This window comes from Salvelinus alpinus, chromosome 5 (genome assembly GCF_045679555.1).
Source record: "Salvelinus alpinus chromosome 5, SLU_Salpinus.1, whole genome shotgun sequence".
NCBI lineage: Eukaryota > Metazoa > Chordata > Actinopteri > Salmoniformes > Salmonidae > Salvelinus > Salvelinus alpinus.
The window spans coordinates 12,200,434-12,488,791 of NC_092090.1; the positions used below are offsets into that span (position 1 = coordinate 12,200,434).

The 288,358-nt window shown below is 43.5% G+C and overlaps 8 protein-coding genes and 1 long non-coding RNA gene across 23 annotated transcripts; 4 read left to right on the forward strand and 5 right to left on the reverse strand.

Annotated features, from left to right (window-relative positions):
- Positions 1-713: 713 nt before the first annotated feature.
- kcnq1.1 (potassium voltage-gated channel, KQT-like subfamily, member 1.1) lies at positions 714-42,517 on the forward strand. Of its 3 annotated transcripts, XM_071400635.1 has the most exons (18): positions 724-1,471; positions 14,339-14,429; positions 22,284-22,410; positions 23,462-23,540; positions 23,815-23,911; positions 24,256-24,396; positions 24,854-24,964; positions 25,229-25,324; positions 25,800-25,916; positions 26,186-26,324; positions 26,594-26,611; positions 27,392-27,448; positions 27,630-27,753; positions 35,491-35,566; positions 38,166-38,260; positions 38,898-38,944; positions 39,771-39,832; positions 40,480-42,517. In XM_071400635.1, exons 1-18 carry the CDS (start codon positions 1,107-1,109, stop codon positions 40,738-40,740), a joined length of 2,103 nt encoding a protein of 700 aa, XP_071256736.1. In that variant the 5' UTR covers positions 724-1,106; the 3' UTR covers positions 40,741-42,517. The 3 variants fall into 3 exon arrangements, with proteins under 3 accessions (XP_071256738.1, XP_071256736.1, XP_071256737.1); XM_071400636.1 differs by lacking the exon at positions 26,594-26,611 and having other exon boundaries at positions 726-1,471; XM_071400637.1 differs by lacking the exons at positions 38,898-38,944; positions 39,771-39,832; positions 40,480-42,517 and adding an exon at positions 30,406-30,551 and having other exon boundaries at positions 714-1,471.
- A 3,017-nt stretch (positions 42,518-45,534) lies between these two features.
- cdkn1ca (cyclin dependent kinase inhibitor 1Ca) lies at positions 45,535-46,736 on the reverse strand. The gene is made up of 2 exons (XM_071400639.1): positions 46,091-46,736; positions 45,535-45,946 (listed from the first exon to the last, which is right to left on the reverse strand). Exons 1-2 carry the CDS (start codon positions 46,632-46,634, stop codon positions 45,831-45,833), a joined length of 660 nt encoding a protein of 219 aa, XP_071256740.1. The 5' UTR covers positions 46,635-46,736; the 3' UTR covers positions 45,535-45,830.
- Positions 46,737-59,164: 12,428 nt separating this feature from the next.
- On the reverse strand, positions 59,165-65,753 carry LOC139575567 (uncharacterized). The gene is made up of 2 exons (XR_011674975.1): positions 65,298-65,753; positions 59,165-59,757 (listed from the first exon to the last, which is right to left on the reverse strand). It is a non-coding gene; the product is annotated as an uncharacterized lncRNA (long non-coding RNA).
- A 3,353-nt stretch (positions 65,754-69,106) lies between these two features.
- On the forward strand, positions 69,107-133,570 carry trpm5 (transient receptor potential cation channel, subfamily M, member 5). The gene is made up of 26 exons (XM_071400640.1): positions 69,107-69,313; positions 75,623-75,690; positions 75,866-76,031; positions 77,725-77,905; positions 78,193-78,359; positions 78,554-78,731; positions 79,115-79,179; positions 79,511-79,696; positions 79,775-79,874; positions 80,196-80,314; positions 80,594-80,944; positions 82,270-82,419; positions 94,005-94,128; positions 94,454-94,599; positions 98,291-98,403; positions 98,885-98,986; positions 99,681-99,945; positions 100,902-101,020; positions 103,808-103,940; positions 104,319-104,493; positions 106,215-106,383; positions 107,036-107,214; positions 130,768-130,900; positions 131,073-131,145; positions 131,306-131,396; positions 133,270-133,570. The coding sequence occupies exons 1-26, from the start codon at positions 69,287-69,289 to the stop codon at positions 133,425-133,427; spliced, it is 3,738 nt and encodes a 1,245-aa protein (XP_071256741.1). The 5' UTR covers positions 69,107-69,286; the 3' UTR covers positions 133,428-133,570.
- Positions 133,571-136,391: 2,821 nt separating this feature from the next.
- On the reverse strand, positions 136,392-155,499 carry traf6 (TNF receptor-associated factor 6). Its single transcript, XM_071400644.1, has 8 exons — positions 155,365-155,499; positions 154,226-154,539; positions 152,882-153,032; positions 152,612-152,770; positions 152,258-152,329; positions 145,736-145,813; positions 145,171-145,455; positions 136,392-145,059 (listed from the first exon to the last, which is right to left on the reverse strand). Exons 2-8 carry the CDS (start codon positions 154,537-154,539, stop codon positions 144,463-144,465), a joined length of 1,656 nt encoding a protein of 551 aa, XP_071256745.1. The 5' UTR covers positions 155,365-155,499; the 3' UTR covers positions 136,392-144,462.
- A 41-nt stretch (positions 155,500-155,540) lies between these two features.
- On the reverse strand, positions 155,541-167,331 carry LOC139575571 (uncharacterized). 3 transcript variants are annotated; one of them, XM_071400647.1, is made up of 11 exons: positions 166,831-167,331; positions 163,119-163,323; positions 162,915-162,947; positions 162,724-162,779; positions 162,515-162,611; positions 162,229-162,264; positions 161,953-162,012; positions 160,086-160,319; positions 159,795-159,898; positions 156,230-156,398; positions 155,541-156,050 (listed from the first exon to the last, which is right to left on the reverse strand). In XM_071400647.1, the coding sequence occupies exons 1-11, from the start codon at positions 166,851-166,853 to the stop codon at positions 155,823-155,825; spliced, it is 1,245 nt and encodes a 414-aa protein (XP_071256748.1). In that variant the 5' UTR covers positions 166,854-167,331; the 3' UTR covers positions 155,541-155,822. The 3 variants fall into 3 exon arrangements, with proteins under 3 accessions (XP_071256748.1, XP_071256749.1, XP_071256747.1); XM_071400648.1 differs by lacking the exon at positions 166,831-167,331 and adding an exon at positions 166,581-166,814 and having other exon boundaries at positions 162,915-162,949; positions 163,120-163,323; XM_071400646.1 differs by lacking the exon at positions 166,831-167,331 and adding an exon at positions 166,043-166,433.
- A 150-nt stretch (positions 167,332-167,481) lies between these two features.
- Positions 167,482-172,422, reverse strand: LOC139575572 (uncharacterized). Of its 6 annotated transcripts, none has more exons than XM_071400650.1 (10): positions 172,263-172,422; positions 171,398-171,617; positions 171,223-171,261; positions 170,131-170,247; positions 169,998-170,033; positions 169,569-169,628; positions 169,166-169,399; positions 168,519-168,622; positions 168,133-168,301; positions 167,482-167,955 (listed from the first exon to the last, which is right to left on the reverse strand). In XM_071400650.1, the coding sequence occupies exons 1-10, from the start codon at positions 172,343-172,345 to the stop codon at positions 167,728-167,730; spliced, it is 1,290 nt and encodes a 429-aa protein (XP_071256751.1). In that variant the 5' UTR covers positions 172,346-172,422; the 3' UTR covers positions 167,482-167,727. The 6 variants fall into 6 exon arrangements, with proteins under 6 accessions (XP_071256751.1, XP_071256752.1, XP_071256750.1 ...); XM_071400651.1 differs by having other exon boundaries at positions 169,998-170,051; positions 171,419-171,617; positions 172,263-172,417; XM_071400649.1 differs by having other exon boundaries at positions 169,998-170,051; positions 172,263-172,417.
- Positions 172,423-172,445: 23 nt separating this feature from the next.
- On the forward strand, positions 172,446-200,864 carry ttc17 (tetratricopeptide repeat domain 17). 3 transcript variants are annotated; one of them, XM_071400641.1, is made up of 24 exons: positions 172,447-172,659; positions 173,628-173,717; positions 174,042-174,211; positions 175,072-175,183; positions 175,270-175,401; positions 175,589-175,698; positions 175,966-176,113; positions 182,434-182,573; positions 183,254-183,414; positions 184,439-184,698; positions 184,823-184,938; positions 185,460-185,613; positions 185,860-185,931; positions 186,098-186,322; positions 189,185-189,371; positions 190,531-190,680; positions 190,913-191,160; positions 191,344-191,500; positions 191,867-191,987; positions 194,033-194,192; positions 194,734-194,817; positions 194,948-195,067; positions 195,230-195,373; positions 198,242-200,864. In XM_071400641.1, the coding sequence occupies exons 1-24, from the start codon at positions 172,492-172,494 to the stop codon at positions 198,371-198,373; spliced, it is 3,561 nt and encodes a 1,186-aa protein (XP_071256742.1). In that variant the 5' UTR covers positions 172,447-172,491; the 3' UTR covers positions 198,374-200,864. The 3 variants fall into 3 exon arrangements, with proteins under 3 accessions (XP_071256744.1, XP_071256742.1, XP_071256743.1); XM_071400642.1 differs by having other exon boundaries at positions 174,048-174,211; XM_071400643.1 differs by lacking the exon at positions 190,531-190,680 and having other exon boundaries at positions 172,446-172,659.
- Positions 200,865-229,439: 28,575 nt separating this feature from the next.
- On the forward strand, positions 229,440-240,123 carry hsd17b12b (hydroxysteroid (17-beta) dehydrogenase 12b). Of its 4 annotated transcripts, none has more exons than XM_071400657.1 (11): positions 229,526-229,894; positions 234,860-234,906; positions 235,323-235,398; positions 235,649-235,743; positions 235,933-235,945; positions 236,343-236,407; positions 236,561-236,605; positions 236,822-236,856; positions 237,849-237,996; positions 238,357-238,506; positions 238,918-240,123. In XM_071400657.1, the coding sequence occupies exons 1-11, from the start codon at positions 229,717-229,719 to the stop codon at positions 239,023-239,025; spliced, it is 960 nt and encodes a 319-aa protein (XP_071256758.1). In that variant the 5' UTR covers positions 229,526-229,716; the 3' UTR covers positions 239,026-240,123. The 4 variants fall into 4 exon arrangements, 3 of the variants coding, with proteins under 3 accessions (XP_071256757.1, XP_071256758.1, XP_071256759.1); XM_071400658.1 differs by lacking the exon at positions 235,933-235,945 and adding an exon at positions 236,125-236,137; XR_011674976.1 differs by lacking the exon at positions 235,933-235,945 and having other exon boundaries at positions 229,440-229,894; positions 235,649-235,756; positions 238,357-238,588.
- Positions 240,124-288,358: the final 48,235 nt, after the last annotated feature.

Consider the following 288,358-nt stretch of genomic DNA (forward strand, 5'->3'; position numbering starts at 1 on the left):
TGATAAACAGTAATGGACAGTCACTACCATCATGGAACTTGTATTCATAGTTTTATTCTGTGTTACAGCATTCAACCAACATAATGCGTAGTGCATGTAATGTATTTTTTTTTAAATGATCGAAACCGAACCATAATTATTTAAAAAAATAATCGAACCGAAACTGAACCGACATTAAAAAGCACTAATCGGTCAGCACTAGCAGTAGGCTAGTGCTCTCTCACATTCAGGTCATCAGGTAAGGTAGGTTAATGTGTACCTGACAACAGAACCTGTCATCACTAGAACGCTACATTACTTTTCCCAATTAAAACCCTTGTATGAGGCAAGCAAACCAGTGTCCCTCGTTCACTATCAAGGATGGTCAAGGTCATTTAAATGAATTCCGCATTGTAACTTTACACAGAGACAGTCAAGCATGGTATTGTTACTTGTGTTAACAGCTGCCATATCATTACAGGACACAAACTGCCAGTAGGGTATGGTATGCTTTCGTGGAGTTAATTGGTAAAGAGATGGGAAGAGCGTGTGGGAGAGAGAGATAACGAAAGAGAGGGAGAGAGAGAGATAACGAAAGAGAGGGGAGAGAGGGGGAGAGAGCGACAGAGAGAGAGAGAGAGAGAGAGAGAGAGAGAGAGAGAGTGTGTGTGTGTGTACTGTTGGTCTATGCTGTTTTGAGGGGTCAACACTCACCAACTCAACACTCACAGCTGCAAATTATTGTTGTTCAATGCTGCCCAGAGGGCACTGCCTCCCCTTTTGTGCGATCAAGCGCGAAACAAGCACGCACAAGTAAGTCAACTGATGATAAGTAGTAGTCTAACCGTCCAGCAACAGGTAGGGGACATTTCTTCCGTAATTTAACATGGGTCGGATACTTGCTCTACCAATGTAAGCTATTATAATAGGATTTCGGGAAAGCGGCGGTCAGCGAGACATATCCGACAAGGCAGCGGCTTTAGTACGTTTTTTGTTGTTGTTTTTTTCGCTCACCGCATGCAGGCTCTGTTTTGTCCCACTTCATTTATCCACCAAGTCGGCATTAGACGGAGACTAAAGCGTGTGTCCGTCCCATTGATGAGAAAACAAACCAGGCTACAAACAGCATGTCATCTCCAGACAAGACAACCCAAAGGAATGAAGTCCTGAATAACATACGGAGGTCCTCGATGGTGGCGGGACATGGGAGAAAACAGACGGAGTTTGAGATGTCACAAGCCGCGTCAGCCTCACAACCTGGGGCGCTTATTTCTAACAACAGGTTTCTGTGTGACGCCGAGGGCATCACCATTCACACAACTGTCACTCGACCGTCGATGTCTCACCTACCCGGGCTCAATCTGAACCCCCGGATGTCCGTATACAGCACAACTCGTCGAGTTACCGTCAGCCGTGCTTACATTCAAGGACGCGCTTATAACTTTCTGGAAAGACCATCTGGGTGGAAATGCTTCGTGTATCACTTCTCGGTGTGAGTGTTTATGATGAATAACGTTGATATAACAATAACACATTACTTGCATTTGTCAACCATGCCAAGTGCTTTGTGGGCGTTTTGCCAAGTGCCAAATGGTTCAAAGCAGTTCAAGGGCATGACACTAGGCTATCCTTTGGAGTATTTCTAGTAGTCCTAATACAATACTATACACGTGATTAACGGTACAATTATGTTACTGGATTACACTGTAGGCTATAAAATGGAGGCTATATGTAGATTTATACAGCTGAACAAACTCACTTCAGTATTTAATGAACATCATGTGGGCACTGACGTCAGACTGCTATTATGTAGCATTGACCGTTTTATCTGAACGTGGAATTTTTGCCAAACTCCATGGGCTGTTTCCTGGACACATATTAAGCCTATGACTGGTCTAAAAATACTGAGCTTCTCAGTTGAGCAGACTTTTTAGTCTAGGATTAGGCTGTGTCTGTGTCTGAGAAACCAGCCCTATATCATCATGTTGTCCAGGGGAAACCAGCCCCATATCATCATGTTGCCCAGGGGAAACCAGCCCTATATCATCATGTTGTCCAGGGGAAACCAGCCCTATATCATCATGTTGTCCAGGGGAAACCAGCCCTATATCATCATGTTGCCCAGGGGAAACCAGCCCTATATCATCATGTTGCCCAGGGACGTGGGCATACTGTAAGTGTTTCAGGGGCCTGATCTCTGGCTGAGGAATGTTCAGTCTGAAGAACCAACCCCCAGTGCTCAGTATCTCCTCTCACTGGAGTTGATAGCAGGCAGCTAAACTTGGCAGGCTGGCTGCTTTGAGAGCAGTAGCCTGATACTGCCACTCTATGACCTGCTGGTGTGGGATGGGGGATGCCTGATGCAGGCTGGCTGCTTTGGGTGAGCCTGATGCATCAGGGCCGAGATAGTCCTGGTGCATCAGGGCCGAGATAGTCCTGGTGCATCAGGGCCGAGATAGTCCTGATGCATCAGGGCAGAGATAGTCCTGATGCATCAGGGCAGAGATAGTCCTGGTGCATCAGGGCAGAGATAGTCCTGGTGCATCAGGGCAGAGATAGTCCTGATGCACCAGGGCAGAGATAGTCCTGGTGCATCAGGGCAGAGATAGTCCTGGTGCATCAGGGCAGAGATAGTCCTGGTGCATCAGGGCAGAGATAGTCCTGGTGCATCAGGGCAGAGATAGTCCTGGTGCATCAGGGCAGAGATAGTCCTGATGCACCAGGGCAGAGATAGTCCTGGTGCATCAGGGCAGAGATAGTCCTGGTGCATCAGGGCAGAGATAGTCCTGGTGCATCAGGGCAGAGATAGTCCTGGTGCATCAGGGCAGAGATAGTCCTGGTGCATCAGGGCAGAGATAGTCCTGATGCATCAGGGCAGAGATAGTCCTGATGCATCAGGGCAGAGATAGTCCTGATGCATCAGGGCAGAGATAGTCCTGGTGCATCAGGGCAGAGATAGTCCTGGTGCATCAGGGCAGAGATAGTCCTGGTGCATCAGGGCAGAGATAGTCCTGATGCATCAGGGCAGAGATAGTCCTGGTGCATCAGGGCAGAGATAGTCCTGATGCATCAGGGCAGAGCTAGTCCTGATGCATCAGGGCAGAGATAGTCCTGGTGCATCAGGGCAGAGATAGTCCTGGTGCATCAGGGCAGAGATAGTCCTGATGCACCAGGGCAGAGATAGTCCTGGTGCATCAGGGCAGAGATAGTCCTGGTGCATCAGGGCAGAGATAGTCCTGATGCATCAGGGCAGAGATAGTCCTGGTGCATCAGGGCAGAGATAGTCCTGGTGCATCAGGGCAGAGATAGTCCTGATGCACCAGGGCAGAGATAGTCCTGGTGCATCAGGGCAGAGATAGTCCTGGTGCATCAGGGCAGAGATAGTCCTGGTGCATCAGGGCAGAGATAGTCCTGGTGCATCAGGGCAGAGATAGTCCTGATGCACCAGGGCAGAGATAGTCCTGGTGCATCAGGGCAGAGATAGTCCTGGTGCATCAGGGCAGAGATAGTCCTGGTGCATCAGGGCAGAGATAGTCCTGGTGCATCAGGGCAGAGATAGTCCTGATGCACCAGGGCAGAGATAGTCCTGGTGCATCAGGGCAGAGATAGTCCTGGTGCATCAGGGCAGAGATAGTCCTGGTGCATCAGGGCAGAGATAGTCCTGGTGCATCAGGGCAGAGATAGTCCTGGTGCATCAGGGCAGAGATAGTCCTGATGCATCAGGGCAGAGATAGTCCTGGTGCATCAGGGCAGAGATAGTCCTGGTGCATCAGGGCAGAGATAGTCCTGGTGCATCAGGGCAGAGATAGTCCTGATGCATCAGGGCAGAGATAGTCCTGGTGCATCAGGGCAGAGATAGTCCTGATGCATCAGGGCAGAGATAGTCCTGATGCATCAGGGCAGAGATAGTCCTGGTGCATCAGGGCAGAGATAGTCCTGGTGCACCAGGGCAGAGATAGTCCTGGTGCACCAGGGCAGAGATAGTCCTGGTGCATCAGGGCAGAGATAGTCCTGGTGCATCAGGGCAGAGATAGTCCTGATGCACCAGGGCAGAGATAGTCCTGGTGCATCAGGGCAGAGATAGTCCTGGTGCATCAGGGCAGAGATAGTCCTGGTGCATCAGGGCAGAGATAGTCCTGATGCATCAGGGCAGAGATAGTCCTGATGCATCAGGGCAGAGATAGTCCTGGTGCATCAGGGCAGAGATAGTCCTGGTGCATCAGGGCAGAGATAGTCCTGGTGCATCAGGGCAGAGATAGTCCTGGTGCATCAGGGCAGAGATAGTCCTGGTGCATCAGGGCAGAGATAGTCCTGATGCATCAGGGCAGAGATAGTCCTGGTGCATCAGGGCAGAGATAGTCCTGATGCATCAGGGCAGAGATAGTCCTGGTGCATCAGGGCAGAGATAGTCCTGGTGCATCAGGGCAGAGATAGTCCTGGTGCATCAGGGCAGAGATAGTCCTGGTGCATCAGGGCAGAGATAGTCCTGGTGCATCAGGGCAGAGATAGTCCTGGTGCATCAGGGCAGAGATAGTCCTGATGCATCAGGGCAGAGATAGTCCTGATGCATCAGGGCAGAGATAGTCCTGGTGCATCAGGGCAGAGATAGTCCTGGTGCATCAGGGCAGAGATAGTCCTGATAGCACTGGATGCCAATGGACCACCACTACAGATGCCCCCTTGTTTCCGCAAATGTTGCCTACTAAACAACTACTTAATAGATGAATTTGTATTTAGGCAGTATTTTCCTCACCTGTTAAAAGGCCTATCACAGCACTGTCTTAATTGTGACATATCAGATGTTAAGAGTCTGGACAGTTGGGTTCTAACTTTCTAAGTAACTTTACAAAGCCAAAACCATCTTAACAAGGTAACGTCTAGCGTTACAATGGAGATGTAAGGTATAACCTTTCCTTTTTTTACACTAAACTCACACTTGTCTTTTCTTACTACCACTGACTTTGCTGATAGCTGCTTTAACGAGGGAAGTATTTACTATAGCTAGGTGTCCCTCCAATTGGCGACAGTTTTTCATGCGAATATTCTAAAATCCTAATGTTCCCACCAGATTTGTGTTTCCATCAAATTTACTCGTGGCAAATAAAAAGGCTGTGCGTGATGACGTAGTGCACATAAAAATACATTTTCGCGGTTAAATTCCATGTACGGAATAAAAAAATACAAATTACATTGATTTCCATCGCATTTTCAACTGTGATAGTTTTCTCACAAAAAAATTGTTGCGTTATGTAGAGAGTGTGCCCACTCTAGTATTGGCACGGTGTGTTCTAGCCAACAGCGCGCAGATACGCATAGCCGACATTACATGATGAGATTATTATGGACAAAAGAGAAAGATTATTTTTATTTGTCAAATGGCAGCTAAACATCGATGATCATGTCATCAGAATAAGACCTTTGATTTTTTGGGGGGGAGGAGGAGCTTCAAACTCATCACTTTGCACTTTCACCAACCTGTGAATTTGATCAGAATGTATTTAATCTGTAGCCTAATACACTGCATGCTTTCAAGACGAGTCGTAGTGGGAGGACCACACAACATGTCATCGTGTGACTCAAAGTTGACTTTGATATATGATGGTTATTATATCAATATTTGCACATAAAAGCGTTTCCAATTAAATTTCTCGCGTAATAATTCATTTTACTGACACAAGAAGATCCCACCTTGTCTATTTTTTGTTGTTGTCGACTTTTGGAAAGTATACATAATTGTTTTCTGTTTCCATGTCAAGCCTGTCATGACATTATTATTTTTTTATCCGAAATGTACTTTACTTACATGAAAAGGTTGGATGGAAACCTGGTTTATAACTGTGATATGTGGTTATCTCACCTAGCTACCTTGAGATGAATGCACCAACTTTAAGTCACTCTGGATACTAGCGTCTGCTAAATAACTCAAATGTAATGTTAATGTTATTTCATTGTTGTGTAACTATAAGAGTGGGAGGCAGGAATGAACATTGGCTTATCACTGACCCAGAGTGAGCGCTCCAGACAGAGTGCTATCAGGACTGCAGGACCTCCCCCACAAGAGAGAGAGAGAGAGAGAGAGAGAGAGAGAGAGAGAGAGAGAGAGAGAGTGTGTGTGTGTGTGTGTGTGTGTGTGTGTGTGTGTGTGTGTGTGTGTGTGTGTGTGTGTGTGTGTGTGTGTGTGTGTGTGTGTGTGTGTGTGTGTGTGTGTGTGTGTGTGTGTGTGTGTGTGTGTGTTTGCATGGTTGAATAGTTCCGTTACACCATGACCTCTGTAGTGTTGGCATGTTGCCTCAAGCTATGTGCTTGTGCTACTTACTGTATCCTGTTTACAATGCTTCCATTGATAATGACATGGCAACATGTTGTTGGATACATACATTTACTTTCAGATCCTTAGACTGTACTAAACATTGTTGAGTCATGACGTTCACAATGATTGAGCTGTATAACAGGGAGACTGAGACCCGACACAGTGACACTGCCACATGAAACTATCACATTGTCCCTTCGCTCCACAAGACAGCCGTCTATGACGTCACAAGTCCACCTGCTTTTAGACGTGTTCTATCATAGAGAGTGCCTGATAGTAAAACCTTATGATGTGATTACCTGTCCACAGTGCTGCTGTCTACCCCTCTCTGCTCTGTCCTGCTACCCCCTGCAGACGCAGTAGACTGGAAGAGATCCTGCCCATCAATAATACATGGAGCTTGGAGATGTGATGATTACAGTATTGTGTAGAGCTCAATAGTGCCCACACAGCCCACCATATAGGGGCCAGTAAAGCCCATGTTATTTGTATTTATTATGGATCCCCGTTAGTTCCTGCCAAGGCAGCATTTACTTTTCCTGGGGTTTATTATGGATCCCCATTAGTTCCTGCCAAGGCAGCAGCTACTCTTCCTGGGGTTTATTATGGATCCCCATTAGTTCCTGCCAAGGCAGCAGCTACTCTTCCTGGTGTTTATTATGGATCCTCATTAGTTCCTGCCAAGGCAGCAGCTACTCTACCTGGTGTTTATTATGGATCCCCATTAGTTCCTGCCAAGGCAGCAGCTACTCTTCCTGGTGTTTATTATGGATCCACATTAGTTCCTGCCAAGGCAGCAGCTACTCTTCCTGGTGTTTATTATGGATCCCCATTAGTTCCTGCCAAGGCAGCAGCTACTCTTCCTGGTGTTTATTATGGATCCCCATTAGTTCCTGCCAAGGCAGCAGCTACTCTTCCTGGGGTTTATTATGGATCCCCATTAGTTCCTGCCAAGGCAGCAGCTACTCTTCCTGGGGTCCAGCAACATTAAGGCAGTTATATACAATTACAAATATTACATGACATTACATTTCATAACACTTTTCACAATGCATTCAGTGTGTGCCCTCAGGCCACTACTCTACTACCACATATCTACAATACATGTGTTTGTATGTGTAGAGTGTGTAGAGTGCTTGTGTTAGCATGTGCGTGTGTGCGTGTGTATCCGTGTGTGCGTGTGTCTTCACAGTCCCAGCTGTTTCATAAGGTTCTATCTGTTTTTTAAATGATTCTACTTGCATCAATTACTTGATGTGGAATAGAGTTCCATGTAGCCATGACTATGTAGTACTGTGTGCCTCCCATAGTCTGTTCTACTGGCTGCTTCACAGTGGATCCCTCTTCTTCTCTGTTCTACTGGCTGCTGCACAGTGGATCCCTCTTCTTCTCTGTTCTACTGGCTGCTGCACAGTTGATCCCTCTTCTTCTCTGTTCTACTAGCTGCTTCACAGTGGACCCCTCTTCTTCTCTGTTCTACTGGCTGCTGCACAGTGGATCCCTCTACTTCTCTGTTCTACTGGCTGCTGCACAGTGGATCCCTCTTCTTCTCTGTTCTACTGGCTGCTGCACAGTGGATCCCTCTTCTTCTCTGTTCTACTGGCTGCTGCACAGTTGATCCCTCTTCTTCTCTGTTCTACTAGCTGCTTCACAGTGGACCCCTCTTCTTCTCTGTTCTACTAGCTGCTGCACAGTGGATCCCTCTTCTTCTCTGTTCTACTGGCTGCTGCACAGTGGATCCCTCTTCTTCTCTGTTCTACTAGCTGCTTCACAGTGGATCCCTCTTCTTCTCTGTTCTACTGGCTGCTGCACAGTGGATCCCTCTTCTTCTCTGTTCTACTGGCTGCTGCACAGTGGATCCCTCTTCTTCTCTGTTCTACTGGCTGCTGCACAGTGGATCCCTCTTCTTCTCTGTTCTACTAGCTGCTTCACAGTGGATCCCTCTTCTTCTCTGTTCTACTGGCTGCTGCACAGTGGATCCCTCTTCTTCTCTGTTTTACTGGCTGCTGCATAGTTGATCCCTCTTCTTCTCTGTTTTACTGGCTGCTGCACAGTGGATCCCTCTTCTTCTCTGTTTTACTGGCTGCTGCACAGTGGATCCCTCCTCTTCTCTGTTCTACTGGCTGCTGCACAGTGGATCCCTCTTCTTCTCTGTTTTACTGGCTGCTGCACAGTGGATCCCGCTTCTTCTCTGTTTTACTGGCTGCTGCACAGTGGATCCCTCCTCTTCTCTGTTCTACTGGCTGCTGCACAGTGGATCCCTCTTCTTCTCTGTTTTACTGGCTGCTGCACAGTGGATCCCTCTTCTTCTCTGTTCTACTGGCTGCTTCACAGTGGATCCCTCTTCTTCTCTGTTCTACTGGCTGCTGCACAGTGGATCCCCCTTCTTCTCTGTTTTACTGGCCGCTGCACAGTGGATCCCTCTTCTTGTCTGTTCTACTGGCTGCTTCACAGTGGATCCCTCTTCTCTTTTCTACTGGCTGCTGCACAGTGGATCCCCCTTCTTTGTTGTACTGGCTGCTGCACAGTGGATCCCTCTTCTTCTCTGTTCTACTGGCTGCTGCACAGTGGATCCCTCTTCTTCTCTGTTTTACTGGCTGCTGCACAGTGGATCCCTCCTCTTCTCTGTTCTACTGGCTGCTGCACAGTGGATCCCTCTTCTTCTCTGTTCTACTGGCTGCTGCACAGTGGATCCCGCTTCTTCTCTGTTTTACTGGCTGCTGCACAGTGGATCCCTCCTCTTCTCTGTTCTACTGGCTGCTGCACAGTGGATCCCTCTTCTTCTCTGTTTTACTGGCTGCTGCACAGTGGATCCCTCTTCTTCTCTGTTCTACTGGCTGCTTCACAGTGGATCCCTCTTCTTCTCTGTTCTACTGGCTGCTGCACAGTGGATCCCTCTTCTTCTCTGTTTTACTGGCCGCTGCACAGTGGATCCCTCTTCTTGTCTGTTTTACTGGCCGCTGCACAGTGGATCCCTCTTCTTGTCTGTTCTACTGGCTGCTGCACAGTGGATCCCTCCTCTTCTCTGTTCTACTGGCTGCTGCACAGTGGATCCCTCTTCTTCTCTGTTCTACTGGCTGCTGCACAGTGGATCCCGCTTCTTCTCTGTTTTACTGGCTGCTGCACAGTGGATCCCTCCTCTTCTCTGTTCTACTGGCTGCTGCACAGTGGATCCCTCTTCTTCTCTGTTTTACTGGCTGCTGCACAGTGGATCCCTCTTCTTCTCTGTTCTACTGGCTGCTTCACAGTGGATCCCTCTTCTTCTCTGTTCTACTGGCTGCTGCACAGTGGATCCCCCTTCTTCTCTGTTCTACTGGCTGCTTCACAGTGGATCCCTCTTCTCTTTTCTACTGGCTGCTGCACAGTGGATCCCTCTTCTCTGTTTTACTGGCTGCTGCACAGTGGATCCCTCCTCTTCTCTGTTCTACTGGCTGCTGCACAGTGGATCCCTCTTCTTCTCTGTTTTACTGGCTGCTGCACAGTGGATCCCTCTTCTTCTCTGTTCTACTGGCTGCTTCACAGTGGATCCCTCTTCTTCTCTGTTCTACTGGCTGCTGCACAGTGGATCCCCCTTCTTCTCTGTTCTACTGGCTGCTTCACAGTGGATCCCTCTTCTCTTTTCTACTGGCTGCTGCACAGTGGATCCCTCTTCTTTGTTGTACTGGCTGCTACACAGTGGATCCCTCTTCTTCTCTGTTCTACTGGCTGCTGCACAGTGGATCCCTCTTCTTCTCTGTTTTACTGGCTGCTGCACAGTGGATCCCTCTTCTTCTCTGTTTTACTGGCCGCTGCACAGTGGATCCCTCTTCTTGTCTGTTTTACTGGCCGCTGCACAGTGGATCCCTCTTCTTGTCTGTTCTACTGGCTGCTGCACAGTGGATCCCTCCTCTTCTCTGTTCTACTGGCTGCTGCACAGTGGATCCCTCTTCTTCTCTGTTCTACTGGCTGCTGCACAGTGGATCCCGCTTCTTCTCTGTTTTACTGGCTGCTGCACAGTGGATCCCTCCTCTTCTCTGTTCTACTGGCTGCTGCACAGTGGATCCCTCTTCTTCTCTGTTTTACTGGCTGCTGCACAGTGGATCCCTCTTCTTCTCTGTTCTACTGGCTGCTTCACAGTGGATCCCTCTTCTTCTCTGTTCTACTGGCTGCTGCACAGTGGATCCCCCTTCTTCTCTGTTCTACTGGCTGCTTCACAGTGGATCCCTCTTCTTGTCTGTTCTACTGGCTGCTTCACAGTGGATCCCTCTTCTCTTTTCTACTGGCTGCTGCACAGTGGATCCCCCTTCTTTGTTGTACTGGCTGCTGCACAGTGGATCCCTCTTCTTCTCTGTTCTACTGGCTGCTGCACAGTGGATCCCTCTTCTTCTCTGTTTTACTGGCTGCTGCACAGTGGATCCCTCCTCTTCTCTGTTCTACTGGCTGCTGCACAGTGGATCCCTCTTCTTCTCTGTTCTACTGGCTGCTGCACAGTGGATCCCGCTTCTTCTCTGTTTTACTGGCTGCTGCACAGTGGATCCCTCCTCTTCTCTGTTCTACTGGCTGCTGCACAGTGGATCCCTCTTCTTCTCTGTTTTACTGGCTGCTGCACAGTGGATCCCTCTTCTTCTCTGTTCTACTGGCTGCTTCACAGTGGATCCCTCTTCTTCTCTGTTCTACTGGCTGCTGCACAGTGGATCCCTCTTCTTCTCTGTTTTACTGGCCGCTGCACAGTGGATCCCTCTTCTTGTCTGTTTTACTGGCCGCTGCACAGTGGATCCCTCTTCTTGTCTGTTCTACTGGCTGCTGCACAGTGGATCCCTCCTCTTCTCTGTTCTACTGGCTGCTGCACAGTGGATCCCTCTTCTTCTCTGTTCTACTGGCTGCTGCACAGTGGATCCCGCTTCTTCTCTGTTTTACTGGCTGCTGCACAGTGGATCCCTCCTCTTCTCTGTTCTACTGGCTGCTGCACAGTGGATCCCTCTTCTTCTCTGTTTTACTGGCTGCTGCACAGTGGATCCCTCTTCTTCTCTGTTCTACTGGCTGCTTCACAGTGGATCCCTCTTCTTCTCTGTTCTACTGGCTGCTGCACAGTGGATCCCCCTTCTTCTCTGTTCTACTGGCTGCTTCACAGTGGATCCCTCTTCTCTTTTCTACTGGCTGCTGCACAGTGGATCCCTCTTCTCTGTTTTACTGGCTGCTGCACAGTGGATCCCTCCTCTTCTCTGTTCTACTGGCTGCTGCACAGTGGATCCCTCTTCTTCTCTGTTTTACTGGCTGCTGCACAGTGGATCCCTCTTCTTCTCTGTTCTACTGGCTGCTTCACAGTGGATCCCTCTTCTTCTCTGTTCTACTGGCTGCTGCACAGTGGATCCCCCTTCTTCTCTGTTCTACTGGCTGCTTCACAGTGGATCCCTCTTCTCTTTTCTACTGGCTGCTGCACAGTGGATCCCTCTTCTTTGTTGTACTGGCTGCTACACAGTGGATCCCTCTTCTTCTCTGTTCTACTGGCTGCTGCACAGTGGATCCCTCTTCTTCTCTGTTTTACTGGCTGCTGCACAGTGGATCCCTCTTCTTCTCTGTTTTACTGGCCGCTGCACAGTGGATCCCTCTTCTTGTCTGTTTTACTGGCCGCTGCACAGTGGATCCCTCTTCTTGTCTGTTCTACTGGCTGCTGCACAGTGGATCCCTCCTCTTCTCTGTTCTACTGGCTGCTGCACAGTGGATCCCTCTTCTTCTCTGTTCTACTGGCTGCTGCACAGTGGATCCCGCTTCTTCTCTGTTTTACTGGCTGCTGCACAGTGGATCCCTCCTCTTCTCTGTTCTACTGGCTGCTGCACAGTGGATCCCTCTTCTTCTCTGTTTTACTGGCTGCTGCACAGTGGATCCCTCTTCTTCTCTGTTCTACTGGCTGCTTCACAGTGGATCCCTCTTCTTCTCTGTTCTACTGGCTGCTGCACAGTGGATCCCCCTTCTTCTCTGTTCTACTGGCTGCTTCACAGTGGATCCCTCTTCTCTTTTCTACTGGCTGCTGCACAGTGGATCCCTCTTCTCTGTTTTACTGGCTGCTGCACAGTGGATCCCTCCTCTTCTCTGTTCTACTGGCTGCTGCACAGTGGATCCCTCTTCTTCTCTGTTTTAATGGCTGCTGCACAGTGGATCCCTCTTCTTCTCTGTTCTACTGGCTGCTTCACAGTGGATCCCTCTTCTTCTCTGTTCTACTGGCTGCTGCACAGTGGATCCCCCTTCTTCTCTGTTCTACTGGCTGCTTCACAGTGGATCCCTCTTCTCTTTTCTACTGGCTGCTGCACAGTGGATCCCTCTTCTTTGTTGTACTGGCTGCTACACAGTGGATCCCTCTTCTTCTCTGTTCTACTGGCTGCTGCACAGTGGATCCCTCTTCTTCTCTGTTTTACTGGCTGCTGCACAGTGGATCCCTCCTCTTCTCTGTTCTACTGGCTGCTGCACAGTGGATCCCTCTTCTTCTCTGTTCTACTGGCTGCTTCACAGTGGATCCCTCTTCTTCTCTGTTCTACTGGCTGCTGCACAGTGGATCCCTCTTCTTGTCTGTTCTACTGGCTGCTGCACAGTGGATCCCTCTTCTTCTCTGTTTTACTGGCTGCTTCACAGTGGATCCCTCTTCTCTTTTCTATGTGTGTTGAAGTGTGGTGGTGAGGTGATAAGGGCCTCAATGGAACAAACACTAACCGCAAACAAAACAGCAACCCCTCTCCCTACAGATGTGAGATCTTAATTTGATCACTCTTTTGTTGTAGATAATTTTCCTGCACTGCAGGAAATGCAAACCAGTAGTGTATTTGAGTTTTAAAAAAGCTTCTAAAGTTTGTATTTTCCACTTTGAAATTTCAGACTTGATTTGCCCTAACGAAAGATTTATCAACCCCGCCAAAAATGTCCGTAAATTGTAATCAACATAGTAATTAACATTTCCTGTTGCTGCAGGATTATTTTCCTGCTGTAGCAAACTGGCTCAAATTAAGATCCTACATCTGTAGTTTCCATCAATGCAAGTAACTTGTGTATTACCAACAGTTGGAAAGTGTTTTGACAGGCGCAAGGAGGCTAGTTGAGGGGGCCAGGGCTTCTATCTTAGTATTGCTATAGGTTCATACGGTAGGTCTTACTATCTGCCCACTGGTGTAGACCTACACAAAGTGCTGGATATCATCTCAATAGGATTCCCATTGACTGAGGGAAAGTCAGCCAACTTGTCAAGGGGTGGAAATGGACATTTACAACGTCATCTGCATTGTGTCTGGCTCAGAAGTGTTGTAGCAGCTTATCTTGTACAAAGAAAAGCACTTTATCTCAGTCCTCTTGAGGACTCACAGTGGTCTGATTGTTGGTTCAGTTGGAAAAAGAACCTATGACCTTGAGATCAAATAGAATGACAGGATGTTGTTGTCCTTTCAGAATGTCAGGGGCTGGCACGGTAGTGGCATTAGAATGTGTGTGTGTGTGTGTGTGTGTGTGTGTGTGTGTGTGTGTGTGTGTGTGTGTGTGTGTGTGTGTGTGTGTGTGTGTGTGTGTGTGTGTGTGTGTGTGTGTGTGTGTGTGTGTGTGTGTGTGTGTGTGTGTGTGTGTGTGTGTGTGTGTGTGTGCAGAATGTCTTTATGTTTGGTGTGATATAGGTGTGTTTGATCTGGTGACGCAAATAGTCCACGCCAGTTGAGGCCTGAGTTCAGCTGAGGTAGTTACTCTACTGGCTACAGGCCCACTGCTGCACTGCTCTACCCTGTTAGCACACTGCACGGCACGCACAGAGAAACTGACTCCACAGTCAAACACACCTAGTGGCTCATGAAGGATAGATACTGTACCTCATGTCGGTTTATGAATGAGAAAAAAACACTCAAAGTGGGTTAACACCACGAGTGTTTTAAATCATAGTTCTCAGCTTAAAGTGGGTTAACACCACGAGTGTTTTATGTCATAGTTATCAGCTTTAAAGCTCCAATATGTAACTTTTGGGGGGCGTCTGTGTATTCTCTTGACTGCTTTCAATCAATTCCCACATACATAAAGTGATTTGAATATTGTTCTGTCCTGCAGGTTCCTCATCGTGCTCACCTGTCTTGTCCTCAGTGTGCTCTCTACTATAGGACAGTATCAGGCTCTGGCACATGGCACGCTCTTCTGGGTGGTGAGTTATTATATTATTATATACTCTACTATAGGGTAGTACCAGGCTCTGACACTCTCTTCTGGGTGGTGAGTTATTATATACTCTACTATAGGGCAGTACCAGGCTCTGACACTCTCTTCTGGGTGGTGAGTTATTATATTATTATATACTCTACTATAGGGTAGTACCAGGCTCTGACACTCTCTTCTGGGTGGTGAGTTATTATATACTCTACTATAGGGTAGTACCAGGCTCTGACACTCTCTTCTGGGTGGTGAGTTATTATATACTCTACTATAGGGCAGTACCAGGCTCTGACACTCTCTTCTGGGTGGTGAATTATTATATACTCTACTATAGGGCAGTACCAGGCTCTGACACTCTCTTCTGGGTGGTGAGTTATTATATTATTATATACTCTACTATAGGGCAGTACCAGGCTCTGACACTCTCTTCTGGGTGGTGAGTTATTATATACTCTACTATAGGGTAGTACCAGGCTCTGACACTCTCTTCTGGGTGGTGAGTTATTATATACTCTACTATAGGGCAGTACCAGGCTCTGACACTCTCTTCTGGGTGGTGAGTTATTATATACTCTACTATAGGGCAGTACCAGGCTCTGACACTCTCTTCTGGGTGGTGAGTTATTATATACTCTACTATAGGGCAGTACCAGGCTCTGACACTCTCTTCTGGGTGGTGAGTTATTATATACTCTACTATAGGGCAGTACCAGGCTCTGACACTCTCTTCTGGGTGGTGAGTTATTATATTATTATATACTCTACTATAGGGCAGTACCAAGCTCTGACACTCTCTTCTGGGTGGTGAGTTATTATATACTCTACTATAGGGTAGTACCAGGCTCTGACACTCTCTTCTGGGTGGTGAGTTATTATATTATTATATACTCTACTATAGGGCAGTACCAGGCTCTGGCACTCTCTTCTGGGTGGTGAGTTATTATATTATTATATACTCTACTATAGGGCAGTACCAGGCTCTGACACTCTCTTCTGGGTGGTGAGTTATTATATACTCTACTATAGGGTAGTACCAGGCTCTGACACTCTCTTCTGGGTGGTGAGTTATTATATACTCTACTATAGGGTAGTACCAGGCTCTGACACTCTCTTCTGGGTGGTGAGTTATTATATACTCTACTATAGGGTAGTACCAGGCTCTGACACTCTCTTCTGGGTGGTGAGTTATTATATACTCTACTATAGGGCAGTACCAGGCTCTGACACTCTCTTCTGGGTGGTGAGTTATTATATACTCTACTATAGGGTAGTACCAGGCTCTGACACTCTCTTCTGGGTGGTGAGTTATTATTTTATTATATACTCTACTATAGGGCAGTACCAGGCTCTGACACCCTCTTCTGGGTGGTGAGTTATTATTTTATTATATACTCTACTATAGGGCAGTACCAGGCTCTGACACTCTCTTCTGGGTGGTGAGTTATTATATTATTATATACTCTACTATAGGGTAGTACCAGGCTCTGACACTCTCTTCTGGGTGGTGAGTTATTATATACTCTACTATAGGGCAGTACCAGGCTCTGACACTCTCTTCTGGGTGGTGAGTTATTATATACTCTACTATAGGGTAGTACCAGGCTCTGACACTCTCTTCTGGGTGGTGAGTTATTATATTATTATATACTCTACTATAGGGTAGTACCAGGCTCTGACACTCTCTTCTGGGTGGTGAATTATAATATACTCTACTATAGGGTAGTACCAGGCTCTGACACTCTCTTCTGGGTGGTGAGTTATTATATTATTATATACTCTACTATAGGGCAGTACCAGGCTCTGACACTCTCTTCTGGGTGGTGAGTTATTATATACTCTACTATAGGGCAGTACCAGGCTCTGACACTCTCTTCTGGGTGGTGAGTTATTATATACTCTACTATAGGGCAGTACCAGGCTCTGACACTCTCTTCTGGGTGGTGAGTTATTATATACTCTACTATAGGGTAGTACCAGGCTCTGACACTCTCTTCTGGGTGGTGAGTTATTATATTATTATATACTCTACTATAGGGTAGTACCAGGCTCTGACACTCTCTTCTGGGTGGTGAGTTATTATATTATTATATACTATACTATAGGGCAGTACCAGGCTCTGACACTCTCTTCTGGGAGGTGAGTTATTATATTATTATATACTCTACTATAGGGCAGTACCAGGCTCTGACACTCTCTTCTGGGTGGTGAGTTGGAACAGCAACATGCTCTTAGTTTAATGTATTTTATGAAGCTCATTTTACATCAGCAGTTGTCACAAAGTGCTTTACAGAAACCCAGCCTGAATCTTCAAAGAGCAAGCAATGCCCAGTGGCTAGGAAGAACTCCCTAGAAGGCAGAAACCTGGGATGAAACCTAGAGAGGAACCAGGCTCTGAGAGGTGGCCAGTCCTCCTCATGTTTACAGTCAGGTTTGGGTAATTCAGTAGGATATTTATGTTATTTACTGCCAAAGTGTAACACCCACCTGGGTGATGCCATGGGAGACAGAATGCTTACACTGAGGAGGGGACGGTTGATGAATCAGTCAGCCAATTAGGAATCAGTGGATACATTTATGCTTTTTGGTTACTTGCCAGTAGGCCAAACCCAAAATGCTACTGCATTTCTCCACAATATTCAGATCCTTATTGTGTAACAGAGTTGCTTGGTCAGCAGAGGGCAGATCCTTATTGTGTAACAGAGTTGATAGGCCAGCAGAGGACAGATCCTTATTGTGTAACAGAGTTGATAGGACAGATCCTTATTGTGTAACAGAGTTGCTTGGTCAGCAGAGGACAGATCCTTATTGTGTAACAGAGTTGCTTGGCCAGCAGAGGACAGATCCTTATTGTGTAACAGAGTTGATAGGCCAGCAGAGAGCAGATCCTTATTGTGTAACAGAGTTGCTTGGCCAGCAGAGGACAGATCCTTATTGTGTAACATAGTTGCTTGGCCAGCAGAGGACAGATCCTTATTGTGTAACAGAGTTTTTAGGCCAGATCCTTATTGTGTAACAGAGTTGATAGGCCAGCAGAGAGCAGATCCTTATTGTGTAACAGAGTTGATAGGCCAGCAGAGAGCAGTAGTGGTCTATTTTCTCTCTACACTATAGAAAGGTCATTCTTCCTATGACAGTCTTCTCTCTCCCCATCCGCCCAAACCTTCAGCACAACATGCATGGTCAGATAGCTATCCCAAACATCAAACACCTAACCTGACCCTAAACTCCAGCCATACCAGACCCCTAACACCTAACCTGACCCTAAACTCCAGCCATACCAGGCCCCTAACACCTAACCTGACCCTAAACTCCAGCCATACCAGGCCCCTAACACCTAAACTGACCCTAAACTCCAGCCATACCAGACCCCTAACACCTAACCTGACCCTAAACTCCAGCCATACCAGGCCCCTAACACCAAACCTGACCCTAAACTCCAGCCATACCAGGCCCCTAACACCAAACCTGACCCTAAACTCCAGCCATACCAGACCCCTAACACCAAACCTGCCCCTAAACTCCAGCCATACCAGGCCCCTAACACCTAACCTGACCCTAAACTCCAGCCATACCAGGCCCCTAACACCAAACCTGACCCTAAACTCCAGCCATACCAGACCCCTAACACCAAACCTGCCCCTAAACTCCAGCCATGCCAGGCCCCTAACACCAAACCTGACCCTAAACTCCAGCCATACCAGGCCCCTAACACCTAACCTGACCCTAAACTCCAGCCATACCAGACCCCTAACACCAAACCTTACCCTAAACTCCAGCCATACCAGGCCCCTAACACCAAACCTGACCCTAAACTCCAGCCATACCAGACCCCTAACACCAAACCTGACCCTAAACTCCAGCCATACCAGGCCCCTAACACCAAACCTGACCCTAAACTCCAGCCATACCAGGCCCCTAACACCAAACCTGACCCTAAACTCCAGCCATACCAGGCCCCTAACACCAAACCTGACCCTAAACTCCAGCCATACCAGGCCCCTAACACCAAACCTGACCCTAAACTCCAGCCATACCAGGCCCCTAACACCAAACCTGACCCTAAACTCCAGCCATACCAGACCCCTAACACCTAACCTGACCCTAAACTCCAGCCATACCAGACCCCTAACACCTAACCTGCATTTGACATTGTATTTCATCCTCACCCTTGTCTGATTCCTCGCCCTATTCCTCGTGCGATTCCTCGCCCTGTCTAAAGACCATTTCATTCTTTAAGTCTCATTTTAGGGAATAATACTGTAATGACAATAGTTGATTGGATGGAAGCGCTCTTCGTTGTATGAGGGAAACTCATTCACATTCATCACCAATATGTAGCATCCACCTGGATGGGTCTGCATAGCCATAGTCAAAATGATATTATTTGTGAACCAAAAGAACTGTCAAATTTGTCCATGCTCACAGATCTGTGTTGACATATATACACATCTCTAAATGTGACGTCAGCCAAAGCAACTCTGAATTTTTAAACCCATCCAGACCCTGACCCTAAATCCTTCCCTCAAACCTAGACACCACTGACCAGCTGCTGAGTTAAACAGCTCTTGTGTTTGTATGCTTAGTCTGTCTGACAGATCCCTGCTGCAGTCAGAGGAACGGAGACAAAGGAGAGGAAAGAGGGGGACTACGCTTGAGAGTTGTCCTAGAGGAGAAAGAAAGAGGGGAAAGAGAGAGAGAACGAGGGATTAGGGTTAGACGGGAGCGGGGTCGGAGTGTGGGGGCCACAAGGGCACGCACACGCAGGTTGAAAGTTCACCTCAGCCAGTGTCTAACAGGATTAAATGATGCTGTCCACTCATCAGGACGACGCCCAGAATTACAGATTAATCTGCGCCCGCAGAGGTGGGATTAGCAGGGTCCCTAACTAGAGAGGCCCTTCTGTTTGCCAGTGGCCCTAACTAGAGAGGCCCTTCTGTTTGCCAGGGGCCCTAACTAGAGAGGCCCTTCTGTTTGCCAGGGGTTCTAACTAAAAAGGCCCTTCTGTTTGCCAGGGGCCCTAACTAGAGAGGCCCTTCTGTTTGCCAGTGGCACTAACTAGAGAGGCCCTTCTGTTTGCCAGGGTTCCTAACTAGAGAGGCCCTTCTGTTTGCCAGGGGTTCTAACTAAAGAGGCCCTTCTGTTTGCCAGGGGCCCTAACTAGAGAGGCCCTTCTGTTTGCCAGGGGCTCTAACTAGAGAGGCCCTTCTGTTTGCCAGGGGCCCTAACTAGAGAGGCCCTTCTGTTTGCCAGGGGCTCTAACTAGAGAGGCCCTTCTGTTTGCCAGGGGCCCTAACTAGAGAGGCCCTTCTGTTTGCCAGGGGCCCTAACTAGAGAGGCCCTTCTGTTTGCCAGGGGCTCTAACTAGAGAGGCCCTTCTGTTTGCCAGGGGCCCTAACTAGAGAGGCCCTTCTGTTTGCCAGGGGCCCTAACTAGAGAGGCCCTTCTGTTTGCCAGGGGCCCTAACTAGAGAGGCCCTTCTGTTTGCCAGGGGCTCTAACTAGAGAGGCCCTTCTGTTTGCCAGGGGCCCTAACTAGAGAGGCCCTTCTGTTTGCCAGGGGCTCTAACTAGAGAGGCCTTTCTGTTTGCCAGGGGCCCTAACTAGAGAGGCCCTTCTGTTTGCCAGGGGCCCTAACTAGAGAGGCCCTTCTGTTTGCCAGGGGCTCTAACTAGAGAGGCCCTTCGGTTTGCCAGGGGCCCTAACTAGAGAGGCCCTTCTGTTTGCCAGGGGCCCTAACTAGAGAGGCCCTTCTGTTTGCCAGGGGCCCTAACTAGAGAGGCCCTTCTGTTTGCCAGGGGCCCTAACTAGAGAGGCCCTTCGGTTTGCCAGGGGCCCTAACTAGAGAGGCCCTTCTGTTTGCCAGGGGCCCTAACTAGAGAGGCCCTTCTGTTTGCCAGGGGCCCTAACTAGAGAGGCCCTTCTGTTTGCCAGGGGCCCTAACTAGAGAGGCCCTTCTGTTTGCCAGGGGCCCTAACTAGAGAGGCCCTTCTGTTTGCCAGGGGCCCTAACTAGAGAGGCCCTTCTGTTTGCCAGGGGCCCTAACTAGAGAGGCCCTTCTGTTTGCCAGGGGCCCTAACTAGAGAGGCCCTTCTGTTTGCCAGGGGCCCTAACTAGAGAGGCCCTTCTGTTTGCCAGGGGCCCTAACTAGCTCTGCTCGGACAGTTGTCCCTCTTTTGTTTCTCAACTATAGGAAAAATGAAGAAAGAGATGTGTGAGTCGTCAGAACGTGAAAGACTGTTTTGAGCAAATTCATGACGCGACCCACTTAATGTTCAACTGATCAGGGACAGTGCTTTTTTCTGTGGCCAGATGTGTCCATATACATATCCCTGGATTTGATTCTTCATTTTTTGCGTCCATATTTTAGTGCCACATAGTGTCTGACCTCAGTATAACTACGTTAGTAAGTCGGATCAGAAAGGGGCCTATAGGTGGAATGACTGGACCTCAATGCTGATGACCCTGCCCTCCGTCCTCCTCTCCCCTCCCCTCCACTCCCATCTCCACCACAACAACAACAGCTCTTCCTTTGTCTGGTTTGCACCCCAGTGCACGTGAGGTCACCACTTTACTCACTGTTAACAAGGTCCAGTGTAGATTCTCTCTTCCTGGAAGGAGTAACCTAGTGCATCTGTGGCACTTGCGTAATTTTAATTTAACCTTTTATTTAACTAGGCAAGTCAGTTATGGACAAATTCTTATTTACAATGACGGCCTACCCCGCGGCCAAACCCTCCCCAAACCCGGACAACGCTGGGCCAATTGTGCGCCGCCCTATGGGACTCCCGATCACGGCCGGTTGTGATACAGCCCGGGATCGAACCAGGATCTGTAGTGACGCCCCTAGCACCGTGATGCAATGCTGTAGACCGCTGCGCCACTCGGGAGCCCTGATACTAACATGTGTTTTCCCAGCGCCAAGACGGAACATATATTGGGCATCTGTCACTCTTAAAAGTCCATTAAAGGTTATTGATTTTGTATTTGTCTTCTAAATTGCAAAATGCTAAACTTGCCAATTTGAATGGAATTGCATTGGCGTTAATTTCATTTCATTGTTTGATTCATGTCATGCACTGGGAGCCTTTTGGCGTTCATTCAGTTCATTGTTTGATTCATGTCATGCACTGGGAGCCATTTGCCGTTCATTTCAGTTCATTGTTTGATTCTTGTCATGCACTAGGAGCCTTTTGGCGTTCATTTCAGTTCATTGTTTGATTCATGTCATGCACTGGGAGCCTTTTGGCGTTCATTTCAGTTCATTGTTCAAAATGTCCCCTTTTCTTTTTATGTCAGATAGTCCAGCACCAATCCTCCAGCACCATCCTTAGACGTTTGCTTTCATTTTTGGTCTAATTCTCATTCCTGGAAAAGGAAAGTTACAATCCAGGTGATGTGACATGAATAACCACAACACAGGGCCCGGTCATATATTAGTCCTGTTGTGGTTCCCTGAAGGCTGGCACACATCACACATCCTGGATGAAGGCTGGGCTGAAGATAGATCAGCACGCTGTGTTTTAGGGACCACCAGCTGGAGATGTCTGACTGACGACATATTTCACAACATTCTACATGTAAAATCAGTGCACACTTGGTTCTCAAATTATGTTCAGAGGTGCTAAGTACTCTGGGCCAGCTGTTGGTGTGTCTGAGCCTTTAGTCTTATCACCTGCTCAATCATCTCTCTCTCAATTTAAGGGGCTTTATTGGCATGGGAAACATATGTTTACATTGCCAAAGAAAGTGAAATAGATAATAAACAATAACAATTAACAGTGAACATTACACTCACAAAAGTTGTCTCCCCCCCCCCCCCCCCCCCACACACTCTCTGTCTTTAACAGGAGATAGCGCTGGTGGTGCTATTCAGTGTGGAGTATGGTGTGCGGCTGTGGTCGGCAGGGTGCCGTAGTAAATATGTTGGCGTCTGGGGCCGGCTGCGCTTTGCCAGGAAGCCTATCTCCATCATCGGCAAGTGCCTGGAACAAACTCCACACTCCACACGGGCATCCTTAGTCTTCAGATAAAATAAGATAAAAACATGTACAATAATGGCAATTATTTGCATTCAGTATGCAAATAGATATCCTAATTAAGTAACAGTGACAATTCAACAACCCTGGGAACCCTCCTGTAACATGTCTCCCTCCTGTAACATGTCTCCCTCCTGTAACATGGCTCCATCCTGTAACATGGCTCCCTCCTGTAACATGGCCCCCTCCTGTAACATGGCTCCCTCCTCCTGTAACATGGCTCCCTCCTGTAACATGGCTCCCTCCTGTAACATGGCTCCCTCCTGTAACATGGCTCCCTCCTGTAACATGGCTCCCTCCTGTAACATGGCTCCCTCCTGTAACATGGCTCCCTCCTGTAACATGGCTCCCTCCTGTAACATGGCTCCCTCCTGTAACATGGCTCCATCCTGTAACATGTCTCCATCCTGTAACATGGCTCCCTCCTGTAACATGGCTCCATCCTGTAACATGGCTCCCTCCTGTATCATGGCTCCCTCCTGTAACATGGCTCCCTCCTGTAACATGGCTCCCTCCTCCTGTAACATGGCTCCCTCCTGTAACATGGCTCCCTCCTGTAACATGGCTCCCTCCTGTAACATGTCCCCCTCCTGTAACATGGCTCCCTCCTGTAACATGGCTCCCTCCTGTAACATGTCTCCATCCTGTAACATGGCTCCCTCCTGTAACATGGCTCCATCCTGTAACATGGCTCCCTCCTGTAACATGGCTCCCTCCTGTAACATGTCCCCCTCCTGTAACATGGCTCCCTCCTGTAACATGGCTCCCTCCTGTAACATGTCTCCCTCCTGTAACATGGCTCCCTCCTGTAACATGTCTCCCTCCTGTAACATGTGTCCCTCCTGTAACATGGCTCCCTCCTGTAACATGGCTCCCTCCTGTAACATGGCTCCCTCCTGTAACATGGCTCCATCCTGTAACATGTCTCCATCATGTAACATGGCTCCCTCCTGTAACATGGTTCCCCTCCACTGTGTTCTTCTCTGCAGATTTGATTGTAGTGGTGGCCTCCATCATCGTACTGGTAGTAGGCTCCAATGGACAGGTGTTTGCCACATCTGCTGTCAGGTAAGACACTGGCCCTCGACTCTCATGTCCAAAGTCTCCTACGTTTCCAGAACTATCATGCAGGGCTCCAGACTGCGACCATTTAGTTGCATTTGGCTACACTTATGACTTGGCTATGGCGAGTTACATTTTTTAATTGGTTGCACTTTATCAGATGATTACTAATTGTTTTCTATTGGGTGATGCTGTAGAAAAACTCATTGGTGCCACCAGTTCCACCAGGGGAAAATGTTTGTCTGGAGCCCAGATCACAGAGAATGTGTTTTTGTTCCAGAGGGATTCGCTTCCTGCAGATCCTGCGTATGCTCCATGTGGACCGGCAGGGAGGGACATGGCGTCTGCTGGGCTCTGTGGTCTTCATCCACAGGCAGGTTAGTTTGGGTCCTTGAAAAGCGCTATATAAATACCATGTATTCTTAATATTATGAGTTGTTCACTGCACAGATAAACAGAGTTGACAAACACTAACACACACTCCTGATTTAATGCTGAGCGACAAACCTTTCTTCGTTATTAATAACTTTATTCCTCTCTACATAACTATGTTAAATAACTTGTCTCGTGTGTGTGTGTGTGTGTGTGTGTGTGTGTGTGTGTGTGTGTGTGTGTGTGTGTGTGTGTGTGTGTGTGTGTGTGTGTGTGTGTGTGTGTGTGTGTGTGTGTGTGTGTGTGTGTGTGTGTGTGTGTGTGTGCTTGCCTGTATGTGTGTTTCCAGGAGCTCATCACTACGCTGTACATTGGTTTTCTGGGGCTCATCTTCTCCTCCTACTTTGTGTACCTGGCAGAGAAGGATGCTGTGGACAGCAATGGAGCCAATGAGTTCGAGAGCTACGCTGACGCCTTGTGGTGGGGGGTGGTAAGGCTGCTGTGTGTGTGTGTGTGTGTGTGTGTGTGTGTGTGTGTGTGTGTGTGTGTGTGTGTGTGTGTGTGTGTGTGTGTGTGTGTGTGTGTGTGTGTGTGTGTGTGTGTTTCACAGGAGGTTGGTGGTACCTTAATTGGGGAGGACGGGCTTGTGGTAATGACTGGAGCTGAATCAGTGGAATGGTATCAAATACATCAAACACATGGTTTCCATGGTTTCCTTGAGTTTGAAGCCATTCCATTCTCTCTGTTCCAGACATTATTATGAGCCGTCCTCCCCTCAGCAGCCTCCACTGGTGTGTGAGTGAGTGGGTGAGTGAAGAAGTGAGTGAGTGAGTGAGTGAGTGAGTGAGTGAGTGAGTGAGTGAGTGAGTGAGTGAGTGAGTGTCTGGCTTCACTTAACAGGGCAGGTGTTTGGGATGACTCTTCTAGCAGTCTTTTGTCTTTTGCAGGTGACCGTCACAACTATAGGCTACGGAGACAAGGTGCCTCAGACGTGGATCGGTAAAACCATTGCATCGTGTTTCTCAGTCTTTGCCATCTCCTTCTTCGCCCTACCAGCTGTAAGTGCAGGAGTAATCAGGTGGAAAGATACTGTTTGTTCATCAGTAACACCGGGAAGTACACTCTTAGAAAAAAAGGGTTATTCGTTTGTCCCCATAGGACAACCTTTTTTCCTTTGAGGTAGAACCCTTTGGTGGTGAATGGTTATGTGAAAATAGTTATTTTCAGAGGGTTCTCCTTAGGGGAACAATTGAAGAACACTTTATGGTACTAGGTAACAGTCCTACTTTTGTAGTGTAGTAATCCTCTGCGTTTGTTTGCAGGGGATCCTGGGTTCAGGCTTTGCCCTGAAGGTTCAACAGAAACAGAGGCAGAAGCACTTCAACAGACAGATCCCTGCAGCTGCCATTCTCATCCAGGTGAGTCTGACAGAGACAGTCCCAGTCAAACCCACATCAGTGTGCTAGATAAGCAATATTAGCTTCCTCCTCTCCGATTACAACTCAGAGTAAACTGTCTGTTCCACAGCTCAAACCCGGGGCCCTCTGCCTCGCTAACATGCTTGACCGCCCCCCCCTTGACAACGTACGAACCAGTTGAGCTATAGAAAAGGATCCAATTCGATGGCACAATTGGCGACATTTCAAGCTAGCCGTGAAGTGAGCTTTTCGGCCCATTCTTATCTCTGTTATACCAGCATGCTGTTTTACTCCACAACAACTGTTGCATTTCAGAAAACCTATTATTCTGGAGATGCTGTGGAGCTTGGTTAGGTAGATGCGTTCCTCACTATTCCTTAAAAGTACCTTCATCTCGAGTCAACTGTGGTGTAGATTCTAGTAGTCACCTGCAATGTTAATGTCTGTTTACTTCCTGATCACATTCTCTGTCCAGACTTCGTGGAGGGTCTTTGCTGTGGAGAACCCTGACTCGGCCACCTTCAAGACGTTTGTGAGGAGGAGACCTGCTCTGCCCAGCTCCTCTGTATCCAGTCCCAAGCCCAAGAAAACGGTCAGCTGTCCATATAGAATCACTGGTTATCAGATCGATGCTATTTTATTCATCCATCCATTCATCAATCCGTCCATCCATCCACCCACCCACCCACCCATCCACCCACCCACCCATCCATCCACCCATCCATCCATCCATCCATCCATCCGTCCACCCATCCATCCATCCATCCATCCATCCGTCCATCCATCCATCCATCCATCCATCCGTGCATCCATCCATCCATCCGTGCATCCATCCATTCACGTCTGTCCCTCTGTAAACAGGTGAAGCTGAGGAGGAAGTTGAAGAGCAGTGAGAAGGACGACGGGCCTGGTTCTCCCACTGTTCCCAGTATCTCCTACGACTCTGTGTTCAATAGTGGGAGGGAGCTCAGCTCTGACGTCTACAGCACTGTGTGTACAGGTAGGAGAGGGGTACTCGCCTATATATATTTACACTGCATCTTAGTGGCTTGGAGTAACCTAAAGGGGCAGTTCACCCCCATTTTAATTGCACTCTGCCAGGGGTTATCAGAGCCAATTCCATTTCTGTGAATTGAATTATGATTAATTGTATTAATGTATTAGACATTTCCCACGGTTTTCAACACACTCTCTATTCTCTTTACCTCTCTGTTTCTCTTTCTCCTCCTCTCTCTTTTTCCCTATCTGCTGTTTCTGGCTTCTGTTTAGCTGAAGCACTAGGATGTGGTGAGCTTCTGTTAGTGTCCACTCCTCCTGTCCAGTCACTGTTACTGTCCTCTTGACCAATCACTGTCACTGTTACTGTCCTCTTGACCAATCACTGCATCTGTTACTGTATTCTTGACCAATCATTGTCACTGTCCTCTTGACCAATCACTGCATCTGTCACTGTCCTCTTGACCAATCACTGCAGCTGTCTTCTTGGCCAATCACTGTCTCGGTTACTGTTATATCTGTCTCTCACTGCCTGCTCCTTCTGTACATTTGTCTATAGGTATATAACCCTTTAGTCAGTCAACTGCAGGTAAATCAGTCTTCAGTTGAATGTGTGGGTTCCAGCACATTGGCAGCAGCATATTGAGGTTATAGTGGTTCGGGAACCCCCTTCAAAATGTCTGTTGTGCCACCATTCTATCTTGTTATCATGATTATCTTAGTAGCTTGTTGGTGTTTCAGGCTGGGTTTCTGTAAAGCACTTTGTGACAACTGCTGATGTAAAGAGGGCTTTATAAAAAATATATTTGAATGCCCACAAAGATAACCCCAACCCATTGCCCCCTTAGTCCCCATCCACCTGCTGCAATCCTCCGTCCCCACCCAGAAACCATGCCTCCCATCCCGCCCACCCCCCTCCACCCCCCTCCACCTCCATGACCCGTAGAAAGCACGCCTCCCAGCCTTTCCCATCCCACCCAGAGGATCATGTATCTACTAGATTGCTAGCTACATGATTCTCTTGTGTGTTTGTCTCCATCCCTCCCTCCCCTCCTCTTCTTGGTCTCACAGATACCCAGCAGTCCTGGACCTCTCTTTCCTCCCTTACGTTCAGCTCGCCACTCCCAGGTAACAAAGCACTGCGCTGTTTTGTTTTCGCTACAGAAATATATAAATGTGAAAGGGTTGCATGGATTTTTTTGAAATGACATTATAAGATCATAGGGAAATCTTCTGTCACTTGGCTATGCATATTCTGAGTGTGTGTGTGCCTGCGTGCATGCGTGGGACTGTGTGTGTGTGTTGGCAGTGAAAAAGACCCCTGGTTTGTTGGAGGTGCAGCCCCCTCGTCCCCTCCAGAGGAACAGCAGCTTTGGGGACGATCTGGACCAGGAGGACCAGTGTGTTCTGACCCCAGTCACCCACGTGTCACAGTCAGTTTGTTTCCCTTTCAGTCTGTCGTCTATCACCCACGTGTCACAGTCAGTTTGTTTCCCTTTCAGTCTGTCGTCTATCACCCACGTGTCACAGTCAGTTTCCCCTTCAGTTTGTCGTCTATCACCCATGTGTCACAGTCAGTTTGTTTCCCTTTCAGTCTGTCGTCTATCACCCACGTATCACAGTCAGTTTGTTTCCCTTTCAGTATGTCGTCTATCACCCACGTGTCAGTCAGTTTGTTTCCCTTTCAGTAGGTCTTCTATCACCCACGTGTCACAGTCAGTTTGTTTCCCTTTCAGTCTGTCGTCTATCACCCACGTGTCAGTCAGTTTGTTTCCCTTTCAGTCTGTCTTCTATCACCCACGTGTCACAGTCAGTTTGTTTCCCTTTCAGTCTGTCGTCTAACACCCACGTGTCAGTCAGTTTGTTTCCCTTTCAGTCTGTCGTCTATCACCCACGTGTCACAGTCATTTTGTTTCCCTTTCAGTCTGTCGTCTATCACCCACGTGTCACAGTCAGTTTGTTTCCCTTTCAGTCTGTCGTCTAACACCCACGTGTCAGTCAGTTTGTTTCCCTTTCAGTCTGTCGTCTATCACCCACGTGTCACAGTCATTTTGTTTCCCTTTCAGTCTGTCGTCTATCACCCACGTGTCACAGTCAGTTTGTTTCCCTTTCAGTCTATCTTCTATCACCCACGTGTCACAGTCAGTTTGTTTCCCTTTCAATCTGTCGTCTATCACCCACGTGTCACAGTCAGTTTGTTTCCCTTTCAGTCTGTCGTCTATCACCCACGTGTCAGTCAGTTTGTTTCCCTTTCAGTAGGTCTTCTATCACCCACGTGTCACAGTCAGTTTGTTTCCCTTTCAGTCTGTCGTCTATCACCCACGTGTCACAGTCAGTTTGTTTCCCTTTCAGTCTGTCGTCTATCACCCACGTGTCAGTCAGTTTGTTTCCCTTTCAGTCTGTCGTCTATCACCCACGTGTCACAGTCAGTTTGTTTCCCTTTCAGTCTGTCGTCTATCACCCACGTGTCACAGTCAGTTTGTTTCCCTTTCAGTATGTCGTCTATCACCCACGTGTCACAGTCAGTTTGTTTCCCTTTCAGTCTGTCGTCTATCACCCACGTGTCACAGTCAGTTTGTTTCCCTTTCAGTCTGTCGTCTATCACCCACGTGTCACAGTCAGTTTGTTTCCCTTTCAGTCTGTCATCTATCACCCACGTGTCACAGTCAGTTTTTTCCCTTTCAGTCTGTCGTCTATCACCCACGTGTCACAGTCAGTTTGTTTCCCTTTCAGTCTGTCGTCTATCACCCACGTGTCACAGTCAGTTTGTTTCCCTTTCAGTCTGTCGTCTATCACCCACGTGTCACAGTCAGTTTGTTTCCCTTTCAGTCTGTCGTCTATCACCCACGTGTCACAGTCAGTTTGTTTCCCTTTCAGTCTGTCGTCTATCACCCACGTGTCACAGTCAGTTTGTTTCCCTTTCAGTCTGTGGTCCATCACTCACGTGTCACAGTGAATCAATGGCACAATGACATCATCATAAGCCGGCTCTCTGATTGGTTCCTTCATAATGACATTGTTATAACCCTGCTCTCTAAGTGGTCTATTCATAATGACATCATCATAACCCTGGTCTCGGATTGGTCCCTTCATAATGACATTGTCATAACCCTGCTCTGTGATTGAGCCTTTCATAATGACATAATTATAACCCTGCTTTCTGATTGGTCCCATCATAATGACATCATCACAGTGAGTCTGTTTCCCTTTCAGTCTGTGCTCTATTTCCAGCCTGATCCTCAGTTACCGTAACAGCGGTTACGCCTCAGTTACCGTAACAGCGGTTACGCCTCAGTTACCGTAACAGCGGTTGCGCCTCAGTTACCGTAACAGCGGTTGCGCCTCAGTTACCGTAACAACGGTTGCGCCTCAGTTACCGTAACAGCGGTTACGCCTCAGTTACCGTAACAGCGGTTGCGCCTCAGTTACCGTAACAGCGGTTGCGCCTCAGTTACCGTAACAGCGGTTGCGCCTCAGTTACCGTAACAGCGGTTGCGCCTCAGTTACCGTAACAGCGGTTACGCCTCAGTTACCATAACAGCGGTTACGCCTCAGTTACCGTAACAGCGGTTGCGCCTCAGTTACCGTAACAGCGGTTGCGCCTCAGTTACCGTAACAGCGGTTGCGCCTCAGTTACCGTAACAGCGGTTGCGCCTCAGTTACCGTAACAGCGGTTGCGCCTCAGTTACCGTAACAGCGGTTGCGCCTCAGTTACCGTAACAACGGTTGCAGCTCTCTTGATGATGACTAATCTTGTCTGATACCTGAAGACTTCAGCTCCCTGAGGACACACACAGATAGACACAAAGACGCATGCGCACACACACACACACAAACACACTTGCATAGTATGCGTATCATGGGCGTAGTGAAAGCCACTGTGATATAGACCTCTGTGAGAAAAGTGGTGTAAATGAGGCTGAATTCCTGTCCCTGAAGGCTCCATACTAAACAGTGGGGTAATGGGTCAGGCTGGCTATTGCATGCAGGGACATCATTAACTGGGACACTCTCTCTGCCCCATTGCCTGCTAAACCCCTTGAAACCAGCATGGCCCCATTAAACAATGCTCCTTAATTAAGCAGGGTCTACTGTGTCTACTGTGTTCCCGAGTGGCGCAGCGATCTTAACCAGTCCCTGGTTCGGATCCAGGCTGTATCACATCTGGCCGTGATTGGGAGTCCTATATGGCGGCGCACAATTGGCCCAGCGTCGTCCAGGTTTGGCCGGGGTAGGCCGTCATTGTAAATAATAATTTGTTTTTAACTGACTTGCCTCGTTAAATAAAGGTTAAATGTACAAAATTGTAAAAAAATTAAGAATAATAATCACTTTCTAGGCATATTAGACTGATTTATCCTTCACTAAAATGGCTGCCATTATCAGCACACTGTGTAACTATGAGGATCTATGACATCAGGTCCTCTAGTGATCTCTGTGTGTTATAGGCTAATGGTTTTACCCTGATAGGCTACTGTCAGGTACAGTAAGGTATAGCATTGGTTGATTGGGGCCTGTGACTCCAACAATGGGTGTCTACTAGCTATTGGCTATAGATAGATAGATGCAGGCTTATTATGGGCAGATTTTGCTCAGATGACACAGCAGTTATTTGAGATTTGTAAAACGTTCCTGGATCTTCCTACTGGCCTTTAATGTTTCTTGCAAATGTTTTGATGAGTTAACATGTGGTGTATTTTGACCAACAAGATAAGGATCCAATTTGTTCCTGTTTATCTTATCCTGATTGCAGTGTTGGGCAGTCGAGGAGGTAGCTCTTTTCTTTCCCATCAGGGGAGGGCACTGGAGAGGTCATGAATGGCAGGCAGCTACTGTTCAGCTCCCTGGTAGATAACAGCCAAGATGACTCCACAATCTTTAGCACAATGATAGCAGGGGAGGGGCGGCCATTTTGTGATAGTGCTGCTGTTTGTAGTTTGGTTTTAGACTCCCACTCGGTCATTGACAGCTACTAGTATGAAGATAGAGTAGCACCTATAGACATTCATAACGTGTCAAAGACGTTAACTCATCTTGGTTGTTTTTGGCCTAAAGAAAGTAGGAGGAGTCAACGGTGCTTGCCAGAGGTCCTCATCTAGCATTGTGATGGTCACAGTGTCAGCTGCTCTGAGATCAGAGAGAGAGGGAGTGGCTGTTTAGACCAGGGTGTTGACACCAGTAATGACATGACCTTTTCCTGTCACTTTCAGCTCCTTTGATATGCCTGCCTTGTTGTTGTCCCCAACAAACAAACAAACAAACAGACAGACAGACACAGTCCAGACCCACACTACCAATGTCATTTCTCCTCTTATCACCCAAGTGTCACTTTGGTGAAAGAGGGGTAGAGATGGAGAGAGAGTTAGAGAGAGAGGGCGGGATTACATCCATGGGTGTTTGTCTGGGCCAGGGGATAAAGTTAGTGCATGGTCTTCTAGGTTTAGGCTTGGTGTGTTTGGTTGTGTAGGGGTGGTAAGATTACTGCAAGAGTGCAGGGACGACAGAATGAAATAGACTTTTAGTTGCCTACCCAGTAACAGAATGAAATAGACTATTAGTTGCCTACCCAGTAACATAATGAAATAGACTATTAGTTGCCTACCCAGTAACATAATGAAATAGACTATTAGTTGCCTACCCAGTCAACCCCCCCCCCCCCCCCCCTCCTTTCAATTCCTCGTCCTCTATGGTGGATGTCCCCAGTTCCCCTTCTCACTCTTCCCCAGATCAGAGTGGTGTACTGCTGGCTCCCTCACTGTTCTATCAGGGTGATGAGGCCTGACAGACTACAGGTTCTATCAGGGTGATGAGGCCTGACAGACTACAGGTTCTATCAGGGTGATGAGACCAGACATACTACAGGTTCTATCAGGGTGATGAGATCTGACAGACTACAGGTTCTATCAGGGTGATGAGATCTGACAGACTACAGGTTCTATCAGGGTGATGAGACCTGACCGACTACAGGTTATATCGGGGTGATGACACCTGACAGACTACAGGTTCTATCTGGGTGATGAGGCCAGACAGACTACAGGTTCTATCTGGGTGATGAGGCCAGACAGACTACAGGTTCTATCTGGGTGATGAGGCCAGACAGACTACAGGTTCTATCTGGGTGATGAGGCCAGACAGACTACAGGTTCTATCAGGGTGATGCGGCCAGACAGACTACAGGTTCTATCGGGTGATGTGGCCAGACAGACTACAGGTTCTATCGGGGTGATGACACCTGCCAGACAGACTACAGGTTCTATCAGGGTGATGAGGTCTGACAGACTACAGGTTCTATCAGGGTGATGAGGCCAGACAGACTACAGGTTCTATCAGGGTGATGAGACCAGACAGACTACATGTTCCCTGTAATGGATGCTAAGCACCAGGACCATCCACCACGTAGTTAAAGCACTACTCTGGACTTAGTGTTTACAACGACACTCAAAGACAGATCCACTACTCTGGGCTTAGTGTTTACAACGACACTCAAAGACAGATCCACTACTCTGGGCTTAGTGTTTACAACGACACTCAAAGACAGATCCACTACTCTGGACTTAGTGTTTACAATGACACTCAAAGACAGATCCACTACTCTGGGCTTAGTGTTTACAACGACACTCAAAGACAGATCCACTACTCTGGGCTTAGTGTTTACAACGACACTCAAAGACAGATCCACTACTCTGGACTTAGTGTTTACAACGACACTCAAAGACAGATCCACTACTCTGGGCTTAGTGTTTACAACGACACTCAAAGACAGATCCACTAAAGGTTTGGAACCACCCGTGTTTTTTGAGCCACTTTATCAGAGGCAAATGACAGAGAAATTCAGTATGAAACATAAATGTTTCTGAGCCACATACATATTCATCAATATATTTATTTACTGTATGTTGCAAAACCACTTAGTTGACACCCACTGGGCAAAAAGTGGTTGAATCAATGTTGTTTCCACATCATTTCAACCGGAAAATGTTTACGTGATGACGTTCAATCAATGTGGAAAACTGATTGGTTTTGCAAAAAGTCAACATAAGGGAATTTAGCCTTTTTCACCAAAATGTTTACCTAAATCCAATGACATGGTTAATTTTTTTTGTTAATTTTACATTTATTTCACGTTAGTTTACAACTCAACCAAATGTAAATCAAAACTAAACGTTAAACTTGTCTGTGTCCAGTGGGCAGTTAGAACCCTGTTAGAACTGTGAATGAAGCCTCATAGGATAATCAGCCCTAAACTCTCTGCTGGAAGTGTAGTCTGTAGGGAAAGGCCCCATCTCAATCTGGCTCAATCTGTTTATTCAGGAGAAATGAGGCCGGGGTCAATTTAGGCAGCATTTATGCAGACACACCCTGACACTCTTCAGCTACAGAATTACCCTCATGCTCTAGGACAGCAATTCTCAACTGGTGGGTCGCAACCAAAATTTGGGTCGAGGGAGGTTTTGAGTGGGTCATGGGAGGTAAAAATATAACAATAATGTATGAAGAAATACTCCGGTCTGAACTCAAATAACTTAAAACAAGGAGAAAGTATGTTGACACGATAACACATATTTTTATGAGTAATTTAATTTCTGAAAATGTTTTCTTCAATCACAGTATTTCCAATATAGAGCTATTATCAGTACTAATGTTTGTTGATTTTGTGGTCTCAAGCCAGTGAGTTTATTAACATTCTTCATATGGGCAAAATGGTATTATTGACAATGAAAGAGGTGGGAATGTTGTTCCCTTGTCATATAATTGCTACATTTACGATCAATATAGTATTTGAAAATACAAATATAGTTTTCCAGATTGTATTTTGATGATTATTTTTCGCGATGCGAATATTGGGGCGCGACTGAGACGACCTGGTTCAATTTGGGTCCCGAGGCAAAACCAGTTAAGAACCACCGTTGTAGGGTACTGTACAAATGAATTTCCTTGTGACTGTATGGTTTACTTGACTAGTTTTGACTTGAGAATATTCCTGGATAGTTAGTAAGCAACTCCAGTGTATACTTGGCCTTGTGTTTTAGGTTATTGTCCTGCTGAAAGGTTAATTAATTTCCCAGTGTCTGGTGGAAAGCAGACTGAACCTGGTTTTCCTCTAGGATTTCGCCTGTGTTTAGCTCCATTCAGTTAATTTTTTATCCTGAAAAACTCCCCAGTTCTTAACAATTACAAGCATACCCATAACATGATGCAGCCACCACTATGCTGGAAAATATGGAGAGGGGTACTCAGTAATGTGTTCTATTGTATTTTCCCCAAACATAACACTTTGTATTTAGGACGAAAAGTGAATTGCTTTGCCACATTGTTTTGAAGTATTACTTTAGTGCATTGTTGCATACAGATGAATGTTTTGTAATAGATCTATTCTGTACAGGCTTTTTTTTTTTTCACGCTGTCATTTAGATCAGTATTGTTGAGTAACTACACATGGTGTTGATCCATCCTCAGTTCTCTCCTAGCACAACCATTCAACTCTGTAGCGGTTTTAACGTCACCATGGGCCTCATGGTGAAATCCCTGAGCGGTTTCCTTCCTTTCTTTCAACTGAGTTAGGAAGGACGCCTGTATCTTTGTAGTGACTGGGTGTATTGATACACCATCCAAAGTGTAATTAATAACTCCACCATGCTCAAAGGGATATTCAATGTCTGCTTTTTATTTTTACCCATCTACCAATAGGTGCCCTTCTTTGTGAGGCATTGGATAACCTCCCTGGTCCTTGTGGTTGAATCTGTATTTGAAAATCACTGCTCGACTGAGGGACCTTACAGATAATTGTTTGTGTGGTGTATAGGGATGAGGTAGTCATTCAACAATATATTATTATTGCACACAGAGTGTATCCATGCAACTTATTATGTGACTTGTTAAGAAACTGTTTTACTCCTGAACTAATCTAGGCTTGCCATAACAAAGGGGCTGAATACTTATTGACTTTAGACATTTCAGCTTGTCATTTTTAATGAATTTGTAAACAAAAATAGAAAAACACAATTCCACTTTGACATTATGGGGTATTGTGTGTAGGCCAGTGACACCATTTTTTTGTACATTTAATACATTTTAACTTCAGGCTATAACATGTGAAAAAAGTAAAGGGGTGTGAATACTTTGTGAATACTTTGCTATAAAAATCCCTCACAGCCATCTCCCTCACGCAGGCTGCAGGGGACTCACAGAGCAGCTATCCACGTGATCCTACGGATGCGCTACTTTGTCGCCAAGAAGAGATTCCAGGTGGGTACGTTGTTTGTACGAGTGTTTTTGACCAGCAGAACGATCCACTGTATTGACAGATACCACTACCTACATTCTGGTATAGGCTACCACACCTGGGTTCAAATACTATTTCAGCTTTTTTAATTACTTTTCAATACATTTCCAAACAAGTATTCAGATATTTGAAGAAAAAAAAACAAGTAGTTGAATATTGAAATGTATTTGTAACTACAATTGGAAAGTACAAAACAAATACACTGACTCGAAAGCATTTAACCCATGCATTTGAAAAATGTAAAAGTACTTTCACATACATTTTGGTCGACAATTCGTTTTTTTACAAATAACCATTCAAATCCTCAAATTAAAGTACTTATTTTGGGCTGTTTATTTGAAAATACTCAAAAACACAGAAAAAAGTATTTAAATAAATACTCAAATGCACATGTTTTTGCACCCAGGTTTGAAGGCTACTGCTATTTCAGCTCTTTCCTCCTTCCCTCTCTACCCTAACAACATTACAATCCACTCCATACATTCACCCGTCCCCCCTCCCCCCCCCATCCTGGTTCTTTCTGGTTGCCCTCGGCAGTCAACACACAGCATATCCTGTTTTATCAGCAGGCTGTTAGCCGCAGACTAGCGCTAGGTAGTGTTTGGGACAATGATGTCACGCTGATGACTGTTTACCCGCCTCTTAACGGGACTGCCTGTCCTCACGTCCTCTTAACGGGTCTGCCTGTCCTCACTTCGGTGTGACTGTTTGCCTTCCGCACAGGCTGCCTTGATCAAGTCACACCGGGACTCCAGGACAAACAGGCAACTTCACACTGCTGTCTGAGCGGGTGTTGTGGAGCTCAGCCTAAAACTAACAAAGTCAATCAATGAAGAGACTCTTCCCTCAGGCTGAAAAGCAGGACAGCGGACATCACTCAAGTTGTGTGTTTGCCTTTGAGTCTGTGTGTGTCTGGGTTCTAAGTAGTGTGTGTGGGGGGTGGGAGGGTGGTGGTGGGGGGGATTTGGACTTGGTTTTGGATTGCAGTGTTATTATGGTTGTGTGTATGGGCTTAGCCTGATCACTCAAACACTGTCTTTAGGGTTCTAGAATACTCTGTAGTGTGTTTTCCAGGGTTTTAGTTGAATAGACTGGTGATGTTCCAATGTGTGTGTGTAGAATGTCTTTATGTTTGGTGTGAAGTAGGTGCGTTTGATCTGGTGACACGTATATATCTTTGGAACACCATCTACTGTGAGGCTGTGTTGAAGTACCGTAACGTCTGAGTCCACGTCAGTTGAGGCCTGAGTTCAGCTGAGGTAGCTACTCTACTGGCTACAGGCCCACTGCTGCACTGCTCTACCCTGTTAGCACACTGCACGGCACGCACAGAGAAACTGACTCTACAGTCAAACACACCTAATGGCTCATGAAGGATAGATACTGTACATCAGTGGTGGAAAAAGTACCTGTTATACTTGAGTAAAAGTAAAGATGCCTTAATAGAAAATGAGTGAAGTAAAAGTCACCCAGTAAAATTCTACTTGTGTAAAAGTCTAAACGTATTTGGTTTAAAATATACTTAAGTATCAAAAGTAAATATAATTGCTAAAACATACTAAAGTATCAAAAGTAAAAGTATAAATCAATCAAAATTCCTTATATTAAGCAAACCAGATGACACCATTTTCTTGTTTTTTTAATTTATGGAAAGGCAGGGGTACACGCCAACATTCAGACATAATTTACAAACGAAGCATTTGTGTTTAGTGAGTCCGCCAGATCAGAGGCAGTAGGGATGCCCAGGGATGTTCTCTTGATAAGTGCGTGAATTGGACTTTTCCTGTCCTGCTGAGCATTCAAAATGTATGGAGTAAAAAGTACTATATTTTCTTTAGGAATGTAGTGAAGTAAAAGTTGTCAAAAATATAAATAGTAAAATACAGATACCCCAAAAAATGACTTAAGTAATACCTTAAAGTATTTTTACTTAAGAACTTTACACAACTGCTGTATATCATGTCGGTTTATGACAGGAAAAAAAACACTCAGTAGGTTAACACCATGAGTGTTTTAAGTCATAGTTCTCAACTTAGTGGGTTAACACCATGAGTGTTTTAAATCATAACTCTCAGATTAAAGTGGGTTAACACCATGAGTGTTTTAAGTCACAGGTCTCAACTTAGTGGGTTAACACCATGAGTGTTTTAAGTCATAGTTCTCAACTTAGTGGGTTAACACTATGAGTGTTTTAAGTCATAGTTCTCAACTTAGTGGGTTAACACCATCAGTGTTTTAAGTCAAAGTTCTCAGATTAAAGTGGGTTAAAACTATGAGTGTTTTAAGTCATAGTTCTCAGCTTTAAAGCTGCAATATGTCATTTTTGGGGGGTGTACCTGTGTATTGTCTTGACTGCTTTCAATAATTGTGTGTGCGTGTGGTATGACTGTCTGTGCTTACATCAGAGAGAGATCTTTTCATATATTCTCTAGTCTGTAACTCAAACTTCTTTTCACAAACTGTGTTAGAAAGACTTATTTTACAAGATGGCAGCTTTTTGATCTGTTGAGTTCTTTCGAGTTTTTACTGCTGAGGGTGATTAACACTGTGTGTGTTCTGCAGCAAGCACGTAAGCCCTATGACGTGCGAGACGTGATCGAGCAGTATTCCCAAGGACACCTGAATCTCATGGTGCGCATCAAGGAGCTGCAGAGGAGGTGGGATGCATCTCACACTGTCTCCTAAATCCCGTTCATTTGAAATTGATATCAAGGTCTTTATGCGGGTTAGCTCATCCATTGCAATTAAGTCACTGATAAAAGTGCATATGACTTGCACACTACAGACCCACTGGGCGTAGACGTCAGTTCAACATCTAGTTTTGATGTACATTTAGTTGAGTTGTCAACTAACGTGAATACAACGTCAAATCAACATAAACAATCTCCATGTCATTAGATTTAGGTTAGAAGTTGGGTTGAAAAAAAGATGAATGCCCTCACGTTGGTGACGTTTGGCAAAACCAATTCGTTTTCTACGTTGATACAACGTCATCGCATAGGTTTTTGAGGGTTTTAAATGATGTGGGAACAACGTTGTTTCAACCAGTTTTTGCCCAGTGGGGATGCAGTCTTTTTTTTTTGTCACACTCGTCTGGGTCAAAATCCACCAAGATTTTTTTTTTTACTGCATTAAATTGAAATAATAAATATCCTCCTTATCACCACGGAAATGACATTTTGTGTCTGACTTTCTCTCTCAGATTTTGACCCAGGTGAGTGCGGCATGCTGTGCCATGACTGCACCTGTATATAACCCAATGCACTGCATTCAATGTGTTTAATTCTCCTCTAGACTGGACCAGTCTCTAGGGAAGCTGACCCTGTTCCAGACTAGCTCAGGTAAACAGTTCTCTACTGTAATTTACAGCATCTTAGAGGGGCTGGACACTGTGTACTATATATCTACTGTAATTTACAGCATCTTAGAGGGGCTGGACACAGTGTACTATATCTCTATTGTAATTTACAGCCTCTTAGAGGGGCTGGACACTGTGTACTATATATCTACTGTAATTTACAGCATCTTAGAAGGGCTGGACACAGTGTACTATATATCTACTGTAATTTACAGCCTCTTAGAGGGACTGGACACATTGTACTATATCTCTACTGTAATTTACAGCATCTTAGAGGGGCTGGACACAGTGTACTATATCTCTACTGTAATTTACAGCATCTTAGAGGGGCTGGACACAGTGTACTATATCTCTACTGTAATTTACAGCATCTTAGAGGGGCTGGACACAGTGTACTATATCTCTACTGTAATTTACAGCATCTTAGAGGGGCTGGACACAGTGTACTATATCTCTACTGTAATTTACAGCATCTTAGAGGGGCTGGACACAGTGTACTATATCTCTACTGTAATTTACAGCATCTTAGAGGGGCTGGATACAGTGTACTATATCTCTACTGTAATTTACAGCATCTCAGAGGGGCTGGACACAGTGTACTATATCTCTACTGTAATTTACAGCATCTTAGAGGGGCTGGACACAGTGTACTATATCTCTACTGTAATTTACAGAATCTTAGAGGGGCTGGACACAGTGTACTATATCTCTACTGTAATTTACAGAATCTTACGTCTCTTCTTGTTTCTTGTTACGTCGTCTTGTTTCGCTGTTCTATGACTTGGACCATGATGCTCCTGGGGCCAAAGACAAAGCCAAAGACAAAGGCACCAACACCATCGGCTCCAGACTCAACAGGATGGAGGACAAGGTAGGACGTTACGCCATGTTACACCCTCTGCTCTCTGAACAGAGTACGGCTACTCATCTACAGGTGTCATTTCTATTGTGCATTTAACCAGATTTCAAAGCCCTCCATTTTGTGCCACCTTACCCACAGCCAATGTTAAGCACCCAACTCAGTGACACACAGCAGCCATTTTTTCCCAAATTGGTTTGACCAAAATCGGTTTGTGCCAAGTCAGTTTGACTATAGAAAAGCCATCAATTTGGTTCAACTGTGTTCAGACTGATGCTTTGCAGAGGACAGTTTTTCCTCCAGCACAGAGGTCTGATAGGAGGGAATTCACCGACATAATCAGTCCTCTAATGATATCCCTAAATAGGAGTTGACAACCAGGGTGGATTTTAATTTACAAAACCTTTCAAGTTTTCTATTTGTTTTGGCTTTCATTAAAACTCTTTTGATCATTTAATGAGGGATGATAATGTCTTGGTTTGTTTTCCCAAGATGAAAAGGATTTGGTGATTTGCCTGAAAAAAAGCAGATAACGAGAACATTAGAATACACATTTCCATTTTCTGCAAAAACAGACAATAAAATAGAAAGAGTATCTATTAATTATATTATATTGATCTGTACAGCATTGACTTTTCTGTTTGTCCATCTACTTACAGATACAACGCATGGACCAGACGCTCAACCAAATCGCAGAGTCCCTTACCCAGCTGTTGTCTGGGACAAGCCAGTGGCAGGGGGACATGGGGGGAGCACAGGGGCAGGGGGACATGGGGGGAGCACAGGGGCAAGGTAGGAGGAGGTCACAGGGTGGGGCAGGTGTCCCCAGCCAGGATAGCCTACCCAGCTACGAGCAGCTCTCCACCGCGACCCTCCATCCACCCCTCAACCCCAGCCTCAGCCAGGACAAGAGCTCCTGAATCGACCATCCATCCACCCTCAACCCCAGCCTCGGCCAGGACAAGAGCTCCTGAATCGACCCTCCATCCACTCCTCAACCCCAGCCTCGGCCAGGACAAGACCTCCTGAATCGGCCATCCATCCACCCTCAACCCCAGCCTCGGCCAGGACAAGAGCTCCTGAATCAACCCTCCATCCACCCCTCAACCCCAGCCTCGGCCAGGACAAGAGCTCCTGAATCGACCCTCCCTCCATCCACCCCTCAACCCCAGCCTCAGCCAGGACAAGAGCTCCTGAATCGACCATCCATCCACCCTCAACCCCAGCCTCAGCCAGGACAAGACCTCCGGAATCGGCCATCCATCCACCCTCAACCCCAGCCTCAGCCAGGACAAGACCTCCGGAATCGACCATCCATCCACCCTCAACCCCAGCCTCGGCCAGGACAAGAGCTCCTGAATCGACCCTCCATCCACCCCTCAACCCCAGCCTCAGCCAGGACAAGAGCTCCTGAATCGGCCATCCATCCACCCTCAACCCCAGCCTCGGCCAGGACAAGAGCTCCTGAATCGACCCTCCATCCACCCCTCAACCCCAGCCTCAGCCAGGACAAGAGCTCCTGAATCGACCATCCATCCACCCTCAACCCCAGCCTCAGCCAGGACAAGAGCTCCTGAAGCCAAGAAACACCAAAACCACTTTGGCGCTTTCTCTCTTTGTCTTATTCTGAGATCAGTGTTCTTCATGATAATGAACCAGCTGTGTAGTGCTAGGGCAAAAAACTAAATGTGCACTCAGTGGGGGCCCCAGGACCGAGTTTGGGAAACCCTGACCTAGAAAAGAACCGTATAGACAGGAGATTTAGCAACTCTTGGAGGACAATCTAATTAAATAAAAATATTGTTTTTATTGTTAAAAGTGGAACCAACACGTTTCAGCTTTTGGCCTTCTACTTTAAACAAAGATTATTTTTTATTTAATTCCAATGTCCTCCCAAGAATTGCTATATCTCCTCTCTAATTCAGTTTGCTCCTCAATTCATGCACCTTGGTTGTAGAGCGAGGGAGCGTCAGTACTCCCTTCCCTAGAACAGAACAGTGCCTTAGCCTACAGGACAAGCCAGCTAGATACACAGACAGGACATCTTTTTCATAGATCCTGGATATGATTATGTTTCTGAATTCTCATTTACTGCAATTGTCAATGTTCCAGAGGGAACTTTTCTTGGAAATGTGAGCAAGCGCCATATTCAAACTCTTTCCCCTCAATCAAAAGGAAACAAGATGAACGTGCATATATAACATTATTCCAGCTGTGTAAGAGCATTGTTACAATGTCAAAAAGTAACGGTACTATTCTATTTGATTGAAATATGTTCATATGCAAAGCAAACACTTCAGTATAAAGGTAGCTATGTTTTGATGGTGAATATGGAATGATGTCCATACTAAAAGTAATCAGTTATAATAACACAATATGTTTTCAAAAGTTCTCCATGTATGTACCGTCAAAACATAAACTGGAGTGTTGGGGCCGGGGTGAAGGCTTTTATGTAGATTTTCAATGCAATCATATTGTGTAGCTATCCTGTTTTATAAAGATTTTGCATTGCCAATAAATGAATGTGGCAAATATCCATAACTTTTCTGGGGGGTGATTATCAAACAATTCTGTTCAACCATGGATCTTGCATCAATAATTAGTTATAGATTATTACATCTAAGTTAGGTCATATCAATGTCCCATTGGAAGCTGTATGTGTGGAATGTGCCTTAAAGGTCTATAACATCTAAGAAACATTGTCCTGTCTCTTTAAAAACCACAACATTAACCTTGTACCCCCCCCCTGGAGTAGACTCCATTCCATGAAGACCAAAGGGGGGGGGAAGAGTTAATTGCACCTAGATCCCCCTTCCCCTCTCATGTCTTGGGCCTTGGGGGATGGTGGATGGAAGGACCAGTGGCGTGGCTAATACCAGAGCTTTGGACAGATGACCTCAGCTGCAGCAGATGGTGACCTCATCCCGCTTGCCTTCCGGGGATCCTTCCATTCCTTCAGTAGTAGTAGGCACACAGATAAAAGACCAGATGACCATCTGGGCCCTGCCTGCCTTCTGCCTGGGTGCTCATGACAATAGCACCCCCTCTCTAAGTGTGGTGTGTAAGTGTGGGGGTCTTTGTGGCAGTCATTGTGGTGCTTTTGGAGGTGGGTGAGGGGAGAGAGGTGTTGCTATAGGGACACTGCTGGGTTCTAGTGCTTTGTAGAGGTCCGGTTGACTGGTCTTCCTGGTCGTTGTGTGAGTGAGTCAGCGTGATAAGACGGGCTTGGTATTCTGGCCAACAAAGAGGGAAATAACGGCTCATGTGCTGCTTCACAAACACGTCCTTTATCACGCTGGTGATCGTCACTATGTTTTCAATGTTGCTCTATGTAACATTCAGAATGGTCCTCATGTTCTGGCTAGAGAGACAAATAAACCCCTATGCTACTGAACTAACTGGCATTGAATCAACTACATGTCAAGAAACATCAAGTATCTTGTCTAGATAGTAAGTCAGTCATGTAGAGGGAATGTGATGTTTCTGCTATTAACATGCCCTATAGTGAACCTAGACAGAAAATGGTCCTGAATGAAGTTCTGCTGAGGTCGTGATAGAATTCCATCCATGTTTGACTTCTTAGTAGGTCTATTGATTAAATCTCACAACCATTCCATCCTAGCTTAATAAAATGGGCCGAGGCAGTATTAATACATAGATGGTCTTTCATCCTTTTGATTCCATTATAATGACAACCGTTACAGTGCAGACCAAACTATTGCCAATAAAAGCCTGCTGGTCCACATGTGGTGTGTTATATACTTAGTCTCCCCTACAGGCAGACCAACTGTCACTATCATGCACTGGACAAAGGAGAGGAAAAAAGTTAAATCATATGAAGGGAATTCTATCAGTGGGTGGGCAATGACAAGCCCTTGGGACAGATTTAATGAATCATTTTGATGGTAAAATTGGATGCCTTGGGGCGACAATACAGACCATCGTTTTCTGGAGGAAAGTGCACTACTCAGGTCAGAATTCATTCAACACTACTGCAGGTACAGACTATAATATTGACAACTCCATGAAATATGGAACCAAAATGAACTATGAAAATGCTGTGAAAAAGTGATTATAGTCAACAACCATATAATATACCACTACAGTGTACTAGACTAGTTTATTTGTTTCTTCATTAATGTCTAAAGACTTATCTGAAGTAAAGATAGTGTATAAATATTAAATATTAAATATTGTATAAAGATAAATATATAATTTATAAAGATAGTGCCATGTTTGACTAATGACTGTTTTTTCTGTGTAGCCTATAGGTCTTAATTGGTTCGGCCTACAGATAGAACGAAGGGATAATAGAGTTTGGAACTAAAAATAACCATTCGAATGGGTTTCGGCACGAGAAGTAAGGATAATACAACGCATTTAACTGGAAAAGAAGAATGCAACTTTGTCAGTAAGAACGTGGGGGGTCTGGGAGCGTTCATTTTGCCACCGATCCGCATTTGCAGGTGAAAGAAATGGCACGCTCTTTCTCCACATGTCCCTTCTTCCATGTCGCAAGCCCCGATGCCAGATGGCCACTTCAATTCTTTAGGGTATTGTTCTTTCCCTGCTGTATGGTCAATCCTTGAGACGTGCGAACCTTAAATTGTACTGCAAATCTCCCATCCTCCCACTGTGTAATTTATATGCGCGCATCGCTCATGGATCTATTACACCCTGTTGTTGCACGATTGCTATCGCCTTCACATTACCATATAGTCACGCTTACTCCTTATTCTCACTATAAAACAACTATTTGTTTATAATTTATTCTCCCGCTAGAACCAGACCAAATCTGATACATTTCATTGTGGTTTATGTATTCATGTCTATTTTATAGGGACCGTTAGGTCAACAATTTCAAAGTTGACACATTAAATAATCTCTATCGTCAGACGTAGGTTAAGATTTGTTTTTTTTAAAGCGTATTGCACCTCTAAACTTTTTAAAATATTTTTTTCTTATTTTTTATGTACACCAGACGTATTTGCTTTATAAAAGATAAGTCAAATAGTGTGCACCTGCCATTAACGGTTGGCCATCTTCATAGCCTGATATTATTGAAAAGCGAAAGCACTTGGAGTTAATACAGAATTTGAAAAGAAACGGCAATCATTTGTGTAAGTCTTGATTACGTGTTACATTGTTTGGTTTATTACTAAACAGATGTCTTAGGTGTTAAGGCACAAATCAGATAGATCTTCCCCAATACCCTGTTAAGGCAGTCAGTCGGAAAACCCCCACATTGGTCTCATTTCGGAAATGCGTCCATGCTGTAGAATGGATTAGTTGATTTGCATATCGACAGTGAGGGTAATAGCATCTGCGATGGTAATTCGGCTATAGTGTGTCAGCGTGTTCTATGTGCGCACGTCATGCGTCCATGCGGCATTACGCACAGCAAGTGAAAGTTCGTGATTGGTATATCTACCAAAAAGGCACAATGCAGAGTGATTTTTTTCTTCTTGAACAATGCCCATGGACATAACATATTCATTCAGTGTAGGGCTAGTCTATAGGCCTACTGCTGCTACAATTTGCTGAGGCACTCTTCAAGTGCTGTCAGATGGAACGAGTGGTGTTCTTATTGTTTCTGTAGTGTGTGAGGGGTGTGCGTGGGCAGGTGGTGTCCCTGTTCACCTCGTTAGCACACTGATAGTCGTGTTGAGGTCTCACTAATTCAATATTAAAATGAGCAGAACGTCAGCAAAATGTAAACTAAATCGTTTTAATAGTATTTTTCACGGATACAATTCAACAGACAAATAATATCTCAGAAACCTTAGTTGAATTAAACACATTAAATACAGTTGAAACTTAAATTAAATAAATTAAACAATATTTTAAATATAGACAAAACAAGACATTGTTACTTTGGCATAAACATAGGCCAACATATTTTGGATGGTTACTCCATCTTTTTTTTGTCCAAGACAGACAATAATAATAACAAAAAAAGGCAGATCGCCTAATTTTCCACATAGGCAATGGTATGATTTGTCCACGTTGTTTATCGAATTATTTGAGTTTTGCGTGGCGTTTGTTCAAGGGGAATTGAGAGGGAAGAACTGGGCTGGGTGCTCTTCATCTCTGACGTTGATCTCCTCCTCCTCTTTGGGAAAAAATCTGCGGGGAAGAAATGTAGAACAGTTAGTCTTTCATTCATATTAGAGTCAATCATACGAGAACATCAACGTTATGTAGTCGGCAAGCCATTAAAACGAGTTGCTTATTAAGGAGTTATATAGCGTTACCAAGAAAAAGACCTACCTGTAATTTGAGTAACGTTGACTGCACGTTCATAAGATGTTGTCCTCGACCTCTTACGCCGAATACATCGTGTTGGGGTAGAGTTACATTTCCTCGTATTGGGGGAATTGGACCAATTCTCTTGGTTAACTTCGTTGGAACAAAGTGCAGTCTGTTCACAGTCTGATAGAGGGGTTTGGTTGAGACAACAACCACGCACATTATCAGTGACAACGTCTGCGGTGTAGTCTGTGTTTGATGTCACAACCTGAACCCTCATGCCTCCGACTTTCGTCGACTCCTGGTAGAAGGCAGGTGTTGAGTCCGCTGACATCTCTTCCCATTCGTAACTCCCGGGAATTGGTGTGTCTGTCTCGAAGTGGAAATTCCATCGACGCTGGTCTCGTTCAGATATTTCCTTCAGCTTCGCCTTCAACTCGCGGCTCAGCGCGTCATGGTCGATGGGTCCAAATAAATTCCGACAAACGCTTGTATGGCGATGGGGAAGAGTCGCTCTCTCTGCCACCGCGCTCTCCAAACCAGTTGGTGTCTGAAAGTTTGTCATGACGTCCAGCAATATGTCCAGTCTTGAAGAAATACAAAATGGATTCACACTGGGCTGTTTCACCTAACTACAATGTAACTGCGACTACTGATATTATGTGGATTTAGGTAGGCTATTTAAAGACCGGAGGATGCCGCCTATATAATGGCCGGTCTTGCTTATTGGTTGACCCTTGGTTTATTCACGCCCCTTTCTTCCTACTCTGCTTGCTGGGGGGTATTTGGAATGGCGCCAATTGAGGTTGACTTTTTGCCCCCTTGCGAGGGGTTTGATGATTTAACCTTCTGCACTGCAGGAGGGATTGTAGCCTCCACGTCGAAATCGTGGAAGTTCCGCGTAATAGCTGGATTTTAATTTAAAGCCAATCAGCAGAGACTTAAGTCACGATAAACCCTGCATTTTTTTATTTGAGTTATTTTTATTTAACCAGGCAAGTCAGTTAAGAACAAATTCTTATTTACAATGAAGGCCTACCCCGACCAAACCCATACGACGCTGGGCCAATTGTGCGCAGCCCTATGGGCCGGCCGGATGTGATGCAGCCTGGATTCGAACCAGGGACTGAGATGCAGTGCCTTAGACCGCTGCGCCACTCGGGAACCGCTTATGGCGGCTGACCTGCTTTGTCTGAGTAGTCTCATAGCTGGATTGAAATGTGAAAGGAATGAGCGGAGACGGCATTAACTGTAAACGCTGTCTATATCGGCTCAATCGGAAATTGCCTTTACATTTCCATGCAGATCTTCTGTGATATTTCCGCGATACGGATTGATTCCAAACTTTAATAAATGCGGCTATTTTAAAATGTTTTAACCCGTGATGGCCTTTACCTTTTAACAAAAGACAACTTTGCTTCGAAAATGTGTCATATCCTCAGTGGAACAGGTAGACAACCAATAGGTTTCAGAACATTATAGGAGGTTATTTGAATCATGTTCAAATGATATAGACGAGGATATGCTTATCAATATACTGGTTATTACCAGTATTTATTACACTCTGTTTATTACTTTAGGCGTTTCAGTCTATCCAAGCTGAAGGACAATTTGGAGAAAGAAATATGAATTGAAAACTTGGATGGGTTCAAGCTGAAAATTGTATGGTGTCGTGGCCTATCAAAAGGGGACCTTCAAGCTCTCCCAGAAGTTTGGTTTGTGCGTAAAATAAGATAAGCAAAAATGTGTGATGGGTCCGAACTCAAAAAGATGTCGCATAAATGAATGTGTTATTATTTTCACTTCGTCATGGATAGCGTAGACCAGGCCTGGGTAATTCTAGTCCTCAGCGGCCTGATTGGTGTCACTTTCCGCCCATCCCTAGAAACACACCTGATTTAAACATTTTTAACTGAAGATCAAGATTAGTTGATTATTGGAGTCTGGTGTGTTAGCAGGGACTGGGGAAAAAGTGTGACACCAATCAGGCCCCAAGGACTGGAGTTGTCCAGGCCTGGTAAAGACAGACGTTTTTTGCTTTGCAGCCTTCTTCAGTGTGTAGGTAGAAACCTTTTCCATTCAAAACAGCATTTATAGGGAACACAGGTGAGCAACTGATGAGCAGCAGGTGCTTCTAATCAGGGTTGCCACTCATCTGCCAATCAAAAAGGATTTGGCTTCTCTGGTCTACCTGTATACAATTTACAAGCAAGTTGAGTGGTGGCCTGGCCTGCCTTTTGTGTGGTTTATTAATTTTCATTATAAATAAAATGTTCATCATATACTTATGGGTTTAGCCTCAGCTAAAGATAGAAGACCCATCGACCATGTTTCATTAAAACCAACCTAAGATCACATTAGACCACCCTTGAGCTGTTTATTTGTAACTTTATGGTTATATACTGACCCCCAGTGGCAAGTATTATAGCATCCACAACCTAACCTAATGTCGGTCCTATTTGGGAGGCAAAGGGGCTTATTCAGGTGCAGGCAATTTTACAATAACATAGAAGAACAGAAGACATTGTGAAGAACAGATAGGATTCCCATGTGGACCAGGGAATCTCCTCAGCTTTAAGTGACATCAGTTGTTGTATCAGTTATATATCAGTTATCAGTTGTATCATATCCGTTATCAGGTATTGTATCATATCAGTTATATATCAGTTATCAGTTATTGTATCATATCCGTTATTGTATTGTATCGTATTATTGTATTATGTTGTTGTATTGTTGTCTCTACCTTCTTGCCCTTTGTGCTGTTGTCTGTGCCCAATAATGTTTGTACCATGTTGTGCTGCTACCATGCTGTGTTGTTGTCTAAGTTGTCTTCCGTCCCCGCAGGAGGTCTTTTGCCTTTTGGTAGGCCGTCATTGTAATTAAGAATTTGTTCTTAACTGACTTGCCTAGTTAAATTAAATAAAAAATTAAATATCAGTTATGTTATTGTATTATATCTGTTGTATCATTTCCATTATCCTTTATTCTATTTCATCAGTTATCCGCTGGTTGTATCATATCAGTTCAGTTGTTGTATCATATCAGTTCAGTTGCTGTATCATATCAGTTCAGTTGCTGTATCATATCAGTTCAGTTGCTGTATCATATCAGTTCAGTTGCTGTATCATATCAGTTCAGTTGTTGTATCATATCAATTGTATCATATCAATTGTATCATATCAGTTCAGTTGTATCATATCAATTCAGTTGTATCATATCAGTTCAGTTGTTGTATCAGATCAGTTCAGTTGTTGTATCAGATCAGTTCAGTTGTTGTATCATATCAGTTCAGTTGTTGTATCATATCAGTTCAGTTGTTGTATCATATCAGTTCAGTTGTTGTATCATATCAGTTCAGTTGCTGTATCATATCAGTTCAGTTGCTGTATCATATCAGTTCAGTTGCTGTATCATATCAGTTCAGTTGCTGTATCATATCAGTTCAGTTGTTGTATCATATCAGTTCAGTTGTTGTATCATATCAGTTCAGTTGTTGTATCATATCAATTGTATCATATCAATTGTATCATATCAGTTCAGTTGTATCATATCAATTCAGTTGTATCATATCAGTTCAGTTGTTGTATCAGATCTGTTCAGTTGTTGTATCAGATCAGTTCAGTTGTTGTATCATATCAGTTCAGTTGTCACATTCTCTCAGTTGTCAGTTATTGTATCATATCAGTTGTCATATCAGTTATTGTATCATATCAGTTCAGTTGTATTATATTTTTAAAATTTGTATTAGTCACATGCACTGAATACAACAGGTGTAGTAGACCTTAGTGAAATGCTTACTTACTAAAAAAAAATGAATAAGAAATTAAAGTAAAAAAGTAAAAGAGCAGCAGTAAAATAACAATAGCTAGACCGGTACCCCCCTGTATACAGTCTCCACATTGACTCTGTACTGGTACCCCCCTGTATATAGTCTCCACATTGACTCTGTACTGTACCCCCCTGTATATAGTCTTTGTTAGGTTAGTCATTGATAGGTTAGATTACTCGTTGGTTATTACTGCATTGTCGGAACTAGAAGCACAAGCATTTCGCTACACTCGTATTAACATCTGCTAACCATGTGGATGTGACAAATAAAATTTGATTTGATGTGGAGACTGTACCGGTACCCCCCTGTATATATAGTCAATGTGGAGACTATTTACAGGGGGGTACCGGTACAGAGTCAATGTGGAGACTATATACAGGGGGGTACTGGTACAGAGTCAATGTAGAGACTATATACAGGGGGGTACCGGTACAGAGTGAATGTGGAGACTATATACAGGGGGGTACCGGTACATAGTCAATGTGGAGACTATTTACAGGGGGGTACCGGTACAGAGTCAATGTGCGGGGGCACCGTTTAGTCGAGGTAATTGACGTAATATGTACATGTAGGTAGAGTTATTAAAGTGACTATGCATAGATAATAACAGAGTGGAGCAGCAGTGTGAAAGAGGGGAAGGGGGGGGCAATGCAGATAGTCTAGGTAGCCATTTGATTAGACGTTCAGGAGTCTTATGGCTTGGGGGTAGAAGCTATTTAGAAGCCTCTTGGACCTAAACTTGGCTCTCCGGTACCGCTTGCCGTGCAGTGGCAGAGAGAACAGTCTATGACTAGGGTGGCTGGAGTCTTTGACCATTTTTAGGGCCTTCCTCTGACACCGCCTGATAGAGGTCCTGGACGGCAGGAAGCTTTGCCCCAGTGATGTACTCGGCCGCACGCACTACCCTCCGTAGTGCCTTGCGGTCGGAGACCGAGTAGTTGCCATACCAGGCAGTGATGCAACCAGTCAGGATGCTCTCAATGGTGCAGCTGTAGAACCTTTTGAGGATCTGAGGACCCATGCCAAATCTTTTCAGTCTCCTGAGGGGGAATAGGTTTTTTTGTGCCCTCTTCACGACTGTCTTGGTGTGCTTGGACCATGTTAGATTTTTGTTTATGTGGACACCAAAGAACCAGAAGCTCTCAAACAGACGTGAGTGCTAAGGGTCGGTAGTCATTTAGGCATGTTGCCTTAGTGTTCTTGGGCACAGGGACTGTGGTGGTGTAATTAAAACATGTTGGTATTACAGACTCGGACAAGGAGACGTTGAAAATGTCAGTGAAGACACTTTCCAGTTGGTCAGCGGATGCTCGCAGTACATGTCCTGGTAATCCGTCTGGCCCTGCAGCCTTGTGAATGTTGACCTGTTTAAAGTTCTTACTTACATCGACTGCGGAGAGCGTGATCACAGTCTTCCGGAACAGCTGGTGCTCTCATGCATGCTTCAGTGTTATTTTCCTAGAAGCGAGCATAGAAGTAGTTTAGCTCGTCTGGTGGACTCGTGTCACTGGGCAGCTCTCGGATGTGCTTTCTTTGTAGTCTGTAATGGTCTGTAAGCCCTGCCACATCCGACAAGCGTCAGAGCCGGTGTAGTATGATTCGATCTTAGTTCCTATATTGATGCTTTGACTGTTTGATGGTTAGGAGGGCATAGCGTGATTTCTTAGACTCCCGCTCCTTGGAAGTGGCAGCTCTAGACTTTAGCTCAGTGCGAATGTTGCCTGTAATCCATGGCTTCTGGTTGGGGTATGTATGTACAGTCACTGTGGGAACGACGTCATTGATGCACTTATTGATGAAGCCAATGGCTGATTCTGCTCTAGCAAAACACTCCCGTAGCTTAGCATCTGCATCGTCTGACCACTTTTTTATGTTATTTATCAAGTCACTGGTGCTTCCTGCTTTAATTTTTGCTTGTAAGCAGGAATCAGAAGGATATAATTATGGTCAGATTTGCCAAATGGAGGGAGAGCTTTGTATGCGTCTCTATGTGTGGACTAAAAGTGGTCCAGAGTTTTTTACCCTCTGGTTGCACATTTAACATGCTGACAGAAATTTGATAAGACAGATTTAAGTTTCCTTGCATTAAAGTCCCCGGCCACTAGGAGCGCCGCCTCTGGGTGAGCAGTTTCCTGTTTGCTTATGGTGGAATACAGCTCATTGAGTGCGGTCTTAGTGCCAGTCTCGGTCTGTTGTGGTATGTAGACAGCTACGACAAATATAGATGAAAACTCTAGGTAGATAGTGTGGTCTACACCTTATGAGGTACTCTACCTCAGGCAAGCATAACCTCGAGACTTCCTTAGATATCGTGCACCAGCTGTTATTTACAAAAATACATAGTCCACCACCCCTTGTCTTACCAGAGGCCGCTGTTCTATCCTGCTGATACAGCTGGCTGGTTATACGCTGTATGTTGATAATGTCATCATTCATCCACGACTCCGTGAAGCATAAGATATTACAGTTTTAATGTCCCATTGGTAGTTTAATCTTCCTCATAGGTCATCGATTTTATTTTTCAAAGATTGCACGTTTGCTAGCAGAACGGAAGGCAGTGGGGGTTTATTCGATCGCCTACAAATTCTCAGAAGGTAGCCTGCCCTCCGTCCCCTTCTTCTCCGCCTTCTCTTCAAGCAAATGATGGGGATCTGGGCCATATCAATTGCTGCATTATATCAGTTGTATCATATCAGTTATCAGTTGTTGTATCATATCAGTTGTTGTATCATATCAGTTGTTGTATCATATCAGTTGTATCATATCAGTTGCTGCATTATATCAGTTATCAGTAGTTGTATTCTAGCCCATTGAATAATCCCCTCTAGTGTAGCCATGTGTACCACATTGTTCTGATGCGACTCCTGTACAGGTGCACTGGTGGTGCAGATAATGATGCAAAGATAATGGAGCTCATTGGAGACTGTGATTGGTCAGAGGAAGGCCAGATCGACAAGACACGCCTCTGGTAAGTAACTATGTTAGTGACTAAGTGGATCACATCTTACGAGGCACTGTTGAACAGGTTGACCAAACTCTCCAGCATGTCTGTTGATTTGTGGTCATTTATTTATTTTTCATTTGAGTGTGCAGGCACTATTCTATATGTATGTCTGTGATAAAGTGCTCAGCTTTTAAGAATCACTTCCTGACATTTATTTTGTTCTTGGAAATATTATTTCACAACCTGTTACAGAGATGGCAAATTGTACAGTCGTGGCCATAGGTTTTGAGAATGACACAAATATTAATTCCACAAAGTTTGCTGCTTCAGTGTCTTTAGATATTTTTGTCAGATGTTACTATGGAATACTGAAGTATAATTACAAGCATTTCATAAGTGTCAAAGGCTTTTATTGACAATTACATGAAGTTGATGCAAAGAGTCAATATTTGCAGTGTTGACCCTTCTTTTTCAAGATCTCTGCAATCCGCCCTGGCATGCTGTCTATTAACTTCTGGGCCACATCCTGACTGATGGCACCCCATTCTTGCATAATCAATGCTTGGAGTTTGTTAGAATTTGTGTGGTTTTGCTTGTCCACCCACCTCTTGAGGATTGACCACAAGTTCAATGGGATTAAGGTCTGGGGAGTTTCCTGGCCATGGACACAAAATATCGATGTTTTGTTCCCCGAGCCACTTAGTTATCACTTTTGCATTATGGCAAGGTGCTCCATCATGCTGGAAAATGCATTCTTCGTCACCAAACTGTTCCTGGATGGTTGGGAGAAGTTGGTACCATTCTTTATTCATGGCTGTGTTCTTAGTCAAAATTGTGAGTGAGCCCCATCCCTTGGCTGAGAAGCAACCACACACATGGTCTCAGGATGCTTTACTGTTGGCATGACACAGGACTGATTGTAGCGCTTACCTTGTCTTCTCCGGACAAGCTTTTTTCCAGATGCCCCAAATAATCGGAAAGGGGATTCATCAGAGAAATTGACTTTACCCCAGTCCTCAGCAGTCCAATCCCTGTACCCTTGGCAGAATATCAGTCTGTCCCTGATGTTTTTCCTGGAGAAAAGTGGCTTCTTTGCTGCCCTTCTTGACACCAGGCCATCCTCAAAGTCTTTGCCTCACTGTGCGTGCAGATGCACTCACACCTGCCTGCTGCCATTCCTGAGCAAGCTCTGTACTGGTGGTGCCCCGATCCCGCAGCTGAATCAACTTTAGGAGACGGTCCTGGTGCTTGCTGGACTTTCTTGGGCACCCTGAAGCCTTCTTCACAACAATTGAACCGCTATCCTTGAAGTTCTTGATGATCCGATAAGTGGTTGATTTAGGTGCAATCTTACTGGCAGCAATATCATTGCCTGTGAAGCCCTTTTTGTGCAAAGCAATGATGATGGCACGTGTTTCCTTGCAGGTAACCATGATTGACAGAGGAAGAACAATGATTCCAAGCACCACCCTCCTTTTGAAGCTTCCAGTCTGTTATTCAAACTCAATCAGCATGACAGAGTGATCTCTAGCCTTGTCCTCATCTGACATGTCAGCTGGTCCTTTTGTGGCAGGGCTGAAATGCAGTGGAAATGTTTTTTGGAGATTCCGTTCATTTGCATGGCAAAGAGGGACTTTGCAATTAATTGCAATACATCTGATCACTCTTCATAACATTCTGGAGTATATGCAAATTGCCATCATACAAACTGAGGCAGCAGACTTTGAAAATTAATATTTGTGTCATTCTCAACTTTTGGCCACGACTGTATATTTTTAGTTTGGATGCATTACAGCATTCTTCTTTGTTATTTGTAGACATGTTGTAATCATATGATTCATGGTGTAATGTGGCTCTAGTCTAGTGTCACTACGGATATTATCTGTAGTTTATAATCATAGAATATAATCAAGTGCCATATTTACTTTTGAAAAGGTCTTGAAATGCCACTTGGAATATTGTTCCTGTGTTCAGGTCAGTGGACCCACTCTGATGGTAAACACATCCTACAGTGTGTGGCTTTCATTCCTGTTGGGGGGTTTAAATACAGTGATACTCAAATAGCTGTTGGACAAATTCAGGTTTAATTCAACATTTCCTGTGGGCCTTAATAACATAAATGACTAGTTTTAACAAAAGAAAAGTCAATACTCTACCTTACATTCCAAATAGGTTTCACTATAAAAGTGGTAGAACACTAGTGAGCTCATAGAAAATCAACATTAATTTGTAAACAAGTTATGACGTAGTGTGCATCATACTTCCTGAGACTGTAGAGTTGGTGGAAGTTACCTCGTCACACTATTGCCCCGTGACCTCATCATTTGAGTGACAACGGCCCACTAATCTAGTGGAGCAGAAATCACAATACAGGAAGCAGGCACACTGACTCAAGCCTGCATGCCCCTATACTGAGGAGCATACCGTACACGTATACAAACAGGCACCCACGTATTCCCTCTCCATTCTCCCCTCCCCCCCAACTGATAGCATTGGTCAATATTTTTGCCAACATATCCACTGGGCGGAGCTTCATAGAGCAGTTAGGATCATACATACCCTCTGAGGACAGCGACGCTGAAGGACAGCGACGCTGAAGGACAGTGACAGAGGAAGACTGGACCCCAGAATCAGGTTTGATAAGCAGTGAAATAGTAGTTTATGACCAACTTGTATTTTCTTATGAAAAGAGCACATTTGTTCTACTATCCCCCTTAATAAATGTAAATGTATATTAATTATTAATGAATTATATTATATTATAAATTCACCCTTATGGCGTTGCGTTGCCCTGAGGCAACAAAAAACATTCTGGGGGCCTAAAATCTTCAACCAAAAAAAAAAGGATGAAATATTTTTTGGGGGGGTGAAAAACCTAAATGTGCAGTAGAGGATTAAATTAGTTGGGGGGGTTGGATCTTTTCCCATAACCTGCCTAAACGACTGGTCATGATCCAAATACATTTTACTGAGTGGCCAGTGAGGCCAAATACGGTAATAAGCTGAAGCTTCTTGTTTTTGCTGTGCAGGCATGGGCCTCGAATCTCTTCCCATTTCTGATGATCATCTTTTATCAGGCATCCCAGGCAAATGAGCATTGTCAAGCAATGTTGACTCAGATGCAAATTCTTAATCGCTGCCAGTAGGAGACAAATCTTTTATGATTCTTTTCCAGCAGTCTAATCTCATCTGACAGCCAACCCTCAGCTCAGTCTAGGGAAGAATATAGGTTAAATGCAGCAGTCTAATCTCATTTTACAGCCAACCCTCAGCCCTGAGGTGAGTGGCATCCATCGATTGAGAAGAAAAATAAAAGCCAACGTCTCCTTTCAGTTACATGGAGCAACTTTCCTGGTATCCAACATCGCATCCAATGAGGTTAACCTCTCCTCCTCTCCCTGTCCACCTAACTCCCTCTGATAACATCCCGTCTCCTTTCAGTTACATGGAGCAACTTTCCTGGTATTTAGCATCGCATCCAATGAGGTTAACCTCTCCTCCTCTCCCTGTCCACCTAACTCCCTCTGATAACATCCCGTCTCCTTCACATCCTTATAAGAGCTGTCCTATTAAGGTACATAGTGCAGCAGATACATTTGCCTTTGATTATAGTTGGTAGTAATGTGTATTGATAAAGGGGTGATGACAGTGTGATATAGTTGGTATTAATGTGTATTGATAAAGGGGTGAAGACAGTGTGATATAGTTGGTAGTAATGTGTATTGATAAAGGGGTGATGACAGTGTGATATAGTTGGTATTAATGTGTATTGATAAAGGGGTGAAGACAGTGTGATATAGTTGGTAGTAATGTGTATTGATAAAGGGGTGATGACAGTGTGATATAGTTGGTATTAATGTGTATTGATAAAGGGGTGAAGACAGTGTGATATAGTTGGTAGTAATGTGTATTGATAAAGGGGTGATGACAGTGTGATATAGTTGGTAGTAATGTGTATTGATAAAGGGGTGATGACAGTGATATAGTTGGTAGTAATGTGTATTGATAAAGGGGTGATGACAGTGTGATATAGTTGGTAGTAATGTGTATTGATAAAGGGGTGATGACAGTGTGATATAGTTGGTATTAATGTGTATTGATAAAGGGGTGATGACAGTGTGATATAGTTGGTATTAATGTGTATTGATAAAGGGGTGATATAGTTGGTATTAATGTGTATTGATAAAGGGGTGATGACAGTGTGATATAGTTGGTATTAATGTGTATTGATAAAGGGGTGATGACAGTGTGATATAGTTGGTAGTAATGTGTATTGATAAAGGGGTGATGACAGTGTGATATAGTTGGTAGTAATGTGTATTGATAAAGGGGTGATGACAGTGTGATATAGTTGGTATTAATGTGTATTGATAAAGGGGTGATGACAGTGGGTTTATTCAGGTCTCTTGAATACATAAGCAGGGAAGATCATATGAAAATATCTCCAAGGAAACATGTTTGACATTGCTTCTTGGGGAACTTATACATGTTTTTAGATGAGTTAAACATTCATGTTTAGCTTTCTAGCTAGCACTCACTAATTTGTTTTTTAAACACATGAACAAGCTAGCTAGTATGTGATCCGACTACTCTTTGTCCATTTTTGGTGATTTGTCACCCAATGTTTGTATATTTATTTTTAATTGTTAAACAAATGTAGGGTGAGGCAACTAGAGCTCAGACTCCCCTACAGGCAGACCAACTGTCACTATCATGCACTGGACAAAGGAGAGGAAAAAAAGTTAAATCATGAAGGGAATTCTATCAGTGGGTGGGCAATGACAAGCCCTTGGGACAGATTTAATGAATCATTTTGATGGTAAAATGGATGCCTTGGTGCGACAATACAGACCATCGTTTTCTGGAGGAAAGTGCACTACTCAGGGCAGAATTCATTCAACACTACTGCAGGTACAGACTATAATTGACAACTCCATGACATATGGAACCAAAATGAACTATGAAATGCTGTGAAAAAGTGACTATAGACAACCATATAATATACCACTACTGTGTACTAGACTAGTTTATTTACATTTACATTTACATTTAAGTCATTTAGCAGACGCTCTTATCCAGAGCGACTTACAAATTGGTGCATTCACCTTATGATATCCAGTGGAACAACCACTTTACAATAGTGCATCTAACTCTTTTAAGGGGGGGGGGTTAGAAGGATTACTTTATCCTATCCTAGGTATTCCTTAAAGAGGTGGGGTTTTTTTTTTTCTTATTTGTTTCTTCATTAAACATCTAGACTTAGTGTATAAAGAGATTTCTTTACTTCATATCTATATTTATAAGGAGTGCCACCATTTTTACTAATAGTATGTCAAGGTAGCCAATCGGTGCTGTATGGCCAATCCTTGAGGCTTGCGAACCTTAAATGATCTTGCAAATCTCCCATCCTCCCACTGCGTAATTTATATGCGCGCATCGCTCATGGATCTATTCGGCCATACTCACGGTTTTTGCACGATCGCATTACTATTCTCTTAAGGAAATGCATTTCCATAGTCACGCTTAGTCGTTACTCTCAAAACAATGTTATACTTCTTCTAGAACCAGACCAAACCTGATACATTTCATTGCGGTTTATGTATTCATTAGTCTTATTTGATAGGTCAACTTTTAAATTGCCCTGTTAATCTATACCGGCAGACATAGGTTAGATACAATGTGTTGCACTTCAAACGTGTTTATTATTAATACTTTTTATAAAGCAAATACGTCAGGTGTAAGTCAAATAGTGTGCACCTGCCATTAACGGTTGGCCATCTTCATAGCCTGATATTATTGAAAAGCGAAAGCACTTGGAGTTAATACAGAATTTGAAAAGAAACGGCAATCATTTGTGTAAGTCTTGATTACGTGTTACATTGTTTGGTTTATTACTAAACAGATGTCTTAGGTGTTAAGGCACAAATCAGATAGATCTTCCCCAATACCCTGTTAAGGCAGTCAGTCGGAAAACCCCCACATTGGTCTCATTTCGGAAATATGCGTCCATGCTGTAGAATGGATTAGTTGATTTGCATATCGACAGTGAGGGTAATAGCATCTCTGTGCGGGACTATGAGCAGTAAATTAAAGCTCGTGGGATTAGTATATCTACCAATGAGGCAGATCTCATAGGTCATTCATAGTAGGGCTCGTCTAGAGGTCTACTGCTGCTACAATTTGCTGAGGCACTCTTCAAGTGCTGTCAAATGGAACCAGTGTTGCTCTAATTGTTTCTCTAGTGTGTGAGGCGTGTGCAGGTGGTGTCCCCGTTACCCATTTGAGGGCTCACTAATTCAATAAAATTAGCAGAAAGTCAAAATGTAAACTACATTGTTTTAATAGTTTCCCCAGATACCATTTAAACAATCGCAGAAAACTGAATTAAAAAATAAGTTAGTTGAAATCAAATAAAATAATTTAAATACAGTAAGACATTGTTAGTTTGGCAAAAAAAACCTAAGCCAACATTTGTGGGTTACATCTTTTGTCCAATGGAAAATAATTGCAAAAAATGGCCCTATGTAGCAAATTAGGCTAAAGTATCATTTGAGGGCTCACTAATGCAATAAAGTGAGCAGAAAGTAAACAATTTACACTAAATTGTTTGTCTTTCACAGATACCATTTAAAACAATCTCAGACACGTAATAAATTAACACAATTAAGTTGAATTATTCTTTTTAAATACATTGTTACTTTGGCAAAAACATATGTTGGCTTAATTGGGAGGGTTACTCCATCTTTTTTTTTCTGTCCGAGATGGAAAATATTAACTGCAAAAGCGGCAGATGGTAGCATTTGTCGGCGTGGTTAATCGAACGGTTCCCTCTTTGCGTGGCGTTCAAAGGGAATTGAGAAGAACTGTGCTGGAGGCTAGTCATCTCAGACGTTGATCTTCTCCTCGGGAACAAATCTGCAGGGAAGAAGTGCAGAACGGTTAGCCTTCAATTCGTATTAGTCAATAATACAAGATCAACGTTATGTAGTCGGCAAGTCATTAAAACAAGTTGCTCATTAAGGAGGTTGTGTTAGTGGCTACAACTCATTCAGGGCAGGTGGGACAGCGGAGCCTCACCTGTTTTTTTTGTTTTTTTTAAACTACAGGGAGAGCTAGAAAGTTCATGCCCCCTCGGGTGTTGCCATAGTTACATTAAAATTCCAATCCAATAAGCCTCAAGGTCATCGGCCATAAACATTACACAAGTTGGAAATTTCAACAATGAGTGGTTTGGAAGGAGTCAGAGTTGCAAAGCAATCCCTAAAGATGTTTACTTCCCCTGCCAGCTAGTTGGTGGCGGGTGTGGGGTCCAAGTTTAAGGCTCTTTTCCAGGCTTAAAAAGGATAAACATTCACAGCAACACCATGGGCCAGAAAAGGTTCAATATATTCTGCCACGTTCAAGACAATTGGGAACTGAGGGGGGAAAAAAGTGCAGACTGGGAAAAATGGATGAGCGTTCAAAATGTAACTGAGTTAAGTCTAGAGCGCTGACGATTCAACCTGGTTTCAAACCCCCAAGTTCAGTTATCTAGAAAGCGCCATAAATCTGGAGAATGCCAGACTGACAAAGTCACTTGACAATTTGCCCACAAATAGTCCAAAAATGTATTGTATGCTGCATAAATTATGTAATATGCCAGGGAGGTATGTATACTGTAGCTAAGAAAGTATGTTGTGTAGTAAGCCGTTAGTAGCCCGTGTGACTCGCCCTAACAATTTGGTCCCTCCCCTCTTCCCATATTAGCCTATTTTAGATAACTGTCAAATATTTTAAGAGCTTTCATTGTCTATTTATATGCCCCCTTTATCCTATGGTTCTGACTCGGTGTACAGGAAAACTATTTAAAGGCCCACGTTCTGAATGTCACTGTACATTTCAAAAGTGCTGAACAAAGTTAGTGCTCATTGCCTTAATCAAAATTAGATTGCCTCTTAACCGCGCATCGTTGCCTTGCCATAGTTTGTACATGTAGGAATAGTGGGTAAACTGCCTTGTTCAGGGGCAGAACGACAGGTTTACCTTGTCAGCTCGGGATTCAATCTTGCAACCTTTCGGTTACTAGTCCAACGCTCTAACCACTAGCCTACTGCCCCTAAAGCAGAATTTCTTTTTAAACTGGAAAATTAGGCTGAATTAACTGTTTCGCTGCCAGACAAGACTCCGCTGATAGAAAGGTGTAGCAGTGGTAAGCTGTTGGGATAGGGCCTACATAAAGCTAACAGTTTGTCACAGTTAGTGAAATGTGTTGCATCTAAAAAAATATATATGTTTGCCCCACCAAAATGTGGACGCTTAAATCGCCACTATAGACCTACCTATAATTTCAGTGGCGTTGACTGCACGGTCATAAGATGTTGTATTCTGCGTAAGAGATCGAGGACATGGCGTTGTTAGTTCCTCGTATTGGACCAACTCTCTTGGTTAACTTCGTTGGAACAAAGTGCAGTCTGAGGGGTTTGGTTGAGGCAACAACCACGCACATTATCAGTGACAACCTCTGCGCTATAGTCGGGTTGTCACAACCTGAACCCTCATACCTACAGATTTCGTCGACTCCTGGTTGAAGGAGCTTGTATGGCGATGGGAAAACAGTTGCTCTGTGCCACCGGGCTCTCCAAACCAGTTGGTGGCAGGAAAGTTTGTCAAGACATCCAGTTATATGTCCCGTCTTGAAGAAATAGATGCACACTGGGCTGTTTCTCCTAACGTCAACTGCGACTGACATTCTGTGGATGAAGGTAGGCTTTTAAAGGACGGAGGATACCGCCTAATATTTATATAAATAATGGTCGGTCTTGTTTTACTGGTTGTCTCATATTCACGCCCCTTCATTACTCTGCTTGGGGGGGGGGAATATCGGCGTTAACTGGAATTAAATTGTATGTGTCAAAGTCGCCAACCCATCACTTAGTGAATTATTGTAATGTTTGTCAATTAATCCCATATGTAATTAAATGAATTCGTCCGGCGTTCTCTGCATTGCGCGTCAGTGAAAAATAAGAAATTATAGTAAATAAGGTTATCCAAACAATAATTACAACCCCGGAGCAGTAAAACACATACAGAAGAAATATAAAAGTCACTAAGATCCAGTCTGGCACAACACAGAAGCTACATATTTTTTTACTATTTAATAAGGTACCCCTTTTATTCCAGGCTTTATCTAAATATTCCGCAAACGGAAATACACAAAGGACAAAAAAAAAAAAAAACTTTCAATTCCTCATCACTCAGCCACAGTGCATATCTGGTGTGGTTTCTGGAATAAACAAGCGTATAACGTGGTAAAAAAGGGCAATGGAGAATTAAACTAATTTTATCCTCTATTTATTCAAGGCCACAATAGTTACATCGTCTTTCCTCTTCACCACAACCCCGAAGTGTTTCAGTACGCAGAGGCAATATGCCTGATCGGTGCACATAGCGATCTTGCTGCTAGAAAGGTCAGACATAATATCTTACACGAATTCAGTTTGCCATCAAAATAATACCAGCAAATAAAAAGATACTTAGCATTTCATCATCATATCTTACTCCAATATTTAACTGTTTAATTTATTTTGCCAAATTATTTATAAACAGAAAAGAGTCAGTGATAAGGCGTCTCCTTGTTTTACACCGAGGGTGTGGAAACCAATCTGTACATATTCATTAACACGCACAGAAGCAACTGGTACTTTGTAGAGAGACTGGATTGATTGATAAAATGTCCCATCAACCCCGTCTTCAAACTACAGGCTAAAATATCCCCATTTACAGAATCTAAAGCTTTCTGGATAAAACGAAACATGCAAAAGTAGGTTTCTGAATGTTCAGACCAAGATTGACTTTCGTAAATCCAGAGCCTTTGTTCTGCCACCAGAATCTTTCCAAAAAAAATGAAGTAATTAGCCTCTTGTGGAGGATGGATGAATATAATTTATAACCCGATCTTAATTAATAAACCTGCGCCTGTGGCACACTCGTCATTTTTTGAAGATTAGGGAACGGGATTCACTATATAGACTTCTACCAAGTGGATTGCAGTATACTTCACTCAAAACAAGTTGAGCAAGTCATATAGGATTTGCAATTAAAGAACCTTGAATTAAAACCTCATTAGGCAGTTCATCAGTGTGGATGACGGATCACCACCTCAAGCTGAACCTCGGCAAGACGGAGCTGCTCTTCCTCCCGGGGAAGGACTGCCCGTTCCATGATCTCGCCATCACGGTTGACAACTCCATTGTGTCCTCCTCCCAGAGTGCTAAGAACCTTGGCGTGATCCTGGACAACACCCTGTCGTTCTCAACTAACATCAAGGCGGTGACCCGTTCCTGTAGGTTCATGCTCTACAACATTCGCAGAGTACGACCCTGCCTCACGCAGGAAGCGGCGCAGGTCCTAATCCAGGCACTTGTCATCTCCCGTCTGGATTACTGCAACTCGCTGTTGGCTGGGCTCCCTGCCTGTGCCATTAAACCCCTACAACTCATCCAGAACGCCGCAGCCCGTCTGGTGTTCAACTTTCCCAAGTTCTCTCACGTCACCCCGCTCCTCCGCTCTCTCCACTGGCTTCCAGTTGAAGCTCGCATCCGCTACAAGACCATGGTGCTTGCCTACGGAGCTGTGAGGGGAACGGCACCTCCGTACCTTCAGGCTCTGATCAGGCCCTACACCCAAACAAGGGCACTGCGTTCATCCACCTCTGGCCTGCTCGCCTCCCTACCTCTGAGGAAGTACAGTTCCCGCTCAGCCCAGTCAAAACTGTTCGCTGCTCTGGCACCCCAATGGTGGAACAAACTCCCTCACGACGCCAGGTCAGCGGAGTCAATCACCACCTTCCGGAGACACCTGAAACCCCACCTCTTTAAGGAATACCTAGGATAGGATAAAGTAATCCTTCTAACCCCCCCCCCCCCCCTTAAAAGAGTTAGATGCACTATTGTAAAGTGGTTGTTCCACTGGATATCATAAGGTGAATGCACCAATTTGTAAGTCGCTCTGGATAAGAGCGTCTGCTAAATGACTTAAATGTAAATGTAAATGTAATCAATGCCAAACGCTCTCCCCATTTGTTGCAGCGTCAATCACCTCAACGTCTGCCACAGTGCGGGTTAAATGTAGAAGAGGCTTCTAACGTTGTATTTTCCAGTTTAGCTCTCAGGGGACATATGTCCTCATTAAATTATTGCCCAAAATGCCACATTTGTTACTTTAGAACAAACCCCTTCTTTAGTACCCGTGTAAAAATCAGAGTTCAGCCCCACCTCCATTGTAATTCTTGTCGCTTGTACTAACTTGTTTATTTGGCTCAAACTGGTGAGGATTTCTTGTCTGTACCTCAAGGTGTAATAACTGCACCCTCTGATATCTCCGTTAAAAATAGGCAGTCTTAACACATGCTGTTTTTTTTCTTAAATTCCTTCCTACACCGTTCTCTTGTATACCTATTTTTAAACTAACAATAGGTACTCAGCCTTGCGCATTACTGACCATAGATCCATTAACTCATCATTCCAATGAGGCTTGTTCGGCTTGATAATTTCACCCCCCTATTTCAGAATATCACAACATTTTTCATACCACACATCCAAATCAAATGTTTCTAGGCATCTTCAGATTTGCGATGAGTTCGAGCTTTAATGGATTTAAATTGAAAAGGCAATGAGCAGAGACTGCGTTCACGGTAAACCCTACATATTTCCGCTCAATCGGAAATTACCTTTACATTTGAAGGCCGATCTTCCGCAATATTTTCGCGAAACAAATTGAATCTAGCCTTAAACAGGTGGATATTTTAAAAGGCTTTATAACGTGTAGATCTACACCTTTCTAAATAAAAACTTTGCTTCGAAAATGTGCATTATCCGCGGTGGAACAGTACATATGCCGTTATTTGAAGCCTGTTCCAATGATATACTGGTTATTAATTACTTTAGGCGTTTCTGCCTATCCAAACTGTAGAACAATTGGGAATCTATTAAAAACTTATTCAAGGGGGGGGGGGGGGGGGGGTCGTTTCCTGTCAAAAGAGGAACATCGGGCTCTCCTAGAAGTTAAGTTGGTGCGTAAAACCCGTCATTTTAGAAAAGCAAAAATGTAATGGACCACATTCAAAAAGTAGTTGCTTACCGTTAACTTAATTTCGTATTGTCGCTGCATCAGTGCTGCGTACACAGACGTTTCTGCTTTACAGCCTTCAGTGTAGGTACACATTTTTTTCATTCAAACCAGCATTTATAGGGAACACAGGTGAGCAGCAGGTGCTTCTAATCAGGGTTGCCCCTCTGCCAATTAAAAAGGATGTGGCTTCTGGTCTACCTGTAGACAAGCAGGTTGTGTGGTGGCCTCGTGGCTTATTCATTTTAATATAAATAATTTCTTTAAAACGTGGGTTTAGCGTAAGTTAAGAGAAGATACTGAGTTCAGTTAAGACTGATTGGTAAGAGGAGAGTTAGGGCGTGGCTTACCAGCGTGCTCACACTTTCGACTCCTGGTAGAAGGCAGGCATCGACTCCGCTGACATCCCTTCCCATTCATAAATCCCGGGACTTGGTGTGTCTGTCTCGAAGCGGAAATTCCATCGACGCCGGTCTTGCGCAGAGATTTCCCTCAGCCTCGCCTTCAACTCGCGGTTCAGCGCGTCATGGTCGACGGGTCCAAATAAGTTTCGACAAACGCTTGTATGGCGATTGGGAAGAGTTGCTCTCTCTGCCACCGGGCTCGCCAAACCAATTGGCGTCGGAACGTTTGTCATGACGTCCAGCAATATGTCCAGTCCTGAAGAAAATGGATGTTACCTCTAACTTCCGACGAGATCACTGACATTTTGTGAGCGGAGGTAGGCTATTTAAAGGCCAGAGGATGCCGACTAAATATTGCTCGGTCTTGATTATTGGTTGTCCATTGGCGTGAAAACACGCCCCTTTCACGTCCCCTTTCACCTTTTAAATGCGTGATTGTAGTCTAATTGGGAGATTTTGCCGTTTGATCAGTTAATTGGTCAATTTCAGGTTAATATTACTCAGAGAGAATATATGAAGGTTTGCAAAGCAATTCCACTTCCTTTACTTGGACTTATTAAGAACACTTTGTTATATGAGGTTGTTCTCTGTTTTCCATGTTTACAAATAAGACTGGAATCTTTTCGATAAAACATTCAACAATAAGTGGATACGATTGGCAGTTAATGAAGTAATTTTTGGTGATTATAATTCAATATATTGCTATGGAAGTGACCAACCCCCATGCTATGGTCAAAAGCTACTATGTTTTACCCTAATTGTCCGGTTATCCCAAAAGTTAAAGAAACTCATTTTAAAATATGTTCTTCCATTTATCCCATTATTGATTTCTTTCACAAAAGATTCCATTTTGACAAAATGCCTTGTGTTTTATGTTCCTCTGATTCAGAGTCTATAGAGCATTTCTTTGTTTCATGCCGCCATTCTAGTGAACTATGGATTGAAATTCATGAATGGTCGTGTATAAAATCTCCAGAATTACCGATGTTTGCCTTTGATGATGTTAAATGGCATTATGCCTATCCTTGTAATTCCGATCATAACTATTTTATTAACATAATTTTTCTCTTGGCCTAATATTATATTCACAAATGTAAATGGGGTGGAAAAATTCCTTATTTTGTATTTATTTTCATTGAACTGTTACAATTTTATAAATCCCTCAGACTTGTGAAACTTAAAAAGTAGGAACAATTATTAGAAGTCATGTCTCTGAATGTCTGTTAATGTTTCATTGCCTTGTCGCATATAAATGATGTCATGGTGTTCTATTTTTTTATTGTTTCATTGTATTCACAGGAATGTCCCTGTATTGATGTGTAATATTGTTATTATTGTTTCATTGTATTCACAGGAATGTCCCTGTATTGATGTGTAATATTGTTATTGTTGTTTCATTGTATTCACAGGAATGTCCCAGTATTGATGTGTAATATTGTTATTATTGTTTCAATAAATAAATAAAAAATATATTAAAAAAGTATTCTAATTGGGTGGCCATTTGGAATGGCACCAAATGAGGTTCACTTTTGCATACTTGCAGGAAGTTTAATGACGTAGCCTTTCTGCACTGCAGGAGTGATTGTAGCCTAGGTATTTCTGCACTACAGGAGGGATTGTAGCCTAGGTATTTCTGCACTGCAGGAGTGATTGTAGCCTAGGTATTTCTGCACTGCAGGAGTGATTGTAGCCTAGGTATTAAAAAGTAGGAAGTCTGAGGGATTTCACAAGTCTGAGGGATTTATAAAATTGTAACAGTTCAATGAAAATAAATACAAAATAAGGAATTTTTCCACCCCAGGTAGCCTAGGTATTTCTGCTGTTTAGGACTGGATTCAATCTGTATCGTCGAAATCGCGGAAGATCCGCGTTAGAGCTGGATTGAAATGTGAAAGGAATGAGCGGAGACGGCATTAACTGTAAACGCTGTCTATATCGGCTCAATCGGAAATTGCCTTTACATTTCAATGCAGATCTCATGCGATATTTCCGCGATACGGATTGATTCCAACCTTTAATAAATGCGGCTGTTTTAAATGGTTTTAAACCGTGTTGGCCTTTTCCTTTTAACAAAAGACAACTTTGCTTCGAAAATGTACCTTATCCTCAGTGGAACAGATAAACAGCTAATAGGTTTCAGATCATTATACTTTATTATTTGAAGCATGTTCAAGTGATATAGATGAGGATATGCTTATTGATATACTGGTTATTACACTCTGTTTTTTAATTACTTTAGGCGTTTCAGTCTATCCAAGCTGAAGGAGAATTTGGAGAAAGAAATATCTATTGAAAACTTGGATCGATTCAAGCTGAAAATTGTATGGTGTCGTGGCCTATCAAAAGGGGACCTTCAGGCTCTCCCGGAAGTTTGGTTTGTGCGTGAAAACCCGTAAATTCATTTAAGCAAAAATGGGTAATGGGTCCTCATTCAAAAATATGTCGGTTAAAGCTTACTTAATTTTTTACATTTTTATTATTGTTGTTATTATTATTATTTTCACTGCATCAGTGTTCACATACACAGACGTTTCTGCTTTGCAGCTTTCTTCAGTGTGTAGGTACAAATCTTTTCCATTCAAAACAGCATTTATAGGGAACACAGGTGAGCAACTGATGAGCAGCAGGTGCTTCTAATCATGGTTGCCACTCATCTGCCAATCAAAAAGGATTTGGCTTCTCTGGTCTACCTGTATACAAGTTAAAATGTTCATCATATACTTATGGGTTTAGCCTCAGCTAAAGATAGAAGACCCATCGACCATGTTTCATTAAAACCAACCTAAGATCACATTAGACCACCCTTGAGCTGTTTATTTGTGACCTAATGGGGATATACTGACCCCCAGTGGCAAGTATTATAGCATCCACAACCTCACCCAGTGTTCAAATCAAAATGTATTTGTCACATGCGCCGAATACAACAGGTGTAGTAGACCTTACAGTGAAATGCTTACTTACAAGCCCTTAACCAACAATGTAGTTAAGAAAATAAGAAGATAAGAATAACAAATAATGAAAGAGCAGCAGTAAATAACAATAGCAGGGCTATATACAGGGGGTACCGGTACAGAGTCAATGTGCGGGGCCACAGGTGTCGAGGTAATTGAGGTAATATGTACATGTAGGGTAGGTAGAGTTATTTAAGTGACTATGCAGAGAGTAGCAGCAGCGTTCCGGGGGGGGGGTTCCTTGCGGTCGGACGCTGAGAAGTTGCCATACCAGGCAGTGATGCAACCAGTCAGGATGCTCCCGATTGTGCAGCTGTAAAACCTTTTTGAGGATCTGAGGACCCATGCCAAATCTTTTCAGTCTCCTAAGGGGGAATAGGTTTTGTCATGACCTCTTCACAACTGTCTTGGTGCGCTTGGACCACATTAGTTTGTTGGTGATGTGGAACTTGAAGCTCTCAACCTGCTCCATTACAGCCCCGTTGATGAGAATGGGGGCGTGCTCGGTCCTCCTTTTCCTGTAGTCCACAATCAACTCCTTTGTCTTGATCAGTTATCAGTTATTGTAATATATCAATTATTGTATTATATCAGTTATCAGTTGTTGTATTATATCAGTTATTGTATTATATCAGTTATTGTATTATATCAGTTGTTGTTTTATATCAGTTATCAGTTGTTGTATTATATCAGTTATCAGTTGTTGTATTATATCAGTAGTTGTATTCTAGCCCACTGAATAATCCCCTCTAGTGTAGCCATGTGTATCACATTGTTCTGATGCGACTCCTGTACAGGTGCACTGGTGGTGCAGATAATGATGCAAAATGGAGCTCATTGGAGACTGTGATTGGTCAGAGGAAGGCCAGGGCGTGGCTTACCTACCTGCTGCTCCCTGGAGTCTCCAAGGGCTCACCTGGTGTCACTTGCCCACGGACAGAGATCGGTGACTGAGTGAAGTTGACTGCACATTAGACCACAGCCATGCCAGAGCGACAAGACACGCCTCTGGTAAGTAACTATGTTAGCGACTGTAAGTGGATCACATCTTACGAGGCACTGTTGAACAGGTTGACCAAACTCTCCAATGTGTCTGTTGATTTGTGGTCATTTATTTATTTTTCATTTGAGTGTGCAGGCACTATTCTAAATGTATGTCTGTGATAAAATGTTCAGCTTTTAAGAATCACTTCCTCTGACATGTATTTGGTTCTTGGAAATATTATTTCACAACCTGTTACAGAGATGGCAAATTGTATATTTTTACAGTTTGGATGCATTACAGCATTCTTCTTTGTGATTTGTAGACATGTTGTAATCATATGATTCATGGTGTAATGTGGCTCTAGTCTAGTGTCACTACGGATATTATCTGTAGTTTATAATCATAGAATATAATCAAGTGCTATATTTACTTTTTGAAAAGGTCTTGAAATGCCACTTGGAATATTATTCCTGTGTTCACGTCAGTGGACGCACTCTGATGGTAAACACATCCTACAGTGTGTGGCTTTCATTCCTGTTGGGGGGTTTAAATACAGTGATACTCAAATAGCTGTTGGACAAATTCAGGTTTAATTCAACATTTCCTGTGGGCCTTAACATAAATGACTAGTTTTAACAAAATAAAAGTCAATACTCTACCTCACATTCCAAATAGGTTTCATTATTAAAGTGGTAGAACACTTGTGAGCTCATAGAAAATCAACATTAATTTGTAAACAAGTTATGACGTAGTGTGCATCATACTTCCTGAGACTGTAGAGTTGGTGGAAGTTACCTCGTCCAACTATTGGCCCGTGACCTCATTATTTGAGTGATAACGTCCCACTAATCTAGTGGAGCAGAAATCACAATACAGGACACAGGAAGCAGGCACACTGACTCAAGCCTGCATGCCTCTATACTGAGGAGCATACCGTACACGTATACAAAACAGGCACCCACGTATACCCTCTCCATTCTCCCCTCCCCCTCACACACACACACATACACCCTCTTCACTTGATGTCACTTGACCTCTTCCTGACCTTGCATGCAAATGTTATGTTTGCATGGACAATGGTCCTTTCCCCTCACACAGTCCCTCCTGCCACACATTCAAATAAGACCCGCCGAGACCAGACTCACTTTTACATAAAAAAGCGATTGTGACAAACTGCACGCCATCAGTATGTCTTAACCCTCTACTGCACATCAGTGCCCTCAGACAACACAACACCGTTTGGTAGCTTACTTTGTGTTGCCTAGGGCAACGTTGTGCCATACCTCTACTTTGTTGTGTTGCCTAGGGCAACGTTGTGCCATACCCCTACTTTGTTGTGTTGCCTAGGGCAACGTTGTGCCATACCTCTACTTTGTTGTGTTGCCTAGGGCAATGTTGTGCCATACCTCTACTTTGTTGTGTTGCCCAGGGCAACGTTGTGCCATACCTCTACTTTGTTGTGTTGCCTAGGGCAACGTTGTGCCATACCTCTACTTTGTTGTGTTGCCTAGGGCAACGTTGTGCCATACCTCTACTTTGTTGTGTTGCCTAGGGCAACGTTGTGCCATACCTCTACTTTGTTGTGTTGCCTAGGGAAACGTTGTGCCATACCTCTACTTTGTTGTGTTGCCTAGGGCAACGTTGTGCCATACCTCTACTTTGTTGTGTTGCCTAGGGCAACGTTGTGCCATACCTCTACTTTGTTGTGTTGCCTAGGGCAACGTTGTCAGTTTGGCTACTTTTCAGGGCAATATCATGCTCAATGAAAGATTTGATGTAAAATGATGGGCTTGGTCAATATCATACATAACCTCTGATAGTGAGGACAGTGACCGAGAGGAAGACTGGACCCCAGAATCAGGTTTGAGAAGCAGTGAAATACTAGTTCGAAATATTTTTGGGGTGAAAAACCTAAATGTTTACAGTATAGGATTAAATGAGTTGGGGAGGGGGGGGGGGGGGAATCTTTGCCCATAACCTGTCCAAACTATTGGCCATGATCCAATACATTTTACTGAGTGGCCAGTGAGGCCAAATACGGTAACAAGCTGAAGCTTGAAGTTTTTGCTGTGCAGGCATGGGCCTCGAATCTCTTCCCATTTCTGATGATCATCTTTTACCAGGCATCCCAGGCAAATGAGCACTGTCAAGCAATGTTGACTCAGATGCAAATTTTTAATCGCTGCCAGTAGGAAACAAATCTTTTATGGTTCTTCTTTTCCAGCAGTCTAATCTCATCTGACAGCCAACCCTCAGCTCAGTCTAGGGAAGAATATAGGTTAAATGCAGCAGTCTAATCTCATTTTACAGCCAACCCTCAGCCCTGAGGTGAGTGGCATCCATCGATTGAGAAGAAAAATAAAAGCCAACGTCTCCTTTCAGTTACATGGAGCAACTTTCCTGGTATCCAACATCGCAGCCAATGAGGTTAACCTCTCCTCCTCTCCCTGTCCACCTAACTCCCTCTGATATCATCCCGTCTCATTCACATCCTTATAAGAGCTGTCCTATTGAGGTACATAGTGCAGCAGATACATTTGCCTTTGATTATAGTTGGTAGTAATGTGTATTGATAAAGGGGTAATAACAGTGTGATATAGTTGGTAGTAATGTGTATTGATAAAGGGGTGATGACAGTGTGATATAGTTGGTAGTAATGTGTATTGATAAAGGGGTAATAACAGTGTGATATAGTTGGTAGTAATGTGTATTGATAAAGGGGTGATGACAGTGATATAGTTGGTAGTAATGTGTATTGATAAAGGGGTGATGACAGTGTGATATAGTTGGTAGTAATGTGTATTGATAAAGGGGTGATGACAGTGTGATATAGTTGGTAGTAATGTGTATTGATAAAGGGGTGATGACAGTGTGATATAGTTGGTAGTAATGTGTATTGATAAAGGGGTGAAGACAGTGTGATATAGTTGGTAGTAATGTGTATTGATAAAGGGGTGATGACAGTGTGATATAGTTGGTAGTAATGTGTATTGATAAAGGGGTGATAACAGTGTGATAACAGTGTGATATAGTTGGTAGTAATGTGTATTGATAAAGGGGTGATGACAGTGTGATATAGTTGGTAGTAATGTGTATTGATAAAGGGGTGATGACAGTGTGATATAGTTGGTAGTAATGTGTATTGATAAAGGGGTGATGACAGTGTGATATAGTTGGTAGTAATGTGTATTGATAAAGGGGTGATGACAGTGTGATATAGTTGGTAGTAATGTGTATTGATAAAGGGGTGATGACAGTGTGATATAGTTGGTAGTAATGTGTATTGATAAAGGGGTGATGACAGTGTGATATAGTTGGTATTAATGTGTATTGATAAAGGGGTGATGACAGTGTGATATAGTTGGTAGTAATGTGTATTGATAAAGGGGTGATGACAGTGTGATATAGTTGGTAGTAATGTGTTTTAATAAAGGGGTGATGACAGTGTGATATAGTTGGTAATAATGTGTATTGATAAAGGGGTGATGACAGTGTGATATAGTTGGTATTAATGTGTATTGATAAAGGGGTGATGACAGTGTGATATAGTTGGTAGTAATGTGTATTGATAAAGGGGTGATGACAGTGTGATATAGTTGGTAGTAATGTGTATTGATAAAGGGGTGATGACAGTGTGATCTAGTTGGTAGTAATGTGTATGGATAAAGGGGTGATGACAGTGTGATATAGTTGGTAGTAATGTGTATTGATAAAGGGGTGATGACAGTGTGATATAGTTGGTAGTAATGTGTATTGATAAAGGGGTGATGACAGTGTGATATAGTTGGTAGTAATGTGTATTGATAAAGGGGTGATGACAGTGTGATATAGTTGGTAGTAATGTGTATTGATAAAGGGGTGATGACAGTGTGATATAGTTGGTAGTAATGTGTATTGATAAAGGGGTGATGACAGTGGGTTTATTCAGGTCTCTTGAATACATAAGCAGGGAAGATCATATGAAAATATCTCCAAGGAAACATGTTTGACATTGCTTCTTGGGGAACGTAGTTTCCATATTTCCACTGACTGACTAATGCATTGGCCTACATAGTTCAATATCTTGCTCAATATGTTTTTATATGAGTTGTAAAACAGTCATGTTTAGCTTGCTAATTAGCACACTCACTAATTTGTTTTTTAAACAAATGAACAAGCTAGCTAGCACATTATCTGACTCTGCTCTTTGTTCATTTGCTGTGATTTGTCACCCAATGTTTGTATATTTATTTTTTAATTGTTGAACAAATGTAGGGTGTGAGGCAACATGAGCTTCGAAGCCCTCCCTGCTTCGCGGGGCGTCGTACACCGCTGTGTCTAGCTTTCATTCTACAGAGAGCTTGTGGTTCACTATGACGACAGATCTCAGGAAGGAAGCTTTTTGCATGCAGAGCAAAAATGAAAATGCTAACTGCTTTGCATGTAACACAGATGGACTCATGTAGTAACCAAAAAAGTGTTAAACAAATAAACATATATTTTATATTTTCAATTCTTCAAAGTAGCAACCCTTTGCCTTGATGACATTTTTGCACCCTCTTGGCATTCTCTCAACCAGCTTCACCTGGAATGCTTTTCCAACAGTCTTGAAGGAGTTCCCACATATGCTGAGCACTTATTGGCTGCTTTTCCTTCACTCTGCGGTCCAACTCATCCCAAACCATCTCAATTGGGTTGAGGTCGGGTGATTGTGGAGGCCAGGTCATCTGATGCAGCTCTCCATCACTCTACTTGGTCAAATAGCCCTTACACAGCCTGGAGGTGTGTTTTGGGTAATTGTCCTGTTGAAAAACAAATAATAGTCCCACTAAGCCCAAACCAGATGGGATGGCATATCGCTGCAGAATGCTGTGGTAGAAATGCTGGTTAAGTGTGCGTTGAATTCTAAATAAATCACTGACAGTGTCACCAGCAAAGCACCATCACACCTCCTCCTCCATGCTTCACGGTGGGAACCACACATGCGGAGATCATCCGTTCACCTACTCTGCGTCTCACAAAGACACGGCACTTGGAACCAAACATCTAAAATTTGGACTCATCAGACCAAAGGACAGATTTCCAGCAGTCTAATGTCCATTGCTCGTGTTTCTTGGCCCAAGCAAGTCTCTTCTTATTATTGGTGTCCTTTAGTAGTGGTTTCTTTGCAGCAATTCGACCACCAATTCGACCATGTCTCCCGGGTGGCGCAGTGGTCTAGGGCACTGCATCGCAGTGCTAGCTGCGCCACCAGAGTCTCTGGGTTCGCGCCCAGGCTGGGCTGGGTTCGCGCCCAGGCTCTGTCGCAGCCGGCCGCAACCGGGAGATCCGTGGGGCGACGCACAATTGGCATAGCGTCGTCCGGGTTAGGGAGGGTTTGGCCGGTAGGGAGGGTTTGGCCGGTAGGGATATCCTTGTCTCAGTATGTAAAAAAATAAAAAATAAAATAAATGTAATAAAAATGTATGCACTCTACTGTAAGTCGCTCTGGATAAGAGTGTCTGCTAAATGACTGAAATGTAATGTAAATGTAATGAAGGCCTGATTCATGCAGTCTCCTCTGAACAGTTGATGTTGAGATGTGTCTGTTACTTAAATTCTGCGAAGCATTTATTTGGGCTGCAATCTGAGGTGCTGTTAACTCTAATGAACATATCCTCTGCAGCAGAGTTAACTCTGGGTTTTCCTTTCCTGTGGCAGTCCTCACGACAGCCAGTTTCATCATAGCACTTGATGTTTTTTGCGACTGCACTTGCAGAAACTTTCAAAGTTCTTGACATTTTCTGGATTGACTGACCTTCATGCCTTAAAGTAATGACGGACTGTCCTTTCTCTTTGCTTATTTGAGCTGTTCTTGCCATAATATGGACTTGGTCTTTTACCAAATAGGGCTATCTTCTGTATACCACCTCTACCTTGTCACAACACAACTGATTGACTCAAACACATTAAGAAGGAAAGAAAATTCAACAAATGAACTTTTAACAAGGCACACCTGTTAATTTAAATGCATTCCAGGTGACTACCTCATGAAGCTGGTTGAGAGAATTCCAAGCATGTTCAAAGCTGTCATCAAGGCAAAGGGTGGCTACTTTGAAGAATCTCAAATACATTTAGATTTGGTTACTACATGATTCCATGTGTGTTATTTCATAGTGTTGAAAATAGCAATAATAAAGAAAAACCCTTGAATGAGTAGATGTGTCCAAACCTTTGACTGATACTGTAGGTCTAAGCTCTTGGAGATGCCTCACACCTGTCATCAGCAGCAGAGTGACTGGTGAATGATTCTGGGTTAGATTTACCTGGCTGTGGGGTAAAGGTCATGTTGTGCACTATGGGTGCTGTGTCTATAGGGGGCGATACCGCTGCAGAGACGATGCCCACGATGCGGGGATGTACTGGAGTGGTCACGGGAGCAAAGGTAGGAGTGGTTTGTGTTTGTTTGTTTGTCATAGTGGATTGTGAATGACCGGACTGTAAATACTACTGTATATGATGTACAATGTTTCTATGTGTATAATGTATATTCTGTATGTATAATGTGTCTGTGTGTATAATGTATATTCTGTATGTATAATGTGTCTGTTCTGTGGCAGTACGCTGTTGGCCTGCCGTTGCTACTCTCAGCTGGACGAGGCCGTGGAGAGTGTGGCTGAAGGCAGAGGCCGGGGTGCTAGCAGAGGGGACAAGGAGAGGGGCCACTGGGCAGCAGGACGAGTGGGGGACATTGACTTCACTGGCACCAGTAGGACAAGGGGAAAGGTAACACTGTTACAACCACAAGGCAACACTGTTACAACCACAAGGTGCTATAACCACAAGGTAACACTGTCACAACCACAAGGTGCTATAACCACAAGGTAACACTGTCACAACCACAAGGTGCTATAACCACAAGGTAACACTGTTACAACCACAAGGTAACACTGTTACAACCACAAGGTGCTATAACCACAAGGCAACACTGTTACAACCACAAGGTGCTATAACCACAAGGCAACACTGTTACAACCACAAGGCAACACTGTTACAACCACAAGGTGCTATAACCACAAGGCAACACTGTTACAACCACAAGGTAACACTGTTACAACCACAAGGTGCTATAACCACAAGGCAACACTGTTACAACCACAAGGCAACACTGTTACAACCACAAGGTGCTATAACCACAAGGCAACACTGTTACAACCACAAGGCAACACTGTTACAACCACAAGGTGCTATAACCACAAGGCAACACTGTTACAACCACAAGGTGCTATAACCACAAGGCAACACTGTTACAACCACAAGGCAACACTGTTACAACCACAAGGTGCTATAACCACAAGGCAACACTGTTACAACCACAAGGCAACACTGTTACAACAACAAGGTGCTATAACCACAAGGCAACACTGTTACAACCACAAGGTGCTATAACCACAAGGCAACACTGTTACAACCACAGTTGGAAATTGTTCCGTACCACCATCCATATTGGTCCTATCTAAGAGACAGTTCAGTGATCACAAACTGTGGTCCTGGAGAGATACATTTCAGTATGTGCAGGACTGTGTTCCATTTCAGTATGTGCAGGACTGTGTTCCATTTCAGTATGTGCAGGACTGTGTTCCATTCCAGTATGTGCAGAACTGTGTTCCATTCCAGTATGTGCAGGACTGTGTTCCATTTCAGTATGTGCAGGACTGTGTTCCATTTCAGTATGTGCAGGACTGTGTTCCATTCCAGTATGTGCAGAACTGTGTTCCATTCCAGTATGTGCAGAACTGTGTTCCATTCCAGTATGTGCAGAACTGTGTTCCATTTCAGTATGTACAGAACTGTGTTCCATTCCAGTATGTGCAGGACTGTGTTCCATTTCAGTATGTGCAGGACTGTGTTCCATTTCAGTATGTGCAGGACTGTGTTCCATTCCAGTATGTGCAGAACTGTGTTCCATTCCAGTATGTGCAGGACTGTGTTCCATTTCAGTATGTGCAGGACTGTGTTCCATTCCAGTATGTGCAGGACTGTGTTCCATTTCAGTATGTGCAGGACTGTGTTCCATTCCAGTATGTGCAGGACTGTGTTCCATTCCAGTATGTGCAGGACTGTGTTCCATTCCAGTATGTGCAGGACTGTGTTCCATTCCAGTATGTGCAGGACTGTGTTCCATTCCAGTATGTGCAGGACTGTGTTCCATTCCAGTATGTGCAGGACTGTGTTCCATTTCAGTATGTGCAGAACTGTGTTCCATTCCAGCACTAACATGGCCTGAATTATCAAAACAATGCAGATTGATAATTACTGCATATTCTCACTCAGTCATTTCAGCTAAAGTTATCCATGTTCACCGTCATTTTACAAAACGATTTCAGGTCAAGAAAGAGATGAAAGAAATATGAAAGAGGACCTATTCCTTGACCATGTACATCTCTCAGTAAATACCACACGGTGCTTCTCTGTCCAGTTTGTGAGGGTTCACAGCTCCACAGATCCAGTGTTAATCTACCAGATGCTGACAGAGCAGTGGGGACTAGCCCCTCCACACCTGGTGGTGGCTCTGGTGGGGGGAGACGAGCTGGCTCAGATGAAACCCTGGCTCAGGGACACCGTGAGGAAAGGACTGGTCAAGGCTGCTCAGAGCACAGGTGGGACACGTGCACATGCACACACACTAACACACACACACACACACTAACACACACACACACACACACACACACACACACACACACACACACACACACACACACACACACACACACACACACACACACACACACACACACACACACACACACACACACACACACATTCACTTTTGTTTTTACTAAGATAACCGTGGGCAGCATTAAATCAGCCAATGGGCCACATTGAGTTCCCTGCTCTAAAGTGAGCATATTGAACAAAGTGAGATGACGTTTCTACCTCACAGGTGCCTGGATCCTGACCAACGGGCTTCGCTTCGGCATCACCAAGCACCTGGGCCAGGCTGTCCGGGACCACTCTCTGGCCAGCACCTCCTCTAAGGTCAAGGTGGTGGCCATCGGCATCGCTCCCTGGAACATGATCCACCACAGAGACGCGCTGCTTGCTGCTAAGGTCTCCATACACATCCATGCAGAAGATCATATACTATGAGTTCAGAGTAGATGTGGATTACATTTAACATGTGGGTAGACTAGACGACGAGGTCCTAGTAAAACGTGTGTCTGTGTGTCTGTGTGTGAGACGCTGAGTTGTTGTTATGCGCTCTGCTGAAATCTGTTCTCTGACCGACGTGTGTCCTCCTGCAGCCAGACCAGCCTGCCGTGGTGGAGCCCCAGGACCTGCCCCATGGGGCGGTGTACTCCCTGGACTGCAACCACTCCCACTTTGTCCTGGTTGAGGAGGACCCTCAGCGCCCCGGTGCCACCAGCGACATGAGAGTCAAGCTGCTGAAGCACATCTCCCTGCAGCGCACCGGTTATGGAGGTGAACCTACTTCAACTTAAACCTACTTACTTTTTTTTTTAACCTTTATTTAACTAGGCAGGTCAGTTAAGAACAAATTCTTATTAACAATGACTGCCTACCATGGAGCAGTGGGTTAACTGCCTTGTTCAGGGGCAGAACGGGGCAGACATTTTTACCTTGTCAGCTCGGGGATTAGATCCAGCAACCTTTCGGTTACTGGCCCAACGCTCCAACCACTAGGCTACCTGCCCCCCCCAACTTATTTGAAGGTTGTTAATGTTTACTGTGCGTCATATTCGACACAGCACACTTGATTTCTTTAGGAAGAACGCTGCTTTTGACTTTAATGAGTGGTTTTAAGGAACAACCAGGGCCCTTGTTGATATTGTGCATCGCTACAGGTGCAGGTAGTTTTGAGATCCCAGTGCTGTGTCTCCTGGTGCATGGAGAACCCCGGATCCTACAGGTTTGTCACATTTTTGGAAAATATTCGTTTTCCATTAATTCAACTTTTCAGTATAAAATGTGTTACTATATTACTTGTCATAAGCATGTATGCACGTATATAATTTCATATGACAAGGCCTATTATATATTATGTTGCCATAGCAACTTTTGAATTGATTCAAAGTGTCTATTTAGTCAGAATCATTTGGAGGTAGTAATCAAAACATGACAAATCTCACAGTGAATTAGCAGCACATCATAATGCCTTATACTGTACCTGAGTTACCATAGTTTCTATACTCCTGTGTGTGCTGATTGGGTAAGCAGTCTTCCTCTGTCTCTGTGTACAGAGGATGTATAGGGGTATAGGGAAGGCCATGCCCTGGCTGATACTGGCGGGGTCGGGGGGTGTGGCCGACATCCTGGTCACGCTGATGAACCGGGGCTGCTGGGACATGGACAGCGTGCAGGAGCTCCTGCTAGACACCTTTCCCAGCGTGCACCACAGCACTGACATCACCAACTGGACCAAGCTGGTAAGGAGCAGAGAGAGAGAGAGAGCAGAGCGAGAGAGCAGAGAGAGGTTGACTGACTGACTTCCTCCTGATCTTTAGATCCAGAAGATACTGGACAACGGCCACCTCCTGACAGTTCATGACCCCGAGCAGGAGAGCTCTGAGCTGGACACAGTCATCCTCAAAGCCTTGGTCAAAGGTACTGGATGGAATGCTTCTACTGCGGTTGACAGCACTTACATCAATCCTAAAAAGGGCTTGTACAGAAGCAGATGAAAGATTTCCGTCAAAAGATCAATACATGTCAAATTATGGTCCATATAAAAAGGTTTGAGGAGTTACTGAAAGCCACCCGTCAACATAGAAAAGAAATACGCTCATTCTGTTTTTGATGGATATGAACTTTCTTTCTGAACGGGGGTTAATCCATAACCTTTGACCCCTAACATCTAACCTTTGCCCCCTAACATCTAACCTTTGACCCCTAACATCTAACCTTTGCCCTGTGTGTGGCATGCAGCCTGTAAGAGCCAGAGTCAGGAAGCTCAGGACTTCCTGGATGAGCTGAAGTTGGCGGTGGCCTGGAACCGGGTGGACATCGCTAAGAGCCACATCTTCAACGGGGACGTGGAGTGGACGGTGAGAATGAAAGACAGCATGAGATGTCCCTCCTTCATTCATTCTCTCTCTCTCCTATTGGTCCTGAACTTTGTGCTGCTATTGCTGATTATTGTTTATGTAATATATTTGCTGCCACATTGAGGATCATTAAAAAACGTATCTTACCTTAGTATAATAACAGAATGGAAAAAGCCTATATGCCGCATAAATATTGCTTAGTAAAACAGAATATTAGAATTGTATTGGTAGTTTACTACAAAGTTAGTAATATATAGCACTATCTACTGACCCTCACAGGCAGGTGACCTGGAGGAGGTGATGATGGACGCCCTGGTCAATGACAAGCCCGACTTTGTGCGTCTATTTGTGGACAACGGCGTGTGTCTGGGCGAGTTCCTGACCTACGGCCGCCTGCAGGAGCTCTACTGCTCCGTGTCAGAGAAGAGCCTCCTTCATCTCCTCCTCATGAAGAAGCACCAGGAGAAACAGCTCCTACTGAAGGCAACACGGACCCCTGGACCCCCTCACGACCACCACAAGGCCGAGCCCGGGGACCGGAAGGCCCGCTTCACCCTGCACGAGGTGTCCAAAGTGCTGAAAGACTTCCTGCACGACTCGTGTAAAGGCTTCTATCAGAAGCTGCCCACGGTGGGTACTGGGTAGGCTGTTCCTGAGGTAACACGGAGGGAGTTTATCACATCATGAATCACAGATAGTTCCTCATGAATCACAGATAGTTCCTCATGGATCACAGATAGTTCCTCATGGATCACAGATAGTTCCTCATGGATCACAGATAGTTCCTCATGGATCACAGATAGTTCCTCATGGATCACAGATAGTTCCTCATGGATCACAGATAGTTCCTCATGGATCACAGGTAGTTCCTCATGGATCACAGATAGTTCCTCATGGATCACAGATAGTTCCTTATGAATCACAGATAGTTCCTCATGAATCACAGATAGTTCCTCATGGATCACAGATAGTTCCTCATGGATCACAGATAGTTCCTCATGGATCACAGATAGTTCCTCATGGATCACAGATAGTTCCTCATGAATCACAGATAGTTCCTCATGGATCACAGATAGTTCCTCATGGATCACATAGTTCCTCATGGATCACAGATAGTTCCTCATGGATCACAGATAGTTCCTCATGGATCACAGATAGTTCCTCATGGATCACAGATAGTTCCTCATGGATCACATAGTTCCTCATGGATCACAGATAGTTCCTCATGAATCACAGATAGTTCCTCATGGATCACAGATAGTTCCTCATGGATCACATAGTTCCTCATGGATCACAGATAGTTCCTCATGAATCACAGATAGTTCCTCATGAATCACAGATAGTTCCTCATGGATCACAGATAGTTCCTCATGGATCACAGATAGTTCCTCATGGATCACATAGTTCCTCATGGATCACAGATAGTTCCTCATGAATCACAGATAGTTCCTCATGGATCACAGATAGTTCCTCATGGATCACATAGTTCCTCATGGATCACAGATAGTTCCTCATGAATCACAGATAGTTCCTCATGAATCACAGATAGTTCCTCATGGATCACAGATAGTTCCTCATGAATCACAGATAGTTCCTCATGGATCACAGATAGTTCCTCATGAATCACAGATAGTTCCTCATGGATCACAGCTGAACACAGAGTCGTGGCTGGAGAAAAGAAAACCTCACAGATTCCAAGGCTTTTCTGAAGAACAGATTGAAGCCATGTCAAGATGTCCAGTAGAGACACGTTTTTCTCTGCATTTCTATGTGTCTGTCAGAGTTCACTCTTCTTCATCCTTACGTGTGTGTGTGTGTGTGTGTGTGTGTGTGTGTGTGTGTGTGTGTGTGTGTGTGTGTGTGTGTGTGTGTGTGTGTGTGTGTGTGTGTGTGTGTGTGTGTGTGTGTGTGTGTGTGTGTGTGTGTGTGTGTGTGTGTGTGTGTGTTGTCTCCAGGAGAAGACAGGCAAGAAGGCAGGCCGTCTGTTTAACAACCAGAAGAGCCTGGCTGAGCTGGAGGAGCGCTGTGAGCACCCCTGGAGGGACCTGTTCCTCTGGGCTGTTCTCCAGAACCGCCAGCAGATGGCTAACTACTTCTGGGCCATGGTGAGTCCCCTCCCTCCCAGAGAGTTCTGAAACCTCTCTGATCTCCAGCAGGATTATTCAAATGAAGGTCAAGCCCAGTAGTTAGTGTAGGTTTTATTGCTGGCCAGTGTCAATACAGGCAGTTTAAAAGATCATGTAGATATCATCAGTATGGGGTTGAGCAGGGTGGTGGTGAGAGTGAGTTTAGTACCAAACATACACACTTACTGCACATTAAGACATTTACAGCCAGACACACACACAGGTTCTCTCTCTCTCTCTCTCTCTCTCTCTCTCTATTCTCCCTCTGTATCCCCCGTCTGTCTGTCTGTCTGTCTGTCTGTCTGTCTGTCTGTCTGTCTGTCTGTCTGTCTGTCTGTCTGTCTGTCTGTCTGTCTGTCTGTCTATTCTCTCTCTGTATCCCCCCCTCTCTCTGTCTCTCTCAATTCAATTCAAAGGGCTTTATTGGCATGGGAAACATGTTTACTTTGCCAAAGCAAATGGAATAGACAATAAACAATAGGGAAATAAACAAGGGAAACATTAGTGAACATTACACTCACAAAAGGATGGTAAGTCACACACTCTCTCTCTCTCTCTCTCTCTCTCTCTCTCTCTCTCTCTCTATTCTCTCTATTCTCTCTCTCTCTCTATTCTCTCTCTCTGTCTCTCTCAATTCAATTCAAAGGGCTTTATTGGCATGGGAAACATGTTTACATTGCCAAAGCAAATGGAATAGACAATAAACAAAAGGGAAATGAACAATGGAAACATTAGTGAACATTACACTCACAAAAGGATGGTCAATCTCTCTCTCTCTCAATTTCAATTCAAATCAAAGGGCTTTATTGGGATGAGAAACATACAGTTGAAATCGGAAGTTTACATACACTTAGGTTAGAGTCATTAAAACTCGTTTAACAACCACTCCAGAACTTTCTTGTTTACAAACTATTGTTTTGGTAAGTCGGTTAGGACATCTACTGTTTTATGGCTTTAGAAGCGTCTGATAGGCTAATTGACATAATTTGAGTCAATTGGAGGTGTACCTGTGGATGTATTTCAAGGCCTACCTTCAAACTCAGTGCCTCTTTGCTTGACATCATGGGAACATCAAAACAAATCAGCCAAGACCTCAGGAAAAAAACTGTAGACCTCCACAAGTCTGATTCATCCTTGGGAGCAATTTCCAAATGCCTGAAGGTACCATGTTCATCTGTACAAACAATAGTACTCAAGTATAAACACCATGGGTGTCACGATCGTCGTAATAACATTCAGACCAAAGCGCAGCGTGAAATCGGTTCGACATTTTATTAGAAGTGAACCGCACAAAAAAAACTATAAAGAGCAAACGACACGTGAAGCTATGGAGTGCTCACAGGCAACTACACATAAACAAGATCCCACAAAAAACAGTGGTAAAATGGCTGCCTAAATATGATCCCCAATCAGAGACAACGCTAAACAGCTGCCTCTGATTGGAAACCATACCAGGCCAACATAGAAATAAAACAACCTAGATTACCCACCCTAGTCACACCCCGACCTAACCAAAATAGAGAATAAAAAGGCTCTCTATGGTCAGGGCGTGACAGTAACCCCCCCCCAAAGGTGCGGACTCCGGCCGCAAAACCTGACTCTATAGTGGAGGGTCCGGGTGGGCATCTAGCATCGGTGGCGGCTCCGGTGCGTGGCGAAGTACCCACTCCGCTCGCGGATCCGCGGCTCTGGTGCGGGACTTTGCCCCCGCCCAGACCACGGGTCCGGCCATGGAGCCGGGTTGAACGCCGCACCCGGTCTGGGCACCGGTGCCGAGGAAGGCTCCGGCCTTGGAGCGGGACTGGACGCCGTGCCTGGACTGCGCACCGGTGCAGAGGAAGGCTCCGGCCTTGGAGCGGGACTGGACGCCGTGCCTGGACTGGGCACCGGCGCAGAGGAAGGCTCCTGCCATGGAGCAGGACTGGACGCCGTGCCTGGACTGCGCACCGGTGCAGAGGAAGGCTCCTGCCCTGGAGCGGGACTGGACGCCTTGCCTGGAAGCTCCGGACCGTTGACCCTCGCTGGAGGTTCCGGAACGTTGACCGTCGCTGGAGGTTCCGGACCGTGGACCGTTGCAGGAGGTTCCGGACTGTGGACCGTTGCAGGAGCTTGGTCGCAAATGTGTTAAAGCTTGGTCGCAAATGGGTCTTCCAAATGGACAATGACCCCAGCATACTTCCAAAGTTGTGACAAAATGTCTCTCTCTCTCTCTCTCTCTCTCTCTCTCTCTCTCTCTCTCACACTCTCTCTCTCTCTCACACTCTCTCTCTCTCACACTCTCTCTCTCTGTGTATCTCTCTCTCTCTTTCTCTCTCTCTCTGTATCTCTCTCTCTCTCTCTCTGTGTCTCTCTCTCTCTCTCTCTCTGTCTCTCTCTCTCTCTCTCTCTCTCTCTGTGTCTCTCTCTCTCTCTCTCTGTGTCTCTCTCTCTCTCTCTCTCTCTCTCTGTGTCTCTCTGTGTCTCTCTCTCTCTCTCTCTCTCTCTCTCTCTCTGTGTCTCTCTGTGTCTCTCTCTCTCTCTCTCTCTCTCTCTCTCTCTCTCTCTCTCTCTCTCACACTCTCTCTCTCTCACACTCTCTCTCTCTCTCACACTCTCTCTCTCTCACACTCTCTCTCTGTGTATCTCTCTCTCTCTTTCTCTCTCTCTGTGTATCTCTCTCTCAATTTCAATTCAATTCAATTCAATTGACTTTATTGACATGGCAAGTTATTATTACTTACATTGTCAAAGTATACATATCGAAAAATTTAAATAAAATATATATGTATATATATACACAAAATATATATATATTTATATATAAATAAATGGTGGTACTAACAGCAATAATAATAGTAGTAGTGGACATGGGATTACCATTAATAACAGCTACAACAACAATATTAATCAGAACAACAATACATTAAAGCAACAGTAGTAGACCAGTGTCAACATGACTGAGAAGACACATGACCTGGTACGAAAGACAAAACAAAACTAAGCTAAATGGGAAATATTATCAACATTACTTTGCATTTTTCACTGGCTGTCCCTCAGGCTGTGGCAGGAGGACACATATTTGGCTGCCAAAACTGCACATTTTGGCTTTTCACCCAATAAATATTAGAATTTTTCTTCATCTTTTATAGTTTCAAATTCTTTGTATTGAATTATAATTTTGGGAAAGAAATATGCTCTTAGGTCTGAGTATTTGTCACAGTGTAGTAGGAAATGCACTTCTGTCTCTACCTCTCCCCTGGAGCAGAGTGAGCACAGCCTGTCCTCTCTGGGCAGCCAGGTTTGTCTGTGACGACCGGTCTCTATAGCCAGACTGTGCTCACTGAGTCTGTACCTAGTCAATGTTTTCCTCAGTTTTCTATCAGTCACAGTGGTCAGATAGTCTGCCACCATGTACTGTCTGTTTAGAGCCAAATAGCATTGAAGTTTACTTTGATTTTTTGTGGTGTCTTTCCAATAGGTTATATATTTTTCTTTTTGTTTTGTGATGATTTGGTTGGGCCAGATTTTCTGAGGGCTGTCCCGAGGCTCTGTGGGGTTGGTTTGGGTTGGTGAACTGAGCCTCAGAACCAGCTGGCTGAGGGGACTCTTCTCTGGTTTCATCTCTTGACATTGTAGAGCTGTGTGATGGAATGTTTTAGGGTCACTTGTTTTTAGATGGTTGTAAAATTTGATGGCTCTTTTTTCTATTCGAATGAGGAGGGGATATTGGCCCAATTCTGCCCTACATGCGTTATTTGGAGTTTTTCTTTGTACTTGCAATACAGTCTTGCAAAACTCTGCATGCAATACTTCAATTGGATGTTTGTCCCATTTAGTAAATTCATTATTAGAGAGTGGACCCCATACCTCACTGCCATATAGAGCAATTGGTTCTATAACTGATTGAAAAATTTTGAGCCAGATTCTAATTGGAATTTCAATTTTGATGTTCCTTTTAATGGCATAGAATGCTCTTCTTGCTTTGTCTCTCAGCTCATTCACAGCCATGTGAAAGCTACCTGTGTTGCTGATATTTAGTCCTAGATATGTGTAGTTTTTGGTGTGTTCTAATAGAACTGTGTCCAAATAGAATTTATATTTGTCATCCTTATTTCCGGACCTTTTTTGGAATATCATTATATTTGTTTTTTTTAGGTTAACGGTCAGAGCCCAAGTCTGACAGAACCTGTGAAGATGATCTAGGTGTTGCTGTAACCCCTCTTTAGTGGGAGACAGCAGCACCAGGTCATCTGCGTACAGCAGACACTTGATTTCAGTGTTGTGTAGGGTGATACCAGGTGCTGCCGATTCTTCTAATGTTTTTGCCAATTCATTAATGTAGATGTTAAATAATGTTGGACTTATTGGGCAGCCCTGTTTCACTCCCCGCCCCTGAGAGAAGAAGTCTGTTTGCTTGTTGCCAATTTTAACCGCACATTTGTTTTTAGTGTACATTGATTTAATAAAATCATATGTTTTCCCTCCAATACCACTTTCTATTAGTTTATAAAAAAGACCTTCGTGCCAAATTGAATCAAATGCTTTCTTGAAATCTACAAAACACGAGTAGATTTTGCCTTTGTTTTGGTTAACTTGTTTATCAATTAGAGTGTGGAGGGTGTAAATGTGGTCAGTTGTACGATAATTTTTTAGAAATCCAATCTGGCTTCTGCTCAGGACGTTGTGTTCATCAAGGAAATGATGTAGTCTGCTATTTATAATACTGCAGAGAATTTTCCCCAAGTTGCTGTTAACGCATATTCCTCTGTAATTATTTGGGTCAAATTTGTCTCCATTTTTATAGATTGGTGTGATCAGTCCCTGGTTCCAAATATCGGGGAAAATACCTGCAGTGAGGATAATGTTGAAGAGTTTGAGTATAGCCAATTTGAATTTGTGGTCTGTATATTTGATCATTTCATTTAAGATCCCATCAGCACCACAGGCCTTTTTGGGTTGGAGATTGCATATTTTTTCCAATAATTCTTCTTCTGTAATTGGGGTATCCACAGGATTCTGATAGTCTTTGACTGCTAATTCAAGGATTTGTAATTTTTCTTGTATATCTTTTTGTTCTGGGCTCTTTGTTATATTGATGTAGAGGTTTGCAAAGTGATTTCTCCACATATCCCCATTTTGGATAGCCAACTCCTCATGATGAGGTTTGTTTAATTTATTCCAATTCTCCCAGAAGTGGTTTGATTCTATGGATTCCTCAATTCCATCCAGCTGATTTCTAATGTGCTGTTCCTTTTTTGTTCTTAGGGTGCGTTTGTATTGCTTCAGTGTTTCCCCATATTGAAGGCGTATATTTTTGTTGTCTGGTTCTCTGTGTTTTTGATTAGATATATTTCTCAATGACTTTCTTAGATTTTTGCAATCATTATCAAACCATTTTTCATTATCTGTTATTTTTGGTTTGCTCTTATGCTTCTTTAGATTAGCCAAGGAGGCTAATTTGTCAAATATAAAGTTTATGTTCCTAACGGCCAAATTTACACCTTCATTGCTGAAGGAGAATGTTAAGGCTAAAAAGTTGTCCAGGAGAGATTGTATTTTTTGGCTACTAATTGCTTTTTGGTAGATGTCTGTACTGTTTGCACTCCATCTATAGGCTTGTTTAGTACCATGTAGTTTATTGGGCCATGATGCTTCTTGGTTGGGTTCTGCTCTTCTCAGATACACTGTGATTTTACTGTGGTCTGAGAGAGGTGTTAGTGGGCTGACTGTGAAGGCTCTGAGAGATTCTGGGTTTAGGTCGGTGAGGAAGTAGTCTACAGTGCTGCTGCCAAGGGATGAGCTGTATGTGTACCTACCAAAAGAGTCTCCTCTCAGCCTGCCATTGACTATGTACAGACCCAGTGTTCGACAGAGCCTCAGGAGCTGTAATCCATTTTTGTTTTTCACTTTGTCATAGTTGTTTCTGTGGGGGTATGTGGGGAGGGAAAGGTTATTGCTTCCTGGTAGGTGTTTATCCCCATGACTGTTAATAGTGTCTTGTTCTTCTGCTATTCTAGCATTCAGGTCTCCACAGACCAGTACGTTGCCTTGGGCCTGAAAGTGACTAATCTCTCCCTCTAGAATGGAGAAGCTCTCTTCGTTGAAGTAGGGTGACTCTGAGGGGGGAATGTATGTGGCACAGAGGAAGACGTTTTTATCTGTCAAGATAGCCTCCTTGTTGATTTTTAACCAGATAAAGAATTCTCCTGTTTTGATCAATTCGATTGAATTAATTAGTTCAGATTTATACCATATTAGCATTCCCCCTGAGTCTCTGCCCTGTTTGATTCCTTTTAATTTAGTGGATGGTATGATTATCTCCCTATAACCTAGTGGACAGCCAGTGGAAACATCACCTCTGCACCATGTTTCCTGTAGTACTACAATATCAACATCATCAATTTCTTTCAGGAAGTCTGGGTTTCTGCTCTTTAGCCCAAAAGCAGAGGACTTCAATCCTTGTATATTCCAACATGCAACGTAAAAAGACTTCATAACTTTTTTTTTCTCTTTTCCTTACCTTTCAAAATGAGACAAACACTCACAATCCAAGAAGAACCATTAAAATAGGATTTTTCAATTAAAGTAAACTCTTATTTTGCAAATGTGATTTGTTTATCATTTAAGATAGAATTTGTGTCATGCCACTTGGGTGGATGTAGTGTGAGAATGGTGGAGTTCTTGTGCTCATCTTACCATGACCCTCGGCCCATCACATGTGAGCATAGTAGACTCAGCATTTGTTTAATGTCACTCATTTGGTTGGTGGGGGCTGGGCCAGTTGCTCCTCTCACAGCCTGTGCGTAGCTCTGCCTGCTGGGCTGTGGCTCCTCCAGGTGTGGGTCTGCGGTGGGGAGGAGGGGGGTGGTAGGCCTCATCTGGGTGGCTCTGAAGCTGGGCTGGGGTGGTCTGTGCTGCGCTGGCTGTGGTGGGCATTGAGGTTGGTGGTGCTGTGGTCGTGGCTGGGGGGTCCAGGGTGCTGGTCCGGGATGTTGTCTCGGTGATCTCGGCGGGGTGGAGATTGCTCCGCTGTTCCTGGGTGGAGAGGTCGGGCTGCGGTTTAGAGCGACGTCCTTGAGAGTCTTGGCAAGGATGGGGACTGTCTCCCTGTACAGGTGAACATGGTCATAGAGACAGTCCAGATCGAGGGTGGGATGGTGGGCCAGGTGTACATTGGGTCGCAGGGCACAGTCCCGGGAGAGGCTGGCGTTTATTCTTTGGATTGTGGCAGGGTGGAAGTCCCTCCTCTGTAGAAGGGTTGACACTATGATTCTTGAGTTGGGGAAGATTGCGGAGGCCTTCTCAATCACTCCCCGTAGTGAAGTCGCCACCCTCTCCTGCTGAGCACGCAGGTCGTTGCTTCCGGTATGTATGATTATGTGGCTTGGCGACCCGAGATGGTTCTTATCAAGCAGCTCCATGGCACTTTGCGTTGTTGGGCACCACACCTTTCTCGTTTTGTGTCTAGGGAAAAGTTTCTTCTCCTGAACATACTTCCCATTTGAGTCCATTAACAGGACGATGTCAGCCAGTGTTTCTTCTGGACTGGGGGGGGGCAGAGGGGGGGCTGGTGGGTGTTGGAGCTGGGGTGTGGCTGGTCTGTGTGGGTGCCACTGTCAGTGGGAGGCTGTTCTGTGGGTTGGGGAGGAGGGGTGCAGCAGCCAGGGCTGGGGAAGTCTGGCTGGTTGAGCTGGGCTCCTCTGCTGTGTGAGGGCAGGTCATAGGGTGGTGATCTATCTGCTCCTGCAGCCTGTCCTCTGCTCTCTTTCTCTCCTGCAGCTCCTCTCTTAGTGCGGTCAGCTCCTTATTGCTGCTCTGCCTGTCTTTTTGGAGCTCTCTCACCTCCTTTGTTAGATCAGCCAGCTCTCTCTTGAGTCCGTCTCTCTCTTGCTGAACCTCTTTCAGCTGTGTTGCAAGGCTGCTGTCCTGCTCTGTCCTCACCTTGGTTAGGAGCTCCTCTAAGGTGTGGTTGTCTGGTTGCTGTTTGCTCACGCTCTCCCTGAGCAGGACCACCTCCCCCTCCAGTTTGGTGAACTCATCCCTCATGGCAGCCATGGTGGTGAGGAGGGCCTGAGCCTGCTCTGCACTGAGGGGGTCGCTCTCCTCCTGGGGCGTGTCCTCCACTATGGTGGGAAGAGAGGTGCTGGATGTGCCTTTTTGGGTGGGGAGGGTAGGGGTGAGGGTGGTGCTGGTGGAGTTTGTCTTGTGGGAGGGCATGTCACTGGTGGTGTCCTTCTCTCTCTCCGCTCTCTCCTTAATGGTCTGAAAGTCTGTTTCAAACAGCCTGATGTTACCTTGCACCATGACAGTCCCAGTCTTGTAGAGGTTGATTGTTATCATGGTGCTGTCAGGGTCGTCTGTCTCTTTGATTTTCAGCTTCCACCCATTACAGATTCCCTCTTTCTTTATGCATGGGTAGTGAGAGCAGACTGCTGAGCGCCATGCATTTGGCTGGTCAGTGAGGAAGATGAGATTACTCACGTCACCGTTTTTGTAGAGGTCTGCAAAAAGGGTTTCTGGCCTCTTCTCTAGTAGTTTCTGTTTGAAAGCTTTCCTCATTGTGTCATTTTTGACCTTTTTTGGGTAGAGAATGGATTCTGCGCTGAGGGGGAGTGTGGACATGGTGTCTGTGCGCTCTGCTACTACCGCTACTGCTGCGCTGTTCTGCTGCCCCGTTGCCATGGCAACCGATTTGTTCGTCTGCTGTTCGCGCTACTTTCAAAAAACAGCAAAAATAGTGAAAAATCCTCACACAAAAGACTGAAGATATGTTTACAGTTAGTCCGTGCTCCTTTTTGGTTTACTCACTCAGTTTGGTCGTTTGATGTAGTTGTATTAACTGACCTTGCTAGGTTTGTTCTAGCTCGTTTCTTATGGCTAGCTTGTTAGTCTGCTGGCTGGGTCTTTGTTGTGTAGCTAGCTAGCTAGACTCAAAACTTCTTAACTTGAGGCGCAAAGTTACTTTTTTTTCTATTCTGAATGTATAGAGTTGTTGTTCATCACTTCTTGTCTGGAATTCTTCTTCGATTAGAGTGTTTATCTCATTCTAAAAACCAAAAAAATCAAATATATCAGGAGCTCATGTTGAGCATATCTCTCTCTCTCTCTCTCTCTCTCTCTCTCTCTGTCTCTCTGTCTCTCTCTCTCTCTCTCTGTGTGTCTCTCTCTCTCTCTCTGTGTCTCTCTCTCTCTCTGTGTCTCTCTCTCTCTGTGTCTCTCTCTCTCTCTCTCTCTCTCTCTCTCTCTCTCTCTCTCTCTCTCTCTCTCTCTCTCTCTCTCTCTCTCTCTCTCTCTCTCTCTCTCTGTGTATCTCTCTCTCTCTTTCTTTCTCTCTCTCTCAATTTTCAATTCAATTCAATTCAAGGGGCTTTATTGGCATGGGAAACATGTGTTAACATTGCCAAAGCAAGTGAGGTAGATATTATACAAAAGTGAAATAAACAATACAAATTAACAGTAAACATTACACATACAGAAGTTTCAAAACAATAAAGACATTACAAATGTTATATTATATATATACAGTGTTGTAACAATGTACAAATGGATAAAGCACACAAGTTAAAATAAATAAGCATAAATATGGGTTGTATTTACAATGGTGTTTGTTCTTCACTGGTTGCCCTTTTCTTGTGGCAACAGGTCACAAATCTTGCTGCTGTGATGGCACACTGTGGAATTTCTCCCAGTAGATATGGGAGTTTATCAAAATTGGATTTGTTTTCAAATTCTTTGTGGATCTGTGTAATCTGAGGGAAATATGTCTCTCTAATATGGTCATACATTGGGCAGGAGGTTAGGAAGTGCAGCTCAGTTTCCACCTCATTTTGTGGGCAGTGTGCACATAGCCTGTCTTCTCTTGAGAGCCATGTCTGCCTACGGCGGCCTTTCTCAATAGCAAGGCTATGCTCACTGAGTCTGTACATAGTCAAAGCTTTCCTTAAGTTTGGGTCAGTCACAGTGGTCAGGTATTCTGCCACTGTGTACTCTCTGTTTAGGGCCAAATAGCATTCTAGTTTGCTCTGTTTTTTTGTTAATTCTTTCCAATGTGTCAAGTAATTATCTTTTTGTTTTCTCATGATTTGGTTGGGTCTAATTGTGCTGTTGTCCTGGGGCTCTGTGGGGTGTGTTTGTGTTTGTGAACAGAGCCCTAGGACCAGCTTGCTTAGGGGACTCTTCTCCAAGTTCATCTCTCTGTAGGTGATGGCTTTGTTATGGAAGGTTTGGGAATCGCTTCCTTTTAGGTGGTTGTAGAATTTAACGGCTCTTTTCTGGATTTTGATAATTAGTGGGTATCGGCCTAATTCTGCTCTGCATGCATTATTTGGTGTTCTACGTTGTACACGGAGGATATTTTTGCAGAATTCTGCATGCAGAGTCTCAATTTGGTGTTTGTCCCATTTTGTGAAATCTTGGTTGGTGAGCGGACCCCAGACCTCACAACCATAAAGGGCAATGGGCTCTATGACTGATTCAAGTATTTTTAGCCAGATCCTAATTGGTATGTTGAAATTTATGTTCCTTTTGATGGCATAGAAGGCCCTTCTTGCCTTGTCTCTCAGATCGTTTACAGCTTTGTGGAAGTTACCTGTGGTGCTGATGTTTAGGCCGAGGTATGTATAGTTTTTTGTGTGCTCTAGGGCAACGGTGTCTAGATGGAATTTGTGGTCCTGGTGACTGGACCTTTTTTGGAACACCATTATTTTGGTCTTACTGAGATTTACTGTCAGGGCCCAGGTCTGACAGAATCTGTGCAGAAGATCTAGGTGCTGCTGTAGGCCCTCCTTGGTTGGTGACAGAAGCACCAGATCATCAGCAAACAGTAGACATTTGACTTCGGATTCTAGTAGGGTGAGACCGGGTGCTGCAGACTGTTCTAGTGCCCGCGCCAATTCGTTGATATATATGTTGAAGAGGGTGGGGCTTAAGCTGCATCCCTGTCTCACCCCACGACCCTGTGTGAAGAAATGTGTGTGTTTTTTGCCAATTTTAACCGCACACTTGTTGTTTGTGTACATGGATTTTATAATGTCGTATGTTTTACCCCCAACACCACTTTCCATCAATTTGTATAGCAGACCCTCATGCCAAATTGAGTCGAAGGCTTTTTTGAAATCAACAAAGCATGAGAAGACTTTGCCTTTGTTTTGGTTTGTTTGGTTGTCAATTAGGGTGTGTAGGGTGAATACATGGTCTGTTGTACGGTAATTTGGTAAAAAGCCAATTTGACATTTGCTCAGTACATTGTTTTCATTGAGGAAATGTACGAGTCTGCTGTTAATGATAATGCAGAGGATTTTCCCAAGGTTACTGTTGACGCATATTCCACGGTAGTTATTGGGGTCAAATTTGTCTCCACTTTTGTGGATTGGGGTGATCAGTCCTTGGTTCCAAATATTGGGGAAGATGCCAGAGCTAAGGACGATGTTAAAGAGTTTTAGTATAGCCAATTGGAATTTGTTGTCTGTATATTTGATCATTTCATTAAGGATACCATCATCATCTCTCTCTCTCTCTCTCTGTGTCTCTCTCTCTCTCTGTGTCTCTCTCTCTGATGTCTCTCTCTCTCTCTCTCTGTGGTCCAGGGTCCTGAGGCTGTAGCTGCAGCTCTAGCTGGTTGTAAGATCCTGAAAGAGATGTCTGGCCTGGAGTCAGAGGCAGAGTCAGCACGCAGCATGAAGGAGGCCAAGTATGAGCAGTTTGCCCTAGGTGAGACACACACACACCACACACCACACACACACACACACACACACACTGGATAAAACATGCAGTATCACACTCTGTGATGACTTAATGCTCTGGGATCACAAACCATCACTTAGTTGAAAAATACCACGAAGACAAAGATGTTCCCTGAAAGTATCTATATCCCTAGGAAATTCTCCTGGGGTTAGAATTCACAGTGAGATCATCACAAGATAAGGATCTAGATACAACCAATGCCTCTATAACAAACATACAAAAGCCTGATTTGAATGGTGTGAAGTCTTGGTAAGTGTGTTGAGTCTGGTGTGTGTGTGTATGTTGCCAGATCTGTTTGGGGAGTGCTACTCTAACAGTGAGGACAGGGCCTATGCTCTTCTGGTGAGAAGGACCCGCTGCTGGAATCAATCCACCGTCCTCAACCTGGCAACCGAGGCTGACGCCAAGTGCTTCTTCGCCCACGATGGAGTTCAGGTAGGCTACGGTAACACGTGCAGGCACACAGAGACACACTGAAACAGACATGTGGCCTCCTTACTTTTAATCTCCATGTTCCATAAACAAATGATACATTAGATAGATTTGACTGTGTACACAGACAATATTCACAGAGTCCTCTTGGTGTGTGACTGTGTGTTGATAGGTGTGATGTGCTCTCTGCTGGTGTCTGTGTTGATAGGTGTGATGTGCCCTCTGCTGGTTTCTGTGTTGATAGGTGTGTTTTATGGGGTGATGTTCCCTCTGCTGGTTTCTGTGTTGATAGGTGTGTTTAATGGTGTGATGTGCCCTCTGCTGGTTTCTGTGTTGATAGGTGTGATGTGCCCTCTGCTGGTTTCTGTGTTGATAGGTGTGTTTAATGGGGTGATGTGACCTCTGCTGGTTTCTGTGTTGATAGGTGTGTTTTATGGGGTGATGTTCCCTCTGCTGGTTTCTGTGTTGATAGGTGTGTTTAATGGGGTGATGTGACCTCTGCTGGTTTCTGTGTTGATAGGTGTGTTTTATAGGATGATATGCCCTTTGCTGGTTTCTGTGTTGATAGGTGTGTTTAATGGGGTGATGTGCCCTCTGCTGGTTTCTGTGTTGATAGGTGTGTTTAATGGGGTGATGTGCCCTCTGCTGGTTTCTGTGTTGATAGGTGTGTTTAATGGAGTGATGTGACCTCTGCTGGTTTCTGTGTTGATAGGTGTGTTTAATGGGGTGATGTTCCCTCTGCTGGTTTCTGTGTTGATAGGTGTGTTTAATGGGGTGATGTGACCTCTGCTGGTTTCTGTGTTGATAGGTGTGTTTTATAGGATGATATGCCCTCTGCTGGTTTCTGTGTTGATAGGTGTGTTTAATGGGGTGATGTGCCCTCTGCTGGTTTCTGTGTTGATAGGTGTGTTTAATGGGGTGATGTGCCCTCTGCTGGTTTCTGTGTTGATAGGTGTGTTTAATGGGGTGATGAGACCTCTGCTGGTTTCTGTGTTGATAGGTGTGTTTTATGGGGTGATGTGCCCTCTGCTGGTTTCTGTGTTGATAGGTGTGTTTTATGGGGTGATGTTCCCTCTGCTGGTTTCTGTGTTGATAGGTGTGTTTAATGGGGTGATATGCCCTCTGCTGGTGTCTGTGTTGATAGGTGTGTTAAATGGGGTGATGTGCCCTCTGCTGGTTGCTGTGTTGATAGGTGTGTTTTATAGGGTGATGTTCCCTCTGCTGGTTTCTGTGTTGATAGGTGTGTTTAATGGGGTGATGTGCCCTCTGCTGGTTTCTGTGTTGATAGGTGTGTTTAATGGGGTGATGTGCCCTCTGCTGGTTTCTGTGTTGATAGGTGTGTTTTATGGGGTGATATGCCCCCTGCTGGTTTCTGTGTTGATAGGTGTGTTTAATGGGGTGATATGCCCTCTGCTGGTTTATGTGTTGATAGGTGTGATCTGACCTCTCCTGGTTTCTGTGTTGATAGGTGTGTTTTATGGGGTGATGTTCCCTCTGCTGGTTGCTGTGTTGATAGGTGTGTTTTATGGGGTGATATGCCCTCTGCTGGTTTCTGTGTTGATAGGTGTGTTTAATGGGGTGATATGCCCTCTGCTGGTTTCTGTGTTGATAGGTGTGATCTGACCTCTCCTGGTTTCTGTGTTGATAGGTGTGTTTAATGGGGTGATGTGACCTCTGCTGGTTGCTGTGTTGATAGGTGTGTTTAATGGGGTGATGTGCCCTCTGCTGGTTTCTGTGTTGATAGGTGTGTTTAATGGGGTGATGTGCCCTCTGCTGGTTTCAGTGTTGATAGGTGTGTTTTATGGGGTGATGTGCCCTCTGCTGGTTTCTGTGTTGATAGGTGTGTTTAATGGGAAGATGTGACCTCTACTGGTTTCTGTGTTGATAGGTGTGTTTTATGGGGTGATATGCCCTCTGCTGGTTTCTGTGTTGATAGGTGTGTTTTATAGGGTGATGTGACCTCTGCTGGTTTCTGTGTTGATAGGTGTGTTTTATGGGGTGATATGCCCTCTGCTGGTTTCTGTGTTGATAGGTGTGTTTTATGGGGTGATGTGACCTCTGCTGGTTTCTGTGTTGATAGGTGTGTTTTATGGGGGGATGTGACCTCTGCTGGTTTCTGTGTTGATAGGTGTGTTTAATGGGGTGATGTGACCTCTGCTGGTTTCTGTGTTTATAGGTGTGTTTTATGGGGTGATATGCCCTCTGCTGGTTTCTGTGTTGATAGGTGTGTTTTATAGGGTGATGTGACCTCTGCTGGTTTCTGTGTTGATAGGTGTGTTTTATGGGGTGATATTTCCTCTGCTGGTTTCTGTGTTGATAGGTGTGTTTTATGGGGTGATGTGACCTCTGCTGGTTTCTGTGTTGATAGGTGTGTTTTATGGGGTGATATGCCCTCTGCTGGTTTCTGTGTTGATAGGTGTGTTTAATGGGGTGATGTGACCTCTGCTGGTTTCTGTGTTGATAGGTGTGTTTAATGAGGTGATGTGACCTCTGCTGGTTTCTGTGTTGATAGGTGTGTTTTATGGGGTGATGTTCCCTCTGCTGGTTTCTGTGTTGATAGGTGTGTTTTATGGGGTGATGTTCCCTCTGCTGGTTTCTGTGTTGATAGGTGTGTTTTATGGGGTGATGTTCCCCCTGCTGGTTTCTGTGTTGATAGGTGTGTTTTATGGGGTGATGTTCCCTCTGCTGGTTTCTGTGTTGATAGGTGTGTTTTATGGGGTGATATGCCCTCTGCTGGTTTCTGTGTTTATAGGTGTGTTTTATGGGGTGATATGCCCTCTGCTGGTTTCTGTGTTGATAGGTGTGTTTAATGGGGTGATATGACCTCTGCTGGTTGCTGTGTTGATAGGTGTGTTTAATGGGGTGATATACCCTCTGCTGGTTTCAGTGTTGATAGGTGTGTTTAATGGGGTGATATGCCCTCTGCTGGTTTCTGTGTTGATAGGTGTGTTTAATGGGGTGATGTGACCTCTGCTGGTTTCAGTGTTGATAGGTGTGTTTAATGGGGTGATATGCCCTCTGCTGGTTTCTGTGTTGATAGGTGTGTTTAATGGGGTGATGTGACCTCTGCTGGTTTCTGTGTGTTCTGCACTTTCACAGCAGTAAGGCCATACACATTTTATTAAATGGGTGCCCTTTACATTTTTGTTGTTGTTGCAGGATTATAGCAAAATAGTGTCCTCAATTTTACAGTAAAACTATTCACAACATTCTCTCAGATTATGGCTGAACTACCTCTTTTAACCTCCCCAAGACACTAAAATGTGCTTGTCCTACTTAAAAATATATATATGTTAAACATGTAATACAATTAGTATGGCCTATGTAATACAATTAGTATGGCCTATGTAGTACAATTAGTATGGCCTATGTAGTACAATTAGTATGGCCTATGTAATACAATTAGTATGGCCTATGTAGTACAATTAGTATGGCCTATGTAATACAATTAGTATGGCCTATGTAATACAATTAGTATGGCCTATGTAATACAATTAGTATGGCCTATGTAATACAATTAGTATGGCCTATGTAGTACAATTAGTATGGCCTATGTAATACAATTAGTATGGCCTATGTAATACAATTAGTATGGCCTATGTAGTACAATTAGTATGGCCTATGTAATACAATTAGTATGGCCTAAGATAAGGTTGTGTGGTAGGTTGGTAACTGCGCTCATGGTTTGTCCCAGGGGTTCCTCACTAAGATCTGGTGGGGGGCGATGACTACAGACACAGCCATCTCCAAACTGGTGCTGTCTTTCTTCTGTCCCCCTCTCATCTGGACCAACCTCATCAAGTTCAGGTCACCACAGAAACAATCTAGCTTCATGTTGTCACAGTCATTTCCACAGTACGGTAGGAACCGTAAGAACGTATGTCTGTTGTTGAAGCTCAGAGTTGTGGGTACTCGTTTCAGTGTCTGCATCTACGTGCTGGAGTGCTTGGGTCAATATGTTCATGTGTGTACCACTATCACTATGTGTGTGTGTGTGTACGCGCCCGTGTGTGTGTGTGTGTGTATGCACTCGTGTGTGTGTGTATGTGCCCGTGTGTGTGTGTGTATGCGCTCGTGTGTGTGTGTATGCGCCCGTGTGTGTGTGTGTGTGTGTGTGTGTGTACGCGCTCGTGTGTTTGTGTGTGTGTGTGTGTGTGTGTGTGTGTGTGTGTGTGTGTGTGTGTGTACGCGCCCGTGTGTATGTGTGTGTGTGTGTGTGTGTGTGTGCATGCATCGGCCCTGTCCTCGTGCGTGTAGTCATGTTGTCTCTATGTGTGTAATGATGCAGTGATGAGGAGCTAGACAGTCGTGGTGGAGGAGAGGAGCAGTATGTGGAACTAGACAGTCTGGACACAGAAAAGGCCCTGCTACTAACAGACAATGACCCTTTGTGAGTTATAAAACCATTTATTCTACTATACCTGTTGTTTATAAAGGGACATAAAGTGTAGTCAACTTTGTTCTAAGGGCAGAAAGAATCTGATTGGTTTAGGGCAGAACGTGACAGTAGCAACGTAAAATGCTAAGCTAATCAGCTATTTGGCTAGCAAATAGCTATCTTTTAGTAATGTTGAGACATAGAATAGAGCTAGCTAGTTTGGTCTCAAATATACCAGTAAATCAGCTCCCACTTTCTTTATCAAAATATTTTGTTTTATAAGCTATATAAACTTAACATTTGGAATGGACAGTTATGTTTCCCTGGGGGCAGAAACGTAAAATGTTAAACTATATGTAGCTTAGCTGAGCAGGGCACTACTTCCTACTAAGGTTGAATTATAAAATCGAATTAGCTAGCAAGCTATGTCAAAAATATGCCAGTAGGTCAGTTAGCATTTGTTTTATTAAAGGTTTAGTTGAATAAGCTATATAAACAATTGTTCTGCCCTAAACCAATCAGATTATTTATGCCCTTAGAACAAAGTTGACTACACTTCATGTCAACCTGCATTTTAGCAGCCTTGTGAGCTAGCCAGTCTGGTAATAGGAGGCTAGAATTTTTGTGGACTGTTGAAGAATACTGTATATAAAAAATTATAAACAAGTGAAATTCCTAATTTTCAATTTGTTGTATGGTGTTCCAGAGACTCGGGTGGTCCTCCTGGTGGCGTGGAGGGCCAGAGCAGCGCCGCCGTGTGGTGGCGTTTCCTGCTGCGTCGCTGGCGTCGCTTCTGGAGTGCCCCAGTCACTGTGTTCCTAGGCAACGTCCTCATGTACTTTGCCTTCCTCATCCTGTTCACCTACGTGCTCCTGCTGGACTTTCGTCCTCCGCCCCCAGCGGGCCCTGGGGCCCCTGAGATCATGCTCTACTTCTGGGTCTTCACCCTGGTGCTGGAGGAGCTGAGACAGGTATGTTGACGTCACAGGCTGGATCTGAACTCTGGTCTCCCACGAGAGAAACCAACGTCTTAATTGTTAGTCCGAGAGGAAATGTCCTTGTAGGGCTGAGGGTGACTCTGGCAGAGCTACCTAGGGAGACCATGAGCCCAACTCATGTCATCATCATTGACATCACTTCCCACGGGTTTTGATTTAAATTTGTTTAAGTTGTCAACTAACGTGAATTCAATGTGAAAATAAAATAAAAAAATCACCATGTCATTGGATTTAGGTTAAAAGTTGGGGCAATTTTTTTTTCACGTCATTATTTGTTGTTGAAATTACTTGGCAACAACGTTGATTCAACCAGTTTTTGCCCAGTGAGCTCCCGAGTGGCGCAGCGGTCTAAGGCACTGCATCTCAGTGCAAGACCTAGTTTGCGTCACTACAGTCCCTAGTTTGAATCCAGGCTGTATCACATCCGGCTGTGATTGGCAGTCCCATAGGGCGGCGCACAATTGGCCCAGCGTCGTCTGAGTTAGGGTTTGGCCGGGGTAGGACGTCATTGTAAATAATAATTTGTTCTTAACTGACTTCCCTAGTTACATAAAGGTTACATAGCAGAATATCTGTGTCTGAAATGGCACCCTATTCCCTACATACTGAACTACTTTCCACAAGGGCCCTGTTCAAAACACTAAGTAGTGGACTAAGGAATAGGGTTCCATTTCAGTGCTTCTCAACTCTGTTCCTCAGGTACTCTTATCAGCTGTTGATAATTTGCATCAGGTGTGCGTGCGGCTAGACAAAATATGTGCAGCGTTGAGGATACTCGAGGACTGTTGTTGAGGAGAAATTATTTTTAGCCTGGGGAAATTTGACATAAATTACTCAAATGACCTCGAAATATACACAAATAGAATGATACTGCTAATTGTGATGTTCCAACAGAGTGAACTAACACTTTATTGACCTGGGTGATGCAGAGTTTCTTCACAGACGAAGACATGAGCATCCTGAAGAAATTCAAGCTGTACGTGGAGGACAACTGGAACAAGTGTGACATGGTGGCCATCTCACTCTTCGTAATCGGTGTGTCCTGCAGGTGAGTCCTTCCTCTCTTGCATCCAGTTTCCTCTCTTGCAACCAACAAAGTTACATCTATATGCAGATGATACAGTTATATATTCATGTGCTCCTTCTCTGGTTCAGGCTGTTGAAGAGCTCCAGACTGCTTTCAGTCACTGCAGGCCTCCCTTTATGGTCTCAAACTGGTCTTGAATATACAAAAAAAAAACTAAATTCATGACCTTTACCAGAGCTAGAACTCTGCCAGAGAACGTTAGCATTGTCACATCTGGTGGCTTATCCATTGAAAAGTGTCATCCTACAAATACCTAGGTATTTGGTTGGATGACAAGTTGTCCTTTAAAGTTCATGTGGATAATCTTGTGAGGAAGCTTACATTGAAATTGGGTTTTTCTTTTCGTAATAAGGCTTGCTTCCCGCTTATGTCTAGGAAGAAGCTTGTTCAGGCCACTTTTCTCTCTGTAATTGATTATGGTGACTTGTTGTATATGCATGCAGCCTCCTCTGTCTTACAGAGACTGGACTCTGTTTATCATGCATCCTTGGGCTCTATTGTAAATGCCAAGTCACTCACCCACCATTGCACCTTGTACCAAATGGTAGGTTGGACCTCACTTTATATGCGCAGACATACATTTGTATGTGTTCATCTACAAAGCCCTTTTGGGTAAACTCCCTCTTTACCTCTGTAGTCTGGTCTCCTTCACCACCAGCAGGTAAACTCCCTCTCTACCTCTGTAGTCTGGTCTCCTTCACCACCAGCAGGTAAACTCCCTCTTTACCTCTGTAGTCTGGTCTCCTTCACCACCAGCAGGTAAACTCCCTCTCTACCTCTGTAGTCTGGTCTCCTTCACCACCAGCAGGTAAACTCCCTCTTTACCACTGTAGTCTGGTCTCCTTCACCACCAGCAGGTAAACTCCCTCTCTACCTCTGTAGTCTGGTCTCCTTCACCACCAGCAGGTAAACTCCCTCTTTACCTCTGTAGTCTGGTCTCCTTCACCACCAGCAGGTAAACTCCCTCTCTACCTCTGTAGTCTGGTCTCCTTCACCACCAGCAGGTAAACTCCCTCTTTACCTCTGTAGTCTGGTCTCCTTCACCACCAGCAGGTAAACTCCCTCTTTACCTCTGTAGTCTGGTCTCCTTCACCACCAGCAGGTAAACTCCCTCTTTACCTCTGTAGTCTGGTCTACTTCACCACCAGCAGGTAAACTCCCTCTTTACCTCTGTAGTCTGGTCTCCTTCACCACCAGCAGGTAAACTCCCTCTTTACCTCTGTAGTCTGGTCTCCTTCACCACCAGCAGGTAAACTCCCTCTTTACCTCTGTAGTCTGGTCTCCTTCACCACCAGCGGGTAAACTCCCTCTTTACCTCTGTAGTCTGGTCTCCTTCACCACCAGCAGGTAAACTCCCTCTTTACCTCTGTAGTCTGGTCTCCTTCACCACCAGCAGGTAAACTCCCTCTTTACCTCTGTAGTCTGGTCTCCTTCACCACCAGCAGGTAAACTCCCTCTTTACCTCTGTAGTCTGGTCTCCTTCACCACCAGCAGGTAAACTCCCTCTTTACCTCTGTAGTCTGGTCTCATTCACCACCAGCAGGTAAACTCCCTCTTTACCTCTGTAGTCTGGTCTCCTTCACCACCAGCAGGTAAACTCCCTCTTTACCTCTGTAGTCTGGTCTCCTTCACCACCAGCAGGTAAACTCCCTCTTTACCTCTGTAGTCTGGTCTCCTTCATCACCAGCAGGTAAACTCCCTCTTTACCTCTGTAGTCTGGTCTCCTTCACCACCAGCAGGTAAACTCCCTCTTTACCTCTGTAGTCTGGTCTCCTTCACCACCAGCAGGTAAACTCCCTCTTTACCTCTGTAGTCTGGTCTCCTTCACCACCAGCAGGTAAACTCCCTCTTTACCTCTGTAGTCTGGTCTCCTTCACCACCAGCAGTTACCATACCCAATCTGCTAGGTGGTTGCTACTTAAGAAACAGGAAAGCCGCCAGCAAACCGCTCATACCACAATCAGGATGGGTGAAAATCCCCAGGACATTCACAGTATTAGGCAAGACTGCCTTCTCTTCTTGTGCACCAGACACATGGAATAATCTACAATCCATGCTTCATCTAGATATGTTAGTGCCACTGAATGAATTTAAAATATTGATGGGAGACTTACGTAGGAGTGTAAATGCTTTTTTTAAGGCTGGATCATGTTGTATTGTTGTATGTTTTAATTATGTAATGTATTGATTGTTGCTGCCTTTTTGGCCAGGTCTCCCTTGAGAAAGAGGCTCTGGGTCTCAATGGGCTTTTCCTGGTTAAATAAATACAAAATACAAATATACAGGTGTAGGATCTTAATTTGACCAGTTTCATCGCAAGAGTAAAATAACCCTGCAGCAGGAGGATTTGATTTAAAAAAGTGATGATTTCTAACAGGAAATGAGTTTTGATAGGCTACAGTAGGTAGGCTATATGATAGGCTACAGTAGGCTATAGTTGTGGTGTGATATCTAGTGATAGAAAGAACTGCTGATTTTCAGTAAATTTACTGTATGAAGTGACATTGGTAGTGACATTAACTCCGTACAGCTGGGGTATTCAAATCTGACCCTACGAGGTCCGGGGACTACTGCTGCTTTGGTCTTCTACCTGATAATTCACTGCATCCACCTGGTGTCCCAGGTCTTAATCAGTTCCTGATTAGGGGGAGGATAATTTATTTTATTTTTTTTATCTGTGGAACTGGCTTCGAGGTCTAGATTTGAATTTGATTAATGTAGGTCTAATATAGGATGTAATTATGACAGGATGATGAAAGACACGTATGAGGCAGGACGAACGGTTCTGGCGCTGGACTTCATGGTGTTCACACTGCGTCTTATCCACATCTTCGCCATCCACAAGCAACTGGGGCCCAAGATCATCATTGTGGAGAGGATGGTAAAGTAGAGAACTGTTCAAAAGACAAACACGTATGACCCACAAAGCATGATCCATAAATACAACGTAGCCCCACTAACCACATTTACAAAACTCTGATGTATTTGTGTATCAGAGTTCAGGTCAAATCCAGTCAATTCAGAAAGTTAACCAAATAAAACATTTAAAAAAAAATTGTCATTGATTATTATTATTTTTCATTGTAATTGTAATTCCAGTGTACTTCCTGACGTGACTGGATTTGAAATGTAATTCAACCCCAACCCTGGTGTGTAGAAATGGAATTGTGGTTCTAACCGTACTTTATTACCTGGTACATTTGTAGTGTATGTCAGATGAGGATTACACGTAGTGTTTGTGCTCTGTTCTTCCTGGCAGATGAAGGATGTGTTCTTCTTCCTGTTCTTCCTGAGTGTGTGGCTCATAGCGTACGGCGTGGCTACTCAGGCCCTTCTCCACCCCAACGACCCGCGCCTAGACTGGGTGTTTCGCAGGGTCCTGTATCGACCCTACCTGCACATCTTTGGCCAGATCCCACTGGAGGAGATTGACGGTGAGATAGAATGTTTTCTGTTTTCTAGCAGTGCCTCTGCTCTTATAGTCATGTACATGTAGATCACATGTAGTTTAGTTTACATGTAGTTCACATGTAGTTTACATTTTGTTCAGGAGACATGTAGTGTATATCACAGGAGGTTGGTAGCACCTTCATTGGAGAGGACGAGCTCATGGTCATGTCTGGAACGAAGTAAGTGGAATGATATCAAATCCATCAAACACATGGTTTATATGGATCCATATTCTCCGTTCCAGCCATTATTATGAGCCATCCTCCCCTCAGCAGCCTCCACTGGTGCACATGTAGTTTACATGTAGTTCCGTTTACATGTAGTTTACATTAAGTTTACATGTAGTTCCGTTTACATGTAGTTTACATGTAGTTCCGTTTACATGTAGTTTACATGTAGTTCAGTTTACATGTAGTCAGTGTACATGTAGTTTACATGCAGTTCCATTTACATGTAGTTTACATTAAGTTTACATGTAGTTCCGATTACATGTAGTTTACATGTAGTTTACATGTAGTCAGTGTACATGTAGTTTACATGTAGTCAGTTTACATGTAGTTTACACTTAGTTTACATGTAGTCAGTTTACATGTAGTCAGTTTACATGTAGTTTACTCTTAGTTTACATGTAGTCAGTTTACATGTAGTTCACATGTAGTCAGTTTACATGTAGTTTACACATAGCCAGTTTACATGTAGTTTACACATAGCCAGTTTACATGTAGTTCACGTGTAGTCAGTTTACATGTAGTTTACACATAGCCAGTTTACATGTAGTTCACGTGTAGTCAGTTTACATGTAGTTTACACATAGCCAAGTTCACATGTGGTTTACACATAGCCAGTTTAAATGTAGTTCACATGTAGATCCGTTGTCATGTAGTTTACATGTCGTTTACATGTCATTCAGTTAAAATGAAGTTTACATGTCATTTACATGTGGTTCCGTTTACATGTAGTTTACATGTAGTTCAGTTTACATGCAGTTTACATGTAGTTTACATGTAGTTTACATGTAGTTCAGTTTACATGTAGTTCAGTTTACATGTAGTTTACATGTTGTTCGGTTTACATGTAGTTTACATGTAGTTCAGTTTACATGCAGTTTACATGTAGTTCAGTTTACATGTAGTTTACATGTAGTTCAGTTTACATGTAGTTCAGTTTACATGTAGTTTACATGTAGTTCAGTTTACATGTAGTTCAGTTTACATGTAGTTCAGTTTACATGTAGTTTAGTTTACATGTAGTTTACATGTAGTTCAGTTTACATGTAGTTCAGTTTACATGTAGTTTACATGTAGTTCAGTTTACATGTAGTTTACATGTAGTTCAGTTTACATGTAGTTCAGTTTACATGTAGTTTACATGTAGTTCAGTTTACATGCAGTTTACATGTAGTTCAGTTTACATGTAGTTTACATGTAGTTCAGTTTACATGTAGTTCAGTTTACATGTAGTTTACATGTAGTTCAGTTTACATGTAGTTCAGTTTCGTTCAGTGGTACATCTTGTTGTCATTCACTATATATCTTGAATTATTAGTGAATATAAGAACCTTGGTATTAAACAGTATTTCTGCATGCTTGACCACACTGCTCAGCGGGCGACCTGCGTCTGTGTCACGCAGTGCATTTTCTTGTTCGTTAAAGCAAATATCTGCGAACAACCGATAGTGAAGAACTATGTAATGTAATCTTCCCAGTGGCACGGATGCCCGAGACCAACTGCACCACGGTGATAGAGGAGATCATCATGGGAACTCTGCCGCCTTGTCCCAACGTCTACGCCAACTGGCTGGTCATCCTACTGCTGGTCATCTTCTTACTGGTTACCAACGTCCTGCTGCTCAACCTCCTCATCGCCATGTTCAGGTCAGACTCAACACACACGCTACTCTGCAGCTCAGTTGGTAGAACATGGGGCTTGACGACGACAGGAGAGTGGGTTCAATTCTCGGGAAAACCACCCGTATGTAAAATGAAAACATCTGCTAAGTGGCAAATATGTACACGGTCAGACTTAACACACGCGTGTTACTCAGGCCACAGTCATCACCCAGGAAATAATAGTATACTCTGATGAGGGAGACTCCAAAAACATGTCCCAATTCAGGGACCAATTCCATGATCATGTGCTGCAAGAACAGAGGTTTTGGATGTATTCATTGACATCCACTGTGTGAAACCAAAATAAACTGGCACAATCATTGACACATACTTTTGTTTTGTTTTCTCTGACCCAGAACAGCTGGTAGAAAGTTTTGTTTGAACAAAGCCTATAGACTTACAGAGCTTTTAATGATTGACAGGAAGAATCTGGCCTGAACTGTGACTGTCTCACACAACCATCTGATATGATTATTATTAATAATAATAATGATTTAAGGTTGTACATTTCACGGGCATACACAATTCAACTGTCTCTCTACCTTGGATTACCACAGAAAAAAGATCAATACTTACTCACGTGCATCTCATGCAGTGTGTTCTCACTGTGGTCTTTCCTCCACCTGCGTGCCTACAGCTACACATTCCAGGTGGTGCAGGGCAAAACAGACATCTTCTGGAAGTTCCAGAGGTACAACCTGATCGTGGAGTACCACAGCCGGCCTTCCTTAGCCCCGCCCTTCATCATCATCAGCCACTGCTCCCAGCTGCTCCTCAGCCTGGTCAAGAGGCCTGGGCCCAAACTGGAGCAACTAGGTAGGACCAGAAACAGACGTATTTTACATCGCATACATACTGACATGTATAGTTATGTAGGTACATAATCACACGTTCATATACAGTGCATGTGTTTTTATATGTTGTTGGTTGCAGCAGCCCTACTGCACATCGTAGTGTGAACGTACACAATGCAATTCAGTTTGATATGAAACATAACACTCATGGACAGTATACAGGTCCTTACACTGCAGTCTTGGTGCTAGTATATAGATACCTACAGAGTGGTGTTGGTGCTAGTATATAGATACCTACAGAGTGGTGTTGGTGCTAGTATATAGATACCTACAGAGTGGTGTTGGTGCTAGTATATAGATACCTACAGAGTGGTGTTGGTGCTAGTATATAGATACCTACAGAGTGGTGTTGGTGCTAGTATATAGATACTTACAGAGTGGTGTTAGTGCTAGTATATAGATTCTTACAGAGTGGTGTTGGTGCTAGTATATAGATACCTACAGAGTGGTGTTAGTGCTAGTATATAGATACCTACAGAGTGGTGTTAGTGCTAGTATATAAATACCTACAGAGTGGTGTTGGTGCTAGTATATAGATACCTACAGAGTGGTGTTAGTGCTAGTATATAGATACCTACAGAGTGGTGTTGGTGCTAGTATATAGATACCTACAGAGTGGTGTTAGTGCTAGTATATAGATACCTACAGAGTGGTGTTAGTGCTAGTATATAGATACCTACAGAGTGGTGTTGGTGCTAGTATATAGATACCTACAGAGTGGTGTTAGTGCTAGTATATAGATACCTACAGAGTGGTGTTGGTGCTAGTATATAGATACCTACAGAGTGGTGTTGGTGCTAGTATATAGATACCTACAGAGTGGTGTTGGTGCTAGTATATAGATACTTACAGAGTGGTGTTAGTGCTAGTATATAGATTCTTACAGAGTGGTGTTGGTGCTAGTATATAGATACCTACAGAGTGGTGTTAGTGCTAGTATATAGATACCTACAGAGTGGTGTTAGTGCTAGTATATAGATACCTACAGAGTGGTGTTAGTGCTAGTATATAGATACCTACAGAGTGGTGTTAGTGCTAGTATATAGATACCTACAGAGTGGTGTTGGTGCTAGTATATAGATACTTACTGAGTGGTGTTGGTGCTAGTATATAGATACTAACAGAGTGGTGTTGGTGCTAGTATATAGATACCTACAGAGTGGTGTTGGTGCTAGTATATAGATACCTACAGAGTGGTGTTGGTGCTAGTATATAGATACCTACAGAGTGGTGTTGGTGCTAGTATATAGATACCTACAGAGTGGTGTTGGTGCTAGTATATAGATACCTACAGAGTGGTGTTGGTGCTAGTATATAGATACCTACACCATGGTGTTAGTGCTAGTATATAGATTCTTACAGAGTGGTGTTGGTGCTAGTATATAGATACCTACAGAGTGGTGTTAGTGCTAGTATATAGATACCTACAGAGTGGTGTTGGTGCTAGTATATAGATACCTACAGAGTGGTGTTGTTGCTAGTATATAGATTCTTACAGAGTGGTGTTGGTGCTAGTATATAGATACTTACAGCGTGGTGTTAGTGCTAGTATATAGATACCTACAGAGTGGTGTTGGTGTTAGTATATAGATACCTACAGAGTGGTGTTGGTGCTAGTATATAGATACCTACAGAGTGGTGTTGGTGCTAGTATATAGATTCTTACAGAGTGGTGTTGGTGCTAGTATATAGATGCTAACAGAGTGGTGTTGGTGCTAGTATATAGATTCTTACAGAGTGGTGTTGGTGCTAGTATATAGATACCTACAGAGTGGTGTTGGTGCTAGTATATAGATTCTTACAGAGTGGTGTTGGTGCTAGTATATAGATGCTAACAGAGTGGTGTTGGTGCTAGTATATAGATTCTTACAGAGTGGTGTTGGTGCTAGTATATAGATACCTACAGAGTGGTGTTGGTGCTAGTATATAGATGCTAACAGAGTGGTGTTGGTGCTAGTATATAGATTCTTACAGAGTGGTGTTGGTGCTAGTATATAGATACCTACAGAGTGGTGTTGGTGCTAGTATATAGATACCTACACCGCGGGGGTGTTGGTGCTAGTATATAGATTCTTACAGAGTGGTGTTGGTGCTAGTATATAGATTCATACAGAGTGGTGTTGGTGCTAGTATATAGATTCTTACAGAGTGGTGTTGGTGCTAGTATATAGATACCTACAGAGTGGTGTTGGTGCTAGTATATAGATACTTACAGAGTGGTGTTGGTGCTAGTATATAGATACCTACAGAGTGGTGTTGGTGCTAGTATATAGATTCATACAGAGTGGTGTTGGTGCTAGTATATAGATACTTACAGAGTGGTGTTGGTGCTAGTATATAGATACTTACATGGTGGTGTTGGTGCTAGTATATAGATACCTACAGAGTGGTGTTGGTGCTAGTATATAGATACCTACAGAGTGGTGTTGGTGCTAGTATATAGATACCTACAGAGTGGTGATGGTGCTAGTATATAGATACTTACAGAGTGGTGTTGGTGCTAGTATATAGATACCTACAGAGTGGTGTTGGTGCTAGTATATAGATACCTACAGAGTGGTGTTGGTTCTAGTATATAAATACCTACAGAGTGGTGATGGTGCTAGTATATAGATACCTACACCATGGTGTTAGTGCTAGTATATAGATTCATACAGAGTGGTGTTGGTGCTAGTATATAGATTCATACAGAGTGGTGTTGGTGCTAGTATATAGATACTTACAGAGTGGTGTTGGTGCTAGTATATAGATTCTTACAGAGTGGTGTTGGTGCTTGTATATAGATTCTTACAGAGTGGTGTTGGTGCTAGTATATAGATTCTTACAGAGTGGTGTTGGTGCTAGTATATAGATACTTACAGAGTGGTGTTGGTGCTAGTATATAGATTCTTACAGAGTGGTGTTAGTGCTAGTATATAGATACCTACAGAGTGGTGTTGGTGCTAGTATATAGATTCTTACAGAGTGGTGTTGGTGCTAGTATGTTTATAGATACCTACAGAGTGGTGTTGGTGATAGTATATAGATTCTTACAGAGTGGTGTTGGTGCTAGTATATAGATACCTACAGAGTGGTTTTGGTGCTAGTATATAGATACTTACAGAGTGGTGTTGGTGATAGTATATAGATTCTTACAGAGTGGTGTTGGTGCTAGTATATAGATACCTACAGAGTGGTGTTGGTGCTAGTATATAGATACCTACAGAGTGGTGTTGGTGCTAGTATATAGATACCTACAGAGTGGTGTTGGTTCTAGTATATAGATACCTACAGAGTGGTGTTGGTGCTTGTATATAGATTCTTACAGAGTGGTGTTGGTGCTAGTATATAGATACTTACAGAGTGGTGTTGGTGCTAGTATATAGATTCTTACAGAGTGGTGTTAGTGCTAGTATATAGATACCTACAGAGTGGTGTTGGTGCTAGTATATAGATTCTTACAGAGTGGTGTTGGTGCTAGTATGTTTATAGATACCTACAGAGTGGTGTTGGTGATAGTATATAGATTCTTACAGAATGGTGTTGGTGCTAGTATATAGATACCTACAGAGTGGTTTTGGTGCTAGTATATAGATACTTACAGAGTGGTGTTGGTGATAGTATATAGATTCTTACAGAGTGGTGTTGGTGCTAGTATATAGATACCTACAGAGTGGTGTTGGTGCTAGTATATAGATACCTACAGAGTGGTGTTAGTGCTAGTATATAGATACTTACAGAGTGGTGTTGGTGATAGTATATATATTCTTACAGAGTGGTGTTGGTGATAGTATATAGATACCTACAGAGTGGTGTTGGTGCTAGTATATAGATACCTACAGAGTGGTGTTGGTGCTAGTATATAGATACCTACAGAGTGGTGTTGGTGCTAGTATATAGATACTTACAGAGTGGTGTTGGTGATAGTATATAGATTCTTACAGAGTGGTGTTGGTGCTAGTATATAGATACCTACAGAGTGGTGTTGGTGCTAGTATATAGATTCTTACAGAGTGGTGTTGGTGCTAGTATATAGATACCTACAGAGTGGTTTTGGTGCTAGTATATAGATACTTACAGAGTGGTGTTGGTGATAGTATATAGATTCTTACAGAGTGGTGTTGGTGCTAGTTATAGATACTTACAGAGTGGTGTTGGTGATAGTATATAGATACCTACAGAGTGGTTTTGGTGCTAGTATATAGATACCTACAGAGTGGTGTTGGTTCTAGTATATAGATACCTACAGAGTGGTGATGGTGCTAGTATATAGATACCTACACCATGGTGTTAGTGCTAGTATATAGATTCATACAGAGTGGTGTTGGTGCTAGTATATAGATTCATACAGAGTGGTGTTGGTGCTAGTATATAGATTCTTACAGAGTGGTGTTGGTGCTAGTATATAGATACCTACAGAGTGGTGTTGGTGCTAGTATGTTTATAGATACCTACAGAGTGGTGTTGGTGCTAGTATATAGATTCTTACAGAGTGGTGCTGGTGCTAGTATATAGATACCTACAGAGTGGTGTTGGTGCTTGTATATAGATTCTTACAGAGTGGTGTTGGTGCTAGTATATAGATACTTACAGAGTGGTGTTGGTGCTAGTATATAGATTCTTACAGAGTGGTGTTAGTGCTAGTATATAGATACCTACAGAGTGGTGTTGGTGCTAGTATATAGATACCTACAGAGTGGTGTTGGTGCTAGTATATAGATACCTACAGAGTGGTGTTGGTGCTAGTATATAGATACTTACAGAGTGGTGTTGGTGATAGTATATAGATTCTTACAGAGTGGTGTTGGTGCTAGTATGTTTATAGATACCTACAGAGTGGTGTTGGTGATAGTATATAGATTCTTACAGAGTGGTGTTGGTGCTAGTATATAGATACCTACAGAGTGGTTTTGGTGCTAGTATATAGATACTTACAGAGTGGTGTTGGTGATAGTATATAGATTCTTACAGAGTGGTGTTGGTGCTAGTATATAGATACCTACAGAGTGGTGTTGGTGCTAGTATATAGATACCTACAGAGTGGTGTTAGTGCTAGTATATAGATACTTACAGAGTGGTGTTGGTATTAGTATATAGATTCTTACAGAGTGGTGTTGGTGATAGTATATAGATACCTACAGAGTGGTGTTGGTGCTAGTATATAGATACCTACAGAGTGGTGTTGGTGCTAGTATATAGATACCTACAGAGTGGTGTTGGTGCTAGTATATAGATACTTACAGAGTGGTGTTGGTGATAGTATATAGATTCTTACAGAGTGGTGTTGGTGCTAGTATATAGATACCTACAGAGTGGTGTTGGTGCTAGTATATAGATTCTTACAGAGTGGTGTTGGTGCTAGTATATAGATACCTACAGAGTGGTTCTGGTGCTAGTATATAGATACTTACAGAGTGGTGTTGGTGATAGTATATAGATTCTTACAGAGTGGTGTTGGTGCTAGTTATAGATACTTACAGAGTGGTGTTGGTGATAGTATATAGATACCTACAGAGTGGTTTTGGTGCTAGTATATAGATACTTACAGAGTGGTGTTGGTGATAGTATATAGATTCTTACAGAGTGGTGTTGGTGCTAGTATATAGATTCTTACAGAGTGGTGTTGGTGCTTGTATATAGATTCTTACAGAGTGGTGTTAGTGCTAGTATATAGATACCTACAGAGTGGTGTTGGTGCTAGTATATAGATACCTACAGAGTGGTGTTGGTGCTAGTATATAGATACCTACAGAGTGGTGTTGGTGCTAGTATATAGATACCTACAGAGTGGTGTTGGTGCTAGTATATAGATACCTACAGAGTGGTGTTAGTGCTAGTATATAGATACCTACAGAGTGGTGTTGGTGCTAGTATATAGATACCTACAGAGTGGTGTTGGTGCTAGTATATAGATACCTACAGAGTGGTGTTGGTGCTAGTATATAGATACCTACAGAGTGGTGTTGGTGCTAGTATATAGATACCTACAGAGTGGTGTTAGTGCTAGTATATAGATTCTTACAGAGTGGTGTTGGTGCTAGTATATAGATACCTACAGAGTGGTGTTGGTGCTAGTATATAGATTCTTACAGAGTGGTGTTGGTGCTAGTATATAGATACCTACAGAGTGGTGTTGGTGCTAGTATATAGATACCTACAGAGTGGTGTTAGTGCTAGTATATAGATACCTACAGAGTGGTGTTAGTGCTAGTATATAGATTCTTACAGAGTGGTGTTGGTGCTAGTATATAGATACCTACAGAGTGGTGTTGGTGCTAGTATATAGATTCTTACAGAGTGGTGTTGGTGTTAGTATATAGATACCTACAGAGTGGTGTTAGTGCTAGTATATAGATTCTTACAGAGTGGTGTTAGTGCTAGTATATAGATACCTACAGAGTGGTGTTGGTGCTAGTATATAGATTCTTACAGAGTGGTGTTGGTGCTAGTATATAGATACCTACAGAGTGGTGTTGGTGCTAGTATATAGATACCTACAGAGTGGTGTTAGTGCTAGTATATAGATACCTACAGAGTGGTGTTACTGCTAGTATATAGATACCTACAGAGTGTTGTTGGTGCTAGTATATAGATACTTACAGAGTGGTGTTGGTGCTAGTATATAGATACTAACAGAGTGGTGTTGGTGCTAGTATATAGATACCTACAGAGTGGTGTTGGTGCTAGTATATAGATACCTACAGAGTGGTGTTGGTGCTAGTATATAGATTCTTACAGAGTGGTGTTGGTGCTAGTATATAGATACTAACAGAGTGGTGTTGGTGCTAGTATATAGATACCTACAGAGTGGTGTTGGTGCTAGTATATAGATACCTACAGAGTGGTGTTGGTGCTAGTATATAGATACCTACAGAGTGGTGTTGGTGCTAGTATATAGATACCTACAGAGTGGTGTTGGTGCTAGTATATAGATACCTACAGAGTGGTGTTGGTGCTAGTATATAGATACCTACAGAGTGGTGTTGGTGCTAGTATATAGATACCTACAGAGTGGTGTTAGTGCTAGTATATAGATACCTACAGAGTGGTGTTGGTGCTAGTATATAGATACCTACAGAGTGGTGTTGTTGCTAGTATATAGATTCTTACAGAGTGGTGTTGGTGCTAGTATATAGATACTTACAGAGTGGTGTTAGTGCTAGTATATAGATACCTACAGAGTGGTGTTGGTGCTAGTATATAGATTCTTACAGAGTGGTGTTGGTGCTAGTATATAGATGCTAACAGAGTGGTGTTGGTGCTAGTATATAGATTCTTACAGAGTGGTGTTGGTGCTAGTATATAGATTCTTACAGAGTGGTGTTGGTGTTAGTATATAGATACCTACAGAGTGGTGTTAGTGCTAGTATATAGATGCTAACAGAGTGGTGTTGGTGCTAGTATATAGATTCTTACAGAGTGGTGTTGGTGCTAGTGGTGTTGGTGCTAGTATATAGATACCTACAGAGTGGTGTTGGTGCTAGTATATAGATGCTAACAGAGTGGTGTTGGTGCTAGTATATAGATTCTTACAGAGTGGTGTTGGTGCTAGTATATAGATTCTTACAGAGTGGTGTTGGTGCTAGTATATAGATGCTAACAGAATGGTGTTGGTGCTAGTATATAGATGCTAACAGAGTGGTGTTGGTGCTAGTATATAGATACCTACAGAGTGGTGTTGGTGCTAGTATATAGATTCTTACAGAGTGGTGTTGGTGCTAGTATATAGATACCTACAGAGTGGTGTTGGTGCTAGTATATAGATACTTACAGAGTGGTGTTGGTGCTAGTATATAGATACCTACAGAGTGGTGTTGGTGCTAGTATATAGATTCATACAGAGTGGTGTTGGTGCTAGTATATAGATACTTACAGAGTGGTGTTGGTGCTAGTATATAGATACTTACAGAGTGGTGTTGGTGCTAGTATATAGATACCTACAGAGTGGTGTTGGTGCTAGTATATAGATACCTACAGAGTGGTGTTGGTGGTAGTATATAGATACCTACAGAGTGGTGATGGTGCTAGTATATAGATACTTACAGAGTGGTGTTGGTGCTAGTATATAGATACCTACAGAGTGGTGTTGGTGCTAGTATATAGATACCTACAGAGTGGTGTTGGTGCTAGTATATAGATTCTTACAGAGTGGTGTTGGTGCTTGTATATAGATTCTTACAGAGTGGTGTTGGTGCTAGTATATAGATACCTACAGAGTGGTGTTGGTGCTAGTATATAGATTCTTACAGAGTGGTGTTGGTGCTTGTATATAGATTCTTACAGAGTGGTGTTAGTACTAGTATATAGATACCTACAGAGTGGTGTTGGTGCTAGTATATAGATTCTTACAGAGTGGTGTTGGTGCTAGTATATAGATACTTACAGAGTGGTGTTGGTGCTAGTATATAGATTCTAACAGAGTGGTGTTAGTGCTAGTATATAGATACCTACAGAGTGGTGTTGGTGCTAGTATATAGATACCTACAGAGTGGTGTTGGTGCTAGTATATAGATACCTACAGAGTGGTGTTAGTGCTAGTATATAGATACCTACAGAGTGGTGTTGGTGCTAGTATATAGATACCTACAGAGTGGTGTTGGTGCTAGTATATAGATTCTTACAGAGTGGTGTTGGTGCTAGTATATAGATACTTACAGAGTGGTGTTGGTGCTAGTATATAGATACCTACAGAGTGGTGTTGGTGCTAGTATATAGATACTTACAGAGTGGTGTTGGTGCTAGTATATAGATACTTACAGAGTGGTGTTGGTGCTAGTATGTTTATAGATACCTACAGAGTGGTGTTGGTGCTAGTATATAGATACCTACAGAGTGGTGTTGGTGCTAGTATATAGATACTTACAGAGTGGTGTTGGTGCTAGTATATAGATACCTACAGAGTGGTGTTAGTGCTAGTATATAGATACTTACAGAGTGGTGTTGGTGATAGTATATAGATTCTTACAGAGTGGTGTTGGTGCTAGTATATAGATACCTACAGAGTGGTGTTGGTGCTAGTATATAGATACCTACAGAGTGGTGTTGGTGCTAGTATATAGATACCTACAGAGTGGTGTTGGTGCTAGTATATAGATACTTACAGAGTGGTGTTGGTGATAGTATATAGATTCTTACAGAGTGGTGTTGGTGCTAGTATATAGATACCTACAGAGTGGTTTTGGTGCTAGTATATAGATACTTACAGAGTGGTGTTGGTGATAGTATATAGATTCTTACAGAGTGGTGTTGGTGCTAGTTATAGATACTTACAGAGTGGTGTTGGTGATAGTATATAGATACCTACAGAGTGGTTTTGGTTCTAGTATATAGATACCTACAGAGTGGTGTTGGTTCTAGTATATAGATACCTACAGAGTGGTGATGGTGCTAGTATATAGATACCTACACCATGGTGTTAGTGCTAGTATATAGATTCATACAGAGTGGTGTTGGTGCTAGTATATAGATTCATACAGAGTGGTGTTGGTGCTAGTATATAGATTCTTACAGAGTGGTGTTGGTGCTAGTATATAGATACCTACAGAGTGGTGTTGGTGCTAGTATGTTTATAGATACCTACAGAGTGGTGTTGGTGCTAGTATATAGATTCTTACAGAGTGGTGCTGGTGCTAGTATATAGATACCTACAGAGTGGTGTTGGTGCTTGTATATAGATTCTTACAGAGTGGTGTTGGTGCTAGTATATAGATACTTACAGAGTGGTGTTGGTGCTAGTATATAGATTCTTACAGAGTGGTGTTAGTGCTAGTATATAGATACCTACAGAGTGGTGTTGGTGCTAGTATATAGATTCTTACAGAGTGGTGTTGGTGCTAGTATGTTTATAGATACCTACAGAGTGGTGTTGGTGATAGTATATAGATTCTTACAGAGTGGTGTTGGTGCTAGTATATAGATACCTACAGAGTGGTTTTGGTGCTAGTATATAGATACTTACAGAGTGGTGTTGGTGATAGTATATAGATTCTTACAGAGTGGTGTTGGTGCTAGTATATAGATACCTACAGAGTGGTGTTGGTGCTAGTATATAGATACCTACAGAGTGGTGTTAGTGCTAGTATATAGATACTTACAGAGTGGTGTTGGTATTAGTATATAGATTCTTACAGAGTGGTGTTGGTGATAGTATATAGATACCTACAGAGTGGTGTTGGTGCTAGTATATAGATACCTACAGAGTGGTGTTGGTGCTAGTATATAGATACCTACAGAGTGGTGTTGGTGCTAGTATATAGATACTTACAGAGTGGTGTTGGTGATAGTATATAGATTCTTACAGAGTGGTGTTGGTGCTAGTATATAGATACCTACAGAGTGGTGTTGGTGCTAGTATATAGATTCTTACAGAGTGGTGTTGGTGCTAGTATATAGATACCTACAGAGTGGTTCTGGTGCTAGTATATAGATACTTACAGAGTGGTGTTGGTGATAGTATATAGATTCTTACAGAGTGGTGTTGGTGCTAGTTATAGATACTTACAGAGTGGTGTTGGTGATAGTATATAGATACCTACAGAGTGGTTTTGGTGCTAGTATATAGATACTTACAGAGTGGTGTTGGTGATAGTATATAGATTCTTACAGAGTGGTGTTGGTGCTAGTATATAGATTCTTACAGAGTGGTGTTGGTGCTTGTATATAGATTCTTACAGAGTGGTGTTAGTGCTAGTATATAGATACCTACAGAGTGGTGTTGGTGCTAGTATATAGATACCTACAGAGTGGTGTTGGTGCTAGTATATAGATACCTACAGAGTGGTGTTGGTGCTAGTATATAGATACCTACAGAGTGGTGTTGGTGCTAGTATATAGATACCTACAGAGTGGTGTTAGTGCTAGTATATAGATACCTACAGAGTGGTGTTGGTGCTAGTATATAGATACCTACAGAGTGGTGTTGGTGCTAGTATATAGATACCTACAGAGTGGTGTTGGTGCTAGTATATAGATACCTACAGAGTGGTGTTGGTGCTAGTATATAGATACCTACAGAGTGGTGTTAGTGATAGTATATAGATTCTTACAGAGTGGTGTTGGTGCTAGTATATAGATACCTACAGAGTGGTGTTGGTGCTAGTATATAGATTCTTACAGAGTGGTGTTGGTGCTAGTATATAGATACCTACAGAGTGGTGTTGGTGCTAGTATATAGATACCTACAGAGTGGTGTTAGTGCTAGTATATAGATACCTACAGAGTGGTGTTAGTGCTAGTATATAGATTCTTACAGAGTGGTGTTGGTGCTAGTATATAGATACCTACAGAGTGGTGTTGGTGCTAGTATATAGATTCTTACAGAGTGGTGTTGGTGTTAGTATATAGATACCTACAGAGTGGTGTTGGTGCTAGTATATAGATACCTACAGAGTGGTGTTAGTGATAGTATATAGATTCTTACAGAGTGGTGTTGGTGCTAGTATATAGATACCTACAGAGTGGTGTTGGTGCTAGTATATAGATTCTTACAGAGTGGTGTTGGTGCTAGTATATAGATACCTACAGAGTGGTGTTGGTGCTAGTATATAGATACCTACAGAGTGGTGTTAGTGCTAGTATATAGATACCTACAGAGTGGTGTTAGTGCTAGTATATAGATTCTTACAGAGTGGTGTTGGTGCTAGTATATAGATACCTACAGAGTGGTGTTGGTGCTAGTATATAGATTCTTACAGAGTGGTGTTGGTGTTAGTATATAGATACCTACAGAGTGGTGTTAGTGCTAGTATATAGATTCTTACAGAGTGGTGTTAGTGCTAGTATATAGATACCTACAGAGTGGTGTTGGTGCTAGTATATAGATTCTTACAGAGTGGTGTTGGTGCTAGTATATAGATACCTACAGAGTGGTGTTGGTGCTAGTATATAGATACCTACAGAGTGGTGTTAGTGCTAGTATATAGATACCTACAGAGTGGTGTTACTGCTAGTATATAGATACCTACAGAGTGGTGTTGGTGCTAGTATATAGATACTTACAGAGTGGTGTTGGTGCTAGTATATAGATACTAACAGAGTGGTGTTGGTGCTAGTATATAGATTCTTACAGAGTGGTGTTGGTGCTAGTATATAGATTCTTACAGAGTGGTGTTGGTGCTAGTATATAGATGCTAACAGAATGGTGTTGGTGCTAGTATATAGATGCTAACAGAGTGGTGTTGGTGCTAGTATATAGATACCTACAGAGTGGTGTTGGTGCTAGTATATAGATTCTTACAGAGTGGTGTTGGTGCTAGTATATAGATACCTACAGAGTGGTGTTGGTGCTAGTATATAGATACTTACAGAGTGGTGTTGGTGCTAGTATATAGATACCTACAGAGTGGTGTTGGTGCTAGTATATAGATTCATACAGAGTGGTGTTGGTGCTAGTATATAGATACTTACAGAGTGGTGTTGGTGCTAGTATATAGATACTTACAGAGTGGTGTTGGTGCTAGTATATAGATACCTACAGAGTGGTGTTGGTGCTAGTATATAGATACCTACAGAGTGGTGTTGGTGCTAGTATATAGATACCTACAGAGTGGTGATGGTGCTAGTATATAGATACTTACAGAGTGGTGTTGGTGCTAGTATATAGATACCTACAGAGTGGTGTTGGTGCTAGTATATAGATACCTACAGAGTGGTGTTGGTGCTAGTATATAGATTCTTACAGAGTGGTGTTGGTGCTTGTATATAGATTCTTACAGAGTGGTGTTGGTGCTAGTATATAGATACCTACAGAGTGGTGTTGGTGCTAGTATATAGATTCTTACAGAGTGGTGTTGGTGCTTGTATATAGATTCTTACAGAGTGGTGTTAGTACTAGTATATAGATACCTACAGAGTGGTGTTGGTGCTAGTATATAGATTCTTACAGAGTGGTGTTGGTGCTAGTATATAGATACTTACAGAGTGGTGTTGGTGCTAGTATATAGATTCTAACAGAGTGGTGTTAGTGCTAGTATATAGATACCTACAGAGTGGTGTTGGTGCTAGTATATAGATACCTACAGAGTGGTGTTGGTGCTAGTATATAGATACCTACAGAGTGGTGTTAGTGCTAGTATATAGATACCTACAGAGTGGTGTTGGTGCTAGTATATAGATACCTACAGAGTGGTGTTGGTGCTAGTATATAGATTCTTACAGAGTGGTGTTGGTGCTAGTATATAGATACTTACAGAGTGGTGTTGGTGCTAGTATATAGATACCTACAGAGTGGTGTTGGTGCTAGTATATAGATACTTACAGAGTGGTGTTGGTGCTAGTATATAGATACTTACAGAGTGGTGTTGGTGCTAGTATGTTTATAGATACCTACAGAGTGGTGTTGGTGCTAGTATATAGATACCTACAGAGTGGTGTTGGTGCTAGTATATAGATACTTACAGAGTGGTGTTGGTGCTAGTATATAGATACCTACAGAGTGGTGTTAGTGCTAGTATATAGATACTTACAGAGTGGTGTTGGTGATAGTATATAGATTCTTACAGAGTGGTGTTGGTGCTAGTATATAGATACCTACAGAGTGGTGTTGGTGCTAGTATATAGATACCTACAGAGTGGTGTTGGTGCTAGTATATAGATACCTACAGAGTGGTGTTGGTGCTAGTATATAGATACTTACAGAGTGGTGTTGGTGATAGTATATAGATTCTTACAGAGTGGTGTTGGTGCTAGTATATAGATACCTACAGAGTGGTGTTGGTGCTAGTATATAGATTCTTACAGAGTGGTGTTGGTGCTAGTATATAGATACCTACAGAGTGGTTTTGGTGCTAGTATATAGATACTTACAGAGTGGTGTTGGTGATAGTATATAGATTCTTACAGAGTGGTGTTGGTGCTAGTTATAGATACTTACAGAGTGGTGTTGGTGATAGTATATAGATACCTACAGAGTGGTTTTGGTTCTAGTATATAGATACCTACAGAGTGGTGTTGGTTCTAGTATATAGATACCTACAGAGTGGTGATGGTGCTAGTATATAGATACCTACACCATGGTGTTAGTGCTAGTATATAGATTCATACAGAGTGGTGTTGGTGCTAGTATATAGATTCATACAGAGTGGTGTTGGTGCTAGTATATAGATTCTTACAGAGTGGTGTTGGTGCTAGTATATAGATACCTACAGAGTGGTGTTGGTGCTAGTATGTTTATAGATACCTACAGAGTGGTGTTGGTGCTAGTATATAGATTCTTACAGAGTGGTGCTGGTGCTAGTATATAGATACCTACAGAGTGGTGTTGGTGCTTGTATATAGATTCTTACAGAGTGGTGTTGGTGCTAGTATATAGATACTTACAGAGTGGTGTTGGTGCTAGTATATAGATTCTTACAGAGTGGTGTTAGTGCTAGTATATAGATACCTACAGAGTGGTGTTGGTGCTAGTATATAGATTCTTACAGAGTGGTGTTGGTGCTAGTATGTTTATAGATACCTACAGAGTGGTGTTGGTGATAGTATATAGATTCTTACAGAGTGGTGTTGGTGCTAGTATATAGATACCTACAGAGTGGTTTTGGTGCTAGTATATAGATACTTACAGAGTGGTGTTGGTGATAGTATATAGATTCTTACAGAGTGGTGTTGGTGCTAGTATATAGATACCTACAGAGTGGTGTTGGTGCTAGTATATAGATACCTACAGAGTGGTGTTAGTGCTAGTATATAGATACTTACAGAGTGGTGTTGGTATTAGTATATAGATTCTTACAGAGTGGTGTTGGTGATAGTATATAGATACCTACAGAGTGGTGTTGGTGCTAGTATATAGATACCTACAGAGTGGTGTTGGTGCTAGTATATAGATACCTACAGAGTGGTGTTGGTGCTAGTATATAGATACTTACAGAGTGGTGTTGGTGATAGTATATAGATTCTTACAGAGTGGTGTTGGTGCTAGTATATAGATACCTACAGAGTGGTGTTGGTGCTAGTATATAGATTCTTACAGAGTGGTGTTGGTGCTAGTATATAGATACCTACAGAGTGGTTCTGGTGCTAGTATATAGATACTTACAGAGTGGTGTTGGTGATAGTATATAGATTCTTACAGAGTGGTGTTGGTGCTAGTTATAGATACTTACAGAGTGGTGTTGGTGATAGTATATAGATACCTACAGAGTGGTTTTGGTGCTAGTATATAGATACTTACAGAGTGGTGTTGGTGATAGTATATAGATTCTTACAGAGTGGTGTTGGTGCTAGTATATAGATTCTTACAGAGTGGTGTTGGTGCTTGTATATAGATTCTTACAGAGTGGTGTTAGTGCTAGTATATAGATACCTACAGAGTGGTGTTGGTGCTAGTATATAGATACCTACAGAGTGGTGTTGGTGCTAGTATATAGATACCTACAGAGTGGTGTTGGTGCTAGTATATAGATACCTACAGAGTGGTGTTGGTGCTAGTATATAGATACCTACAGAGTGGTGTTAGTGCTAGTATATAGATACCTACAGAGTGGTGTTGGTGCTAGTATATAGATACCTACAGAGTGGTGTTGGTGCTAGTATATAGATACCTACAGAGTGGTGTTGGTGCTAGTATATAGATACCTACAGAGTGGTGTTGGTGCTAGTATATAGATACCTACAGAGTGGTGTTAGTGCTAGTATATAGATTCTTACAGAGTGGTGTTGGTGCTAGTATATAGATACCTACAGAGTGGTGTTGGTGCTAGTATATAGATTCTTACAGAGTGGTGTTGGTGCTAGTATATAGATACCTACAGAGTGGTGTTGGTGCTAGTATATAGATACCTACAGAGTGGTGTTAGTGCTAGTATATAGATACCTACAGAGTGGTGTTAGTGCTAGTATATAGATTCTTACAGAGTGGTGTTGGTGCTAGTATATAGATACCTACAGAGTGGTGTTGGTGCTAGTATATAGATTCTTACAGAGTGGTGTTGGTGTTAGTATATAGATACCTACAGAGTGGTGTTAGTGCTAGTATATAGATTCTTACAGAGTGGTGTTAGTGCTAGTATATAGATACCTACAGAGTGGTGTTGGTGCTAGTATATAGATTCTTACAGAGTGGTGTTGGTGCTAGTATATAGATACCTACAGAGTGGTGTTGGTGCTAGTATATAGATACCTACAGAGTGGTGTTAGTGCTAGTATATAGATACCTACAGAGTGGTGTTACTGCTAGTATATAGATACCTACAGAGTGGTGTTGGTGCTAGTATATAGATACTTACAGAGTGGTGTTGGTGCTAGTATATAGATACTAACAGAGTGGTGTTGGTGCTAGTATATAGATACCTACAGAGTGGTGTTGGTGCTAGTATATAGATACCTACAGAGTGGTGTTGGTGCTAGTATATAGATTCTTACAGAGTGGTGTTGGTGCTAGTATATAGATACTAACAGAGTGGTGTTGGTGCTAGTATATAGATACCTACAGAGTGGTGTTGGTGCTAGTATATAGATACCTACAGAGTGGTGTTGGTGCTAGTATATAGATACCTACAGAGTGGTGTTGGTGCTAGTATATAGATACCTACAGAGTGGTGTTAGTGCTAGTATATAGATTCTTACAGAGTGGTGTTGGTGCTAGTATATAGATACCTACAGAGTGGTGTTGGTGCTAGTATATAGATACCTACAGAGTGGTGTTGGTGCTAGTATATAGATACCTACAGAGTGGTGTTAGTGCTAGTATATAGATACCTACAGAGTGGTGTTAGTGCTAGTATATAGATACCTACAGAGTGGTGTTGGTGCTAGTATATAGATACCTACAGAGTGGTGTTGTTGCTAGTATATAGATTCTTACAGAGTGGTGTTGGTGCTAGTATATAGATACTTACAGAGTGGTGTTAGTGCTAGTATATAGATACCTACAGAGTGGTGTTGGTGCTAGTATATAGATTCTTACAGAGTGGTGTTGGTGCTAGTATATAGATGCTAACAGAGTGGTGTTGGTGCTAGTATATAGATTCTTACAGAGTGGTGTTGGTGCTAGTATATAGATACCTACAGAGTGGTGTTGGTGCTAGTATATAGATGCTAACAGAGTGGTGTTGGTGCTAGTAAATAGATTCTTACAGAGTGGTGTTGGTACTAGTATATAGATTCTTACAGAGTGGTGTTGGTGCTAGTATATAGATGCTAACAGAATGGTGTTGGTGCTAGTATATAGATGCTAACAGAGTGGTGTTGGTGCTAGTATATAGATACCTACAGAGTGGTGTTGGTGCTAGTATATAGATTCTTACAGAGTGGTGTTGGTGCTAGTATATAGATACCTACAGAGTGGTGTTGGTGCTAGTATATAGATACTTACAGAGTGGTGTTGGTGCTAGTATATAGATACCTACAGAGTGGTGTTGGTAATGGTATATAGATTCTTACAGAGTGGTGTTGGTGCTTGTATATAGATTCTTACAGAGTGGTGTTGGTGCTAGTATATAGATACCTACAGAGTGGTGTTGGTGCTAGTATATAGATTCTTACAGAGTGGTGTTGGTGCTTGTATATAGATTCTTACAGAGTGGTGTTAGTACTAGTATATAGATACCTACAGAGTGGTGTTGGTGCTAGTATATAGATTCTTACAGAGTGGTGTTGGTGCTAGTATATAGATACTTACAGAGTGGTGTTGGTGCTAGTATATAGATTCTAACAGAGTGGTGTTAGTGCTAGTATATAGATACCTACAGAGTGGTGTTGGTGCTAGTATATAGATACCTACAGAGTGGTGTTGGTGCTAGTATATAGATTCCTACAGAGTGGTGTTGGTGCTAGTATATAGATGCTAACAGAGTGGTGTTGGTGCTAGTATATAGATTCTTACAGAGTGGTGTTGGTACTAGTATATAGATTCTTACAGAGTGGTGTTGGTGCTAGTATATAGATGCTAACAGAATGGTGTTGGTGCTAGTATATAGATGCTAACAGAGTGGTGTTGGTGCTAGTATATAGATACCTACAGAGTGGTGTTGGTGCTAGTATATAGATTCTTACAGAGTGGTGTTGGTGCTAGTATATAGATACCTACAGAGTGGTGTTGGTGCTAGTATATAGATACTTACAGAGTGGTGTTGGTGCTAGTATATAGATACCTACAGAGTGGTGTTGGTGCTAGTATATAGATTCATACAGAGTGGTGTTGGTGCTAGTATATAGATACTTACAGAGTGGTGTTGGTGCTAGTATATAGATACTTACAGAGTGGTGTTGGTGCTAGTATATAGATACCTACAGAGTGGTGTTGGTGCTAGTATATAGATACCTACAGAGTGGTGTTGGTGCTAGTATATAGATACCTACAGAGTGGTGATGGTGCTAGTATATAGATACTTACAGAGTGGTGTTGGTGCTAGTATATAGATACCTACAGAGTGGTGTTGGTGCTAGTATATAGATACCTACAGAGTGGTGTTGGTGCTAGTATATAGATTCTTACAGAGTGGTGTTGGTGCTTGTATATAGATTCTTACAGAGTGGTGTTGGTGCTAGTATATAGATACCTACAGAGTGGTGTTGGTGCTAGTATATAGATTCTTACAGAGTGGTGTTGGTGCTTGTATATAGATTCTTACAGAGTGGTGTTAGTACTAGTATATAGATACCTACAGAGTGGTGTTGGTGCTAGTATATAGATTCTTACAGAGTGGTGTTGGTGCTAGTATATAGATACTTACAGAGTGGTGTTGGTGCTAGTATATAGATTCTCACAGAGTGGTGTTAGTGCTAGTATATAGATACCTACAGAGTGGTGTTGGTGCTAGTATATAGATACCTACAGAGTGGTGTTGGTGCTAGTATATAGATACCTACAGAGTGGTGTTAGTGCTAGTATATAGATACCTACAGAGTGGTGTTGGTGCTAGTATATAGATACCTACAGAGTGGTGTTGGTGCTAGTATATAGATTCTTACAGAGTGGTGTTGGTGCTAGTATATAGATACTTACAGAGTGGTGTTGGTGCTAGTATATAGATACCTACAGAGTGGTGTTGGTGCTAGTATATAGATACTTACAGAGTGGTGTTGGTGATAGTATATAGATACTTACAGAGTGGTGTTGGTGCTAGTATGTTTATAGATACCTACAGAGTGGTGTTGGTGCTAGTATATAGATACCTACAGAGTGGTGTTGGTGCTAGTATATAGATACTTACAGAGTGGTGTTGGTGCTAGTATATAGATACCTACAGAGTGGTGTTGGTGCTAGTATATAGATTCATACAGAGTGGTGTTGGTGCTAGTATATAGATACTTACAGAGTGGTGTTGGTGCTAGTATATAGATACTTACAGAGTGGTGTTGGTGCTAGTATATAGATACCTACAGAGTGGTGTTGGTGCTAGTATATAGATACCTACAGAGTGGTGTTGGTGCTAGTATATAGATACCTACAGAGTGGTGATGGTGCTAGTATATAGATACTTACAGAGTGGTGTTGGTGCTAGTATATAGATACCTACAGAGTGGTGTTGGTGCTAGTATATAGATACCTACAGAGTGGTGTTGGTGCTAGTATATAGATTCTTACAGAGTGGTGTTGGTGCTTGTATATAGATTCTTACAGAGTGGTGTTGGTGCTAGTATATAGATACCTACAGAGTGGTGTTGGTGCTAGTATATAGATTCTTACAGAGTGGTGTTGGTGCTTGTATATAGATTCTTACAGAGTGGTGTTAGTACTAGTATATAGATACCTACAGAGTGGTGTTGGTGCTAGTATATAGATTCTTACAGAGTGGTGTTGGTGCTAGTATATAGATACTTACAGAGTGGTGTTGGTGCTAGTATATAGATTCTAACAGAGTGGTGTTAGTGCTAGTATATAGATACCTACAGAGTGGTGTTGGTGGTAGTATATAGATACCTACAGAGTGGTGTTGGTGCTAGTATATAGATACCTACAGAGTGGTGTTAGTGCTAGTATATAGATACCTACAGAGTGGTGTTGGTGCTAGTATATAGATACCTACAGAGTGGTGTTGGTGCTAGTATATAGATTCTTACAGAGTGGTGTTGGTGCTAGTATATAGATACTTACAGAGTGGTGTTGGTGCTAGTATATAGATACCTACAGAGTGGTGTTGGTGCTAGTATATAGATACTTACAGAGTGGTGTTGGTGCTAGTATATAGATACTTACAGAGTGGTGTTGGTGCTAGTATGTTTATAGATACCTACAGAGTGGTGTTGGTGATAGTATATAGATACTTACAGAGTGGTGTTGGTGCTAGTACATAGATCCTAACAGAGTGGTGTTAGTGCTAGTATGTTTATAGATACCTACAGAGTGGTGTTGGTGCTAGTATATAGATACCTACAGAGTGGTGTTAGTGCTAGTATATAGATACCTACAGAGTGGTGTTGGTGCTAGTATATAGATTCTTACAGAGTGGTGTTGGTGCTAGTATATAGATACCTACACCGCTGTGTTGGTGCTAGTATATAGATACTCACAGAGTGGTGTTGGTGCTAGTATATAGATTCTTAGAGTGGTGTTGGTGCTAGTATATAGAATCTTACAGAGTGGTGTTGGTGCTAGTATATAGATACTTACAGAGTGGTGTTGGTGCTAGTATATAGATACTTACTGAGTGGTGTTGGTGCTAGTATATAGATACTAACAGAGTGGTGTTGGTGCTAGTATATAGATACTAACAGAGTGGTGTTGGTGCTAGTACATAAATGCTTACAGAGTGGGGTTGGTGCTAGTATATAGATACTAACAGAGTGGTGTTGGTGCTAGTATATAAATGCTTACAGAGTGGGGTTGGTGCGAGTATATAGATACTAACAGAGTGGTGTTGGTGCTAGTATATAGATACCTACAGAGTGGTGTTGGTGCGAGTATATAGATACTAACAGAGTGGTGTTGGTGCTAGTATATAGATACTAACAGAGTGGTGTTGGTGCTAGTATATAAATGCTTACAGAGTGGGGTTGGTGCTAGTATATAGATACTAACAGAGTGGTGTTGGTGCTAGTATATAGATACTAACAGAGTGGTGTTGGTGCTAGTATATAAATGCTTACAGAGTGGGGTTGGTGCTAGTATATAGATACTAACAGAGTGGTGTTGGTGCTAGTATATAAATGCTTACAGAGTGGGGTTGGTGCGAGTATATAGATACCTACAGAGTGGTGTTGGTGCTAGTATATAGATACCTACAGAGTGGTGTTAGTGCTAGTATATAGATACCTACAGAGTGGTGTTGGTGCTAGTATATAGATACCTACAGAGTGGTGTTGGTGCTAGTATATAGATTCTTACAGAGTGGTGTTGGTGCTAGTATATAGATACCTACAGAGTGGTGTTGGTGCTAGTATATAGATTCTTACAGAGTGGTGTTGGTGCTAGTATATAGATGCTAACAGAATGGTGTTGGTGCTAGTATATAGATGCTAACAGAGTGGTGTTGGTGCTAGTATATAGATACCTACAGAGTGGTGTTGGTGCTAGTATATAGATTCTTACAGAGTGGTGTTGGTGCTAGTATATAGATACCTACAGAGTGGTGTTGGTGCTAGTATATAGATACTTACAGAGTGGTGTTGGTGCTAGTATATAGATACCTACAGAGTGGTGTTGGTGCTAGTATATAGATTCATACAGAGTGGTGTTGGTGCTAGTATATAGATACTTACAGAGTGGTGTTGGTGCTAGTATATAGATACTTACAGAGTGGTGTTGGTGCTAGTATATAGATACCTACAGAGTGGTGTTGGTGCTAGTATATAGATACCTACAGAGTGGTGTTGGTGCTAGTATATAGATACCTACAGAGTGGTGATGGTGCTAGTATATAGATACTTACAGAGTGGTGTTGGTGCTAGTATATAGATACCTACAGAGTGGTGTTGGTGCTAGTATATAGATACCTACAGAGTGGTGTTGGTGCTAGTATATAGATTCTTACAGAGTGGTGTTGGTGCTTGTATATAGATTCTTACAGAGTGGTGTTGGTGCTAGTATATAGATACCTACAGAGTGGTGTTGGTGCTAGTATATAGATTCTTACAGAGTGGTGTTGGTGCTTGTATATAGATTCTTACAGAGTGGTGTTAGTACTAGTATATAGATACCTACAGAGTGGTGTTGGTGCTAGTATATAGATTCTTACAGAGTGGTGTTGGTGCTAGTATATAGATACTTACAGAGTGGTGTTGGTGCTAGTATATAGATTCTAACAGAGTGGTGTTAGTGCTAGTATATAGATACCTACAGAGTGGTGTTGGTGCTAATATATAGATACCTACAGAGTGGTGTTGGTGCTAGTATATAGATACCTACAGAGTGGTGTTAGTGCTAGTATATAGATACCTACAGAGTGGTGTTGGTGCTAGTATATAGATACCTACAGAGTGGTGTTGGTGCTAGTATATCGATTCTTACAGAGTGGTGTTGGTGCTAGTATATAGATACTTACAGAGTGGTGTTGGTGCTAGTATATAGATACCTACAGAGTGGTGTTGGTGCTAGTATATAGATACTTACAGAGTGGTGTTGGTGCTAGTATATAGATACTTACAGAGTGGTGTTGGTGCTAGTATGTTTATAGATACCTACAGAGTGGTGTTGGTGATAGTATATAGATACTTACAGAGTGGTGTTGGTGCTAGTACATAGATCCTAACAGAGTGGTGTTAGTGCTAGTATGTTTATAGATACCTACAGAGTGGTGTTGGTGCTAGTATATAGATACCTACAGAGTGGTGTTAGTGCTAGTATATAGATACCTACAGAGTGGTGTTGGTGCTAGTATATAGATTCTTACAGAGTGGTGTTGGTGCTAGTATATAGATACCTACACCGCGGTGTTGGTGCTAGTATATAGATACTCACAGAGTGGTGTTGGTGCTAGTATATAGATTCTTAGAGTGGTGTTGGTGCTAGTATATAGAATCTTACAGAGTGTTGTTGGTGCTAGTATATAGATACTTACAGAGTGGTGTTGGTGCTAGTATATAGATACTTACTGAGTGGTGTTGGTGCTAGTATATAGATACTAACAGAGTGGTGTTGGTGCTAGTATATAGATACTAACAGAGTGGTGTTGGTGCTAGTACATAAATGCTTACAGAGTGGGGTTGGTGCTAGTATATAGATACTAACAGAGTGGTGTTGGTGCTAGTATATAAATGCTTACAGAGTGGGGTTGGTGCGAGTATATAGATACTAACAGAGTGGTGTTGGTGCTAGTATATAGATACCTACAGAGTGGTGTTGGTGCGAGTATATAGATACTAACAGAGTGGTGTTGGTGCTAGTATATAGATACTAACAGAGTGGTGTTGGTGCTAGTATATAAATGCTTACAGAGTGGGGTTGGTGCTAGTATATAGATACTAACAGAGTGGTGTTGGTGCTAGTATATAGATACTAACAGAGTGGTGTTGGTGCTAGTATATAAATGCTTACAGAGTGGGGTTGGTGCTAGTATATAGATACTAACAGAGTGGTGTTGGTGCTAGTATATAAATGCTTACAGAGTGGGGTTGGTGCGAGTATATAGATACTAACAGAGTGGGGTTGTGTGTTCAGAGAGGGAGCTGCCTGCAGGTCTGGACCAGAGGTTGATAACCTGGGAGACAGTACAGAAGGAGAACTATCTGGCCAAACTGGAACGGCAGCATCTGGAGAGCAGTGAGGAGAGACTGAACACCACCTCTGCCAAGTAACTCTTTGACAATGTTTTGTTTTGTAAATGGTATTGATCCATTCCCACCACGTTGTGTGTGCTGTATATTTGTCATTCTTATGAACTACCTTTAAGTCACAGTCTGTATCCTTCAATTATGTCTTTGATATTCAATGTGTTTTTCAAATGTTTTTCTTTGTGACAAAAGGGTTCAGAGCTTATTGAAGATTGTTGGAGGATTCAAGGAGCAAGAGAAGCGAATGTCATCCATGGAAGCTCAGGTACAAAAATATAGAGACATTGATTTATTATGCCTGGTATAATGGAACTAATAGAGTAGTCCCATAAGTGGAACCTCGGCCGGACAACACTAGTGATGGTACATGTGTGTGTATTATCAAAGGTGTGTAAAAGGTATGCCTCTGTCTGTCCCACCCCCAGGTGAAGTACTGTGGGGAGGTGCTGTCCTGGATCGCTGAGTGCTTTTCCCAGAGTACACTCAAGTGTGAGAGAGAGGCCCCCAGAGTTCCATGTGAGTGATGATGCTAATGATGATCATGATGATACTAGTGATGATGATCATGATGATACTACTGATGATACTAGTGATGATGCTAGTGAGGATACTAGTGATGATTCTAGTGATGATGATTATGATGATACTAGTGATGATGCTAGTGATGATGCTAGTGATGATGCTAGTGATGATGCTAGTGATGGTACTAGTGATGGTACTAGTGATGATACTAGTGATGATACTAGTGATGATGCTAGTGAAGATACTAGTGATGATGATCATGATGATATTAGTGAGGATACTAGTGATGATGATCATGATGATGCTAGTGAGGATACTAGTGATGATGATCATGATGATACTATTGATGATACTAGTGATGATGCTAGTGAGGATGCTAGTGAGGATACTAGTGATGATGCTAGTGATGATACTAGTGAGAATACTAGGGATGATGCTAGTGATGATGCTAATGAGGATAGTAGTGAGGATGATCATGATGATACTAGTGATGATACTAGTGATGATACTAGTGAGGATGCTAGTGATGATGATCATGATGATACTAGTGATGATACTAGTGATGATGCTAGTGATGATACTAGTGATGATACTAGTGATGATACTAGTGATGGTACTAGTGATGGTACTAGTGATGATACTGGTGATGATGATAGTGGTGATACTAGTGATGATACTAGTGATGATACTAGTGATGATGCTAGTGAGGATGCTAGTGAGGATGCTAGTGATGATGCTAGTGATGATGCTAGTGAGGATGCTAGTGATGATGCTAGTGATGATGCTAGTGATGATGCTAGTGAAGATACTAGTGATGCGGTGATGATACCAGTGATGATACTGGTGATGATACTGGTGATGATGCTAGTGATGATCATGATCATACTAGAGGTTTTTTACAACAATATACCGTATATGCTAGTGGTTACAATGACTGGTGATGAAGTCAATTCATAGTATAGAAGATGTGAACTTGTGATTTTTTGCTGTTGAGTGAGTGATGATGCTAATGATGATCATGATGATACTAGTGATGATGATCATGATGATACTACTGATGATACTAGTGATGATGCTAGTGAGGATACTAGTGATGATTCTAGTGATGATGATCATGATGATACTAGTGATGATGCTAGTGATGATGCTAGTGATGATGCTATTGATGATGCTAGTGATGGTACTAGTGATGATGCTAGTGAAGATACTAGTGATGATGATCATGATGATACTATTGATGATACTAGTGAGGATGCTAGTGAGGATACTAGTGATGATGCTAGTGATGATACTAGGGATGATGCTAGTGATGATGCTAATGATGATGCTAATGAGGATAGTAGTGAGGATGATCATGATGATACTAGTGATGATGCTTGTGATGATACTAGTGAGAATACTGGTGATGATGCTAGTGATGATAGTAGTGATGATACTAGTGATGATAGTAGTGAGGATACTCGTGATGATGATCATGATGATACTAGTGATGATACTAGTGATGATACTAGTGAGGATGCTAGTGATGATACTAGTGATGATACTAGTGATGATGCTAGTGAGGATGCTAGTGAGGATGCTAGTGATGATGCTAGTGATGATGCTAGTGATGATCATGATCATAGTAGAGGTTTTTTACAACAATATACCGTAGATGCTAGTGGTTACAATGACTGGTGATGAAGTCAATTCATAGTATAGAAGATGTGAACTTGTGTTTTTTTGCTGTTGTTAACCCAGTGGTTCTAAGTCTGATTTGCAGGTATGAAGCATTGTTAACAAAGTGTGTGTGTGTGTTCTGGGTGGGTTGAACAGAGAGGAACTCTCTGTTAAAGCAGCATAGTCTAAATGTCAATCTTTCTTATAGCTGTCAAGGCTACTGGTGTCACAGTTGTGAAGGCCAGCACTTCCAGAGATCCCCCTCAGAATGTGTCAGACAAGGAGGTCGAGCCAGAGAGGAGAGAGGCTAAACTAGGCCCCTCGGGATACGGAGCCAACAAGAGGTTTCCTTACATGGACCAATAACATTCACATCAAAAGTAGTGTTTTTGTAATATGAATCCCAGCCTGGAAATCGAACCACTAATTTTCTGAATGTTTTTAGTTTTCTAGTTGAGAGCATGACTGAATCTGAATCCAAAGTGCCTCATTAAAATGAATAGCCTTGATCCAAATGTGTCTGACTGTGATTTGTAATGTACCCATGTTTCTACTCAAGAGTGCCACCACCAATACATTACCAAATATCTCAGTACCAATAATAATTTACAAGTGACAAATAGAATTTCATTTGATTTGGATTTAATGTTAAGACCCTGTGCAACCACTTATTTAAAGGAGACACAGGAACAGATGCTTTTTTCTTCTCTAGAATAACCAGATCTTTTGGGACATCGTTTTTTTCACACTAATTGTTCTTTTGACTAATCAGAAGACAATATTCTGAACGTCATCACCGAACTGCTGAATGAGGCCTGTTACAACTTACTTACAAAACCTTTAAAGGAGTTTGTGAAACCATTCAGTCATGGATGTATGTAAACATATTTAATATGTATTGCTTGTTACAGAAGACTTCTGTTGTACATTGAATAGCCATTCATCACTGTTACACCTTCTTGATGTGATAGTTCTCTGTCTGTACGTGTTTATGATCCACATAGTGTGAATAGTGGTTTCCATAAAGTTATTACCCCCCTAAACCTGAATCTGAAATTACCTTTATGGTCTTTCTTACCCCTGTTACTTTGGGGTTTTATTCCCTCTTTCAAAATCCCCACTGTGTACAAATCCTTAACATTCATGATATTTCTCCCTCAACTACCCACAATAACTTTGGTCTATTGTTATTCTCAATGACCTTACTGCCAATATGAACGTTTTATACGTAGCTAAATACAATGTTGGAGACAGTTTTCATATCTTTGATTATGCAAACATTTGTTTATTAGATTATATTTCTCATTAAGAATAATGTTTTAATTCTATATGCATCATGCTTTGCTTTGGTCATGTGTTCTCTTATGGGTCAATGATTTTAATAAGAAAATATAAATGATTAATGCAGTAATGCAAAAATATGTAAACATTATTAAAGTGGCCAGTGATTTCCAGTCTATGTATATAGGCAGCAGCCTCTATGTGCTAGTGATGGCTATTTAACAGTCTCATGGCCTTGAGATAGAAGATGTTTTTTAGTCTCTCGGTTCCAGCTTTGATGCACCTGTACTGGACTCACCTTCTGGATGATAGGGGGGTAAACAGGCAGTGGCTTGAGTGTTTACTGTCCTTGATGATCTTTTTGGCCTTCCTGTGACATCGGGTGCTCTAGGTGTCCTGGAGGGCAAGTAGTTTGCCCCCGGTAATGCGTTGGGCAGACCGCACCACCCACTGCAGAACGCTGTGGTTGTGGACGGAGCAGATGCAGTACCAGGCGGTGATACAGCCCGGCAGGATGCTCTCAATTGTGCATTTGTATAAGTGTGTGAGTGTTTTAGGTGCCAAGACAAATTTCTTCAGCCTCCTGAGGTTGAAGAGGCGGTGTTACGCCTTCTTCACCACACTGTCTGTGTGGGTGGACCATTTCAGATTGTCAGTGATGTGTATGCAGAGGAACTTGAAGCTTTCCACCTTCTCCACTGCGGTCCTGTCGATATGGATAGGGGTGTGCTGCCTCTGCTGTTTCCTGAAGTCCACGATCAGCTCCTTTGTTTTGTTGACGTTGAGTGAGAGGTTATTTTCCTGGCACCACACGACCAGAGCCCTCACCTCCTCCCTGTAGGCTGTCCCGTCATTTTTGGTAATCAAGCCTACTATATAGCCATGTTAGTTTTTACTTCCTGTATATAGCCATGTTAGTTTCTACTCCCTGTATATAGCCATGTTAGTTTCTACTCCCTGTATATAGCCATGTTAGTTTCTACTCCCTGTATATAGCCATGTTAGTTTCTACTTCCTGTACATAGCCATGTTAGTTTCTACTTCCTGTATATAGCCATGTTAGTTTCTACTTCCTGTATATAGCCATGTTAGTTTCTACTCCCTGTATATAGCCATGTTAGTTTCTACTTCCTGTATATAGCCATGTTAGTTTCTACTTCCTGTATATAGCCATGTTAGTTTCTACTCCCTGTATATAGCAATGTTAGTTTCTACTTCCTGTATATAGCCATGTTAGTTTCTACTCCCTGTATATAGCCATGTTGTCACGGATCCCCCCGGAACTGTTGATTACGCACACCTGGTGTCCATTTCCCAATGATTAGTAATAAGTGTGCCCTTTGGTTCGCCATTGGGACTGTCGATTATTGTTCCAATGTCCGTTGGTTGTGTGAGTACCTGTGCTGTGTTGTTTTGGCTTTCGTGCCGCGTGTATTGCACAGATGATTACGGGTCTCGTCCCGTGTGGAATCATTGTGTGCCCCGTGTATTTATTCGAGGTACTCCTCGCTCTTTTGTTTGGGTTTCAACCCTGTGTTTTGTGTACGTGTTTGTTTGGTCTTCGTCCCCGTGCCTTTACATGGTACGCTGTAATTTGGGTAAATAAAAAAACATATGACGCATTCCTGCGCCTGTCTCCCGATCCCTTTATACCAACGTGACTTGTTAGTTTCTACTTCCTGTATATAGCCATGTTAGTTTCTACTTCCTGTATATAGCCATGTTAGTTTCTACTCCCTGTATATAGCCATGTTATTGTTTTCTCATTATTGTTATTCACCGTGTATTTATTCCTCATGTTACTATTTCTATTTAATCCTTTATCTTTAACACTGCTGTCTTGGTAAAGGACCAGTCAGGAAGCATTTCACTCTTAGTCTACACCTGTTGTTTACAAAGCATGTGACAAATACACTTATATTTGGTTAGTGCCTACACACAATAATGTCAAAGTGGGATTATGTTTTTTGAAAGATACATGCGTCGATCCTAACTCAGTTGCTGCAGAGAAAGGAAACCACTCATGGATTTTGACCATGAGTCCAATGGTGACTTTAAAACACGTAGAGTTTAATGGCTGTGATAGGAGAACACTGAGGATGGATCAACAACATTGTAGTGACTCCACAATACTAACCTAAATGACAGAGTGAAAAGAAGGAAGCCTGTACAGAATAAAAATATTCCAAAACATGCATCCTGTTTGCAACAAGGCACTAATGTCATACTGCAAAAAATTTGGCAAAGCAATTTTTTTTTCTTCCTGAATACAAAGTGTTATGTTTTGGGCAAATACAATACATTACTGAGTACCACTCTCCATATTTTCAACCACAGTGGCTGCTGCATCATGTTATGTGTATGCTTGTAATCGTTAAGAACCGGGGAGTTTTTCAGGATAAAAATAAATGGAATGGAAATAAGCACAGGCAAAATCCTAGAGGAAAACCTGGTTCAGTCTGCTTTCCACCAGATAATGGGAGATTAATTCATCTTCCAGCAGGACAATAACCTAAAACACAATGACAAAACTACACTGGAGTTGCTTACCAAGAAGACAGTGAATGTTCCTGAGTGGCCAAGTTACAGTTTTGACTTAAATCAAATTGAAAATCTATGGCAAGACCTGAAAATGGTTGTCTAGCAATGATCAACAACCAATTTAACAGAGCTGGAAGAATTTAGAAAATAATACATGGGCAAATGTTGCAAAATCCAGGTGCGTAAAGCTCTGAGAGACTTACCCAGAAACACTCACAGCTCTTAGAGACTTACCCAGAAACACTCACAGCTCTTAGAGACTTACCCAGAAACACTCACAACTGTAATCACTGCCAAAGGTGATCTATAAAGTATTGACTCTGGGGTGTGAATACTTATGTACATTAGATATTTCTATATTTAATTTGCAATACATTTAAAAAAAAAAAAAAACTTTTTCATTATGTGGTATTGTGTGTGAGGAAACAAATCTATTTAATCTATTTTGAATTCAGGCTGTAACACAACAAAATGTGGAATAAGTCAAGGGGTATGAATACTTTCTGAAGGCACTGTACTGTAGAGATGACTGATCTATGTAGACTGCAGAGACAGATTTGCAGCTTTTTTAATAGATTTTAAACAAAACAACACAGTAAGGCATTTTTGTCCACACAAATATATTCGACTTATTCCACAAGAAACAAGTCCAGTGGGATTTAACGTATGAGAGTAAGTTATCCATTCTGGTGAGTGAGGATGTCTCCATAGTCTCATCCAATTGTCAATTGTAGCTACTGTATGATGCGGTACGGTCAACAATCTTCATCCACTGATGTGATGTGAGGCCACAAAATAAAGCCACAGATAACTAATAACAGTGGTGTGTCTGTGGTGCTAATAACACCACAGACACAGGGAGAACATGTCTTATCTCCACTGCTCTGCTAATAACACCACAGACACAGGGAGAACATGTATTATCTCCACTGCTCTGCTAATAACACCACAGACACAGGGAGAACATGTATTATCTCCACTGCTCTGCTAATAACGCCACAGACACAGGGAGAACATGTATTATCTCCACTGCTCTGCTAATAACACCACAGACACAGGGAGAACATTTATTATCGCCACTGCTCTGCTAATAACACCACAGACACAGAGAGAACATTTATCTCCACTGCTCTGCTAATAACGCCACAGACACAGAGAGAACATTTATTATCTCCACTGCTCTGCTAATAACACCACAGACACAGAGAGAACATTTATTATCTCCACTGCTCTGCTAATAACGCCACAGACACAGGGAGAACATGTATTATCTCCACTGCTCTGCTAATAACGCCACAGACACAGGGAGAACATTTACTATGACTCTGCTCAACAGTCTTGAGTCTTTCTTGGCAACAGAAGGCATTGATCTAATTCCAAACGGATAACTCACTCCGTCCTCTCCCTGGGCCCTGGTTGACTTCCATTTTTGGGTATGAATGGACTGGATGGATGTTAATTGTTAGGAATGGAATCATGCCACTTGTTGACACAAGCACCTACAGTAACTTTGATGCAAGAGTACGTTTTTTCCCTGTTGAGCAATACACAAAGCAAAGCGTAGTTTTTCTCAGTACCTGTGACTGTGTTTCCATTGGTTCAGTATCCTATGGAAAGAGTCTGCTAACTGGTGGATACACCGTAGGCCCCTTATACATGATGCTGAATAAATGTGTTATGATACTGTAACATTCATGAAGGTGTCACGACTGGTTTCATAAATGGGTTATGAATGCCTTATGTATACCCAGTGGTGGGAAAAGTACTCAATTGTCATACTTGAGTAGAAGTAAAGATATCTTAATAGAAAATGACTCAAGTAAAAGTGAAAGTTACCCAGTAAAATACTACTTGATTAAAAGTCAAAGTATTTGGTTTAAAATGTACTTAAATACAGTGGTGTAAAAAGTAGTCAATTCTGATATTTTTAAATATTTTTTAACAAAAATTCTAAAGTAAATGCTACACATCATATTCCTTATATTAAGGGATTTTCTTGTTTGTTTTTCTCATTTACGGACAGAAGACACTCCAACACTCCACCACTCCACCACTCCAATACTCCAACATAATTTACCAACAAAGTATTTGTGTTCAGTGAGTCCACCAGATCAGAGGCAGTAGGGATGACAATGTGTTATATCCCATTTCTACTCCTTCGTCTATTACTAATAGGGATCGACCAAATGGTGCAGTACTATGCAATCTGATAGCCATACCAACTATATCAATATCAACCATCAGACAGGGCCCGCAACCATCTATTGAACGTAGCTTGTTGGAGTTAGTTTCCATGTGACTTTAAAAATCGCAAAAGACCTGGGTTGATGCATCTGAACATTAGGAGCTTAGTTCCTGGGCTCTGCAGGCGAATCCAGATAATCTGGTATTGACTGAAACTGCCCATTGCCAGGGCCTCCCGAGTGGCACAGCGGTCTAAGGCACTGCATCGCAGTGAGGTGTCACTACAGACCCGGGTTTGATCCCAGGCTGTATCACAACCGGCCGTGACCGGAGTCCCATAGGGCGGAGCACAATTGGCAAAGTGTCGTCCGGGTTAGGGGAGGGTTTGGCCGGGGGGGGGGGGGGCTCATCGCGCTCTAGCGACTCCTTGAGGCTGGCTGGGCGCCTGCAGGCTGGCTGGGCGCCTGCAGTCGTCAGTTGAACAGTGTTTCCTCCAAGCTGGCAGGTGTTTCATTAAGGAGCATGGTTTGGCGGGTCATATTTGCGGAGAACGCATGACTCGACCTTCGCCGCTCCCGAGCCCGTTGGGGAGTTGCAGCGATGAGACAAGATCGTAATTGGATATGACGAAATTGGGGAGAAAGGGGTGGGGGGGGGGGGGTAAAATAATAAAATAAACTGACTGTTGTTTGTGTTAGAGATGTGAGACAATGTAACAGTATAACTTTACGGCGTCCCCTCGCCCCGGGCGCGAACCAGGGACCCTCTGCACACATCAACAACGGTCGCCCACGAAGCATCGTTACCCATCGCTCCACAAAGGCCGCGGCCCTTGCAGAGCAAGGGGAAACACTACTTCTAGGTTTCAGAGCAAGTGACGTAACTGATTGAAACGCTATTAGCGCGTACCCGCTAACTAGCTAGCCATTTCACATCCGTTACAACAACACAAATCTAAACCTCATCTGAACACAAAGAGGAACTTTAAAAACTTAAGTGAACAGGCTTTTCATCTTTATTTTAGTGACCTTGATTGTATTTCAGCTATCCATCAACATGATTTAGCTTTCAGCCTTTTTGCAGATGTCTTCAATACTATTGTGGATAATCATGCTCCCTTCAAAAAAATGAAGGGTTAAAAGTAGATGGAATGCCTGGTACACTCCAGAATGATCAGAAGTCATTTATAAAAGAGGTGATGCTTGGGTCAAGGCCAGGAACACAGGCTTAGGCCCGGACTGGCAAGCTTTAAGCAACTGAGGAATCATTGTGCAAGACAAATCAGCAAGGCTAAATCGGATTGTGTAACTGCTCTTTCGGATTGTAATGGGAACCCGTGTAAATTCTGAAAAACGGTCAAATCCCGATTTTGGGACCATTTCTATTCACTCTTTATATTAACACCATTGGTCAATCTGTTAACTTCATTTAAATGTGGATGATACTATTATGTACACTATTGCCCCGACTATTTGATTTGATTTAACTAGGCAAGTGAGTTAAGAACAAATTCTCATTTACAATGACGGCCTACCGGGGAACAGTGGGTTAACTGCCTTGTTCAGGGGCAGAATGACAGAGTTTTACCTTGTCAGTTCGGGGATTCGATCTATAAACCTTCCAGTTACTAGTCCAACACTCTAACCACCAGGCTACCTGCTGGTTACTAGTCCAACACTCTAACCACCAGGCTACCTGCTGGTTACTAGTCCAACACTCTAACCACCAGGCTACCTGCTGGTTACTAGTCCAACACTCTAACCACCAGGCTACCTGCTGGTTACTAGTCCAACACTCTAACCACCAGGCTACCTGCTGGTTACTAGTCCAACACTCTAACCACCAGGCTACCTGCCGGTTACTAGTCCAACACTCTAACCACCAGGCTACCTGCCGGTTACTAGTCCAACACTCTAACCACCAGGCTACCTGCCGGTTACTAGTCCAACACTCTAACCACCAGGCTACCTGCCGGTTACTAGTCCAACACTCTAACCACCAGGCTACCTGCCGGTTACTAGTCCAACACTCTAACCACCAGGCTACCTGCCGGTTACTAGTCCAACACTCTAACCACCAGGCTACCTGCCGGTTACTAGTCCAACACTCTAACCACCAGGCTACCTGCCGGTTACTAGTCCAACACTCTAACCACCAGGCTACCTGCCGGTTACTAGTCCAACACTCTAACCACCAGGCTACCTGCCGGTTACTAGTCCAACACTCTAACCACCAGGCTACCTGCTGGTTACTAGTCCAACACTCTAACCACCAGGCTACCTGCCGGTTACTAGTCCAACACTCTAACCACCAGGCTACCTGCTGGTTACTAGTCCAACACTCTAACCACCAGGCTACCTGCTGGTTACTAGTCCAACACTCTAACCACCAGGCTACCTGCTGGTTACTAGTCCAACACTCTAACCACCAGGCTACCTGCTGGTTACTAGTCCAACACTCTAACCACCAGGCTACCTGCTGGTTACTAGTCCAACACTCTAACCACCAGGCTACCTGCTGGTTACTAGTCCAACACTCTAACCACCAGGCTACCTGCTGGTTACTAGTCCAACACTCTAACCACCAGGCTACCTGCTGGTTACTAGTCCAACACTCTAACCACCAGGCTACCTGCTGGTTACTAGTCCAACACTCTAACCACCAGGCTACCTGCTGGTTACTAGTCCAACACTCTAACCACCAGGCTACCTGCTGGTTACTAGTCCAACACTCTAACCACCAGGCTACCTGCTGGTTACTAGTCCAACACTCTAACCACCAGGCTACCTGCTGGTTACTAGTCCAACACTCTAACCACCAGGCTACCTGCTGGTTACTAGTCCAACACTCTAACCACCAGGCTACCTGCTGGTTACTAGTCCAACACTCTAACCACCAGGCTACCTGCTGGTTACTAGTCCAACACTCTAACCACCAGGCTACCTGCTGGTTACTAGTCCAACACTCTAACCACCAGGCTACCTGCTGGTTACTAGTCCAACACTCTAACCACCAGGCTACCTGCTGGTTACTAGTCCAACACTCTAACCACCAGGCTACCTGCCTCCCCCATTGATCTGGCTGTGTCAAAACTAGTCAGATTTTAGAGCTATGTAGGAATCCCATGCTGATTTAAAACGTGTGCTTAATATGGACAAAACTAAATAAATAAAATTAAACTCAGAATGTTTCAGATGAACTACATGTTCACTCATTAGATGGTTCTCCAATCGAACGTGTTCCTGCATATAAATAATAAGGCATTTGGATTGATATGGATTTGACATATAAAAAAAACAGATGAGCTGGTTAAGAAGCTAAGACTTAAAGCGGTCTTTTTTCTACAGAAAGCCATGGTGCCTTTCTCTCAGCAGTAGGAAGCAGATTATTCAGTCAGCCTTTTAATCTGTTCTTGATTAAGGTGATTATTTATCCAAGTGCAGTTGCTACTACTCTTAAAGCTATGGATTCCATCTACCATATTGCCCTTCGTTGTTACAAGCGACAGATTTGATACTCATCACAACACTGCATTCTGTATCAAAAGGTTGGCTGGACTTCGCTAAAGACCTGTAGGTCTCTACATTACTCCCTTTTTGGTTACAAGGCCCTACTTCATAAACTTCCGTCTTATCTAACTTTGCTTTTGAAGTATAGACACCCGAGTTGCCTAACCCGTTAACTCGACGTTCCTAGGGTCTCCACCGAGCTAGGTAAATCTGGTTTTAGCTTAAATGCACCGTATGACCCCCAAAAATATAAATACATTTTATTTTGATGTTCTGGTGCTGTTTGAGGCAATTTAACGTATTGATTGGGGACTTACTTGTGGAGGAATGTCACTTTTTCTGAATGATTTGTGATGTTTTATTAGTGCTTAACATGACTGTGTTTTGTATTGTAATATGTTGTGTACAATGTGTTTATTTATATTGTATTATACAGGGCAGATCTGGAAAAGAAACCTAGGCCTCAATTTCTTCCCTGTTAAAATGAAGGTTAAATAAATTATAGGTGCATGATTGGACCATATAGCGGTCCAGCCTGAGCATTTCCAAGTGGAACGAGCTGGTTTGGGTGTCAGGGAAAACGTATGGAGTAAAAAGTACATTCTTTTCTTTAGAAATGTAGTAGAGTAAAAGTTGACAAAAATATAAATAGTAAAGTACAGATACCCCCAAAAAAAAAAACAGCCTTAAGTAGTACTTAAGTATTTTTACGCCACTGTGTATACCAACTCATTCATATGTAACTGCTTATTGTATGTCCAATCTCACAGCCATTGTTCAGGAAATCTCTTCTCCAGAAGAGGTCTTAAGGGATGCCACATCATACCACATTTTCCCAGACAAAAGAGCTGTGCATTAAGACCCAGGTTAGGATGTTGCCCCCATCTTGCTTGTATGATCCTCCAACCAGAAGACCAGTGAAATGACAGTGATCCTGACTCGCTCGTCATCCAGGATGTATAATAAGTTGATAGGTAGTTCTGCCTCTGGTCATCTCCTGCTTACAGATGGTCCTGCCGCTGTGTTATGTAAAAAGTGCTACAGGGATTCATTTGATTGATTATCTCTCTGTCATACATCACTCTCTGTCCCCTTCCTAATCTCCAACAGAAATACACTTCTGGTAACATCTTATTTGAATTGGCTTCTTTAATGCCAACATAAAGTTGTCATAAACATGACTTTGAGCTTGACATAAATATAAACTGTAACACCATGTTATGATAATTAACAAGACTTTTCCAGTCTCCACTACAAAGAACGATGCACTGAAACCAAAGTCATGTTTATTACAACCTAATGTAGGCATCATAAGACATTTTGAAATCCTATCTATTTGGAACAGTACAGTAGCCTGCGACACATTGCTGGATAAGTGATGGAACACAGAGCTTGGGACTAGAACGTTCTGTCTGCAAATAGATGATTGTGAGATCGGCTTTAAAGTTCTGAACCATCATTGGTTTGAATGGTGTCAAATATTTTTTATCTTGTATTCTTTTGAACTTAACATGAATTGGGGTATTTAGAGTAATATATAGGTAGAGAACATTGAACAGAATAAGGCTAATGTCAATAACTAAATTTGGACAAAACTGCAGATAAAACCATATAGCCCCAAGCTCTCGACTTGTTGCAGGAAACCTTGGTGTTAATCGCCACCAACATCCAGTCCATCACTCTCAAAAGCTACAGCAAAGAAAAGCCTTTTGGAGTTGGAGATAAAACCCACAACTGAGCAGTACACTTTCCCATGAGGTTGGTCATGACTGAACCCAATGCAATGATCCTGTGCGATACAAGAAGTCAGGAAAATGGCAAACTGATACTTTGTACTGATAACGTTGGTGGCGATTGACCTCGTCGCTGGAACGTTAAAAGGGTCCTCACAGCGAGGCCTCGGGCCCTCTGGGCTGCATGGCCGCCCCCTCGCGCCTCAGGGCGGTGTCGAAGCGCGGCGTCACCTCGCAGCGCACCAGCAGCGTGTCGTCGTGCACAAACCCCCGCTGCTGCAGCTCCTTCAGGTGCAGGAAGGTGACGTAGCCAAAGCCCTTGGGGTTCCTCTGGATGGTGGGCCTCTGGAAGGCCTGCAGGTCAGGTTTGGTCTCCATCACCTCCACATGGTGCTGGCCATCAGGCCCTTGGTCCAGCACGGCCAGACGGATGGTGCCTTGGAAGGGCCACGACAGCTGCCCATCAAATTCCCCCTGCATGGTGTGAACAAACAGCGAGATGTAGTTGGAGCAGCGCTGGGCGGAGGGCGTTTGGAGGTGGAGGCGCAGACACAGCTTGTAGCCCGGCCGGCCCGTGTAGAAGCCCGGGCTGTGCACCACAACGGGCTGTCCGGCAGCCTGGGTATGTAGGTATCCCGAGAAGCCCTCCAAGGGCCACACGTACACGCCCTGGCACTGCTTGGCCTCCAGGTCCTTTAGGTTCTCCTCCAGCGAGGTGACCTTACGACGGAGCTCAGCCACCAGGCCAGCCTGGGGGATAATGATAATAGAAAACAAAATGGTCATTTAGTTGTAGACGTTTTTATCCAAACAAGTGAATTCAATGTCACAAATGAGAGAATGAATTTGTATCTGTTCCACCTGAATGCTCAGCTCACGTAGCTGGTGGTCCTGCCGCACTAGACGGCCCTCCAGCTGCTGAATGGTCTCCCGCATGGTCTGCAGTTCCCCGCAGCACTGGCAGGGGGCGCCACTGCTGCTAGCTCCTGCGTGTGCCCCCAGCTCTGCAGCGGCAGCCCCTCGGTCCTCAGAAGAAGGTGGCTGGGTGTACCCGGTAAGGCTGTGCCTGTGCAGGTACTCAGCCATGCAGCGCATGTGCATCTGAGTGAACTCCTGCATGTGCTGCGCCAGGTCATTACGCTGCATCTGAAATAGCACATAAAGACTTTAAAAAGAGCCACGGTGTTGAACCAAAAGTAGGAAGTGGTAGCCTTGTCCGGTTTAAAAACCCTCTTTTGTTAGACCTGAAAGTATCGGCTGGATGGGAGTAGTTGTGGAAACTCTACCTAGTCCTGCTAGAGGCCATGACAAGTGGATCTGGGGCATCTCGGTCTTGGGTTATGGGGTTTGTTTTAGACAAGGCAAAGTAGTCACAGAGCATAGGTGGTAAATAACTCAATGTGTTGAGGTTGACTCAGTGACCTACCATCTCTCCACATCCAAAAGTGCTGAAGGTGCAGGCGATCGGAGCCTTCGGACAGTCTGTGTCATAGTGAGATTCCAACTGAAACAAAAACACGCACACCAAAGTTATTCCACCACTGAGTCAGATCCTACATCGCTTGACCTGTGTAGAAGCTTGATACAAAGAGATACTTTTTCCCAGATAGGTTGCCTACCTTTCCTCTGGGAAAAATTCTCTTTGTAACAAGCTTCTAAACCTATGAGATGATGGTGGTGTAGAGCAGTAGTCATGATTACTAAACCTATGAGATGATGATGATGATGATGGTGGTGTAGAGCAGGAGTCTACAACGTTTGGCCCGTGGATAATTTTGGTCCAGTTCACATCTGCTTGCGGCCCACACAATCAGGACTATCAGGACTGTTTAACTCAATCGTTCATGAATAGTTGTGGACTGCTAAACTGTTGGGCGGCAATGGACCGCAGGTTTAGTAATGAGGACTACTGTTCTACACCATCATCATCATCATCTCATAGGTTTAGTAATCAGGACTACTGTTCTACACCATCATCATCATCATCTCATAGGTTTAGTAATCAGGACTACTGTTCTACACCACCATCATCATCATTTCATAGGTTTAGTAATCAGGACTACTGCTCTACACCACCACCATCATCTCATAGGTTTAGTAATCAGGACTACTGTTCTACACCATCATCATCATCATCTCATAGGTTTAGTAATCAGGACTACTGTTCTACACCACCACCATCATCATCTCATAGGTTTAGTAATCAGGACTACTGCTCTACACCATCATCATCATCTCATAGGTTTAGTAATCAGGACTACTGCTCTACACCATCATCATCTCATAGGTTTAGTAATCAGGACTACTGTTCTACACCATCATCATCATCTCATAGGTTTAGTAATCAGGACTACTGCTCTACACCATCATCATCATCTCATAGGTTTAGTAATCAGGACTACTGTTCTACACCACCATCTCATAGGTTTAGTAATCAGGACTACTGCTCTACACCATCATCATCATCTCATAGGTTTAGTAATCAGGACTACTGTTCTACACCATCATCATCATCTCATAGGTTTAGTAATCAGGACTACTGTTCTACACCACCACCATCATCATCTCATAGGTTTAGTAATCAGGACTACTGTTCTACACCACCATCATCATCTCATAGGTTTAGTAATCAGGACTACTGTTCTACACCACCATCATCATCTCATAGGTTTAGTAATCAGGACTACTGTTCTACACCACCATCTCATAGGTTTAGTAATCAGGACTACTGCTCTACACCATCATCATCTCATAGGTTTAGTAATCAGGACTACTGTTCTACACCATCATCATCTCATAGGTTTAGTAATCAGGACTACTGTTCTACATCATCATCATCTCATAGGTTTAGTAATCAGGACTACTGTTCTACACCATCATCATCATCATCTCATAGGTTTAGTAATCAGGACTACTGTTCTACACCATCATCATCATCATCTCATAGGTTTAGTAATCAGGACTACTGTTCTACACCATCATCATCATCATCTCATAGGTTTAGTAATCAGGACTACTGTTCTACACCATCATCTTCATCATCTCATAGGTTTAGTAATCAGGACTACTGTTCTACACCATCATCATCATCATCTCATAGGTTTAGTAATCAGGACTACTGTTCTACACCATCATCTTCATCATCTCATAGGTTTAGTAATCAGGACTACTGTTCTACACCATCATCATCATCATCTCATAGGTTTAGTAATCAGGACTACTGTTCTACACCATCATCTTCATCATCTCATAGGTTTAGTAATAAGGACTACTGTTCTACACCATCATCATCATCATCTCATAGGTTTAGTAATCAGGACTACTGTTCTACACCATCATCATCTCATAGGTTTAGTAATCAGGACTACTGTTCTACACCATCATCATCATCATCTCATAGGTTTAGTAATCAGGACTACTGTTCTACACCATCATCATCTCATAGGTTTAGTAATCAGGACTACTGTTCTACACCATCATCATCTCATAGGTTTAGTAATCAGGACTACTGTTCTACACCATCATCATCTCATAGGTTTAGTAATCAGGACTACTGTTCTACACCATCATCATCATCATCTCATAGGTTTAGTAATCAGGACTACTGTTCTACACCATCATCTTCATCATCTCATAGGTTTAGTAATCAGGACTACTGTTCTACACCATCATCATCATCATCTCATAGGTTTAGTAATCAGGACTACTGTTCTACACCATCATCATCTCATAGGTTTAGTAATCAGGACTACTGTTCTACACCATCATCATCATCATCTCATAGGTTTAGTAATCAGGCCTACTGTTCTACACCATCATCATCTCATAGGTTTAGTAATCAGGACTACTGTTCTACACCACCATCATCATCTCATAGGTTTAGTAATCAGGACTACTGTTCTACACCACCACCATCATCATCTCATAGGTTTAGTAATCAGGCCTACTGTTCTACACCATCATCATCTCATAGGTTTAGTAATCAGGACTACTGTTCTACACCATCATCATCATCATCTCATAGGTTTAGTAATCAGGACTACTGTTCTACATCATCATCATCTCATAGGTTTAGTAATCAGGACTACTGTTCTACATCATCATCATCTCATAGGTTTAGTAATCAGGACTACTGTTCTACACCATCATCATCATCATCTCATAGGTTTAGTAATCAGGACTACTGTTCTACACCATCATCATCATCATCTCATAGGTTTAGTAATCAGGACTACTGTTCTACACCACCATCATCATCATCTCATAGGTTTAGTAATCAGGACTACTGTTCTACACCACCATCATCATCTCATAGGTTTAGTAATCAGGACTACTGTTCTACATCATCATCATCTCATAGGTTTAGTAATCAGGACTACTGTTCTACATCATCATCATCTCATAGGTTTAGTAATCAGGACTACTGTTCTACACCACCATCATCATCTCATAGGTTTAGTAATCAGGACTACTGCTCTACACCATCATCATCATCATCATCTCATAGGTTTAGTAATCAGGACTACTGTTCTACACCACCATCATCATCTCATAGGTTTAGTAATCAGGCCTACTGTTCTACATCATCATCATCTCATAGGTTTAGTAATCAGGACTACTGCTCTACACCATCATCATCATCTCATAGGTTTAGTAATCAGGACTACTGTTCTACACCACCATCATCATCTCATAGGTTTAGTAATCAGGACTACTGTTCTACACCACCATCATCATCATCTCATAGGTTTAGTAATCAGGACTACTGTTCTAGACCACCATCATCATCTCATAGGTTTAGTAATCAGGACTACTGTTCTACACCATCATCATCATCTCATAGGTTTAGTAATCAGGACTACTGTTCTACACCACCATCATCATCTCATAGGTTTAGTAATCAGGCCTACTGTTCTACATCATCATCATCTCATAGGTTTAGTAATCAGGACTACTGTTCTACACCACCATCATCATCTCATAGGTTTAGTAATCAGGACTACTGTTCTACATCATCATCATCTCATAGGTTTAGTAATCAGGACTACTGTTCTACATCATCATCATCTCATAGGTTTAGTAATCAGGACTACTGTTCTACACCACCATCATCATCTCATAGGTTTAGTAATCAGGACTACTGTTCTACACCATCATCATCATCATCTCATAGGTTTAGTAATGAGGACTACTGTTCTACACCATCATCATCATCATCTCATAGGTTTAGTAATCAGGACTACTGTTCTACACCATCATCATCTCATAGGTTTAGTAATCAGGACTACTGTTCTACACCATCATCATCATCATCTCATAGGTTTAGTAATCAGGACTACTGTTCTACACCATCATCATCTCATAGGTTTAGTAATCAGGACTACTGTTCTACACCATCATCATCTCATAGGTTTAGTAATCAGGACTACTGCTCTACACCATCATCATCATCATCTCATAGGTTTAGTAATCAGGACTACTGTTCTACACCATCATCATCATCATCTCATAGGTTTAGTAATCAGGACTACTGTTCTACACCACCACCATCATCATCTCATAGGTTTAGTAATCAGGACTACTGTTCTACACCACCATCATCTCATAGGTTTAGTAATCAGGACTACTGTTCTACATCATCATCATCTCATAGGTTTAGTAATCAGGACTACTGTTCTACACCATCATCATCATCATCTCATAGGTTTAGTAATCAGGACTACTGTTCTACATCATCATCATCATCATCTCATAGGTTTAGTAATCAGGACTACTGTTCTACACCATCATCATCATCATCTCATAGGTTTAGTAATCAGGACTACTGTTCTACATCATCATCATCATCATCTCATAGGTTTAGTAATCAGGACTACTGTTCTACACCATCATCATCTCATAGGTTTAGTAATCAGGACTACTGTTCTACATCATCATCATCTCATAGGTTTAGTAATCAGGACTACTGTTCTACACCATCATCATCATCATCTCATAGGTTTAGTAATCAGGACTACTGCTCTACATCATCATCATCTCATAGGTTTAGTAATCAGGACTACTGCTCTACACCATCATCATCATCATCTCATAGGTTTAGTAATCAGGACTACTGCTCTACACCATCATCATCTCATAGGTTTAGTAATGAGGACTACTGCTCTACACCACCATCATCATCTCATAGGTTTAGTAATCAGGACTACTGCTCTACACCACCATCTCATAGGTTTAGTAATCAGGACTACTGTTCTACACCATCATCATCTCATAGGTTTAGTAATCAGGACTACTGCTCTACACCACCATCATCATCTCATAGGTTTAGTAATCAGGACTACTGTTCTACACCACCATCATCATCATTTCATAGGTTTAGTAATCAGGACTACTGTTCTACACCATCATCATCTCATAGGTTTAGTAATCAGGACTACTGCTCTACACCATCATCATCATCATCTCATAGGTTTAGTAATCAGGACTACTGTTCTACACCACCATCATCATCTCATAGGTTTAGTAATCAGGACTACTGTTCTACACCATCATCATCATCATCTCATAGGTTTAGTAATCAGGACTACTGTTCTACATCATCATCATCTCATAGGTTTAGTAATCAGGACTACTGTTCTACACCACCACCATCATCATCTCATAGGTTTAGTAATCAGGACTACTGTTCTACACCACCATCATCATCATCTCATAGGTTTAGTAATCAGGACTACTGTTCTACATCATCATCATCTCATAGGTTTAGTAATCAGGACTACTGTTCTACACCACCACCATCATCATCTCATAGGTTTAGTAATCAGGACTACTGTTCTACACCACCATCATCATCATCTCATAGGTTTAGTAATCAGGACTACTGTTCTACACCATCATCATCATCGTCTCATAGGTTTAGTAATCAGGACTACTGCTCTACACCACCATCATCATCTCATAGGTTTAGTAATCAGGACTACTGTTCTACACCATCATCATCTCATAGGTTTAGTAATCAGGACTACTGTTCTACACCACCATCATCATCATCTCATAGGTTTAGTAATCAGGACTACTGTTCTACACCACCATCATCATCATCTCATAGGTTTAGTAATCAGGACTACTGTTCTACACCATCATCATCATCGTCTCATAGGTTTAGTAATCAGGACTACTGCTCTACACCACCATCATCATCATCATCTCATAGGTTTAGTAATGAGGACTACTGCTCTACACCATCATCATCATCATCATCTCATAGGTTTAGTAATCAGGACTACTGTTCTACACCATCATCATCATCTCATAGGTTTAGTAATCAGGACTACTGTTCTACACCATCATCATCATCTCATAGGTTTAGTAATCAGGACTACTGCTCTACACCACCATCATCATCATCATCTCATAGGTTTAGTAATGAGGACTACTGCTCTACACCATCATCATCATCATCATCTCATAGGTTTAGTAATCAGGACTACTGTTCTACACCATCATCATCATCTCATAGGTTTAGTAATCAGGCCTACTGTTCTACATCATCATCATCTCATAGGTTTAGTAATCAGGACTACTGTTCTACACCACCATCATCATCTCATAGGTTTAGTAATCAGGACTACTGTTCTACACCATCATCATCTCATAGGTTTAGTAATCAGGACTACTGCTCTACACCATCATCATCATCTCATAGGTTTAGTAATCAGGACTACTGCTCTACACCATCATCATCATCTCATAGGTTTAGTAATCAGGACTACTGCTCTACACCATCATCATCATCTCATAGGTTTAGTAATCAGGACTACTGCTCTACACCATCATCATCATCTCATAGGTTTAGTAATCAGGACTACTGCTCTACACCATCATCATCATCTCATAGGTTTAGTAATCAGCTGAATCTAAACGGCAGCCATCAGGTGTCCATCCCCACCTGGTCTCTGATGAGCTCCATACCGCAGTACTGACACACCACGTTGGCAAAGGGACACAGCGACTCATGAACCTGAGGACACAACAAAAACAAAAAATGTTCAAAAGGCTGTCTGTCACATGACCACCTTCAGAAATAACAGACAGTCTATCCACTTCTTTCAGTGAACATTAAAGGGGAGCTCAAATGGAGAATGAATACAGTTTCTTAATGACTGAGAACATGGTCACATTTTCTTTGAAAGCGCTGTGCTGCCAGCTGAGCTAACTGAGGCGGTGCAACCGCTATTCAATCCAATGAATCTCTATTTATTCAGGATAGTGCACTCAGCATGAACAAGTTGGTGATGCTTACCTTGCTGTCCTCGTAAACAAAGCTCTCTACACAGTCGGGACAGGACACAGGTCTCCGCTGGCAGTGTTGGCTTTGGTGAATCTCTAGCTGGTTCTTCCACACCGCGTCCTGGCACAGCGGGCACGGCACGGTGGCAAACTCACATTTCATAACATGGCCCTGGCAGGGTGAGATGGCAGAGTGAGCGAATCATTTGGTTTCAACATGGCAACACGGTTGAAGTGATATGAACTAAGGTGTCAGCCATTGTCTGTGGAGAAGGATGCCTACATCCAGGCGGCGAAGCTCCATTTTGTCAGTGCAGCCTACGTTGGTGCAGCGCACCATTAGGGAGAGGATCTCCCGCTTGGCAAAGTTATCTGGGAACAGCTGGTCTTCCCGTAGTACCTCGTTATCCACTGGACACCTCTGCCCTGTATCACTGGGGGGGAAAGAAAGAAAGAGAGAGATCAGTATGATGCTTGGGACCAGGGTTTCATTCATTAATCAACAGGATAAACTATTTTAAAATGGAGGTAGGCCCTACTACCTGAACTTGTCCAATGAGAAGGCTCCTTTTTGAGATCACTTACTACCATTATCCTTTGAGGACTATTCATTTGAAGAAACTGTACATGTATTCATCGTCATCATCTTGTCAAAAGGGACATACAAATACGTGTCATTCAGCAAATTCAGAAAAGAGCACCAATGATAAACACAGAATACAAAACATCACAACAGTCCTGCAGTAAAGATGGAAGCTTGGTACTGTAATTGTGGGGAAGTGAAGGTAGTGACAGAGGGAAGAATGGCCTCCAAATCTTCCAGAATATGGCCAATCATTTACCCAGTAAGTCAGTAACCCAAGAGGCTGTCATTGCCCACCAAATCAGTGAATGATTGACAGTCATGGATAATCCCAACTGTTATGTCATGTGGCTGTTGTAATGCATAGCTATATGATGTATAGAGATGTTCTGCATTATAGAATCACCTGCATTGCCCATCTTATCTGGTGGCCAACAAAAATCATTTGAGAGTTGAATATTTACAGGCATATTACAGGCATATTTACTATGACCTCTCCAGGAGTTAAAGCAAAAACTTGAGTCGATCTCAGACTGGCGCAAAAACATTTTTGGCTCCAGCGCCACATCGGGATTTGGAAACTCTATGGAGGGCCACACAGATCTTTTTATGACCCATTTGTTTGTCAAAATCGATACGAGGGCCAGAAAAAGGGCATTTATATGAAAATATAGGTGATTTGTTATTTCTACATACTCTCTCGTTTTAGATGTTCCTGTAACCTGCAGGTTTTAAAAAATAAATAAAAATAAACCTCATGCGTCATCCCTATGACAGAAATGCGGCGTGGCGACAACCATTGGCTAACCCCGGCACATTGACATGGATGTTGTTCTGCTGTAATAGTAAGGTTGATTCATGAAATAAATAAATGACCTTTAACCCCTGCGTCTCTAATAAGAGGAGCTGTGATTATAAAATGCCCCATAGTTCAGTTCTCTGTCCTCAACAACTTTAATGTTGACAATAAACATGCAGAGATAATTGTTGGTGCAGGGGTAAAGGAATAAGCAAATATTGTTATTTGGTACCAGGGAGGCTTACCGGATGGACTTCTCGATGCAGCTGCGGCAGAAGCGATGGCCGCACGGCGTCTGCACGGCTGCCCTCAGGGCCATGAGGCAGATGGGGCACTCGTACTTGCTCTCCAGCGGAGGGTCGAACTCCACGTCGTAGCCTTGCAGTGGGGCGCCGCCCTGTAGGCTGATGGGGGTACTCTCCGTGGGGCTCAGCGCAGAGTCGCTGCCCTCTTTCTCCAGCATGGCCAGCGCACAGTTGGACAGCTGTGACGCGGTCGCCCCACCACAACACGCTTCATCATTCTCCAGGCTGCTCTTATCACTCTCAAAGCAGGACATCTACACAGGGCGGAGAGAAAAGTGGAGAAAAAGAGATACGAGCCATTACCCCTCCACAAGTATTCACAAAGTGTTTTATTACACAGAAAAATATGCTGTGGAAATCACTGGGCTGTTGTTTCTCTCTGACGTTTGGAATGTGTCCTTCTTGAAATGTGTGTCATCAGTTCCACTTGGACTCAACTGTCTCCTGAGCTCTGTTCTCAGATCAGCCCGAGATAAGAAACTTCATAATGACTGTACATGACTCAGGGAACCAAAGGTAAGGATATGACACAAAGGAGACAACACCTAGCGAACATCCTCAATTCAATGCCTTTGCGTTAGCCAATTGACATGGTGGTTACAGTCTGAAACTACAGTAATTTACCTATATAGGGCTAAACAATTTCTTGCGAGCTTAGAAACTAGCAATCTGGGTTGCTAGCTTGTCAAGTCAGGGGCACAATGGGCGGGGAATCTCAGTTCCTCACGCATTTCAAGCAACGTAGCTGGATAGCTAATATTTCAGATAGTATGTCAATATATGTAAACAACTAAACCTGTCTGACCTCGTGGTAACATAAGTGGTTAGCTGTTTAATATCCGAAGCTCAAATATGAGAAGACAAGGTCAAAAGCAAGTAATAATCAGTAATTGCATAACAAGTTAACGTTAGCTGGCTAGCGGTGTGGTAGCGATGATGCTGACACGGAACTTCGAAGTTCTTGAGATGACGTTTCAACAAACTAACAAAACTAAACACTGTAATAACCGCATGTATGCATGATTAGTGTATTAGTCGCTGGTGTTGGAATATTTGACAATATGCGTGTTAATGCTTACCGTAGCCTTGAAAGTACATCAGTTTTCTTGACTGACTCTCCTTAGCTAATTACTTCCTGCATTTTCGTCACTCTTCTTCTCTGCCTCATTGGTGGTTTATGCTGGGTGGCAAAGGAATAAGTAGGACAATACCGCCACTGGCTGGACGGGATGAAAATAAAAACAACTGTTCTAAATTTATTCAGATAACATTTTACAGTTTTTATTTAAGAAACACAATCAAAATGTAATTTAAACACTTTATACCGTTGTTTTTAATGACAAAAGGGTCATCAGAGCAACTTATACAAATACATACACAACACGTACTTCTTCCCCTAGGAACCTTTCTTCACTCCTACATCAACATCTTCCTTCATCACCACTTGGTTTCCAACGTCCTTATTATATCCTCCATCTTTTCAGTCCTTGTTTGAAAAGCGTTCTCATTTACATCCAATTCTTCGTGTCCTTGTCTGTTAACCCCTCATGACCTCCAGGGCCACCCTGCAGCTCATGGCCACCCTGCAGCTCACACAGGTGTGGGTGTAGTCCTCATCCCCAAGTTTCATCTCCTCATATCTCTTCAGCTCAGAGTCCTGAGTGACCAACATCCATTCCAAGCACTGATTGCACTCCACACAGACTTCCTTTGTAGGTGGTTGGGCCTCTAGTATGACAAAGGTTCTTCCTTTAATCCCATTGTACTGCAATGCAAACAGAGTGATCAAAGCCCAAGTCAGTTTAAAAGCTAAAAGAAAAAATATGACAATATTATTCAGTCTTTAAAAATACCTATTTCTATGATATTTGATGTACATTATTTCATTCATTGGTGATTTTAGTTGTGACCTGTGAGTCTAAACACGGTCAGCCTCCAACTTACAGGCAGCTTTCTTGGTGAGGTGGAGACAGACTGAGTCCCTTTGCAGCGCAGCAGAGACAGGGGTATTTGTCTAGTGGTGGGGTGCTCCTTGCAGCAGAAGCTGAACACACTGGCAGCCAGGTAAACATCCCAGTGATCAGGATGTTCTTTCACCAAATCTGACACCAACCTGTCCAGGTGATGATAAAACATGTATGAAACAAAACACATGCATATTATAACAACTCAGCTGGGCTAGCATGTCATGTGTTTGGATTGAGTAAACTGACAAAAGATTATTGCAATCATTACCCAGTTCTATTTAGTACCGATGCGCTTCTTGAAAAATTATTTAAAAGTTAAGCAATGTCTGGGTTGCAATGCACTGGTAACAGCACGTGTTTGTTCCAATCAAGTGTCAAACATGTTTCCGTTGGCGACTTCAATATTCTACAGTAAATTCTTCCAATCTTGCGACTGACTCACTGAACTATCTTGCAATGATAGAAGGCAATCAGCCTGCCACATAGTGCTCTATCCACGCAGCCTATTCCCCGTCAGGAGACTGAAAAGATTTGGCATGGGTCATCAAATCGGCACTGGAGCGCCAAGTCCAAAAGGCTTCTTAACAGCTTCTACCCCCAAGCCATAAGACTCCTGAACAGCTAATCAAAGGGCTACCCAGACCCCTCTTTTACGCTGCTGCTACTCTGTTTATAATCTATGCATAGTCACTTTAACTCTACCTACATGGACATATTACCTCAGCTAACCGGTGCCCCCGCACATTGACTCTGTACCGGTACCCCCTGTATATAGCCTCCACATTGACTCTGTACCGGTACCCCCTGTATATAGCCTCCACATTGACTCTGTACCGGTACCCCCTGTATATAGTCTCCACATTGACTCTGTACCGGTACCCCCTGTATATAGTCTCCACATTGACTCTGTACCGGTACCCCCTGTATATAGTCTCCACATTGACTCTGTACCGGTACCCCCTGTATATAGTCTCCAAATTGACTCTGTACCGGTACCCCCTGTATATAGTCTCCACATTGACTCTGTACCGGTACCCCCCTGTATATAGTCTCAACATTGACTCTGTACCGGTACCCCCTGTATATAGCCTCCACATTGACTCTGTACCGGTACCCCCTGTATATAGTCTCCACATTGACTCTGTACCGGTACCCCCTGTATATAGTCTCCACATTGACTCTGTACCGTAACACCCTGTATATAGTCTCCACATTGACTCTGTACCGGTACCCCCTGTATATAGCCTCCACATTGACTCTGTACCGGTACCCCCTGTATATAGTCTCCACATTGACTCTGTACCGGTACCCCCTGTATATAGTCTCCACATTGACTCTGTACCGGTACCCCCTGTATATAGTCTCCACATTGACTCTGTACCGGTACCCCCTGTATATAGTCTCCAAATTGACTCTGTACCGGTACCCCCTGTATATAGTCTCCACATTGACTCTGTACCGGTACCCCCCTGTATATAGTCTCAACATTGACTCTGTACCGGTACCCCCTGTATATAGCCTCCACATTGACTCTGTACCGGTACCCCCTGTATATAGTCTCCACATTGACTCTGTACCGGTACCCCCTGTATATAGTCTCCACATTGACTCTGTACCGTAACACCCTGTATATAGTCTCCACATTGACTCTGTACCGGTACCCCCCTGTATATAGTCTCCACATTGACTCTGTACCGGTACCCCCTGTATATAGTCTCCACATTGACTCTGTACCGGTACCCCCTGTATATAGTCTCCACATTGACTCTGTACCGGTACCCCCCTGTATATAGTCTCCACATTGACTCTGTACCGGTACCCCCTGTATATAGTCTCCACATTGACTCTGTACCGGTACCCCTGTATATAGTCTCCACATTGACTCTGTACCGGTACCCCCTGTATATAGTCTCCACATTGACTCTGTACCGGTACCCCCCTGTATATAGTCTCCACATTGACTCTGTACCGGTACCCCCTGTATATAGCCTCCACATTGACTCTGTACCGGTACCCCCTGTATATAGTCTCCACATTGACTCTGTACCGTAACACCCTGTATATAGTCTCCACATTGACTCTGTACCGGTACCCCCCTGTATATAGTCTCCACATTGACTCTGTACCGGTACCCCCTGTATATAGTCTCCACATTGACTCTGTACCGGTACCCCCTGTATATAGTCTCCACATTGACTCTGTACTGGTACCCCCCGTATATAGTCTCCACATTGACTCTGTACCGGTACCCCCTGTATATAGTCTCCACATTGACTCTGTACCGGTACCCCCTGTATATAGTCTCCACATTGACTCTGTACCGGTACCCCCTGTATATAGTCTCCACATTGACTCTGTACCGGTACCCCCTGTATATAGTCTCCACATTGACTCTGTACCGGTACCCCCTGTATATAGTCTCCACATTGACTCTGTACCGTAACACCCTGTATATAGTCTCCACATTGACTCTGTACCGGTACCCCCCTGTATATAGTCTCCACATTGACTCTGTACCGGTACCCCCTGTATATAGTCTCCACATTGACTCTGTACTGGTACCCCCCGTATATAGTCTCCACATTGACTCTGTACCGGTACCCCCTGTATATAGTCTCCACATTGACTCTGTACCGGTACCCCCTGTATATAGTCTCCACATTGACTCTGTACCGGTACCCCCTGTATATAGTCTCCACATTGACTCTGTACCGGTACCCCCTGTATATAGTCTCCACATTGACTCTGTACCGGTACCCCCTGTATATAGTCTCCACATTGACTCTGTACCGGTACCCCCTGTATATAGTCTCCACATTGACTCTGTACCGGTACCCCCTGTATATAGTCTCCACACTGACTCGGTACCGGTACCCCCCTGTATATAGTCTCCACATTGACTCTGTACCGGTACCCCCCTGTATATAGCCTCCACATTGACTCTGTACCGGTACCCCCCTGTATATAGTCTCCACATTGACTCTGTACCGGTACCCCCCTGTATATAGCCTCCACATTGACTCTGTACCGGTACCCCCCTGTATATAGTCTCCACATTGACTCTGTACCGGTACCCCCTGTATATAGTCTCCACATTGACTCTGTACTGGTACCCCCTGTATATAGTCTCCACATTGACTCTGTACCGGTACCCCCTGTATATAGTCTCCACATTGACTCTGTACCGGTACCCCCTGTATATAGTCTCCACATTGACTCTGTACCGGTACCCCCTGTATATAGCCTCCACATTGACTCTGTACCAGTACCCCCTGTATATAGTCTCCACATTGACTCTGTACCGGTACCCCCTGTATATAGCCCCACTTGTTATTTTACTGCTGCTGTTTAATTATTTGTAACTTTTTTTTTCTTTCTTTTTTTACTTATCTTTTACTTCACACTTATTTTTATTAGGTAAGCATTTCACTGTAAGGTTGTATTCAGCACGTGACAAATAAAATGTGATTTGACAAGCAACAAACTATCCATAAGCTTTTAGAATCAGGTGGCTGTGTAGCAAGGTACAGTGGAGAACAAACCGGTCTACGAGGGACTTTGTTACTGGATCCAGTGACACTCCCAGAGGACGGTAGAATATGAGTTGGCCTGTCAGTTTCTTCAGATCACCCAAAGCCGAGTTGATCTGTAAAATTAAAAAAGAGAAGGGGTACTTAATATTCATGAGATCATTTGGTGCAACCAATACAACCAATACAACTGATTTTGTTTTCAGGTGGTGGTACAGTAACGCTAGCATAAATACATGCTGCACATACTGCATAAGAAACTACACAATACCATCTCTATAAACTAACCACAGTATCTCTTACCTCTAAAGTCAGCATTACACCCAAACAACACAGGATTCCAACAGGGAAGCCGAAGCGAGAGATGAGGTCAGAAATTATTTGAGCAATCTCTTTACTGGTGCAGGTCTTCATGGGGTAGGCTTCCAACCATTTTGAGTAGTAGTCCATTACAGTTAGTACAAATCTGTGTCCAATTTGGGTCTCTGGAAATGGCCCCTTCACTTCCATTGTCAGCCAATCCCATTTCTCCTTGATCTGGCTCAAATATCATAAAATTATATTTAAAAGGATTACATTTTTTTTTTAAAGTAAGACATAAAAGTAATACAGAATGTAATAACCTTGTTCAAATCAAATTGTATTAGTCACATGCGCCAAATACAACAGGTGTAGACCTTACAGTGAAATGCTTACTTACAAGCCCTTAACCAACAATGCAGTTTAAAAAAAATAAAAAAAGAATAAGAAATAAAATTAACCAGTACTCAAAGAGCAGCAGTAAAATAACAATAGCAAGACTATATACGAGTCAATGCGGAGACTATATACAGCGGGGTACCAGTACAGAGTCAATGTGGAGACTATATACAGTGGGGTACCAGTACAGAGTCAATGTGGAGACTATATACAGCAGGGTACCAGTACAGAGTCAATGTGGAGACTATATACAGCAGGGTACCAGTACAGAGTCAATGTGGAGACTATATACAGCAGGGTACCAGTACAGAGTCAATGTGGAGACTATATACAGCGGGGTACCAGTACAGAGTCAATGTGGAGACTATATACAGCAGGGTACCAGTACAGAGTCAATGTGGAGACTATATACAGCGGGGTACCAGTACAGAGTCAATGTGGAGGCTATATACAGCGGGGTACCAGTACAGAGTCAATGTGGAGACTATATACAGGGGGTACCAGTACAGAGTCAATGTGGAGACTATATACAGCGGGGTACCAGTACAGAGTCAATGTGGAGACTATATACAGCGGGGTACCAGTACAGAGTCAATGTGGAGACTATATACAGGGGGTACCGGTACAGAGTCAATGTGGAGACTATATACAGGGGGGTACCAGTACAGAGTCAATGTGGAGACTATATACAGCGGGGTACCAGTACAGAGTCAATGTGGAGGCTATATACAGCGGGGTACCGGTACAGAGTCAATGTGGAGACTATATACAGGGGGTACCGGTACAGAGTCAAGGTGGAGACTATATACAGGGGGTACCGGTACAGAGTCAATGTGGAGACTATATACAGGGGGTACCAGTACAGAGTCAATGTGGAGACTATATACAGCGGGGTACCAGTACAGAGTCAATGTGGAGACTATATACAGGGGGTACCGGTACATAGTCAATGTGGAGACTATATACAGGGGGGTACCAGTACAGAGTCAATGTGGAGACTATATACAGCGGGGTACCAGTACAGAGTCAATGTGCGGGGGCACCGGTTAGTCGAGGTAATTGAGGTAATATGTACATGTAGGTAAAGTTATTAAAGTGACAATGCATAGATAACAGAGAGTAGCAGCGGTGTCAAAGAGAGAGGTGGGGGGGGATGCAAATAGTCTGGGTAGCCATTTGATTAGATGTTCAGGAGTCTTATGGCTTGGGGGTAGAAGCTGTTTAGAAGCCTCTTAGACTTGACCTAGACTTGGCGCTCCGGTACCGTTTTCCGTGCGGTAGCAGAGAGAACAGTCTATGACTAGGGTGGCTGGAGTCTTTGACAATGTTTAGGGCCTTCCTCTGACACCGCCTGGTATAGAGGTCCTGGATGGCAGGAAGCTTGGCCCCAGTGATGTACTGGGCCGTACGCACTACCCTCTGTTGCCTGTTTTCTGTTTTCCAGAATAAGCCCATCTGTCAGAAATCTTACCCTGATTGCAAGCTTGGGGATAAAGATCAGCCCTTGCTTTTGTAAAGCTGAAGGTGGGACCTGAAATTGTCAGGAGAGTTCAGTGATTAAAGCAGGAAATAAAGGTTTGGGGGTATATAAAGCCTTTATACAATGTTGTTGATCATACACACAACTAGCCGTATATGAGTTTCAATGTAGCCCACGTTTGAGCCAATCAGGATTGTTTGGTTGCGAGATGGGCACAATCGATCGATTCTGATTGGCCCAATCAGCCTCATAAGAGCTACCACTTACTTCATTTGGTTTATCTTTCACAGCCCAGTCAATACTCTGCAAAAATGAAAAAAAAGATTACATGAAATATCACCAGAAATGTAAAAACTCCAGATAAGAGTAGACCTGTGTCAAATACTCAAACACGAGGTGCGCTTCATTTAGCTTACCTGGTGTGCAGGCTGGAAAGACAGTGTTCCATTGGTTATTGTACCTGGGCGAGCTAAATAAAGCACGCCTCAAGTTTTTTGACATGACATGTATTTGACGATTCAAGGTCTGGATAAGTGTGATATGTACTTTGTACCTGTGGTACACAGTAGTCGTCATGAAAACGACTTGGGTGCCATATACTGTGGTTTAAGTAACTGGGAGTCTTCTTCAACCGTGTTGACTCTGCAGAGCTAATGTTTCATTACAAGAAGAATCAAGAGAGGGAAATAATTAATTGCTTAATTTCTTCACAACATTGGCTCATAACCTATAGCTCCTACAAACTGTATTGGTTTTGAGTACCACTTTGGCTGAGCTTGAATTGATGACACATCCTCAGGAACACGATCCTCAGGAAACTGAAATCACAAGTAGAGGTTAATACATAGTTAATTTCCTTTGTGAAAGATTGAGAATAAAGGGTGTATCCTAGCCATATCAAAAACAATACAAATGGAAAACTAGTAGGACGACTTGTTTTGTTTTTTTCTCACCAAGGTTACTCTTTTCCTCGTTCCAGCTGTTTTCTAAAACAATAAGAACTCAACAATAAAAACACGCCGCTCAAAAGTTCAAACCAACAAAGCCAAAGCATGATTCAAGATTTTATCATATGCATCAAAATAATAACCATTTTGAAAAAGACCCAGTCAAAAACTTTCAACAGAAAAATACACCTGCATCAATTCACAAATTACCTTTTTTGGGAACTGACTAGGAAAGGAAAATATAGTTGGAATGGCATCATTACGTAAACGAACACCACGCCCAGTTGAGGGTGTTATCAGGTACTTCTCCTCGAAATGCTCGGAACACAGTCTGGAGCTTTTGGTTGGCTTCCAGGCTTTCAGTCTCGTCTGATGGATCCACTTTTTTAGTCTTTTGGCGTCACTCAGCGGAAATCTGATGGCATGAGACAAAGTAAAAAAGAAATAAGTAAAAAGTAACAACTTCACAGGGCTCCCGAGTAGCGCAGCGTTTTAAAACACTGCATCTCAGTACCAGAGGCGTCACTACAAACCCTGGTTAGATTCCAGGCTGTATCAGAAGTGGCCGTGATTGGGAGTCCCATTGGGCGGCGCACAATTGGCCCAGCGTTGTCTAGGTTAGGGTTTGGCTGTCATTGTAAACAAGACTGACTTGCCTAGTTAAATAACAGTTAAATAAAATTAAAATAACTCATAATGATCAACAGAGATGAGAGGTCCAATGCAGCTGATTTTATCTCAATACCAAAATCATTTCTGGGTAACAATTAAGTATCTTACTTCAAATAAAATGGTCAAAAATAAACTAAAATAGCTCCTTAGCAAAGAGCAATTTCTCAAGCAAGAATTTAGCTAGGACTGTCTGGAAGGGGACTGAGTGGGGAGGGGACTGAGTGGGGAGGGGAAAACTGAAAAATAGGTTTGGATTCTCTTTCTTATTGGTCTATCAACTAATTTAGCGCCTGGCAGGCCAAAACTCCATCCCACCAAAACATTTCAGGCAGTCTTTTTAAACAGCTCTTACACTAAAAGGCTAATATCATAATTTTCACAATATTATTCCAACCTCAGAGTGTGGATATATATACACTGCTCAAAAAAATAAAGGGAACACTTAAACAACACAATGTAACTCCAAGTCAATCACACTTCTGTGAAATCAAACTGTCCACTTAGGAAGCAACACTGATTGACAATAAATTTCACATACTGTTGTGCAAATGGAATAGACAAAAGGTGGAAATTATAGGCAATTAGCAAGACACTCCCAATAAAGGAGTGGTTCTGCAGGTGGTGACCACAGACCACTTCTCAGTTCCTATGCTTCCTGGCTGATGTTTTGGTCACTTTTGAATGCTGGCGGTGCTTTCACTCTAGTGGTAGCATGAGACGGAGTCTACAACCCACACAAGTGGCTCAGGTAGTGCAGCTCATCCAGGATGGCACATCAATGCGAGCTGTGGCAAGAAGGTTTGCTGTGTCTGTCAGCGTAGTGTCCAGAGCATGGAGGCGCTACCAGGAGACAGGCCAGTACATCAGGAGACGTGGAGGAGGCCGTAGGAGGGCAACAACCCAGCAGCAGGACCGCTACCTCCGCCTTTGTGCAAGGAGGAGCACTGCCAGAGCCCTGCAAAATGACCTCCAGCAGGCCACAAATGTGCATGTGTCAGCATATGGTCTCACAAGGGGTCTGAGGATCTCATCTCGGTACCTAATGGCAGTCAGGCTACCTCTGGCGAGCACATGGAGGGCTGTGCGGCCCCACAAAGAAATGCCACCCCACACCATGACTGACCCACCGCCAAACCGGTCATGCTGGAGGATATTGCAGGCAGCAGAACGTTCTCCACGGCGTCTCCAGACTCTGTCACGTCTGTCACATGTGCTCAGTGTGAACCTGCTTTCATCTGTGAAGAGCACAGGGCACCAGTGGCAAATTTGCCAATCTTGGTGTTCTCTGGCAAATGCCAAACGTCCTGCACGGTGTTGGGCTGTAAGCACAACCCCCACCTGTGGACGTCGGGCCCTCATACCACCCTCATGGAGTCTGTTTCTGACCGTTTGAGCAGACACATGCACATTTGTGGCCTGCTGGAGGTCATTTTGCAGGGCTCTGTTTAAGTGTTCCCTTTATTTTTTTGAGCAGTGTATATACACACAGGAAATCACGTTTGTGATAGTGCTGGACCTTTGAAGCTAATTCAGAGAAAACAGGTGTCCTTGACACTTGTTTTGGTATACAGTTTAGGGATGGGGCTTTAAGGAAATGTAACCCCATAGTGCTCTAGATGCAAGGGATGACAGTCCAGGACTCCCTAAAAACATGCCACTTTGATACATGTGACTTTTCGTAGCAGGTTAGGAAAGCATTCTCCTAACTTGCTACATTAATTCTTCTAATCTGCTACGAAAAAAAATCATAGTTGTATCGAAGTGGCATGTTTTTAGGTAATCTCATGACAGTCCATGACATCATCAGGGGTGTAGTCATTAGACATGCTGCTTTACAACTACAACCACAGTTTCTCTAGTTAGTACAACTACTGGCAGGTCCCTCTCCGTTTCGTTCCGTTTAACAATGTTTTGCAAAGGAAACCGTTTACTCCACACGGGAAACGGTTTGCAAAGAAAACAAAGAGTTTCTATTGGTCAAATTCAGGTGGTCCCTCTCCGTTTCGTTTGCTTATGTTTGGTTCCTAGTGAATACACCCCATGACGGGTTGAAACATATTTTGGAGCTATGTGTTGTTTGTTTACATCATTGTTTTGTAAACAATGGAGTAATAAAACCTTATATTTTGGGTATGTTATAGAAAAACAGTTATGGCTAGCCTAAATATCGACAATAGCCGAATTTAAAAAATCATTGCAATGGACATATTCCCAGATCCCTTTACAACATCAGGACTTGTTTGTTTAGCTTTAAGACAAAAACAAATATAGTAATAACGTTAGCTATCTAACTAGTTTGTTATGATAAGTTATAATACGGCACGTTCTATTACATCGCAATTACTGTTAGTCTCTCAGCTATCCTCACAATATAACGTTAGCTTCGCTAGCTGCTAGCTAACTTGTTGGCTAACACGTTGTTAGCTAATATCGTGTTGTTAGTCAAATGCTGCAAGCCTTACCTGTGAAGCCTAACTTTTTTAGCACGCAACTGATTATTTTTATCATATGTATCATGTCCTCTATTCTTACAGCTGTAAGCTGAACATGACATTTCTGATTTACAAATTGTTGATATTTTCCTTCTTCGTGAGAATTTCCGGCAGACTTAGACGTTGTGTTATGTATTTCTACCTTTCGAAGGTCGGAGTGCGTATTGCACATTTGGTCACCCAAAAATAAAAGGGAAAGGTGGAATGGGAAAATCTTAACATTTCATCACCATCTAACCCTGCACCTATATACTATCTCCAAAAAACCTACCAGCCCATCCCACTACTTTCTCCCTAAATGATCCTACACCAGGCTGTCGGCCTGGGAGGATGAAACCCCTTCTGTCAAAACTCCCCGTGGATCTTCTGCACTAAAATCTCACACTGCTGCTGCAAATACCACATCAATCTGCTGCTGCAACTACCACATCAATCTGCTGTGATTTCTGCTCCATCAGTGCAGTGCAGTTCATTGCCATGGTTATAAACGCAAGAAATACAACCTTACTAAAACTCATTTAAACTGGATCTCTCTCTCTTCAGGGGGGTGGCATTTCGGATCCCCAGCTGCATTGGGCACCCCCACAGTTGATACAGTGCTTTCTCTGTCCGAACTGTACACTCCATCTGACGATCTTGCATATTTCTCACATCGTGGGATCTCCCTTCAACACAATGCTGCACCATGTCGGAATCATTGGCACCATAGCGGGTTCTGAACATAGACCCTCACAAAATAGCAATAAATATAACCTAACCTTATCAGGTAGAAACTCTGCATCAAAGCTCAACAAGACAAACAGAGCTTGATCATTTTTTTCTTCCTCATTAGTGGTTTTATGACTTATGGCAAATGAAAAGGTTGTGCAACACCGCCACCAACTGGACGGGGTGGAAGAAAGGAAAATAACACCATGTAAAATACCAAGTATGGGTAGCTGCAGCCCAATATGGCGACCAGAGTATGGGCGATTAGGTGTGTCAAAATGCAGAGTTGCAGTTTTAAAGCCAATGTCCTACAAATGTACACATTTTATCATAGGCTCCAATCCCCCCAAAAAATGGAGGTCGGAGTGCCCCCAGATAGCATATGATAGCAAAATGTGTAGATTTGCAGGAAATTAGCTTTAAAACAGCAACATTTTATCTCAGTCTCATGGCAAAATAGGGACAAATTAATGAAATGAGCTATAAAAACAGCACATTGTTTTCACTACCCCATGGCAAAAAGTGTAGAATTCCTGGAAATTAGCTTTAAAACTGCAACATTTTCTCTTGGCCTCATGACAAAATGTGTAATATAGAACTTTAAAACTGCAAATGTTTCTCGACACGCCCACTCCTTTCCTTTCGACACGCCCACTCTCCCTATCTCTGGTTGCCATATTGGACTGCAGCTACCCCATAACTTGAAAACAACACTATCTGTTTTTATTTTATTCCAAAAACATTTATGACTGAGAAACATATAAGTATATACACATTATAAACTCCTATTGTTCAAACTTCTTCCCCTAGGAACCTTTTTTCACTCCAACATCAATCTCTTCCTTCATCACCACTTGGTTTCCAACGTCCTTATTATATCCTCCATCTTTTCAGTCCTTGTTTGAAAAGCTTTCTCATTTACATCCAATTCTTCGTGTCCTTGTCTGCTAACCCCTCATGACCTCCAGGGCCACCCTGCAGCTCATGGCCACCCTGCAGCTCACACAGGTGTGGGTGTAGTCCTCATCCCCAAGTTTCATCTCCTCATATCTCTTCAGCTCTGAGTCCTGGCTGACCGTGCTCCATTGACTGCACTGATTGCATTCCACACGGACTTCCCTTTGAGGTGGCTGGGCATCTAGTATGACAAAGGTCCTTCCTTTTATCCCATTGTCCTTCAATGCAAACAGGTTGGTCAAAGCACAAGTCAGTATAAAGGCTCAACTAAAATATGATATAATTCAAACCTATTTCTATGTGCATTTTCTTCATTCATTCAATGGGAATCAATAATATGAGTATGTTTTGTTGTAGGAGTGGGAAAGTCTAAACATGCTCAGTCTCCAACTTACAGGCAGCTTTCTTGGTGAGGTGGGGACAGACTGAGTCCCTCCGCAGCGCAGCAGAGACAGGGGTATTTGTCTAGTGGTGGGGTGCTCCTTGCAGCAGAAGCTGAACACACTGGCAGCCAGGTAAACATCCCAACGGTCAGGATGGTCTTTCACCAAATCTGACACCAACCTGTCCAGGTATAGGATGAGAAATGTATTAAAACAAAACACATGCATATTATAACAAGTCAGTAAGTCAGCTGGGCTAGCATGACATGTGTTTGGATTCAGTAAACTGACAAAAGATTATTGCAATCATTATCCCAATTCTATTTAGTAGACTATTATCCATAGTATAAGCTTTTAGAATCAGGTGGCTGTGTAGCAAGGTACATTGGAGGACAAACCGGTCTATGAGGGACTTTGTTACTGGATCCAGTGACACTCCCAGAGGACGGTAGAATATGAGTTGGCATGCCAGTTTCTTCAGATCACCCAAAGCCGAGTTGATCTGTAAAATTTAAAAAGAGAAGGGGAACTTAACAGGGGTTGGAACCGGTTCAGGGAACAGGACCAGAAAACAACATTTTAGGAGTAACAGAATCAGAACCGGGAACGAAAGTGATCTATATTGTTCCGGATCAGAACCGTTGTTTAAAAACAATGGGAACCGGTTAATAAAGTAATTTTACTTTCCAGGCCCACAAAAAATTGCTACAAAGCGTCTATGCAAAGCCCTCACTCTGTCACTCAGAAACGTATTCCAGTGCCTGCCTGCTGAACATCAAATCAAATGTTATTGTCACATACGCCGAATACAACAGGTGTAGACCTTACAGTGAAACTTTATTTTGCTGGTCGGAACAGTGGAACGGAACTACACAAATGATGGTTTTGCTCAGAGCGAAACGATTGGAAAAATATTTTGGTTCCACCCCTGGTACTTAATATTCATGAGATAACTTAGTGCAACACTTAATTTCCCCCCAAAACATTTTTATTTATTTAGGGCAGTACAGTAACACTTACATCCATACATGCATGCATCTCTTACCTCTAAAATGTGTGCTCGAGTCAAACAAGACAGGATTCCAACAGGGAAGCCAAATCGAGAGATGAGGTCAGAGATGATTTTGGCAATCTCTTTACTGTTGTTGGTCTTCATGGGGTAGGCTTCCATCCATTTGGAGTAGTAGTCCATTACAGTTAGTACAAACTTGTGTCTACTTTTGGTCTCCGGAAATGGTCCCTTCACATCCATTGTCAGCCATTGCCATTTCTCCTTGATCTGGTTCAGATAAAGTAATTTGCAGTTATAATGTGTAGTTATATGCACATCAATTAACATGAGGGAATGGTCTGGGGAATACACATGACAGTAACCGTTTAAGTTGACATGGGTCAAAATAATCCTGTTGCCCGCTGTCCAGAATACAATGGTCTGTCAGAAACCTTACCTTGATTGCGTGCTTGGGGATAAAGATAAGACCTTGCTTTTCTAAAGTTGCAGATGGGACCTGAAATGGTCAGGAGTTCAGTTATTAAAGCATGAGTATGGAAAGGTTTAGGGTTATAGAAGACCTTTATAGGATGCTGTAATCATACACGCAACTGGCCCTAGAGGTCTGGGCCTCATCAACATCGTTTTGGTTGGGAGTAACAGTGACACTACTTTTCAACACGCTCCTCCCTGGGATTTTTGAGCAGGTACTGTAAATTAAGCTGTTTGGATGGAAACATTTGGAATATTTGGCAAAAGATACATACATGGTTGTTCTGTAAGGAATTAGGGGAACCCTTCCCAAACCAACAATTTTAATGAGCTCAATCAGCTTCATAATGAGGAGCTCAATCAGCTTCATAATGAGGGCTAACTCACAACTTACTTCTTTAGGCATGTCTTTTACAGCCCAGTCAATACTCTGAAAAACAAATAAATACTAAATAAATAAACATGAATTAAATATTTGTAAAAAAATATTTGTAAAAATCTAGATAAGTGTGATATGTACTTTGTACCTGTGGAACGCAGTAGTCGTCATGGAAACGACTTGGGTGCCATATACTGTGGTTTAAGTAAGTGGGTGGAGACTTCTCCCATTGTGTCGACTCCTCAGGAACAGGATCCTCTGGAAACTGATATCACCAGTAGAGGCAAAATACACTTTTATTTGTGAAATCAAAAAGGGAAATACATTTGTGGCATATCCTTTAGAGTAAACAGCAATACCAATGGAAAACTGGTAGTACAGTATTACTATCCTTCAGATATGTAAAAATCTGAAGGATATGGGGGGGCAGGTAGTCTTGTGGATAGAGCGTTGGGCCGGTATCCGAAAGGTTGGTGGATCGAATCCCTGAGCTGACAAGGTAAAAATCTGTCGTTCTGCCCCTGAACAAGGCAGTTAACTGTAAATAAGAATTTGTTCATAACTGACTTGCCTGGTAAAAAAACGACAAAAAAACAGCAACACCAATGGATAACCGGTATTACAGTTTACACATCCTTCAGAGTAAACAGCAACACCAATGGAAAACCGGTATTACATTTTACACATCCTTCAGAGTAAACAGCAACACCAATGGAAAACCGGTATTACATTTTACACATCCTTCAGAGTAAACAGCAACACCAATGGAAAACCGGTATTACATTTTACACATCCTTCAGAGTAAACAGCAACACCAATGGAAAACCGGTATTACATTTTACACATCCTTCAGAGTAAACAGCAACACCAATGGAAAACCGGTATTACATTTTACACATCCTTCAGAGTAAACAGCAACACCAATGGAAAACTGGTAGTACATTTTACATATCCTTCAGAGTAAACAGCAACACCAATGGAAAACTGGTATTACATTTTACATATCCTTCAGAGTAAACAGCAACACCAATGGAAAACTGGTATTACATTTTACATATCCTTCAGAGTAAACAGCAACACCAATGGAAAACCGGTATTACATTTTACACATCCTTCAGAGTAAACAGCAACACCAATGGAAAACTGGTATTACATTTTACACATCCTTCAGAGTAAACAGCAACACCAATGGAAAACTGGTAGTACAGTATTACATGTTTTTTTATGTTGCATTTCTCACCAAGGTCACTCTTTTCCTCCTTCCGGCTGTTTTCTGAAACTACAAGAACTCAACAATAAAACACACAGTTCAACTCAACCAACAAAGACAAAGCACGTTTCAAGAATCCCTCCTATGTTAAATTCACACCCGCCAGACTCAGTTAGGTCTAATAGTTTAAATGAAAACAACACACCTGCCTCAATTCACTAAATACCTTTTTTTGTAGGTGACTAGGAAAGGCAAAGATAGTTGGTATTGCATCATCACGTAAACGCACTGTCTGCCCAGTTCTATCCATGCACCTCTCCTCAAAATGCTCTGAGCACAGTAAGGAATGAGGGGTTGGCTGCCAGTCTTTCCATTTCATCTGACCCACCCACTCTTTTATTCGTTTAGGATCACGCTTTGGGAAGCTGTTAACATGGGAAAAAGGTTAAAAGAACAACATGTAAACAACAGGGCAATCTGTGATTGTAACATACATTTTTGGACTTTTAAATGAATTATATATAACCATTTATTCTTGAAGAATATAACTTATAAATGCATCATGAGCTTAGATCAAATGTCATATCCCACCAGAACCCCAAATATACGTTTGTAATTGTAAACAAACACTTTATAGCCTCACAACATTGCTAAAACTATCATTTTGACATCATGGATGGTCACTGCCTCTGGTCAGTCCTTGCATTCATAGCTCTGTGTATGAATTTGACAGTAGTTACATTTATCCAGCCCCATCCCTCATCTATTTACCAAAATCAGTGGCGGGGTGTCTGCTTTGTTATTGCTTGAACTGCAAATTGCAAAAGACTGGGATGAAACAGCGAGCACTTAGGCCGGGCTACTAAGGGGTGTTCATTTGTTTAGAAGTTACACGTTTTCTTTATGATAAGGTAACTAACATTTATGTCACATTCGTCAAAATCAAGGTATAGCCGATGTATTACTGGAAATCCTAGCTAGCTACACAAGCTAAGCAAGCACTATAGCTAACGTAAGCTGACTAGCTAGTTGGCCAAATGCCGACGTTATTCAAATGCTGCAAGCCTTACCTGTGAAATGTAACCTTGTTTGTTTTATGTTTAACATTTTTAAACGTATTCCTACAGTTGAAAGCTGAACAACGCCCTGGCATTTTTGCTAGGTAGCTAGTATTAGCTAACAACTATTAGACCAAGGAATGTGAGAAAAAAAACTAAACAAGGAAGTGACACACAGGAAGTTACATTTTTTCGGCCTCTTCTTCTTCTGCCACAACACATCTGTAACGAAGACAGAAAAATGGCGGACCTCAGGAAAATCAGTTCTGGGTCTCTGCCCTATGTAAACGTTTCCCGAAAAGTGTCAGTTCAAGGGAAGGTTTTTATCCTACTATGTATAATATTGGCCGAACCCGGAGGAGCTACCACCCACTGGGTTGTCACTGAAGATGGAAAAATTCAACAGCAAGTACGTTAACGGCCCGTGTTTATAACCGTATGTTGCTAGCTAGCTAACGATTTTATCACATATAGGTAGAACCAGTATCTTTGACTTTACTTTGCTGTTGCTAACATTTGCTAACACAGCTGCAGGCTCATACTAGCTTGTCAACCATCGATTGCCAATGAACTACTTAAGTTCCTCTCTGGGACTTTTGCTAGCACAGTAATGCAGCAATGCTGACCCCCTAGATAGATAACTTTAGCTAGTTAGAGAACGGGGTCTCTGGGTAAGCCAGTTAATTAACTTACATATTAGCTAGCTCTAACTAACTAAAGGCATCCAATCATCCTAGAAAAACGGAAATAAAGCAAACTAGAGATAGGGGATTGGTAGGTAGTAGGTTGGTAAGCTAGCTAATTAGCTACTGGGCTCAAAGATAATGGGCACAACAGAGCTGACAGACTCAGAGTCGGCACATCCAGCTAACTAGTAGTTTCGATGCAACCAAGAGTTTTGACATCCAGCACAATGTCAAAACTCTCTTGGTTGCATCAAAGCTAGGTGAATTGAATGTAAAATAGTGCTTCGGGCTTGATGTAAACTCATAAATAAAAGGGGTTTAGATAGAAATATATTTGATGTAACCTTTAGTTGTGTATAGCAACAATCTAAAGTATCCACTTACACGTGATGTTTAGAAGGGCATTAAATGTTCAGACTATTTAGCCATTGACATTCTGTCAGCTGTGGCCAAACTATCTAACACGGATGGATTGGGGGAAAACCAAAGATTACCTAGCTGCTACTACTACGTAATTACGGTGTCAAATCAGCCAGGTTCCTCTGCCTCAATTCTGTTTTGGTGTTGTCTCACTTCACGTGTACTGTGGTCAGCGGACTCTGAGGTCTTTAGTCTTTGGGGTCGAGTCATAGAGTGAAAACAAGTACTGTCACTGTTTATTTTGAGACTAACATTTTCAATTTTTTTGCAGGTTGACTCTCCTTTGAATCTTAAACATCCACATGACCTTGTCATCTTCATGCGACAGGAGACCCGTGTCAACTACCTGAAGAAGTTAGAGGTGATGATGACCTTTTAATGACTACCTCACTGTGCTCATAGCCTATTGCTCTACTTCCTGGTTTAACAATGTTAGTCCAAGGCCCACAGTGTGAAACATCTATACTGCTGTGCTCTCCCTTTCTTGAAAGATGCAATATCTCCAATATTCACAGCAGTTCAATAGTCATTTAATACTCATAGATTATTGAAGAATATATTGGATCACATCAGATGGGGAAACCTGTCTTCCTTTCTTTATTTCCCAGTAAGATATAGCATTGCTTCCAAATCAAGCCACACTGAAAGGTCTGAATCTCATGTCTCTGACCCCTGCTTTGTGCAGAAGCAGCTTGTCGCTCAGAAGATTCACATTGAGGAGAATGAGGACAGGGACACTGGCTTGGAGCAGAGGCACTATAAAGAGGATGCCGACTGTGTCACGGCTAAAGTACCCCTGGGAGACTTGGATCTCTACGATGGTACCTACATCTCCCTGGAGAGTAAAGACATCAGGTAAGCCCAGGCTGTGCACTCTTCACCAATCATTTGGTTGTTACTAATGTGCCCTCACATAACTCATTATCAAGGGGAAGCACTGATAAGGGATGTTGACATATGTCATCCGGGCCATGTAACCATTGGTTGTGCTCCAAAACGGCTTCATCTTATCATTGACATTGACCGATGACATGAGGCATTTTTGGGGGTGATTTTCAACAACATACAATATACACACGTTGGATGATCACGTCACATATGTTAGAGGTCATGACACACAGCACAAAACAAAACAAAATCAACTTTTATACAAACAAATATATTTTTAAATTGAACCTTTATTTAACTAGGCAAGTCAGTTAAGAACAAATTCTTATTTACAATGACGGCCTAGGAACAGTGGGTTAACTGCCTTGTTCAGGGGCATACCGACAGATTTGTACCTTGTCAGCTCTGGGATTCGATCTAGCAACCTTTCGGTTACTGGCCCAATGCTCTAACCACTAGGCTACCTGCTGGTTATTGGCCCAACGCTCTAACCGCTAGGCTACCTGCCGCCCACAAATAAACAATGGAAGTATTTACATTAGAACACACAAAGTTATATTCGAACAGGGGAGAATGTAGGGAGTTTACAAAAGGACAAGTATTCTTGATAACACCTTGGTGACGAGAAATCAACAAACATTTCTGATAGAATAAACCATGATGGCTTGTCTTTCAAAACTAGATCAGCATGTCCTACATCACCAGGCATTTTAAACAGCCACATGATACAAGGTAACAACTGGTTACCTTTTCTCCTCTTGTTCCCCCTCTTCTGCTGGACACTACACTAATGCTCCCTGGACCTTGACTATGGATGTTTCTTTCAGCCCTGAGGATTACGTAGATTTTAGGTCCCCTCTACCCCCGGATCTGGAGAAGCCTGACTGTGCCAGAGTGTTTGAGCTCCCATATAGTATCCACAGTTTCCAGCATCTCCGGGTGAGTTGAAGGGAAAAGCAGACCTGCTTGTTAATGCGATGCACATACATGTCTGGATCTGTGCCATATGTGTCTATGTTTTCCAGGGCGTGCAGGAACAGGTGAACCTCACATCTCCTCTGCTCTCTAAAGAGGACCCCATTTTTGGCTCCCTGTCCCACAAACTGGGCCGCAACATGGACGAGGTGGGCCATCGCATCCAGCAGGGCCTGCTGAGGGTACGTTGCGCTCTATCGCCACTGTCTGGTCTGTTTTTATTGGTTTACATATAGCCGCATGGGATTACTTTTAACTTTGATGCACTGATTTGTTCATTTTGATAAATGGACAGTCACTGTTTTAATAGTGTTCTTGTTTGACTTTCATATAGTTCCCTTCTGATGACCTGTTTGTTATGTTGTCCAGAACTCCTCATCCTGGGTGCTGTATAACCTGGCGTCGTTCTACTGGAGGATAAAGAATGAGCCCGGGCGGGCGGTGGACTGTGTGGTCCGGGCCCTGCACTTCTCACCCAGGTACAAACTAAGCACCACTAGGCCCATGGCTTCCGTTTGTCAGGCATCAGGGTCATGTTCATTAGGACACACGATGTAAAGCACTTTGCAAATGGAAAACTAAATGAGCCTTTCTTATTGGACAAGTCCTAGTACTCCATAATGTTTCAGTATGTTGTCTGCCCATTGATGCCCAATGAACATGTCCCAGCTATGGTTATTCAACATTCAAACAGTGGATCATATAAGAGTTTTAAGTCCCATTCTCGTTGTCTGTTGTGTATCCAGGCAGCACAAGGACCTGGCCCTGGTGAACATGGCCAACATCCTGCACCGGGCCCACTTCTCTGCTGACGCTGCCATCGTGGTTCACGCTGCCCTGGATTTGACCTCTGACCTTCTCACCAGCCACTACACCCTGGGCAACATCTACGCAGTGAGTTACAGCACCACTAGTAGATGCACTGAATACAACCCAGGAGATAACACGTTAAAGAGATTCCACTTGTTTCCAAGTTGGTTCCTGATGGAATACACGCAAGACAGACAAAACCACAGAAAGCTAGCTGTACGACATCATCATCTGGTTTCATCAACAGTTGCAGCTCTATCATTCCCATTGAGGCACCATTCTACATCATCTGTAGTGAAACGGTACTAGCATCTATCAAGAAACAGCAGGGGTCCAAGCACTGACCATTGAGGAACACCAAAGTCAGTTTTTAGGGATGTCTAATGACGACAAACAAAGCAGTCATTAGGTGATTTAAACCAAATGGAGCCTTTAAATAGAACATGTGGTTCTGCAACATTTTTTTCCACTACGTTTTAACATTTCTGGACGGACGTTGACGTAGAGTTGTTGGTTTATGTTCACATACTGTCTGCTTTTAATGTTTTCACTACATCGACACTTACAGTAGGATGATACACTGACAGTAGGATGATACAGAAGGATGATACACTGACAGTAGGATGATACACTGGGATGATACACTGACAGTAGGATGATACACTGGGATGATACACTGACAGTAGGATGATACACTGGGATGATACACTGACAGTAGGTTGATACACTAGGATGATACACTGACAGTAGGATGATACACTGGGATGATACACTGACAGTAGGATGATACACTGGGATGATACACTGACAGTAGTATGATACACTGGGATGATACACTGACAGTAGGATGATACACTAGGATGATACACTGACAGTAGGATGATACACTGGGATGATACACTGACAGTAGGATGATACACTGGGATGATACACTGACAGTAGGATGATACCGTAGGATGATACACTAACAGTAGGTTGATACACTAGGATGATACACTGACAGTAGGATGATACACTGGGATGATACACTGACAGTAGGATGATACCGTAGGATGATACACTAACAGTAGGTTGATACACTAGGATGATACACTGACAGTAGGATGATACACTGGGATGATACACTGACAGTAGGATGATACACTAGGATGATACACTGACAGTAGCATGATACACTGACAGTAGGATGATACACTGACAGTAGGATGATACACTGACAGTAGGATGATACACTGGGATGATACACTGACAGTAGGATGATACACTGACAGTAGGATGATACACTGGGATGATACACTGACAGTAGGATGATACACTGACAGTAGGATGATACACTGACAGTAGGATGATACACTGACTGTAGGATGATACACTGACTGTAGGATGATACACTGACAGGAGGCTGATACACTGACACTAGCAATAATTTATCCAACAGTTATGCAGTGGATATGGATGTAGGATGTTACTGCAATTCTATTCTTCCAAGGTGGCTTAGCAGTTCAGACGTCTTTTTCCGTATTGTCGTGTCGTGTCCTGTATATATATATATTTACACCTTTTCTTCGCATATCTTTTATTTATTTTATTATCCAAGAACTCAACTACAAAAGCTTTCCTGCAAAAGCTTTCCTGCAACCCGCTTCACCAATTACAAAAAGTATTACTTACCTCAATCTGAAAATCCATCGTGGAAGCTAGCCAGGGGCTAATTCAGAAGCTAGCCTGAAAGCTAACCAGAAGCTACTCCGATAGCTAGCCAGAAGCTAATCTGTAGCTGCCCCGAAATTAGCCGGTTTGCTGGCTAGCGTTGGTGTTTCAGCTGCCCACGTTTTGTGGTCATCAGCTATTCCTTTAGCTCGATAATCTACCGGCACTTTTGTGCAACGCGACTCGGACCGGAGCATTCCGGGACTTTTTTTTCTTTTTCTCTCAGTTTCCCCGGATTCCAGCCGCAGGCTCTGGACACCTGCACCTTGATTTCGCAGCTAGCTAGCTGCATACCGTGTGACTATTGGCTTACGTCGACCCCGGAGCAAACTCAAATCATGCTGGAGCTAGCCAGCTAAGGAGTTCCATCACCATCCGGACCCGTTTCTTTTGTTGCTGCTGCAGATACGGAACCCCACCGGGCCTTCACGACTGACTGCCGCGACTGACTGCCGACGTTATCTGCCCGAGGGATTTATCCAACCGGCACCTCCGTCCCGACGTTACCTGAACGCTCATCTGAGGCCCGCTAATCGTTAGCTGTCTTATCGGCTGCTATCTGAACAAAACCCCACTACACGGAACCTACCGACGGAAACGCACGAGGTATCTACAAACAGACCTCCATCCTATGCTGCTACCGATAGCCATATACCTGGCCAGCTGTCTGGATCGCCACGACCCCAACCAACCTCTACTCACTGGACCCTTATTGATCACTCGATTAAGCATGCCTCTCCTTAATGTAAATATGCCTTGTCCATTGCTGTTCTGGTTAGTGTTTATTGGCTTATTTCACTGTAGAGATTCTAGCCCTGCTCTCTATACCATATCCAACCTCTCAGTTCCACCACCCACATATGCGATGACATCACCTGGTTTCAATGATGTTTCTAGAGACAAGATCTCTCTCATCATCACTCAATACCTAGGTTTACCTCCACTGTATTCACATCCTACCATACCTTTGTCTGTACATTATTCCTTTAAACTATTTTATCGCCCCCAGAAACTTCCTTTTACTCTCTACTCTAGTAGCTCTAGGCGACCAATTCTCATAGCTTTTAGCCGTACCCTTATCCTACTCCTCCTCTGTTCCTCTGGTGATGTAGAGGTGAATCCAGGCCCTGCAGTACCTGGCTCCACTCCTATTCCCCAGGCGCTCTCTTTTGATGACTTCTGTAACCGTAATAGCCTTGGCTTCATGCATGTTAACATTAGAAGCCTCCTCCCTAAGTTTGTTTTGTTCACTGCTTTAGCACACTCTGCCAACCCGGATGTCTTAGCCGTGTCTGAATCCTGGCTTAGAAAGACCACCAAAAATTCAGACATTTTCATCCCCAATTACAAGATTTTCAGACAAGATAGAACGGCCAAAGGGGGCGGTGTTGCAATCTACTGCAAAGACTGCCTGCAGAGTTCTGTTATACTATCCAGGTCTGTTCCCAAACAATTTGAACTTCTACTTTTAAAAATCCACCTCTCTAAAAACAAGTCTCTCACCGTTGCCGCCTGCTATAGACCACCCTCTGCCCCCAGCTGTGCTCTGGACACTATATGTGAACTGATTGCCCCCCATCTATCTTCAGAGCTCGTGCTGCTAGGCGACCTAAATTTGAACATGCTCAACACCCCAGCCACCCTACAATCTAAGCTTGATGCCCTCAATCTCACACAAATTATCAATGAACCTACCAGGTACCACCCCAATTCCGTAAACACGGGTACCCTCATAGATATCATCCTAACAAACTTGCCCTCCAAATACACCTCTGCTGTTTTCAACCAAGATCTCAGCGATCACTGCCTCATTGCCTGCATCCGTAATGGGTCAGCGGTCAAACGACCTCCACTCATCACTGTCAAACGCTCCCTGAAACACTTCAGCGAGCAGGCCTTTCTAATCGACCTGGCCGGGGTATCCTGGAAGGATATTGATCTCATCCCGTCAGTAGAGGATGCCTGGTCATTTTTTAAAAATGCCTTCCTCACCATCTTGAATAAGCATGCCCCATTCAAGAAATTTAGAACCAGGAACAGATATAGCCCTTGGTTCTCTCCTGACCTGACTGCCCTTAACCAACAGAAAAACATCCTATGGCGTTCTGCATTAGCATCGAACAGCCCCCGTGATATGCAACTTTTCAGGGAAGCCAGAAACCAATATACACAGGCAGTTAGAACAGCCAAGGCTAGCTTTTTCAAGCAGAAATTTGCTTCCTGCAACACAAATTCAAAAAAGTTCTGGGACACCGTAAAGTCCATGGAGAATAAGAACACCTCCTCCCAGCTTCCAACCGCTCTGAAGATAGGAAACACTGTCACCACCGACAAATCCACTATAATTGAGAATTTCAATAAGCATTTTTCTACGGCTGGCCATGCTTTCCACCTGGCTACCCCTACCCCGGACAACAGCACTGCCCTCCCCTCTGCTACTCGCCCAAGCCTTCCCCATTTCTCTTTCTCCCAAATACAGTCAGCTGATGTTCTTAATGAGCTGCAAAATCTGGACCCTTACAAATCAGCCGGGCTAGATAATCTGGACCCTTTCTTTCTAAAACTATCTGCTGAAATTGTTGCCACCCCTATTACTAGCCTCTTCAACCTCTCTTTCGTGTCGTCTGAGATCCCCAAAGATTGGAAAGCAGCTGCGGTTATCCCCCTCTTCAAAGGGGGGGACACCCTTGACCCTAACTGCTACAGACCTATATCTATCCTACCCTGCCTTTCTAAGGTCTTCGAAAGCCAAGTCAACAAACAGATTACCGACCATTTCGAATCACACCACACCTTCTCCGCTATGCAATCTGGTTTCAGAGCTGGTCATGGGTGCACCTCAGCCACGCTCAAGGTCATAAACGATATCGTAACCGCCATCGATAGGAAACAATACTGTGCAGCCGTATTCATTGACCTGGCCAAGGCTTTTGACTCTGTCAATCACCACATCCTCATTGGCAGACTCGACAGCCTTGGCTTCTCTAATGATTGCCTCGCCTGGTTCACCAACTACTTCTCTGATCGAGTTCAGTGTGTCAAATCGGAGGGTCTGTTGTCCGGGCCTCTGGCAGTCTCTATGGGGGTGCCACAGGGTTCAATTCTTGGACCGACTCTCTTCTCTGTTTACATCAATGATGTCGCTCTTGCTGCTGGTGATTCTCTGATCCACCTCTACGCAGACGACACTATTCTGTATACTTCTGGCCCTTCTTTTGACACTGTGTTAACAACCCTCCAGGCGAGCTTCAATGCCATACAACTCTCCTTCCGTGGCCTCCAACTGCTCTTAAATACAAGTAAAACCAAATGCATGCTCTTCAACCGATCGCTGCCTGCTCCTGCCGGCCTGTCCAACATCACTACTTTGGACGGCTCTGACTTAGAATATGTGGACCACTACAAATACCTAGGTGTCTGGTTAGACTGTAAACTCTCCTTCCAGACCCACATCAAACATCTCCAATCCAAAGTCAAATCTAGAATTGGCTTCCTATTCCGCAACAAAGCATCCTTTACTCATGCTGCCAAACATACCCTTGTAAAACTGACCATCCTACCAATCCTCGACTTCGGTGATGTCATTTACAAAATAGCCTCCAAAACCCTACTCAATAAATTGGATGCAGTCTATCACAGTGCCATCCGTTTTGTCACCAAAGCCCCATATACTACCCACCACTGCGACCTGTACACTCTCGTTGGCTGGCCCTCGCTTCATACTCGTCGCCAAACCCACTGGTTCCAGGTCATCTACAAGACCCTGCTAGGTAAAGTCCCCCCTTATCTCAGCTCGCTGGTCACCATAGCAGCACCTACCTGTAGCACGCGCTCCAGCAGGTATATCTCTCTAGTCACCCCCAAAACCAATTCTTCCTTTGGACGCCTCTCCTTCCAGTTCTCTGCTGCCAATGACTGGAACGAACTACAAAAATCTCTGAAACTGGAAACACCTATCTCCCTCACTAGCTTTAAGCACCAGCTGTCAGAGCAGCTCATAGATTACTGCACCTGTACATAACCCATCTACAATTTAGCCCAAACAACTACCTCTTTACCTACTGTATTTATTTATTAATTTATTTTGCTCCTTTGCACCCCATTATTTCTGTCTCTACTTTGCACTTTCTTCCACTGCAAACCAACCATTCCAGTGTTTTTTTAGTTTTTATTTTACTTGCTGTGTTGTACTCACTTCGCCTCCATGGCCTTTTTATATTTTTATTTATTTATACATATATTTGTTTGCCTTCACCTCCCTTATCTCACCTCACTTGCTCACATTGTATATAGACTTATTTTTTTTTTTCACTGTATTATTGACTATATGTTTGTTTTACTCCATGTGTAACTATGTGTTGTTGTATGTGTCGAACTGCTTTGCTTTATCTTGGCCAGGTCGCAATTGTAAATGAGAACGTGTTCTCAATTTGCCTACCTGGTTAAATAAAGGTTAAATAAATAAATAAATAAAATAAAAATAAAAAATGCTTGTTGGCATGGCTTTCTCCAGGTGCTCAGGAAGTGTATTCCTGCTGATTTATTGTCAATGTTATCGGCCCTGACCTTCAGTTCTCTCTCCGTTTATACTAGACGAGTGAATCATCTCTGATAGATTATTTATCTCTGTCTGTGTCTCTCTCTCTCTACCTCTCTATCCCTCTTCCTCCTGTCCTCTTTGTCTTTGTGTGTAGATGCTGGGGGAGTATAACCACTCAGTGCTGTGCTATGAGCAGGCTCTCCAGGCCCAGCCGGGCTTTGAGCAGGCCCTGAGGAGGAAGCACGCCGTCCTCTGTCAGCAGAAACTGGAGCAGCGCCTGGAGGCCCAACACAGGTAACGGCACAGCGCCTCACTGCTCAGGGCGTAGTTAGGTTCATAGAGAGTGAGGAACCATTTTGAAGGGGATTTAATGGGAAGGGAAGTATTGTTGTGGACACAGACTTCCTCTTTATATGGCACAGGTTACAATGCTGAGTTGACAAAACATTATGAACACCTGCTCTTTCCAGGACAGACCGACCAGGGGAATCCAGGTGGAAGCTATGATCCCTTATTGATGTCACTTGTTAAATCCACTTCAATCAGTGTAGATGAAGGGGAGGAGAAGGATTTTTAAGCCTTGTGACAATTCAGACATGGATTGTGTATGTGTGCCATTGAGGGTAAAGACAAAAGTTTGAAGTGGCTTTGTGTTAAGAACTGCAATGCTGCTAGGTTTTTCACGCCCAACAGTTTCCTGTGTGTATACAGAATGGTCCACCACCCAAAGGACATCCAGCCAACTTGACACAACTGTGGGAAGCATTGGAGTCAACATGGGCCAGCATCCCTGTGGAACGCTTTCAACACCTTGTAGAGTCCATGCCCCGACAAATTGAGGCTGTTCTGAGGGCAACGGGGGCCACTCAATATTAGGAAGGTGTTCTTAATGTTTTGTACACTCGGTGTATAACCGCACGGTGACCTGTCAGTAGGCCTAGGGCTAGCTATATGTGATCTGTCACACCCCCCAGGTCTCTGCAGCGCACGCTGAACGAGCTGAAGGAATACCAGAAACAGCATGACCACTACCTGCGTCAGCAGGAGGCCCTGGACAAATACAAGCTGCTGCAGGAAGAGCAGATCCTCCGCAACATCATCCACGAGACCCAGATGGCCAAGGAGGCACAGCTGGGTGAGATGCTACACACACACGCGCACGCAATATATATACACACACACACACTCACACGCAATATATACACACACACACACTCGCACGCAATATTTACACACACACACACACACACTCGCACGCAATATATACACACACTCGCACGCAATATATACACACACACACACACTCGCACGCAATATATACACACACACACACACTCGCACGCAATATATACACACACACACACACTCGCACGCAATATATACACACACACACACACTCGCACGCAATATATACACACACACACACACTCGCACGCAATATATACACACACACACACACACACTCACACGCAATATATACACACACACACTCGCACGCAATATATACACACACACACTCGCACGCAATATATACACACACACACACACTCGCACGCAATATATACACACACACACACTCGCACGCAATATATACACACACACTCGCACGCAATATATACACACACACACTCGCACGCAATATATACACACACACACACACACGCACGCAATATATACACACACACACTCGCACGCAATATACACACACACACTTGCATGCAATACACACACAAACATGTAATACACACAAGCGCAATACACACACATGCGCAATACACACTCACAGATACACACACACGCACACACACACAGTGTATATGGATGAGCAGCCATCGCTCATCCATATACTTACATGTACATATTCTCATTCACCCCTTTAGATTGTGTATTAGGTAGTTGTTGGGGAATTGTTAGATGACTTGTTAGATATTACTGCACTGTCAGAACTAGAACCTCAAGCATTTCGCTACACTCACATTAACATCTGTTAACCATGTGTATATGACCAATAACGTCTGCTAACCATGTGTATATGACCAATAACATTTGATTTGAGTTTTATATAAATGAATATGTCCATTTGGAGATGGTCAGTTAATTCTGTCCATTCACCTTGGTCAACAGAAAATAGTGCAACAATAATTAGTTGTTTTGTTCAGGCAACCACCAGATGTGTCGTCTGGGCCAGCAACAGAGCAGCCTCTTCTGCCCCTTGGACCTGCCGGTGCGTTATCACCGCGGAGACCTGTTTGAGCACGTTCACCACATCCAGTTTGGAGAGGAGGTCTCTGTGGCGGGCAGCGTTGCTCTGGTGTCGGAGCCGAGCACCAACCACACCACCAGCTCACACCTCCACCCCTCTGTGTCCGGAGACCCTGAGCCTGCAGCCCTCTGGGGCCACCAGGCCTCCCCCACCGAAGTGAGTTCAGACTGTGTGTGTTTGGCAGGATTTATCAGTGTGTGTGGATAGTGGGCTTTGTGCTGTGTTGGCAGGACAATCTAAAGGTTTCTGTGGAGCTGACTGCGTGTGTTTTTGTCTGTAGGACATTCAGAGGCTGCTGTGGCCTCAGAGGGCAGACTGTGCTGATGAGTTTCCTGTCATCCCCCCCGCCCACCTACTACCCACCTTCTACCTCCCACCTGAGACACAGGGCCCCAGGTTAGTGTGTTAGACACAGGGCCCCGGGTTAGCGTGTTAGACACAGGGCCCCGGGTTAGCGTGTTAGACACAGGGACCCGGGTTAGTGTGTTAGACACAGGGCCCCGGGTTAGCGTGTTAGACACAGGGCCCCGGGTTAGCGTGTTAGACACAGGGCCCCGGGTTAGCGTGTTAGACACAGGGCCCCGGGTTAGCGTGTTAGACACAGGGCCCCGGGTTAGCGTGTTAGACACAGGGCCCCGGGTTAGCGTGTTAGACACAGGGCCCCGGGTTAGCGTGTTAGACACAGGGCCCCGGGTTAGCGTGTTGGACACTGGGCCTCGGGTTAGCATGTGCCAGGTTGTTTGTGTATGCTACCTTTTTGTGCCTGTTTCTAACATGGTGTGTGTTGTGTCTTGAAGCCGTGTGTGTGCTGGTGGATTGTGTTGACTCGTAGAGCCTCTTCCTCAGCATGGTTTGTGTAACATGTGATGTATGATATGACATTCATGTATTTGCTTACCTCACTGATGTGTGTTCAGCCTCCAGACTGTGCTGTACGGTACCGGACCCCCTCCCTCCTCCCTGGCTTCCCCAGACTGTGGCCCTGTGCTCCAGCCCCCTCCAGCTGACCTGCCTGCCTCTGTGGGCTGGACCTTGGAGGACAAGGAGCTGCCAGACCCCCATGCCACCCAGGTTAGTGCGTGTGTTGGATAGGTGGTCTGTAACATCAACATATTTTTGAGACTGGGCTTTGGATTCAATACAATACCATCTTTATTAATCCATTATACAGAGACAACAGAAATGTGTTTTCTGTCACAGTACCCATCTTCACCACTGGGAGCACCACTGAGTCAGCCACAGAGCAGCCCCACTGGAGCAGGGTTGAAGTGTGTCACTGTGCTGATTGTGTGTGTCTGTGTGTCTGTGGGGGTGCAGGTACTGCTGTCTCGCAGCAGAGGCTGGAGTTTGGAGCAGGCTGGTGCCAGCATAGCCCAAGCCATGAAGAAGGTGAGTGCCGTAGAACAGAGAAACATGGTTTCATATCAGAAATCAACTCCACTACTGTCCTGAGAAATGCGATGGCTTTGGACTGTTCTGTCAAAATAAACAGCCTTCCACAGTTGTAATAGAAAAGGATCCGTCTTCAGACAGTGTACGTCCTCCTCTCCTCCAGGCTAGCGCCCCTGGCTGGTTGCTCCAGAACGAGGCGGCTTTGTTCTGGCGGGCGAAGGGTAACGGTACCAGCTCGCTGCAGTGTCTGCGCCACTCCCTGGCGTCGGCTCCGCCCACCCAGCGCAACCTGCCCCTCGTCAACGCTGCCAATCTGCTTCTGCGCCACGGCCTCAGCGCCCACGCACACACTCTGCTGCAGGACGCCCTGGCACTCAACGCCTCTGAGGTACACACACTTTAAATACTTTATTTGACTCCACAAATCACATTACATTCAACAAGGAAACATTTCTCAGGTCTTTGTATGTGTGGACACTTCAGGATACAGAAAGCACCTTGTTCTCCAAACAGCCAGGCGACCCCTAACAGCTGACAGAGAGCAGTTCCTAGCCCTCTGCTTTGCTCTAGTCTTCGGCAGGCCTGCAGGCCACGCACTGTTAGGTGTTGTACCTGGCTGAGACTGCCAAATATCAGGGCTACTAACAGCTTGCAGCTATATCTGAGGCTGTTCTAGCAGGATATGATGGACTGGTATTTCAGCTCCTCGTAACAATCACATGACACACACACTGCTGGAGGACACCTTGGTTCTCGACACCTCCGAGGTGTACACACACACACACACACACACTCACACTCACACACACACTCACACACACACACACACACTCACACACTCACACACACTCACACACACACTCACACACACTCACACTCACACACACACACACACTCGTTTTCTTACATTCATATTCCTGTTCTTGCATGACATTTATCCCGAGTGGCGCAGTGGTCTAAGGCACTGCGTCTCGGTGCAAGAGGCGTCACTACAGTCCCTGGATTGAATCCAGGCTGTATCACATCCGGCCGTGATTGGGATTCCCGTAGGGCGGCGCACAATTGGCCTAGCGTTGTCCGGGTTTGGACGGTGTAGGCCGTCATTGTAAATAAGAATTTGTTCTTAATTGACTTGCCTCGTTAAATAAAGGTTCAATCAATTACAGCACCTTTTAGAAGTTGTCCACAGTGTTCTCTAATGGGATGTTATATAAGGATATCCACAGTGTTCTCTAATGGGATGTTATATAAGGATATCCACAGTGTTCTCTAATGGGATGTTATATAAGGATATCCACAGTGTTCTCTAATGGGATGTTATATAAGGATATCCACAGTGTTCTCTAATGGGATGTTATATAAGGATATCCACAGTGTTCTCTAATGGGATGTTATATAAGGATATCCACAGTGTTCTCTAATGGGATGTTATATAAGGATATCCACAGTGTTCTCTAATGGGATGTTATATAAGGATATCCACAGTGTTCTCTAATGGGATGTTATGTAAGGATATCCACAGTGTTCTCTAATGGGATGTTATATAAGGATATCCACAGTGTTCTCTAATGGGATGTTATATAAGGATATCCACAGTGTTCTCTAATGGGATGTTATATAAGGATATCCACAGTGTTCTCTAATGGGATGTTATATAAGGATATCCACAGTGTTCTCTAATGGGATGTTATGTAAGGATATCCACAGTGTTCTCTAATGGGATGTTATATAAGGATATCCACAGTGTGGTCCTAATGGGAAGTTATATAAGGATATCCACAGTGTTCTCTAATGGGATGTTATATAAGGATATCCACAGTGTTCTCTAATGGGATGTTATATAAGGATATCCACAGTGTTCTCTAATGGGATGTTATATAAGGATATCCACAGTGTTCTCTAATGGGATGTTATATAAGGATATCCACAGTGTTCTCTAATGGGATGTTATATAAGGATATCCACAGTGTTCTCTAATGGGATGTTATATAAGGATGTCCACAGTGTTCTCTAATGGGATGTTATATAAGGATATCCACAGTGTTCTCTAATGGGATGTTATATAAGGATGTCCACAGTGTTCTCTAATGGGATGTTATATAAGGATATCCACAGTGTTCTCTAATGGGATGTTATATAAGGATATCCACAGTGTTCTCTAATGGGATGTTATATAAGGATATCCACAGTGTTCTCTAATGGGATGTTATATAAGGATATCCACAGTGTTCTCTAATGGGATGTTATATAAGGATGTCCACAGTGTTCTCTAATGGGATGTTATATAAGGATATCCACAGTGTTCTCTAATGGGATGTTATATAAGGATATCCACAGTGTTCTCTAATGGGATGTTATATAAGGATATCCACAGTGTTCTCTAATGGGATGTTATATAAGGATATCCACAGTATGGTCCTAATGGGATGTTATATAAGGATATCCACAGTATGGTCCTAATGGGATGTTATGTAAGGATGTCCACAGTATGTTCCTAATGGGATGTTATGTAAGGATGTCCACAGTATGTTCCTAATGGGATGTTATGTAAGGATATCCACAGTATGGTCCTAATGGGATGTTATATAAGGATATCCACAGTATGGTCCTAATGGGATGTTATATAAGGATATCCACAGTATGGTCCTAATGGGATGTTATGTAAGGATGTCCACAGTATGTTCCTAATGGGATGTTATGTAAGGATGTCCACAGTATGGTCCTAATGGGATGTTATGTAAGGATATCCACAGTATGGTCCTAATGGGATGTTATATAAGGATATCCACAGTATGTTCCTAATGGGATGTTATGTAAGGATATCCACAGTATGGTCCTAATGGGATGTTATATAAGGATATCCACAGTATGGTCCTAATGGGATGTTATGTAAGGATATCCACAGTATGGTCCTAATGGGATGTTATATAAGGATATCCACAGTATGGTCCTAATGGGATGTTATATAAGGATCTCCACAGTATGGTCCTAATGGGATGTTATATAAGGATATCCACAGTATGGTCCTAATGGGGTGTTATGTAAGGATATCCACAGTATGGTCCTAATGGGATGTTATATAAGGATATCCACAGTATGGTCCTAATGGGATGTTATATAAGGATATCCACAGTATGTTCCTAATGGGATGTTATATAAGGATATCCACAGTATGGTCCTAATGGGATGTTATATAAGGATGTCCATTCTAATGACTCTGTTTCCCTGCTCTCCTCTGGTCCCCTGGCAGCCCCACACTCTCCTGAGCCTGGTGAGTGTGAATCTGGCCCAGGGCAACGTGACGGGCGCCCTGGACCTGTTCCGCCACACCCTGGCTCTCTCTGCCAGTTGTGCCCAGTGCCGTGCCAGCCTGCCCCTTCTGCGATGCCTGCAGTTCTACCCGTTCCTATACAACCTGCAGCGCTCGCCATGTCCGCGTGAGTGGCCCAGTTCACCTCTCATGCCATACTTTATTGTCCATTTGTTGTGGAAATTATTTTGGGAGGCCTGGGATAAGTGGTACTTGGCTTATTTTATAGTCAGTACCAACCTTCCCCTTTTGACCTCTGTCTGTCTTGTGTAAGGGGTGACAGTGTTGTAAATTCAAACGTTGACCTCTGTCTGTCTTGTGTAAGGGGTGACAGTGTTGTAAATTCAAACGTTGACCTCTGTCTGTCTTGTGTAAGGGGTGACAGTGTTGTAAATTCAAACGTTGACCTCTGTCTGTCTTGTGTAAGGGGTGACAGTGTTGTAAATTCAAACGTTGACCTCTGTCTGTCCTTGTGTAAGCGGTTACAGTATTGTAAATTCAAACGTTGACCTCTGTCTGTCTTGTGTAAGCTGTTACAGTGTTGTAAATTCAAACGTTGACCTCTGTCTGTCTTGTGTAAGCTGTTACAGTATTGTAAATTCAAACGTTGACCTCTGTCTGTCTTGTGTAAGCTGTTACAGTGTTGTAAATTCAAACTTTGACCTCTGTCTGACTATCTTGTCTAAAGGCTTTAATATTAATTGGAGATGGACCTGGAATCTTTCTGCAGTCCACCCTCTGATGATCTCTCTCTGTGTCTGTATCTGTGTCTGTCTATGTGTCTCTCTCTCTCTGTCTCGCTGTGTGTGTCTCTCTCGCTGTGTGTGTCTCTCTCTCTCTCTCTCTCTCTCTCTCTCTCTCTCTCTCTCGGTGTCTCTCTCGCTTTCTCTGTCTCTCTTTCTCTGTGTCTCTCTTTCTGTGTCTCTCTCTCTTTCTCTCTGTGTTTCTCTCTAGAATGTGGAGGAAAGTGTTTTAAGTGGAGAAATGTTCCACTCAATAATTGAAGCTGTTAAAAATAGTCCAGCTGCTGCATTTAGAGAACTCTATATTTGACAATCAGACGCCAACCCCCTCACCATGTTTACAACCTACACACACTTTCTATGTCGAGGTGAAAAGGTGCAGGGTCACAAGAAAGACCCATCTCCACTATGACAAAAGGGACATGATGTCCAGTTCGTTATCTGTATTTGTTGCTTGAACGTCATGCACATTGTTGGCAGGCCAGTTTAGTGGAGAAAGTGTGTGTGCTGATGGGTTTAGTGTGTGTGTGTGTGTGTCAACAGAGGGTGCTGTGTGTGTCGGGGAGGAGGATGTGACTCTACATCTAGGTGAATGGGAGGCTGGCAGTAGACAGAAGCAGCAGGAGGACCCCACCACCACGGCTGCCCAGGCTCTGCCTGTCTCCACAGTGGAGGAAGCCCTCCTGTTTGAGAGTAAGACCCTTATGATTTGGACTCTGACTGTATGAAATCAAATGAACAGAACTGTTCATGGAGTTCTGCACACTCAGATGCTCAAACATCTGGGTCCTGTTCATTAGGGCACTGTAGCAAAACGTTTTGAAACGGAAAACCTACAAATGTCATGTTAAACCCTCCCTGTTTCTGTCCGTTTTCTTCCGTTTGGTACCTAATGAACAGGACCCTGCCTTTCTGTTTGTAACAGAGGTGGTGCTGGACAGTAATGGCTCTGGAGAGGCAGGCCAACAGCCTGGAGGAGGAGAGGGGGATGAGGAGGAGTGGCAGCTGAAGGAGGAGCTGATGGGGGCCTTCGAGGGGGCTCTGGACGTGGGGGGCAAGCGGGGCGACCTGAGGGGCATCCGCGTGCTGAAGAACGACCGGGTGATGGGAGCGGGCCGGAGCGGAGGAGGGCCCTGCTTCGGGAACTGTGAGGATGACGAGGGGGCTGAGTGGGTAGGTGTCCTGTACTGAGTAACTACCATGATGTAATATAGAGACAGACAGGGGGCTGAGTGGTACATGTCCTGTCCTGAGTAACTACCATGATGTATGAAACGTTATGTCCAAACAGTAGCCAGGCCCCAGCCCAACCCCCCCCCCCCCCCCCCCTCTCTCTGTGTTCCTGGTCCTCAACAGATCACGTTCCAGGTGAAGCGTGTGAGGAAGCCCAAGGCGGACAGCCCCGAGGGCTGGGGCAGTGCTGAGGACACCCTGCAGGGGGAGACACTGCTCCCTGGAGGCCACTCTGTCCTGGAGATCAGTGGCCCCACCATCCCGTCCCCCGGGCCCTCGGGTAATAAACAGCCTGCATGCTCACAGACAAACTCACACGGAGAATCTCAATTCTATTTACTTGACTCCTCGTGTCCTCTCGCCGCCTCCTCAAAACCCCATTAGAGGAAGAAGACCAGTTGGGAGGGACCTCTGACTTTAACATCCAATGGGTTCTGAGAAGGATGCGAGGAATCAAGGAAATACAATTGAGATTCTCCCCTAAAGTCAGTTCTCTTAGTCATCATCATTGAACCATACTAAGAAAGTGTTTGTGTCTCTAGGGTACTGATGTGTGTGTGTGTGTGTGTGTGTGTGTGTGTGTGTGTGTGTGTGTGTGTGTGTGTGTGTGTGTGTGTGTGTGTGTGTGTGTGTGTGTTGTGCGCAGGGCGATGGAGGGACTATACCAGTCTGGGCTGGCCGGGGCCAGAGGAGTGCCAGAGAACACGCAGGGTAGACCTCACCACCGTGGCCAGTACCTGGCTGGCTGTGTCTGCCAAGAACATCGAGTCAGTACCAACCTTCCCCTTTGTCCTCTGTCTGTCTTGTGTAAGGGGTTAGGACAGTGTTGTAAATGAAACCTTTGAACTCTGTCTGGCTATCTCATAGATAACTATATATAGTGTGTGCCAGTGGTTTCCCAACCCTCCCCTGGGGAATGTACCTCCCAGTCCACATTGTCCCAACCCTCCTCTGGGGAATGTACCTCCCAGTCCACATTGTTCCAACCCTCCCCTGGGGAATGTACCTCCCAGTCCACATTGTTCCAACCCTCCCCTGGGGAATGTACCTCCCAGTCCACATTGTTCCAACCCTCCCCTGGGGAATGTACCTCCCAGTCCACATTGTTCCAACCCTCCCCTGGGGAATGTACCTCCCAGTCCACATTGTCCCAACCCTCCCCTGGGGAATGTACCTCCCAGTCCACATTGTTCCAACCCTCCCCTGGGGAATGTACCTCCCAGTCCACATTGTTCCAACCCTCCCCTGGGGAATGTACCTCCCAGTCCACATTGTCCCAACCCTCCTCTGGGGAATGTACCTCCCAGTCCACATTGTTCCAACCCTCCCCTGGGGAATGTACCTCCCAGTCCACATTGTTCCAACCCTCCCCTGGGGAATGTACCTCCCAGTCCACATTGTTCCAACCCTGCACTGACACATCTGATTCAACTAACTAATCAACTAGTAAAATGTTGACTGCCACTGGAGTCAGTTGGGAATCACTTTATTAGGACTTAAAGGGATAGTTGGAGATTTAAACTCTTTTTTATATATATTTACACTGTTAAGATGAACTCATGGATACCATTTGTACGTCTCTGTGCTGTATGAAGCAAGGTCGTATCTTGAGCCATTACTCACTAGCCCAGTGACTGGAAGTCTACTGTAGCAACTAGCATGAAACTACCTTCAACTTCCTTCAAACTCCAGTGACTGGAAGTCTACTGTAGCAACTAGCATGAAACTACCTTCAACTTCCTTCAAACTGTACACATAACATTGGTAACCATGAGTTCATCTGACTCTGGGGAAGTAGAGAGTTCAACATTTTGGCTAAATAAATATCTTCTTAACATCCAAAGCCATACTTTAATTAGAAAAATGTCTAAAGTTCTATTCCCCCCTCCCTCGCTGTTCTCTCATTTCCCCCTTCCCTCGCTGTTCTCTCATTTCCCCCTTCCCTCGCTGTTCTCTCATTTCCAACCTCCCTCGCTGTTCTCTCATTTCCCCCTTCCCTCGCTGTTCTCTCATTTCCCCCTTCCCTCGCTGTTCTCTCATTTCCCCCCTCCATCGCTGTTCTCTCATTTCCAACCTCCCTCGCTGTTCTCTCATTTCCCCTCCCTCGCTGTTCTCTCATTTCCACCTTCCCTCGCTGTTCTCTCGTTTCCACCCTCCATCGCTGTTCTCTCATTTCCAACCTCCCTCGCTGTTCTCTCATTTTCCCCTCCCTCGCTGTTCTCTCATTTCCCCCCTCCCTCGCTGTTCTCTCATTTCCCCCCTCCCTCGCTGTTCTCTCGTTTCCACCCTCCCTCGCTGTTCTCTCATTTCCCCCCTCCCTCGCTGTTCTCTCGTTTCCACCCTCCCTCGCTGTTCTCTCATTTCCACCTTCCCTCGCTGTTCTCTCGTTTCCACCCTCCCTCGCTGTTCTCTCATTTCCAACCTCCCTCGCTGTTCTCTCATTTCCAACCTCCCTCGCTGTTCTCTCATTTCCAACCTCCCTCGCTGTTCTCTCATTTCCACCTTCCCTCGCTGTTCTCTCGTTTCCACCCTCCCTCGCTGTTCTCTCATTTCCAACCTCCCTCGCTGTTCTCTCATTTCCAACCTCCCTCGCTGTTCTCTCATTTCCAACCTCCCTCGCTGTTCTCTCATTTCCAACCTCCCTCGCTGTTCTCTCATTTCCCCCCTCCCTCGCTGTTCTCTCGTTTCCACCCTCCCTCGCTGTTCTCTCGTTTCTACCCTCCCTCGCTGTTCTCTCGTTTCCACCCTCCCTCGCTGTTCTCTCGTTTCCACCCTTCCTCGCTGTTCTCTCATTTCCACCCTCCCTCTGCAGCATCACGGAACACATAGACTTTACCACTCCACTCCAGGAGCCTGCGGTGGAGCCATTGTGCAACGCCAACCTGGCTGCCAGCATGCACACCCTGGACCACCTGGCTGGCGTGGCCAACCGCGCCGCTATTCACTACACCGGAGAGAGTCAACTCAGAGAGGTAGGAGACAGAGAGAGTCAACTCGGAGAGGTAGGGGACAGAGAGAGTCAACTCGGAGAGGTAGGGGACAGAGAGAGTCAACTCGGAGAGGTAGGGGACAGAGAGAGTCAACTCGGAGAGGTAGGAGACAGAGAGAGTCAACTCGGAGAGGTAGGGGACAGAGAGAGTCAACTCGGAGAGGTAGGGGACAGAGAGAGTCAACTCGGAGAGGTAGGGGACAGAGAGAGTCAACTCGGAGAGGTAGGGGACAGAGAGAGTCAACTCGGAGAGGTAGGAGACAGAGAGAGTCAACTCGGAGAGGTAGGAGACAGAGAGAGTCAACTCGGAGAGGTAGGGGACAGAGAGAGTCAACTCGGAGAGGTAGGGGACAGAGAGAGTCAACTCGGAGAGGTAGGGGACAGAGAGATTCAACTCGGAGAGGTAGGGGACAGAGAGAGAGTCTACTCTGAGAGGGAGGGGACAGAGTCTCTCACATCTCACCAGTCTGCATCATTTCACTGTTCTGCCGTGAGCCTCAACCGGATTTCTGTTTGTCATTCAGGTTCTACAGAATCTGGGCAAAGATAAGTTCTCCCCTCAGTCCTTTGAGCAGGTGGGCACGCGCATCGCCAAGGTCTTGGAGAAGGTATGTGGAGGTGGGAGCTGCCCGTCAGGCTATTCTACAACCCTGTATCACCCAAATCACAGCATCTTCCGGTAGTATAAAGATCAATAAAATCATGCAGACAAATGAAAGTCTCTCCTCTCCTGAGCAGAACCAGACATCGTGGGTCTTGTCCAGCATGTCTGCTCTCTACTGGAGGGTGAAGGGTCAGGGCAAGAGGGCCATCGACTGCCTACGCCAAGCCCTCCACTACGCCCCGCACCACATGAAGGTAACACGGACTGAGACTTGCCCAATAATAACACATGTTTGTTTTCCTTTGCAAAACGTTTTTCTACTATGTGAACTGCTGAACATGACCCCGTGCTATAGGGCTGTGTGATAATTCAGTATCTCTCTCCTTCCCTCCCTGCTTCCCCGCCCTCCCTCTCAGGATGTACCTCTGATCAGCCTGGCCAACATCTTCCAGAACGCACGGCTGTGGGAGGACGCCCTGACCGTGGCCCGCATGGCTGTGGAGATCGCCCCGCACTTCGTTGTCAACCACTTCACCCTCGCCAACGTCTACATCGCCATGGTGAGCCCACCACCATCGGAACAGACCAGCATTGTTGTCATGGCCTGGCCATGAGTCGTCTGGTTCAGGGTCTGTCGTCTGGTTCAGGGTCTGTCGTCTGGTTCAGGGTCTGTCGTCTGGTTCAGGGTCTGTCGTCTGGTTCAGGGTCTGTCGTCTGGTTCAGGGTCTGTCGTCTGGTTCAGGGTCTGGTTCAGGGTCTGTCGTCTGGTTCAGGGTCTGTCGCCTGGTTCAGGGGCTGTCGCCTGGTTCAGGGTCTGTCGCCTGGTTCAGGGTCTGTCGCCTGGTTCAGGGTCTGTCGTCTGGTTCAGGGTCTGTCGTCTGGTTCAGGGTCTGTCGTCTGGTTCAGGGTCTGTCGTCTGGTTCAGGGTCTGGTTCAGGGTCTGTCGTCTGGTTCAGGGTCTGTCGTCTGGTTCAGGGTCTGGTTCAGTCTGTCGTCTGGTTCAGGGTCTGTCGTCTGGTTCAGGGTCTGGTTCAGGGTCTGTCGTCTGGTTCAGGGTCTGTCGTCTGGTTCAGGGTCTGTCGTCTGGTTCAGGGTCTGGTTCAGGGTCTGTCGTCTGGTTCAGGGTCTGTCGTCTGGTTCAGGGTCTGGTTCAGGGTCTGTCGTCTGGTTCAGGGTCTGTCGTCTGGTTCAGGGTCTGTCGTCTGGTTCAGGGTCTGGTTCAGGGTCTGTCGCCTGGTTCAGGGTCTGTCGTCTGGTTCAGGGTCTGTCGCCTGGTTCAGGGTCTGTCGTCTGGTTCAGGGTCTGGTTCAGGGTCTGTCGTCTGGTTCAGGGTCTGTCGCCTGGTTCAGGGTCTGTCGCCTGGTTCAGGGTCTGTCGTCTGGTTCAGGGTCTGGTTCAGGGTCTGTCGTCTGGTTCAGGGTCTGTCGTCTGGTTCAGGGTCTGTCGTCTGGTTCAGGGTCTGTCGTCTGGTTCAGGGTCTGTCGCCTGGTTCAGGGTCTGTCGTCTGGTTCAGGGTCTGTCGTCTGGTTCAGGGTCTGTCGTCTGGTTCAGGGTCTGTCGCCTGGTTCAGGGTCTGTCGCCTGGTTCAGGGTCTGGTTCAGGGTCTGTCGTCTGGTTCAGGGTCTGTCGTCTGGTTCAGGGTCTGTCGCCTGGTTCAGGGTCTGTCGTCTGGTTCAGGGTCTGGTTCAGGGTCTGTCGCCTGGTTCAGGGTCTGTCGTCTGGTTCAGGGTCTGTCGTCTGGTTCAGGGTCTGTCGCCTGGTTCAGGGTCTGTCGTCTGGTTCAGGGTCTGTCGTCTGGTTCAGGGTCTGTCGTCTGGTTCAGGGGCTGTCGCCTGGTTCAGGGGCTGTCGCCTGGTTTAGGGTCTGTCGTCTGGTTCAGGGTCTGTCGTCTGGTTCAGGGTCTGTCGCCTGGTTCAGGGTCTGGTTCAGGGTCTGTCGTCTGGTTCAGGGTCTGTCGTCTGGTTCAGGGTCTGTCGTCTGGTTCAGGGTCTGTCGCCTGGTTCAGGGTCTGGTTCAGGGTCTGTCGTCTGGTTCAGGGTCTGTCGTCTGGTTCAGGGTCTGTCGCCTGGTTCAGGGTCTGTCGCCTGGTTCAGGGTCTGTCGTCTGGTTCAGGGTCTGTCGCCTGGTTTAGGGTCTGTCGTCTGGTTCAGGGTCTGTCGTCTGGTTCAGGGTCTGTCGCCTGGTTTAGGGTCTGTCGTCTGGTTCAGGGTCTGTCGTCTGGTTCAGGGTCTGTCGTCTGGTTCAGGTGCTTAATTACCTTCAAGTGTCAGTGGTTGTGAAGCGGGTTATTTATGCTGGTATTGGTAAGTGTGTGTGTGGAATCTTATGCTGGTTGTGTGTCATGTGGGTGTTGAAGAATGCTAATGCTGCTGCTAATGCTGCTGCTAATGCTGCTGCTAGTGCTGCTGCTAGTGCTGCTGCTAATGCTGCTGCTAATGCTGCTGCTAGTGCTGCTGCTAGTGCTGCTGCTAGTGCTGCTGCTAATGCTGCTGCTGCTAATGCTGCTGCTAATGCTGCTGCTAGTGCTGCTGCTAGTGCTGCTGCTAGTGCTGCTGCTAATGCTGCTGCTAATGCTGCTGCTAATGCTGCTGCTAATGCTGCTGCTAGTGCTGCTGCTAATGCTGCTGCTAATGCTGCTGCTAGTGCTGCTGCTAGTGCTGCTGCTAATGCTGCTGCTAATGCTGCTGCTAATGCTGCTGCTAGTGCTTCTGCTAATGCTGCTGCTAATGCTTCTGCTAGTGCTGCTGCTAATGCTTCTGCTAATGCTGCTGCTAGTGCTGCTGCTAGTGCTGCTGCTAATGCTTCTGCTAATGCTGCTACTAGTGCTGCTGCTGCTAATGCTGCTGCTAGTGCTGCTGCTGCTAATGCTGCTACTAGTGCTGCTGCTAGTGCTGCTGCTGCTAATGCTGCTGCTAATGCTTCTGCTAATGCTGCTACTAGTGCTGCTGCTGCTAATGCTGCTGCTAGTGCTGCTGCTGCTAATGCTGCTGCTAGTGCTGCTGCTGCTAATGCTGCTGCTAATGCTGCTGCTAGTGCTGCTGCTGCTAATGCTGCTACTAGTGCTGCTGCTGCTAATGCTGCTGCTAGTGCTGCTGCTGCTAATGCTGCTGCTAGTGCTGCTGCTGCTAATGCTGCTACTAGTGCTGCTGCTAATGCTGCTGCTAATGCTGCTACTAGTGCTGCTGCTAGTGCTGCTGCTAATGCTGCTACTAGTGCTGCTGCTGCTAGTGCTGCTGCTAGTGCTGCTGCTAATGCTGCTGCTAGTGCTGCTGCTAGTGCTGCTGCTAGTGCTGCTGCTAATGCTGCTGTGTCAAATGACGGCATGAGTATGAATTGTGGTGATTTGTGTAAATACTGATCAGTTGTATTTATTATTCTTTGTTCATTGATCTGTGTGTGTGTGTGTGTGTGTGTGTGTGTGTCTCCAGGAGGAGTTTGAGAAGGCCATGCGCTGGTATGAGTCCACTCTGGAGCTGCAGCCAGAGTTTGCCCCTGCCAAGGACCGCCTGAGAACCATCCAGTGTTACCTGCTAACCAAGAAGGACCGCCGTCTACCCTGAGACGACTCCACCGGAGAAGCCCTCGGAACACACACACCACACATACAAAAACTTAACTTACAGTAGTTACTCACAGGAAAGCGGTTGTTGATTTTTTATTTTAAGTCATTGCCATATAATTTATGTCCAAAGGAATTCAGGGGTTCCATTCGCTGTGACCTCAGACTCTGGTCGTAGGGGGTAAAACATTCACTAAATGACCCATGTTACCTTCTGAAGAAGCCCTCCACCTGAAACGTTCTCAATTCTATTAGGAAGCTTTGGGATCTATCCCATCACTCAGCTTCCCTGTCCCGTAGACTACAGTATATAGAGCCCAGCATAGAGTCCCATCACTCAGCCTCCCTGTCCCATAGACTACAGTATATAGAGCCCAGCATAGTCTTATCACTCAGCCTCCCTGTCCCATAGACTACAGTATATAGAGCCCAGCATAGAGTTTAATCACTCAGCCTCCCTGTCCCATAGACTACAGTATATAGAGCCCAGCATAGTCTCATCACTCAGCCTCCCTGTCCCATAGACTACAGTATATAGAGCCCAGCATAGAGTTTAATCACTCAGCCTCCCTGTCCCATAGACTACAGTATATAGAGCCCAGCATAGAGTCCCATCACTCAGCCTCCCTGTCCCATAGACTACAGTATATAGAGCCCAGCATAGAGTCCCATCACTCAGCCTCCCTGTCCCATAGACTACAGTATATAGAGCCCAGCATAGAGTCCCATCACTCAGCCTCCCTGTCCCATAGACTACAGTATATAGAGCCCAGCATAGAGTCCCATCACTCAGCCTCCCTGTCCCATAGACTACAGTATATAGAGCCCAGCATAGAGTCCCATCACTCAGCCTCCCTGTCCCATAGACTACAGTATATAGAGCCCAGCATAGAGTCCCATCACTCAGCCTCCCTGTCCCATAGACTACAGTATATAGAGCCCAGCATAGAGTCCCATCACTCAGCCTCCCTGTCCCGTAGACTACAGTATATAGAGCCCAGCATAGAGTCCCATCACTCAGCCTCCCTGTCCCATAGACTACAGTATATAGAGCCCAGCATAGGGTCCCATCACTCAGCCTCCCTGTCCCATAGACTACAGTATATAGAGCCCAGCATAGAGTCCCATCACTCAGCCTCCCTGTCCCGTAGACTACAGTATATAGAGCCCAGCATAGAGTCCCATCACTCAGCCTCCCTGTCCCATAGACTACAGTATATAGAGCCCAGCATAGTCTCATCACTCAGCCTCCCTGTCCCATAGACTACAGTATATAGAGCCCAGCATAGAGTCCCATCACTCAGCCTCCCTGTCCCATAGACTACAGTATATAGAGCCCAGCATAGTCTCATCACTCAGCTACCCTGTCCCATAGACTACAGTATATAGAGCCCAGCATAGTCTCATCACTCAGCCTCCCTGTCCCATAGACTACAGTATATAGAGCCCAGCATAGAGTCCCATCACTCAGCCTCCCTGTCCCATAGACTACAGTATATAGAGCCCAGCATAGTCTCATCACTCAGCTACCCTGTCCCATAGACTACAGTATATAGAGCCAGAAGGCTGCTGTTCTTTGTTCTGTCTCCAGTGGAGTTGGACTAGGAAGTGCAGACAGGACATGGTTTTATTTCATGAATTCATACACATCCTTCTCTCTGTCCTTCATTCCTCAAGGTGTTCACTGAAGAAACTATATGGTGTAACTGGAAACCTGCCCAATTCAGTCAGATAGGTGAAATCTCAATGAGGGGGGTATTGAAGGAAGGAAATATGCTTTTATTTTATGTTTTTGAACTGGGCCCCTACGATTAGTCTTTTCTTTAAGGGCTGAGAATCGTTTCGTTTTTTTGAGGTAGTGAAACACACCAAAGGGAAGAGTTTATTTTGTTAGGAATCCATCAAGAAGGACAATGCAGTAGTTGATTTACAAGATATAATCCCATAGATGGTGCTGTTTTTTAAATTTATTTTAATTGGAGGTTTTAATTTCTTATGATTAAGAAATAGTTTGTTAAAGAGACAGAAATTGCTGCTGGTTTGTAACTTGCTAACTAAACGCAGGTGTACCGGGTCATGGAATGACCCGTCTCAAAACCTTTTACAATTATGGCTGCTTAAAAAAATTAATATAGATTGTCTTGTTTTGCCCTTGTTTTTTTATCATTCCTATTTATGTGGGGACCTACAATGAATAAATGAAAATGTATTTTTATGAAAGGAACGTTAATGCATAGCAACAAAAAAAAGTTAACTGTAATGTGTTGTTTACGTTTGCTCTTTTATTTATAGAAATTATTTGTCAGGGCCCAAAAAAACGGTTCACTTTTGACCATTTTTCAAACTTTAAATTGAACTGTTGTGTACAGTATTAAGGCAGTGGGACATATAAGTTGATCGGCTCATCATTTGAATGTATCCATTGTCTTTTTACGAACTTCAGACCTCTCTGGGAAATAAAAAGCAAGATGTTTTGATGCCTTGAGACTTAAGTTGAATGGAGGTGAGTTTTGGATTCAGGGGTCTACTTCAGGGGTCTATTTTCTGGGGTCTACTTCAGAGTGCATTTAAACAGAGGTAGTGGTGTGGTGGGGAGACTGAAACCCATGCCCAAGGGTGTGGTGGGGAGACTCAAACCCAGGCCCGAGGGTGTGGTGGGGAGACTCAAACCCAGGCCCGAGGGTGTGGTGGGGAGACAAACCCATGCCCGAGGGTGTGGTGGGGAGACTGAAACCCATGCCCGAGGGTGTGGTGGAGAGACTGAAACCCATGCCCGAGGGTGTGGTGGGGAGACTGAAACCCATGTCTGAGGGTGTGGTGGGGAGACTGAAACCCATGCCCGAGGGTGTGGTGGAGAGACTGAAACCCATGCCCGAGGGTGTGGTGGGGAGACTGAAACCCATGCCCGAGGGTGTGGTGGGGAGACTGAAACCCATGCCCGAGGCAGCCGTGTGGTGGGGAGAAATAATTCTGTAAATGGTGGATGGAGATGTCTTTCCAACTCCTCTGACGGACAGCACAGCCCTCCCCCAACGCACTGCTCCCATTAAAAACCATTGAGTTGCTGTGTTTTAAAGCATGGCTCAGTTAGGGTCCTGAGTGGATGAAATCCTGTGTAACACTACACTTCTGGCTTTGTCATATTCCTTGTGGCTCTGTGATCATACTCCAAATGAATGGCAGTATTTCACCTTGCTTTTGGCCTGAGGAAAATGATATGGTTTCCTCAGTACTATACTAGGTGCAGATTGATGCTGTCCAGGTGTTCCACCCAACCAGGACATGTTGCTAAAATCCAAATGCGCCAGTGACAATGAGTGTGTTTGCAGAAGTAACAAGATGACTTGCAGGACAGTCCCCTTGCTGATACAATGGATCTTATATGACAGGATTTGTAGCCACAAGCGTCACCCATATTTTTTTATTTTACCTTTATTTAACCAGGCAGGTCAGTTAAGAACAAATTATTATTTTCAATGACGGCCGAGGAACAGTGGGTTAACTGCCTTGTTAAGGGGCAGAACGACAAATTTTTACCTTGTCAGCTCGGGGATTCAATCTTGCAACCTTTCGGTTACTAGTCCAACGCTCTAACCACTAGGCTACCTGCCGCCCCACTAGGCTACCTGGCAACCCAGAAGGCACGGCCAAATCAAGGGTAGAAGATGGTGGAACTATATCAGGTTGGGAACTAACACACTCAGAGGCGCCGTTAACCCACTCATATACTGTTCAGTCATTATCAATGAGCCGTTAGTCTACATGGGCGAGGGCTTGCCCATAGCCACAGCAGCAATTCTGCACAGACAATGTGTTTTGTCTGCAAGTGCTGGAAATAGTGCAAGCACAGTACGGCCTGCTATTTTTAGCAGCCTGTGAGGGAACATGTTGCAGAGAGGCTGGCACACATGCACGGACTGCTATAAATATCAAGTAAACACACGTGAATGCATATTGCACAGCACCTTGGAGAGCAACCGCATCGCTAATGGTTGTTAGCCTATTATTGTCCTCAGAACCGCTCCCTTTTAGAATGTTTCTCAGTTCATATTTAACTCTGGTGGTATTTCTGAACACACACGTCTTGGGTACAGTGTATAAATATCTTGTGTGCAACGAAGCGTGTGAATTTGTCAGGGGGGTGAGAGGAGGACTGGGTGCTCAGTTATGTAATAGACATGTGATGTGAGTGACCAGCACACACACAAACTCACGCACACACACACTAACACACACTGCTTTGAATGGGGCTGTGTGACTCTGCACCCATTGAGGCTGTAAGAGTGAGATCAGCCAATGGGAGGGGGTAGCAGGCAGGCCAATGGCTCAGCTGAGAATGTATTGGCTAGCTGTGTTTTGGTGTGTAAGACAGATTATATAACTTTGTTTATAGTCCTTGTTGAAAAAGTAAGGATACAAATAGACTGAGCCTACAAATAGAAACCGCAAAAACCATCTCGGGACATTTGAACACATGATTAGCAGAGGTTAGGCAGCCTAGTGGTTTGAGTGTTGGGTCAGTAACCAGAAGGTTGCTGGATCGAATCCCCGAGCTGACGTGGTAGAAATCTGTTCTGCCCCTGAGCAAGGCAGGGCACTGAAGACATTGATTAAGGCAGCCCCCGCACCTTTGATTCAGAGGGGTTGGGTAAAATACGGAAGACACATTTCAGTTGAATACATTGTTGGACAACTGAGTAGGTATCCCCTTTTCCCTTTAAAATGTCTATAGACTACTTGGATTCACATAGGATCTGGTAGGTTACCTGTGGTGTCTATATATCTATTTAGATAAGAGGACAGCAGTATCTGGTAGGTTACCTGTGGTGTCTATATATCTATTTAGATAAGAGGACAGCAGTATCTGATAGGTTACCTGTGGTGTCTGTATATATCTATTTAGATAAGAGGACAGCAGTATCTGATAGGTTACCTGTGGTGTCTGTATATATCTATTTAGATAAGAGGACAGCAGTATCTGATAGGTTACCTGTGGTGTCTGTATATATCTATTTAGATAAGAGGACAGCAGTATCTGATATATAGGAGGCACCACTTAGCAACAGCATCTCATAGGTTCATTCAGATGGTTCATTTGTGCTATTCTGACATGCTTATCCGGTCAATGTATACTTGGAAATCTGGCGTATAAAATGAATAGGCCTATGGAGAAATTATATGGGGTATCAGTAAATGAGAGGATTTACCTAGTATATGTTTCAGTTCTGAGTGTGTTGGATTGAATTCTAGAAGTGTCCACATGCAGACTCCGAGGCCGGGATTTGTCCTTGTCTGTTCTATTGTCCTGGTCTGTTCTTCACCATGGTCTGTTCTTCACCATGGTCTGTTCTATTGTCCTGGTCTGTACTTCAACATGGTCTGTTCTATTGTCCTGGTCTGTTCTTCACCATGGTCTGTTCTATTGTCCTGGTCTGTTCTTCACCATGGTCTGTTCTATTGTCCTGGTCTGTTCTTCACCATGGTCTGTTCTATTGTCCTGGTCTGTTCGTCACCATGGTCTGTTCTTCACCATGGTCTGTTCTATTGTCCTGGTCTGTTCTTCACCATGGTCTGTTCTATTGTCCTGGTCTGTTCGTCACCATGGTCTGTTCTATTGTCCTGGTCTGTTCTATTGTCCTGGTCTGTTCTATTGTCCTGGTCTGTTCTATTGCATGTTAAGCGGATTGAGAACCATGGACAGCGACAAAGCGAGACCTGGGCTACGTTATGTTGCCTAATGTCACAGCCCTGTAGCCTACAATTTTCAACCTGGAAATAACGTCCCAATATTTTACAATTCACATGGTCCAATGCATTGAATTTTGTGGTGGCCAAGAGACGAATTTTCAGCACCCCGTATTCTTTCCAACCGCCCCGCCCTCCTTTCTCGCAAGTTGAATTAATTTGATACTATTTTTGAAGCTCTGTGTTTCTAAGGGATACCTAATGACGCAATGACGTCAATGCGGGTCAGTAGCACACTGGCATACTGGTGGTTGAGACGGTAGTGTTCAGGAACCAAGCTTTATCAATGAGAGCCTATAAAGCCATGCTTTCAATTCGTTGTAATAAAAGCAAAGAAGTATAGTTCAATGGTAAAAATATGACATTATTTGGTTGCATATCAAAATAATGTATTAAATGTTGTGAGCTTTAACACACCAAGAGGGTAGCTGCGATCTTTTACATATTTATTTCTATGGTGCGTAATCTTTAACCACAAATGCACACCCTGACACGGACAGCCTCATGTGTGTCCTCCTAACACCCCGCTCAACACACACGCACACACACACACAGTGAACGCCTTCGTCTAGATGCGAGGTGATCTATATAGCTATAGGCTACATTCCTCCTATGATCAACTCTTCCCACAAGGAACTTACCATAGTCACGGAGCCACTGGTTGCGCAGTGAATTAGAGTTGTGCCATTTGAGAAGGTATGTGATTTCTCCGTTAAAAGACGGGACGTTCTCTCTGTTGTGGGACTTCAAACTACAGTTTAAATTAGTAAATTACTGGTGCCGTTTCCAAAAATACATTATCCTTGATGTGTGGGAGATATATACCGGTGAGGAGAGACGAGGGATACGGTGATTTGTGAACGCAAACAGACAAGGTATCGGACACAGAAAACAGAACCGTGCAGGCTGGACTATTTGTGAAGACGCTGGAATTCCTATATTTCTGTTTCAGTGTCTGCTCCGTTTCATTAATAGCTGCAGGGCTTCAGACGGGTAACACAAAGTATTATGTGGTCCACGAGGCCCGGATTTACTCAGTCCTATTGCATGGTAAGCAGTTCAGAACCAGACAGTTCCTGTTGCAAAGGAAGGAGTTTTAGAACCATGGGCAGCGCCCGTTATACACCAAGGGGGTTCAGAACCATGGGCAGCGCCCGTTATACACCAAGGGGGTTCAGAACCATGGGCAGCGCCCGTTATACACCAAGGGGGTTCAGAACCATGGGCAGCGCCCGTTATACACCAAGGGGGTTCAGAACCATGGACAGCGCCGTTATACACCAAGGGGGTTCAGAACCATGGACAGCGCATGTTATACACCAAGGGTGTTCAGAACCATGGACAGCGCCCGTTATACATCAATGATTTTCAGAACCATGGATAGTGCCTGCTGTACACGAATGATTTTCAGAACCATGGATAGTGCCTGCTGTACACGAATGATTTTCAGAACCATGGATAGCGCCTGCTGTACACGAATGATTTTCAGAACCATGGACAGTGCCTGCTGTACACGAATGATTTTCAGAACCATGGATAGCGCCTGCTGTACACAAATGATTTTCAGAACCATGGAGAGTGCCTGCTGTACACGGAAGTGTTTTGAGAAACTATTGGCTGTATTTACACAGGCAGCCCAATTATGATATTTTTCAACTAATTGGTATTTTGATCAATCAGATCAGCTTTTTTGCCAATAATTGGTATAAGCCTGTGTAAAGGCAGTCTTAGACAGCAACAATACAAAGCCATTTACCGTTTAGATATAGCGATCAACGTTGACATAGAAATGTATAATCAACATTCTAGAACCTCTCTGATCATTCAGTTCTATACATTACATTTATATCTGTAGAACTCTACAAAAGTCAACATTGTTTATAGATGCTGAACAGCCAAATAGCGCAGCTTATCATTAGAGCAAGGCAGTGGGACCAAGGAATAGACCGTCTCTGATCAGAACTATTGCTTTTACACCTGCATCACGTTTCTCTTACAATTCCACATATATGCATATAAATCTGACCTACGACCTTACCAGACCTTACCAGACCTTACCAGACCTTAAATGTAAGTTGCAGCTAGGACATTACCGGATGTTGGACATTACAGCACATTACAGACATTACAGCACAATATCAAGATTAACCCAAAATATGTATTGGCTATATGTAGGCTGTAGAATGTCCATACCACAGTAGGCTGTAGAATGCCCATATCACAGTAGGCTGTAGAATGCCCATATCACAGTAGGCTGTAGAATGTCCATATCACAGTAGGCTGTAGAATGTCCATACCACAGTAGGCTGTAGAATGCCCATACCACAGTAGGCTGTAGAATGCCCATACCACAGTAGGCTGTAGAATGCCCATACCACAGTAGGCTGTAGAATGTCCATACCACAGTAGGCTGTAGAATGCCCATATCACAGTAGGCTGTAGAATGTCCATATCACAGTAGGCTGTAGAATGCCCATACCACAGTAGGCTGTAGAATGTCCATACCACAGTAGGCTGTAGAATTTCCATACCACAGTAGGCTGTAGAATGCCCATATCACAGTAGGCTGTAGAATGCCCATATCACAGTAGGCTGTAGAATGCCCATACCACAGTAGGCTGTAGAATGCCCATATCACAGTAGGCTGTAGAATGCCCATACCACAGTAGCTGTAGAATGACCATACCACAGTAGGCTGTAGAATGACCACACCACAGTATTGATGTTAGTGCAGCCTAAGAATGGGAGATGCTGGTTTCTCTGTAAGGATGCATATCTGTGTTACTGGCAGCAATCAATGCGATCATAACTGACAATTCAAGGCAATTTATAGGCTTATATGCTTCAATAAACAAATGTCCGTTTTTGTCCGTTATGGTTCCTCAGGCTTAGTCTCCCATGAAGTGCAGTCCACAAGGCAGAGGTCCCTGTTCTTTTCAGCTCCAGCAGCTTTCCATCATGTACCTCTCAATTGTGGCCTCCTGGATTTAAAACTGGTTAGCTAATATACTGTAAATGAGGGATGCCTGGTTGGTCTGGCTTCTGGAGGTCTTGAGTGTCAGTGCAGGAAACCAGGACAGGACACCGCATTAGACAATTGAGATGGCTACCTACTGATATACAAACCTAAGTATCATGCAGATAAACAGCTTAGCTGGACAGTATGCATCATTTCCTAAATGTGGGGCATGACCTAAAATATATAAGTACACCATTTCGAGAGCTTGAGACTATCTGCAAAAAGATGATTCTGAGATAATTGGCGTTAATGTTCCCGAACCCTCATTGGTTTGAAAGGTGTCAGCATTTTTTAAAAATTGTATTCTTTCTTTGGAACAGGTATACAGGTAGAACAAATACAGGTAGAACCTTGTAGTCCCAACCTCTCGACTTGGCTGTGTCTTTATACTTATTTTTGTCTCGTTTTTCGAACATCGAGAAGCAATTATTCCACTAATAAGTGAAAGGACTTTATAAGTTTCCACCATCTTGCGTTTTGCTCACCTGTCATTTCCTGCCAAATCTGAGCAAAGGACATATAGAAAGGAAGCTATTGGACTATTGAGACACATCCATTCATTCAATTATACAGTCAGCTTATGAACCGCTGTAATAATGCACCAACCACACAATTACACCTGTAATATTGAACCATGTAAAAATGAATGAGCAAACCTATATTTCATTGAATTATTATTTTGTGCATATTTTTATTGTTACAGTTATGCCTATAGACTTTCTTCACGTATTCCTTGGTCCCGCATGACTGTCTACAATCTATACTGTATTTATATTTAGGAGCGTACATCAGAAAGAGAGAAACCCGCAGCGCCAAGCATATTGAGCATGTGAGCTAAAAATAGCATCATCGGACAGCCCCGCGCCGCTCCGTTACCACGCGTTTCAGTATTCTGCTCCGTAAAAAAAGAAAAAGGAAACATCTTGCCGGCTATATTAAGACGGTAATATGGGCTACCATTGTTGTGACTGAGGAATATATTTGGAAAGCTATCTACCATCAGAGAAAGTGGGCGTTTGTTTTGTGCTTGTGTGTATTCGTGTCCAGTGTCTGTGTGTGTGTGCGCGTGTGTTTGTGTAGGCGCGCGTGCGTGAGAATCTGTTGCGTGGGCTGTAGCTTCCATTAACATGAAAGGAAGAAGGGAGGGAAGACTAAACGAATAGAGAGAGACGTAGAGAGAGAGAGAGAGTGCTAGCGAGAGAGGCGGAGAGTTGAGTGAGAGAGGGAAAGAGAGAGGGAGAGAGCGAGCGAGAGAGAAACACATAGAGAGAGAGAGACAGAGGGGGAGATTGTGTGTGTGTTTGTGTAGGCGCGCGTGCGTGAGAATCTGTTGCGTGGGCTGTAGCTTCCACTAACATGAAAGGAAGAAGGGAAGACTAAACGAATAGAGAGAGAGGTAGAGAGAAATGTGGAGAGAGAGAGAGAGGGGGGCTTGTGCATTTTGAAATGCTTGGAGCCATGATTTCGTATACCGTACATTTATAGTCACCGAACAAAGCGACAATTTTAACCCCAATATTGTCTATTTTACATTCACTTGCATGTGGTCAATTCTGAACCAGCGGTTCAACAGCAAATTCAACGGCTATGGCTTTCTATCAGCAGCAATGGGCTTCATGGCGGCTATGGCTTTCTATCAGTAGCCATGGGCTTCGAAGTGGGAGAATCTTAACGTGACGTCAATGCCTAGTAACTGACGCAGCTCTCACGAGGAAAAATATATATATTTATGTATTTTCTCCCTCTATAGCGTTAATTGAGTTTTATCTGAAATTCACATAGAGGAGAAATTATACAAAATTGATATACTTTAGCTGTATGCCATTCTACTAACTGATACACAGAGAGAGAGAGAGAAAACAAATATATGTATGTATTTATTTTCTCCCTCTATAGCGTTAATTTAGTTTTATCTGAAATTGACATAGAGGAGAAATTATACAAAATGTATATACTTTAACTGTATGCCGAGAGAGACAGAGAGAGAGAGAAATAAAACAAAAAAAGTGTAGGATTAATTAGACTACATTGGCAAGAATCTCTGCATTGTCATGCAATGAACGCAATAAGGCCGCCGTGTGACGTGCACCACTTTAGTATAGTGATTTAAAACGACACGGGAACGCGCATGTATACAGTGTGTGCTGGGCGAAGGGAAATGTGAACGCGCATGTTTCAGCCCTACGCTTGAAATTCCTCTGAGGAACCTCTGTGAGGTTTTCTTTTTTTTCTCTCAATGCGAGCTAAAAATAGCAACGGGGTTGGCTCGTGATCCAGAAATAGATAGGGGGCATCACTCGTATAAAAGGCATACCATTCAAGAGTACAGTGTGTACACTTAGTGTAGGAATCAAGAACAGCAGCTGATCTAGCACTGTTATAAATATATTTCTCTGTTGTTTTGTGACACTTGAAAATAATGTTAGTGAAACGCATTTCCCCTTTCAGCGAGGGGTTCGCGCATTGGTGAGTGATCGGTGCATTTATTTTTTCAGTTGAAGGATACATTTAATACGCTCGACTGTTGGTTAGCGTCCGTAAGGTTATGTATAGGCTACCTTGTTTGTTGTAAACAATGATGACTTTGGAATAATGGTCAGAGTGATTTGGTGTGAAATGTGAGCGCTAGATGTATGCTTGATGAAAATCAAACCAGCCTTTCTTTTCAGTCGGAGAATCATGCAGTGTGTAAATCGGCGCTGTTGAGCTCTCACCTATGGTTGAAATGTCTCTTTCCGCGAGGACTTGTGAATGTATGTAAACCTCTGCCTGGGACGAAGGAAACGTATCCCAACTAGGCTACTTAATTATTATTTTTGGGGGACAAGAATCGGAAAGAGTCAAATGCGTTACAGCTGCACATAACTCAAGTGAAGACAGTCGGGAGCTGTCCACTCCGGGTGCTGCTGAAATGTTCACAACTCAGCGCGACCAATAGCATACAGAAATTCTACTCAGTTTGAAAGAAGAAAGTTTCAAGGCTGACATTATGGGTGGAGTTGTCTATTAGACCACATTTAATAGAACAATACTCAGTTCGTGTTTGGAATTATGTTGCTCTCACGTCTGGTCTGGATAGCGCCACCCTCTTAGATTCAGATAGCAGTTGACGTAAGTCTGCTATGTCCCCGTCATATTCTAGGCTACATTCATTTGTGGTTTAGGCTACACCTTAAATGAATTACGTCCATGTCTCCAGTGACAATTTTAGTCGGTTTCTTGTTTCATAAATCATTTGATTTGTGTGGCTGAACCATCGTTAAGTAGGCATAGGCTATAGCCTAAAGCTATGCATGCAACCGCTGACTGAGGATGTCATTAGGCCATGTTTGAATTATGCTTAGAATGGATATGGCTCCAACACTCTGTGAGGGTTCATCTTGAAACGTTCAATTGTTTTAAAATCTGCGGCTGACACAGTTCAGTATAGCATTCCTGTGCTATAGTGGGGAATTAAGACATGTTGTGTTTTGACTGAGGAACAAAAATACAGACATGGCTCTATGTTACATCAACGTTAGCTCTGTGGACCGTTTTGGTCAAAGATGGGCAGAGCTGAGGTGTACCGCCCTCAGTAATTACATTCTGGCGTTTGGTTTTCAGTGGAAAGAGCGACCCTTCTCGAGTCGTGACTGCTAAAGTGAGTAGCGCGCGTACTGCGTCAGAGGCGGCAGCCACCCTGTGCTCGAGACAGAAGGAAGGAATCGTGACCGATTGGAGGCGGCCACAAATTAAAGTCCCGGCCAATCAAATAGGCGCAAGAGCGGGCCTGAAGAGTTCGGGAACTTTTGGGGTTCCAATGGATCTAATTTATTGAATAACCTGTTGTTGTTGTTTTTTTTTTCGCGCCACCGACTGTCAACTGTCTTCTACTTGCATAGGCTACTGCAGGCTATGCAGGATGTATATTTGGGGGTAGCCAATGGGTTATCCTAATATCGTGCCCTGTAGTCCCCTAGTCCACCAGTGTAGATATTGGCTATTTGAGGATTCAATCCCATCGCGCTTGTAGACAACACAGCTTTTAAATGCAATATTAGCGCGGTCGTTGTGATCGCATTCAAGGTAAACGCTGCAGATGCCGGCTCCTTTAAAATTTCAAGCGCGCTATGAAGTGGATACCGCGGATCAGAATGAATCCCAGCCTTGGTCTAAATGTGGATGATCATTGTAATCTGTAATGTTAGACCTATAAGTAAGTGTTGGTTCCATCACTGTGGGGTGTCCAGTGATGGTTCATGTTGTTGATGGTTGAGTAAATGTTTGGTTAGGGGAAGTTTACGCGCGGCAATGTGGGATGCTGTCAGATGTCATCATCTATTATCAACATTAGGGATATGTTTCTCACCATCAAACATTTGGTTGGATCAGATTCATTTTATTGTACTTGTTTGTTTCAGAAGCTCCCCATTTTTGCATACATTTATTTTGGCTTTGGCATGGCGTAAAGGCTACTGTGTGGACAATGGTTTGTCCCGTTACTTTTTCACCGTGGGGAGACCAGTTAGTTTTCCTTTTCGTCTTTTTTTGTTGGATAAGGGGGGTCCCTATAGAGATTGATTGCGATTGGTAGATGACAAGTTCTGCACTCTCCAATGAAAGCCTTCGCTGCTCTCTATTTACGGTATGTTGGAGCAGAGCAGCGTTCTTCCTCGTGCACAGCTATCGGTAGACAACTGGAGATCGGCTCTCCACCAGGCGACGTTACGAATAAGAGGATATACGTACACACACCGCGATTGTTGCTGGTTTAGAAATAAAACACAGTGTTTTCTGTAGCCTAACGTGAATTGATATGGTTAGACGAATGTGGTTACAATGTCGGATTCCACATGCAAGAACCTTGCGCGCAAGGATAGATTGTGAATGTTGTACCAATTGCTGGACAGATGCACTTTGTGTGGATGAGAGACAGTGGAAGACTCTTTTTACGGCAGTAGTTCGTGGAGTGATGTGGATCTGGACCCATAGATTGTCCGTCACGAATCTTTTTGCGGTCTGGGCTTGCTGTTCATAAATATCAGTCTGGGAAGCCCTTACCCCAAAAAGCATTTGTGGTGGACTCAGTCGCCGAATTGAATGTATTGTATTTATTGACGAGTGATATTATTATTGTCATATTATTGCAGATGTTAATTGTTGTTGTTGTTGTTGTCAAATATCTCCGACACGGGGAGTCAAAATCTGCATGCATTGTTGTGATTTCAGAAACATGTGTGGTATAGGCCTATAGTTCAGGACAATAGGAAATACACCTGTTAGTCCTTTTTAGAGGACGGACACACACACACGAGTTGGATAACTTTCCTATCATTGTGGATGCTCATCTTGAACTTTCTATATAAAATCTATAGAAGACTGAACGTGTGTGTTTGTAAGATCCCAGGTTACAGGTATATTATTGATCGTGTTGGAAGCAGAAGTAGGGAATGTATGTAGTGTACACAACAGCACAGTAGGAAACGTGTAGCAGTGACACGTACAGGTTACCTGGGAGGAGAAACGACACAACATCCACCTTTTAATAGTGTTATTTCGACTTCAGACAACTGGTTTCTTCCAGGCATTTGTCAAATGATAAACATTTATGGCTTGTAAAATGAATATGACATTCATTTTACTTGACATGTTACACATGTTATTTTTTAATACCTTTATTTTGACAGAGAGTCATGCTGAGACCAAGGTCTGTTTTACAGAAGAGCCCTGTAATTACAGAAACATACACATCCATACAATACGGAACACAGAGAGACAGGTGTTACATGTGTTAAATGTTGCCGTCTAATGTTGTAATATTCGGTTACATTTTATCTGTCACCTTTTGTACACGAGTTCTGTATTCTTCAAAACACAATGATGTGGGATAATTGTATGAGTTTACTGTTTAAATAAAATGTTGATTATGAAATGGATGTTTTCTGGTCTATTCTTTGCGTTTTGTAATATAGGAAGCGTCCAGAAATACAAAAGAGGCTTGCGCTCCCTTGGTGAGTTAATAAGTGACTTAGAGGGAGCAGATCATCTAGATGTGGGTTAAATGTCCTAACAGCTCACACCTAGGACATGTATTCCACAAGGTAGGACACGTTGCTTTTGAAAAAAGACCAATCAACTCCAACTAAGTTAGTTGTAGGCTACACAACAGGTATATCTGTGATCTGGGGGTTTTTCATGGGGGGGTCAAAGTTCAACAGTGAGCCAAGGTGATTGTTTCCCAAGTTCAGGACCCCCCACTCTGGTCCTGGGTGTGCAGGCTTTTGTTTCCCCACAGCACTAACACACCTGTTTCCACTAATCAATGGATTACAGTCATCCGAGTTGGAGACAGGGACGTTTTTATTTCATTACATTGTTTATTAGATTGGTAGTGGTTTGTGTTGTGCAGGGTAAGATGGCTGCCTCATTGTTTTAAGGGGTTCCTCAAGTCCTGAGCAAACTAAAGCCCCTTCTCAATCTATAATGAATCATGTGCATGCCGCAAGGTTTTGTGGGATCTTTTGAGACCCCTTCACACCCCTAATGAACCGCTTCTTCACCCCTCCCTATCTAACCTGGTCCTATATGAATGTGCTGTAACCCACTGGGAGTCTTTGAGTTGCATATCACTTGTCTTTATGATCTTCTGTCAGGTGTCCTGAGCTTCACCAATGTGTTCTATGAAGAGTGTATGACTACGATGAAAATGCTCTCATGAGTCTTGCTCCACTTAAAGTGGAATTGACAGCGTTTTAACTACTTTGTATATATGAAACAAACAGACAATCTTAATATCAGTCAAAAAATATTGAATTCCCAGTTTATGCTACAAAGCCAACTGTATTAGAGGTTTAAAAAATAGGTTATATTTGACTCAGAATTCCATGATGTACAGTAAGGCATTACTGGCAGAAAAGCTGAAGTTCAATGCATGATTAATATAATTCACCAAGACATTTCTTGGTAGTCCAAAAAATATTGCTATCAGGTTGTAAATCACATCTGACCTTGTACATTGTTTACTGCCTCCACCCTTTCGGGATGTTTCAATCATTCAATATTTGGAACAAGAAAGGACGAATGTAACTAAGGCATGTACATACAACCAAACTAGCAAGGGCAATGATCACAAGTCAGTCATAAGGTGGCTAATAGACTAGCGTATCTATTTATGTAGCTATTTATTTAGCAAGCTAAAAACACAGAGCCTAATGTAAGCTAACTATCTTCTGGGAAGTGCTGGGAGGATGTCATGTCTTCACTTGACCGCAGTCATGTTATTGGAGGAGTGGGTGAGTGATCGAATTTTTCCCCTCCTATCGTTTTTCAGTGGATACAGAGATGCAGGAGTCATTTGGTTAGCTAGTAAGAAATGTGAATCACTTTGCTAGCTAGCTATGCTGAACTTGAACGACTGTTATCCAGTTAGCATATCTCTTGCGTTCGTAAATTCACTCTGGCTATTTACTCCGATTTCAGAGCACTCTCGTCTGAGCGTGCCAGAGTGCAGAATAACTGATGAATTAACGAACGCGCAACACCGCCTGAATATAACCGGGCAGTAAAGTACTTAAATTGTTGCCAGCAGCACAGTTAGTCACTAACACTCTAGATAACATGTTAACAGCCTAACCAGCTTTGCAAGGGTGAGGAAAATTGTCAGAGTGAGGTGTGGTCAGAATGTTCTCTCATTTGTGTCTGGAAGTAGCTAGCAAGCTAGCCAACTTTAGCCAGTTAGCTTGGATGCTTGACTGCCGTTGTGAGGAATGCTAGGATCAACCCTCCTCCTCGGCCAGAGCATCCAGACCAGTGTCAACAGTGCAGTGTGTGTTCTGAACACCCGGAGAGCGAAACACACTGAATTTAACAATCTGAATTTATGAACATTCTGAGTTTACGAACAGGCAATCTGAATTTACAGACGATCTGAATTTACGAACAGACAATCTGAATTCACGAACAGACAATCTGAATTTACGAAAAGACAATCTTAATTTTTACGAAGAGACAATCTGAATTCACGAACAGACAATTTGAATTTACGAAAAGACAAACTTAATTTTTACGAAGAGACAATCTGAATTCACGAACAGACAATCTGAATTTACGAACAGACAATCTGAATTCACGAACAGACAATCTGAATTTACGAAAAGACAAACTTAATTTTTACGAAGAGGCAATCTGAATTCACGAACAGACAATCTGAATTCACGAAAAGACAAACTTAATTTTCACGAAGAGACAATCTGAATTCACAAACAGACAATCTGAATTTACGAACAGACAATCTCAATTCACGAACAGACAATCTGAATTTACGAACAGACAATCTGAATTTACGAAAAGACACTGAATTCACGAACAGACAATCTGAATTTACGAACAGACAATCTGAATTTACGAACAGACAATCTGAATTTACGAACAGACAATCTGAATTTACGAACAGACACTCTGAATTTACGAACAGACAATCTGAACAGACGAACATCTCAGACCCTACTCTGACACACTGAAGGCAATTTAACAACTCACCCTTAGTTGTCAATCAAATGTATTTGGCATCGATTAAATGGTTTAAGTTCCCATTCAGTTGTCAAAACATGGGTTGGGACAAGCATGCATTGTCAGGCAGGCTGCAGAAGGACGAGCAGGCTACTATTCCCCATTGTTTCTCAGTGCAATTTTGACTGCCAACTAGCTGAAATCATTTGAGAGGGTTTATCTACTGTCTCTTGTTAGATTTTAGGCCATCTCGCTCTGGCTAGCAATAGTTGTTGATCTTGTTGTTGTTGATGTGCATAAGCAACTGAGAGAGAGAGCCTACCTTTTCATGGTTGTTTGATCAAAAGGACTGTAAAGATCCCAAATGTAAGAGGACTCCCGTGGTATTTACATATTTGCAGAAATCCATTCAGGTGTATTTTGTGACCACACCTCTGACAACCCGGAAGTGCCTCTTATTTTGAAAAATCCCTGTTCCATTGCCTGCCTATCCTCCATTTAAAGGGATATCAACCAGATTCCTTTCCAATGGCTTCCACAGGTTGTGAACAGGCTTTAGACATAGTCAAGCTTTTATTCTGAAAAATGAGCAAGATTTATCAAAACGCGTCAGTGGATAGCCAGGTGTCCTTTGATTAGTTCATGCGCGCGAAAGTTGTAGCTCAACATTTTCTTTATCTATTGTATTTAATAGTTTACCATCCGGTTATAATATTATTGATTATTTATGTTAAAAACAAGTTGAGGATTGATTATAAAAAAACGTTTGACATGTTTCTACGAACTTTACGGATACTATTTGGTATTTTCGTCTGCCCTTCATGATTGCTCGAGCCTGTTGATTTCTGAACATAACGCACCAACCAAATGGAGGTTTTTGGGTATAAAAATAATATTTATCGAACAAAAGGAACATTTATTGTGTAACTGGGAGTCTCGTGAGTGCAAACATCCGAAGATCATCAAAGGTAAGCGATTAATTTTATTGCTTTTCTGACTTTCGTGACCAATCTACATTGCTGCTAGCTGTTCCTAATGTTTTGTCTAGTGATCGATAAACTCACAAACGCTTGGATTGCTTTTGCTGTAAAGCATATTTTCAAAATCTGACACGATAGGTGGATTAACAACAAGCTAAGCTGTGTTTTGGTATATTTCACTTGTGATTTCATGAAAATAAATATTTGTAGTATTTGGCGCTCTGTAATTCAGCGGTTGTTTACGAAAATGATCCCATTAAAGGGATCCGTGCGCCAAGAGGTTCACACAGTCCAGGTCAAAGTGAATGATGGCAGGCTAACAGTGGTAGCTCCATCCTGGTGGGCATTGGACTAATTCCATGGATAGACAATGTTTATTCAAAACATTCACAACATTTAGAGAATGTTCTCAGAACGTTATTTAATTATCTTCAAATAACGTATAATTTACATTCTCAGAACGTTAATAAAACCTCCCAGGAAAACTTTCAGGGAACCATCGTAAAATTTTCTCCTAAACTCCATGTAATTTAAAAATGAACATTCGCAGAACAGGCGAAATGTTCACTTCCATTCTCAGAACGTTTACAAAATGTTCGGTTTTACCAGAAAGGAAACAAATGGCTTCGTTCCCAGAACCAATGGAAAACAAAAAACATAGGTTCCCACATCTTCCAAGGAACCAAATGTGCTAGCTGGATTGTGGATATAGATGGACACAGTCATAATATATATACAGAGAGAGAGGGAGGACAGAGAGAGATAGTGAGAGGGAGGGAGGGAGGGAGGACAGAGAGAGAGAGAGAGAGAGAGAGGGAGAGAGAGCACAGAGAGGGAGAGAGAGAGAGGGAGGACAGAGAGAGGGAGAGGGAGAGAGAGAGAGAGGGAGAGAGAGCACAGAGAGGGAGAGAGAGAGAGAGAGTGTGTTCATTTTTATTGTTTATTTAACTTTTGTATATTATCTACTTCACTTGCTTTGGCAATATTAACATATGTTTCCCATGCCAATAAAGCCCCTTTAATTGAATTGAATTGAATTGAGAGAGGACAGAGAGAGAGACAGAGAGGACAGAGAGAGAGGGAGGACAGAGAGCTAGAGAGCGAGAGAGAGAGGGAGACAGACACACACTGACATGCTCAACAGATCTCTACTCCCAATCTCAAAACACAAAATAAGGATGTGTCCTGTTTTTAGGTCCAGACAGGTAAATTGAGTCTGTAAACAATTTTAATGGACTGAGTGTGGTTAGCCCTGTGTGTATATATATAGGTGTGTGTGTGTTTGTGTGTGTATCTCTCTCTCTCTCTCTCTCTCTCTCTCTCTCTCTCTCTCTCTCTCTCTCTCTCTCTCTCTCTCTCTCTCTCTCTCTCTCTCTCTCTCTCTCTCTCTCTCTCTCTCTCTCTCTCTCTCTCTCTCTCTCTCTCTCTCTCACTCTCTTTGTGTGTGTGTGTGTGTGTGTCTGTCTCTCTCTCTCTCTGTGTGTGTCTGTCTCTCTCTCTCGCTGTGTGTGTGTGTGTGTGTGTGTGTGTGTGTGTGTGTGTGTGTGTGTGTGTGTGTGTGTGTGTGTGTGTGTGTGTGTGTGTGTGTGTGTGTGTGTGTGTGTGTGTGTGTGTGTGTGTGTGTGTGTGTGTGTGTGTGTGTGTGTGTGTGTTTGCCATCCACAGTAAACAAGTCTGGAATCAGACTGTTCTTGTGCCATTTGGTGTATTTGGCTCTATAATTATGGGCTCAGAGAGTTTAGTGCCATTGGACCTCATAGTGCACAGCCAAATAAATGTAATTATGAGAGAGAGAGAGAGAGAGAGAGCATAATCTGCCCCATACCTGCTCAAACTGTCTGGACTGGAAAGAAAACAAAGTGTTTGTTATTTAGTCAGCAGGGTTATAACCAGGTTTGTTATTTAGTCAGCAGGGCCATAACCAGGTTTGTTATTTAGTTAGCAGGGTTATAACCAGGTTTGTTATTTAGTCAGCAGGGCCATAACCAGGTTTGTTATTTAGTCAGCAGGGCCATAACCAGGTTTGTTATTTAGTCAGCAGGGTTATAACCAGGTTTGTTATTTAGTCAGCAGGGTTATAACCAGGTTTGTTATTTAGTCAGCAGGGTTATAACCAGGTTTGTTATTTAGTCAGCAGGGTTATAACCCGGTTTTTGTTTTTAAAGTTGAAGCTCATTAACTGCATTTCTATACAATTAATAAAAATGTAAATGCTATTTGGAGAGCAGCTAAACAATATTCCAAAATGACCCCAGCGATTTTGAACGTGTCTGCTGTAGGTTCATTCACCTCAGTGGATCTACAAACACATAGCCTATTAGCTATACAATTGTAATGAGGGGAAGTAAGACAAATGATTTATACTGACACATATGTCACGTTCTGACCTTAGTTCTTTTGTATTTTCTTTGTTTTAGTATGGTCAGGGCGTGAGTTGGGTGGGTTATCTATGTTTTGTGTTTCTATGTGGTGTTTTTAGTTTGGCCTGATATGGTTCTGAATCAGAGGCAGGTGTTAGTCATTGTCTCTGATTGGGAACCATATTTAGGTAGCCTGTTTTCTGTGGTGTTTTGTGGGTGGTTGTCTTCCGTGTTTGTGTGTTCCACACGGAACTGTTTCGGTTTTCTTATTCTATTCACTTTGTTATTTTTGTATTGTTGTCGTGTTCAGATTTATTAAATATAATGGACACTTACCACGCTGCGCATTGGTCCGACCTTTCTTTCTCCTCGTCAGATGAGGAGGACGAATTCTGTTACAACGTAAGACATTAGCAACGAAACAAAAAAGCATGACATTTTTAGAACTCTATTGTTTGCATGTTGATTGCATTTTAATGTCGTCCTCCAGGGAAGATAGGTCCTGTGGAGATGTTCACATAGAAACATACAGGGGTTGTATTTTAATGTTGGCCTCCAGGGAAGATAGGTCCTGTGGAGATGTTCACATAGAAACATACAGGGGTTGTATTTTAATGTTAGCCTCCAGGGAAGATAGGTCCTGTGGAGATGTTCACATAGAAACATACAGGGGTTGTATTTTAATGTTGGCCTCCAGGGAAGATAGGCCCTGTGGAGGCCCTATGTTCACATAGAAACGTATCTTCTTCTTTTTTTTTTTCTCACTCTCTCTGTCTCCTCTACTTCCTCCTGCATGCATTGCAGCCTGCCTCAGCCTCACCACTGAGTGCCACATCACTGTCTGTCTCAGTAGCCTGCTCTCTGTAAAGCAAAGTTACAATGATAACTTAGTAGAGTCTTTTTTTTTATCCTGCCGAGGTAGGCTCCTTTTATCCTTAGCTTCTTACTTCATCCTTCTAGCTGGCTAAGTAACACTAGCCAGAGCCCTTCAACTTTACTGCAAAATAAGTATAGCCACCTGACTGACATACCTATAAGCAAATACTTAGCAGTTGTGCACTTATTCCGTTTTTGTTTGTTTGGGGGATGTCTGTAGACAAGGCGGGACTGTTATAATTTGCTTTTTGTCCGGCTTCTCCTAAACACACTGTCAGCAGAGCCTGCTGCGAGCTGGGGTAGTGCGTTGTGCGGCAAGAGGGCGGGGTTAGCGGTTTGAAAGAGCGGTGAATGTGCTGCTAAAAAGGCAAATCCGGGTGACGCAGACGAACAAAACAAAAAAACACTGTTCATGATTCCACTCCTTCGCAAAAAGGACGGTGCGAATATAAGTAACTCAGTCAGATCAAGACTATAATCGTTCAACGCTGGGAGAAATATTTAAATGACCTGTAGACTAATTGATTTTATTTGTGTACAAAATACATATTTTTTTTATTATTATTTTTCTTCAAATTAGAAGAAACGACCGACCTCCGGACCTCAGTGTCCTCATATGTAGTTACAGTTATGTTTGTCAGTACAGACAAAACACAATTACTGATTCATGCAAGGTCTCTTTTGTTGTACTTTTTGTGTCACACAAAATGCAGATAGGCCATCAACCATGCATGTTTGAGAAGAAACTTGGCACCGTGTGTGCAGAATGTACGGAGTAATATATCAGCTTAGTTCTGGAGAAAGGGCTCTTATCTGTGGTGGAATGGGATTGCTTTCATGTGTTTAGGACTTTATGTAAGTTACTATGTGTTAGTTTTCCGTTGTGACTGATTGCTTTATATATTGCTTTAGAGGGAGAGGTACATGTATTTTGTATAATACATGTCACACATGTTTGTCTTGTAGATTTGTACCCTAAAGTTGCAATAAAATATTAAAATACAACGTCGTGCACTTCTTTTGTCAAACAAGCAATTTTCAGAACCTGTAAAAGTTGTTACCTTATTAGCCAACTTTTGAAAAAGCATGGAATTGATCTATAAAATATATCTATAATTTTAGAGAATATTCACTTAATCTATTACTTTTGTATGTAAGTGTTTGCACTTGGTAGCCTCTAATTATGTCTGAAATACTAAGACATTCCACATAAAGCGTTAATGAGCTGATAAAAGATGTTGAGGAGTTGGATAACAATCTGAAAATAGTGTAGGCTTGTAATTTAAGGCTTTTATTGGGTGGTATCAATACAAGTTGTATAGTCTTGAAGTTATATAATATTAAAATAAACATAGACGATCTCCAACAAACAGCTCTGATGTCTCCCTGTATTAGACCCAATAACGCAATCAAACTATACATTATGTGGTGTGGGTCTATGTGCTTTTGAAATTTTAAGTAGATGATATTTCACGTCAATCAACGGTGTTTGTAGTGGAGATAAAATAAGATATTTATTATTTCACCCACCTAGATTTGACTTTACTGACGGACATGTCTGTTGGCAGTGTTTAGAGGGAGATAAAGTTCGGATATAGGCTATAACCTTAATTAAGCGACGTGATGTATTTAAAATCAGATATAGGTGAGAGTAGTATCACAACAACTCACTACAAGGGATATTGAGGGAAGCGAGGGGAGTAACCATGCAAGGGAGCTGTCGGCTAAGATGTGGTGCTAAAATCATATATATATATATTTTTATTTTTGGTTGAAACTACAGACAAACAAAGAAGCTTTATTATGCGGATCTAGTCCATTGTCACATTTAATTGTTCAAAAGAGAAAGTATATAAAGTATATGATATATTTATGAATATATTAGGATTCAGGGCAGGTAAATCAACAGGAGACATTCCAGAGAGCTGCAACATCACTTGGCATGTAATCTTTATACATTTATTATGCTAAGCCTTTGTATTCGTTTTATGATTCAACCTGTGCTTCTTAGATGGTCAGGCAGCGTGACCCCCCCTCCCCCCTCCCACAAACACACTGAGATTTAAACGGAGATACGGTTCTAGTACTTCAATCTTTAAGTAGCCTACTGCCTACCCTGTATCGATAAAACCTTCCAAGGATCATGTTTATATTATATTTATCAAATGAAGCAGTCTTATAGTGTGCTCTCATGTAAAATTCAGCTCAGATGCTTTGAAAGCTCACGGACAATATAGTTAACGTTGACTTTTTTTTAAAGCTTTCAAAACATTTAAAATCAGGAACTAGGCCTGGCTCTACTATCTTTTGTCAATATTATATTGACCTATTTATCTATGAATGGCACATATTGAAGTATTTTTCCCCTCGTGGTTATTGAGTCATTTATGAATGGTTTTAAATCAAATCAACGTTTATTGGTCGCCAAGACAGTTGAGCAGATCTTATAGTGTGTCACGTTCCTGACCTGTTTTCTGTTAGTTGTTTTATGTGTTAGCTGGTCAGGACGTGAGTTTGGGTGGGCAGTCTATGTTTTCTGTTTCTATGTTGGTTTAAAGGGTGACCTGATATGGCTCTCAATTAGAGGCAGGTGGTTTTCATTTCCTCTGATTGAGAGCCATATTAAGGTAGGTGTTTTCACACTGTTTGTTTGTGGGTGGTTGTCTCCTATGTCTGTGTCTATGTTTGCACCATACGGGACTGTTTCGTTCGTTCGTTCGTTCGTTCGTTCGTTCGTTCATTCGTTCGTTCGTTCGTTCGTTCGTTCGTTTGTCGTTTTGTTTGTAGTAAGTACTTGTTCGTTCGTTCTTCATGTTTCATGTAAGTTCGTGGTCCAAGTCTGTCTACATTCGGTTTGTTATTTTGTTTAGTTGTCAAGTATAGTTCGTTTTGTCTTGTTCAATAAATTCATCATGTCATTTCACTACGCTGCGCCTTGGTTTAATCCCTGCTCCTCCTCTTCGGATGAAGAGGAGGAGGAACGGCGTTACAGAACCACCCACCAAATTACCAGAACCAAGCAGCGTATGTTCGAGCAGTGGAATACACAGGACTACTGGACTTGGGAGGACGAGCTGAATGGAAAAGGACCTTGGGCTCAACCAGGAGAATATCGCCGCCCCAAAGCTGAGCTGGAGGCAGCGAAAGCAGAGAGGCGGCGATATGAGGAGGCAGCAAGGAAGCAAGGCTGGAGGCCGGAGAATCAAGCCCAAAACAGGCGTTATGAGGGGACGCGTCTAGCACGGAAGCCCGAAAAGCCCGTGAGTACTACCCAAAAATTTATTGGGGGGAGGCTAAGAGGTAGTGGGCCAAGGGCAGGTAGGAGACCTGCGCCCACTTCCCAGGCTAACCGTGGAGAGCGGGAGTACGGGCAGACACCGTGTTACGCAGTAGAGCGCACGGTGTCTCCTGTACGTGTGCATAGCCCGGTGCGGGTTATTCCACCTCCCCGCACTGGTAGGGCTAGATTGAGCATTGAGCCAAGTGCCATGAAGCCGGCTCTACATATCTGGCCACCAGTACGTCTCCTTGGGCCGGCTTACATGGCACCAGCCTTACGCATGGTGTCCCCGGTTCGCCTACATAGCCCGGTGCGGGTTATTCCACCTCCCCGCACTGGGCGGGCGACGGGGAGCATTCATCCAGGTAAGGTTGGGCAGGCTCGGTGCTCAAGGGAGCCAGTACGCCTGCACGGTCCGGTATTTCCGGCGCTACCTCCCCGCCCCAGCCCAGTACCACAAGTGCCTACTCCACGCACCAGGCTTCCAGTGCGTTTCCAGAGCCCTGTTCCTCCTCCACGCACTCTCCCTATGGTGCGTGTCTCCAGCCCAGTGCCTCCAGTTCCGGCACCACGCACTAAGCCTCCTGTGCGTCTCCAGAGCCCTGTATGCACTGTCCCTGCTCCCAGCACTAGGTTGGAAGTGCGTGTCTCCAGTCCGGTGCCTCCAGTTCCGGCACCACGCACCAGGCCTACAGTGCGTCTCAGCCGGCCAGAGTCTGCCGTCTGCCCAACGGCGCCTGAACTGCCCGTCTGTATTGAGCCTTCAAAGCCGCCCGTCTGCCATGAGCCTACAGAGCCTTCCGCCAGACAGGAGCCGCTAGAGCCTTCCGCCAGACAGGAGCCGCTAGAGCCTTCCGCCAGACAGGAGCAGCCAAAGCCTTCCGCCAGACAGGATCAGCCAGAGCCATCCGTCTCCCCAGCGCTGTCTGAGCCATCCGTCTCCATAGCGCCATCTGAGCCATCCGTCTCCATAGCGCCATCTGAGCCATCCGTCTCCCCAGCACCATCTGAGCCATCCGTCTCCCCAGCGCCATCTGAGCCATCCGTCTCCCCAGCGCCATCTGAGCAATCCGTCTCCCCAGCGCCATCTGAGCCATCCGTCTCCCCAGCGCCATCCGTCTGCCCAGTGCCTTCTGAGCCATCCGTCTGTCCCGAGCCATTAGAGCCGCCCGTCTGTCCCGAGCCGTCAGAGCCGTTCGTCAGTCAGGAGCCGCTAGAGCCGTTCGTCAGTCAGGATCCGCCAGAGCCGCCAACCAGACAGGATCTGCCAGAGCCGCCAACCAGACAGGATCTGCCAGAGCCGCCAACCAGACAGGATCTGCCAGAGCCGCCAACCAGACAGGATCTGCCAGAGCCGCCAGACAGACAGGATCTGCCAGAGCCGCCAGCCAGACAGGATCTGCCAGAGCCGCCAGCCAGACAGGATCTGCCAGAGCCGCCAGCCAGACAGGATCTGCCACAGCCGCCAGTGAGCCATGAGCGTCCAGAGCCGTTAGTGAGCCATGAGCAGCCAGAGCCGTCAGCGAGCCATGAGCAGCCAGAGCCGTCAGCGAGCCATGAGCGTCTAGAGCCGTCAGCCTGCCATGAGCGTCCAGAGCCGTCAGCCTGCCATGAGCGTCCAGAGCCGTCAGCCTGTCATGAGCGTCCAGAGCCGTCAGCCTGCCATGAGCGTCCAGAGCCGTCAGCCTGCCATGAGCGTCCGGAGCCGTCATTCATCCAGAACTGCCTCTCAGTCCAGAGCTGTCTCTCTGTCCGGAGCTGCCCTTCAGTCCGGAGTTGCCCCTCTATCCTGAGCTACCTCTCTATCCTGAGCTACCTCTCTATCCTGAGCTACCCCTCTATCCTGAGCTATCCCTCTGTCCTGAGCTACCTCTCTGTCCTGAGCTACCTTGTCCCGGAGCTGTCCTTTATCTTGGTGTGGCCCCTTAAATTAGGTGGGGGAAATAAGAGGGTGGTCATTCTAAGGGGGAGACGTAAGCTGGGATTGACTATGGTGGGGTGGGGACCTCGCCCAGAGCCTGAGCCACCACCGTGGTCAGATGCCCACCCAGACCCTCCCCTAGACTTTTGGTGTGCGTTCGGAGTACGCACCTTGAGGGGGGGGTTATGTCACGTTCCTGACCTGTTTTCTGTTAGTTGTTTTATGTGTTAGCTGGTCAGGACGTGAGTTTGGGTGGGCAGTCTATGTTTTCTGTTTCTATGTTGGTTTAAAGGGTGACCTGATATGGCTCTCAATTAGAGGCAGGTGGTTTTCATTTCCTCTGATTGAGAGCCATATTAAGGTAGGTGTTTTCACACTGTTTGTTTGTGGGTGGTTGTCTCCTGTGTCTGTGTCTATGTTTGCACCATACGGGACTGTTTCGTTCGTTCGTTCGTTCGTCGTTTTGTTTGTAGTAAGTACTTGTTCGTTCGTTCTTCATGTTTCATGTAAGTTCGTGGTCCAAGTCTGTCTACATTCGGTTTGTTATTTTGTTTAGTTGTCAAGTATAGTTCGTTTTGTCTTGTTCAATAAATTCATCATGTCATTTCACTACGCTGCGCCTTGGTTTAATCCCTGCTCCTCCTCTTCGGATGAAGAGGAGGAGGAACGCCGTTACATAGTGGGTGCAGCGAAATGCTTGTCACTAGTTCCTAACAACGCAGTAAAATGTCAAACACAGAAATTATCCATTTTAAAAACAACAAAAAAGAAAGAACAAAAATAAATCAAGAAAGTTCGGGATTGAATCCAATTAACCACCAAATAGCACTGTAACAGTAATCCAAGAGCAATCTATACATATATACAGCGGATGATACTACACAAGATATACTAAGAATGATATGTACAGCAGTAGAAATATTAGTGAGCTATGTCAATAATCCAGTATATTTATAAATATGCGGTGTGTTAAAACAGTGTAACTAAAATGTAATGTACAGTAGTAGAAATATTAGAATGAGCTATGTCGAGAATACAGTATTTAAATACACAGTACAAAACCCCATAGCAAAATGACCTGAGTCCAGAATACAGTATTTAAACACAGTACAAAACCCCATAACAAAATTACCTGAGTCCAGAATACAGTATTTAAATACACAGTACAAAACCCCATAACAAAATGACCTGAGTCCAGAATACAGTATTTAAATACACAGTACAAAACCCCATAGTAAAAGGACCTGTCCAGAATACAGTATTTAAATACACAGTACAAAACCCCATAGTAAAAGGATCTGTCCAGAATACAGTATTTAAATACACAGTACAAAACCCCATAGCAAAATGAGTCCAGAATACAAATTCTATTCAGCAATGTCGAAAAGTTTTAGGCAGGTCTGAAAAAATGCTGTAAAGTAAGAATGCTTTCAAAAATAGACACGTTAATAGATAATATTTATCAATTAACAAAATGAAAAGTGAGTGAACAGAAGAAAAATCTACATCAAATCCATATTTGGTGTGACCACCCTTTGGCTTCAAAACAGCATCAGTTCTTCTAGGTACACTTGAACAAAGTCAGGGATATTGTAGCCATATAGTCAGGTGTATGATTAAACAATTATAACAAACAGGTGCTAATGATCATCAATTCAATATGTAGGTTGAAACAAAATTATTAACTGAAACAGAAACAGCTGTGTAGGATGAATAAAACTGGGTGAGGAACAGCCAAACTCTGCTAACAAGGTGAGGTTGCTGAAGACAGTTTACTGTCAAAGGTCATACACCATGGCAAGACTGAGCACAGCAACAAGACACAGGGTAGTTTATACTGTATCAGCAAGGTCTCTCCCAGGCAGATATTTCAAGGCAGAGAGGGGTTTCCAGATGTGCTGTCCAAGCTCCCGTGAAGAAGCACAAAAAAACGGGCAAAGTTAAGGAACTGGGGTGCCGGGAAATGACAGCAGGTGCTCTGGACTAATGAGTCAAAATTTGAAATATTTGGCTGTAGCAGAAGGCAGTTTGTTTGCCGAAGGCCTGGAGAGCGGTACACGAATGAGTGTCTGCAGGCAACAGTGAAGCATGGTGGAGGTTCCTTGCAAGTTTGGGGCTGCATTTTTGCAAATTAATCTGGTGATTTGGTTAGAATTAATGGTCTCCTCAATGCTTAGAAGTACAGGCAGATACTTATCCATCATGCAATACCATCAGGGAGGCATCTGATTGGCCCCAAATGTATTCTGCAGCATGACAACAACCCAAAAAACATACAGCGAAAGTCATTAGGAACTATCTTCAGCGTAAAGAAGAACAACGAGTCCTGGAAGTGATGGTACGGCCCCCACAGAGCCCTGATCTCAACATCATCGAGTCTGGCTGGGATTACATGAAGAGAGAGAAGCACCTGAGGCTGCCTAAATCCACAGAAGAACTGTGGTTAGTTCTCCAAAATGTTTGGGCCAACCTACTTGCCGAGTTCCTTCAAAAACTGTCTGCAAGTGTACCTAGAAGAAGTGATGCTGTTTTGAAGCCAAAGGGTGGTCACACCAAATATGGATTTGATGTAGATTTTTCTTCAGTTCACTCACTTTGCATTTTGTTAATTGATAAATGTAATCTATTAACGTGTCTATTTTTGAAAGCATTCTTACTTTACAGCGTTTTTTCAGACCTGCCTAAACCTTTTGCACAGTACTGTACATGTATGTGAAGGGTTTGTATAGACAGTATGGACAGTGTGTGAATAGAAAAGGTGTGTATAGCAGTAGCTATATAGGATGAGCCATGACTGCACTCTTAGATAAAAAGGTGCAAAGTAAAGATCATACAGGGTTTTTCAGTTTGTCCCCATAGTGGAACACTTTTTGTTGCTGGGTAGAACCCTTTGAAGAGGCTTCATCTAGAACCCTCTATGTGGGGTACTTCAAAGAACCCCCTGTATATGGTTCTACCTAGAACCGTCTATGAAGGGTTATACCAAAAGCCATTTGATCTTCTGAAGGTTCTTCCTAGAACCGTCTATGAAGGGTTCCACCAGCCTTATTAGCCTTTACAATTGTATTATTTATGGAAATACATGCAGTGTGTTCGTGAAAGTATTCTGACCGCTTGATTTTTCCCCACATTTTGTGACGTTACTCAAAAAATTTAAAATTGATTAAATAGTTTTTTTCCCCGACCTCATCAATCTACACACAATACCCCATAATAACAAAGCCATTTTTTGCAAATTTATAAATAAATAAAAATATCAAATTTCCATAAGGATTCAGACCTTTTACTCATTGCTTTGTTGAAACACCTTTGGCAGTGATTACAGCCGTGAGTCTTCTTGGGTATGATGCTACAAGCTTGGCACATCTGTCCTTTGGTCTGATGAGTCCACATTTTTTGGTTCCAACCGCCATGTCTTTGTGAGATGCAGAGTAGGTGAACGGATGATCTCTGCATATGTGGTTTCCATCGTGAAGCATGGAGGAGGAGGTGTTTTGATGGTGTGGGGGTGCTTTGCCGGTGACAATGTTAGTGATTTATTTAGAATTCAAGGCACACTTAACCAGCATGGCTACCACAGCACTCTGCAGCATTACACCATCCCATCTGGTTTGCACTTAGTGGGACTATCATTCGTTTTTTAACTGGACAATGACCCAACATACCTCCATGCTGTGTAAGGGCTATTTGACCAAGAAGGAGAGTGATGGAGTGCTGCATCTGATGACCCGGCCTCCACAATCACCTGACCTCAACCCAATTGAGATGGTCTGGGATGATTTGGACCGCAGAGTGAAGGAAAAGCAGCCAACAAGTGCTCAGCATATGTGGGATCTCCTTCAAGACTGTTGGAAAAGCATTCCAGGTGAAGCTGGTTGAGAGAATGCCAAGAGTGTGCAAAGTTGTCATCAAGGCAAAGGGTGGCTACTTTGAAGAATCTAAAATCTAAAATATATTTGGATTGGTTTAACACTTATTTGGTTACTATATGATTCCATATGTGTTATTTCATAGTTTTGATGTCTTCACTATTATTCTACAATGTATAAAAACTGTAAAAATAAAGAAAAACCCTTGAATAAGTAGGTGTGTCCAAACTTTTGACTGGTACTGTATATTATTTGTTTTATTAATAAAATAAAATAAACTGAACATAGAACACAGACAACAATGAAAGCTATATACAGGGTTCGCCAGATCTAGTGAAATAATCCCATCAATAATCCGAGTCCTGTTTGTTACTTTGGACAATAATTACAGCACAAACCAATCAGAAATGTGAAAATCTGGTGTCATAAATATTCATCCAGTCAGATATTATGAAAGTGTTGGTCCCGCCTTCCTCGTCCATGGAGATAAACAATATATAATAATGAGAATGGTTGTCGATACACATGTCATTGCTGCTCTACGAACTGACGCAAATATAAACGAATCGAAAAGGAGCATGTTTTGACAGAGTCCAACCTCAACAAATCAGTGCTGCAAACCAGTGAATGCGGAAGTGTCAGACGCGGAAGTAAAGACAAATATAAAAGCACGAGCTCAAAATTACTGGCTGCACCATGTAAAAGAGGCTTTTGCGATAGATGCACGTATTGTAGACAGCTATTTGTAAATCCATACATTTGATCTCACAAATTAGTTGTGAAAGCCGTGTGCGTTGTGCAAATATCATGTCGTCAACTGGAGAGACTTTACTACGGGCGGTGGAGACTCCGCTCTTCTGGATTGGCGCGTTGACTGCGGCCTATTTCTCAGTGTGCTCCGTATGTCGTTTGCTGTCAGGGCTCAGAGTTTGGGTGTTGGGGAATGGACGGGTGGTATCACCTGCTAAACTCGGAAAATGGGCAGGTGAGTAGCTAGCAAGCAATATTTATATAGACCGTCATTGAAAATAAGAATTTGTTCTTAACTGACTTGCTTAGTTAAATAAAGGTAATTAAAAATATATATATATAAAGACAAGGTTTGCATGCTATATTGCCTGCTTTTTTTCTTTGAAGATTTATTTTGTCGCTGATGAAAGAGAATGGCCATATGTTTCGAAAGCCGTATCTCAAGCGATGATTGACGTTTCTAGACGTTAAAACAGTGTATGAATTGTAGTTCACATGAGCCAGCAAGGCTAATGGCTCAAGACTGTATGGTGAGGTCACAGTCTCGGTCACAGGTGACCCTCGACCCAGTACGGTTCAGTTTATAGTGTGAATCAGAAAATGTTCTCCTAGCTGTCAGTAGGATATTGTAGAATTCATTTAGTTATCCTAGCTGTCAGTAGGATATTGTAGAATACATTTAGTTATCCTAGCTGTCAGTAGGATATTGTAGCTAGTAGAATACATTTAGTTATCCTAGCTGTCAGTAGGATATTGTAGCTAGTAGAATACATTTAGTTATCCTAGCTGTCAGTAGGATATTGTAGCTAGTAGAATACATTTAGTTATCCTAGCTGTCAGTAGGATGTTGTAGCTAGCAGAATACATTTAGTTATCCTAGCTGTCAGTAGGATGTTGTAGCTAGCAGAATACATTTAGTTATCCTAGCTGTCAGTAGGATGTTGTAGCTAGCAGAATACATTTAGTTATCCTAGCTGTCAGTAGGATATTGTAGAATACATTTAGTTATCCTAACTGTCAGTAGGATATTGTAGCTAGTAGAATACATTTAGTTATCATAACTGTCAGTAGGATATTGTAGAATACATTTAGTTATCCTAGCTGTCAGTAGGATGTTGTAGCTAGCAGAATACATTTAGTGTTTCCCCTAGGATTTCTCTGCAGGGGTGGCAAAGTTAGCGTGGGGACCACAGTTTTAGAGGCCCTCTTGGCCTTAAAGACAAATGTGCTGTTTTAAAGGGGATTTCCTGCAATTCTACACAATTTGCTATTGTTTGTCTTATGTTGTCAGTGACTCAAACATAACTAACCAATGGGAACACAATGCCAATCTCCCTGACTGTCTAGTTTTTATTTTGGTGATGGCTAGTTCTCAAAGATCTTATATATAAATATATATAGCTATTTACTACATTCTTTCTGTTGAAGTTTACACAGAAAACTTTTACCATCCTGAGAAATATTCAAGTTTTACTGTAAATTTTGTGTTGACTGCTTAATGCATATAGGGGAAAGGCTGGCCAGCCCTATTGTCCTTTGGAACCCACAGTGGCCTCTGTGGTTTGTAGACAACACATCAGTATTGCGTAAGCATGACATGAGTCAGCCTTCCCTCACAGAAGTGAGTGATAGGCTACATTAATATTTACCCAACCTTATTGCTCGGGCAAGGCCATTCATCCATTCAGGGTTACGTTATCAGGGTTACATCAACAGGGTTACCACATCAGGTTGACTACATTTGGGGTGGCAGGTAGCCTAGTGCTTAGAGCGAGTAACCGAAAGGTCCCTGGTTTGAATCCCTGAGCCGACAAGGTGGAAAATCTGTCAATGTGCTCTTGAGCAAGGCACCTAACCCTAATTGCTCCAGGGTTACCGTTGATTATGTTAGACCCTGGTTGTGACCCGAGAGTGTCTCGGGGAGAGTGGGATATGCAACAACAACAAAAACATTTCCAATTCACATGTGTTAATACACATTTGTACATGTGTGAAATAGGACAAGTATAAGCACCCAGTGAATTATTATTATATTTGAGTCCATCCATCTTTGAAGTCTGAACACCAGGTTAGGGCAGGCTTTGACCATGTGACTGCAAAACACAGCTGTGGCTATCGCACCCAGAAGTGGACTGGTTCCAGGAAGTTTTTACCTAATCGAAATCCCATTTGAAATGAAAAATAAGCCCCTGTAAATTAAAGCACATGTCAAAACTTCTGTGTTTGGCATGCGACACGGAGTACAAGGAGTGGTATGTTAACACCAAACGTGTCTGGATTTCAGGGTAGCTGCCAAGGCCTGCTGAATATCAGTCTTATCCTGCTCTGCTGATTAATAAATACAGGTTTGCAGCAAAGGGAAATTATAAATGTGGTGACATTTCAACCAATTTTGACATGCGTTGTATGTAGCTTATTTAGAAACTGTGTGAATAGCTATTGTACAGCTTCCCCCCTCGCTCACTGAAGCAGAGGTGATTGAGAGAATGGCCTGATTATGTAAGAAGACTAGAGCCATTCATAAATGTGGCTGAGGAGTCAGAGTATTCTGTTTCAATTACACTTTACTGCTGGCAGTGTGTGTGTTGTGGAGCAGCATCACGTAACACAGGGTCCATATCTCTAGCCCCTCCCATTCACAAAGACCTATATTCACTATCTTTCTGTGCATTCACGCCTCTTACCCCTTCCTCATCCTGTTCTGAGCTTCCGTCCCTCCTCCTCGTCTCTTTCGGTCACGACACCTGCTTGGTCTCTACACCATTGTTATTTAGCTTCTCATAAAATGATATTGTCAAGTCCTTTATTGAAATGCGTTGGCTCATGAGTTATTTCTGGCGTGGTTAACAGATTGTTGGACACTGGTAGCAATAAGTGGACCACTCTGTCATTGGCCGAAGGAGGTCGTTCTCAGGTCATGTACTGACACACATTGTTACATTCCACACGGGTTTTCTTCTGCCTGCTTCAAGTAGGACAGGAAGGGTGTTCCTCTGCCTGCTTCAAGTAGGACAGGAAGGGTGTTCTTCTGCCTGCTTCAAGTAGGACGGGACGGGTGTTCTTCTGCCTGCTTCAAGTAGGACGGGACGGGTGTTCTTCTGCCTGCTTCAAGTAGGACGGGACGGGTGTTCTTCTGCCTGCTTCAAGTAGGACGGGACGGGTGTTCTTCTGCCTGCTTCAAGTAGGACGGGACGGGTGTTCTTCTGCCTGCTTCAAGTAGGACGGGACGGGTGTTCTTTTGCCTGCTTCAAGTAGGACGGGACGGGTGTTCTTTTGCCTGCTTCAAGTAGGACGGGAAGGGTGTTCTTCTGCCGTGCTTCTACACCTGCATTACTAGCTGTTTGGGGTTTTAGGCTGGGTGTCTGTACAGCACTTCGAGATATTAGCTGATGTACGAAGGGCTATATAAAATAAAATTGATTGATTGATTGAAGGGTGTTCTTCTGCCTGCTTCAAGTAGGACGGGACAGGTGTTCTTTTGGAACAAAAATGAAACGTTTTTTTAAAATCCTAGCATTTATTACAATTGACTAAAAACAAATATGCTTTGGAAAAGGGAACTTTTCCCATTTGCATGTGTAAATCATTATTTAGATATAATTGCTGAAAATTTGGATATTAATTAAATATTGCCCACTGTATCAGCTGCATATTTGCCAATGTGGGCTGGGTCATGAGCTTTGCACCATAACTGGGACATGACATACATGACAAACATAGCAATTCTTGAGATTTTGACATTTCAGCAGTTCCTCCACCTTGCCACCTCTTAGCAACGGTTGCATCACTAAATGCAGGCCAGGAGACGATGAGGTCTTTCTGGATAATGTTCAATGTATATAGATAGCCAACACATTTAAGACTATAGAACCAGGGGGTAGCCATGAAATTGTTTGCAAAAAAGTAAAATGGATGTATAACCTGTTTCCAACTGTCCATAAGAGGAGCGATGGGTCAAGGAATGCTGAGGTGTGAGAAACCGCTGGGAGCAGCAGCTCGTTGGTATTCTGTGCAGCAACTGTGCTAGACGAGGCTGCAGCGTTGTGCTATTTTAAACCTGCACTTCTTTTTTTAGCTCAGAATATTCAGCAGCAGAAGCACCGCTGTCTGGCCGAGAAGCAACTAACATTTTTACAACAATTTATTTCTTGATCATTTGAAGATGTATGAGGATGTTGAAGGATGCTATTTCAAGCCCATCTAGGTTAGGTCCTATGAGTAGATTCTTCTACCATCTTCCCTGACCTAGCATATATTTATGATGTCTTCAAATGGACACTTTATTTGGAGTAAATGGAAGGAACATGCCTCGTGCTCAAAACACTGAGTTTCATTCTTAAAACAGCTTAAAATAACCAGCGGAAGCGTTCCCTGTCGCCCATATGGACCCCCCTCTCTCTCTCTGTTCAATTGCTCTGTTCTATTTTAGCTCTACCCTCCCTCCATTGTGGTCTCCCTCCCTCCATTCTGGTCTCCCTCCATTCTGGTCCCTCCCCAGTGAATGCCTGGCTGCTTCTTGTCTTCCTCTGCTTTAAGGCAACAGCAGTGGAGAGTTGGTGAAGGAGAGAGATGGGTGGAGAGTTGGTGAAGGAGAGTTGGGTCTGGTGAAGGAGGGAGGGAGGGATGGGTGGAGTTGGGTCTGGGGAAGGAGGGAGGGAGGGGTGGGTGGAAAACAGAGCCCACTGACAGCCAATAAAGGCTAAATATAGCTACTGCTGTCTCTGCAGTGCCAGGCTGCCTGACCCGGGGTGGCAGAGGAATACCACAGAGCCTGTCCTCTCCCCATGTCCTGCTGTACCCTTCCCCTCCGTCTCAGTACCTGCATCACCATAGTCATCTTCTTCCTGTATTCTCTCTTCCTCCCTTCTCGCTCACTTAAATGACAGAACCACAGGTAGCAGTGCAAGGACACAGAATGCATTGATAATGTAATAATCTTCATGTGGCATATAATTTTTTGATACATCAGCATTTAAGTATCTGTATTAATGTATTTCATCCAGGTGTGAGATGACTCGGTACTGCTTGACACACAGGCATGTTTGACCTATTGACTAGAATGGGATCAGTGTTCTCTTCTGCTTTTAATGCAGTTTTTTATTTATCTATTTATTTCTGGGTCAGTTTTGTGAGCAGTGTCGGTGTGTTTTGTTTACCCTTGACTAATACACCCCCTCTCCTCGCTCGTCTTCCCCCTCAGTTGTGACAGGAGCCACGGATGGCATCGGGAAAGCCTATGCGGAGGAGGTAAGATCGAATCCCGGGGTGTCAGACATTTCAGGCCCCTTCACGGGAAAACCAAAGTGAGTGACTCATCAGAGAGGGGGGTTTAACCAGGAGGTCAGAGTAGTGACGGTGACACACACAAAGGTTTGCCTTTTGCGAGCAAGAGCTGAGGGATTTATGCTGCATAGCCAGGGCAGAATTTATTAAAAAATAGTACTTTTTTCAAGGGAGTTCCCCATCAGTAGACAGTCATGATAAATGCCCTGCTTGATAACAGTGCTGTCCTTCTCATTGTTGATGATGGCTATTGTTGATTTAGGTTATGAATCTGGGTGCAGTGTGTGTGTGTGGTAGTGTTGAATGTTAGACCCTCTTTAATGGCCGGTCTTAAAGATGGTCTCAGTGTTCATGTTGAGTGTTGGTTTCTGTCTCCACAGCTGGCTCGGAGGGGGTTTTCCATTGTGCTAATCAGCCGCACCCAGGAGAAACTGGATGACGTGGCCAAGTCCATCGGTGAGTAGTTCCACCTGGGGCATGTTCATTAGGCATGGGGAAACCCTGGACTAGAGGAGAATGAGTCAGTCTCCAGTTGTCTTATGTGATGGGGCCCTCTGCTGGTCACTATGGTGTATTGACGTCTGAGCCCCCACATCTTCACAGATGAGTCCACTACAATCTCACTCCCTAAAGCTCACTGTTCGTTGTGTTTCAGCACCTTTTTAATGTTCCAGTAACAGCGTCTTACATGCGTCTTCCCTCCTAGAGAGCAAATATGGGGTTGAGACCAAATCCATCGCTGCAGACTTCAGTGCCACGGACATATATCCCAAGATTGAAGCTGGACTTACCGGGCTGGAGGTTGGTGTTCTGGGTAAGTGAGAGAGGCAGTCCAGTGACGGTTGTGGACTTACCGGGCTGGAGGTTGGCGTTCTGGGTAAGTGAGCGAGGCAGTCCAGTGACGGTTGTGGACTTACCGGGCTGGAGGTTGGTGTTCTGGGTAAGTGAGCGAGGCAGTCCAGTGACGGTTGTGGACTTACCGGGCTGGAGGTTGGCGTTCTGGGTAAGTGAGAGAGGCAGTCCACGACAGTGACGGTTGTGGACTTACCGGGCTGGAGGTTGGCGTTCTGGGTAAGTGAGCGAGGCAGTCCAGTGACGGTTGTGGACTTACCGGGCTGGAGGTTGGCGTTCTGGGTAAGTGAGAGGCAGTCCAGTGACGGTTGTGGACTTACCGGGCTGGAGGTTGGCGTTCTGGGTAAGTGAGAGAGGCAGTCCACGACAGTGACAGTTGTTTTTTGTGAATCATTCAGATGGTGTGGTGTTCTTTTAAAACGCTGCTGTCCCCCTTTGGTTAGAAGTGGATAATCAAGTGCAGAGAGGCATGTTGATCACTTCTTCCAGTCCCTTAAGTGATGTTGTATTTGAAAGTCCTGACTGTGTTCTATGGCTTTTATCCCTAGTAAATAATGTGGGAATGTCCTACTCCTATCCGGAATTCTTCCTCAACGTTCCCAACCTGGATAGTGTGAGTCTGAACAACCTTGTGATTGTTCACTTCCCATCTATTGTGTACCAAGATCACTTATCTCACACATGCTGTTCTATGAAAACATTACGCCTCAGAGATGAACCCAGAACTAAATCGTTTAATTTTTATTTTATTATTCTGCCCTTGCAGTTCATCAACACAATGGTGAACATCAACATCACGTCTGTTTGCCAGGTCAGTAGTCATTATGGGAATGGAAGCCCAGTAATACACAAATGAACATTTTGATTAATGAAGTAATTTTTTTTGTTGCATTATCTGTCACGCACCACAGTGAGTGCACGTGCGCACACAGTCTGCCATGTAAGGGATGAGGCAGAGGATTGGTTCCCAGCCTAAAGCAACAGCATGCTTTCTGCTCTAAAACCCACAATCCCTCTCTTTATGCAGATGACCCGTATGGTGCTACCTGGGATGGTAGAGAGGTAAGTGGAGGGTGTGACGGTATCTGGGGTTCTCAGGGAGGGATGGCGGTGGTGAAGGGATCTGGGGTTCTCAGGGAGGGACGGCGGTGGTGAAGGGATCTGGGGTTCTCAGGGAGGGACGGCGGTGGTGAAGGGATCTGGGGTTCTCAGGGAGGGACGGCGGTGGTGAAGGGATCTGGGGTTCTCAGGGAGGGACGGCGGTGGTGAAGGGATCTGGGGTTCTCAGGGAGGGACGGCGGTGGTGGTGAAGGGATCTGGGGTTCTCAGGGAGGGACGGCGGTGGTGAAGGGATCTGGGGTTCTCGGGGAGGGACGGCGGTGGTGAAGGGATCTGGGGTTCTCGGGGAGGGACGGCGGTGGTGAAGGGTTCTCAGGGAGGGACGGCGGTGGTGAAGGGTTCTCAGGGAGGGACGGCGGTGGTGAAGGGTTCTCAGGGAGGGACGGCGGTGGTGAAGGGATCTGGGGTTCCCGGGGAGGGGCGGCGGTGGTGACGGGATCTGGGGTTCCCGGGGAGGGACGGCGGTGGTGAAGGGATCTGGGGTTCTCAGGGAGGGACGGCGGTGGTGAAGGGATCTGGGGTTCTCAGGGAGGGGCGGCGGTGGTGAAGGGATCTGGGGTTCTCAGGGAGTGAATGGTTGTCGGCTAGTAGAGCCGCTCTGGTCAGTAGAGATTCTCCCACTCACTCTTCCCAAAGTGTAATGCTTATTCCCAAACTCTTATACTCTCCATGCTCATGTGGTGTAGTGTTGTCTCCATGCTCATGTGGTGTAGTGTTGTCTCTGAGCTGAGGGGTTAGCGTAGTCTCTGAGCTGAGGGGTCAGCGTAGTCTCTGGCCTGAGGGGCCAGCGTAGTCTCTGGCCTGAGGGGCCAGCGTAGTCTCTGGCCTGAGGGGCCAGCGTAGTCTCTGGCCTGAGGGGCCAGCGTAGTCTCTGGCCTGAGGGGCCAGCGTAGTCTCTGAGCCCTCAACATCAGATTGCGTGTCGCCCGTTTCAGGAGAAAGGGAGCCATCCTCAACATCTCTTCTGCCAGTGGGATGTACCCTTGTCCCCTCCTCACGGTCTACTCTGCCTCCAAGGCTTTTGTGGACTTCTTCTCCCGCGGGCTGGAGGCTGAGTACAAGAGCAAAGGGATCCTCATCCAGGTGAGACTGAAGACTGACATGTTTTAACCAATGATTTGCATATCCACTAGATGACTGATAGGGGGTTCTGTGTAGAAGCCACCATGCCTCCATCTTGGCTCTCCCCCAACATATAGAAATGCATGTATTAATGTCTACATTTGTTTTTGCCACATTTATTCTATTAGAGACAGCTTAATGCATATTTTAAAATATGTGAGAATTTCTTTGTTTATATAAACATTTTCCTTATTGTATTGATTAATGTTCCTGTCTCCCGGGGGACAAGCTTGGTCATATTTAGCTGTCGGAGGAGTTTGCTTTCAAACCAGCGAGGGAACATCCATGTGAATTTGAGTAACAGTCGTTTCTCCTCCCCAGAGTGTCCTGCCGTTCTTCGTGGCCACCAAGCTGAGTAAGATCCGGCGGGCCACACTGGACAAGCCCAACCCTGACCGCTATGTGGCCGCTGAGCTGAACACGGTGGGGCTGCAGAGCCAGACCAACGGCTACCTGCCTCACGCAGTCATGGTAGGGACGGGCTAACCATACGATAGAATACTGTCCAGGCTTGCAGAGCCAGACCAACGGCTACCTGCCTCACGCAGTCATGGTAGGGACGGGCTAACCATACGATAGAATACTGTCCAGGCTTCAGGATGACCGTTTTTATCACAAGGTTCAACAAGTAGCTACTTGTCAGGTTACACCAGATTCTACCTCATCAGTTTACGAGGATTCTTCCCTGACAGTTAGCCACAAATGATCATTGCTTGAAGCTCATGCTTTTGCAAATGCAGAACTATTCAAGTGGCAAGTATCTTGATGCAAGTTAATAGTAATGAATTTAGACTGTAAATACCCAACTAATTATGACATTAACGATGAAAATAACAGGCATGGATTCCCAGACCAGATTGATAATGGTGTTTGTTTCCTCAGGGCTGGCTGACCACCGTGCTGTGCCCTGCCAGGCTCCTGAACAGCTACATCATGGGGTTACACCTGGGGATGCGCTCACGCTACCTGAAGAAACAGAAGCAGGGATAGAGATACTATCAGGGCAAAGGAGGTGTGGCGAGAAAGGAGACCAACAGGAATCCACCTGCTCCGTTCTTGCATACCCCTCACGGACCAAGGACAGGGCTGGCAAACTGCTAGTGTGTGTTCAAGTTAGTCTACTGTTCTCTGGCTTGGGTAATCATTTCTATGGAGGGACTTCCTGGAGTCGAAACATCGACCAGGCACTTAAACATAATGCACTAAGTTAAATTAAACTGTTAAATGTTATTGTGGACAGGTATTAGGAGCTGCGCTTGTGACCTACCACTTCAATAAACAATACTAGTTGCAACTTATTCCTTCAAAATGTTTTATTGTTGGAGTTGTGTTGAATTCAGAAAAACCAAATATGGAAAGAAATGGATTTGAGTCATTCTGAAACTCTCAATTGGCAAAAGGCAGGAAAATAAATGTTCTCCCTGGATTGCTTTACAATGAAAAGGTTGTGTACAAATCATGTATTAATGAACCTACAAAAGGGAGGATAAGGAGACTGAGTTAACAGGAACCGTTCCTTTTTGAATACTGGAGGATTGATGTTTAGATGGTTGTGTGTCTGCTAGCATGTCAGTATGGAAGTTAACACCAGAAACTAGGGAATGGGTTGAGTTAGCCCGCTCTTGTTTGAACTGACTGGTCTTCAATACAGAAGGGACACAACTTACAAGCCATTCTCTGGTCATCAAGGCAGTGTCTCAACAACAAAAAGTAGATACAAGCTGTTTAACAGTTCAGGCCATTTGCTGTTGAACCAAATGTCTTGTCCAACTGTCTTGTTCTCGTTACTTTCTATCAAGCAGTCAGTGGTCCGTTAACAGATGTTTCTTAACATGCTTCACACGCTGTGTGTTTTTTGAACTCTAAGCATTTGGTTGTACAGCGTAATGCCACTGTCATCTTACTCCATGAGCTCACCAAGGTGACACATTAATATTGTCTTCTGTTTGGTTGTTAATGAAAGCTTTGCATTTGATTGTTTTAGATGCATTTAAGTAACAAGGTCTTTAACATTGTACAGTTTAGTCGAGAGCTCGTGTATATTCCCAGTTTGTCATGCTCGCCTCAATAAAACACTGTTCAACCATCTATCTGGTATGTTCCCAGTCTGTCATGCTCGCATCAGAACACTGCAACGCTGTATGTGGTCTTAACATAAGAGATGATTGCTGATTTAATGCCCTACTTCTGTTCAATTTAAAAGTGGTGGTTTTTGAATAGCACTTCCTCTCTAGTCCCAACAGTCTTCAAATGGATGTGGAGATTTGAGGTGATGGGAGTTCACTGTGGATATCATCTGATCTGTCACTTCCAGGGACTGGGCTTTCCTTATGGACTATAACTGACTCTATATAGCAGGGACTGGGCTTTCCTTATGGACTATAACTGACTATATAGCAGGGACTGGGCTTTCCTTATGGACTATAACTGACTCTATATAGCAGGGACTGGGCTTTCTTATGGACTATAACTGACTCTATATAGCAGGGACTGGGCTTTCCTTATGGGCTGTAACTGACGCTCCATACAGCAGAGACTGGGCTTTCCTTATGGACTATAACTGACTCTATATAGCAGGGACTGGGCTTTCCTTATGGACTATAACTGACTCTATATAGCAGGGACTGGGCTTTCCTTATGGACTGTAACTGACTATATAGCAGAGACTGGGCTTTCCTTATGGACTATAACTGACTCTATATAGCAGGGACTGGGCTTTCTTATGGACTATAACTGACTCTATATAGCAGGGACTGGGCTTTCCTTATGGACTGTAACTGACGCTCCATACAGCAGAGACTGGGCTTTCCTTATGGACTGTAACTGACTCTATATAGCAGGGACTGGGCTTTCCTTATGGACTATAACTGACTCTATATAGCAGAGACTGGGCTTTCCTTATGGACTGTAACTGACTCTATATTACATTTACATTTAAGTCATTTAGCAGACGCTCTTATCCAGAGCGACTTACAAATTGGTGCATTCACCTTATGATATCCAGTGGAACAACCACTTTACAATAGTGCATCTAACTCTTTTAAGGGGGGGGGGGGGTTAGAAGGATTACTTTATCCTATCCTAGGTATTCCTTAAAGAGGTGGGGTTTCAGGTGTCTCCGGAAGGTGGTGATTGACTCCGCTGACCTGGCGTCGTGAGGGAGTTTGTTCCACCATTGGGGTGCCAGAGCAGCGAACAGTTTTGACTGGGCTGAGCGGGAACTGTACTTCCTCAGAGGTAGGGAGGCGAGCAGGCCAGAGGTGGATGAACGCAGTGCCCTTGTTTGGGTGTAGGGCCTGATCAGAGCCTGAAGGTACGGAGGTGCCGTTCCCCTCACAGCTCCGTAGGCAAGCACCATGGTCTTGTAGCGGATGCGAGCTTCAACTGGAAGCCAGTGGAGAGAGCGGAGGAGTGGGGTGACGTGAGAGAACTTGGGAAAGTTGAACACCAGACGGGCTGCGGCGTTCTGGATGAGTTGTAGGGGTTTAATGGCACAGGCAGGGAGCCCAGCCAACAGCGAGTTGCAGTAATCCAGACGGGAGATGACAAGTGCCTGGATTAGGACCTGCGCCGCTTCCTGCGTGAGGCAGGGTCGTACTCTGCGAATGTTGTAGAGCATGAACCTACAGGAACGGGTCACCGCCTTGATGTTAGTTGAGAACGACAGGGTGTTGTCCAGGATCACGCCAAGGTTCTTAGCACTCTGGGAGGAGGACACAATGGAGTTGTCAACCGTGATGGCGAGATCATGGAACGGGCAGTCCTTCCCCGGGAGGAAGAGCAGCTCCGTCTTGCCGAGGTTCAGCTTGAGGTGGTGATCCGTCATCCACACTGATATGTCTGCCAGACATGCAGAGATGCGATTCACTACCTGGTTATCAGAGGGGGGAAAGGAGAAGATTAATTGTGTGTCGTCTGCATAGCAATGATAGGAGAGACCATGTGAGGATATGACAGAGCCAAGTGACTTGGTGTATAGCGAGAATAGGAGAGGGCCTAGAACAGAGCCCTGGGGGACACCAGTGGTGAGAGCACGTGGTGCGGAGACAGATTCTCGCCAAGCCACCTGGTAGGAGCGACCTGTCAGGTAGGACGCAATCCAAGCGTGGGCCGCGCCGGAGATGCCCAGCTCGGAGAGGGTGGAGAGGAGGATCTGATGGTTCACAGTATCAAAGGCAGCCGATAGGTCTAGAAGGATGAGAGCAGAGGAGAGAGAGTTAGCTTTAGCAGTGCGGAGCGCCTCCGTGACACAGAGAAGAGCAGTCTCAGTTGAATGACTAGTCTTGAAACCTGACTGATTTGGATCAAGAAGGTCATTCTGAGAGAGATAGCAGGAGAGCTGGCCAAGGACGGCACGTTCAAGAGTTTTGGAGAGAAAAGAAAGAAGGGATACTGGTCTGTAGTTGTTGACATCGGAGGGATCGAGTGTAGGTTTTTTCAGAAGGGGTGCAACTCTCGCTCTCTTGAAGACGGAAGGGACGTAGCCAGCGGTCAAGGATGAGTTGATGAGCGAGGTGAGGTAAGGGAGAAGGTCTCCGGAAATGGTCTGGAGAAGAGAGGAGGGGATAGGGTCAAGCGGGCAGGTTGTTGGGCGGCCGGCCGTCACAAGACGCAAGATTTCATCTGGAGAGAGAGGGGAGAAAGAGGACAAAGCACAGGGTAGGGCAGTGTGAGCAGAACCAGCGGTGTCGTTTGACTTAGCAAACGAGGATCGGATGTCGTCGACCTTCTTTTCAAAATGGTTGACGAAGTCATCAGCAGAGAGGGAGGAGGGGGGAGGAGGGGGAGGAGGATTCAGGAGGGAGGAGAAGGTGGCAAAGAGCTTCCTAGGGTTAGAGGCAGATGCTTGGAATTTAGAGTGGTAGAAATTGGCTTTAGCAGCAGAGACAGAAGAGGAGAATGTAGAGAGGAGGGAGTGAAAGGATGCCAGGTCCGCAGGGAGGCGAGTTTTCCTCCATTTCCGCTCGGCTGCCCGGAGCCCTGTTCTGTGAGCTCGCAATGAGTCGTCGAGCCACGGAGCAGGAGGGGAGGACCGAGCCGGCCTGGAGGATAGGGGACATAGAGAGTCAAAGGATGCAGAAAGGGAGGAGAGGAGGGTTGAGGAGGCAGAATCAGGAGATAGGTTGGAGAAGGTTTGAGCAGAGGGAAGAGATGATAGGATGGAAGAGGAGAGAGTAGCGGGGGAGAGAGAGCGAAGGTTGGGACGGCGCGATACCATCCGAGTAGGGGCAGTGTGGGAAGTGTTGGATGAGAGCGAGAGGGAAAAGGATACAAGGTAGTGGTCGGAGACTTGGAGGGGAGTTGCAATGAGATTAGTGGAAGAACAGCATCTAGTAAAGATGAGGTCAAGCGTATTGCCTGCCTTGTGAGTAGGGGGGGAAGGTGAGAGGGTGAGGTCAAAAGATATATGATATATATATATATATATGGGCTTTCCTTATGGACTGTAACTGAAGCTCCATACATACAGCAGAGACTGGGCTTTACTTATGGACTGTAACTGACTCTATATAGCAGAGAAAGGGCTTTCCTTATGGACTGTAACTGACGCTCCATACAGCAGGGACTGGGCTTTCCTTATGGACTGTAACTGAAGCTCCATATAGCAGAGACTGGGCTTTCCTTCTGGACTGTAACTGACGCTCCATACAGCAGGGACTGGGCTTTCCTTATGGACTGTAACTGAAGCTCCATATAGCAGAGACTGGGCTTTCCTTATGGACTGTAACTGACGCTCCATACAGCAGAGACTGGGCTTTCCTTATGGACTGTAACTGAAGCTCCATACATACAGCAGAGACTGGGCTTTACTTATGGACTGTAACTGACTCTATATAGCAGAGAAAGGGCTTTCCTTATGGACTGTAACTGACGCTCCATACAGCAGAGACTGGGCTTTCCTTATGGACTGTAACTGAAGCTCCATATAGCAGAGACTGGGCTTTCCTTATGGACTGCAACTGACGCTCCATACAGCAGAGACTGGGCTTTCCTTATGGACTGTAACTGAAGCTCCATACAGCAGAGACTGGGCTTTCCTTATGGACTGTAACTGACTCTATATAGCAGAGAAAGGGCTTTCATTATGGACTGTAACTGAAGCTCCATACAGCAGGGACTGGGCTTTCCTTATGGACTGTAACTGACGCTCCACACAGCAGAGACTGGGCTTTCCTTATGGACTGTAACTGAAGCTCCATACAGCAGAGACTGGGCTTTCCTTATGGACTGTAACTGACTCTACATAGCAGAGACTGGGCTTTCCTTATGGACTGTAACTGACGCTCCACACAGCAGAGACTGGGCTTTCCTTATGGACTGTAACTGAAGCTTCATACAGCAGTCACAACAGTGTGACATATGGAATAATTATAGCGATGACAAGAATGACGTGTAGTTGCAATGTCATGACTGCAGCTTGAGACTCTGCGTGTCCATATGTGATTATGCTGTCCCAGTCGGAGACCTGGGAACTATGCGCGCGCACACACACACACACACACACACACACACACACACACACACACACACACACACACACACACACACACACACACACACACACACACACACACACACACACACACACACACACACACACACACACACACACACACACACACACACACACACACACACACACACACACACACACACACACACACACACACACACACACACACACACACACACACACACACACATGCCTAAGGCCATCTGGGTCATAACTGGGAAAGCAGCCCACACATCAGACAGGCCTGTGTGTTGTGTGAGATGTACTTGTTTTTTGCATTCTTAATTACCAGTCTAAATCTATATTTTATTTTCACATTCACCGGATAGGTGCAGTGTGGTGTGTTACAGGGTCATACCCTGGAGCAAATGAGGGTTAAAGTGCCTTGCTCAAGGGCACATCGGGAAAAACAATCACCTTGTCAGCTTGTGCTTTTGAACCAGAAACCTTCCATTTACGGGCTCAACTCTCTAACCACTAGACTACCTACTGGTTACTGGCTCAACACTCTAACCACTAGACTACCTACTGGTTACTGGCTCAACACTCTAACCACCAGACTACCTACTGGTTCAACACTCTAACCACTAGACTACCTGCTGGTTACTGGCTCAACACTCTAACCACTAGACTACCTACTGGTTACTGGCTCAATACTCTAACCACTAGACTCCCTACTGGTTACAGGCTCAACTCTCTAACCACTAGACTACCTACTGGTTACTGGCCCAACACTCTAACCACTAGACGACCTACTGGTTACTGGCTCAATTCTCTAACCACTAGACTACCTACTGGCTCAACACTTTAACCACTAGATGCCCTACTGGTTACAGGCTCAACACTCTAACCACTAGACTACCTACTGGTTACAGGCTCAACACTCTAACCACTAGACTACCTACTGGTTACTGGCTCAACACTCTAACCACTAGACGACCTACTGGTTACTGGCTCAACTCTCTAACCACTAGACTACCTACTGGTTACTGGCTCAACACTCTAACCACTAGACTACCTACTGGTTACAGGCTCAACACTCTAACCACTAGACTACCTACTGGTTCAACACTCTAACCACTAGACTACCTACTGGTTACTGGTTCAACACTCTAACCACTAGACTACCTACTGGTTACTGGCTCAACACTCTAACCACTAGACTACCTGCTGGTTACTGGCTCAACACTCTAACCACTAGACTACCTACTGGTTACTGGCTCAATACTCTAACCACTAGACTCCCTACTGGTTACAGGCTCAACTCTCTAACCACTAGACTACCTACTGGTTACTGGCCCAACACTCTAACCACTAGACGACCTACTGGTTACTGGCTCAATTCTCTAACCACTAGACTACCTACAGGCTCAACACTCTAACCACTAGACTACCTACTGGTTACAGGCTCAACACTCTAACCACTAGACTACCTACTGGTTACAGGCTCAACACTCTAACCACTAGACGACCTACTGGTTACTGGCTCAACACTCTAACCACTAGACTACCTACTGGTTACTGGCTCAACACTCTAACCACTAGACGACCTACTGGTTACTGGCTCAACTCTCTAACCACTAGACTACCTACTGGTTACTGGCTCAACACTCTAACCACTAGACTACCTACTGGTTACTGGCTCAACACTCTAACCACTAGACGACCTACTGGTTACTGGCTCAACTCTCTAACCACTAGACTACCTACTGGTTACTGGCTCAACACTCTAACCACTAGACTACCTACTGGTTACAGGCTCAACACTCTAACCACTAGACTACCTACTGGTTACTGCCTCAATTCTCTAACCACTAGACTACCTACTGGCTCAACACTCTAACCACTAGACGACCTACTGGTTACTTGCCCAACACTCTAACCACTAGACTACCTACTGGTTACTGGCTCAACACTCTAACCACTAGACTACCTAATGGTTACAGGCTCAATGCTCTAACCACTAGACTACCTGCTGGTTACTGGCTCAACAAACTAACCACTCGACTACCTACTGGTTACAGGCTCAACACTCTAACCACTAGACTACCTACTGGTTACTGGCTCAACTCTCTAACCACTAGACTACCTAATAGTTACTGGCTCAACACTCTAACCACTAGACTACCTACTGGTTACAGGCTCAACACTCTAACCACTAGACTACCTACTGGTTACTGGCTCAACACTCTAACCACTAGACTATCTGCTGGTTACTGGCTCAACAAACTAACCACTCGACTACCTACTGGTTACTGGCTCAAAACTCTAACCACTAGACTACCTACTGGTTACAGGCTCAACACTCTAACCACTAGACTACCTACTGGTTACAGGCTCAACTCTCTAACCACTAGACTACTTACTGGTTACTGGCTCAACACCCTAACCACTAGACTACCTACTAGCTCAACTATCTAACCACTAGGCTACCTACTAGTTACTGGCCCAACACTCTAACCACTAGACTACCTACTGGTTACTGGCCCAACTCTCTAACCACTAGACTACCTACTGGTTACTTGCCCAACACTCTAACCACTAGACTACCTACTGGTTACTGGCTCAACTCTCTAACCACTAGACTACCTACTGGTTACTGGCTCAACACTCTAACCACTAGACTACCTACTGGCTCAACTCTCTAACCACTAGACTACCTACTGGTTACTGGCCCAACTCTCTAACCACTAGACTACCTACTGGTTACTTGCCTAACACTCTAACCACTAGACTACCTACTGGTTACTGGCTCAACTCTCTAACCACTAGACTACCTGCTGTTTACATGCCCAACACTCTAACCACTAGACTACCTACTGGTTACTGGCCCAACACTCTAACCACTAGACTACCTGCTGGTTACTGGCTCAACACTCTATCCACTAGACTACCTGCTGGTTACTGGCCCAACTCTCTAACCACTAGACTACCTACTGGTTACTGGCTCAACTCTTCAACCACTAGACTACCTACTGGTTACTGGCTCAACTCTTCAACCACTAGACTACCTGCTGGTTACTGGCCCAACTCTTCAACCACTAGGCTATCTAATGGTTACTAGCTCAAATTTCTAACCACTTTTTTGTGGTCTCTTTGTGTCTCTTTCTCTGTGTGTGTGTGTCTCTTTCTGTCTGTTTGTGTGTGTCTCTCTTTCTGTGTTTGTGTCTCTCTCTCTCTCTCTCTCTCTCTCTCTCTGTGTCTATGTCTCTCTCTCTCTCTTTTTCTGTGTCTCTCTCTCTCTCTCTCTCTCTCTCTCCTTTTTTGTCTTTCTCCTGCTGTCACCCCTACCCTCTGACTCTTTTCCATGTTTATTTCTGGGGGCTGATTCCGGGGGATTGTTATGGAAGCCGGAACTGTGACGCTGCTGAAAAGGAGGGAGCGAGGGGGGGAGGGAGGGAGGGAGGGAAGGGGGTGCCTGGCACTGGAGGAAGAGGGTAGTCAGCAGGAGTGGGTGGTTGGCTGGGAGGGACCTATATAACCACGGGTGGAGCTGAGAGTCAAACAGCTAACAGCTCCCACAGACACTCACAGCTACTGAGAGGAGTTCCAGAGGGAGTAGTGGCACTGAGGAAGAGATCAAGCTCTGCTCCTCCCACCAGACACTGTTATCAGGAGCAGCAACCCGGACAGATGGAGGTAAACATGTAGATATAACAGTACAGATAGGAATAACCCGGACCTGGGGATTTTGAAATGGCTGTTTATTAGAGAGATAAGTCGATAGCATTATTCCTGGCTTCATAGTTTACTTACTGTCAGAGCTCAGATTGAGCTCATAGCCCTCCAGATTTCCTCCATCACCTTCACTCATTTTCCAGACCTTTTCAACTCCATACCGGATCTTTCTCTCCCCGGCCTCGCAGCCCCTTGAGTGCAATGGCCACCAGAATGGACACGCTGCCCGACCATCTGTTGCCGTTGGCGATGGAGGTGTTCCCTCAGCCTGTGGTCCCTGGTGTCCGGCTCTGCAGCCGGGGCCACAGGGAACCACGCTTCCAGATGCAGACACGCCCCTCCTCCTTCTCTGACATCACAGAGGAAGAGGAGGGAGGGTCGTCCCCCTCCTTCCCGAAGACCCTGGAGAGCCTGAGGTGGAGTACCCAGGGGTGGCCATGAAGGTTGTGAGGACCGCCCTCTCAGGAGACGCTGTGTCCCAAAGCAAAAGGAGGGGTGACCTCCCTGTGACTCCTCTATGCCCTTCTACAGAAGTGCCCCCTACTCTACTGCCTGGCTCGGAGGCAGGACTGTGGCAGACAGGCTGTTCTTTATCCTGTTGACTGTTTATCATTGTTTACAATTATTTATTGGTATTTATGTCAATATTTTGGTATGATGCAACTGTTGTTTGTTGTTGCGGTTTGTTGTTGCGTTGCTTCCTGGAAAGCATGTGTAGCGTTATTTTTTACCGTACAAAATAAATATTTATTTTCAATACTTTTTACTCCCCATTTTGAGAACCAATGTGATCTTTTGATTAAAATGCCTCAGATTGAGTCCCAAAATGAATCCAACAACTCTTGGTCTCATATGTATGTCATTTACAATATGTAACTTTAGACAACAATGTTACTCTCCCCCCTTTTCCGTTTGGAACATTTTAAAGGCAATGTTCCTGAGTTAGCGGAGACTACATTCAGGGTAAACACTGCATATGTCGGCTCAATTGGAAATTGCCTTTAAATGAAAATTACCTTCAAATGTCAATCGGTTTACAAAGCGGATCTTCAACGTTCCGGATTTAATCTATAAAATAGTATGCTAGGATCAGTGCCTTTTATTCATGGCCACCAAGAGGAGCCAGGCTTCCCCCACGAAAATAGTATGCGAGGATCAGTGCCTTTTATTCATGGCCACCAAGAGGAGCCAGGCTTCCCCCACTAAAATAGTATGCTAGGATCAGTGCCTTTTATTCATGTTCACCAAGAGGAGCCAGGCTTCCCCCACTAAAATAGTATGCTAGGATCAGTGCCTTTTATTCATGGCCACCAAGAGGAGCCAGGCTTCCCCCACTAAAATAGTATGCTAGGATCAGTGCCTTTTATTCATGGCCACCAAGAGGAGCCAGGCTTCCCCCACTAAAATAGTATGCTAGGATCAGTGCCTTTTATTCATGGCCACCAAGAGGAGCCAGGCTTCCCCCACTAAAATAGTATGCTAGGATCAGTGCCTTTTATTCATGGCCACCAAGAGGAGCCAGGCTTCCCCCACTAAAATAGTATGCTAGGATCAGTGCCTTTTATTCATGGCCACCAAGAGGAGCCAGGCCTCCCCCACTAAAATAGTATGCTAGGATCAGTGCCTTTTATTCATGGCCACCAAGAGGAGCCAGGCTTCCCCCACTAAAATAGTATGCTAGGATCAGTGCCTTTTATTCATGGCCACCAAGAGGAGCCAGGCTTCCCCCCACTAAAATAGTATGCTAGGATCAGTGCCTTTTATTCATGGCCACCAAGAGGAGCCAGGCTTCCCCCACTAAAATAGTATGCTAGGATCAGTGCCTTTTATTCATGGCCACCAAGAGAAGCCAGGCTTCCCCCACTAAAATAGTATGCTAGGATCAGTGCCTTTTATTCATGGCCACCAAGAGAAGCCAGGCTTCCCCCACTAAAATAGTATGCTAGGATCAGTGCCTTTTATTCATGGCCACCAAGAGGAGCCAGGCTTCCCCCACTAAAATAGTATGCTAGGATCAGTGCCTTTTATTCATGGCCACCAAGAGGAGCCAGGCTTCCCCCACTAAAATAGTATGCTAGGATCAGTGCCTTTTATTCATGGCCACCAAGAGGAGCCAGGCCTCCCCCACTAAAATAGTATGCTAGGATCAGTGCCTTTTATTCATGGCCACCAAGAGGAGCCAGGCTTCCCCCACTAAAATAGTATGCTAGGATCAGTGCCTTTTATTCATGGCCACCAAGAGGAGCCAGGCTTCCCCCCACTAAAATAGTATGCTAGGATCAGTGCCTTTTATTCATGGCCACCAAGAGGAGCCAGGCTTCCCCCACTAAAATAGTATGCTAGGATCAGTGCCTTTTATTCATGGCCACCAAGAGAAGCCAGGCTTCCCCCACTAAAATAGTATGCTAGGATCAGTGCCTTTTATTCATGGCCACCAAGAGAAGCCAGGCTTCCCCCACTAAAATAGTATGCTAGGATCAGTGCCTTTTATTCATGGCCACCAAGAGGAGCCAGGCTTCCCCCCACTAAAATAGTATGCTAGGATCAGTGCCTTTTATTCATGGCCACCAAGAGGAGCCAGGCTTCCCCCACAAAAATGTACCAAAACATTTCAATTAACATACATTATTTTATCTTTCGTCTTTCTGTGTTTCATAATTTTCCTTTAATTCTCAAGAGGCTGAATGTATCTCACAGGAGAAAGCATTCGAGCGAGTAAAACAGCATCTATCACCATCTATCATAAACTGTCTCGTCCAAACGAGTATGACATTGTTGCTGCCCGTAGCATTGAATGCAAGGGAAGCCAGCGAGCATTTGGCCTCACTTGACAAAAAAAAGTTTTAAAAAATGTGCCAATCAGCATTGAGCTAAACTGAGCGAGCTCAACTGTGAATGGTCCTGCCGGAAAAAAATTATTGCCTTGGGAGGCCAATTTGGATTTAGCGTCTCTCCTATCAAATCGCTTTGAGAGCATACATCATCAACAGAAACTATTTGAATTGTTGCATCTCGTGGTGCGTTCGTAAATTCACTCTGGCTATCTACTCCGATTTCAGAGTACTCTCGTTTGAGTGTGCCAGAGCGCAGAATAACTGAATGCTCAACACCCGTTGAATACGACCGGTGTCAGTAAACGTCGGCAAAAAAGCATATTTAAAATGTTGCCAGCAGCACAGTTAGTCACCAACGCTCTCGATAACATGAAAACAGCCGTACCAGCTCTGCTAGGGCGAGTAAATTGGTCAGAGTGAGATGTTCTCTCATTTGTGTCTGGAAGTAGCTAGCCAACGTTAGCCAGTTAGCTTGGGTGCTTGACTGCTGTTGTGAGGTCAGAACGCTCGGATCAACCCTAATCCTCGGTCAGAGCGTCCAGTGTGTGCTCTGAATGCTCCAAGAGCCGAAACGCTCTGAATTTATGAATGGACAATCTGACGACCGCTCTGAATTTACGAACGCCTAGAGCACACTCTGGCACTCCAGATTGAATTTACGAACACACCCTCGTTGTATTGTTATCCTCCGGTGGCTAGATAGGTAGCTAGCTAAAATTGTCCCTTTCATAAATTATTTGGATTTGAACTTAATTCTCCGTACTGGCCAATGATTATAATGGTGATTCTGATCCAACCATTAATTCATAGGTTATTGTGCCCCTGGCTTGAGAGGTAGCTAGATGTTGAAGGCTAATGTTAACTAGCTAACGCTGCCCATGAATAGAAGTTAGACTTGCAATCAAGCATTTTAGCCAGATGGCCTCGGACAACAAAAAATAAAACATTGTACCGTATGACAGAGTGATAGACCATTTCATCAACATGAAAGAGAGGAGGACCACATTGACTTCCCCAGTGGTTTGACGCACCGCTACTGGCTAGGATGTATTGCGATGGACGCCAATGGTACAGTTAAATGGGGGGAATTCTAGTAGCCTATCATGTGTCCTCTTATGGAGAGACTAAGGGGACATTTCTGACCAGCATCCCATTCACAGCCCGACTAGCCAAAATCGATGTCTTACCCTTACCTACATTTACATTTACATTTAAGTCATTTAGCAGACGCTCTTATCCAGAGCGACTTACAAATTGGTGCATTCACCTTATGACATCCTAAACCCTAACCGTAACCTTAATTTTTACAAATTCAAAAATGTAATATTGGTTTGCACACTAGCCACGTCGCCTTGGTTTTTCCCGTCCTCTAACGGTGAGAGGTAAAGGCAGCATGGTCCTGATACTCAATCATTATTGGCAGTGATCAATACTACCATCTCTACCAAACAGGCTGCAATAGAGTTGACTGCTTTCCAATACTTTTTATTGAATGGATGGACATTGACATAAATAAGTAGAAAAACCCATACACAGTATGTCACATTTATATGTACGACTGCAATCCCACTCTGTATGAGATGGAGTTGAATGAGGATTGACTCACATCCAGGGGTGGTTCTCCGTGTTACAGGAGGTTCCCAGTATCTCCATGCGGTGGCACTGTAGCTGCACTGACCCTATCAGAAAGCTCACGGTCCCTCTTTTTGCAACATGGATAATGTGCATCACATGAGCGCTGTTGAATGCAAGTCGCGTGGCCAGGTATCAGATTTGTGTATGATTTCAAATCACCTATGAATGTGATTCAAATCGGATGAAAAAATATCCGATTCCATTTGCTTTTTGGCTGTTTGGACCTCAGGAAAAATATCAGACATGTAATTGGAGATGTGAAAACACTGAAACCAGTCTTAACAAAGCCATAAGTTAAACAGAGTCTAAAGTGGCATATTTCCTTCATCTGCACTGATGTTGAAAAACTGGACATCAAAATGCCTGCTACTAAAAGAATAGTAAAAAGGTGATCAGATTGGAGGGGTTGTACAGAATGTCATATTAACTGTTGCATACATCCACAACGTCTCTGGGTGATTGGTGCGTTTATGAGTCAAGTTCAGCTGTGTCACACAATGTTGCTGGGTTTAATGTAGAACTGATTAACCATCCAGATTTGACACTGTCCGGAATTGACTAATGATAGATTCACTATGAGTCAGGGGTGAGATCTCCACCATGTGATGTCACGGTCTGCCCCTTGTTCTGATCTGAACACACCGGCCTCACCTCCCACTAGTTTTCAGGAGAGCTGGCCATCCGTTAGACAGACAGGAAGGCAGTCAGGGGTCAAAGATGAAAATTGACAGCTATTCTTATTGCCGATCTTCATAAGCCAAGTTTAAAGTTCTCCACTGAACACATATGTAAGGACACGATTGCATTTGCCCTCTCATTTCCCCCAACCCCTCCAATAGCTGCCACATTCCTGGGTTCTCATTTCCCCCAACCCCTACAATAGCTGCCACATTCCTGGGTTCTCATTTCCCCCAACCCCTCCAATAGCTGCCACATTCCTGGGTTCTCATTTCCCCCAACCCCTACAACAGCTGCCACATTCCTGGGTTCTCATTTCCCCCAACCCCTCCAATAGCTGCCACATTCCTGGGTTCTCATTTCCCCCAACCCCTACAATAGCTGCCACATTCCTGGGTTCTCATTTCCCCCAACCCCTCCAATAGCTGTCACATTCCTGCGTTCTCATTTCCCCCAACCCCTCCAATAGCTGCCACATTCCTGGGTTCTCATTTCCCCCAACCCCTCCAATAGCTGTCACATTCCTGCGTTCTCATTTCCCCCAATCTCTACAACAGCTGCCACATTCCTGGGTTCTCATTTCCCCCAACCCCTCCAACAGCTGCCACATTCCTGGGTTCTCATTTCCCCCAACCCCTCCAACAGCTGCCACATTCCTGGGTTCTCATTTCCCCCAACCTCTACAACAGCTGCCACATTCCTGGGTTCTCATTTCCCCCAACCCCTCCAACAGCTGCCACATTCCTGGGTTCTCATTTCCCCCAACCTCTACAACAGCTGGCACATTCCTGGGTTCTCATTTCCCCCAACCTCTACAACAGCTGCCACATTCCTGGGTTCTCATTTCCCCCAACCCCTCCAATAGCTGTCACATTCCTGGGTTCTCATTTCCCCCAACCTCTACAACAGCTGCCACATTCCTGGGTTCTCATTTCCCCCAACCCCTACAACAGCTGCCACATTCCTGGGTTCTCATTTCCCCCAACCCCTCCAACAGCTGCCACATTCCTGGGTTCTCATTTCCCCCAACCTCTACAACAGCTGCCACATTCCTTGGTTCACTTCATCGAAGCACAGCGCACTAATCAGGTGCTGTTTGTATAATTTACTGCTCCTAATGTTCAGGCTCAGCCATATTGGCAGGAACATTCACCACTAAATTGAGTGTGAAGATTGAGAGGAATTAATGTGTGCTTGACTGTGAGCCGAATGCCTTCTGTCATTGACTGTGGGCCGTGACAAGGACAGAGTTTGTACAGTGATTTGTACATTAAAGGTTGACTTAGCAAAGTCAATAATTGAGTTCCTCTCAGGGAGTTGGTCTGCCTCTGAGCAATCAGCTGGTGTTTTGTTCCAGGAGAAGAGAGGCGTGCATCTCTAATACAAAGAGAGATCCCCCGGTACCTCCCCTCAACCCTCACTAAAACGTTGAGTCGCTAACTAAAGCGTAGCACGCTCACAACATGGACTTTGTCCCCGTTGATACGTCCCCTGACCGTAGACTTTGTCCCCGTTGATACGTCCCCTGACCATAGACTTTGTCCCCATTGATACGTCCCCTGACCATAGACTTTGTCCCCGTTGATACGTCCTCTGACCATAGACTTTGTCCCCATTTTATACGTCACCTGACCATAGACTTTGTCCCCATTGATACGTCCCCTGACCATAGACTTTGTCCCCGTTGATACGTCCTCTGACCATAGACTTTGTCCCCATTTTATACATCCCCTGACCATAGACTTTGTCCCCGTTGATACGTCCCCTGACCATAGACTTTGTCCCCGTTGATACGTCCTCTGACCATAGACTTTGTCCCCATTTTATACGTCACCTGACCATAGACTTTGTCCCCATTTTATACGTCCCCTGACCATAGACTTTGTCCCCATTTTATACGTCACCTGACCATAGACTTTGTCCCCATTTTATACGTCACCTGACCATAGACTTTGTTCCCGTTGATACGTCCCCTGACCATAGACTTTGTCCCCGTTGATACGTCCCCTGACCATAGACTTTGTTCCCGTTGATACGTCCTCTGACCATAGACTTTGTCCCCGTTGATACGTCCCCTGACCATAGACTTTGTCCCCATTTTATACGTCACCTGACCATAGACTTTGTTCCCGTTGATACGTCCTCTGACCATAGACTTTGTCCCCATTTTATACGTCACCTGACCATAGACTTTGTCCCCATTTTATACGTCCCCTGACCATAGACTTTGTCCCCATTTTATACGTCACCTGACCATAGACTTTGTCCCCATTTTATACGTCACCTGACCATAGACTTTGTTCCCGTTGATACGTCCCCTGACCATAGACTTTGTCCCCGTTGATACGTCCCCTGACCATAGACTTTGTTCCCGTTGATACGTCCTCTGACCATAGACTTTGTCCCCGTTGATACGTCCCCTGACCATAGACTTTGTCCCCATTTTATACGTCACCTGACCATAGACTTTGTTCCCGTTGATACGTCCCCTGACCATAGACTTTGTCCCCATTTTATACGTCACCTGACCAGCTGCACCATCGAGAGCATCCTGACGGGTTGCATCACTGCCTGGAATGGCAACTGCTCGGCCTCCAACCGCAAGGCACTACAGAGGGTAGTGCGTACAGCCCAGTGCATCACCGGGGCCAAGCTTCCTGCCATCCAGGACCTCTATACCAGGCGGTGTCTGAGGAAGGCCTTTGCACATTGACTCTGTCCCGATTGTAAGGTCCCCTGTGCATCGATAGCCCTGCCTTTGGGTTGGTTTGTTGTGTGGTTCAAGTCAGAAGACTGAACAAACCTGCTTTAACCCCATGGAGGAGAAGACACAGCCATGCTGTTTGAACATCAATCTAACGCTCTATTCATAAAATATTTCCATTTCGTTGTGCATGTGAATGATAACTCTGGCAATATATTATTTAGGTATACGTTAAAGTGATTTGTTCAAACAGTTTTTTTTGTGTGTGTATGTGTGTATGTGTGTGTGTGTGTGTGTGTGTGTGTGTGTGTGTGTGTGTGTGTGTGTGTGTGTGTGTGTGTGTGTGTGTGTGTGTGTGTGTGTGTGTGTGTGTGTGTGTGTGTGTGTGTGTGTGTGTGTGTGTGTGTGTGTGTGTGTGTGTGTGTGTGTGTGTGTGTGTGTGTGTGTGTGTGTGTGTGTGTATGCCATGTCATACACACTTGCTGCTACATGCTGTTTATTATCTATGCATAGTCACTTTACAAATGACCTTGACTAACCTGTACCCCTGCACATTGACTCGGTACCGGAACCCCTTGTTTATAGCCTCGTCATTGACAAATACATTGGATTTGATTTGATACATGCATATATGCAACACACTATCACAGCTTATTGTGAAATAGACACAAATGACTTATTCGAAATTCGTAACAGGCACACAAAAAAAAGTCAATTTATTTGTGTGTATTACACGATTTATCACAACGCGTTTCGTGTGTATTACACCATTTTCATAAGGACGCATTTGGTGTGTATTACACGATTTTCATGAGGACATTACGTTGTGTAATACACACGATTTTCTTTCTTCATAATGCATTTGTCTACATTACACAAATTCCAGTTTGTTGTGGCTAATGTTAGCTAAGCTAGCTAAGTGGATAAAGTTAGCTAGGCTAGTTGTTATAGTTAGGGTTAGGTTTAGGAGTTAAGGTTAGGGCTAGTTAACATTAGCTTGGTAGCTAAAGGTTACAATATTAGGGGAAGGGATAGCAAACATGCTAAGTAATTGCAAAGTAGCTCAAAAGTGGTAAGAAGTTGCAAACTAGGTAATTAGTGAAAATGCTAAAGTTATCCATGATGAGATTTGAACACAAAACCTTTGGGTTCCTAGATGTTTGCGTTATACACCTACTGTACCCATCCTCCCCTACCAGCCTCCCTCCTATCGCATCTGTCTTTAGTCACCTACTGTCTTTATCTGTGATTGAAATGCACTGTATACAAAATCGTGTACTGCACATGAAAAACTTTTTTTTTTTGTGTGTCTGTCACAAATTTCCAATAAGCAATTCGTGTCTTTTTCACTATAATCTGTGATACAGGGTTGCAACATGAAGAGTTTCTTTCTAAATCGTAATATATCTATTTTCAGAAACGTTGGTAAATGAGCTTTTATTGTTTAAAGAATTTCTGAAAGAGATTTTTTTTCTTCACATTCTAATGATGGCACAGGCTTGTTCAGTGACAGACATGTGTTTGCTTGACATGTATCACTTGATGGTTTTCTTTCAGAGAGACAAATAATCGTGTTTTTTGCAAACCTCTATATATCCCTCTCACTCTCAGAGATTATAAATAGTACTGTCAGGTTTTACAATCAAATGTAACAAATAACTAAATGTTTAATAAAGAACTGTACAAATGATACATTTGTTACGTCAATATATTTATCTTTTTTTTTATTGCATCAGTACAGTAATTTAAGATCTGTATGTAAAACATTTTCATTGACATATTTTTGTTGTTGTTTCTTATTCAGAGCGACTTAAAGTTAGTGCATTCATCTGAAGATAGCTAGGTGAGACAACGACATAGACTTTTATCAAATATACAGTATACAAACATTTTAATACACACCTACAATCTATGAACAAAAAAAATCTGAGAACAGTAATATTTGACACACACATGAAGGTACCCAAAAGCAATAATTTCTGGTGTAAAAACACAAATGTGATTGCTGGATACAGCGTTTTGTAAATAAGCTCTTCACATGCTTGGTGTTCAGTTCATCTACACGTGGCTGTGTGTGTCATGCTGAATAATGACATGCTGTCGATGTTGAAAAAGATCTGTGAACCAGCCGAATTGTATGAATCATTCTACGTATTTCCAATACTTGGCAGGAAATGACACGCAAGCTCTTCATTTCCTTCCTGATATCTTGCTAGGCTACTCACAAAGGAACCATTTAGCGTTTAGCATGTATCTTCAGACACTCTCCACCTAATCTACACAATGGCTAATACTGTAATAAAGTGAAAATGTATCATTGTTGGAGATGTTGTGTGTGTGAGCATGTAGAGAATGAGAGTGGGAGGTGGAGAATGGTGGTCAACAAATACAACATTTTAAAAATACAAAGTTTTAAAAATGCTTCTCTACATCCCTGTGCAGTATGGAACATTTTTCTCACAATATATTTCCATTTCTTCACAGTATTGCATTTTTTATTTATTCATGACATATGCGTGCCCCGCTAGTAGAAAGGAAAACACAAATCTAGAGTGAATCTAGATACATATTTATGAATACCTCCCCCACAGTAAACAAACTCAAAAATGTATTCAAACCCTGCACCCTCCCTCTGTCTATCTGAAGAGGGGATGCATGCGATGAAGGACAGAAAACCCTGCCATTGTCGAAGGCCCTCTCTCTCCTTGTCTCTCCCATGGCGATAAATAATCCCCTTTTTACTCTATGGACACTTCACTTGGAAATGGAAATGTAATTTTTTCCCCTGTCAAATCAACAATATGATGGCCATTGTCTCTCCTTGTCTGGTACGACAGGCTACGTCTGGATGCTCAGGGACCCTCTCGTGGCTCTCTCTCTCTCTCTGTCCCCCCCCCTCTCTCTCTCTCTCTCTCTCTGCCCCCCCCCCTCTCTCTTTCTCTGTCCCCCCCCCTCTCTCTCTCTGCCCCCCCTCTCTCTCTCTCTCTCTGCCCCCCCCCCTCTCTCTTTCTCTCTCTCTCTCTCTGCCCCCCCCCCCCTCTCTCTTTCTCTGTCCCCCCCCTCTCTCTCTCTAAATCCCTTTAATTATCGAGCCAGGCGCTTACTGCTAGAAGATTGCGAAATGGCCTCGCCGGGCTTTTGGCATGATTAGGTTTTTATCACGTCTGAGACGTGATGATGTCGAGGGGAATAGAGAGAGACGGCACGCATGTTCATCTACATGCTAATCAAATGGTGGCCAAGGCTCTGAAATTCATGACCTGGTTGGATGACTAAACATCCAGTGCTAACAGCACTGAACCCTTTTGGCAAAGATTTTATTGTGGAATAAATCAGCTCTGATAGAAGACATCTACAGAAGAATAGAGGCCTTGATTGATGCCATTTCCTTGCCTGGTGAATATAAAAAAATCATCCCCATTTAGAACTAGCAAAGGGAAGATATGATTGTTTTGACATGAACATTTAAAGTACAGGTGTAGGATCTTAATTTGACCCCATAGTGTCACAGCAAAATAATCCAGCAGCAACCGGATTTGAACATTTAGTCCATAATGTTGCTTGATCGGTGGTTAGGCTATTAGCTGGTCAAAAGTAGGCTACATGAAAAGTGCAATACTGTTAATATAACCGTGTTTTGGTGTGGATTTTCTGTGAATTTCTGCAAATCACGAAGCTCATCTGCATAGCCTGCAGTGCAGAAAAATTATCAGCGACAAAAGAATGATCAAATTAAGATCCTACACCTGTAGTAGGAAATGGACCAATATTAAATAATTTTGAGATACTTACATCTCAATGTAAATGAAATAGCAGGATTCAACCTAAAATCACCAGAGAAAGCAAGCTGAAGGAAACTATAACATGAAAGAACTTTGCTATTCACTATGAAAGCCTAGGCCTTCCCATATTGCCTGTCTTTTGTTGAGATAACGCACTGAACTTTAATGACTGAAGTCATGAAAGTCATTGGAAGGGAAAGAGGCACATTATTTGAAAGGGGGAATTGTGATGTACTTAGTGGCCTGCCTTGATGCAAAGGGAAAGGAATTAGGTAAGGCAAGCTGACTGTGTGTGTGTGTGTGTGTGTGTGTGCACATTTTTGAGCGCATGTGCTTGTCTGTGTGTAAGTGCGTTGTTGGAAGTAGTGTACTGAACAAACTAGTCGGATGAAACATTCTCTTTCTTTCTTACTCACTTCAATTTCCTTCCCGTCAATTATTTTACAAGAACATCCTTCTATACGGTGTCCAGTACTTCCCCCTCTCTTCCCCGCTCTTCTCCGTTCTCCATTTAGGGAGCTGCTCTGTTCATCGCTATGGTGAGTGCTAAGAGCATTTATCAGACTCATATAATAACAGTGTGATTATCAACCCCCCAGGAGAGGCACACAGTCACAGAGTAATAAGAGGGTTGATTGACAGATCCATGGGGTGTTACTCAAGCGTGATCTATCCTAAAATGGCCGCCGCTATTAAGTTCACATTGAGGGAGATAATGCCATTTCACGCCTAATCAGCTAATCCATTATTTTTTGTTGTTGTTGCCTAAATAGAAGATGAACACCATTACTCTGATGGCAATGTACAGACTAGGGCTGGAACTAATGAGAGTGAATGTCATTTCAACGTAAACTCACCTCATCCTGATCCAGGCAGTGACGATATCAATTCATTTCAGTTACGTGCTGCTCGGCGAAGTCTGCCCCTGACATCCGGAATATATACATTTAGAGGATTAGATTTACCGGAATATGATGCTCTCAAATAAACTTTGGGGGGAAACTCATGTGTCTTAAAATAGATTAGAAATGGAATTAGCTCAAGTCTGTTGTTAATTGTTGGATTTCAAGTCACATTTCAAACATCATTATGCCGGTATTCAAAGCAAATAAAAAGGATTTATATGAATGTGTTGTGACTTAAACTTCCGTTCTTACTTATCTAACGTGTCCTCTTCAGAAGTCTACTGTATTAGAACATTGGTATCCTACACTGAGAGTCAATGACAAAGGCCCTCTGACTCACCTTCAGTCTGTCACATGACTTGAGAGGAGCTTAGCTGGTGATAGAGTATCTTGGATCTCCATTTCCTCCTGGAGTACGATGAGATTAATGAGTCTTTTAATTACCACGCGTCCCATTCTGTTCATCAAAGAGAAACACCCCAACGAGTAAATCTGCTTTCATAAACATGTGACCTCTGACTGTACGTCTCTGATGATATAATGTGTTCTGACTGTAAGTCTCTGATGATATCATGTGTTCTGACTGTATGTATCTGATGATATCATGTGTTCTGACTGTATGTATCTGATGATATCATGTGTTCTGACTGTATGTCTCTGATGTAATGTGTTTTGACTATAAGTCTCCGATGATATCATGTGTTCTGACTGTATGTATCTGATGATATCATGTGTTCTGACTGTATGTCTCTGATGTAATGTGTTTTGACTATAAGTCTACGATGATATCATGTGTTCTGACTGTATGTATCTGATGATATGTGTTCTGACTGTAAGTCTCTGATGACATGTGTTCTGACTGTAAATCTCTGATGATATGTGTTCTGACTGTAAGTCTCTGATGATATCATGTGTTCTGACTGTAAGTCTGATGATATCATGTGTTCTGACTGTATGTCTATGATGATATCATGTGTTCTGACTATAGGTCTCTGATGATATCATGTGTTCTGACTATAGGTCTCTGATGATATCATGTGTTCTGACTGTAAGTCTCTGATGATATCATGTGTTCTGACTATAGGTCTCTGATGATATCATGTGTTCTGACTATAGGTCTCTGATGATATCATGTGTTCTGACTATAGGTCTCTGATGATATCATGTGTTCTGACTGTACATATCTGATGATATCATGTGTTCTGACTGTAAGTCTCTGATGATATCATGTGTTCTGACTGTACATATCTGATGATATCATGTGTTCTGACTGTAAGTCTCTGATGATATCATGTGTTCTGACTGTACATATCTGATGATATCATATGTTCTGACTATAGGTCTCTGATGATATCATGTGTTCTGACTGTAAGTCTCTGATGATATCATGTGTTCTGACTGTACATATCTGATGATATCATGTGTTCTGACTGCTTCCCTTGGAAGAGTTGTACACATGATACTGGTGTTGAATGCACCTGTTCACAGCAGTCACAAGCAATATACGTGAACAAAAATGTAAACACACTATGCAACAATTTCAAGTTATAGTTCATATAAAGAAATAAGTCAATTGAAATAAATTCATTAGGCCCTAATATATGGATTTCACATGACTGGGCAGGGGTGCAGCCATGGGTGGGCCTTGGAGGGCATAGGCCCACCCACTTGGCAGCCAGGCCCACCCACTGGGGAGCTTGAACCAATAAATGGTTGATTTATTCTGACAATGTGATTCGTTTTTGCTCCCAATCCAGTACTACTTCCTGTTGAGACACACAGAGCCATAATAGGCTAGGCCCAATCTCAATCTAATATTTATATATTTCTTAATTCCATTCTTTTACTTTTAGATTTGTGTGTATTGTTGTGAATCATGTTTAGATACTACTGCACTGTTAGATATTATTGCACTGTTGGAGCTAGGAACACAAGCATTTCTCTACACCCGCAATAACATCTGCTAAATATGTGTATGTGACCAATACAATTTGATTTGATTTGATTTGATTATAACTTCCTGTTGAGACACACACAGCTGCAATAGGCTGGGAGTTGTACAGCACTACTTCCTGTTGAGACACACAGAGCCGCAATAGGCTAGGAGTTGTACAGTACTACTTCCTGTTGAGACACACAGAGCCGCAATAGGCTAGGAGTTGTACAGTACTACTTCCTGTTGAGACACACAGAGCCGCAATAGGCTATGAGTTGCACAGTGTAGCATTTGCTCAATGATGAAATAAAGTTGCTGGAAATGGCCATTCCTCTGCAATGAACCAACTGAATGGTTTCTTTATTAGATCTTATGCTTTCATTTCCTCAGGGAAAAGACTCAAACAAACAGGTGGATAGAAACTCATTTCCAAATGGAAGAGCAGAATGTGCAACCATCTGTGCTTGATTCTGCAATCCAGGATAATAAAAGAAACGTTTCATTCAAGATGTGAAACGCGAGATATCTCAACGCTACCAGGCCGACTTTGACCAAGACAATCTAATTTGTGTGATCTACAGAGAAATGGAGAGCAAACTAGAAGCCAATAGAATACTAGGAGTAAGTTGTTTTCATCTTGTGATTCATCAAATGAAGTGTATAAGGCTTCCTGACACTCCAACCAAGAGGACGTGATCATGAAATACGAAGAAGGTCATTTACTTGCACACTGACCTTTCGTAGCCCTGGTGATTAGAAAGCAGACAGGCCCCGCAGCAGCAGATAAGGGAGGGAGTCATGATGAAGTCCCAATGGAGTCGCCAAGACTGTGCAGGAGAGCAGCGGGCGTCAAACTGACATCCAGACCCTAATAAATAAAGGCCCTTTTGTTCTTGTATCACTCTGTGTCATCATCATCATCATCATCATCACAGGAAGTGTGCTAATCGCTGCTGAGGCAGAGTGGTACTTTACCAGCATGGTAGAATAAACAGTTCAAGACAGTGTTCCTTATCCTCACCTGTAGCTGATATGCCACCCTGCATCCCCGCTGCTGGCTTGACTTGCCTCTGATGCTCGGTCGGGTTGAACCTGGTTCGGCCTTGGATGGGAGACCAGAAAGAGCTGGAAGTGGAGTTGAAGGGCCAGTAGGAGGGCAGCAGTCCCCCCTCCAGTCTAAGCAGAGCCTCAATGCCCCCAGCACCATGACTGAGCTTCTTCCATTCAGCTGGACACACCACCATAGAGAACACACACCACCATGGATAACACACACCACCATAGAGAACACACACCACCATAGAACACACACCACCATATAGAACACACACCACCATAGAGAACACACACCACCATGGAGAACACACACCACCATAGAGAACACACACCACCATAGAACACACACCACCATATAGAACACACACCACCATAGAGAACACACACCACCATGGAGAACACACACCACCATAGAGAACACACACCACCATAGAACACACACCACCATAGAGAACACACACCACCATAGAACACACACCACCATGGAGAACACACACCACCATAGAGAACACACACCACCATAGAACACACACCACCATATAGAACACACACCACCATAGAGAACACACACCACCATGGAGAACACAAACCACCATAGTGAACACACACCACCATAGAGAACACACACCACCATGGAGAACACACACCACCATAGAGAACACACACCACCATAGAGAACACATACCACCATAGAACACACACCACCATAGAACACACACCACCATAGAACACACACCACCATAGAACACACACCACCATAGAACACACACCACCATAGAACACACACAACTATAGAACACACACCACCATAGAACACACACCACCATGGAGAACACATACCACCATAGAACACACACCACTATAGAACACACACCACTATAGAACACACACCACTATAGAACACACACAGCTATAGAACACACACCACTATAGAACACACACCACCATAGAGAACACATACCACCATAGAACACACACCACTATAGAACACACACCACTATAGAACACACACAGCTATAGAACACACACCACTATAGAACACACACCACCATAGAACACACACCACCATAGAACACACACCACTATAGAACACACACCACCATAGAGAACACACACCACCATAGAGAACACATACCACCATAGAACACACACCACCATAGAACACACACCACTATAGAACACACACAGCTATAGAACACACACCACCATAGAGAACACATACCACTATAGAACACACACCACCATAGAACACACACCACTATAGAACACACACCACCATGGAGAACACACACCACCATAGAGAACACACACCACCATGGAGAACACACACCACCATAGAGAACACACACCACCATGGAGAACACACACCACCATAGAGAACACATACCACCATAGAACACACACCACTATAGAACACACACCACCATAGAACACACACCACCATAGTGAACACACACCACTATAGTGAACACACACCACCATAGTGAACACACACCACCATAGTGAACATACACCACCATAGTGAACACACACCACTATAGTGAACACACACCACCATGGAGAACACACACCACCATAGTGAACACATACCACCATAGTGAACACACACCACCATGGAGAACACACACCACCATGGAGAACACACACCACCATAGAGAACACACACCACCATAGTGAACACACACTACCATAGCGAACACACACCACCATAGTGAACACACACCACCATAGAAAACACACACCACCATAGTGAACACACACCACCATAATGAACACACACCACCATAGAGAACATACACCACCATGGAGAACACACACCACCATAGTGAACACACACACCACCATAGAGAACACACCCCACCATAGTGAACACACACCACCATAGAGAACACACACCACCATAGTGAACACACACACCACCATAGAGAACACACACCACCATAGTGAACACACACACCACCATAGAGAACACACACCACCATAGTGAACACACACAACCATAGTGAACACACACCACCATAGTGAACACACACCACCATTGAGAACACACACCACCATGGTGAACACACACCACCATAGTGAACACACACCACCATAGAGAACACACACCACCATAGTGAACACACACCACCATAGAGAACACACACCACCATAGTGAACACACACCACCATTGAGAACACACACCACCATGGAGAACACACACCACCATAGTGAACACACACCACCATAGAGAACACACACCACCATAGTGAACACACACCACCATGGTGAACACACACCACCATGGAGAACACACACCACCATAGAGAACACACACCACCATAGTGAACACACACCACCATGGTGAACACACACCACCATAGAGAACACACACCACCATAGTGAACACACACCATCATAGAGAACACACACCACCATAGTGAACACACACCATCATAGTGAACACACACCACCATGGTGAACACACACCACCATAGTGAACACACACCACCATAGAGAACACACACCACCATAGTGAACACACACCACCATGGTGAACACACACCACCATAGTGAACACACACCATCATAGTGAACACACACCACCATGGTGAACACACACCACCATAGAGAACACACACCACCATAAGGAACACACACCATCATAGTGAACACACACCACCATAGTGAACACACACCACCATAGTGAACACACACCACCATAGAGAACACACACCACCATAGTGAACACACACCACCATGGTGAACACACACCACCATAGAGAACACACACCACCATAGTGAACACACACCATCATAGTGAACACACACCACCATGGTGAACACACACCACCATAGAGAACACACACCACCATAAGGAACACACACCATCATAGTGAACACACACCACCATGGTGAACACACACCACCATGGAGAACACACACCACCATAGTGAACACACACCACTATAGTGAACACACACCACCATAGTGAACACACACCACCATAGTGAACACACACCACTATAGAACACACACAGCTATAGAACACACACCACTATAGAACACACACCACCATAGAACACACACCACCATAGAACACACACCACTATAGAACACACACCACCATAGAGAACACACACCACCATAGAGAACACATACCACCATAGAACACACACCACCATAGAACACACACCACTATAGAACACACACAGCTATAGAACACACACCACCATAGAGAACACATACCACTATAGAACACACACCACCATAGAACACACACCACTATAGAACACACACCACCATGGAGAACACACACCACCATAGAGAACACACACCACCATGGAGAACACACACCACCATAGAGAACACACACCACCATGGAGAACACACACCACCATAGAGAACACATACCACCATAGAACACACACCACTATAGAACACACACCACCATAGAACACACACCACCATAGTGAACACACACCACTATAGTGAACACACACCACCATAGTGAACACACACCACCATAGAGAACACACACCACCATAGTGAACACACACCACCATGGTGAACACACACCACCATGGAGAACACACACCACCATAGAGAACACACACCACCATAGTGAACACACACCACCATGGTGAACACACACCACCATAGAGAACACACACCACCATAGTGAACACACACCATCATAGAGAACACACACCACCATAGTGAACACACACCATCATAGTGAACACACACCACCATGGTGAACACACACCACCATAGTGAACACACACCACCATAGAGAACACACACCACCATAGTGAACACACACCACCATGGTGAACACACACCACCATAGTGAACACACACCATCATAGTGAACACACACCACCATGGTGAACACACACCACCATAGAGAACACACACCACCATAAGGAACACACACCATCATAGTGAACACACACCACCATAGTGAACACACACCACCATAGTGAACACACACCACCATAGAGAACACACACCACCATAGTGAACACACACCACCATGGTGAACACACACCACCATAGAGAACACACACCACCATAGTGAACACACACCATCATAGTGAACACACACCACCATGGTGAACACACACCACCATAGAGAACACACACCACCATAAGGAACACACACCATCATAGTGAACACACACCACCATGGTGAACACACACCACCATGGAGAACACACACCACCATAGTGAACACACACCACTATAGTGAACACACACCACCATAGTGAACACACACCACCATAGTGAACACACACCACTATAGAACACACACAGCTATAGAACACACACCACTATAGAACACACACCACCATAGAACACACACCACCATAGAACACACACCACTATAGAACACACACCACCATAGAGAACACACACCACCATAGAGAACACATACCACCATAGAACACACACCACCATAGAACACACACCACTATAGAACACACACAGCTATAGAACACACACCACCATAGAGAACACATACCACTATAGAACACACACCACCATAGAACACACACCACTATAGAACACACACCACCATGGAGAACACACACCACCATAGAGAACACACACCACCATGGAGAACACACACCACCATAGAGAACACACACCACCATGGAGAACACACACCACCATAGAGAACACATACCACCATAGAACACACACCACTATAGAACACACACCACCATAGAACACACACCACCATAGTGAACACACACCACTATAGTGAACACACACCACCATAGTGAACACACACCACCATAGTGAACATACACCACCATAGTGAACACACACCACTATAGTGAACACACACCACCATGGAGAACACACACCACCATAGTGAACACATACCACCATAGTGAACACACACCACCATGGAGAACACACACCACCATGGAGAACACACACCACCATAGAGAACACACACCACCATAGTGAACACACACTACCATAGCGAACACACACCACCATAGTGAACACACACCACCATAGAAAACACACACCACCATAGTGAACACACACCACCATAATGAACACACACCACCATAGAGAACATACACCACCATGGAGAACACACACCACCATAGTGAACACACACACCACCATAGAGAACACACCCCACCATAGTGAACACACACCACCATAGAGAACACACACCACCATAGTGAACACACACACTACCATAGAGAACACACACCACCATAGTGAACACACACACCACCATAGAGAACACACACCACCATAGTGAACACACACAACCATAGTGAACACACACCACCATAGTGTACACACACCACCATTGAGAACACACACCACCATGGTGAACACACACCACCATAGTGAACACACACCACCATAGAGAACACACACCACCATAGTGAACACACACCACCATAGAGAACACACACCACCATAGTGAACACACACCACCATTGAGAACACACACCACCATGGAGAACACACACCACCATAGTGAACACACACCACCATAGAGAACACACACCACCATAGTGAACACACACCACCATAGTGAACACACACCACCATGGCGAACACACACCACCATAGAGAACACACACCACCATAGTGAACACACACCACCATGGTGAACACACACCACCATAGAGAACACACACCACCATAGTGAACACACACCATCATAGAGAACACACACCACCATAGTGAACACACACCATCATAGTGAACACACACCACCATGGTGAACACACACCACCATAGTGAACACACACCACCATAGAGAACACACACCACCATAGTGAACACACACCACCATGGTGAACACACACCACCATAGTGAACACACACCATCATAGTGAACACACACCACCATGGTGAACACACACCACCATAGAGAACACACACCACCATAGAGAACACACACCACCATAGTGAACACACACCACCATAGAGAACACACACCACCATAGTGAACACACACCACCATTGAGAACACACACCACCATGGAGAACACACACCACCATAGTGAACACACACCACCATAGAGAACACACACCACCATAGTGAACACACACCACCATGGTGAACACACACCACCATGGAGAACACACACCACCATAGAGAACACACACCACCATAGTGAACACACACCACCATGGTGAACACACACCACCATAGAGAACACACACCACCATAGTGAACACACACCATCATAGAGAACACACACCACCATAGTGAACACACACCATCATAGTGAACACACACCACCATGGTGAACACACACCACCATAGTGAACACACACCACCATAGAGAACACACACCACCATAGTGAACACACACCACCATGGTGAACACACACCACCATAGTGAACACACACCATCATAGTGAACACACACCACCATGGTGAACACACACCACCATAGAGAACACACACCACCATAAGGAACACACACCATCATAGTGAACACACACCACCATAGTGAACACACACCACCATAGTGAACACACACCACCATAGAGAACACACACCACCATAGTGAACACACACCACCATGGTGAACACACACCACCATAGAGAACACACACCACCATAGTGAACACACACCATCATAGTGAACACACACCACCATGGTGAACACACACCACCATAGAGAACACACACCACCATAAGGAACACACACCATCATAGTGAACACACACCACCATGGTGAACACACACCACCATGGAGAACACACACCACCATAGTGAACACACACCACTATAGTGAACACACACCACCATAGTGAACACACACCACCATAGTGAACACACACCACTATAGAACACACACAGCTATAGAACACACACCACTATAGAACACACACCACCATAGAACACACACCACCATAGAACACACACCACTATAGAACACACACCACCATAGAGAACACACACCACCATAGAGAACACATACCACCATAGAACACACACCACCATAGAACACACACCACTATAGAACACACACAGCTATAGAACACACACCACCATAGAGAACACATACCACTATAGAACACACACCACCATAGAACACACACCACTATAGAACACACACCACCATGGAGAACACACACCACCATAGAGAACACACACCACCATGGAGAACACACACCACCATAGAGAACACACACCACCATGGAGAACACACACCACCATAGAGAACACATACCACCATAGAACACACACCACTATAGAACACACACCACCATAGAACACACACCACCATAGTGAACACACACCACTATAGTGAACACACACCACCATAGTGAACACACACCACCATAGAGAACACACACCACCATAGTGAACACACACCACCATGGTGAACACACACCACCATGGAGAACACACACCACCATAGAGAACACACACCACCATAGTGAACACACACCACCATGGTGAACACACACCACCATAGAGAACACACACCACCATAGTGAACACACACCATCATAGAGAACACACACCACCATAGTGAACACACACCATCATAGTGAACACACACCACCATGGTGAACACACACCACCATAGTGAACACACACCACCATAGAGAACAAACACCACCATAGTGAACACACACCACCATGGTGAACACACACCACCATAGTGAACACACACCATCATAGTGAACACACACCACCATGGTGAACACACACCACCATAGAGAACACACACCACCATAAGGAACACACACCATCATAGTGAACACACACCACCATAGTGAACACACACCACCATAGTGAACACACACCACCATAGAGAACACACACCACCATAGTGAACACACACCACCATGGTGAACACACACCACCATAGAGAACACACACCACCATAGTGAACACACACCATCATAGTGAACACACACCACCATGGTGAACACACACCACCATAGAGAACACACACCACCATAAGGAACACACACCATCATAGTGAACACACACCACCATGGTGAACACACACCACCATGGAGAACACACACCACCATAGTGAACACACACCACTATAGTGAACACACACCACCATAGTGAACACACACCACCATAGTGAACACACACCACTATAGAACACACACAGCTATAGAACACACACCACTATAGAACACACACCACCATAGAACACACACCACCATAGAACACACACCACTATAGAACACACACCACCATAGAGAACACACACCACCATAGAGAACACATACCACCATAGAACACACACCACCATAGAACACACACCACTATAGAACACACACAGCTATAGAACACACACCACCATAGAGAACACATACCACTATAGAACACACACCACCATAGAACACACACCACTATAGAACACACACCACCATGGAGAACACACACCACCATAGAGAACACACACCACCATGGAGAACACACACCACCATAGAGAACACACACCACCATGGAGAACACACACCACCATAGAGAACACATACCACCATAGAACACACACCACTATAGAACACACACCACCATAGAACACACACCACCATAGTGAACACACACCACTATAGTGAACACACACCACCATAGTGAACACACACCACCATAGTGAACATACACCACCATAGTGAACACACACCACTATAGTGAACACACACCACCATGGAGAACACACACCACCATAGTGAACACATACCACCATAGTGAACACACACCACCATGGAGAACACACACCACCATGGAGAACACACACCACCATAGAGAACACACACCACCATAGTGAACACACACTACCATAGCGAACACACACCACCATAGTGAACACACACCATCATAGAAAACACACACCACCATAGTGAACACACACCACCATAATGAACACACACCACCATAGAGAACATACACCACCATGGAGAACACACACCACCATAGTGAACACACACACCACCATAGAGAACACACCCCACCATAGTGAACACACACCACCATAGAGAACACACACCACCATAGTGAACACACACACTACCATAGAGAACACACACCACCATAGTGAACACACACACCACCATAGAGAACACACACCACCATAGTGAACACACACAACCATAGTGAACACACACCACCATAGTGTACACACACCACCATGGAGAACACACACCACCATGGTGAACACACACCACCATAGTGAACACACACCACCATAGAGAACACACACCACCATAGTGAACACACACCACCATAGAGAACACACACCACCATAGTGAACACACACCACCATTGAGAACACACACCACCATGGAGAACACACACCACCATAGTGAACACACACCACCATAGAGAACACACACCACCATAGTGAACACACACCACCATGGTGAACACACACCACCATGGAGAACACACACCACCATAGAGAACACACACCACCATAGTGAACACACACCACCATGGTGAACACACACCACCATAGAGAACACACACCACCATAGTGAACACACACCATCATAGAGAACACACACCACCATAGTGAACACACACCATCATAGTGAACACACACCACCATGGTGAACACACACCACCATAGTGAACACACACCACCATAGAGAACACACACCACCATAGTGAACACACACCACCATGGTGAACACACACCACCATAGTGAACACACACCATCATAGTGAACACACACCACCATGGTGAACACACACCACCATAGAGAACACACACCACCATAAGGAACACACACCATCATAGTGAACACACACCACCATGGTGAACACACACCACCATAGTGAACACACACCACCATAGAGAACACACACCACCATAGTGAACACACACCACCATGGTGAACACACACCACCATAGAGAACACACACCACCATAGTGAACACACACCATCATAGTGAACACACACCACCATGGTGAACACACACCACCATAGAGAACACACACCACCATAAGGAACACACACCATCATAGTGAACACACACCACCATGGTGAACACACACCACCATGGAGAACACACACCACCATAGTGAACACACACCACTATAGTGAACACACACCACCATAGTGAACACACACCAACATAGTGAACACACACCACTATAGTGAACACACACCACTATAGTGAACACACACCACTATAGTGAACACACACCACCATGGAGAACACACACCACCATAGTGAACACACACCACTATAGTGAACACACACCACCATAGTGAACACACACCACCATAGTGATCACACACCACCATAGTGAACACACACCACCATAGTGAACACACACCACCATAGAGAAACCAACAAACATCAGAAGTCAGCTGATCACATTGAAGTCCATCTCCGTCTCTTAGTGTAAACATTGTGACACAGAGGTAGGTGTGCCAGGGAGTCTCACGCAGTAAAGGGTTTGAAAGACACATGGGAGCTGTAAAAGTTAGCCTGTCTTGGAAATGTCAGTACCTGTGAAACAAAAAGGTTCATAGACTTTATTGCAGGTTGAGTTACAGAGTTCTGACAATAATGCCGGTATAATATAATTATGGGTTGCAGTAATTTAAAATGTCTGTGTGTTGGCTTCACATGATCTGGTTGATGGATGTTCTACTGTTTCTACCCACACATTCTGCTGCTCTGTCTAGTTGTGTTTATAATCTACATTACTGCTTTCTCTGGACTCAAACCTTCACATTACTGCAGCCTGCACGTCTATGGATGCAACCCAAGGTCTACGAGGGGCTGCATTGTCTGCTGGTCTATAACCTTACCCTTGTGAATTGAGACCTTGAGTTGAAAACTATAAATTAACTCTTCAGTTTGAAGACAAAAACTTGCAGAACACAGCATGACAGTATGTCTTCAGGTTCCTATGGCAACAAGTGCAGAGAGAAAATATTGAGGAGAGGGGCATGAAGGGAAACGATTGCAACACATGTAGTATGGGAGGGAGACCATCACTCACATGAATGATTTGTTTTTCCTAAATACATATTTTTTCTTCTTTCACTACAATCTGAGCTGGTAAAAAGCAGCTCTTATTAATGCTGCAATACCTAGCTTTTTCGAGGGACGCAACCAAATTCACAGAGAAACGTGAGTTATAGATCTGTCATTCTCATTGAAAGCAAGTCTAAGAAGAGGTAGATCAGTTCTACATGTGCTATTTCTATGCTTCCCGTTCTTAAGTAAAAATTAGCATCTTTTACTTTTGGTTTAGTACACCAGTTTCAAAGAGCTGGAAATATAATCTGTTTGGTGATGGGAAATATACTTCACAGCGGATTAGATGCTACGATGATTCTCTCCACTAAACTTGCTTGTTTTGTCATATAATCTGAAATTAGGCGAACTTTTAGAAATTTTGCAATTAGGGAAATGGCGGAGCGATTTCTGCATAGTGCAGCTTTAAACGTAGTAATTTATCTTTACTCTGAATTTGAGAGAGATTGAATTACTTAAGCAGGAATGGTTACATTTGATGCAGTTATCACTCATGATTGGGTGTTCACTGTTGTGCATTTTAATGAATTCCAAACGGAGAATGTAAATACATAAAAGGTTATAGGAATTATTTTTAGCCATGTTTCCGGACCTCCTCATATTGCAGGAAACACCATAGGAGCAGAATTACTAGTAATTGAGTTACTAGTAATTCTGCTAGTCATTCTACTGGTCATTATACTAGTCATTATATTGGTCATTATACTAGTCATTATACTGGTCATTATACTAGTCATTATATTGGTCATTATACTAGTCATTATATTGGTCATTATACTAGTCATTATATTGGTCATTATACTAGTCATTATACTAGTCATTATACTAGTCATTATGCTAGTCATTATACTAGTCATTATACTAGTCATTATATTGGTCATTATACTAGTCATTATACTGGTCATTATACTAGTCATTATATTGGTCATTATACTAGTCATTATATTGGTCATTATACTAGTCATTATATTGGTCATTATACTAGTCATTATACTAGTCATTATACTAGTCATTATACTAGTCATTATGCTAGTCATTATACTAGTCATTATACTGGTCAATATACTGGTCATTATACTAGTCATTATACTAGTCATTATGCTAGTCATTATACTAGTCATTATACTGGTCATTATACTGGTCATTATACTAGTCATTATACTGGTCATTATACTAGTCATTATACTGGTCATTATACTAGTCATTATACTGGTCATTATACTAGTCATTATACTGGTCATTATACTAGTCATTATACTGGTCATTATACTAGTCATTATACTGGTCATTATGCTAGTCATTATACTAGTCATTATACTGGTCAATATACTGGTCATTACACTAGTCATTATACTGGTCATTATACTAGTCATTATACTGGTCATTATACTAGTCATTATACTAGTCATTATACTGGTCATTATACTAGTCATTCTACTAGTCATTATACTAGTCATTATACTGGTCATTAAACTAGTCATTATACTAGTCATTATACTGGTCATTATACTGGTTAATCTACTAGTCATTATACTAGTGATTATACTGGTTAATCTACTAGTCATTATACTAGTCATTACACTAGTCATTATACTAGTCAATATACTGGTCATTAAACTAGTCTTTATACTAGTCATTATACTGGTCATTATACTAGTCATTATACTGGTTAATCTACTAGTCATTATACTAGTCATTATACTAGTCATTATACTAGTCATTATACTAGTCAATCTACTAGTCATTATACTAGTCATTATACTGGTTAATCTACTAGTCATTATACTGGTCATTATACTAGTCAATCTACTAGTCATTATACTAGTCATTATACTGGTTAATGTACTAGTCATTATACTAGTCATTATACTAGTTATTATACTAGTCATTATACTGGTCATTATACTGGTCATTATACTGGTCATTATACTGGTCATTATACTGGTCATTATACTAGTCATTATACTAGTCATTATACTGGTCATTATACTGGTCATTATACTAGTCATTATACTAGTCATTATACTGGTCATTATACTGGTCATTATTCTGGTCATTATACTGGTCATTATACTGGTCATTATACTAGTCATTATACTGGTCATTATACTGGTCATTATACTGGTCATTATACTAGTCATTATACTGGTCATTATGCTAGTCATTATACTAGTCATTATACTGGTCATTATACTAGTCATTATACTGGTCATTATACTGGTCATTATACTGGTCATTATACTGGTCATTATACTAGTCATTATACTGGTCATTATGCTAGTCATTATACTAGTCATTATACTAGTCATTATACTAGTCATTATACTGGTCATTATACTGGTCATTATACTGGTCATTATACTGGTCATTATACTGGTCATTATACTGGTCATTATGCTAGTCATTATACTAGTCATTATACTGGTCATTATACTAGTCATTATACTGGTCATTATACTGGTCATTATACTGGTCATTATACTAGTCATTATACTGGTCATTATGCTAGTCATTATACTAGTCATTATACTAGTCATTATACTGGTCATTATACTGGTCATTATACTGGTCATTATACTGGTCATTATGCTAGTCATTATACTAGTCATTATACTGGTCATTATACTAGTCATTATACTGGTCATTATACTGGTCATTATACTGGTCATTATACTGGTCATTATACTAGTCATTATACTGGTCATTATGCTAGTCATTATACTAGTCATTATACTAGTCATTATACTAGTCATTATACTAGTCATTATATTGGTCATTATACTAGTCATTATACTGGTCATTATACTAGTCATTATATTGGTCATTATACTAGTCATTATATTGGTCATTATACTAGTCATTATATTGGTCATTATACTAGTCATTATACTAGTCATTATACTAGTCATTATACTAGTCATTATGCTAGTCATTATACTAGTCATTATACTGGTCAATATACTGGTCATTATACTAGTCATTATACTAGTCATTATGCTAGTCATTATACTAGTCATTATACTGGTCATTATACTGGTCATTATACTAGTCATTATACTGGTCATTATACTAGTCATTATACTGGTCATTATACTAGTCATTATACTGGTCATTATACTAGTCATTATACTGGTCATTATACTAGTCATTATACTGGTCATTATACTAGTCATTATACTGGTCATTATGCTAGTCATTATACTAGTCATTATACTGGTCAATATACTGGTCATTACACTAGTCATTATACTGGTCATTATACTAGTCATTATACTGGTCATTATACTAGTCATTATACTAGTCATTATACTGGTCATTATACTAGTCATTCTACTAGTCATTATACTAGTCATTATACTGGTCATTAAACTAGTCATTATACTAGTCATTATACTGGTCAATATACTGGTTAATCTACTAGTCATTATACTAGTGATTATACTGGTTAATCTACTAGTCATTATACTAGTCATTACACTAGTCATTATACTAGTCAATATACTGGTCATTAAACTAGTCTTTATACTAGTCATTATACTGGTCATTATACTAGTCATTATACTGGTTAATCTACTAGTCATTATACTAGTCATTATACTAGTCATTATACTAGTCATTATACTAGTCAATCTACTAGTCATTATACTAGTCATTATACTGGTTAATCTACTAGTCATTATACTGGTCATTATACTAGTCAATCTACTAGTCATTATACTAGTCATTATACTGGTTAATGTACTAGTCATTATACTAGTCATTATACTAGTTATTATACTAGTCATTATACTGGTCATTATACTGGTCATTATACTGGTCATTATACTGGTCATTATACTGGTCATTATACTAGTCATTATACTAGTCATTATACTGGTCATTATACTGGTCATTATACTAGTCATTATACTAGTCATTATACTGGTCATTATACTGGTCATTATTCTGGTCATTATACTGGTCATTATACTGGTCATTATACTAGTCATTATACTGGTCATTATACTGGTCATTATACTGGTCATTATACTAGTCATTATACTGGTCATTATGCTAGTCATTATACTAGTCATTATACTGGTCATTATACTAGTCATTATACTGGTCATTATACTGGTCATTATACTGGTCATTATACTGGTCATTATACTAGTCATTATACTGGTCATTATGCTAGTCATTATACTAGTCATTATACTAGTCATTATACTAGTCATTATACTGGTCATTATACTGGTCATTATACTGGTCATTATACTGGTCATTATACTGGTCATTATACTGGTCATTATGCTAGTCATTATACTAGTCATTATACTGGTCATTATACTAGTCATTATACTAGTCATTATACTGGTCATTATACTGGTCATTATACTAGTCATTATACTGGTCATTATGCTAGTCATTATACTAGTCATTATACTAGTCATTATACTGGTCATTATATTGGTCATTATACTGGTCATTATACTGGTCATTATGCTAGTCATTATACTAGTCATTATACTGGTCATTATACTAGTCATTATACTGGTCATTATACTGGTCATTATACTGGTCATTATACTGGTCATTATACTAGTCATTATACTGGTCATTATGCTAGTCATTATACTAGTCATTATACTAGTCATTATACTAGTCATTATACGGGTCATTATACTGGTCATTATACTAGTCATTATACTAGTCATTATACTGGTCATTATATTGGTCATTCTACTAGTCATTATACTGGTCATTATGCTAGTCATTATACTAGTCATTATACTAGTCATTATACTAGTCACTATACTGGTCATTATACTAGTCATTATACTGGTCATTATACTAGTCATTATACTGGTCATTATACTAGTCATTATACTAGTCATTATACTAGTCATTATACTGGTCATTATACTAGTCATTATACTGGTCATTATACTAGTCATTATACTAGTCATTATACTAGTCATTATACTGGTCATTATACTAGTCATTATACTGGTCATTATACTAGTCATTATACTGGTCATTATACTAGTCATTATACTGGTCATTATACTAGTCATTATACTGGTCATTATACTAGTCATTATACTGGTCATTATACTAGTCATTATACTGGTCATTATGCTAGTCATTATACTAGTCATTATACTGGTCATTAAACTAGTCATTATACTAGTCATTATACTAGTCATTATACTGGTCATTAAACTAGTCATTATACTAGTCATTATACTGGTCATTATACTAGTCATTATACTGGTCAATCTACTAGTCATTATACTGGTCATTATACTAGTCATTATACTGGTCATTATACTAGTCATTATACTGGTCATTATACTGGTCAATCTACTAGTCATTATACTGGTCATTATACTAGTCATTATACTGGTCATTATACTAGTCATTATACTGGTCATTATACTAGTCATTATACTAGTCATTATACTGGTCATTATACTAGTCATTATACTGGTCATTATACTGGTCATTATACTGGTCATTATACTAGTCATTATACTAGTCATTATACTAGTCATTATACTAGTCATTATACTAGTCAATCTACTAGTCATTATACTGGTCATTATACTAGTCATTATACTGGTCATTATACTAGTCATTATACTAGTCATTATACTAGTCATTATACTAGTCATTATACTGGTCATTATACTGGTCATTATACTAGTCAATCTACTAGTCATTATACTGGTCATTATACTGGTCATTATACTAGTCATTATACTAGTCAATCTACTAGTCATTATACTAGTCATTATACTAGTCATTATACTAGTCATTATACTGGTCATTATACTAGTCATTATACTAGTCATTATACTAGTCAATCTATTAGTCATTATACTGGTCATTATACTGGTCATTATACTAGTCATTATACTGGTCATTATACTGGTCATTATACTAGTCATTATACTGGTCATTATACTGGTCATTATACTAGTCATTATACTAGTCATTATACTAGTCATTATACTGGTCATTATACTAGTCATTATACTAGTCAATCTACTAGTCATTATACTGGTCATTATACTAGTCATTATACTGGTCATTATACTGGTCATTATACTAGTCATTATACTAGTCATTATACTGGTCATTATACTGGTCATTATACTGGTCATTATACTGGTCATTATACTAGTCATTATACTAGTCATTATACTGGTCATTATACTAGTCATTATACTAGTCATTATACTGGTCATTATACTGGTCATTATACTGGTCATTATACTAGTCATTCTACTAGTCATTATACTAGTCATTATACTAGTCAATCTACTAGTCATTATACTGATCATTATACTAGTCATTATACTGGTCATTATACTGGTCATTATACTGGTCATTATACTGGTCATTATACTAGTCATTATACTGGTCATTATGCTAGTCATTATACTAGTCATTATACTAGTCATTATACTAGTCATTATACTGTTCATTATACTGGTCATTATACTGGTCATTATACTGGTCATTATACTGGTCATTATACTAGTCATTATACTGGTCATTATACTGGTCATTATACTGGTCATTATACTAGTCATTATACTGGTCATTATGCTAGTCATTATACTAGTCATTATACTGGTCATTATACTAGTCATTATACTGGTCATTATACTGGTCATTATACTGGTCATTATACTGGTCATTATACTAGTCATTATACTGGTCATTATGCTAGTCATTATACTAGTCATTATACTAGTCATTATACTAGTCATTATACTGGTCATTATACTGGTCATTATACTAGTCATTATACTAGTCATTATACTGGTCATTATATTGGTCATTCTACTAGTCATTATACTGGTCATTATGCTAGTCATTATACTAGTCATTATACTAGTCATTATACTAGTCACTATACTGGTCATTATACTAGTCATTATACTGGTCATTATACTAGTCATTATACTGGTCATTATACTAGTCATTATACTAGTCATTATACTAGTCATTATACTGGTCATTATACTAGTCATTATACTGGTCATTATACTAGTCATTATACTGGTCATTATACTGGTCCTTATACTAGTCATTATACTAGTCAATCTACTAGTCATTATACTAGTCATTATACTAGTCATTATACTAGTCATTATACTAGTCATTATACTGGTCATTATACTGGTCATTATACTAGTCATTATACTGGTCATTATACTGGTCATTATACTAGTCATTATACTAGTCATTATACTAGTCATTATACTGGTCATTATACTAGTCATTATACTAGTCAATCTACTAGTCATTATACTGGTCATTATACTAGTCATTATACTGGTCATTATACTGGCCATTATACTAGTCATTATACTAGTCATTATACTGGTCATTATACTGGTCATTATACTGGTCATTATACTGGTCATTATACTAGTCATTATACTAGTCATTATACTGGTCATTATACTGGTCATTATACTAGTCATTATACTAGTCATTATACTGGTCATTATACTGGTCATTATACTGGTCATTATACTAGTCATTCTACTAGTCATTATACTAGTCATTATACTAGTCAATCTACTAGTCATTATACTGATCATTATACTATTCATTATACTAGTCATTATACTAGTCAATCTACTAGTCATTATACTAGTCATTATACTAGTCATTATACTGGTCATTATACTAGTCATTATACTAGTCAATCTACTAGTCATTATACTAGTCATTATACTAGTCATTATACTGGTCATTATACTAGTCATTATACTGGTCATTATACTAGTCATTATACTAGTCATTATACTAGTCATTATACTGGTCATTATACTAGTCATTCTACTAGTCATTATACTGGTCATTATACTGGTCATTATACTAGTCATTATACTAGTCATTCTACTAGTCATTATACTGGTCATTATACTAGTCATTATACTAGTCATTATACTGGTCATTATACTGGTCATTATACTAGTCATTATACTAGTCATTATACTGGTCATTATACTAGTCATTATACTGGTCATTATACTGGTCCTTATACTAGTCATTATACTAGTCAATCTACTAGTCATTATACTAGTCATTATACTAGTCATTATACTAGTCATTATACTAGTCATTATACTGGTCATTATACTGGTCATTATACTAGTCATTATACTGGTCATTATACTGGTCATTATACTAGTCATTATACTAGTCATTATACTAGTCATTATACTGGTCATTATACTAGTCATTATACTAGTCAATCTACTAGTCATTATACTGGTCATTATACTAGTCATTATACTGGTCATTATACTGGCCATTATACTAGTCATTATACTAGTCATTATACTGGTCATTATACTGGTCATTATACTGGTCATTATACTGGTCATTATACTAGTCATTATACTAGTCATTATACTGGTCATTATACTGGTCATTATACTAGTCATTATACTAGTCATTATACTGGTCATTATACTGGTCATTATACTGGTCATTATACTAGTCATTCTACTAGTCATTATACTAGTCATTATACTAGTCAATCTACTAGTCATTATACTGATCATTATACTATTCATTATACTAGTCATTATACTAGTCAATCTACTAGTCATTATACTAGTCATTATACTAGTCATTATACTGGTCATTATACTAGTCATTATACTAGTCAATCTACTAGTCATTATACTAGTCATTATACTAGTCATTATACTGGTCATTATACTAGTCATTATACTGGTCATTATACTAGTCATTATACTAGTCATTATACTGGTCATTATACTGGTCATTATACTAGTCATTATACTAGTCATTATACTGGTCATTATACTAGTCATTATACTGGTCATTATACTGGTCCTTATACTAGTCATTATACTAGTCAATCTACTAGTCATTATACTAGTCATTATACTAGTCATTATACTAGTCATTATACTAGTCATTATACTGGTCATTATACTGGTCATTATACTAGTCATTATACTGGTCATTATACTGGTCATTATACTAGTCATTATACTAGTCATTATACTAGTCATTATACTGGTCATTATACTAGTCATTATACTAGTCAATCTACTAGTCATTATACTGGTCATTATACTAGTCATTATACTGGTCATTATACTGGCCATTATACTAGTCATTATACTAGTCATTATACTGGTCATTATACTGGTCATTATACTGGTCATTATACTGGTCATTATACTAGTCATTATACTAGTCATTATACTGGTCATTATACTGGTCATTATACTAGTCATTATACTAGTCATTATACTGGTCATTATACTGGTCATTATACTGGTCATTATACTAGTCATTCTACTAGTCATTATACTAGTCATTATACTAGTCAATCTACTAGTCATTATACTGATCATTATACTATTCATTATACTAGTCATTATACTAGTCAATCTACTAGTCATTATACTAGTCATTATACTAGTCATTATACTGGTCATTATACTAGTCATTATACTAGTCAATCTACTAGTCATTATACTAGTCATTATACTAGTCATTATACTGGTCATTATACTAGTCATTATACTGGTCATTATACTAGTCATTATACTAGTCATTATACTAGTCATTATACTGGTCATTATACTAGTCATTCTACTAGTCATTATACTGGTCATTATACTGGTCATTATACTAGTCATTATACTAGTCATTCTACTAGTCATTATACTGGTCATTATACTAGTCATTATACTAGTCATTATACTGGTCATTATACTGGTCATTATACTAGTCATTATACTAGTCATTATACTGGTCATTATACTAGTCATTATACTAGACATTATACTGGTCATTATACTAGTCATTATACTAGTCATTATACTAGTCATTATACTGGTCATTATACTAGTCATTATACTAGTCATTATACTAGTCATTATACTGGTCATTATACTAGTCATTATACTGGTCAATCTACTAGTCATTCTACCTATGTGGTCTACATGTCGTTTTGGGGGAATTAGACAAGACTTGTGTGATCGTTTTTTTTTACCTTTAAAATCCACGTCATGTAAATTCAAGAGATATCATCAGCAGTACATTGCCTAGATTAACATAGTGAGTGTGGTAAGTTGCCCTGAAAGAAAACAGATAATCATGTTTGTTCCGACAACATTTTTGGCGGTCGAAAAAAAGCAAACAAAACATAACCATGAATATCAAAGGGGTTGCAGCTGCCCATAATGAGGGGCTGAGTCTGAAAGGTCATTGGATTTCTAACACTTTGTTGGTGTTCATTGGTTGTGTTTGTGTGGCTTTACTGTTGCCTTTGTTGAGACTAATTGGCCCTACGTGGTTTAAACGGGGCCCTTTATGTTACGTATAACACGGATAATACATCATCTGCTTCATGTTGGTTTGTTTGGTTTTTCATATATTTCTCACCGACGTCTTCCATTATGAAGGAGTATGACTGTTGGCCGTGAAAGCATAGTGTTTTTAACTATCTTCCATTATGAAGGAGTATGACTGTTGGCCGTGAAAGCATAGTGTTTTTAACTATCTTCCATTATGAAGGAGTATGACTGTTGGCCGTGAAAGCATAGTGTTTTTAACTATCTTCCATTATGAAGGAGTATGACTGTTGGCCGTGAAAGCATAGTGTTTTTAACTATCTTCCATTATGAAGGAGTATGACTGTTGGCCGTGAAAGCACAGTGTTTTTAACTATCTTCCATTATGAAGGAGTATGACTGTTGGCCGTGAAAGCACAGTGTTTTTAACTATCTTCCATTATGAAGGAGTATGACTGTTGGCCGTGAAAGCACAGTGTTTTTAACTATCTTCCATTATGAAGGAATATGACTGTTGGCCGTGAAAGCACAGTGTTTTTAACTATCTTCCATTATGAAGGAGTATGACTGTTGGCCGTGAAAGCATAGTGTTTTTAACTATCTTCCATTATGAAGGAGTATGACTGTTGGCCGTGAAAGCATAGTGTTTTTAACTATCTTCCATTATGAAGGAGTATGACTGTTGGCCGTGAAAGCATAGTGTTTTTAACTATCTTCCATTATGAAGGAGTATGACTGTTGGCCGTGAAAGCATAGTGTTTTTAACTATCTTCCATTATGAAGGAGTATGACTGTTGGCCGTGAAAGCATAGTGTTTTTTAACTATCTTCCATTATGAAGGAGTATGACTGTTGGCCGTGAAAGCACAGTGTTTTTAACTATCTTCCATTATGAAGGAGTATGACTGTTGGCCGTGAAAGCACAGTGTTTTTAACTATCTTCCATTATGAAGGAGTATGACTGTTGGCCGTGAAAGAACAGTGTTTTTAACTATCTTCCATTATGAAGGAGTATGACTGTTGGCCGTGAAAGCATAGTGTTTTTAACTATCTTCCATTATGAAGGAGTATGACTGTTGGCCGTGAAAGCACAGTGTTTTTAACTATCTTCCATTATGAAGGAGTATGACTGTTGGCCGTGAAAGCACAGTGTTTTTAACTATCTTCCATTATGAAGGAGTATGACTGTTGGCCGTGAAAGCATAGTGTTTTTAACTATCTTCCATTATGAAGGAGTATGACTGTTGGCCGTGAAAGCATAGTGTTTTTAACTATCTTCCATTATGAAGGAGTATGACTGTTGGCCGTGAAAGCATAGTGTTTTTAACTATCTTCCATTATGAAGGAGTATGTGTAACGGCTGTCGCTCTCCTCATCCTCGGATGAGGTGAGGAGAGAAGGATCTTCAGACCAAAACGCAGGCTCAGGGAAATAAGCCATCTTTATTATAAATTACGATGGCACACGAAACGAAACAAAACACTTTCCAAACTACAAAATAAGAAAACGACGTTGACGCAACCTGAACATAAACTTACATAACTAAACATAAACTTACGTACAGGAAAACAGACGACATCGAAACGAAACAAACAAACGCTACAGTCCCATGTGGTACGAACAGACATACGGACACAGGAGACAATCACCCACAAACAAACAGTGAGAATGCCCTACCTAAATATGACTCTTAATTAGAGGCAAACGCAAACCACCTGCCTCTAATCAAGAGCCATACCAGGCAAACCGAAACCAACATAGAAACAGATAACATAGAATGCCCACCCAACCTCACGTCCTGACCAACTAACACACAAAAACTAACATAAATAGGTCAGGAACGTGACAGTACCCCCCCCACAAGGTGCGAACTCCGGACGCACCAGCACAAAGTCTAGGGGAGGGTCTGGGTGGGCATCTAACCACGGTGGTGGTTCAGGCTCGGGGCGCGGTTCCCACCCCACCATAATCCATCCTAGCCTCCTCCCTCCAAGCATGTCCACCCTCTTTCTTCCCCCACAAAATCCTCTTAATAACACATCTAATAATGACAACACCGGGACAGAGAGATAAATCAAGAAAGAGGGATAGATAAGACTATAGAAATAGATGAAGATAGAGAGGGAGATTAGGATAGAGGGGCAACTCCGGACTGAAAGGCAGCTCCGGACAGAGAGACAGCTCTGGACTGATGGGCAGTTCTGGGTATCCAGCCTTTTCAGGCTGAAGGACAGCTCATGGCTGACTGACGAATCTCGACGCTCATGGCTGGCTGACGGCTCTCGATGCTCATGGCAGGCTGACGGCTCTCGACGCTCATGGCAGGCTGACGGCTCTCGACGCTCATGGCAGGCTGACGGCTCTCGACGCTCATGGCAGGCTGACGGCTCTCGACGCTCATGGCAGGCTGACGGCTCTCGACGCTCATGGCTCTCTGACGGCTCTCGACGCTCATGGCTCTCTGACGGCTCTCGACGCTCATGGCTCTCTGACGGCTCTGGCTGCTCATGGCTCTCTGACGGCTCTGGCTGCTCATGGCTCTCTGACGGCTCTGGCTGCTCATGGCTCTCTGACGGCCCTGGCTGCTCATGGCTCTCTGACGGCTCTGGCAGATCCTGTCTGGTTGGCGGCTCTGGCAGATCCTGTCTGGTTGGCGGCTCTGGCAGATCCTGTCTGGTTGGCGGCTCTGGCAGATCCTGTCTGGTTGGCGGCTCTGGCAGATCCTGTCTGGTTGGCGGCTCTGGCAGATCCTGTCTAGTTGGCGGCTCTGGCAGATCCTGTCTGGCGGGCGGCTCTAGCGGCTCCTGTCTGGCTGACGGCTCTAGCGGCTCCTGTCTGGCGGATGGCTCTGTAGGCTCATGGCAGACGGGCGGCTTTGCAGGCTCATGGCAGACGGGCGGCTTTGCAGGCTCCTGGCAGACGGATGGCTCAGATGGCGCTGGGGAGACGGATGGCTCAGATGGCGCTGGGGAGACGGATGGCTCAGATGGCGCTGGGGAGACGGATGGCTCAGATGGCGCTGGGGAGACGGATGGCTCAGATGGCGCTGGGGAGACGGATGGCTCAGATGGCGCTGGTGAGACGGATGGCTCTGGCCGGATACGGCGCACTGTAGACCTGGTGCGTGGTGCCGGAACTGGAGGCACCGTGCTAATGATAAGCACCTTCCTACTAGTGCGGGGAGCAGGGACAGGGCACACTGTATTCTCAAAGCCTACTCTACCCCTGATGCGTGGTACCGGCACTG

What these genes read in the sequence shown, in the direction of transcription:
- kcnq1.1 (XM_071400635.1), top strand. Translation starts at nt 1,107, where the DNA reads ATGTCATCTCCAGACAAGACAACCCAAAGGAATGAAGTCCTGAATAAC. An exon ending in ACGCCTTGTGGTGGGGGGTG is followed by an intron (nt 24,397 to 24,853) that starts GTAAGGCTGCTG and finishes TGTCTTTTGCAG; the next exon opens with GTGACCGTCACAACTATAGG. An exon ending in ATCAAGGAGCTGCAGAGGAG is followed by an intron (nt 38,261 to 38,897) that starts GTGGGATGCATC and finishes ATTCTCCTCTAG; the next exon opens with ACTGGACCAGTCTCTAGGGA.
- cdkn1ca (XM_071400639.1), bottom strand. Translation starts at nt 46,634, where the DNA reads ATGACAAACTTTCAGACACCAACTGGTTTGGAGAGCGCGGTGGCAGAG. An exon ending in CAACGTTACTCAAATTACAG is followed by an intron (nt 45,947 to 46,090) that starts GTAGGTCTTTTT and finishes TCTTCCCCGCAG; the next exon opens with ATTTTTTCCCAAAGAGGAGG.
- trpm5 (XM_071400640.1), top strand. Translation starts at nt 69,287, where the DNA reads ATGCCAGAGCGACAAGACACGCCTCTG. An exon ending in GAGAACCCCGGATCCTACAG is followed by an intron (nt 79,180 to 79,510) that starts GTTTGTCACATT and finishes CTCTGTGTACAG; the next exon opens with AGGATGTATAGGGGTATAGG. An exon ending in GTAATCGGTGTGTCCTGCAG is followed by an intron (nt 101,021 to 103,807) that starts GTGAGTCCTTCC and finishes TAATTATGACAG; the next exon opens with GATGATGAAAGACACGTATG.
- traf6 (XM_071400644.1), bottom strand. Translation starts at nt 154,539, where the DNA reads ATGTCCTGCTTTGAGAGTGATAAGAGCAGCCTGGAGAATGATGAAGCG. An exon ending in TGCATCGAGAAGTCCATCCG is followed by an intron (nt 153,033 to 154,225) that starts GTAAGCCTCCCT and finishes TTTCCCCCCCAG; the next exon opens with TGATACAGGGCAGAGGTGTC. An exon ending in TTGTTTACGAGGACAGCAAG is followed by an intron (nt 152,330 to 152,611) that starts GTAAGCATCACC and finishes TTGTGTCCTCAG; the next exon opens with GTTCATGAGTCGCTGTGTCC.
- LOC139575571 (XM_071400646.1), bottom strand. Translation starts at nt 166,134, where the DNA reads ATGTCATGTTCAGCTTACAGCTGTAAGAATAGAGGACATGATACATAT. An exon ending in ACGACTACTGTGTACCACAG is followed by an intron (nt 162,265 to 162,514) that starts GTACAAAGTACA and finishes TCATTTTTGCAG; the next exon opens with AGTATTGACTGGGCTGTGAA. An exon ending in CCTCACCAAGAAAGCTGCCT is followed by an intron (nt 156,051 to 156,229) that starts GTAAGTTGGAGG and finishes TTTGCATTGCAG; the next exon opens with TACAATGGGATTAAAGGAAG.
- LOC139575572 (XM_071400649.1), bottom strand. Translation starts at nt 172,345, where the DNA reads ATGCCAGGGCGTTGTTCAGCTTTCAACTGTAGGAATACGTTTAAAAAT. An exon ending in GGAGGAAAAGAGTGACCTTG is followed by an intron (nt 170,248 to 171,222) that starts GTGAGAAATGCA and finishes TGGTGATATCAG; the next exon opens with TTTCCAGAGGATCCTGTTCC. An exon ending in TAAAAGACATGCCTAAAGAA is followed by an intron (nt 169,629 to 169,997) that starts GTAAGTTGTGAG and finishes TGACCATTTCAG; the next exon opens with GTCCCATCTGCAACTTTAGA.
- ttc17 (XM_071400641.1), top strand. Translation starts at nt 172,492, where the DNA reads ATGGCGGACCTCAGGAAAATCAGTTCTGGGTCTCTGCCCTATGTAAAC. An exon ending in GTGTCTGCCAAGAACATCGA is followed by an intron (nt 191,988 to 194,032) that starts GTCAGTACCAAC and finishes CTCCCTCTGCAG; the next exon opens with CATCACGGAACACATAGACT. An exon ending in CCAACGTCTACATCGCCATG is followed by an intron (nt 195,374 to 198,241) that starts GTGAGCCCACCA and finishes GTGTGTCTCCAG; the next exon opens with GAGGAGTTTGAGAAGGCCAT.
- hsd17b12b (XM_071400656.1), top strand. Translation starts at nt 229,717, where the DNA reads ATGTCGTCAACTGGAGAGACTTTACTACGGGCGGTGGAGACTCCGCTC. An exon ending in GGAAAGCCTATGCGGAGGAG is followed by an intron (nt 234,907 to 235,322) that starts GTAAGATCGAAT and finishes CTGTCTCCACAG; the next exon opens with CTGGCTCGGAGGGGGTTTTC. An exon ending in TGACGTGGCCAAGTCCATCG is followed by an intron (nt 235,399 to 235,648) that starts GTGAGTAGTTCC and finishes CTTCCCTCCTAG; the next exon opens with AGAGCAAATATGGGGTTGAG.